The 281076-nt window shown below is 32.9% G+C and overlaps 12 protein-coding genes, 3 long non-coding RNA genes and 1 other non-coding gene across 26 annotated transcripts in view; 7 read left to right on the top strand and 9 right to left on the bottom strand.

Moving 5' to 3' along the window:
• Positions 1-11707: 11707 nt before the first annotated feature.
• LOC149905108 (uncharacterized) lies at positions 11708-13810 on the top strand. The gene is made up of 3 exons (XR_016457178.1): positions 11708-11990; positions 12843-12904; positions 12980-13810. It is a non-coding gene; the product is annotated as an uncharacterized LOC149905108 (long non-coding RNA).
• Positions 13811-20045: 6235 nt separating this feature from the next.
• Positions 20046-21429, bottom strand: LOC149905107 (ommochrome-binding protein-like). Its single transcript, XM_090106346.1, has 2 exons — positions 21311-21429; positions 20046-20943 (listed from the first exon to the last, which is right to left on the bottom strand). Exon 2 carries the CDS (start codon positions 20941-20943, stop codon positions 20101-20103), a length of 843 nt encoding a protein of 280 aa, XP_089962472.1. The 5' UTR covers positions 21311-21429; the 3' UTR covers positions 20046-20100.
• A 12122-nt stretch (positions 21430-33551) lies between these two features.
• On the bottom strand, positions 33552-35272 carry LOC149905106 (uncharacterized). The gene is made up of 2 exons (XR_016457157.1): positions 34378-35272; positions 33552-34141 (listed from the first exon to the last, which is right to left on the bottom strand). It is a non-coding gene; the product is annotated as an uncharacterized LOC149905106 (long non-coding RNA).
• A 5205-nt stretch (positions 35273-40477) lies between these two features.
• On the bottom strand, positions 40478-43404 carry LOC149905105 (cytochrome b5-related protein-like). Its single transcript, XM_090106259.1, has 5 exons — positions 43120-43404; positions 42154-42557; positions 41821-42009; positions 40987-41217; positions 40478-40810 (listed from the first exon to the last, which is right to left on the bottom strand). Exons 1-5 carry the CDS (start codon positions 43372-43374, stop codon positions 40525-40527), a joined length of 1365 nt encoding a protein of 454 aa, XP_089962385.1. The 5' UTR covers positions 43375-43404; the 3' UTR covers positions 40478-40524.
• A 780-nt stretch (positions 43405-44184) lies between these two features.
• Positions 44185-47196, bottom strand: LOC149905104 (cytochrome b5-related protein-like). The gene is made up of 5 exons (XM_090106452.1): positions 46829-47196; positions 45791-46194; positions 45299-45487; positions 44835-45065; positions 44185-44486 (listed from the first exon to the last, which is right to left on the bottom strand). The coding sequence occupies exons 1-5, from the start codon at positions 47081-47083 to the stop codon at positions 44201-44203; spliced, it is 1365 nt and encodes a 454-aa protein (XP_089962578.1). The 5' UTR covers positions 47084-47196; the 3' UTR covers positions 44185-44200.
• Positions 47197-51731: 4535 nt separating this feature from the next.
• On the top strand, positions 51732-55730 carry LOC149905103 (cytochrome b5-related protein-like). Its single transcript, XM_090106451.1, has 5 exons — positions 51732-52141; positions 52233-52636; positions 53019-53207; positions 54100-54330; positions 55434-55730. Exons 1-5 carry the CDS (start codon positions 51887-51889, stop codon positions 55723-55725), a joined length of 1371 nt encoding a protein of 456 aa, XP_089962577.1. The 5' UTR covers positions 51732-51886; the 3' UTR covers positions 55726-55730.
• Positions 55731-69188: 13458 nt separating this feature from the next.
• On the top strand, positions 69189-70741 carry LOC149905102 (uncharacterized). Its single transcript, XM_090106535.1, has 3 exons — positions 69189-69240; positions 69377-69603; positions 69856-70741. Exons 1-3 carry the CDS (start codon positions 69189-69191, stop codon positions 69976-69978), a joined length of 402 nt encoding a protein of 133 aa, XP_089962661.1. The 3' UTR covers positions 69979-70741.
• A 15232-nt stretch (positions 70742-85973) lies between these two features.
• On the top strand, positions 85974-96146 carry LOC149905101 (cytochrome b5-related protein-like). Its single transcript, XM_090106454.1, has 6 exons — positions 85974-86152; positions 87522-87741; positions 90666-91075; positions 91299-91487; positions 91675-91899; positions 95595-96146. Exons 2-6 carry the CDS (start codon positions 87526-87528, stop codon positions 95887-95889), a joined length of 1335 nt encoding a protein of 444 aa, XP_089962580.1. The 5' UTR covers positions 85974-86152; positions 87522-87525; the 3' UTR covers positions 95890-96146.
• A 20248-nt stretch (positions 96147-116394) lies between these two features.
• Positions 116395-169056, top strand: uif (sushi, von Willebrand factor type A, EGF and pentraxin domain-containing protein uif). 3 transcript variants are annotated; one of them, XM_090106155.1, is made up of 36 exons: positions 116396-116546; positions 142395-142476; positions 144601-144625; positions 150280-150361; positions 150483-150796; positions 150910-152031; positions 152177-152356; positions 152444-152626; positions 152712-152996; positions 153253-153530; positions 153636-154066; positions 154185-154501; positions 154587-154768; positions 154854-155739; positions 155886-156379; positions 156500-156713; positions 156840-157310; positions 157407-158248; positions 158338-159221; positions 159308-159687; positions 159772-159937; positions 160028-160279; positions 160381-160922; positions 161009-161221; positions 161325-161480; positions 161695-161836; positions 162211-162282; positions 162544-162734; positions 163138-163311; positions 163667-163843; positions 164318-164479; positions 165333-165457; positions 165743-165893; positions 166214-166412; positions 166654-166970; positions 167828-169056. In XM_090106155.1, the coding sequence occupies exons 2-36, from the start codon at positions 142402-142404 to the stop codon at positions 167857-167859; spliced, it is 10716 nt and encodes a 3571-aa protein (XP_089962281.1). In that variant the 5' UTR covers positions 116396-116546; positions 142395-142401; the 3' UTR covers positions 167860-169056. The 3 variants fall into 3 exon arrangements, with proteins under 3 accessions (XP_089962282.1, XP_089962281.1, XP_089962280.1); XM_090106154.1 differs by having other exon boundaries at positions 166654-166979; XM_090106156.1 differs by lacking the exon at positions 162211-162282 and having other exon boundaries at positions 116395-116546; positions 166654-166979.
• Positions 119679-119751, top strand: TRNAR-ACG (transfer RNA arginine (anticodon ACG)). The gene has a single exon. It is a non-coding gene; the product is annotated as a tRNA-Arg (tRNA).
• LOC149905098 (phosphoserine aminotransferase) lies at positions 168950-178176 on the bottom strand. Its single transcript, XM_090106157.1, has 8 exons — positions 178015-178176; positions 177806-177936; positions 177207-177322; positions 176486-176647; positions 174873-174967; positions 173457-173626; positions 171162-171428; positions 168950-169654 (listed from the first exon to the last, which is right to left on the bottom strand). The coding sequence occupies exons 1-8, from the start codon at positions 178063-178065 to the stop codon at positions 169549-169551; spliced, it is 1098 nt and encodes a 365-aa protein (XP_089962283.1). The 5' UTR covers positions 178066-178176; the 3' UTR covers positions 168950-169548.
• A 6845-nt stretch (positions 178177-185021) lies between these two features.
• LOC149905097 (coronin-2B-like) lies at positions 185022-199003 on the top strand. Of its 3 annotated transcripts, XM_090106148.1 has the most exons (13): positions 185024-185307; positions 187257-187417; positions 188030-188227; positions 190260-190376; positions 191743-191892; positions 192822-192986; positions 193319-193525; positions 193959-194063; positions 194269-194406; positions 194740-194842; positions 195425-195594; positions 196726-196878; positions 197210-199003. In XM_090106148.1, exons 2-13 carry the CDS (start codon positions 187403-187405, stop codon positions 197339-197341), a joined length of 1653 nt encoding a protein of 550 aa, XP_089962274.1. In that variant the 5' UTR covers positions 185024-185307; positions 187257-187402; the 3' UTR covers positions 197342-199003. The 3 variants fall into 3 exon arrangements, with proteins under 3 accessions (XP_089962273.1, XP_089962272.1, XP_089962274.1); XM_090106147.1 differs by lacking the exon at positions 187257-187417 and having other exon boundaries at positions 185022-185307; positions 196729-196878; XM_090106146.1 differs by lacking the exon at positions 187257-187417 and having other exon boundaries at positions 185023-185307.
• A 439-nt stretch (positions 199004-199442) lies between these two features.
• On the bottom strand, positions 199443-201650 carry bou (glycosylphosphatidylinositol anchored membrane protein boudin). Of its 4 annotated transcripts, none has more exons than XM_090106384.1 (4): positions 201588-201650; positions 201357-201459; positions 201122-201277; positions 199443-199982 (listed from the first exon to the last, which is right to left on the bottom strand). In XM_090106384.1, the coding sequence occupies exons 2-4, from the start codon at positions 201400-201402 to the stop codon at positions 199786-199788; spliced, it is 399 nt and encodes a 132-aa protein (XP_089962510.1). In that variant the 5' UTR covers positions 201403-201459; positions 201588-201650; the 3' UTR covers positions 199443-199785. The 4 variants fall into 4 exon arrangements, with proteins under 4 accessions (XP_089962510.1, XP_089962512.1, XP_089962509.1 ...); XM_090106386.1 differs by lacking the exon at positions 201122-201277 and adding an exon at positions 200865-201005; XM_090106383.1 differs by having other exon boundaries at positions 201546-201607.
• A 75-nt stretch (positions 201651-201725) lies between these two features.
• Positions 201726-203194, bottom strand: LOC149905095 (uncharacterized). Of its 2 annotated transcripts, XR_016457159.1 has the most exons (3): positions 202899-203037; positions 202323-202567; positions 201726-201834 (listed from the first exon to the last, which is right to left on the bottom strand). It is a non-coding gene; the product is annotated as an uncharacterized LOC149905095 (long non-coding RNA). The 2 variants fall into 2 exon arrangements; XR_016457158.1 differs by lacking the exon at positions 201726-201834 and having other exon boundaries at positions 202341-202567; positions 202899-203194.
• Positions 203195-204304: 1110 nt separating this feature from the next.
• Positions 204305-274751, bottom strand: btsz (bitesize). 2 transcript variants are annotated; one of them, XM_090106337.1, is made up of 10 exons: positions 274464-274751; positions 254388-254867; positions 236497-240356; positions 234938-235163; positions 217929-218050; positions 211146-211340; positions 209129-209383; positions 207912-208078; positions 205826-206034; positions 204305-205308 (listed from the first exon to the last, which is right to left on the bottom strand). In XM_090106337.1, exons 2-10 carry the CDS (start codon positions 254845-254847, stop codon positions 205172-205174), a joined length of 5631 nt encoding a protein of 1876 aa, XP_089962463.1. In that variant the 5' UTR covers positions 254848-254867; positions 274464-274751; the 3' UTR covers positions 204305-205171. The 2 variants fall into 2 exon arrangements, with proteins under 2 accessions (XP_089962463.1, XP_089962464.1); XM_090106338.1 differs by lacking the exon at positions 274464-274751 and adding an exon at positions 256948-257193.
• Positions 274752-279234: 4483 nt separating this feature from the next.
• Positions 279235-281076, bottom strand: part of tna (Zinc finger MIZ domain-containing protein tonalli) — a 9367-nt gene continuing 7525 nt past the window's right edge. For both annotated transcript variants that reach the window (XM_090106034.1, XM_090106033.1), the window contains exons 10-11: positions 280801-281001; positions 279235-280691 (exon numbers count right to left, since the gene is read on the bottom strand). In XM_090106034.1, coding sequence (XP_089962160.1) covers positions 280530-280691; positions 280801-281001 — 363 coding nt within the window. In that variant the 3' untranslated portion in view covers positions 279235-280529. The remainder of the gene's footprint in view (positions 280692-280800; positions 281002-281076) is intronic.

Below are 281076 nucleotides of genomic sequence, written 5' to 3'. Positions count from 1 at the left end.
TAGGGGTAAAGTCACCAGTAGTTGACCATGTACCTGTAGTTGACCGCTAATGCACATAAACCGTTATAATAAGAATTCGCGGCAATTTTAAAAACTCATTCGTTAATAAGTAGTTAGTGCTGCTATCTGGTCAAATAGGCGCGTAAATTGCGCATCCATATCTGTCAAATATAGTAAATGGTGGTCAGTTGTTTGTTGAGTGACGGACCATTAAATCAATAAATTCGTTTTTGTAATAATATTCGTAGAGATTGAAAAAGTTTGAAGCTGAATACTAGGAACTTTGTCACCTTGTTGACGGTAAGTGTTTTTCGTTTTTTATTCGTTTATGGTTTATTTAAATGACAGGGTAATTAAAATTTAAAGATTTATTGACAAAATTGAGATGTGGGGGTGGTCCAATACTGATTCCGTTTGACTGCGATTTTCTAGTAATTGACCATGGTGGTCCATTACCGAATTACCGTTTGACTATGATTTTCTAGTAATTGACCATGGTGGTCAACTTTTGATTATGTTCTGTATCTTTTAAATATACTGCATATAATAATTAATTAAAATAAACTATTTTATTTACTTTAACAATAGATTGATTTTCTTTAGTTAGTTAGTTAGTTTTGTTTATGGTACGAATTTATGGCTATGATCTATTACTAAAACCAATTTTTATCTTGTAGATGCCTGGGAAAAGGGGCGCATTCCTAAATTATACTGAAGCTGCAATGCTTGTAGCAGTGAACGATGTTCGTCTTCATAAAACACCAATACGAACGGCTGCAAAAAAGTTCGGTGTACCAAGAATAACGCTTACAAATAAAGTAAAAGGGAAGTCACCGATGGAACGAAAAATGGGTCCGACATCCATCCTTACACCAGAAGAGGAGCATAAAATATGCGACTGGGTGCAAAAAATGGCATAAAGATGTGCTCGACTATCCCTGGGATGCAGTAGTTGCTCACATAGAGGCTCCCAAGAAGACCAGTTCTACGAGAAATGTATATGATGTTCCAGAGATACATTCCTTGATATGATAAATTTGGCAAAAAGTTTGACGTTTACGCTTTGTGTTTGACAGTGTCCTTTTGTTTTATAACCATCTTTCGGGTCTTTTAGAATCTTGTTTTTATTTAAATTATAGGCTTAAAAAGGCCTAATTATTATTATATTTCAAATAAAACGTTATCTTTTCATCTTATTGCTTCTTATTTAACAAATAACCCAATTAAAATTGTAGTATAATTGTAGTAAGCATCTGAGTGGTCATCTACTGATGCAAAATATGGTCATCTTCTAGTTTTTAGATGGTCAACTACTAAATTTCTAATATAAGAACATTTTTAATTTTTTTTAAGTTTATTCGACCATTGTACATGGTGAAATGCTTGTTCATATGTTAAAACACATTTCACAGGGTTTCCAAAAAAATAAACTTACTGAATTCATATGATAATGAAAGTCAAACATTTAAAAAGAATATTCTGTCTCCTTAAGTGGTCATCTACTGATGCTTTTACCTTATATGATTTATAGTTATATTAGCTTGCCATCCGCGGCTTTGCCGGCTTTGTCTAAAACCTAATGAATTATATATTAAAACTTTCCTCTTAAATCACTCTATCTATAAAAAAACGCATCTAAATCAGTTGCGTAGTTTTAAAGATTTAAGCATATACAGGGTGTCCCACTGTTGGTATACTAAGCTCAAAGGAGGTTATAGTTTTGCATACGCTGAGTACGTAAAAAATACTTATAAAATTCCAGACGCAATTTTTTTTCAAATAGATGAATTCTTAAAACTCTATGTGTACAGTGTACACCCATAACAAGCAACCGGCCCAACTTTGCCACCAGCACGTGAACTATCGTTTAAGATTATGTTTTCATAGACAATATGCTCACATTAGCGAAGCGGTATATGCCGGCTGCGCGAAGCTAGAGATGAAAATATGGATTTTCAGGAAAAATTTAGCAAAAATTTTTTGATGTAATTTTGTTGTGTAAGTATTTTTAACGTGATCAGTGTATGTAAAACTACAAGTCCCTTCGCGCTTATTATACCAAAAGTGGGACACCCTGTATAATTATATAGGGACATAGGGACAGAGAAAGCGATTTTTTATACTATTTAAGTGAATATGATTCATAATATAGTCCTAAAAAGGTCCTAAATATTGTTACGCTACGTTAATAACTTTATTTATTTATGGTAACGTTAAAATCTACGCACATCCAGCATTTTCTGAAAGCGATGATTATCCAGAAATTGTACGCAGCAGAATTATAGACAAACTAAATCATATCCAAGGATATAAGAAAATAAGGCTACCAGTTTTTACCCAAGAAGTATTTTTCGTAATTTATCAATAACCTCAGGCTATAGTTGACATCTGTCAACCTGTGTTAACTTTTTGGAGAAAAACCAATTCCTTTTCATGGACAGAAGCAAGCTGTAGTAATGTAGAGATTTGTTCTTTGATTTTTTTTTCAGACTAAAAATCCTAATTTTTTGCTAATGTATGTTCGTCATATTATGAAAACAAAATTTCATAATATAGGTACATTTTTGTGATATTATATGTATATACGGTTTGTATTTGGCTTAGCATAATTGGTTCTCTTTTCCACGAAGGTTCAATTCGAATAAAGTTATTATATATCTTAAGATTTCGTAGATATACATTTTCTTAAAACAACAAGTTGCGGACCATAGCCCAATTATTCAATCAAGATGAAACAAAACATAGCTACGTTCTACATTTCAAAAGTCTTATTATATATTTTATTTATTTATTTACTCTTTATTGTACAACATATTAAAATAAAAGTACATAAAACAAAACCATTTAAAATGTACAAATGGCGGCATTATGGCTCAAAACCATCTCTGCCAGGCAACCGTCAATTATATTAATAAAAGTTGCAGCTAAATCTGTAGTTCAATCATAATTCCGCAGATATTCCACGTTAAAACAATAACAGTGGCAATATTGGGAATCGAATCCAGGATATTTGTATTGCAAAACAGTAAGGCCGGTTGCAGAGCTTCACCGACCATCAGTGCGTACGTCAGTCGCGCTTGTCATATGTATGGAAATTCGCGTGCGTATGGTCGGTCTAGCTATGAACGGTTTTATGAATTTCCATACATATGACAAGCGCGACTGACGTACGCACTGATGGTCGGTGAAGCTCTGCAACCGGCCTAAGAATTAAATTATTTCATCGCATCGAGAGGCGTTGTCACAGTACGGCGTAAGACGCCGGTTCGAATTCTGTCTCGTGAATCGTGATCGATTTTTTTCTAGTTTAAAAATGTCTCATTTATAAAGCATACTATAAATTAAATGAAATTATTTTAAAATTAATTAAGTATTTTAATTTTCACAGCTGTTAGTTTAGCTAAAAATTTTGCATGAACAGTGAACTAAAACTGAAAATAAACGATTAAACACAGCGTGGCCCAGTCGACTATAAAAGATCTCGCTTCTCTCAACTGCGCTGATCATTTCCCTTCCCCCTTTCTGCAATGTGTACATTTTGAATTCCAATGCCTCTTTGTAGTTGGTTTTTTGTATAAAACATGACTATAAATTTCGTTCTGCTTACTCTTATAGCGTATTCAAAATAATTGTATATGTTTAAAGCTATATAGAGTTTTAATTTAGTTCTGAGTTTTTATTAAATTCGCAACAATGTAATACATTTTAAAGTACGACGTAAAAAAGAAAAACTGAATGTACAAAACTGTTAAGTTATACATTTTTATATAAATTGCTTAATTTAGAACAATAATACAATAGGTTTTAGTTATCATATTAATCGTTTAAATTATGCTTTTAATTGAACATGATTGTCTTTTGCTAAACTTATGCCTAGTAACACACCACAAACCAATTAATAAAAAAGCTTGTGGGATTTCCGCTCGCAAAAACTTAAATTAGTTTTCAATCTTATTATTCGTATATTAGAAATTTAACAATAGAATGGCTGTACAAAACGGCCGCCATTTTTATATTCTGAATACAGCTAATTCCCAAACTATTTTCAGGCTTATCAGCTTTAGAAAACTGTTCAATTGGATAACAAAAAACTACGGTACGAATATTCCAATAATTGTTACGGAGAATGGAATGTCCGATTATGGTGGTCTAAATGACTATAACAGAGTATCGTATTTTAACGAATATTTAGAACAATTACTCCTGGCTATATGAGGATGGCTGCAATGTAATTGGATACTTCGCTTCGAGCCTAATGGATGATTTTGAATGGAGGGATGGCTATTCGTAATTTAAATGAAATGTTATTAATTTTAAAATGCAAACCTTAAATTTATCTGTAAATTGTATAGCCTAGTTTGGAAACACAAGTACCTAGTTAAGTAAGTGAAATACTGTCTAAGGAATTGTTTCACCACAAAAAAGCGTCTTAATCGTATAAATATTAGGATTGTCGACACTAGTTTTCATGAATCATAATACCAAAACTTAGACTATGAATTTCAAAAATAAAGGAAATCCCTTTTTCTATTTTTTTATGATAATTTAAATTAAATAAATAAATAAACTATAACATTAATTAGTGTACACGATATTTTTCAGTACCTAACAATACAAAGTTGTCAACCCTAAAATCAAATAACGATTGCGGTAATGCAGATTCAATCTTGAAATGTTACATTCACCAAGTTGCCATTGTCTCTCGCCAAAAACTCCAAGTTTGGCAAGTGTGAAGATCTGCAATTCCATACTTTACTTTGCAATTCGCATGTTACTTAAGTTAAAAGTTTACATTTAAATGTTAAATTTGTTCCAGCGTGAAATTTGGACTCTTTCATGTGGATTTTGACAGCCCTGAAAGAATTCGAACGCCAAAACTGTCAGCGATCAAGTTTTGGGAAATTATTCGCACCAAAAGAATCAATTTTGATTATTTAAAGAGGCCAGTGTGGTAATTGTTTGTTTATAAAATATTACATGCATAATAAGTAAGGAAAGAGTAACTATATAGAATATGTGTATTTGGAAGATATTATTACAAGTATCTAAATTGTAACGATTAGTTGATAATTTAGTAATATATACGGTCTACCTCAACACAGCCCTGTATTGTATTATTTTCTTTGATAACTGTAAAGAGCTTATCTTATAACATTTAATTAATTTTATTTACACTTTAACCTTAATAAATCATTAATGATTTTGTTAAAAGTACATAATATATTATTTATCTCAAAGCTTTGCCCATGCAATATAATATAATTTCACGTAACATATCTAATAATTACCATTTTCAATTAAACTACCCATTTTGTTCCAGTACACGCCTCTGTGCCCCTAAAATGTAAACAAAGAGCCGAAATATCTGTTCAATACAAAACAAGACCAGCTGATGCATATAAATTATAATACATATAGGATTCGTAGCAGCTCAGTCACCGCATATCAATTAAAATTCGATGGGTTTTTTTTTCATTGCGCAGATACTGTATACAACGTTCGATGGATAAGCCCCGCTATTAACTGCTATTCTGTGGTTACACAGTATTAAATCATTTTTAACAATGTACTATGTACACTTATATCGATTTATATAATATGTCGCTTTCATCTGGTTGAATCTGCTGTTTGATTGAATGACTAGCGCTTTCATTAAATGACGACATCAAATAGCAGATTCAACCAGATGACTGCGACCTATAACATAATTTTTTCCACATTCCTTCTCTGGTAAAAACACTAAACATATCATGTAACTTAGGCCATTGCCCTTTTTTTTTTTTTTTTTTTTATAGTGGGGAAATCTTCTTAGATACCCCCGGCTCCCGGGGATGGAGCCGTGGTTATGTCGGATTTCTACCGACTAAAACCCCACTCTGTTCCATCGCGCTGCTTTGGACGGAACTGCGGGAACGGTTACGACTCTACCGCGTGTCCCGCCCAGCAGATGCCCGTTTCCAGGCCCACCACTAGAACCCCCCTCGCTGGTGGCTGCTGGAACGAAGGCTTACGCCACCAACGCGCAGACAATGGATCTTTCCCCGCTCCATCATCCGCGTTCCCCCGAACCTCCGACCCCATCACCGTCCGGCCGGAGGGTGCACGCCGGAAGGTACTCCGATGTGTGAAATACACGTCGGGGGACCCTCCGGCGCACTTTTATAGAGATTACCTCGCAGCCCCCACCTCACCAGAGGTGGCGGCCCTCGGTCCGGCCCTACGGACCGGATTACGAGTTGGCAGACGGCCGTTTTACAGCGGCCGCCGCCCCACACCTCTCTGCAGGAGTCTCCGCGCGTCATCATAATGACGCATCGGGATCCCGCCCTCCGCTGCACGGCGTGGCTTGCTAAACAGCTAGCCCGCCGCGCCGCGACCTCTGGCCGCCATCCACCGCCGCATAAAAGCCGGCTCCTCTCTGGCCCGCAAATAGGACCTCTGCCGTCGGGTCAGTCGAGGCTTTCCAACCCCAACTGCCGTTCAGCGCCACCTTTGCCTAGTGGACACGGGGTCCGCCAAGCCACGACCTCTGGCCGCATTCCCACGCCGCACACAGCGGCCGCTGGGCCACACCTAGCCCTGGCCGTCGGGCCGGTCGAATCTCCCCGACTCTAAACCAGCCGTTCAGCCCCTCGCTGGTCCAATTTCGCTTCACTCAGAGGGCCATAACTCTGAGCTACTGAGCCCCTCCGCCGCGACAAGGCCTGGACCGTTGGGGGGTAGGCCATTGCCCTAGTGGTTTCTTAAGAAATCTATTTGAGAAATGAATTCTATACACAGGGGATGCAGTATTTCAGTAAGCTTTAGTTCATTAGCAGCATTAACAGGTTCTCCTGTGAATTAAAAATGTACCTAGTTCATAGAAGTAAGAAATATATAGGTATATAATATGAGAAACTTTTTAATATTCACATAATATTTATGTGCTGCTGTGCTCCGGAACACCCGCAATGCTCCGCTCCTGTTGGTCTTAGCGTGATGATATAAAGCCTAGGTATATATAGCCTTAATCGATAAATGCTATCTAACACCGAAATATTTTTTCATATCGGACCGGTAGTTCCTGAAATTAGCGCGTTCAAACAAACAAACAAACACTTCACTATGAGTATAGATTTAGATATTTACTGTTTCGATGTCGATAAAAATATGATGATATCACAGCCATGATTTTGAGCATGAAAAAATATGTTGATGCACACCGCAAAAAAGTATTTCTTAAATTTCTCTTATTTGAAACGAAAAATATATAATCAGAAGTAGAATACAGCAATACAAAAGTTAAATAGGGTTTTATAAAACGGATACAATATTTTCAACTATAACATTGACAATTATTAGGTAAAAACTAGTATAGCATTTTATTCTTTGCTATTCATCAAAGAAAAAACAACCTACCTCTACAGACGTGTCATGTGAATTCAGCTAGAAACCTTTCATAAATGCTCTCGATAGCATGAAGGTAACTCCAGATGGGTCAATAAATATCGCTCTGTTTATCTGCCCGAATCCACCGTATTTTTTGCGACTGTATAAACATCGTTAATTAGGTTGTTTGATAATTACATCGTTGTTTTTAATAATGCTTTACTAGGAACTTACGGACTGTAAACATTTCGAAGAATTCGTTTTGTTATAACTCGAAATGCCAATGGGAGAACAACATTTAATTTCAAATAGTACTATGCAGCTGTAGTTTATAGATGAACTAGCTTTCCGCCCGCGGCTTCGCCCGCTTTGTCTAAAACCTAACCTAAACCTTCCTCTTTAATCAAAATTAAAATAAATAATGCGGTTTTTTTAAATACATAGTATTTAAAAAAACCGCATTATTTATTTTATTTTATTGATATAGGGACAGAGAAAGCGACTTTGTTTTATACTATGGAGTGATATTGAAATAAAGTGACATAAATAATGGATTGAAAACGAAAGTGTTGCGAAAGGAAAGAAGCAAATATTGCATTTTGGTTGGAACACGAGTACGCTGATTGCTTCCTGCAACCATCGATATCAATCCGAGTGTAATGCAGAGATAAACAAAAAGGATAAAACATGGATAAAACATTGGTTTCGTAACGTGATAGACTAGCTATTTCCATGTGTCAACCAGAGGAAATAGGCGCTTCAACAAACGCATTTGATGCAAGCGTCAAGTTAGATGGAATGTTATTTGCTTATAATAGAAACAATGGTTAAACGTATCAAGGTTTTTTATAATGTTTTATGATTAAATAAACAATTTGAAGAGTCATTCAAAATGCTGGTTTAAAAAATTTGATATATACTCAGTGCAATAATGTTAATAACAGTTATTATTATTTTTGACAGTAATCCTCTCGTGGTTTTTGTTTATAGATAAATTAGTTAAATAACTCTTCATTATTATAGGTACTATAAAATATTTCGATTGACGTAATAACAGTTACATATTCAACCAAAAATTCCATCGTTCCTACAACAAAAGCTCACACTTTCGTATGAAGAGCTAAATTTGTACAACAATAAAATGTAATTCGGAGTGCACTGAAAATTCTCCATCTGTGAATACACGGAAATTAACGCCACGTGTCGATGAACAACGCATTTGCGGAATGACGAAACATTTGACATTGGAAATGAGGTTTTCACCCACATCAGTTATATTTTAATGAAAGCTCACATTGTTAATGTCGCTTGCTGCCTGCAGCTTGTATGCACCACATAATCGTGCGTTTAGGTACTATTCTGGGTGTAAATTTTCATATCCTCCTTTAAAGGTTATTGTTCAACAAAATACTAGATTTGGGTTCTTCTTTAAGGATGTCTATTGTCTATTATTAAATGTTATCGTTAAAGCGCAACATAGGTACCTACTAATTATTTTTAATCTGTGTCCCTGAGTTCGAAACGTCAGGATAAAAGATATATCGAAAAAAATCCTTTCACCTCAATTATTTATAGTATTATTTCGATAATATAGACAGAAATGAGTACTGCCAACAAAATTGGAAACATAAAAGTTAAAAATCGATCAGTAAGATAAACAAAACTTAAATATAGTCAAAAGCGAAATTAAGTAGAAACTAAGTAATAACGATGCAACATGTTATATTTTCTTGTGTCGATGTCAACGCAAAAGTTTTGCAACTGCCGCAAATCGCACGGTAAAAAGGTTATCAACTTTTCAACTCAAAAACCGCAATACATTACCTAATTACAGATACGTTATATTTTTAAAATTTACATTATATTTTTAATTCTAAAAATAGTAAGTAAGTACTTTTTATATCAATAATTACATGGCATGAACCCATGCCTCATTTAACCCGCCATTGGTGACCTCATATGTCTGTGAGACCGGGCAGTTAAAGAAACCCAAATATTTTTGTCACCGTTTATCGAATTGCACTGTGGTTTCGAGTAGCTGCCTAATTTCGCGCCCCCTACCCTACCCCTACCCCACGACAGCGACGCGGGCGCACGTTACTGAGTTTTGGCCCCAACCCGGTGCGTGAGACCGGCGTCACCAACTAAGTAAGTCAAATGGTTATTGTGTATTTTTTTTATTTTACTTATTTTGATAAAGCTGTTATTGTAATTTATAGTTAAATCATATAATTCTATTATTAGTAAGCGTTTTGCTAGATTTGATCGATATTTTACAAGAAATTCCGTGTTTTTTGTTCAAATTGTGAACACTGTTTCAGCATGTCTTACGAAAGTAATCAGTGTCGTCTCGAGGCTCTTTTGCAAGAAGCAGTATCTGATGAGGACAGGTTACAAACGTCATCGGAAAGTGAATCTGGAAGTGACTTCGAACCAGATAATTTCGAACCAGATCGCACGTAGTACCAATAACTTGCTCTAGTTGTTTGGCTGTTGAAGATGAGTGATTTTAGTATTGTATATTTTTTTTTTGGTCGAAGTATTTCCATTTATGTTACTTTATTTTATGATTTCAGTGTCATAAGATTGACTAAGCCTAATTTTACTGTTTAATAATTAAGATTGATGCTTTATTTTTGAGTTTTAAAAAACTTTGTTAAAATACTTGACAATTTTAGTTATTTCAAAGATGTTGTCTTATGCTAATAAAAGAGATTTGATTTATTAAATACCTATGTTTTATTGACAATAAAAGATCAAATTTTATATCTATCCCAATGAAAAGTAGCATGAACCGTAAATTACAGATAAACTCGTAGTCAAAAACCCCGGTGCGTGAGACCGGGGTCACCAACGCTGTAAGTCAAATTCACGTCACCAATGGCGGGTTAATAAAAATCTTGGATATATTATATATTATTTTTGGAACGTAAACAATCGTACATGTATATACATTTAAAACAGAACAAATATTTTAAAACAACAACTGTATTATCTTTCCCTATAAACACAAATCAGCATACAAAGTTACATTAAAAACTATTCAGTTAACATCGCAAACACGCTCACAGATAACCTTTAAAATTCATGCAGAGTCTGGAGCGCAAATCATATTAATAACAAACTGTAAGTCAAGCGTGCGATTCCATTTCTCGATTGGAGGGAATTTTCATAATGTCTGCACTATGCGGATATTCACCGTTTAATATTCACGTCCAGTGTACCGACAGCTTTACTTCCGCGCCCCTAAATTAGATATTCCCTTCCAGGAACTTCGACATTGGCCTTTTTAAATACTAAAAACGTGACCTTTGTGAAACGTTCAATCGTTTTTCTGTTACAATTGAACGGGTGCCAAGCTGTTTCTTGTATGGCACCCAATTTGTCATTTGTTTAAACTAATTTGTAATATTACGTTTAAAACAAATATTGAGTTTTACATTAGACTCTGCATCCTCGTACCTACTGTTCAGGGTATTTTTATAACATACGACTTGAGGCAGGAATTAGAATATCCATTAGATTAAAATATTTATTTAATGTGTTTTAATCAAGTTTTAATCAAAAGCATAAACAGTGACCATCGAGTATACTTCAACTGCCACCTGTTATCTGTCTAATAAATATATTGTAAATATAAAATTTCTCAAAAATGATTACTTTTGGAAATTATGCATACGGAAATACTAGACATACTGCTTAACAATGTGCAGATAGTCCTGGTAATTGTATCTAGTAAATACTTATACCTGGAAACGAAACAGGGATTTCTGAGAAACAATACACTTCCATTCTCTGAGAGGACTTTCATTAAAGTTAATAACGCAAAGAAAGTGAACTGACAGAATTGTTTTGAAGTGACATGAGGATGCTACATGTAAGAAGAAATTTCTCTTAAAGTGAACTGCTTTTCGATACAAGACAGTAACAGTTGTATAATATTATATTACTATTCTCGTAATAACTGAACGTAAGTGTGTTGTGTAGTAAATAAAACAATTACCGTTGGAGTGCAAGTAAACGATAAGAAAACTATATTTTCTTGACGTCAAACACGAAGTGATGAATTAATTTTTCTAACATTTACGGCCCTTTTTAAACCTTCGTAATTTTTATATTATTAAAGTTGTCGTGATGAAAATTCTTGACAAGAAAGTTCAATAGTAACACAATACGTCTACCGTTTTAGAAACATGATTCCATGATATTTTCTCGATAGAAAAAAAATACAAAGTTGTCATTTTTATTTTTTTTTAATCTCTGGCATCTTCAAAATAACAAACGTAAAGTTACGACTTTTTGGATATTAACTATAAAATGTACAACCTATACGTCTACCGATTTAGAATTTTGAAATATGCGATGGTTTTGAAATAAACAAGAAATACTTGAAATTAGCGCGCGACCAGCCAATATAGTGAGAGCCGCCCTGTACCTTCCTACCCCGATCGCTGCACGAGTCATTCCCGCTACGGCCGTCACACGGGGAACTTGTGTCGCTCGCGCAATCGTAACAAAGGGTGACAACACGATAAGACAAATGGGGACAATAAAGAAAATAAGAAGAAGAAACATAAAGGTTGGAGGAAAAAGAATGCTTACAATTGGAACAAATTAATGAAGTAAGTTGGTTTTATTTTAAACTAGCGACCCGCCCCGGCTTCGCACGGGTGCAATGCTGATACTAAATAGATACACTACAGAAAAACTGTGAACGTTGTATATAAAAACATAGCGGCCCGCTCCGACTTCGTATAGATAGCCTGGCGGCCGGCCGGTACCGCCGCAAACGCTACGTCCCGCAATTTTTAAATCTGTAATATCTTCGAAAATATTCACTTAAATCATACGGTGTAAAGGGCCATATAGATCTATATTAAACGAACAATGTATTCAAGGTATTTAATTGGTTAAGGATTAATGCTGTATTGGTTAAAATCGCATCGAAAATTAGCCATTATTTTTCGTAAAAAGTAAATGACAAAAAAATGTTATTGTGGGTTATCCATAAGAGATAGACATATACCATCGCGGACTTTTCTATAGACCTTTTCAATGTGTATAATACTTAGTACATTATTTTGATAAAACTCGTAGGGTTCAGCCTGCGTTTGCAATGTAAGCGGAAAAAATGTAATTTTTTACGACATCACTTTAGAAACCTCAAAAATAACAGTACTTCTCCACTATTTAATGGATGTTATTATACATATAAACCTTCCTCTTGAATCACTCTATCTAATAAAAAAAAACCGCATCAAAATCCGTTGCGTAGTTTCAAAGATTTAAGCGTACAAAGGGACATAGGGACATAAGGACATAGGGACATAGGGACAGGGAAATCGACTTTGTTTTATACTATGTAGTGATTTGATGATAATTGTATTATAGACGATGTTTGATATGTACCCCTGTTTTAAGTACATAACGAATGTGTAAGATTTTTTCATTTATAGCATAGATAATCTTTTCAGAAATCCGGAATCCAGAAGGAAAATAAACCCACTGATTGTTCACAATGTGAACCCACTCCTTCGTAAGTACCTTTATTCAGTCAAAAATGTATGTTATCAACGCTCTACTTTTTTTTATCGCATGATTCCATTTTTAGCAAAAAGCAACAAAGTGCAAAGAAATAAAAAATCATGGTGAACTTAGTGGAAGTATGGTGGATGTAATATGGAACAGGAGCTCATTGGAGTAGTATTACTTATATTTAAAAAAAATACGAAAAAATTTCAAGAATTACATTTCTTAGTAGGTGGTAGATAAGTATGTTGTATAAAGAATTTGATGTTGATATTTATTTCATTTATACTTACTACACCTGTGCGGGAAATTGCTTAGTACTAAAACAGGTTTATATTCATATTTACATAGTAATGTGAGTTTTCATTTCGAAAAATTTTGTGTAAGTATATTAAATTGAGTTCCTGGGTGATCTGGAAACACAATTGGGCCCGGAAGATGGCGCTGCAGTCACTCCTCCTAATCACATGAACCGATTTGGATGAATATTTGTGTGCACATTTCATTGTTGTGGGATGATTGGTTGATTCGTTTTCACATTAGCTAATATTATGTATTTTTGTTGTAAACTTAATTTAATGTTTATAATACATTATTATTGGTATAAATAAGCCAGTGTTCGTCTCACATTGCTGTACCTGCCTACCTACCCTACCAGGGCCTAACTTTGTTCTGGCTATTTTATTTTGATTATTTGTAATGAATAATTACAATTATAATAGAGTGCAAAAAATAAATACATGCATCAATATATTTTGTGTTTTTTTAAAACAATTTTTTTATTTAAAAAAATATCATTCCGACCGCACCTATTATAACCTGTATTATTTTGTAATAAAGTAAACATTACGAAATAATAATAATTATTAATAATGTCTAAGAAGTTGTTAAAAAGAAGATTATTTGTTTATAAGCAAGAAAATAAAACCAATAAATAAACAATTAAATAAATGTATAACAATATTATAACTGTATGACGACTCCATACATGTTTGTCCCGAGACGGCCAGCGGCAGCGCGGCGAGTTTGCAAGAATGACTTCGCGCACACCCGCGTTCGCGATAGCGAGGTATTAGACTCCGCCCGCCAAGCAGTGGATTTTTTTTTTGTGTATCGTCTTAATGCTTCATAGAGAGTTAGCTGGCGAATCGCTTTTGTTTTGGTCTTGCAAAAATAGGTATTTTAGAGCAGAATATGTGGCTATTAAAAAAAAAAATGTTGTGTGGTTTTATGAAACCACGATAAAAGTGAAACTGTTCGAACGGTTCCGAACACTGCTTTGTGTAGCGCATGTCGCGTGACGGTCGGCTGCCGAGTAGGTATACCTACTCGGCAGCCGCGATACACGCGACATGCGCTACACAGACCAAAAAGTTTGAGACGATGTAATAAAAGTTTCACTTTAAAATAATTCAACTATTAATCTGTCTCTGGGTTACCTATAATATGAAATTAATAAGAAAGTAACAAATAAAATTGTGAATGATGCGTTTAAACATTTATTAAAATATTCTAGGGCTGTAGGTATATTATCAAAGTTGTTGCTTCGAAGTTCGATGTAAGTAGTTATTGGTCACCTGAGAACACATGTTAAGCTACCTTGAATAAGTTCCTTGAATAGTTAATAATAAAAATACCCAAACTGGGAACCCTCGTCCCTCTTGGGAAAACTGGCTAAAGACGATGGTAATTGACTTTGAATTACACCTCTCTCTTTGCGTCGGGGCTAATGAAAATAAATACGGGTTTCGAGCCTTACAAAATTGAAATCAAAGCTGTTATTAATTTCCTACAAATTTTAAAATAATAAACGCAAACAATAATAACCATTAATTAACTATTTCTCTTTTTCTTAAACTATTCTTTCCTTTATCCAAACCACTCTTTGAAGATTGATTGCTTCTAAATTATCGTTCATCGGGCAATTATTGTAGAACCTTTTTGTCAAATCACCGTAAAATCATCTATTATAGCGCTATAAGTTATTGCTTGCATCGTCACGAAAACTTATTATAACATTTTAACTCATTTATTTTACCGAGCTGAAAGATAAGAGAAAGAGACTTCGCGGTTTGCTTTTTTCATCATAACTTGGGAAAAACTTTTTCTCTTTAACTGGCCCTTCCGAATCGGTGGTTCTCAATTTTTGTAGATTTATTTAACAGACTTAACTGAACGAGGGTAATGTATAATGATAAAATAAGAGGCTCGATAAAAACTTAAATTATTAAGACAGTGCACAATTTTGATACGAACATTAAAGGAAAAACAGTTGATTTATTAAAACTTATTATCACATTAAACAAATATAATAGAATTTGACATTGATAAACCAATATAAATTACTAGCGGTCCGCTCCGGCTTCGCTTGTGGTACCTGTTTACGTTTTATCTCTATACGAACCATCCTCGTACTTCAAGGAATATTATAAAAAAAAGAATTAAGGAAATCGTTTCAGCCGTTTTCGAGTTTTGCGCTTAGCAACACATTTGCCGTTTCATTTTTATTACAAAGACTAGCGGTCCGCCCCGGCTTCGCCCGTGGTACATATTTACGTTTTCTCTACATAAAAACCATCCTCGTACTTCAAGGAATAGGTATAATAAAAAAAGAATTATCGAAATCGGTTCAGCCGTTTTCGAGTTTTGCGCTTAGCAACACATTTGCCGTTTCATTTTTATTACAAAGATAACAGATGTTTACTTCTAACTAGAACTCTTAAAGACTTATTGAATATGATCTTTTTGTGAGTAGATTTACTGAAAAAACAAAATAATAAGTTATCTTGATTCGATTGATACGACTTCGCCCCGATATGCTGAAAAAACAAATTCGGAATAGAAAAGAAAACGTTCATTAAAACTTTGACGGTTTAACTTTTTTTAATTAAGTTGTTTATGTCTGCAGAAAATATTTAGTTTACTGTTAGAAAGAATAAAAGTAATAAATTTTGTTTCAATATATTATTTCTATACTTACCTGTGATTCTCTACTTAAATTATAAAAAAGTCTATATGCCATCGTTGTCCAAATAAATTAAAACATTAATTGTGAACCGAATAAATGTGAATAGATACCTATTGTTAAATTAATTAATTGCAAAATGAAAAAGAAAATTCAGAAAAAGCTGTTTTAAAAAACCTTAATTATGTTTATAGTGATACAGCAATGACCTTTCTTTGTGAAATCTAGCGAACGTGATTAATTACATAGACCAATGTATATTCTACTTCAAAATTTTAATCAACTTCAGTCCAGTAATTAATTAAATAACCTTAAAAGTCCACAATAGTCTAAGATCCCACCGCAGGATTAGTGCGTTCACAGTTTTTTTGCTAAAACCAAACTTTTATCTATATCCATACTAATATGTATTATAAATGCGAAAGTAACTCTGTCTGTCTGTCTGTTACTCAATCACGCCTTAACTACTGAACCAATTTGCATGAAATTTGGTATAGAGATATTTTGATACCCGAGAAAGGACATAGGATAGGTTTTATACCGGAAATCCTACGGGAACGGGTTTTTCTTTGAAAACGCGGGCGAAGCCGCGGGCGGAAAGCTAGTTAATTATAATTAGGGCCGATTTATCAATGCTTGGATAAAACTTATCCGTCCAATAAAGTATTACACGATAATATTAAAATGTCACGTAAACTGTCAAATACGGGCAATTAGAATACGTTTTTAAAATGGTAGTTTTATATACATTATTCGACGAATAAGTTTTATCCAAGGATTGAAAAATCAGCCCTTAGGAGAATATAATATATCGACTAGGTTGCCAGTCAAAATTTGGCCGCAAGCATTTAGAATTAATTTTTTTTCTAATTGATTTTTCGGAAAACCTATACATATTTTAGCAAAAACAACTATGAACGCACTAATCCTGCGGTGGGATCTTATACTACAACGGGTGGGCGTCGTTTATAATTGCCACAAACACACGTAGGCAGAAAAACGAGTTATTTTTTCCCAAATAATTTAACTCTCATTCAGTACTTAGATCTATCACCATCCATCATGGCATGGATTTATAAATAAATGGCATACTTTTAGATTGAATGAAATTAATTTTCTGGTAGGACTCTACCATATACCTATCTACTATTTGTATAATTATGGGACGGTCTAGTTTAAGTTGTATTTATTGCAAAGTAAACAAATATTTTATTGTTATTTTACAAAACTTTAATCATTATAAGTGTGAATTGTAAACCTTGAACCTTAAGGATGACTTACATCATATTTAAATATTTTATTTTGCACATTGCTCTCGGTACCTCGATGAGAAAAGATCCTCAGAACAGCAATGAAATTTTCATCAAGTGTAGTGGAAAAAAGGCGGCTATACAAAAGAATTATTCATAAAGCTTTCCGACAAATAAGCGACTGGATTCACACGGTTCCTGAACATCACTGAGCATTTGATTCTTCACGCTACCCGCGATTATTTGTATGACACTTTTACTCACGGACATTTTTGGTCTAGCGTTTCTTCTTACCATGAATCATATGTTAAATCCTGGGTCTTAGAGGATCGTAATCATACTTGGCCTAAATATTAAAATGTAATAACACAGGCTTTGTTAGTAATCCCTTTGCCTGACAGGATCCAATCTAGAAGCGACTCTTCTTTGTTTCCGTATTTCATCAAGGGATATAAAACTACTTTATAAATAAATCGATGTAATGAACACAATTCTTAGTGCTGTCTTGCTAGTATGAGGTAAATGCAATTTATACATTACGAAAACTTTTATTTCAAATACTAACATCTCCTTCTCGGATATTTTTGTATTAAACACCCGACAATAGATATGGTATAAATAAAAGATTAACGTCCACTAATAAGCAATTATTTTTCTTTTGCAAGGACATTGTCATCGGTAATAATGTAACTTCCTGCAAGATAATCTCGTCTAAAGAAATAACACTAATTAGAACAGATTTATCTTTCTATGAAGTTAATTGTTACCTACTAATGTTATTTATTTATCTCAGCTATTAATAAAATTACATTTTTTGCGCAGAAATTATTTATAACTTCAGGCCATCCTTAGGGATCCATCAGAGCTAACGTAATATAATATCATGAGATTTTTATGCTTAAAAAGATTTCTCAAGACTACAGAAACGGTAAGTACCTACTTATAATAATATAGTTATTGAATAAATATTTAATTTGATTCTGTCCCTTGTGTATTATCTGAAACATTATCATTATATAAATACGTATAATATAACAGTTATGTCATGACATACGAAAAATAAACTTTTACTGCTTTATAGTCCGGGATACATCGCCCATTTTTGCAAGTGATTACTATCAAGCAAATTTTTCGTGAGTAGCTTTATTTTGATGAGATGCCCAATAATTTCATGTACGAAACTCTCGATTGTGGTAGCTTACAGAGGTAACAAGGATAAAAATTTTTGATTTGACGGTTCTCAAATATTTATTACGCAATTTGTAGGACAATATGTCTGTTGAATTATATAAGTATTAAATAAGTGAAAATAAAAAAATCAGCTGGTTATTAATCATTTATGATGACTTCGTCATCGATACACATTGGAAAGGGGGACTCTTTGATCAAACCATAGATTTTGTAGGACAAATATTTTTTCGAATAATTTAGATAATTATCTTGAGATTGAACAAAAAAAAAACATTCAGTTAGTAATTAATATTTGAGAACCATCAAATCAAAATATTTTATCCTTGTTTCCTCTGGTAGCTACCACAATCGAGAGTTTTGTACATGAAATTATTGGGCATCTCATCAAAATAAAGCTACTCACGAAAAATTAGCTTGATAGTAATCACTTGCAAAAATGGGCGATGTATCCCGGACTATTACTGCAATGGAGCCATCCAAATATTTTTTCAAATTTCAAAATTATAATAAGTTATAGAATAATTAATGTTATCCTTACTGCTTAGCCTGGTACGTTCACCATATTCGATGAAGATATGATTTGCACTAAACACTAACAATATTCGTATTCTAAACCAAGATATATTCGTATTCTCAAAGTTAAGACTGACCCGACCGACTGACCCTTTAAACCCTTCCAGAATACCCCTTTTCACTTTAAAACTTGAATTTAAGATTGACTGTCAACATTTGCTTAAATGAACTATGCCAATATTATCAAGATGTTTGATTGTTTATTGGAAAGGGCTTATCACATCAACTACAGGTAGGTATTTAATCAAATCTATGAAAACAAACTCCCAGTGATTTAGACTTACCTTTACAACACATTCCTTTACACAAATTTTAACTAGTTTTATTACTATACAGTATACACCTTTAGGGACGACTGTTATATTCCTTCAAAAATTAAATTCCTCCCTCAAATACTAAGGCCAAAATATTGCGAGTCAAAATTATGATTGACATTCGAAATAAAATTATTAATTTTACAAACTTGAATTGAAATAATAAAACTTACCTTTGAATTTACTTTGATACCATTGATCTTCCAGAAACAAACAAAGAAAAGTCAAAAGAATTGCTTGTCGATGTGAGCTCCTAAAATATTCCTCTATACTAATACATACGTGTACAATGTACATAAATTGCGTATACAATATTCGCAATAAAAATGTCTACAACACTAATAGGACAGAAAGTTCATTTGATTTTCCTCACAATTACTTCGGTCTCGTCAGAAGTTCATCAGTCATTCTGCTGACAAGACAAACGATTTCATTCTGTATATTATGTATACCGTGGGGACTACTTATATAGCAATTCCAACCCAGGAGCTGTCACTTTCATTAGCTTGGACAGAAAGGAATCTCTGTTGAAAATTGTGTTTTGTCGTTTTGGTATGAATGTATGTACTGATTTCACTACATTTTGACAATCCCTTTGCCTGGGTTAGGTCAAAAATTAAAATCTATTAGAAGGACCATCTATTAGGCTTCTATCCTAATGAAATTATGAGACTTACAAATAGTATTGAATATTTATAAAGAGGTAAGTAATTATTGTAAATTGTTTTTACATTACAAGAGATAATATTAGTCGATCGATAAAAATGGTATATTAAAAGAATTAAATCAAGTAAAGCTTCAAGAAAAGAGCAAATGAAGCATTTATTTCTTCTTCAAACGAAATAAAAGAAAAACCAATGTGATAAAAATTTATATAAACAAGGAAGTAGTTACAAAATTGAGATTAAGCTTAAAAAGAAATTTTGTATTCTTCTACAGGACAAAAGTTTTTAGTCGCCTTTAATCTGATGATACTGTCATATGATGCATATAATATGTTCCCATCTCCTTCTATTGCCAGGCCGTAAATACTATCAATTTCTGCTATTCTTTCCACTTCTTTCTTATTCACATTAATGTAGAAAATTCCATCAGGTGTTGAGAAATACAAGTTTCCATTCAAATCTGATGTAAAACCATTGACATTAAAGTCTGCTATGTAATCTATTAAACCGTTTGATTTTTTATAGTAAAATAACCCAGAAGAGTTTGAAAAGTAAATGTTTCCATAATTGTCTAAACCAATTAAGAATGCTCTAGTATTCTGCAACTCTGGAACCTTTTCAAATTTATCGTTCCTGAATACAAATGCATTTTCATCAGGATACCTCGAATAATACAGTGTGTCTTTATAAAACAATTGCCATATGTTGTCATTAGTTGTGTGTAAATGTTCAGCCTTTTTAGATGCGTAATTATATTTATAAATCCCGTCTCTTCCTCCTAAATACACAATGTTTTTCTTACTGTCTACTGCGTTTGCAAATCCTCCGCTGATTCCGGGAATGTTACTGAATTCATTCGTTTTCAAATTAATGAATGCTGATTCAAAAACGTTTTCACCTTCTGAAGAGTAACTGAAGAATACCGTGTTTGTATCGTAGTCCATTGCCAGCTGGTAGGGACTAGTCAGGCCAGATTTCAATACTTCCTTTTCATGTTTAATGTTATGTGCAATGATACCGCTACATTTATCTTCTGTATATCGCGATTGAGTCAGAGTAAGGACAGCTAGCAGAATTAATAACTTCATCTGAAATTAATAATGCCGATTAGTAAGCAGTTAAATAATAATATGACGTTTACTAAACAGAATTTAACAGACATTTTATATATTGCCTGTTCAATAACACAAATTGAGGTCGTAATCGCACTCACAATTAAATAAAAATTGTGTGGTATTTCGATAGTTCATTCAAATGTGTCATCTTCATTTTTACATAATATTATTTATAATCGGTTCAGTATATTTCTAATACTTCTTCATCTAATCGTTTACCCAAATAACAATAATATCATAACCTAATGTGTTTATTGTTTTGTAGAATTTGAATTTGCAATGAACGTTTGTTATTTTAACTACGTACGTAAATAATTATAATATTTTAAATAATACTCACATTATCGGTTGAGAAGTGTTTCGTGCAATACTTACAATAATATACTGATAATTGTACATTGGTTATAAATAAAGATGATACGGACACAAGGACAAACACTGGGTTATGACTTTAAGAGGAAAGTGGACAAACGTCTAATTAACGACTATTATTCTAAACAAATATGATAATACAACTTGTTTATGAATACAACCAATATTAAGCTATAATCATAAAGGAACGCACTAATTACTGTTGGTTTATTGAAACAATAATGAAATAAAAAAATGGTTTGTATAAATATATCACAGTTTGACCTATTGCGTAAAAAGTATTAAACCCGGGACCTGGGTAAAACCCGATACAATATAATCTACCTATTTATTCGTAATCTGTTATAAAAATACCGATTAGTAATTTATAGTCAACTAGAGGTCCGCCCCGGCTTTGCCCGTGGTACATATTTCGCAATAAAAGGTAGCCTATGTCCTTTCTCGGGTATCAAAATATCTCCATACCAAATTTCATGCAAATTGGTTCAGTAGTTTAGGCGTGATTGAGTAACAGACAGACAGACAGAGTTACTTTCGCGTTTATAATATTAGTATGGATTACATGACTAGTATGATCTCTTCACTTCAGGGACCAATATTTACTGAGCATAGAAACAACGGGTGATGAAATCTTCAATGGGAAATGAACCGTAAACACGGTATTTCCCAGTAGTCCTAACATTATATGGTCATTGGAGAGGACACGCCTGGTTAACTGTAGGACAACAAGCGTACACAACTCTTTCTATTTACAGTACCTAACCTAAACCAATCTTTACTCATTGTGAATAACATTACGTAGCGAGAAGTTGAAATATGGTAGGTACAAGGGCAACTACTAATAAATAATCACATAGAGCAATTTCTACGACTCTTTTTTTATGTCAGAGCAAGCAAAGGGGCAGGTTGGCCACCTGATGTTAAGTGGTCACCACTCACCACCGCCCATAAACACTAGTAACACTAGTGATAATAATAATAGGTGCTTTGTCGGTCTTTTAACGAAGAATACGGTTTTTCATTTTAAACATTTTAATTGAAGATTTTTAACTAAAATTATAATTAAATGGATAATGAATAATTATTGCTATCCGCTTATTTAGCTTTATACGATCGTTCTGATGCACTTTGCCACGTGACTGTTTGTGTTTGTTTCTTTTTATGCTGATAATGTACTACTTATATAGTATTTCGTATTAATCATAATATTATCATTATAATATTATTGTTAAAGAAATAGATATATATGATGATATGGCTGAGTAAATAAAGCGTTTTGACAATATCTATTAATTAGGTTGATAAGAAAAATTATCGGATAATTAATTACCTAATTAATCTCAAATCTTTGAAGTTATATACAGTGGTAAAACTTCAATGGGTTCTACTTTATATTACTCTTACTCTCAGTACGTTCTAATAGAATATAATATCTTATCTTATATATATATGGGCGGATGGCCATAATCATCAGAATCACCCATATCTTCAGTAAATTATAATGTTGGTGGAAACAAATGAATCATCAATGTTACAAACAAATGTTATGTAATCGCACAAATCTATGCGCTAGTAATTAGGGAATCACTTGATCAATCGCTTTTAATTATTTTCGAAACAACAATGCACAAGATTACTCGGAACAATAGCGATTCGTCGCAAACGTGGTGCCCTAGCCGTTCTTCGTTTGTAACCAAGCAACGTCTGCAGCCGACCATCGACGCGACGCTCCGCCAGATCGACAGTTGTCAAATCTCGTTCCGATGTAATTCTCATCAGCCAGTAATACTTCTACCAGCCAGTAATACTCCTACACGGCCATTCTGACTATCGACCGTCCTCGGGCGCATCAAATTGCAGTCCTGTAACAATAACACAATCCATCGGACGGGTATCTGTCAATATCTACCCGCTCGCCCATCCTGACAAGCTAATACGTCGTCGTCGTCTACGTCTACTACGTAATATTACGGTCATACAACAATAATTGTCTCAGAATGAAAAAGCGTGTGTCCTTTCGACCACTCATGGACCGGACGGCACCTTTTTCTACTCACACAACAAACAATGCACTCTTTATCGGCATGTCCTATCCTTAGGACCAATTTTTTACACAGTATGATTTGGACCGGACGGGTGTGTCCTTTCGACCATGTGCATGGACCGGACGACACTGTCCCTTCGACCACAGAACACTTATGGTTGAATCGGATAAATGTGTCACTTCGACCAGCCGCTATCAGCTGCATGGCTCAGACGACATTCCCTTCAACTAATGAACACTTAATAAGGTTGGACCGGATGAATGTGTCCCTTCGACCAGCCGCTATAAGCGGCATGACCTGGACGACATTATCCTTTCGACCACCTTCCACACACAACAATACTCGATGACTGTTCTCACTCAACGTGCCAAAATAGTTAAGTAGACTTCATGCAAACAATGCTCACAGATTACACATAAGTTACGGATTGTCTTGCTCTGCATGAATTTCGACCAACTTTCGACAATTCATGTTCAATGATTTCACGATTTCAGATGTTATGTCACGCCATGCTTTATTGGGATCGTTTTAGATAATCGTTAGCAAACTTTTCAAAGTGCGCATCACACGCTCTACTTGCCCGTAAGATGCCCAAGATCACTGCGCACAGTATCTGGCAACTTACTAAGATAGCTCTATTTTATCAAAAAGCAAGACGACCCGCTTTCAAACAAAAAGGGGACTGACTCACCGGATTACGGCCTCAAGATGCCACTCGACAGTCGTTGTTCGCAGACATTAACCTCTTATTTTGTAGTAGCTATACCTCCTTTTTAACCGACATCATTCTCTTTCATTACAATTTGTTGCTATGTGTCCAGCTTGACCGCATATGTAGCAGGTTACGGTCGCAATTTTCTCAGGAGCACGTAATGCAGTTGACGGATTTTGCTGTTTAGTTATTCTAGAAAAATCTTCTCGAAGACGCTTTTTACAGTCGGCTTGCCGGTATCCGGGGATTCCACAAAAATGACATTTATCAGGAACTCTTGCGTGTACAAATCTTTTTGTTATTGTTTATTTCAGGCTCTTGGATTTGAATAAGCTCCGATCTTCGCTTTAGAGAAATGCCTCTTAAGATTCTAAATAGCTGAGGTTTGGTAGTGATAGTATATGCGTTTAGCTGACGGCGTATCATTTATCAAACCATCCTTCTGACATAAGACCAGTTATAACATCTTCTAGCATTCGGGTTTTAGGTATAGTTTCGATCATATTCCATAAGCGCAGGCCAGCTTCTGCTGCGGTTTCTTGTGTTCCAATTTGACAATGCAATATTTCATCAAAGTAGTCTTGAAATAATTTTGGTTTACAAAATCTGGCCATTAAATTTTGTTTTACAGTCTCCCATGTGAGCTCATTCAAATTTATCTTTGTCAAGCAAGAGGCGGCGCAGCCTTTCATTGCATTGGTAAAAGCCACAAGTAAATCTACGCCCTTTAAATTTTTAGTCAGTACTATAAGCTCTGTAATCTTACACCAACCTTCTACATGCACGTCTACATCTTACTGATTAAACTCTACAAGATTAACAGCTGTACAAGACTTAGCGCTAGCAGTTGCCACCGGAGCGCGGTTGCGTCGTTGCTATCATCCGAGTAAGTAAATTGAAGGCGCTATTTTCGTCAGGTGGTTGGTTTTCCTCGGTCTTTAGCGCATGGTATATCCCACTTCTGATATGGGCGGATGGCCATAATCATCAGAATCACCCATATCTTCAGTAAATTATAATGTTGGTGGAAACAAATGAATCATCAATGTTACAAACAAATGTTATGTAATCGCACAAATCTATGCGCTAGTAATTAGGGAATCACTTGATCAATCGCTTTTAATTATTTTCGAAACAACAATGCACAAGATTACTCGGAACAATAGCGATTCGTCGCAAACGTGGTGCCCTAGCCGTTCTTCGTTTGTAACCAAGCAACGTCTGCAGCCGACCATCGACGCGACGCTCCGCCAGATCGACAGTTGTCAAATCTCGTTCCGATGTAATTCTCATCAGCCAGTAATACTTCTACCAGCCAGTAATACTCCTACATATATATATAAAAATGAATATGTGTTGGTAAGCGCATAACTTGAGAACGGCTGAACCGATTTCGATAATTCTTTTTTTATTATATTCCTTGAAGTACGACGATGGTTCTTATGTAGAGAAAACGTAAATATGTACCACGGGCGAAGCCGGGGCGGACCGCGATATAGTAACACCATACATTTTTACAAAATAATTTTTATAAGTACAATATGTACAAAGTAAACTTTCGATACAATGATGATTAATTATTATTGACACGTGTAAAAAGATGCAATTATTACAATAATTATCTTATTATTCATATACGTTAATACTTAGGTTATATTTTTATCAGGGATTTTTGTATGTCATGCCATGTTATCTGGGGTCAAATTGCTTAAGCATAATATTATGAACGTTAGGTGTATACAATCTGTATATTATTCAATTCAAAATACCTATTTAAATAGAGATATGTGTGCTGAACTGCACGTATAGTTTTTCCAAAGGCTCATTTAATATAATCGAATATCTCCTCATGAGTAAATCAAACTGAAAAACGCACGATATAATTCAAAGAATGTCGACTAAAAGTACTAACTTTTCTTCTTATCTAAAAACAAACTAAACTAAAACTAAAACTATTTCTTTCCTACTTAAAGTAAAAATTTTATATGCCACAAAAATAACTGATTATTGTCTAAGTACTTTGTAACCTTTCGTAATTTTATGTAAATAGTCAATGTAATTAAACGTTTGTTTATCCCAAACTAGTGGTCTGCCCCGGCTTCGCCCGTGGTACATATTTAGTATCCTATTCTTCTCCTGGCTCTAAACTACCTCCCTGCCAATTTTCAGCTAAATCGGTTCAGCCGTTCTTGAGTTATAAGTGGAGTAACTAACACGTCTTTCTTTTATATGTCCGTATTTAAGCAAAAAGGAACCACCCAGCAAAAACGCACTTCTGAGATATCAAAGGATTTACAAAAACATTTGCAGCTCTGTCAGATGAAGTAAAACTAAAATTTATTTTATTTAAATTCATTGATAAATTACTTATTTAAGTATGTGTATATAAATTTGCTCTGAATATTCTTAAACTTTCTAGATAATTAAGAAAATGTGCATGTGGTTCCTTTTAACATTTATCAATTGATAGGTTTTCTCTTATACAAAAAGGAACCACATCCCAGGGATTTAATGATATAAATGAAACTATGTATTTATAATATCGTAATTAAAGCTTTAATTAATAAAATATATAAAATAATACTTATATAGGACGTTTATTCGACGTTATCATCAAATTGGATTTCGAAATCCACCGTGTCTAGTCCATCTATGTGGTCTTCTATTGCATCATCACTAATGAGACTGTTATAAAAACTGTGCATCTTGTGGAATGAGATGTAATATGGACTGAATATCGCTAGAAGGTGAAGAAAGCTTCTCCAGAGTTATCTTCTTCGTTATCTTCTGTAATAAAAAGAAAAAAGCTTTAAATCAAAACAATAAAGCCGCGTGGCTTTTATACGTAGGTGGGTATATGGCGACAGCAAAATATTATTAGTTCTTATAAAGCCGTGTCCCTACTAGACGACTAAGTATGTTGTATGTACATGCGCCATGTACAAAAAACTGGCTAAGTGCGAGTCGGACTCGCGCAACGAAGAGTTCCGTACCATTATACCGAGTTTTAAAACAAATAATTATATGCGCTGAATGATGTGGCTGAATGTACTGTACTGAATCTGAATCTAAACGTATTTACCAAAATAGTATGTAGGTACCTAGATCATCGACAGTTATTTTTAAAACAGGGTTTAGACTTTAGTAGTTTCATCTTACAATGACAGATGAATCGTAACAAAATGACTCTTAATTCGACTCGCCTTCGTGAACAACGACATTGTCGTTAAAATACGTAAATCCACAGAGGATTCCTCTTGTACTTACTTAATGAACTATCTTCTTAAAATCACACCACAATCGGGAATGAATCAAAAGTGGATAAAGCGTACCTGCATCTCAGATTCAATAAGTACTTAAATGCATTAAATAAAACTGCTTACCCGTTGTATCTTCATTATTATCTTCGGTGTTCGTCTCCAATGCTTTTCTTACCCATTGTTTGCTTATTTATTTATTACTTAACATTTTCACATTTAATTTTAAAGGTAATTAACAAAAACAATAGAACTTACTTCGCCGAGGAAAAAAACACCGTCACGTATTCGAACTACTTCGCTGAATATCACCTATATTGACAGATGTTCGGCGTTTTACTTAAAAAATTGGAGTTTTGCACTTTGAGCTATTTAAGTAATGAAATACGTTGTTTAAAGATGAGAAGCATTGTAACAAGTCAAGGCATTTGGTTCCATATAGCGATGATGGGTTTCAGAATGTTTTACAATATTTATTTATGCATAATAGAACCGAATGCTTGTGGTTTTATTTTGCAATAAAAAATTACAATTAAATTATGTATTTATTTTACGCAAAACCATACCACAGAAACCTGGTTCCATTTTGTGTATTAAAAATAATTGTTATTAATAGAAATATGTGTAATGTATAATGGTACCAAGTAGGTGTGGATCTGTTTTGTATAAAATGACATGATAGTTATATCGTTTATTTGTTTGAACAAAGCAGTCCCGTGGTGCTGTGGTTCGGTTTTGCTTAATATGGTATTATTCGTTGTTGCTGGTGGTTCCTTTCTGCTTTTAGTATACCTTGTTTCCAACGTAAAAATCATGTGGTTCTTGTTTGTATAAGAATTTAGACCACTTTTGGATGAGTATTCTTCAATAAAAGCAAAAAACGAAATTTGTCGAGTGGTTCCATTTTGCATAAATACGGACATATATTATATAGATGTAGCGAGAAAATAATATTACTTAACAGTGAAATTAATAAATAACTGAGTAATTAATGAATCCAGATATTTACAATAAGTAGACTTTATACAATTAATCCTTCTTATTAAATTATAATATAAGAAATTGGGTTGGTACGCTACATCAAATAGAAAATTAAGGTTTAATATTCACATTTTGATAAATTATATCTACAAATTAAAACGCCTTCAGAAATCACGAGAATATAATAAAAAGTAATATAATAAAAGATGATGTTTTTTAATAAAGCCTTGTAAGATTATGAATTATAGGTTTACTACAGATCAGTTACTACCTACCAACTAAGAAAATTTGTTTACAATCAAGTTACAATTACATCAAGAACATAGTGTTTGTTGTTATGTGCCTTTGAACGAATTATAAGGTAACTAGCTTTTCACTCGCGGCTTCGCACGCGCTTTCAAAGAAAAAGCCGCATAGTTTCCGTTCCTGTGAGATTGCCGGGATAAAACCCATCATTTGTGTTAATCCAAGTTACCCTCTATATGTGTGGTAAATTTCATTGTAATCGGTTCGGTAGTATTTGCGTCAAAGAGTAATGAACATACACACACACATCCATCCTCACAAACGTTCGCATTTATAATATTAGTAGGATAGGAAGGATAGGATAGGATAAGGCGCGTGTTTTCTTATTATGAAAAAAGCAAGTAATGAAATATTATCTTCAAATACAGTCAAAGTTCCTTATTCGCGCTTCCTCCATTCGCGGTTTCACTATTCGCGGGTGGAAAAAATGCGACCTAATTTCTATATTCGCGGCCCAAAATTCTTTATTCGCGGATCGAATCGGTACATCGGTACATACATATATGTATTTACCTAAATAAAAATCAATTGTTATCCTTAGAAACCGCCTGGACTACAACTACGAATTTATAATATAGACTAAAAAACGAGTAAAAAGTGCTAAGCCATTGCCTAAACCTGAAGATAATACCTAATTAAATGATAATTAATAAATATGTTTGGTCAAAAATTTCAATAAAACTGATTTTATTTATGTATTTTCTGCCTTATTTCGTCACCTAGGAACGTATCCCCTATACCCCCATACAAATTACCATTCCATATTCACGGTTTCTCTATTCGCGGCACATTTACGGAACCTATTGCCCGCGAATAAAGAACTTTTACTGTAGTATTCTATCGAAAATCTACATCTAAATAAACAATAGCAAGTAATTAACAACATGAAGCTGATATTCAATGTTTTCTTTTATACAAAAGCTGTAGATTCAATAAGAAAATATATTGATTCAAAGGATTCTCTTGAGACCTAAACGTTGAAAATGTCGGTTATTTTAGTTAACAATAGACAATTTACGTAACATAAATAACAATCGAAATTTCAAGGTTCCCGATACTCATACTACAAAAAATATAACTATTTCACAGATAATAAATTAATTATACTTTTATTAAGAAACTAGCTGCGTTTCGCGGTTTCACCCGCGTGGCTCCTCTCCTGTTGGTCTTAGCGTAATGATATATAGCTATAAGATAAATGGGCTATCTAACACTAAAATAATTTTTCAAATCGGTCCAGTAGTTCCTGAGATTAGCGCGTTTAATCAAACAAACAAACTCTTCAGCTTTATAATATTAGTATAGATTAAGATTTTTTTTAAGAAACACGCAATTCACTAGTTATCTACACATTTATTTCGATTTTTATTACATAAGTACATACTTTTTTGTTAGTTTATTAACAACTAGCTGTTGCCCGCGACTTCGTCCGCGATTACGTCGTTTTAGGTCATTCGTCGTTTAAAAAAAATACGTGACACTTTATTTTTGAATGTTCTTAATTGTCTCTTATAAAATTTAACTACATTAAAATTGAACACTCTGAAAATCTTAAAATCGGAGAAAATTGAAAATCTGAGGAAAACATGAAGGAATGTGATTTAAATTCTACATTACTTAGTATTTCAAATAATAATCTAAATTAAATGTAGATTAACAGTTTGAGCGCACCGTTATAGAATATGTACCTAAGTATTAAATTACGTTAGTTTACATATGGTTAGGGAGCCAGGTGCAAATTTGGTTAACTATTTCCTCTTAAGAGATAATTCGTCAGACGCATGAGAGTATAGTATTATAAAGCCTTGTGAACGTCAGCTGGCGCTCGGTTGGGGGGGTGAGCGGTTGTAGCCTCCCACGCACATAGGAAAAAAAATACATTCATTCATTCATTTCCTCTCAGCTAAAAATTTGTCAAATTGTAGCTAACCCAATATCTCAACGAAAAAAAATAGTCAGCTGGTTACAACATGGTGTATTATACGTCAGCTGGTGTCTCGAACATGAAAGTTAAATTTAAAGAAAAATTTATTTTCCGTTATTTCCTCTCAAACAAAAATTTACCTGATGATAGCTTATATGTAACTGTGGATAAATATATATGTCAGCTGGCTGTATCTTGGTGGAAAAACCGTCAGCTGATACGGGAGGCTACAACCGCTCTTCCCCCCAACCGAGCTCCAGCTGACGTTCACGAGGCTTTATAATACTATACTCTCATGCGTCTGACGAATTATCTCTTGAGAGGAACTTGGTCATAAAATCTGCTGCTGGCTCCCGGACAATAGTAACAAAACAAAAACACGATGACTTTCTTTCGCGCTCGGTACCACAAACTAAGCATGTTAATGGTACGTGGCCCGCGTCACTTGACCCCCCGCGAGTTCCCCTCCTTTGCTATGCGAAAATACATTCGTCGCCCTGCTGTAGGAAAAATTGTAATACTGTGGCCTGGGCGTTATACACGCCCAGCGAGTTCCTGAGTGCCGATAGACGTCCGTCTATCGGCATTTATAACAAATATCACCATCTTGAGGAAAAGCTTCTAATGTCGATTTAAAACTGCATACATACGAATTAACCTGATGAAACATGTTCTAAAATTGTGAAATGAGTTCAGTTTTAAATTCGAGATTTGCCTTCAGGCAAAAGGGATCCTATCAAATGGTAAACTTGACCTGGTATCTTAAAAGTAAGCATGAAAGGACCTTCTGATAATTGTTGAGCACCAAAGGATCATTTGAAACGCATTACTATAAGAGCGAATATTGTCTAAGAACTGTTTAGATTGCACGTCATGTTCCTCTAAAAGTAGTGATTTCAAAGGTTCCGGTGTATCTTCAAACGAAAGCCGACTCCTTACTCCACTTTTAAGCATTACAAAAATAACATACTACGTTAATATCGCCTATACCTACAGAAGATGATCTGTAATCAATTGTGAGGTTATAAGAAAACCCACTTTTATATTTGTCGGACCCCACCACCGAATTCGTAGATTGATCTTCTATGTTTACCTCTAAGTCATTAAGACTATGCGAAATCTGTCTGCAGTAAGAGGGGCCTCTCGCTATTCGTCCGTTTCCAGAGACCGAATAGTTTCAATTCTTAATCTTTCATTAAACAAACTTAATAATCGTTTTTGTCTCAATTAATTGTAATATTCGCGTCCCTACTCTAGTCATTGCTTATGCTCATGTTCATCTTCAAGAGATCGAATAATATTATGGTGCACCCTATCATTTGTCAAACGGTCTTCATATTGAGTAAAAGTTTCAGATTCTCGAGATAAAATGTGACGGCCGTGATCAGCTGTGAGACGTTATACCCTCTCAGTGAAGGTTTCGGTCTCACGGGATAGTACATGCCGTTCGCGGTCAGCTGTGAGCCGCAATTCTCGTTGTGAAGCGGTTTCAGGTTCTCGGCATAACACGTGTTGTTTTCGGCCTAGAGTATACCTCTAACGATTCTTGAGAACTCTTATTTCTCATTTTCTTAGCTTTGCTCGAATTTCGAGATAAAGATTTTTTAGGTGGCACTGATGCATGAAAATAAAAATTGAGTTAAAACGGACTGAGAGTGTTATAGACAAATATAATCAGAAAGCTTCGAACTCCTAAGCTATCGGAAGTTACACGTGTTATTGTGAGTCAACCATAAAAGATAGACATTTATGATGTCGGGAGATATTTTTTATATAATAAGGAGAACATTTCTTTCATACATGATTTCTGTGTAGCTTTAACCATTAAGGTTGCACACGCGACGAAAGCTTAAAAATGGAGTTACTGCTCTGCTCAGGAATATGAAAAATAATTGTACCAAGTTTCGTTTAAATCCGTCGAGTAGTTTTTGTTTCTATACCGGTTATACGGACAAAAATTTTACTGTTTGCTTCTTTGGCATCAGTGTCGATCCCTAATCACCCCGTGATAGTTATTTAGGAAATATATTTCATGTACAGATTTAATATACCTAAGTATACATAATATATTTAGATTCCAATTTCCATGTAACGTTAAATTCGACTATACAATAACTAACAGACAACGCAGGTTACTCTCGTTTCCGTAAGTTGAGGCGGCTACATATTCGGTCCTCATAACATCACTTTTAGTGAACGAAACGACAGCGCGGTTTAATTCGATGCCAACACCATCAGAAAAAAGGAAATATTTTTAATTGTGAAAAAATATTATGATTTACACTATTTTAATATAAAATATATGGCTGTGAGTGTGTAAAAGTAAATCCAGCTAGTTTCACATCACACTTATGTTTATAATTAGCTATACGACATGAAAATATACATATTAATTACCAAGCAATAATCATACAGGTAAATACTGAACAAAAGTATTAACAGTCAAAGTTTATTTTTACTAACATTTAACAACACCCATGTAAATGATGAAGAAATGATAATTATCAACGAACTAACCTTTTCTATATTAATACTTAACACAGCACATTTTTTAAATTATCTTGCTCAACTCTGCTCAAAAATTTGAGGGTTTTGTTGGAACTGTAATGTGTCAAAACTATGATATATCTAAACTACGATACAACTTGCATGCGGAAATGCTCATTACAATCAGTGAATTTAAAGAATAACTAACAACAACTATTCAATTTTATTGAGCTGATGAATATCTTTTGCCTGGAAGAGATCACCGCCGCCTAATAAATATACTGTGTTTTCTTATAAAATCGTAACATAATTTCTTTTATCTACTAAATTTTAATAAATAAGTTCTTTTTGTTATTTTTATCTAAAAATGATCTTGAGCTTATATTAGGCAAAAGTATACATTAACTTTTTATAATTTCAGGACCGCACCTTAAATGGGGTGCTCGGAAAATATGCCTCCGGATTATTAATAGAGAAATGATACCTACACAACAAAGTTATGTTGGTTCCATTTTATTTATAAAATATAATGAAAATGGGCAAATATAAAACATATTATGTAAAATGATTAAAAATAAATAAATGAAGCAACTACGATTCAAAGAAAACATCTTTTTCAGTGTGAAAATGCTCTAAGCAATCCTGGATGATGAGTAGGTATAATATCATGTACTCTCATCCCAGTACGGTCGGTACCTCGATAGCCATAACGATAAATATTATAATCAGATAACAGCAAAGTCAGAATAAAAATCATAACTTGTACAGTTGTGAGTGCAAAATTTATGTTTCATTTGGCAATAACATTTTTTTCGGTACTAAAACGTAGTACTTTGATATGTGGTTGGCTGCCCCTCCTCTCCTTCCTGAAAAATATCCTCCAAAATTACCCGAGATACTTCCAATGATTGAACCATACGTTGGACATTAACTTCAGTCAAAAATTGACGAAGCGGATGATTACTAATTTCCACTTAATCCTTGCTGCCACTATCTTCATCATCAAATCATCAATTTTCAAGTGGTGTTGTAAAATTGTCAGCAGAAATAGTCTTCCAAAGGCGATATAATTTTATGAACATTGAATCTGTAAATAAAAAATCAAACGTTAATAATTGTAAATCAATAAAAAAAGCTACTTACAAATAAAATTTTATCAACAAACTACTGTTCCCAACGCACCTCAAAATCTTGTAAAAGTCAAAAAGAATTCATCATTTTATTATTTCATTCTAAAAGTGTAATATAAAACCATTATAAAACCAATAAAAACATGAATTGCTATCATTATAAAAATAAATACCTATAAAAGTAACAACTTACCTTTTGTGGGAACGCATGGTGAAAATTCACAAAACACGAAGATTGAATTTGATATTTTTGGTTTTATGACATTTATTTTAATTTTATTTATTTATTTATTTATTTATTCAAATGCTTTATAAATATAAATTTATAAATAATAAATTTATAAAGAATAGAAACATTCGATCACGAAATTATGTGGGTTCGAGTCCCGCCTCGTGATCGAATTTTTTCTATTCTTTATAAATTTATAAAACACGAAGATTAGAAATGTAACCAATGAACACAATCAATATTAGATTAATTGTAATGGTGTCTAGTTTGACTTAAAATAATAAACATCTACCCTCACTTTTAAAAATGTAGTATATTCACACGAAATATAAGCGCACCTTATAGGGAAGGGAAGATATGGGTTAAAGAGTTAAATAAATAACATGATTATATTTAAATTATTAATTTTCAACAGTTGTTCAGTAGTGATAACATGTAAATTGATTTGATTTTTACGAAATCTCATAGATGGCGCTGTTTCAAATTTGTCTTTATACTACTAAATTCATTAAACTGTTTCTCTGCCCAAATTACGTAAATGACATAGTTTTTATTTTGTAAAGCTAGATAATAGCATGGCTTACTCGAAACCAACATTTAAACATGAGTCTTTAGATTGTACGCTGTCGTAGTACACGGAATATGTAAGAAAAATAAAGGTTCACAGCTCCTCCCGCGAAGGTGATATCATGATAATATGTTTAAACTATCCTCACCCGACCTCTTAGGAATATTCATGCAAAATTTGAAGTAAATCTATGCAGTACTTTCTGAGATTAGCCCGGAAATACATACAGACAAACAGACAAACCGACAAACAGACAAAAATTCTAAAAACTATATTTTTGGCTTCTATATCGATTATAGATCATGGATCAAGTATTCTTTTAAAAAAATATTCAATGTACAGTTTTGACTTTCCTACGATTTTATTATATGTAAAGATAAAATGCAGCTCCAACAAGAGGTAGGTAACTATATAAATTATCTTATTACGAAGATGAAAAGTTTCACGTAGTTCATCTTACACTTACAAAACATAAATTAGCCTAAGTAATTACATTTTATAGATATTAACATTTTAGATCTTTAAAAGATAGTATATAAATGAAAAATGAACACGTTTATAACATATAGCAATGCGCTTCTCGAGATATAACCATCCATATTGGACCAAAAGCTTTTAGAGCGCTGGCTGAAAGGGGTGCATCCCATTTATATTTCTGAAGATCAGGCTTCTGTAGACCAATTTATATAAGACACTCACTCAAGACACTTCATATACCGAATGAAAAATGATTTTATGCAGCATATAATAGTATTTAAGACTTTATTTAATGGTTACGAAAAAATTAATAAGTAAGTTGATTCCGTGATTAATGAAATAAATATTTACGACTTATCTATTTAATTTTTTTTAATAAATATATTATAATATAATGCCAGTTAACCAACTATTAAATAAACAACACTAATAAGAGACCTCCATGTTTATAAGAAAAGAAAAATATTAACAGGTTTCTCCGAATTTCGATTTGGGGACGAACTGAACTGTTTATCTAACGGAATGCCGACAAGGCAAGACGCCAGCTAGTAACAATAAACTTAAGATTCTAAGATAAACAGGCTGGTTATTTTTCAATTATTCAAAATTAGAACAATAATTTTTATCAGTAAGAACGGCCTGTTCAAAAACCACGACAATAATGTTTTTAAATTTAGCATGAAAGCGTCTTTAGAATCGAGTACACTCCACGTTTTCATGAATCATATCTGAATGACACTTCCCAACGTTGAAACTTGAATGCATATTTTGCCCCTGTTCCATATTGAAACATTTATTTGCCACTTTCTACAATGCCGTATCTCCCCGTTCATTCATCTGTGGTGACGGGTGAAATATTATATTTTGTGTATACCCTGGGTGTCCGCAAAATATAATATTTTAATATAAACGAAATATACACAATGTAATAACGTAAACGCAGAAATGTTCAATACTTTAATATTAATTTTTTATTTATATAATTACTAGATAGGACACCCTTATATTATCACTAGGAAATATAAAATTAGTTTATTGAGAATGGTCTCAGATTCAGAATATACCGTTTTATAGAACTTTGTTTACCTACACGAGAATTTATACAATAAGTAAATTTTAATAATAATTGATACCATAGACAAATAATGATTGATACCTAATGATTTATTCTTGACTGTGTTATAAACAAAACTTTATGATATCAATAATTTTAAATCCGAACAGTATAAAGTAAACTCGATATTTTATCCATTTTGTTTATCCAATATACGTTTTCAATATCTACAAAAAACCGCGAATAAACAAGAAACAAAATCTGTACGCGAAAAGAAACACAAATATTTGTTCATAATAAAAGCCAGTGTATAAAGCAGTATAAGAAGTTACGAGTTACACTATATTGAAATAGACTTGCATCGTAGTAAATTCACAGCACTGGGAATCCAATATCCCGATATTATGAGTATTTATATTCAAATAAAACTCAAAGGTTTTCATTGTTAGAGTAAATACTATTTTTAAATAAAATAAACAATTCTAAATAGCCTTGTCTATTTTGATACACAATGTTACATGTCATATCGTTTATAATCTTAATATTCGAACAGTTTATTTGACGAAATTTAATCTTATTAAAATGCTTTGTTCCTGAGGGCTATTGGCAAAAATATTAATAATATTTTGTATTTACAATATCATAATAATTATTATTGACCTGAGCGAAGAGCAGAACATAAGTATAAATAACATAACATAGGTAACGATTCGTTACATTAATATTAATAATAAATGTCCTTTATTTTAGTTCTGCAAGACTACAATAAAAATATTATATAAAACGCTCTACAATAAAATCTCTATTCACCAATTAAATAAGAATTATCAGTTACCTATTACCATCCAGCAAATAATGGAATTAAAAATAAAACCAATCTTTTTCCGATCAAAACGAAATAACCTGTGCAAGTTGCGATATGATAAAGTGAAATATTCTTTTTGGTATGATTGGAAATTTTCATCAAAACCCGGAACTCTCTAAGCGCCTGTCAAAATACGATAGGACGAATTGCAGTGAAGATTTATTTACTGTAAATAATTGTATTGAATTTTCCGCTATTCGTGTTCCAATGCGGTATTGAATTAATGTTATTATAATCTGATAAAACCACACGTATTACTTTGTAAGTTAATATAATTTCATATTTTAATTTATTAATATAGAAAAGTATAAAGTTTTATAACATTTTAAAAGCTATTATCATATTCGAAGCGGTGACAACTAAGTAAAACAACGGGCTTGTATTATAATAATACTAGCGTTCCGCCCCGGCTTCGCCCGTGGTACCTACATGTTTTAACTATCCTATCTCTCAAGTTGGATCGAACTGCACATGGTGTGCGAATTTCGTTATAGTCGGTTAAATTAGGAGTCCATTGAGGACAAACATTGTGACACGAGATTTATATTATATATTAAGATAATCAATATAGTAGATATCATTTGAAGTTTAATTTAATTTCAGTCATGTTTTAAAGGAAAAGAAGTTTCACCTTATTCATAAAACTGGAAGATATAGAATTTGGAACATAGTAGATAAGTAGAGTATTAATAATGCTCATGAAGATTTTATGAAAAGCTTTTAAAAGAACAATGTCTTGTTAAGACTATAAACAATAATAACGAATATCTCAAATTTCCTTTTACTTATTTGATACAAATGTACATTGATTACATAAGTTGACACCTAACCATCCATAAGAAAACGTACCTATCAAATCTTCGACTCAAGTAAGCAGCGGGTCACGAGTAAAAAATAGCACCAAAAATCCCTTACAAGCGTGCAAAGTATTTTAGTTACGTGCCTTATTGATTTTATTTATCGCGAATTGTTTCTCGTTCATAAATACTTGTTGGAAAGCATCCGAGACATTGGACAGAAACATTTTGTTACCCGACCCGCACCCATTTATTATGTAGGTTATCCTAAACCGATCTACGCTCTCTGCTATTGGACACACTACTTTAGATAGCGTATATTCTTTTATTTTATTTATACTGGTATGTTATGCCTTTAATTTGTTTGCTGTAGCAATTAACTATTTGGTAAATAAACTAAAATAAATAAATTTAAATTAAATGCATCACGTTTAAAATAAACAAAAACTTAAATTTTTGCCTTTCTTACTGGAAAAAGTAAATCTGTATTATTCATCATTCTGAAATAAACACGAAATAATAGCAAATATGAGCAATTCAGGTGGACTCCATTGAGAATCTTTGTGTCTCTTAAGCTTCAGTACCTACTTTACTAAATAAAATAAGACATCGTTAAAAATGGAACATTCAGAATCAGACCAAAATGATTAAGCATAATTTAATAGGGCCCGGTTCATTTTGAAATAGCTATTTCTCAGTGTTAATTGCCATGATGCCAAGCGTGATGAAGATGTTACCCAGTTAATGGATCTGAGGAAAGCTTTCGTTGTAAATCAAGGAAATTTATGCCTACTTCTACAACCAGTATCACTTACATAACAGTACTAGGTTTTCGCCCGCAGCTTCGCCCGCGTATTTAAAAGAAAAGCTGCATAGTTTCCGCTCCTATAGTATTTTCGGGATTAAAACTGTCCGATGCTTTAATATGCGTGTGCACATTTTAATGAAAATCGGTTGAGCAGTGCGTGAAGTAGCATGAAGGAGTAACAAACAAACAAACATACAAATTTTTGCATTTATAATATTAGTAGTATTTAGGACGTTTGGTACTATATTTTGTTTGGCACAACAACAACACTTCGACAACGCCCAGTTTGATATCAATTGACGTAAATCTTAATCAAAATTTTAATGACCCTAAATTACTATCATTATTTCAATAAAAATGATTGTCAGGTCGATTCAAGTCAACTGTGAGAAATTATGACGAATATGTGAATTGTGATATTTAATAATGCTCTGACATTTGTACATTTGATCTTTCATACTTTGTTAACAAAAAAACTGTTTCGATAAAATTATTATTTATTATGATTTAGATTTGGTAGCCTTCATACTTAGAAGTCATTAAGTAAAACTAACAATTTATAAACGACGAAAATACAAATATTTTTTTGGTGACTTCCATATTAATTCTTTACCATAAAAATATATGCTTATTAAATGTGACGTTTAAATATTTGGATTAATATACGAACAAATGCACCTTAATAAAAACCAAGTTCACACTGCAAAAAATCCTGTTAAATTCTACTTAATCTTCCCCGTTTAAATTTCAAAACTCACTTACCACCCCACTTTACAAGAAAATTGGAATCATTCGGAATTTCAATTACCATTCCAGTGGTCCGAGTAGTAAAACTAAATTGAAGTTGGAAATAATATTATTTAGATACTTGAGTGAATCAACTAGCATCACTCCAGCAAGGGAAAGTGAAACCAATTATATAACCAAGCATTAACAACAGAACTTTAATTTTTTTCCAAATAGTTTTCGTTATTTACAATGATATCAATAGCGACTTCTGTGTATTGACAATAAATTATTTCTTAGGCCGCCTGTCCAGTGTCCATCTGCAAGAAACTTGTAACTTCTTTGGAACTTCTGTCGAGCAACTAGTACTTATTTGAAAAATAATACCCAGCAAGTTATACTTGCAAATTAAAAACACGCACAAAAATAAACATAACTAGTGGTCCGCCCCGGCTTCGCCCGTGGTACATATTTAGTATCCTGTCTTTCTCTAAACTACCTCCCTGCCAATTTTCAGCTAAATCGGTTCAGCCGTTCTTGAGTTATAAGTGGAGTAACTAGCACGACTTTCTTTTATATATATAGATATGAATCAAACCATTGAATGATACGAAAGCTTGATTTTTTTATATTTCATAAAATAAATTACAAGTAAAAAAGTGTCGCTTGAATTACGCTGTTTTGATTGTATCGTTGCCGCAAGTTGGCAACAATACAAGCATGAAATGAGAAGTGATAAATCCTTAACACTATATCAAATAAAAAACCATTTTTTATTTAACGCGTTTTATTTTTTTCCAAAAGAATAAGCTAGATTTATCGTCGTTCGGAGAGTAATGTTGGCTTTGTTTTCAAAGTCATTCTTATCTGGCCTAAATACAGATCTAGTTGTGACGTTACTCTGAAGTTGGCTCTATACTTTTCGCAGTGTTCAAGGAATATGGGGTACAAATGTTCCAGAACTGCGTGGTCCAAGGTTGGGAATAGATGGTGCAGGGCGTGATGGCCAAATAACGTCATCACCTTAAAGTGACTGTCGTTTACGTCCTTTCTGTCCATTACTGCTTCTAGTTCATGCATGCCCCAATCCGGTGTGACGTCGCTAGAAAGCATTGTTTATTGAAATTTAAGGAATTACCTTAAGATTAAACGAAGAAGAACAAGAAAGAGAATCTACGCAAGCAGTGTTTTGGTTACCAAACTGATTAATAATAATGTTTACAAATTAATCTCTTAAGTTATTTATTTTATTTTTATTGAAAATAATTGATTTGATACCTGACTTCATCTCCATCCTTAAATATGTCTGGATGGTGGTGAGCAGCATTTGAACCAATTGTAAAGAAGACGTAGCTGGCAGTGCAATTTATCCACAGCCATGTATATATAGTATGGGAGAATGAAGAACCACTAGTATAATACATCCACAGGGGTAAGAGAAGTCCAATAACATCATGCCAACGATAATGCTGCTTAAAGAAGTTGGGACGAAGGAAGATAAGAGAAAATCTGTAAATAATAAAAGTAAAATTAACCATACCTACGCATATTTATGCCATTAAAAATTTGATATAGTTTATCGTTTTTCGTTAAATGAAATAAAATTTATAGCCAGTGTCACTCAGGATGATGTATGGATTCTAATGATAGCCTATACATCAAAATCCTTTCAGGAGATCCGAAGTTAATAAAATTTGATATGTGATAATTTTAACTTGATGGTTTTCATTTTATTTTCACTGGTATTACTCAAATAATATTACTCAAATATGTTAGTTTTTAATTGGACTGATTGCAAGTAATTGTATAAAATTTAGGGGCAATTCAATTAATAACACAGTTTTGAAAAATCGAAGACTCTTTTTTATGTTTTTGTAATAAACATTATGCAGTGAAATAAAGCTATAATATTGTGAACGGTTGAACACTGTTAAATTTTTTGGTTATTATGAAAAATAAACGAAATAATAATGCTACGTACTAAGTAATTGACAGATATATGCAAAAATTTTATTACTAAGTTTTATTTGAACTTTATTTGCGACCTTCTGGTAGAAAAAATCAAATCTTTCTAACGAAAAACCTAATAAAAGTTTTGAGTATAAAACTTACCTTTTCAAAAAGTTAAGAATAAATGAAAGAGGGAAAAGTACTTGTTCAATCAAATATGCATATTTTGCATAGAATGGGCGATCCTTCCTTGGATTCCAGAAAATTATAGGTTCAAATCCACTGATTTCCAAATCCATCAACGTATTTGGATAAAGATGGTGAGAGAGTGAGTGAGATACTCTGAAATCTCTGAAAATAAAAAAATTAATATCTTATATGTAGTTAGGTATGTTGTCAATATCTCGTCTGTTTTTGTTTTATACGTGTAAACGTAAACATTACATAATAATCAATGAATTTCAACGAATACATAATATAATACTATACACGTACCTGTAAGACCATAATCCTATATTGAAATAATACATTCTGAAATTCGTCTTTCTATGGATATAGTTGTGTGCAGCAACCATTGTCCAGGCTAAAGAAAAAGCAGCGACTATATACGCAATCATTGCAATCCAGTAGTTTTCAGTCCAGCTTGCAAGTGTAGAACTTGCAAGGCAAGTGACTAAGAGTGAATCTGTCAATAAATCTGAACGACGGTTTTCTGTTTTCGGGATCGTTTTAATGCTCTCCCATGCTTTTTTCTTCAAGGTCCTGTAGAACCCATCTTCGTGGAACGTGAAGGGTGAATTCCTTGGTGTTTTTGCGTCTCTCACGTAAAACTTTTTGAGCATTGACTCAGCGACTGGATTGATATGATGCGCTTCGAATGCTTCGGTAATGTCCGTGCCCTGAAATTATTAATGAACCTTAGATTACCTATTTGTTTTGCGGTTATTTAGCACAACCTATGTAGGAAATGATGAAATAAATATTAATATACATTTTTATATGAAAAAAAATAATCGAAATATTGTATTAAAAGTTGTCACGGGCTCACGGGTAATCTATACCCAAAAGAAATGCCTCATAAGGACCGTACATGCTTACGCTGTCTACGAAGACAATAATAATATAATGATTTCACTCAGCTTCCGTAAACTTGTTAATTGTGTTTATTATTATTTTATGTATACTATGTTTCATAACAATTCGAGCAATGTTTATAAACAAAGTGCAAATAAACTCTTATTTCAACCTAATTTTCTGCAAAGACGGCTCAAACTCAAACTCAAACTCAAACTAGTGGTAAACTCGTTTAGTATAAAGGAAGAAGCCTTAGCGGCATAGCTACTACAGCTTTTCCTTTTGAATATAAAAATAAAGTGCAATATTTTATACTGAAAACGTATCCTACGCATCGTAAAAGCCATACGGTTCTGCGAATATATAATTACTACGTTAATAACTAACCTTGCTCAACTCCAACCATTCTTGTCCACCAGGATGCTTGTCCATGAACTGGTCTAAATCATACAGCTTGTCGTGGACTCTCCAGAGGCCTTCAGCTCCATCATCTATAGCTTTTCCTGTCAACCATTGCACTGGATCTCTTAATCCTTCATCCCTTAGTGAAGGATACTTCAATTGCGGAAAGCTAACGTGTGTCTTCTTTTCAATAGCTCTTTTATGAGCTAGCTCTATATAATCCGCTTCTTTTGGCGCCATATTTCATAAAAGTACAATCCGCGTCTAGTAAGGTTTTATTGCATATTTAAGCAGGTTTTATACGTCCAAATATTCTTATCAATTTAACGTACTCTTCACTTGGAAGCTTATAAACAAATGTTCAATTTAACAATATCTGACATAGCACTTATAATTTATATTATCATTGTATCTCATAAACAAACATCTTATATTTGACGTTAATTATACCGAAAGTTGTTATGTCGGTTTGTATCTTGTCATATTCATTAGTAAATTGTTATCATTAGTTAATAGTAGGTACATATTATACGAAGTGTATGTTTTGTTTTTATTTGCTTTGTATTGTCTTATTTTTTATGAAATAAATCACGACGTTAATTTACTAATGATTTCCCAATGAATATGATAATAATATACGGATTGAAAACCTAACCCAGCTAAAACAAGAGGAAATTAACGAAAGGGAAATAAACGCCTTCCTATAGATAACTAAGTATATACTTTAGATACATAATATTATAAAAGCACGTGACATGAAGAAGATAATTAAAAATATACATTTTTTTTTCAAGTAGTACTTATTTCATAAAAACATGCTTGAATTTTCATAGCACGTATGAATGCGTCCGTTTTATAAAAATGCACATTTAATTATTAACTATGACGGTCATAAATTAGAAATGAAAAGTTTCACGATTTTATTTCAAACTTACTCATAATATGAATTAAAAAGCGAATTGTTAATTATACTAGTGACCAATGTAATTAAGCATAATGAAATTATATTTTATATACTGCCTAACTAGAACCAGAAATAATAAAACAATGTTTATTTATTTTCAATTTATTGTCGTTTTGATAAAAGCGTAGGCTGCGTTTTCATTGTCATTTTTATCTGGCCCAAAAACAGATCAAGTTGGGATGTTAGTCGGAAATTGGCTCGATACTTTTCGCAGTGTTCCAGAAAAATGGGGTACAAATGTTCCAAAACTGCGTGGTCCAGGGTTGGGAATAGATGGTGAAGTGCATGATGGCCGAAGAATGTCAATACTTTAAAGTAATTGTCATTTATGTCGTTCCTATCCATGACAGCTTCCAACTCGTGCATTCCCCAATCCGGTGTGATGTTACTGGAAAAATATAAGTATTAGTTAGTTACAGGAACCGATAGTATTTTGTTGATTGTATAGATACGATTGATTGATACGATTTGACGTAATATAGTAGATATTTAGCAATTTACACACCAAGTCAAACTGCACGAACTAACTCCAAGAATATATTGTAATCAAATAGTTAATATTCGTTAGAATCAAAAACACAATGAAAGTGTTTAAACATTTCTTTTTCAATTTCAATTATGTTAAATGCATAATTTTTAAACAACTTTCAAAATAAGGTGTTCCAATAACGTACAAAAACTAGAGACTATAAAAAGGTCTATTAACGAATCACCAATATGATCATCTGATACATACCTGACTTCATCACCATCCTTAAATATATCGGGATGATGATGAGCTGCGTTTATACCAATTGTGAAAACTATGTAACTTGCAGTACAATTGATCCAGAGCCAAGTATATATTGAATCATATAAAGAACAACCACTGGTCTCATACATCCATAAAGGTAATAGAAGACCTATTAAATCATGCCAACGACAATGCTGGGTAAAATAGTTGGGCCGCGTGAAGATAAGGTAGATTCTGAAATACGAAAAAATATTTAAAAGATTTGAATAATAAAATGTCGGGTATAATTATCAGTAAATGAATCGAAGAGTAATATAGTTTGTCTTTCTATCCAGTAAAATGTTTAACTTCCAACAAGCTTCCAACATTTTCATAGTTCAATGTGACCGAAGATTTTTTAATGTACGTAAGAGTCTATAAATGTATCCGACGGAGAATAAATGAAAATATTTATTTAAAAAAATAACCTTTTCATAAAGTTAATAATTGTTATAAACGGAAACATGATTTGTTCAATAATAAAGGCATAATCTGCATAGATAGGACGCTCCTTCCTCGGATTCCAAAATATAATGGGCTCAAAGCCACTGATTTCCAAATCCATCAACGTATTTGGATAAAGATGGTGAGATAGAGCATGCGATATTCTGAAGTCTCTGAAAATTAAACCAAAAAATCAATAAAATAAATAAAACTTAAACAGCCATACATAGTAGATTCATACATATAAATTATATATTGGTTGATGACTGGTCTGTGAAATATAAAAAATGTAGTAAATTTTATTAAAACTCTTACTACACTAACTATATTTGAAATTATAGAACAAAAAAATAATAATAAAACATTTCAGTTAATTTGCATAAAAAATATTTGTTCATGTAAACCCCTTTTTGGACTCGCTAAGCGAATTGACTGTCTAACAAAACTTTATAAAATCATAGATACATCTTTCTCACCTATAAAACCACAAACCTACATTGAAGTAATACATTCTGAAGTTATTTCTTCTGTGGATATAATTATGGGCGGCAATCGTTAACCAAGCCAATGAAAATGAAGAGAATATATATGCAATCATCGCAAACCAGTAATTTTCAGTCCAACATGATACTGTGGATCCCGCGAGAGAACAAACCAATAACGCATCTATCAATATATCTGAACGGCTTTTTTCTTCTTCAGGTATGGTTTTGAGTACTTCCCATGCTTTTTTCTTTAACGTTCTATAGAATCCGTCATCGTGAAAGGTGAAAGGGGAATTTCTTGGAGTTTTTGCGTCTCTTACATAGAACTTTGTAAGCATTTGCTCAGTGTTTGGGTTGAGGTGATGTACCTCAAAGGCCTCAGTTATATCTGTACCCTGAAAATTATAACAACACCTAAGTAAATATATTATGTCATGATTTTATGTATTTTACCTATCTTGTGTATGGTTGCCTCGAAGAGATGGCCATAAGGCCGCCAATTGTGCATGTCTTTATTTATGTATGTCTTTTTCCTATTTGTAATGGTGTACAATGTGTACAATAAAGCGTTTTCATTCATTCCTTCATTCATATTATGTTTACATATTATTTTTATGCACATTAAACTTATCAAATCATAAGATTAGTATTTAATTAAATTACTCTTGGTATCTCTTGAGGAATTTCGTATTGAGCGATTGTACGCAATAATTATCACTGTTGCTATACTATTTATTCAGTTTGGATTTTATCTGCTATGATCCGTTTCGTTAATATAAATAAGAAATATCTTATCGCGTCTTATAAGGTGTAAATTATGTCCCGACACGTTTTGGTGTTTATTATAAAAATGAGAAGAATATGGAAAAATATTTGTTTATTCACATTAGCTTTGCTATAATATAAATACAAGTAAAAAAATCTTGTCCTATAAAATTTATAACTAACATAACACCATAATATTCACTTATTTTGAAATGCGCCCGGGAAATAAGTCTTTTATAAGCATCATTACCGTTTTATACTAACCTTACTCAGCTCCAACCATTCCGCTCCACCAGGGTGCCTATTAACAAACTGTTTCAAATCATAAAGCTTATCATGTACTCTCCAAAGGCCCTCAGCCCCGTCGTCCAGGGCCTTTCCTGTAAGCCATTGCAATGGATCCTTCAGACCCTCATCCCTTAGTGACGGATACTTCAACTGGGGGAAGCTAACGTGAGTTTTCTTTTCAAGAGCCCTCTTATGAGCTATCTCTAGGTAATCAGCTTCTTTTGGCGCCATTTTCACATAAATTTATTCACATCACAGATTGTTTCAATTCGTGTAATATTAAAATTATCTTGTCCTAATCGTCTTTTATACTTGAAATTTTGTTATCGTCCTAGCAGTTCAACGTATCTGGTAACATTGATAATGTATTATTTTAATTCGTTTCTTTTTCAGTGACACACACATATATTAAATTGATCTGATTGTGCATTGGTTGCAGGTCACCTAAATTTACGTAAGCGAGCCCTCAGGGCCCTCAAGCCCTTTCAAGGAATTTTGTAGATAATAATAGATTGTATGAAAGTTCATCGATAATGTCTAAGGGTCGTTAGTTTATTAATTCAGATGAATAATAGCGTTGAGTTTGACCTCATGAAGTAAAGATTCTACAATTACAATGCTTTACAATTTTTAATATATTTTTTCCCTAAGTAGGAAGGAATAAAACGTGATCAAGGTAGGAAGGAACTTAAATGATAATGAAATGAAAATAAAAAATGAAGTCTTTATTTCAGTAAAAACACATAAGAATTAGAATTTAACAACACAGGCAAAAAATTTTGTAGCTTATTATATTAGTTATTACACATATTATATACACAATATTTACATATTATTTTTTGCTGCACATTTAGAACAATCCTTTTAAACCTAATACCTTTTAAAATATAGTAACTACTAGTGATAGTCACATAAATTCAACGGTTATTGGTGTGTTTAGACGTTGGCCCAGCCTCCAACCAGCTTCCACAAGCGCCAGCATGTTAACAAGCCGTTGGGCTTGGCTGGCGTGAGTTGGCGGGTGCTTGGAACAGATCCGACCAAGTTTTTGGACACAGAAAGAAGTCCTCAAAGCCCAATAAGCATAACCGAGCAATTAATCCATACTAATATTATAAATGCGAAAATAACTCTGTCTGTCTGTCTGTTACTCAATCACGCCTGAACTACTGAACCAATTTGCATGAAATTTGGTATAGATATATTTTGATACCCGAGAAAGGACATAGGATAGGTTTTATCCCGGAAATCCTACGGGAACGGGCTTTTCTCTGAAAACGCGGGCGAAGCCGCGGGCGGAAAGCTAGTTAATCATAAATGTAATCCTGTCTGTAATAAGAGAAAATTAAAATTATGACATCCTATTTGTTAATGTTGTTTGTAATTTCACATTTAGTAGCCTACTTATTATTTATGTATAAATAAAAATAAATATTATAGGACATTATAATATTTATTTTTATTTATACATAAATGTTAATTAACATTAAATACTAGGTAATTGTTATTTGAACAGCGGTGCTCATCATTTTACCATAAATAATATAATTCGAGAATCACTATGTCGATTGGAAAAAAACAGCAATCTGCTTAAGTTTATCTTGAACAGACAAACAGATGCGACGGAAGACTTTGTGTCTATGTTTTGTAATAGATACAAATTCAAACTCTTGGTGTACCTAGGTAAAGCCGTAAAATCGTAAACATGGTATTTTCTATACGGCGACACGTACGTAAAAATAATGATAATTCAGTAATCGGACAACTTATAAAGTAACCATACTAATATCACGATAAACGATTTTCTATATCACATTTAATTTCATATCTATGATCACGTGAATATTATTTATGTTTAAAGTTTAGTCTATCATTGATAAAAATTTAAAAATAAAGATTGTTTATTATGATTATACCAAAAGAAGATATACACAAACATGACAACAGACTTGAATTTTACAAGGATGATTTGATTGTCTTGGTGAATAAAATTATTATTTCATAGAGAAATATTGTTGTACAAAATATTGTATGGCTTATTCCTTGGCTTATTCGAACGCCTTCATAATATATTAATTTATATAAATTTATGTCGAGTATAAAAGGATTGCGGGTTAATTTATTTGTGTGTAAATTTGTAATTTATACTGAGGCAATCTTTAAATATGAAATGTAAATAATAAATATATGTATTAATGTACATTTAAAACATATTTTAATGTATTTAATAATCATGTATCAATAGTATCTATATTATATTAGGGCAATATTTTATAGAGACGCCTGCAAATTTTTATAGGTGGTAATCGCTTACTGTCAAACAACCCACCTTTCCATCGCTCGCATAAAAAAATACTAATTAAAAATCTTCGTAAAACAAGCTTCCATTTCTCATTATAAGTCTTTACACATCACTTAATAGCACTTAATGTACTAAATACTAACAGAGTTGAGATAACCCGTTCTTTATGAGCTGTATAAATAACAATCCTACGCTAATACGTCTCAAGACACGTCTTGAGACGTATTGAAATTTCTACCTATTTAGCATCTGAAAATTGAAACTAAATTTATCAAAGCCTCTAGCGATGTATTAGCTTTTGTAAATTTCATATTTTTTTACCACAAGACTGAATACGTTAAATGAACTTGTCTCTATTGACTAAATTGTTAGTATGTGAATTCAGTTCTTATAAAATTGTCCCATAAATCGTACAATTAGAGCACAGTCACAGGCACAGTCAAAAATAAATACAGTTGATACTAGTACATACGTAGTATATTATTATTAGTTTGTGCAATAAACTTGATTTTATCTGATATATATTAGAAAAAGTACTGGACTAATATTATGCTCACGAGTATAATTCAATTTTATAGTACAAAATATACATTTCTATATTTTTGTTTATTGTTTCTGGTGAACTAAAACAACAACAGTCAGAATTTGTATTGATTGCGTTTGTAGCAAAATTGAATCTTAAAATTGACTTCAATTCAAAGCAAACTGACCATTATTTTGGAATCACGATCTTACCATTACATGAATTGGTTTTAACAAGGTATAGTATAGCACACGAATACCGGATATAGTGTATGTTTTTCTACTCAGAATTACTAAAGTTTCAGGAATGCTTTGATCATAACAATGTAACCACTATGTTAGTAGCTACACACGTTTAAAGTTAAACCACATCAAAACTATTTTTCATAACTGTGTCTTGTTTATGTGAGATATAAGCTACATTGAATTTGATAACTATTTCTATCATAATATTTCTATATAGGTTTTGTTTTCATGTAAATATTACGTACAATATTAGATCAACTGGAAAATATGGAAAATCATAGTATCTACAATTCTGTATACATATATCTCAGATTTTCTCCATTTATTATTTAAATGATGTGTGACTTAAACTTCAAGCAAACTGAACGTCGGTTTTATTCAATTACACTCCAAATTTGTCATATTCACGCTGTGCTTTTCAAAGCTTGAGAAAGATGTTAATTTCATATCAACTTGTGAGACGCCAGTCAACTGAGTTATACCATACTTTCAAAATATTTAACTAACGGAAACAGAACAAAACTATTCCCGGTATATTTATATTAATTTGTTTGTGAATATATTCGTCCGGAATTCCAAATGAATATCACGAATCAATTAAAACTTTTTCCGTTACACACAGTATATTTTGTACTATTATTAAATGATCGCTGTCTATATAAAAATCATACTGTGTTCATCTGGATGAAAAAATTACATTTTATTTCTTCTATTTAAATTAAAGTTCCAAGAATCTGCAAAGTCGGACGTCCTTTGACTGTCTGAAGAAAAAAGACTATTTTCTTGTCGCTCTAAACCAGTGAAGATGAACCAATAAATTTATTGGTAATAATAACAATTTGATATGTAATAATAACACTTTTTGTAACATTATTTATAATGTTACAAAAAGTGTTATTATTACATAATCAAATTAACTATTATTGTATACACAATTGTGAGTAGATGTTAAAGATAGATGTAAACAAACAATAAAATATAATTGTATCTCATTTTCTTTTTGTTTACACATCCCTTTAAACATACTATAACTAGGTACGTTTTAAACCATCATAAAAGTTTAACGTTGTCTTCGAGCACTTAAAATACTTTTAACTGTATATTTAATTAATTAAAAAGCACTAATTTAGAGATGAATTTGCGGGAATTAGCTTGCGTAAAATAACAAGACCAAAGCCAGTAAGTATATCCAGTTTTTATCAAAGTTCAAAAAAGGTCAAGTGCTACCAAGATATATTATGTTACGCACAAACAACAAATATAGCAATCGTAATAATCCATTATATAAGTTGTTTTCCATTGTTATATTATATGAAATCTAATTGCACTTAAATGTACTACATATTTAACGAATAAAAAGTAAAAAGAAAAGGTAAATCCAGGCTTTTAAATGAGTTATTGTAGAGAAAAAATAAAAATTAGATTTTTCGCAAAAATAATGCCTCTCAGGTATGCAAAAAAATATTTGTATTAAGTATTGCAAAGTAGGATAACGTAATAGAGCAATGTTTTGTATTTAAATATAGGATGTCTAAAAGAAAAATATTTTATACTTACGCTATAAATAATTGTTATATATTTTTTTGGACAAAAGACACTGGTCTTGCACCTTATAAGCCTTATAAGGGTCTATTGTTTATCAAAATAAATAAATTATCATTATTATTCAAAATATAGTAATCCATATAAGTCAAAGTTCCTGAACTATTTATCAAAAGGTGAATCATGTCAAATATCAGGCACGCATCACGTGAAATTTCCAACTACATTTCCCCGATACTACTACGTTTATTTCATTTCTTGCTTAGGTTAACTCGATTAAATATAGTTTTCCCTTAGACAAATTTCATACTTGTAACTTTGATTAATAATATTTAACTCAATTTTCTATTATAATAATAAACAGAAATACCCATAACTTGTTCTGTAATATTAAGCTAGGGCTTATTGTGTGTTTTTTTTTCATGGCGCCAAAACAGGAAGGATGGTTAACAGTAGCTAATGAGCGTGCTTTACAGAAAAAAACTCACGTTAGTTTTCCGCAGCTTAAGTACCCCTCTTTAAGAGACGGGGGTTTCAAGGATCCAGTACAATGGCTCACTGGAAAAGCCTTAGACGACGGCGCAGAAGGATTATGGCGAATCCACGACAAACTTTACGACTTTACAAGTTTCATGAAGAATCATCCCGGAGGTGAAGAGTGGCTTGAACTCACTAAGGTATACCTTTTGCGTGTTTCGTATAAACTTCACGTTCATTTCCGGACTAATTTCAAACTCTTCAACTGAAAGATATATTATTTTAATTCAGGGAACGGATATAACTGAAGCTTTTGAATCGCATCATTTGAATCCGTCAACGGAACGACTCCTCGGTAAATTCTATATACGAGACGCCCAAACGCCGAGAAATTCCCCATTCACGTTCAAAGAAGATGGTTTTTACAGAACGTTGAAAAGGGCCGTTTATAAGGAATTAAAAAGAATGCCAGTGGAGGCTTACAAGACTGCGGATAGGATTACGGATGGATTGTTCATAAGTCTGTTGTGCAGTTCGAGTGTAGCAAGTTCTGCAACAAACTATTGGTTGGCGTTGTTTTGGAGCCTCGTCGCCGCTCTGAGTTTAACTTTGTTAACTGTTACATGTCATAACTTTATCCATCGAAGGACAAATTGGAGGATGTACTTGTTCAACCTGAGCATGTGGTCGTATCGGTAAGCTCTCAACTAAGACGCAACTAATGTGTTAAATTCAACTGTTGTGCAATTTGAAATCACGTTTCGAATTTAGTTGTATATGCTTTGTTATGAGAATTAGGCATGAATATCGACAACAACTTCGTATATAACAAAAAATAACGCACATTCTGTCAAAATTATTTTTAAAATACATAAATACGGATCACAATTTTAGGTAACAGCTGTTATAAATACTACGTAAAACCACGTAAAACTAAAAAAGTTATGCATATGTAGTTAATTGAATAAAAACAGACGACTAACAAAAACTGGCTATCATAGCTACATCACCATTAATTAAATTGATCCGCCCGTCATCAGAAAGCACTTCTTCATTTGTATATTTCGTATCTTTCAGGGACTTTCGCGTATCCCACGTTCTTTCTCACCATCTATACACAAACACGTTAATGGATGCAGAGCTGAGCACCCTTGAGCCAGTCTTAATCTACAACCCAAGAGCGGATAAACCACTGCACGCCAGGATGGGATTTATTACGCAATACGCTTTTTTCCCATTCCTGTTTTTGATCAGCTTTATCAAAAGGTAATCGCATCATATGGGAGCATTGTGGAGTTTAGTTGGGATATGAATTTCTGTTGATCTATCAACATATTTTATTAAATTTTTATTTACACCAATAGGTAAATTCAATAACAGTTCTTTATAACCTATTTTTTTGTTTGTTACAAGAGTTTAGTTAAGTGCTATACATATAATTAATAATATCAAATATTATAACATAATGTTTGAAAACATTAATGCCGACAATCAATGTTAAAAAAAATTAACAATCATGATGATGAGTTGAAATACATGTCATAGGTTTTCATAGTAAACATATTCTATCTTAAAAAAATGTTTGGACGTTGAAAAAAGCTAGTAAATTATGTATTTACATTATATTAGTGCATTTTGTTTTATTAAGATTAAATTATCAATAATTAAGGGCTCTACATAACTTCCATCAGTTTTAGTAAATATACAAAATATATTTCAAAACAAACATGTCAATATAAAACCAAACATCAACAAAATGAACGTCACTAATTTAGTTTCTGTTAGCAGATGTAGGGCCAGATGGGCCAACCCCAAGACCCTATTATCCCTTTTAGTGAACTACATCGTCCTGCACCCTTAAACGATTTTAATACATCCGTGATATTAATCATACTTTAACGTTATTAATTATTTTCCTAATGTTCAATATGTTTTTTGATATTTAGTTTTATAGCATGTAATTGCTCTATAAATGAGAATTTTAAAGAATAGAAAAGAAATCGAACCCAAGGCTGGATTCGAACCGGCATCTGCCGCCTTGCCGGAGTTAGCCTCTCGACCACCCGTGTTCCTAAGCATTGGAATCACTGAAATTTTTATTTTCTTTAAAAATATCTCATTCAAAATGTATTTTAAACTTCATTCATATAATTTTCAGATTTTTGAGCGCGTTCCTTCGTCGAGGATTCTTCAAAGCGCATTATCGTTGGCATGACGCCATAGGCTTTACCCTGCCTTTTATCATGTGGCTTACAAGTGGTGCTTCCTGTTTCCATGTGTTGTGTACGTGGATCTGGATCAATTGTACCGGGAGCCTTTTGTTTTTCCTCATCGCTGTTAATGCTGCACATCATCACCCTGATGCTATTAAAGATGGTGATCAGCCAAGGTAATGTGGTAGTGATAAATGTAATACTTTTAATTCAATGGCCATATGACAATGTCCACTTAAGTTTATATTTATTTATTATTAAAGCTCTACATTATGTTATGCTAGGACAGTAACTACTTTGAATCCAATAGAACATAGATACTCAAATAAATCAATTGGGCATATAATTGAAATTTATTGGTATATGTAATTTCTACTTGATTTTGTATTTATTTAATATTAAAGCTCTGCATTAGGTATATTATGCGTGGTTATTCAATTTAATGGTAGGTATGTCGTACCGGTACAATTAAATTATTTGAATCGTTTCTTTTTCTCTCACAATAGTTTTATACCTACTAATGCTCCTATCCTATTGTAGTGTAAAACAATCAGTTCCTAATAATAATTAATTTATTAAGTACTTGATTAACTATTCTCGTCAAACTTCAAATTATTCTGAATACGTTTATGAATTGTACCAATCGACGTGAATTTTTTGTGTAGCCATAGAAAACCCATTGAAACGCAAGCTAACGTATTCAAAGAGTTTTCATATAGAACCCATTAAGACCGAGCATGGTAAAGTGAAGAATAAGATGAAATGCAAGAAAATGTTTTTATGGTTATTCAAAAAATACTTTTTCATAATATAGTTACCTACATATTTTATTGATGAAATTGAAATTTCAATTTCAAATACAAGATAGTGCTGAAGCACTATCTTGTATTTTGCCCCGTTGAATGGCATAAAATTTTTATATCGTGAACAAAAATTCGTAAAAAGATTAAGTAAAAACGCATAATCATTCTATTAATAATTTAAAAGTTTCGAGTTAAACGAAACATAAACTAGCTTTAAACTACCTAATTAATTCTTATTTGCACAATATGTTAAAGTTAGGTACGTCATAATTTCATGTAGGTACTGTACATACTTATAAGTTATAGATAGATGACGTAATGTGTTACTTTTGATACCAAATAAACATTATTAGATATTATTTTCAACATAAGTTGAACTTATGTAGAAAACTTATGTAGCTTTTTGTGTATACGCTATATGATATATCCCATGATAGGGAAAAATTTGCTATTTTAAAACCATATATTGATTACAGTAACGAAACACCGGATTGGGGCGAGCACCAAGTCGAAGCCCTCCTCGACCGCAAGGATATAAACAGCAATACATTCGCTGTAATTACTCTCTTCGGTGACCATGCCCTCCATCACATGTTCCCGACACTCGATCACGGTGATTTAAAATATCTACATCCAATATTTTTGGAGCTCTGCGAAAAATATCAAGCCAATTACAGAGTTTCTACACAATTCCAGTTAGTCGTTGGGCAAATTAAGGAAAATTTTCGTACGACATTTAAAACACGTGACGAAAGAAGAGCACGATAATTTCATATAAATATAATTATCGTTTTTGATCATGTTTATACCATTGCAATAAATAGTTTTAGTTTTCTTGTGTTTCTGTAACGTTTGAATTAATTACGTTCAAACTTTTTTATTTCCTATCCCATATTCCCAGCCCAACACTAAAAGTTGTTTGAAGTTATACTGTTAAGTTGTACACGAACAATTTATAAATTGTGACGACGCATGTTTCATGCCTCCTCTTCTGTCATGAATAAACCACAATTCAAATAGATCGTCCTAGTGATGAAATTGAAGTCCACTTCAATTTCTGAAACTTTAAAAGCTAGACCATAGTTCCACACCGAAAAATTAATAAATGACCAATGTTTGTCTCATTTCAATATATTGTATTTAGGTTTCATAAAATATTCGTTTAATTATTTAATACGACAGACCACAAAACATCTACTCCAGCTGAAATATACAAAATTAATTTACTACATTAGTGTCAAAACACAGACTCATTTACTCTATACTTTAGCGCATTAATTACGTGTATAATATTTCTCAATTAATATATTCCATATACCGTGTAAACTCCTTTGTTATAGAGGAGTTGAATTATCTTCAGATCATAGCAATTTGTTTTCCGTAAATTGCCTATTCATCCTCACATGAGTTGAACATAAAGCGTGAAATATCGCGCGGACTCTTTAGATAAATATCTCAAACCATTAGCGGTTATATTAAACGGTGACGGTTTTACCAATTTTTTTCATAACATTGATTTCACGATTCCATCGCTTGAATAAAAATAATGGCACGGAAAAATGGATATGATTTTTATAGTGTATAGCCACACCTATAGCTTTCACATGATTTCTGCGTAAGGGTGTAATAATATCATTTTGAAAGTTTCATCATCATAACTTATTATATAATAACTTAATATCTGACTTAAGATTGACTTGGTATCAATAAGTACATAATGAGCGCTGGTGTAGGTACAGCTTTTCTGTAAAAAAATAATTTATAAGATCGAGATTTTAGTATCCCATAAATTATAACATCGTTTATTTATATTAAATAAGGATATTATACAACACTTACCGGTATTTTACTCTGCACTTAATATGAAAAGCAGTTCTTTGTGCCTTTGTATGCGGAATTTCCTTTGCACACTCCATTCTTTTAATTTCCAATGAAATATATTTAAAGAGATGAATTATGCTAACAATTTGGTTTGTTATGTTACCGTGATATACATATATGTATATAAATAATGAATGTGTTAGTTTTCTTGGTTTTAAAAATTCAAGCGAGACATTTTCACATTCTATTATTTTTGTTAAATCTTACAATTTAAATCTTTAAAATGCAACCTTTACTTTATTACTTATATAAAATAGCGGTCCGCCCCGGCTTCGCCCGTGGTACAATTTACGTTTTCTCTACATAAGAACCATCCTCGTACTTCAAGGAAAAATAAAAATAGTTTGGAAAATCCAAAAGTGCACGCCTCATAATTTTTTTAAGCTATTGCATAGCTTCTATCGCGGGCCTTGAGCGCGGGGACCGAATTCAGAAATTCCGTAACGAAAAAACCTCACGCTCCCCACTCCGACGGACACGGAGGTGTGGCTTGAAGGCATGCTATGCAATAGCTTTACCGTGGCAGTCCCCGAGTGCCACATGTCTTTTTTTTAATAATTATTTATTAATTATTATTTTTGTTTATTTAATAACAATTAAACCACATCGAATCAGACCCTGAAAAATGAAAGGGTTCTATTCCTGAGCATACTCAAGCGTAAGAGAAAAAAAAAGACTCGATTAGTAAAGTATTTCGGTCGCTATCGTGTTAACAAGAAAAAGGATCCGCACATACAGACACACGGACGTCCAAGACAGAACTTTTTTAAACTGTTTTTTAACTAGTTTAAATAACAAAAATGACATCAAAAATATCATGAATGTTAAAAATAGTGTTTTTTCTTAATATGTGTGTGTATGTATTATTTTACAAGTGCAATGTATGATACATAAAGACATTTTAAGTTTGAAAAATCAGATGTTTTGCGCGAAGTGACAGTAGTACCCACCTCAACGCTTCGCTTATGAGGCGTGCAAAAGAATTATCGAATAATCGATCCACCCGTTCACGCGTGATGCCGTGCCAAACCATTCATTTAGCACTTAGATCATTAAGTAATGGATAACACTCGCAGGCGTTTCCCCTTTTGCCGAGGTATAAGATTATTCGCATCGAAAAAGCCTATGCTTTCATAAAAACTACTTGCGTAATCGATTACAAGCACTCTGCGTATTCGTAAGACATCGAAAGGACGTCTGCGAGTGCTCCGCTAAAAATGCCGTTTGGTACTGTCAAGTCTTACAGAAGCAATTCAAACATGTCGAATATTAAAAAGATGGAATAACCTTTCATTTGTATATATTTTTTTATTTTTTTAACGTACATTTCTAATTAAATGCAATTTCTAATAATCGTCGATGTATCGTTTAGCGATATGATCAAGACAAATAATCGAGTCATGTTTACTCGATCATTGATGCGGCCCCACGAGACTATCATAGAAAGAAAATATACAAATTTAATCTTTATGAACTAGGAGATAAAGTTGAATTTAAAACGCGTTAATGAACCGCATTCTTTACGAGACTATCTTGTAAAGAAATACAAATTTAATCTTTATGACCTAAGTGATAAAGTTGAATTTAGAACGCGATATTGAACCCCACTCCCCACGAGACTATCTTGGAATGAAATACAAATTTAATCTTTATGAACTTAGTGATAGAGTTGAATTTAAAAACTCGTCGCTTAAAAGGTCGTAAATTTTTACGACTTTCGTGACACAAATTATTTTTGTGAATGTGTGATTATGTTTCATTGTGTTTCATCAGTGTGAGTTACCCTCCCCGCACCAAAACCAGCAGAAAGTTTAGTTAGAACATTTGCCAGCGTACTCCATCCATTACTTAATGATCTAAGATTTAGCAGACTTATATTTAAACATTGATATGACTTAACATTTTATACACCAGCAATATATTTTCTCTTAATAACTTTACGTGAAATTAATTTTAAGTCTCCCGCTGCTTAGACCCTAAATCTAACCAAAGGTTGTTCTAGCCTTTATATTATGTTATGAATCCACGTGTTCATGCTTTGACACAAATTGAATTAAACTCCCACACAGCAAATTGAGAATAGAATAAGAATAATTTGGAAAATCCAAAAATGCACGCCTCATAATTTTTTTTAATAAATATTTATTAATTATTATTTTTGTTTATTTAATAACAATTAAACCACATCGAATCAGACCCTGAAAAATGAAAGGGTTCTATTCCTGAGCATACTCAAGCGTAAGAGAAAAAAAAAGACTCGATTAGTAAAGTATTTCGGTCGCTATCGTGTTAACAAGAAAAAGGATCCGCACATACAGACACACGGACGTCCAAGACAGAACTTTTTTAAACTGTTTTTTAACTAGTTTAAATAACAAAAATGACATCAAAAATATCATGAACGTTAAAAATAGTGTTTTTTCTTAGTATGTGTGTGTATGTATTATCTTACAAGTGCAATGTATGATACATAAAGACATTTTAAGTTTGAAAAATCAGATGTTTTGCGCGAAGTGACAGTAGTACCCACCTCAACGCTTCGCTTATGAGGCGTGCAATAACAACCCATATATAGCTAAAATATTTTTGAATAGAGGTAGAGCTTATCTCTCTATATTATTTATTCTTCTTGTTAAAACGATGGATTGGATAAATAGTGATGCTGGTATAAATTTTCTGTTGGTGATAGATAATTTGTAATAAAAAGGATACTTAAAGTATATTCTGTAATCCTTAAAATAAGAGTAGGTAATAACTAGCATTTAACTCTAATATTTCTATACAATCCATGAAATACAGAAATTGGTTATCACTATTTCAGATTTTCGTTAAGATTTTAATGTTTATTGAACGTAACTTCATATTGCACGCTTGTAGTAGACAACAGAATTCAACTATAGGAAGTATTGTGGGCGTAGAACTTAAATAGACTACCTACACTTGAAATAGACGTCCTGGATGATATTTCAGGAATAAAAATAACAAAGAAATACCTATGACCTATCTCACTCTCAATGAAGATTTCTAGTGTTGAAAATTTTTCAACAAAACAATAAAAAAAATCTTAAGTAACTATCAATTTATTAAACTTTGGACCCTTGAAAGTTCAAAATCAGTTCAGTTTTGAAGCTTCGTTACATTTAATATCGAAACGATCTTACAATAAAATTACCTCTTGTATCATATTAGGTTATTTTAATCATAGGTTTTAACTAGCTTAACTAGTTGTGTCCTTCTACTTACATAGTCCCAAGGATCGTCAAGATAGAATAGGTTACGCCTTTCCTACGTAACCTATCTGGGGAAAATGTAAATTTATACCACGAAATGTCTTCCTATATATGTATAAATTGAATGTATATTTTAAATAGATCTCTAGACTCTAATGTTATAGGGATCTTGATGAATTGGCGGTATGATAGACGGATGATTTTATGTTTACATAAAAAGTTATGCATGGGTTGTTAATAGGAATAAAAATAATGATTACATTTTGTTGACGTTTCTCTCCCTTTTGCTAAACAAATTAAAAAGTAATAATATTGTTAAGAAAATATTTTCTACATAGGACGTTCGCCTGCGGCTACCTTTGGCGATTCTGACACGGTACAAAAACAAAATAAATGCAAATAACGGAAAACAATTTTGGTGTCATAGAGTTAGTTGCTGCTCTTCGGATACGGCTTGACCTTTGTAGGTAGGTATATGGTTTTAAATTATTTTCTGGCTCAGAAAAAAATATTATTTTTTATCAATTATAATTATTGAGTTATAAAGCTTTCAAAAAGCTATGATGCTATGATGCCAATTGTCTGTTCTAAGACTATACTGCATATTTTAATATATTCTGTATCTACTCTAACAGTGCAACGATTGAGCGCGATATGAGTTCAGTGTATGCAGATTGGGTACAGACAACACCCTAGCTGTGAACCGTGTGTGAACAGTCCTCTTTGGAATCGATGCAGATTTGATATTGCGCATTGCAAATGCAACTGAGGTCTAAAAGTAGAACCCACGTGGAAGGGACATGTGTTTGGATACAGCTATAAAGTCTGTGTCTATTGATGTACATATTGTCTTGGTTATTGTAAAGTCTTTTTTATAGCTTATTTTTGTTCCTCCTACACATGACTTATCTTAATATATAATATAAATCTCGTGTCACAATGTTTGTCCTCAATGGACTCCTAAACCACTTAACCTATTATAATAAAATTTGCACACCATCCCGGAAATCCCACGGGAAAGGGAACTATGCGGGGTTTTCTCTGAAAACGCGGGCGAAGCCGCGGGCGGAAAGCTAGTTATACTATATATACCTAATGTTTCATAACGTAACGTTTTTGATTGAAGGTTTTGTATAATAAATTTTCTGTGTTCAAATAAAATACTAAGTGATGAAACTTAAAGATAAATTATTTTTGAAGAAATCCGATTTTGAAAATTCTTGCGCTAATTAAGTTCGAATTAAGTCACGACCAGTTAGTGACATAATCTTCTTACTGGCTTTTCCTACGAATTCGCGTCCACAATTAAAGGGCATTGAGCAATGGTACCTTTAACGAAACTGTCCTCGATAAAGTACGTTTTCTGAGAAACTCTCAGTTCGACATTACTGGGTTCGTAGGATGAAAGATTTCTGAATCACAAAGACATGAATGTCTTCTTTTATTTATTTAGTAGTTATATGACATTAGTTATAGGTATGTAGCATTGATGGTAATACACTTTAAACAGTATTAATTTATTTAGTTATATATACGAAGATTGTAATATTAATTTTATGATTATATACTGAAACTCGAAGAACTATAACAATATAACTCAACTACACACTGCTAATGAAACCATTGTGAATAAAATATAATCTGTCATCATCAGTATTTTATATTTCTCTTCTTTTGTATTAAATTATAGGTAATCCATTTTGTTTGATAAATTTTATTTCTAAGCAACGCCAATTCTATCACTATGTTTTCTTTCATTTATTTGAGGTACAATAAAATAATGTGTAAAGCTGTTCCACCGTTGTTAGCCCGAGGCTCTTCGCCACAGCTGCAGTACAATTAATGCAATAAAGATATTTAATTTTAACCCCAATATAGGTAGATCTCATTGCAGATGTAAACAGAACCGCTGAACTTCACTTAATTAAACTCTACTAGAACTTTCCACAGCTTCAGTCAAAGAATGCCAACTTGTTTACTTAGGTCGTTTTAAATGCATACTAATTGTGTTTCCCAAGGAATAGATGTTTGTATATTTATGCTAACCCCTAGGTATATGTATAAGAGTATTAGACTAGGGTCTAGTCTGGAAAGTTGGAACCTAACTATAGATTAACCTTACCGAAAATTACTGAACTTTAATTCGAAACATTTTCAATTAAATTAAATATTTAAACTCTGATTAGTTTCTATTCTATTATTTTAGACCATATATTTGTATATATCTAGTAACGATTTAAATTGAAAAAAAATCTAATTAGTAACTCGTGCTCTAGCAGCTATCAGTAAATAATATTACTCATTTTACCAATACTATTTATCGGACAGTAATTTACTAACTTATATTTGGTGTAACTATTGGATTTTTGTTTAATCGCTTACGAATTTGATGATAAATCACAATTTAACAAACCTCTAACCAATCTCTAACAACGGCTATATAATAACGTGATAGTAGCTACACAGAAATTTCCTTTTTAAGGCGCCCTTGTTCAAAATGTATGTTTCTAAATCATGGTTTTTGGATAGAAATCATCATATTTAAAATCCTAAAAAAATATATAGCACAGATAAACGTTTGATCTAGTGACTTTTTTGGATAAAAACACAATATTAAACATTTGACTCGATCAAAAAAAAATCAGAAGTAACATCGATTTTGAAAGCATAATCAGTTTTATGAGAATTAGGGGAACGCTATGCTTATGAAAATTTTACATTTCATTTACTAATCAGGTTTTACAGGGAAATTTTTGGATAGATTTATAATTTAGCCCTTATTTTTTTCTATATAAAATATAATACGTAAAATGCGACTCGCGCGCACCACGTCAGTGCCGCCAGAGTCCAGCCGGACGTCATCGAAGGAGGACCTGTGCTAGTTTTGCTCCCGACCACGTTGTAGTCGCGAAATGACGAAAACATGACGAAAACATTTCAAATTTTCGTCGGCGCCATCTTGGATTTTAGTTTTGACCTCATATTGGTTAATCGCTACCCCAAAAACCACCCACATTTGCTACTTAGGAAAAGTTCAGATTTAAAGATATCATAGGTAATGTGACGAATATAATTTATTTCATTCCGACCGTTTCTCGGAATAACATACATTTACTAAGAAGGGTTTAATATATTGCCGGTAACATAATATTATGATGTATGATAATAATTCATAATTCATAAAAAATTATTTTATACATTTCTTAAAAAGCTTCGATATTGTATACAATAATACAAATCATTAATTGATTATTATTCAAATTGTTGTAAAATAGTCACACTTTTTTAAGTTGGTTGAATACACTAACTTACTTATTACATACTTATATTCAATTATTATTTTGCCTTTTTTATTTGTTTTACTTTTAATTATTATTACCAATATTTTCAGAAGAAATTAAATTAATGTACCCAGAACGAGAGTTTCATTTTAAACTTTAAATGTATGTATAAAATAGACCAATAAACCAGAAGCGTTCTTTATTTTTAGATGATGTTGATTCTACAATAACAATGTTCGATTCCATGATATTTTTATTTCTAAGAGCAAATAATTTTACGAGAAATTAACAATAAATTATCTTTTATATTGTTTCTATCGATTTGAATAATAAAATAAAATTTGAAAAAGGAATGTTTCCTTTCTGAAAAATTTGCTATCCCTAGTATTTCAAGTACTTTCCATTCACAAACAAATATATAAATATGCAAATATTGCTCGTTTAATGGTATAGGATAAGTAGTAAATTTATTTATCAACAACATTCCTACGATAGCAAATAAAATCGAACTACTGATTTATTTATACTGTGTCGTAATCGCCCGCTTTCTTAGGTCACCGGAGTTCATGTCGCGCCGGCTCCTGCGCAACGCGGGCGCGAGCCGTCTCAGTGCCTAAAATGCCTAAACTTTCAGTATAAGGGGCTCTTAAACGCATACCTACGAGCTGGGATGATAAATCACAAATTTATAAACCAATATCTATCAATTGTTATTTAATACTATCTACACGTGTTAGTAGTTCCACAAAGGTTTTATATATCCGTATTCCAGGGTGAAACGAATAAATCGGCATGGAGTGTATACTCGAGTCGCATAATCCGGTTACGTTTCGTACGTTTCAGCACTCGTGAATCTCAATTCTTATTCGCTTTATTATTCTTGCTACATCTGTCATTGCGGCTGCAATGGTACATAGATGGAAAACAGTCGTGATTTAGTTTAGAAGTAATAAAATATGTATTGATATGAAATTTGAACATTTTATTAGTATATAGACACATATTCGGCATGTATAAGCACTATTATCGGATGCATTGATGTGAACTGTAACGGGAAAATGCAGTTTCTCTTCTTAGTTTGTAGCGTGATTTCCTTGATCCAGATCCAGACTTGTTATTATCTAAAGCGCTTAAACCAGTTGAAAAATTCAATACAACTCAATATAAATAAATCGTGCGTCGTACGTGTTCAATTACAATACAAGAACCATTGTACATTCAGCTTTTGTACACACGTGTCGGAGTGTAAGCTTGCTTCTGTGATCTTGTAAGATTGTAGTCCGTACTATGGTGTATACAGTATATTGCAGAGTTTTCTTTGAGATTGTTGTTCTACTGCGTTTCTATCACATTGTTTTTTGTTTGGAATACTAGGTATTAAACTTATAAACTTCAACAATGCTAGTTACTGTTAATCTATGACAAATGGTACGCCATTAAAATGTATCTATTCTTAAAATTGAAAAAATCAAACTCATTATTAGCTTGGATATAGGATAAATACTGTTTTCAAAGGATAAACATAACAAAATAAAAATACTATAAAGTCATTTTATTAATGTACTACGTTTAAAAAATAATTACTAAGAACCTGAACATTTAGGTACGGGAGAAAGACAAATTTCAAAAATGTACAAAAATAATGTTTAATTCTTGACATTTTTCGAGACCGTGAAAAGTTCAGCGTTTTAGAAATTTCATGAATTATTTCACGAAGTCGCGGGCCCGGAATTTTACGACACTCCGTCTTTACTAAAAGGCTTTTTCCTTTTAGAAGCGAGACAGTTATTATTTACGTGAACTGCTGTACTGAATACATAGACCAAAACATGTTTTTAGTTCATATTTTATTAAAACTTGGATGTAATTATATAAATAGTGCTTTTTAAAAATATAAAAGGCTAACCACAATAATTGAAATAAAATACAAGTCATGAATACATATTTTCCGTGGCAATTATATTCACAAGAATATAATGAACATTTTATCTTCTTATTTTAAGCCTTAAAGTAAACATAAAATGTAACTAGAAACTTGATATCTCAAATGTACAACAAATTTTCTCGAAAAGCGCAGCTAACGGTTTAATTTAGCTTCTAAAACAATTAGCTTATCAAACTTGCATCAAGGGTAAAATACGAGTAATATAGCACACTCAGCAGACGTAAGCGGAGTGCCGGAGTAAATTCCGGCTTATTTATAGTATGCAATAATCCGAAGCATATAAATTATGTGCCGACATGTGTATTATCCGACAACATTGGGCTTAGAATTTGTTTTCAATTAATTTTCATACAAAACGCTTTACGAGTCGAGAAATGAATTTATTGTTATACACTGTTTAGGTAAAGTTAGTACTTTCTTATAACCAAGAGAATGTCATCGGTCAAACTGAACCATAACAATCAGTAGTATGTGTTGTAATTGCTAAGTAAATTTAGAAAATTATTCAAAGTATAAGTCAAGAATCCGTAAATAAAATAATTAGGTGGTACGGCATTCAACGGTACGTATTCCGACTGATCTACTATTGCGGGCTACTGTCATCGTAAATTCATTTTGTAAATTGTAGTTAAGAAAGCATATGCATTTCAACTGAACGGAAACGAATTATCACTATTGAAACCCAAAGGTAATTCCAATTCACACAAACACAATTGATTTATCATTTGCTTTATTAAGACCGTTATCAAAGCTGATGCGAAAATTGAATGTACCTTATCACGTGATCTCCGCTAATGTCGTAATGCTCAATTTCCGTTTTTCGCACAAGCGCCGTGGTATGTTATAATTCTAAACAATTTGCCTACGCGAGAGTTCGGGAATTGCTCTCGTTCAAAGTAAGTACCCGACCGAACTTATCTCGGCATCACAGCAATTTCACCTCTCACGAAAATTGACTATTTACCTTCACATACGTTCCTAAAGACGAAATGCTCTTATAAACATTTATCTTCGGTACGCTTCACCCTTTATAATTAAAATTTTATTTCCACGTTTAACCCTTTTCAACGTTAATTTTCGATTTAATCTTTTCATACACATCAAAGCCGGTTGTTGATTGAAAAATCGACCGCGTAAGTAAATATTACGATTTATTATTTCATTCGTGATTGACTTTGTAACTGTATTTAACAGATACATTTTACTTGGAATTGATGCCCTTTATTTAACGATTTATATGAAGATTTTTCATTTAAGTATTCATTGCTAGTATAATAAACTATAAGTAAAAATTTATTATTTATTTGTAAGTACGATAACCAAATAATCGATACGAAATAAGCGAATTCGAATGTTAACAATGTTATTCATAAATCCAAATACGTAATTTAAAAACACATGAGTACGTTTGTAATAAAGGCCATCAAACACACATGTAGCCCCGAAACATAACATTTGGATAATGTGCTGCTGGCAGAATTTAAAATATACAATTTTTGTATTTTTAATCTTGTTACAACGTTTATTGCGAAAAATAAATATTGCTTGATAAGTGCGCATTTTCGAAATTTCAAAAATTAGACTCGTGAATTCGCATCGATATGAACTTACATTTACACGAAAACATTTAGTTTTCAACGTAAAATACCACTGCTTTAGAGGAATTTTCAAATAATAATAAAACACTTATTTCAGGTTTAACACATCATACATACAATTAAAAACAAAGAAAGACGACTCTACAGATACTTAAAATCTACAGATAAATAAATTCTCCTTCCTTCAAATTATTTCAATATCATTCAACTGTCCATAAACATAACACCACAACCTTTAGGTACGTGAAGGCCATAACAAAATGTACAATCTCACAGATTCGGTCCCGAAACCTGCTCACTCAGCTTGCAGAACATGATAACACACTGTTAATATGCTTTCAATTAACGCCAATCTTCTGTTGGGGTGTGGAAATTTCTCCGTCCGTCTTTGACCCAATTCGTACATTTCACGACACCTTTTCATAAAGTCAAGGGACCTCTAATTATACAGTAATTCCAAAGTAACTGACACTTTTATAAACTCGTTAATGTTTTAAAACATTTTATGCAAATTACAAAAACTTTTGTTTTACCCTTCATCACTTTTTATATCGGATACAATAAACTTCTAATTAGAATTCTATAGAAATACAATTTAACGTAAATAATTATTTTATGTAAATTCTATGACAATTTTGGATCTACGAAACTAGTTTCGTAATGGACTTAAAGTTACACCTAGAGTCATAAATTTAATTCTAAAACAAAAATAAATTTAAAGGCCAAGGGACAATTCCTATTTCCATAACAAATTAATTGATATAAATCAATCACGAAAACCACAAACATAACAACAAACCAATAATATATTTATTGGATAATAAAGCGTTATGTTCAATGAAATCGACATACGTATAATAAAGCAGCAGCATAATTCCAAATTATATTATTTCACTTGAAAAAACGCTGACAGCACATTACTCATAGTATTCACAAGTGTATTTGGTGATTTGTTTAGGCAAATGGGGATCAATGACGTCGGGTAATTTATCAATACCAGACGATGGGTTTAGTATTACAGATAGACAGGCTTTTAGTGTCGACATTTTCATATAGAGCTGTATATTGTATAACTATACGATTAAATATGCTTTGATCTCTGTCTATAAATAAGCATACGGTAATTGTCAACACAATCCTTGACAACTTACCACCGAACATCGACGTCTTAAATTATTCAACAAAGATAGTGTGTTAAAGATGAGTATCGGTAAAGCTATGTATATTATAGAGTTGATAAATATTTACTAAGTCAACGTACTCGTATAATCAAAACGTAAAAGGAAATGAAACTATCAAAGCAAATGAAGCTTTTAATTTTACTCAAACCAACACCTCAAACGACCATTATATGTGTTAAACGCGACCCATATCTGTTTACCCTTATCTACGGATTATTTAACCCTTTCAGCTCGACGTGTGTTCAGAAAGTCAATAATGTCCCATTCCTTGGTCCGTTAAAGTCAATTAACGGCTCCTATAGAGCGTGAAATGAAATATAAAAATGGGCCATCGGCGGTCGCCGTAAAATAACAACAATAAGTATTTTACGATAGTCCGTCCATTAGCGACTCGTATAAATCGAATACTAATATATTTTAGTACGAATAATGTGTGCACTTTATTGAATAACATTAATAAAGATCGCTATCCTGAATATTATGACTACACGTTCAGTGATTAATGTTTCACTTCGAACATTATTGTATTCAGGAGGAATTTATTATGTTGAACAAAATGGGCCACATTTAAGGTGGCTATTTATTAAGATCGTATAAAAATAACAACATCTCAAGCTTAGGGATTACATTAAATTTTATTGCATTGCGTGTCGGAACTCGAGTAGTAAAGATATTTGAAATATTATATTATTTTTCGTATGTCTTAGACTTAACGTTTTGTGTAAACTTACCATTTCATATTTTTTAAAGAATCAATCAAAACAGGGTTTCATATTTTAACTAACCAAATTAATTAGATACTTGCATTGTTAAGGTGTTCGAAATAAAAAATGGTCTTAGTATCTACAATATATTTTCATGAACATAATTAAAAAGCTGCGAAAATTTCACGTAACATCCAAGATCCCGCTACACAAGTATCCACTATCCCATAAAGCCGTTACTATCACACTTGAGCTAAAAGTATTGCTTATCTCATAATATCTAATCCTATAATCCAAGAAACGTGATTATGTTCCCGTTCTGAAGCCTCATTCTCATATTTTGATCATTATTTTACATATTATTTCAAGTATAACGTTATACGGAATAGGAAAGCATGGATTAGTGAGCATATGATAGAGTATTATTCGATAATACAAGAAAATGGAGCACCGTTTGATACAGGTAGGTACTACGTACTAGTATAGTAGTATATTATCTACACTAATATTATAAAGAGGAAAACTTTGTTTGTTTGATTATAATGAATAGGCTCATAAACTACTGGACCGATTTTAAAAATTCTTTCACCATTCGAAAGCTACATTATCCACGAGTAATAGGGGAAAGGGGCCTAAAGTGGGCACAGAGCCTAAAGAGGGCACTCAGTATAGTATCGGCATTTTAAATAATGGCGCGCGCGCGACTTGTGAGCACGATCCCCACACCCCTCCCACCTCGCGGCAGTATTTGGATTCGCTTGCGAGCACGCATTTACAAGCTGCAACAAATAAATGTTTTTCGACGATTTTTGAAAAATATTGCAAGGTATGTAATATGTGTTCTTTTTATTTTGGTGTTTACAATCCTTTAACCAAAATTTGTTAGTTATTAGGTGGCTATCTGGCCATGTTTTGGTTCCATAAAAATCCACGTGTCTAAAAATTTTGAGGTAGAATTTCGTCTGAACCTTTCAAATGTCGAAAAAGGCAAAGCGGGCAGGGTAAAGCGGGCACGCGCCCGCTTTGCCCCGTCCGCTAAAATGTTACATTATTTTGTTAATTTGCTTTTCCCTTTCAGATGACCGCTTATAACCGGCGTAAATATAAGCGTAAAACTTCACAAGCCTCATGGCAACGCTCAACTATGCAGCAAGCAAAACGAGAAGTGCAAGAGTTAGGAAAAAACCTGTCAAAAAAGTAACAACTAAATATGGGATTCCAAGAACGACATTGCAGACATCTTAAATTGGGTTCGTGTAATGTAAAGCTTGGTAGGTTTACTACTTACTGTCTTTTCTACGGAACAAGAAATGGAGCTTTTGGAATACGTATTCCACATGGACTCTTTATTTTACGGGCTGTCTAAACAATAATTTTTGGAACTTGTATACCTATTACATTATTTTAGGATTTATAAAAAAAAATATATATGAAATAATTGTATCGCTTATTAGAGACTAAATAATGATAGACTGTAAACAGGGCGTTATTTTTTTAAATATTATTTCAGATATATCTGGAAATATTGTACCTAAACGTTTAAAGCTCCTAAGAAGTTCCTTTGTTTCATATATTCATTTAAAAATAATTGTATGACTGTTTGAAATACATAACTTATAAAATATTTTTGTGTCTTTTACTCTATTTATTATTGTATATATTATTTGTGGTTGTATATTGAAATCTACTATTTAAATCCAGGCCTACCCGCTTTACCCAACTACTGCCCGTTTTGCCCTAAACGAAAGCCCGCTTTAGGCCTCCCCTTCGGGCAAAGCGGGCAATCGTAGGCTTTTAGTAATCTGTTAATAATTATTATATACTTTAACTTTTGACAAATTTAACCACTTAGCATTCAAAAGTATTTATCAATGGAACTTTTGGCAAAAAAATAAATGGATTAACTTCTTTTCAAACTTCATTTTTTTTAATTTTCCCGTAAGGTGCCCGCTTTGGGCCCATCTCCCCTATAGGATAGGTTTTATACGGGAACTATGCGAGTTTTTCTTTGAAACTTCGATTGTACAGAATCATTTGATGTTTCAGTTAAATTTCAGCGTTATGTCGTCAAGAGCTTAACATAATTTTAGTGAAGATAAACTGATCTTATGCCTCTTTTAATAATATTGAAAAATACTTTTATTGCACTTTTATACTAAACTTTAAAAATACTGATTGTTGCTTAAAAAAGTTTAGTAAGAACCTCGATCATATTTTTAATAGTTCTCTGCTTTATCCAAGAAGATTTCTATGAATGTAAAAAAACACTGATTACACTTACGTTTTCTATATAATTTAGGTTTCTAGATTATTGGCAGACTTACTTTAAATTTGTATGAGAGAATATCATCCATACTCATACATAATATACACTCTCTACATATAGGATTTTATGTATGTACTTATGTGAATTGTACTTAATTGAGTCATTATTGGGGTATCAAATAAAATAAATAAATAAATGTATTACTATGGGTATAAACAAATTAATACAAGCAATTATCTTATTCCTCAACATATAGCGCACGCGATTATAAAGGCGCCTAACTATCAAAATCCTACCTACCGTATTCAATTATTTATTGACGTGCCACGACTTGCGGTTGTAAAATATATTTTATAAAGGTTCACTTAATTTTAAACAACTTCTTTAATATTTACGCTGTCGTGCCTCTGTAGGCAGTTAAATGAAAAAAATTCTTGTTTTATGACATTTTCAGACCTCTCACCGCCAAGGCTGCTTTAAGATAACGTCAGCGTACAATGTAAGTCGTAAAAGGTATATGAAGGCAAGAAAGATATTTCCGATTTCCATCAACAAGGATTTCTCTAGAGACATTCTCAAAGAATTTCTACAAAGCTTTATGTAGTCACATGTTATAATGCGCTTATCTTGGACTTAGTGTTACGTTGCAAACTTAAAAACTGCAAATCAAACATTGTAGAGTGGGTTTGAATCATCATGAGTAATAAAAAATATTTATTGTATTTATTGACTCCAAAAGGAAGAGCCGGCAAGAAATTATGTTAATTTTTATTTTAAATCGTATCAATTGTACGTTTTAATTTTTCATTCAAAATAATAATGATGCCAAAAATTATCCTGTAGTACTTTAGCAACAAAATTGCAAGGTTTCTTTCATACAATTTTATACCAATCCAAAAACTTTAGTGACTGGAAAAGGCATCGAACTTTCACGTTGTTATTTGGCTTTGCTAAGATACACGTGCAGACGCTGAACTATGTAAAATAATATTTCGATAAGTTCATTGACATTGACCTTTACTTTGAACATTCTTGCACTTTAAATATTATTGTCAGGATTTTATTCGGACTACTATCAAAATTGTCTTCCTATTGTAAAAATGCAATAATTCGAAAATCCATACTAATATTATAAATGCGAAAGTAACTCTGTCTGTCTGTCTGTTACTCAATCACGCCTAAACTACTGAACCAATTTTCATGAAATTTGGTATGGAGATATTTTGATACCCGAGAAAGGACATAGGCTACTTTTTATCCCGGGAAAATGACGCAATCCCGGAAATCCCACGGGAACGGGAACTATGCGGGGTTTTTTTTTACTGCGCGGGCGAAGCCGCGGGCGGAAACCTAGTCTATAATAAAAGAGAGAGTTTTTAATTTTATCTAGGTATAATATAAAAAATATATTTATTTATTTATTAATATCCAATATTAAAATTCCATTAAACTACTATTTTCTACATAAAATATTCATATGAAGCTAATCATGAAATACCTTACCATCCAATCTACAGCACAACAGTCAACTTTTCGCTTCACAAGAATTACTCGCTTAACATAGGAAAACATAATTAATATGCTATATAACTATAATGTACCTATGTTAATAAAAAAAAATCCTCAAAAATGTACATTTTTATTAAAATGAACCATATTATTACGTCAGAACCTTAGATTATAGTTATAGGCTTTTTTTTAACATGAGGGATATTTTTTTTCATAAAATATTATATTTGAAATATAAATCATTACAACACGAAAAGAAGTGTATTAAAAATATTTGTGAAGAAGTCTACTTTTGTGGTTTTTATATCGGAGTTTGGCATAGTTAAAAATATTCAACTATTCAGTTTTGTTCAATGCAAAGGGAGAAAACGATTTTCGATTACCTTTTTAGATATTATCATAATAAGTAAGTATGTACCTATATTGATTTCATTTTCTAAAAATTCTTCCTAAATATTGAAGATTCTACCATAATACCTTGGTCTCTATTGTCCATGTAGTTCCATAAAAAATAAAGGTATCATTTTAATAGTTGCATGCAACGACTCAATTCGTCTCCTGTGACACTGAAGCGAAGCAAGGGGAGGTCATTAGTATAATAACATTGACTTACAATATTACTGAACTTGACGGATAGACCTTGTACAAATTAAAACAGCTGCTTACTTCCTTTTGCCAAAATAATCATATGTTTTCACATGTAACCGGTTAAAAATGCAAATGTATTTATAGATATAACTAGCATTCGTCTATATTTACGCTTATTTAAAGAATAATTAGACTTTTTTATTAGATAACAAAATATCTAATGAATAAATCGCGTTTAAAATCCGTTAAAATGCTTTATTTCTAAACGTATAATACTCCCGTACAATCAAAATTAAAAAAATACAATATTACGACAATTCCACGCAAGGTAACAAAATTACAGAAAAATCTTTTCATCTATAGTACAGTATGTAGTTATTTCTCATGACCTAAACTAGGTATATTTATCTAAGTCTACCACTGGTCTACCAATACAAAACCGGGACTAGGGGCTATCATAAATAATTACATTACAAGAAAAAATGCAACACTGGCTACAAATCATCTTGTTCTGTGCCACAGGGAGTGGCAAGTTAGTCCGATCTAGTTGGCGCCCAAAACTTGCTTTTCATTTCACATAGCCTGAGAATTTAGTTGGCTAACCGAGACAAAAGGGAAGCACTAGGCTTATATTGTAACGAATTTATAGCTCTCTTGCATGAACATGTGTAGGTGAACATGAACATATGTGGATTTCGTATGAAAGAATGTCATTGTTTAGGATTAAGAACATATTAAGAATAATTTAAAGTCAAATTTAAATCAAACTCACATTTATTTATTTTATTAGACTTCCTCTAGAATTTGAATCGTCATAACATAGTTTTACTATTTACCTACGGTTTGCACAGCTGTTTGAATATTATAGAGGGCTTCGTGCAACACACGTCATAGAAATTTATTTGAGATAATAGTGTAGAGAAAAAAGAAAGAATATCTTTCTATATTTACTTTTCTGCTAGGTACTCAATTTCATTATAATAAACCAGAGCGATACGATGCACTGTTTTTGTTATTATTTGGAAAAAACTGGATTATTTGATAATCCCGACAGATCATACGACATTGATCTCCTATCAATACGAATTCAAAGTCACATTGCAAGCAAATTGTTTATAAGCAGTTTCGATACCAAAATTAATAAAAGAGACTAGCAACATGTCCCAGCATCGCCCGAGTTAAATTAAATTAAAAAAGTTACCTACTCGGTTAAGCTCTCTAACGGACAAGATGCCCGTATCCTTTTCCTTACCTTTCCCAGTCCTTTGCTCATTCCTTTCATCACTCCTTTCTTGAGGCGTAAGGTCTGCATACAATCATACGCCTCTGCAAATCTGCATGGGCGGTGGTAGTGCTTATCATCAGGCGTTCCACCAAAGATTACAAATAAAGCTTTATTGAAGTGAAACTTCTTTAGGCGCGTTGATAGCAAAATATCAAGGTCGCGTCATGACAATACCGTAACGTCATGGAGTAAGGCAACGATTTTGGTATCTTTGAATCTTGCCAAAGAAGTTTCACTTCTCACACGTGTGTTCGGCACCGTGTGTGCTACCTTTTTTTAATATACCTATGTGTAGAAACATAAAAATTTTCGGATTACACTTATTACTTCAATGAATATAAAGATAAATTGTTACTGAAGCCGGTATGTGTGATTCGTACGTTGGTGGTTAGGCCGGTTTTTATAAAAATAGCATAAAATATACAGACGTCAGCTACGAGATTTCAATATGTTTGTAAACATATAAAAGTAACCAGATAACGGCAAAGTTTATCGTGTAAAAAAGTTGTTTTTAAACATAAAATTAAAAAGTTAAAAGTTAACGATGCAATGTTAAAATATTATTGGTCCATATTGCTAACAAACTTCAAAGAACAAATTGTTGTTGTTGAAATGCTTAGAAATGTAACATGCCTTATAAAAAACTATACTCAAACGTATATTACGTAAATTCATAAAATATATGATCTGCATAAAAACATAGATAGTGTTTTTATGTATGTGTTTTTGGTTGTACTCATGTACATTTAGGTTTTTATTGTCTTATTTTTTCCTGAGTATACCGTATTGAGGGAAAAAATCAAGTTAAATTTTAAAACAATTGCCATAAATTAGTTGAAGAATAAATTACTAGAGTCAATTGTAACATATTTATAACGTACATTGCAATATACCGACTATAAAAACAAATAATGTTTCAAGAAGTCTAGCCGAATGAAAACTCAAACTAAAACATTTATTTATTCAATTAGACTTCTTCTAGAAGCACTTTTGAAACGTCATTACATATTTTTAACATTTACCACCGATTCGGTAATGTTTGAGTTTGAATTTAAGTTTGGTTTAAATTCTTCATAGGTACGAATTCAGTCGCGCGGAAACAAGCTTTGCATAGGAATACGAAAACTTATTGCAAACTATGATAGGAAATGTTTTATGTTACATGAGACACGTATCGAATGTGTCTGCTTGATAATATAAGTTGTAAAATTTAAAAACGAGATTTTTATTTTTAACTCATATTTCAGTTTGAATGAATTCATGTTGCTTTTTCGGCACATGATAAGATTCTATCGAATATCATTTATGTAGAGTTTAAGACAAAAAGGTGTATGTACTATGAAGGTAATAAAATTAACCACTTAGATATAATTATATAATAATTCTAATTGTTATAAATTGAAATTATGTTAATAGTAGGGATGTAACGATACCGATACCGATACCGATATATCGGCCGATTAATCGGCAAGCCGATATATCGGTATCGCCGATAATAAAACAACCGATACCGATATCAAACAATTCAAAAAACCGCGCCCAATGAACGATGCGGGAGGCCGCCCACACGTGCGCACTTTGTTTTCTGAAAAAACTCTACCAATAGTAAACTTTTATTAGGTACTGATTGTATGTGTATTACTTAAAGTTTAACTGACTTTGTAAAATAATAATACTAAAATAAATGGTTTTGTTGTTTTTTGATTTGGCATTTTTATTTAAAAGAATACGATTAACAGTTGAGTCTCTGTTAAATGCTGGTAACTTTTTATGCATAATTCACTATTTATTTTTCTACCAAACCATCGATATCGGTATCGGTATCGGTATCGCCGATACATTACTACAAATATCGGTATCGGTATCGTATCGGCAAAATCATGTATCGTTACATCCCTAGTTAATAGATTTAAACAAAAAAAGCAAATAAACGCACTATTTTAGTGCTAGTGTTTTCCTGTTTGTGCTATAAATACCTACTTAGATACTTTGGATAAAAAATACCTGCTTGAAATGTATAAGATGCGGAATAAGTTGTAAAAATAGGTACTTACTTAATAAACACGTCTTACAAGTTGGGTATGAATTAGTATGAACTTGATTTTTTTTAAATATATATCTATTGGTAATATAGCGAAAATTTATAAGTATAATTTTTGTAAAGTATCAACTTATAGGTACTTAATTAAAATGAATATCTGCATCTGCAGAATATATAATAGTCCAGTCTATGGGGAAATTTAAAAGCCTCTACTCTACAAAAGGTGGCGTAGAAAATGTTTTGAAACAATATTGTTTAGGTATGAAAGGTTAAGATAGGATTTAGGAGGAAAGATTTTAATATTTTAAAATAACGTATTCTATTATATTATAACTTACAAAAATTAAAAAATCCCATTTTTATTAGGTCTTACGTTAGAAGAGGCAAGAAGCCAGTTTGAAAAAAACTACAAACTTATTGCCTTTGTATTAGATGACTATTGTAAACATATTATATCAACCTTAAATGAAATTATCACTAACTCGCGGACCGCCCCGGCTTCGCCCGTGGTACATGTTTACGTTTTCTCTACATAAGAACCATCCTCGTACTTCAAGGAATATAATAAAAAAAAGAATAATCGAAATCGGTTCAGCCGTTCTCGAGTTATGCGCTTACCAACACATTTTGCGATTCATTTTTATCTATAAGAAGATAACTCGTTGTTCGTTGTTCGGTGTTCGGTGTTCGTTGTTCGTTGTTCGTTGTTCGTTGTTCTTTGTTCGTTGTTCGTTGTTCGTTGTTCGTTGTTCGTTGTTCGTTGTTCGTTGTTCGTTGTTCGTTATTCGTTGTTCGTTGTTCGTTGTTCGTTGTTCGTTGTTCGTTGTTCGTTGTTCGTGTTCGTTGTTCGCTGTTCGCTGTTCGCTGTTCGCTGTTCGCTGTTCGCTGTTCGCTGTTCGCTGTTCGCTGTTCGCTGTTCGCTGTTCGCTGTTCGCTGTTCGCTGTTCGCTGTTCGCTGTTCGCTGTTCGCTGTTCGCTGTTCGCTGTTCGCTGTTCGCTGTTCGCTGTTCGCTGTTCGCTGTTCGCTGTTCGCTGTTCGCTGTTCGCTGTTCGCTGTTCGCTGTTCGCTGTTCGCTGTTCGCTGTTCGCTGTTCGCTGTTCGCTGTTCGCTGTTCGCTGTTCGCTGTTCGCTGTTCGCTGTTCGCTGTTCGCTGTTCGCTGTTCGCTGTTCGCTGTTCGCTGTTCGCTGTTCGCTGTTCGCTGTTCGCTGTTCGATGTTCGATGTTCGATGTTCGATGTTCGATGTTCGATGTTCGATGTTCGATGTTCGATGTTCGATGTTCGATGTTCGATGTTCGTTGTTAAATGTTCGATGTTCGATGTTCGTTGTTCGTTGTTCGTTGTTCGTTGTTCGTTGTTCGTTGTTCGTTGTTCGTTGTTCGTTGTTCGTTGTTCGTTGTTCGTTGTTCGTTGTTCGTTGTTCGTTGTTCGTTGTTCGTTGTTCGTTGTTCGTTGTTCGTTGTTCGTTGTTCGTTGTTCGTTGTTCGTTGTTCGTTGTTCGTTGTTCGTTGTTCGTTGTTCGTTGTTCGTTGTTCGTTGTTCGTTGTTCGTTGTTCGTTGTTCGTTGTTCGTTGTTCGTTGTTCGTTGTTCGTTGTTCGTTGTTCGTTGTTCGTTGTTCTTTGTTCGTTGTTCGTTGTTCGTTGTTCGTTGTTCGTTGTTCGTTGTTCGTTGTTCGTTGTTCGTTGTTCGTTGTTCGTTGTTCGTTGTTCGTTTTTCGTTGTTCGTTGTTCGTTGTTCGTTGTTCGTTGTTCGTTGTTCGTTGTTCGTTGTTCGTTGTTCGTTGTTCGATGTTCGATGTTCGTTGTTCGTTGTTCGTTGTGCGTTGTTCGTTGTTCGTTGTTCGTTGTTCGTTGTGCGTTGTTCGTTGTTCGTTGTTCGTTGTTCGTTGTTCGTTGTTCGTTGTTCGTTGTTCGTTGTTCGTTGTTCGTTGTTCGTTGTTCGTTGTTCGTTGTTCGTTGTTCGTTGTTCGTTGTTCGTTGTTCGTTGTTCGTTGTTCGTTGTTCGTTGTTCGTTGTTCGTTGTTCGTTATTAGTTGTTCGCTGTTCGCAAACGAACATTTACTTTCACATTCACATTCACATTCACATTCACATTCACATTCACATTCACATTCACATTCACATTCACATTCACATTCACATTCACATTCACATTCACATTCACATTCACATTCACATTCACATTCACATTCACATTCACATTCACATTCACATTCACATTCACATTCACATTCACATTCACATTCACATTCACATTCACATTCACATTCACATTCACATTCACATTCACATTCACATTCACATTCACATTCACATTCACATTCACATTCACATTCACATTCACATTCACATTCACATTCACATTGTTCGTTGTTCGCTGTTCGCTGTTCGCTGTTCGCTGTTCGCTGTTCGCTGTTCGCTGTTCGCTGTTCGCTGTTCGCTGTTCGCTGTTCGCTGTTCGCTGTTCGCTGTTCGCTGTTCGCTGTTCGCTGTTCGCTGTTCGCTGTTCGCTGTTCGCTGTTCGCTGTTCGCTGTTCGCTGTTCGCTGTTCGCTGTTCGCTGTTCGCTGTTCGCTGTTCGCTGTTCGCTGTTCGCTGTTCGCTGTTCGCTGTTCGCTGTTCGCTGTTCGCTGTTCGCTGTTCGCTGTTCGCTGTTCGCTGTTCGCTGTTCGCTGTTCGCTGTTCGCTGTTCGCTGTTCGCTGTTCGCTGTTCGCTGTTCGCTGTTCGCTGTTCGCTGTTCGCTGTTCGCTGTTCGCTGTTCGCTGTTCGCTGTTCGCTGTTCGCTGTTCGCTGTTCGCTGTTCGCTGTTCGCTGTTCGCTGTTCGTTGTTCGTTGTTCGTTGTTCGTTGTTCGTTATTAGTTGTTCGCTGTTCGCAAACGAACATTTACTTTCACATTCACATTCACATTCACATTCACATTCACATTCACATTCACATTCACATTCACATTCACATTCACATTCACATTCACATTCACATTCACATTCACATTCACATTCACATTCACATTCACATTCACATTCACATTCACATTCACATTCACATTCACATTGTTCGTTGTTCGCTGTTCGCTGTTCGCTGTTCGCTGTTCGCTGTTCGCTGTTCGCTGTTCGCTGTTCGCTGTTCGCTGTTCGCTGTTCGCTGTTCGCTGTTCGCTGTTCGCTGTTCGCTGTTCGCTGTTCGCTGTTCGCTGTTCGCTGTTCGCTGTTCGCTGTTCGCTGTTCGCTGTTCGCTGTTCGCTGTTCGCTGTTCGCTGTTCGCTGTTCGCTGTTCGCTGTTCGCTGTTCGCTGTTCGCTGTTCGCTGTTCGCTGTTCGCTGTTCGCTGTTCGCTGTTCGCTGTTCGCTGTTCGCTGTTCGCTGTTCGCTGTTCGCTGTTCGCTGTTCGCTGTTCGCTGTTCGCTGTTCGCTGTTCGCTGTTCGCTGTTCGCTGTTCGTTGTTCGTTGTTCGTTGTTCGTTGTTCGTTATTAGTTGTTCGCTGTTCGCAAACGAACATTTACTTTCACATTCACATTCACATTCACATTCACATTCACATTCACATTCACATTCACATTCACATTCACATTCACATTCACATTCACATTCACATTCACATTCACATTCACATTCACATTCACATTCACATTCACATTCACATTCACATTCACATTCACATTCACATTCACATTCACATTCACATTCACATTCACATTCACATTCACATTCACATTCACATTCACATTCACATTCACATTCACATTCACATTCACATTCACATTCACATTCACATTCACATTCACATTCACATTCACATTCACATTCACATTCACATTCGTTGTTCGATGTTCGATGTTCGTTGTTCGTTGTTCGTTGTTCGTTGTTCGTTGTTCGTTGTTCGTTGTTCGTTGTTCGTTGTTCGTTGTTCGTTGTTCGTTGTTCGTTGTTCGTTGTTCGTTGTTCGTTGTTCGTTGTTCGTTGTTCGTTGTTCGTTGTTCGTTGTTCGTTGTTCGTTGTTCGTTGTTCGTTGTTCGTTGTTCGTTGTTCGTTGTTCGTTGTTCGTTGTTCGTTGTTCGTTGTTCGTTGTTCGTTGTTCGTTGTTCGTTGTTCGTTGTTCGTTGTTCGTTGTTCGTTGTTCGTTGTTCGTTGTTCGTTGTTCGTTGTTCGTTGTTCGTTGTTCGTTGTTCGTTGTTCGTTGTTCGTTGTTCGTTGTTCGTTGTTCGTTGTTCGTTGTTCGTTGTTCGTTGTTCGTTGTTCGTTGTTCGTTGTTCGATGTTCGATGTTCGATGTTCGATGTTCGATGTTCGCTGTTCGCTGTTCGCTGTTCGCTGTTCGCTGTTCGCTGTTCGCTGTTCGCTGTTCGCTGTTCGCTGTTCGCTGTTCGCTGTTCGCTGTTCGCTGTTCGCTGTTCGCTGTTCGCTGTTCGCTGTTCGCTGTTCGCTGTTCGCTGTTCGCTGTTCGCTGTTCGCTGTTCGCTGTTCGCTGTTCGCTGTTCGCTGTTCGCTGTTCGCTGTTCGCTGTTCGCTGTTCGCTGTTCGCTGTTCGCTGTTCGCTGTTCGCTGTTCGCTGTTCGCTGTTCGCTGTTCGCTGTTCGCTGTTCGCTGTTCGCTGTTCGCTGTTCGCTGTTCGCTGTTCGCTGTTCGCTGTTCGCTGTTCGCTGTTCGCTGTTCGCTGTTCGATGTTCGATGTTCGTTGTTCGTTGTTCGTTGTGCGTTGTTCGTTGTTCGTTGTTCGTTGTTCGTTGTTCGTTGTGCGTTGTTCGTTGTTCGTTGTTCGTTGTTCGTTGTTCGTTGTTCGTTGTTCGTTGTTCGTTGTTCGTTGTTCGTTGTTCGTTGTTCGTTGTTCGTTGTTCGTTGTTCGTTGTTCGTTGTTCGTTGTTCGTTGTTCGTTGTTCGTTGTGCGTTGTTCGTTGTTCGTTGTTCGTTGTTCGTTGTTCGTTGTTCGTTGTTCGTTGTTCGTTGTTCGTTGTTCGTTGTTCGTTGTTCGTTGTTCGTTGTTCGTTGTTCGTTGTTCGTTGTTCGTTGTTCGTTGTTCGTTGTTCGTTGTTCGTTGTTCGTTATTAGTTGTTCGCTGTTCGCAAACGAACATTTACTTTCACATTCACATTCACATTCACATTCACATTCACATTCACATTCACATTCACATTCACATTCACATTCACATTCACATTCACATTCACATTCACATTCACATTCACATTCACATTCACATTCACATTCACATTCACATTCACATTCACATTCACATTCACATTCACATTCACATTCACATTCACATTCACATTCACATTCACATTCACATTCACATTCACATTCACATTCACATTCACATTCACATTCACATTCACATTCACATTCACATTCACATTCACATTCACATTCACATTCACATTCACATTCACATTCACATTCACATTCACATTCACATTCACATTCACATTCACATTCACATTCACATTCACATTCACATTCACATTCACATTCACATTCACATTCACATTCACATTCACATTCACATTCACATTCACATTCACATTCACATTCACATTCACATTCACATTCACATTCACATTCACATTCACATTCACATTCGTTGTTCAATGTTCGATGTTCGTTGTTCGTTGTTCGTTGTTCGTTGTTCGTTGTTCGTTGTTCGTTGTTCGTTGTTCGTTGTTCGTTGTTCGTTGTTCGTTGTTCGTTGTTCGTTGTTCGTTGTTCGTTGTTCGTTGTTCGTTGTTCGTTGTTCGTTGTTCGTTGTTCGTTGTTCGTTGTTCGTTGTTCGTTGTTCGTTGTTCGTTGTTCAATGTTCGATGTTCGTTGTTCGTTGTTCGTTGTGCGTTGTTCGTTGTTCGTTGTTCGTTGTTCGTTGTTCGTTGTGCGTTGTTCGTTGTTCGTTGTTCGTTGTTCGTTGTTCGTTGTTCGTTGTTCGTTGTTCGTTGTTCGTTGTTCGTTGTTCGTTGTTCGTTGTTCGTTGTTCGTTGTTCGTTGTTCGTTGTTCGTTGTTCGTTGTTCGTTGTTCGTTGTTCGTTGTTCGTTGTTCGTTGTTCGTTGTTCGTTGTTCGTTGTTCGTTGTTCGTTGTTCGTTGTTCGTTGTTCGTTATTAGTTGTTCGCTGTTCGCAAACGAACATTTACTTTCACATTCACATTCACATTCACATTCACATTCACATTCACATTCACATTCACATTCACATTCACATTCACATTCACATTCACATTCACATTCACATTCACATTCACATTCACATTCACATTCACATTCACATTCACATTCACATTCACATTCACATTCACATTCACATTCACATTCACATTCACATTGTTCGTTGTTCGTTGTTCGTTGTTCGTTGTTCGTTGTTCGTTGTTCGTTGTTCGTTGTTCGTTGTTCGTTGTTCGTTGTTCGTTGTTCGTTGTTCGTTGTTCGTTGTTCGTTGTTCGTTGTTCGTTGTTCGTTGTTCGTTGTTCGTTGTTCGTTGTTCGTTGTTCGTTGTTCGTTGTTCGTTGTTCGTTGTTCGTTGTTCGTTGTTCGTTGTTCGTTGTTCGTTGTTCGTTGTTCGTTGTTCGTTATTAGTTGTTCGCTGTTCGCAAACGAACATTTTTTTTCACATTCACATTCACATTCACATTCACATTCACATTCACATTCACATTCACATTCACATTCACATTCACATTCACATTCACATTCACATTCACATTCACATTCACATTCACATTCACATTCACATTCACATTCACATTCACATTCACATTCACATTCACATTCACATTCACATTCACATTCACATTCACATTCACATTCACATTCACATTCACATTCACATTCACATTCACATTCACATTCACATTCACATTCACATTCACATTGTTCGTTGTTCGTTGTTCGTTGTTCGTTGTTCGTTGTTCGTTGTTCGTTGTTCGTTGTTCGTTGTTCGTTGTTCGTTGTTCGTTGTTCGTTGTTCGTTGTTCGTTGTTCGTTGTTCGTTGTTCGTTGTTCGTTGTTCGTTGTTCGTTGTTCGTTGTTCGTTGTTCGTTGTTCGTTGTTCGTTATTAGTTGTTCGCTGTTCGCAAACGAACATTTACTTTCACATTCACATTCACATTCACATTCACATTCACATTCACATTCACATTCACATTCACATTCACATTCACATTCACATTCACATTCACATTCACATTCACATTCACATTCACATTCACATTCACATTCACATTCACATTCACATTCACATTCACATTCACATTCACATTCACATTCACATTCACATTCACATTCACATTCACATTCACATTCACATTCACATTCACATTCACATTCACATTCACATTGTTCGTTGTTCGTTGTTCGTTGTTCGTTGTTCGTTGTTCGTTGTTCGTTGTTCGTTGTTCGTTGTTCGTTGTTCGTTGTTCGTTGTTCGTTGTTCGTTGTTCGCTGTTCGATGTTCGATGTTCGATGTTCGATGTTCGCTGTTCGCTGTTCGCTGTTCGCTGTTCGCTGTTCGCTGTTCGCTGTTCGCTGTTCGCTGTTCGCTGTTCGCTGTTCGCTGTTCGCTGTTCGCTGTTCGCTGTTCGCTGTTCGCTGTTCGCTGTTCGCTGTTCGCTGTTCGCTGTTCGCTGTTCGCTGTTCGCTGTTCGCTGTTCGCTGTTCGCTGTTCGCTGTTCGCTGTTCGCTGTTCGCTGTTCGCTGTTCGCTGTTCGCTGTTCGCTGTTCGCTGTTCGCTGTTCGCTGTTCGCTGTTCGCTGTTCGCTGTTCGCTGTTCGCTGTTCGCTGTTCGCTGTTCGCTGTTCGCTGTTCGCTGTTCGCTGTTCGCTGTTCGCTGTTCGCTGTTCGCTGTTCGCTGTTCGCTGTTCGCTGTTCGCTGTTCGCTGTTCGCTGTTCGCTGTTCGCTGTTCGCTGTTCGCTGTTCGCTGTTCGTTGTTCGTTGTTCGTTGTTCGTTTTCATGTTAGTGTTTGTGTTTGTGTATGAACGGGGAAAAACGTGGATGCACGTACAAAGTCGTGGGCGGAAGCTAGATATATACTTAAACCTTCCTCTTGAATCACTCTATAGACTATTAAAAAAACCGCATCAAAATCCGTTGCGTAGTTTTAAAGATTTAAGCATACATAGGGACATAGGGACAGAGAAAACGACTTTGTTTTATACTATGTAGTGATTGTTAAATGCGTTACAATATACAATAAGCTTCCGCGCCAGATGCATCGATAAGCTGAAGGATCCTCTAGTCAGATTTTATATTCATTCTATTATGTCCGTAGTAAGCCTTTATATCTTTTGGATACTTCTTCTTCAAGAGATAGCGTCAAATTTCAAAAAAATATCACCGCTTTCCAGGTAGATATATTTCTAAGAACGGTGAAACTAAAGCCTTCTAATTATATACATAAATTGATTCATATGCATTATCTATAAAGGCTTTGTTAAAGGCAAACATGTTTAGTCCCGACACTTATTTCCTGATTTACTCCATACAACAATTAACAAAAGTACCTACTACTTTTGTTAATTGTTATTCTATGAAAAGCTAAATAATGTAATTATGAAATTAAAAAACGAGCGTGTGCGGTGTCAGAAGTGAAACTTCTTTGGCAAGATTCAAATATACCAAAATCGTCGCCTTACGCCATAACGAGATGGTATTGCCATGACGCGACCTTGAAATTTTACTCTCAACGTGCTTAAAGAAGTTTAACTTAAAAAAATGGTAAATGAGAACTTCAAAGATGGTTTTTTTACATGTAAGAGTAACATGATCCGATATCTACTACAGTGTAAGCCTTACAGTAAGGTAACCGCCTAAGTATTTTTCATTTTTTGTTTAAAAGAACATTTATTTTTTGTTGAACAACGAAAGAGAGGTACAATTGGCCTTGTGACTCCTAAGCAAATATAAACCAGCTTATGAGATCAAATTTACAAACACCTATATTATTGTAGAGCCAAAAAACCACAAATTTAATACGAATTGAACTTATTTTTAAAATGACTTTAAGAAATAGACCTGAAGGTTCTTATCCGTATTTTCATATAATTTGGATCCAGTTTTAATTTCAACACCGATTTAATGACAATTATTTACTCTAATAAGTAACAAGTACTCTTTAATAACATAATGTTTTCATCGCCAAATCAAATACCTATACCCACTTCATGTGCATGTTACAGCGCAAGGTGCATTTTTAGAATTTATAAATTTTTCTAACATACACAATTATGTGAACAAACGTTTTATTGACACCTGAAAAATAGCGTAAACAAGACTTAATTGCTTAACATGAACAATTGAATATTAAAATATTATCTAATAATTATCAATGGTATTATGATAACAACTTACACATAATTATTACAGGTAAACGTCATTTTATGAATAAAAGTAGAAATTCATTAAAGCATGAATCGATTGTAACGTGAATACAAGCGCAACAAAATGGTAATATTGTGTTATTATTCAAAATAAATTAAACTACCACATATAGGACGTTGCCAATGAAACTCCAAAATGAACCGTTTTAATCGCAAGCGCAGCCAGTCACGGCCAATCAGCTTCGCGTGACGGCCGGCCTTACCGAGTCGCGATTAGATATTTTTTGTTACAAATGTTTATCTAATTTTAACGTAACAGCACAATATAACATTAGTGCGTAAATGGAAAAAAGAAACGAATAAGAACGTAGTGAATATAAAAAAATAAATTGGTAAGTACCTATGATACGATTACTTTTATTTTTTTTAATTCCTAACTTGCTTGTAAACAAAAATATACACAATTCATTGACCGCTCGTATGTTGAATTTACATACGGGTACAGTACCTACGGACTGTATTTTTTTTGTTTAGGTACAATTTATAAAAGATATTATCTAAACAATAGATAAAATTATATAAAATGGCATTAATCTGTGAATTAATTAACCTAATTGATTACTAATCGGGTTTTTTTCCTATGTTATTGTCATTAACGTTTTTATAAATAGAGTATTTCTGCGATTTTAGACTTTATTTATAATGATACACTCTCTATAGTTATTAAAATGAATACAAATAATCTTTGTTTATTATTGTCAACTGGTAACCGTGAACCCTGCAACTTCTACAAATCTTCCGTATAAAATATAGGTATTTCATCGTAAAAATTTAATTGCCGATAAAAATAACTGTCTTTTTCATAGTTATTATCTAAATAAATGATATTATTGTAGTGGTAAATGTTATTTATTATATGATAAATCATAGAGTTAAACATAAGCATCCGAAAAATGATTTTCGATTCACATGCAGTTTCTTTTAGATGAAATTCAGTAGTTACTATATAATAAGTAGATAAAATATAGTAGATAAAAATATAAAATATTGTAAGTAGATATAGTATATTTTGTAGCTACTATTATAATTTAATTCGATTTTTTTCTGGCAAACACATTTCAGATGTTCACAAGGCCAGTCAGAGTTAGTTTTTGTTAGTTTGTTAAAATTAAGTAATAATTGAATACCTATGTTTTAATTTAGCTTTTTTGTTTATTATAATATAAAGTGCATATTAGCATTTAATTTAAAATTATATACCCAATTAAGATTGTTGAACATAGAACAATTGAAGGACATTTTTTATGAAAATCAGTTAATAAAAAATTTTACTTTAATTTTTCTAAAAACTTCAAATCCCTTTTAATTATTTTAAGCACTCTCTAAGCGAAGGTCTTACCTCTAAGCGAAGGTATTATTTTTCACTCTTATTTCCAAATCGTGGTTTTTCCAAAAATATATTTACCAGTGCTAAAAATTATATAATGGTCCCGGCTACGTAGGGGTAGTAAAAACTTTTTTTGGCAAAAATTGCACTCTATCAGCAGCTCAATTTTATTAAAATCGGTTCAATAGTAGTCCGTAGCGGACAAACAACGAGACACATAAATTACAATATTCATATATTAAAGATATCTTTCAAGTTTAAACTGCACACAATGAGCACAATGTGCTTAATTTAATTAAAATCGGTTCAGAAGTAGAGTACATAACAGACAAACAATATTATAGGTAATTTCATACTTTAATACTATATTTCAGAACCATGGCACCAAACAGTGACCGGCAGCAGATTAGTTTTCCAAATCTTCCATATCCACTATTACGTGATGAGGAGCCAAAATCAGGGCAAGGATGGTTAGCAGCCAAACGAATACAAGATGGTGCTGAAGGTCTCTGGAGAATACATGATAGTCTTTACGATTTGACAGACTTTATTTCTTCACACCCAGGCGGACCGCAATGGCTTGAATGTACCAAGGTAAGAAATGAAAAAAATATTTATAGTTATTCACATTTGTTTAATATTAGTGAATATTTCATTATGTAGTGCTTTAATTAATTTATTTTTTGTCATATACTGCTTTGTTTTAAGGAAGATCACGTATGATTTTTTAAAGCATTTTCAGTTTTTCAATTCAAAGAAATGCTTTGCTAGTAAAAGCGGGAAAAGGGAAGTTGATAGAGCAGATAGCGTTTTATAAAAAGTTGATTTTTAAGGCTCAATTAACCAGACCTCTTTCTAAAAACTATGACGAACTATAGAACTTATTCTACATGTTAACGGAACAACAATTTTTCTATGCAAGATACAAGATAGATAGACGAAAAATGCTTTTTATTGGAATATACTAAAGTTAAAAGTACAAAACCATCGCAATTTTAATCCGAAGTTATGCCTGTACCAGAAGTTAGCCTTACTCTATTAAATATTATCTTAATTAAAATTTCCTCTCTGTCATATACCTATCTCCGTTATGTAGATTTTTAAGTACATTTCCTTTTCCTTAGAATATAAACATAAAAGTGAGCATAAAAATCCTTTTTACAGCATAAAAGTATGTAAATTCTCTCTTGGTTTCTTAATTACTGAAATGAAAACATACTTCTTGATATGTTTTTTCGAATAGACGTATATCTTACGTCTAATAACAAAAACATGCTTGGATTACAGCAATTCATAGGAAGGTAAAAACAAATTAAAACAGTATCATTAACTTATGGTCATTAAGTAAACAATGGAAAATAGCTATAAGTTTTTCAGCTATACAGACTTAATAATAATAATAGTGCAGTATTCATAAGGTACATGTAATGTTTGTCTTTAGTTACTAAAGATACACACAAACATACTGTATACATTAATATGTGATAATAATTTATCAACATAAAATTCCGGTTTAAAATTACAAAAATTACATAGAAATAGCAATTTAGCTACAAGTCTTATTTCTTGTTATTGCACAAACAAAATTATTTGTTTATTTTTCATTTATTTACTTATATCTTATTTCACAAACTTAATCTGTAGAATTTATGCTCCAAATATCATAAAAGTATGATAATATGTTGAAAATCATACGATTTTATCATTTGTAAATAATAAATAATAATAAAACAGATATACTTTTTTTAATATCCCAATGGTTACAAACTATGTAAAAACGTACGTACGTAAGACATTTATTCAAAACAAAACTATATTGGATGTGTGCTTGCTTATTTGCATAAAGTTTGAACTGAGCTTCCACCTCTATCGCCTTCCTCTTCAATGCGTTTTCTGAAGTCGACTGTTTATTTTATCTCCTCATATTGCTTCTTTGGATACAAGTACTTTAAGTTTTTAACCGACTTCAAAAAAAGGTTCTCAATTAGGACGGTATATTTTTTGTCCAAATTGATATTATCATACGTTTCCACTTCAGTATTTTCCAAATTGCGTATTTTGCTCACGTCATAAGAGTTACGACGGTACGTTATTTATAATTAAATAGTAATTACTTTGATTGATGTCTGTTTCGGAAACTTAAAATGATTAAAAAAAAATACTAGTAAAATATTTTTCTGAGAGTAGAGCAACTAAAGTTACGGTCTACAATATTTTTTAGGTTCAAGTTGTTTTCGTATTTTCTTCAATTATTAGTCCTCATTGAAATATATAAATATTTATTTACGTTAAGATATCGTCATTTATCTTATTTTAAAATCTTAAAAAAGTACACAAAAATTGTCAGGATATGTTCTCCAATAAATGCCATGACATTTCATGATAAAAAAACTGAAGAAAACGATTTTTTGTTCATAAAATTATAAAAATACATTTTATATTGTGCAAGCCATTTACCTACGTACGTTGTTGTTACATGTGTAAACACATATGGACAACGTTTCACGTTATAAAGATATTATTAAAAATATACAATTGAAATTGCCTACATAGATATTATTTTTACGTAATACTACAGCACCCTTATATAGTTTGTTCCATAAATTTTCATTTCTTAACCTATTCACCGTTTTAGAACATTATTTGTGAAAATGTCACAAAGCTAATAAAGAAATAATCAAAACCGAGATCAAGACTATCTCATTCCGAATTATACAACTTTCAAATAAATAGCATAATAGACAAAGTTTTGATTTCAATCTACAACTTTGACTATCACTTTGTGTAGTTATAATGCTGCAAAATTTAGAACAACGCTCTACACTCTACAGCTCAAAATGTAGGCGAAATTGCACTATATAATTTGAGTTGTATGTCTTACAAATTAAGGCATATATTTGCTATTAAATTAAACTTTAAGATAAAGGCCAATAAATGGGGTGAAATATAATAAGAACTTTACAGAATATAGGGAAAGACGCCTTTTATTGCACGACTCGCTGATTTTGGAAAAAAAGTAGCATTGAATTGATTAAATGAATTTGAATAGTATAATGGTAGCCCGCCTTTAAAAATTTGATTTCAATGAGTTAAATAAGTATTCTTTTTTATTTTACCTTCAAAGTTACAAGCCAAAGGATAAAAACCGAAATTGTATATTTTTTCGAAAGCGTCAGTTAAAAAATAATAATTTGTTAAGGAAATATTTTTATCGTCTAATTTCAAGAATTTCGATAAGAAATCAAGTAAAAAAATAAAGGTTTATATTGTATACTATTTTGTTAAACAACCGTCTAATTCGTTAAAGGAGAGAACATGTGGATACGAAAGTTATGCCTTAAATTTTGACGCAGATGCTCAAAACTCAAAGCCCAGTAAATTAACGCGATGTTTTGCGAGAGTATTCTAATTTCTGATCCTCTTCCGGAATAGTACTTCAAATGCTATTTCCATGTTCATGAAATAACAAACATCTTTGCACTCACAATGATTATAATTTAATACGAATCTCCTTTCAGGGCACAGACATAACGGAACAATTCGAGACACACCACATAAACAGCGTCGCCGCTGAATTCCTTCCTAAATACTTTATTCGCAAGACCTCTGCGCCTAGGAACTCCCCATTTACGTTCAACGAAGACGGTTTTTATAGAACATTGAAAATGAAAATAGCTGCAAAGCTCAAAGATGTACCAAAGGACGCTAGGAAAAAGAGTGACTTTGTTAGCGACGTTCTATTTGTTTTATTGTTAATTGGAAGTCCTTTGTGTTGCTGGGCTTGGACACAGCATTTGTTATTGGGCGCTCTGTCAACGGTTGTTCTTGGTTATTTGCTGAGCGCCCTAACAATCTGCGCACATAATTACTTCCATAGATCTGATAGCTGGCGGATGTATCTATTCAACGTCAGCGGGTTTTCGTATGCGTGAGTATTATTAACTGAAACAATTAAAAAAAATATTAGATTTAAAACTTTCCCGATTTTAACGAACATTATACCTATTGTACTAATGACAGTGACCTACGAATTTAGGTCATAATTTAAGAATACGCAAAAAGCAAGTTTGATTGTACGAATAATTCTGTTGACAGAGTTTACATAACATTTGTAATAAATTTATATCAATAATTAAATACTTTTTTTTTAGAGACTGGAGAATAACCCACGCGATGTCACATCATCTGCATACAAACACAGCGCAAGATATCGAGCTAAGTCTCGTAGAACCCTTCCTTCAATTCCTGCCAAACCCAAATAAACCAATTTGGGCCCAAATGGCTGCGTTTTATTATCCGATCGTATTTGCTTTCACTTCATTGGCCGTTCTGCTAAAAGAGTATGTATATTTTATCATAAATTATCCTTTAAGTTGTTAAATGTAATGTAAAGAGAATTTTTTACTAGCGAAGTATTAACACTTTTATTGTATACATTAAAGATAATTGCTGAATAATCTTTGAACACGGATAGTGAGTTAAAAGTACATAATTATCTTGTTTTTATAATAAAACCTTGTTTTACAGCGTTGTGTTAGGCGTTGCCGGTCATCAAGGTATGAAATTTTCATGGACAAATATAATTCCAATTATATTACCCGTATGGATGTGGATTAGTAGTGGCTTGTTCCTTCCATGGGTGATCGTCATTTGGATTGCCACAGTGATGATCAGCAGTGAGATCTTCATGATCTTCGGCTTGACCGCTGGTCACCATGCTCATAGTAACTTCTTTGAAGGCGATGTACCTAGGTAAGAAATAACAAGAACTATTTGAATATTTTTGAAGTGAAACTTCTTTATCGGGGTTGAAAAAAAATTTAGTGTAACATTTTTTCGTTACGCGCCATCTTTTTCTTATCCCTACCGCGCGATGCGGCGTATTTCTGTAAAGTTACATATAGTAAATTATTTTTTGAAAAATAAGGTCATAAAGAAGATTCACTTCTTACGTGTGTACACTATAGTACACGCACACATTTTTTTTATGTAGAGAGACTGATAAATTTAAAAGATAGAGTCTGTTCAAATAGTTACATTATTTGAGAGCTATGAAAATTTACAAACAAGGTGGTTAATGTATTTTTGCATCGTTAGTATAATTGAATCGATGATAGTAGAATAAGAATCTATATTAGGTATTTATTGTTAAAAATAAATAAAAATATCAAGTTTGATTTAAATATGGTGTAGATTTCATACTATTGTAATTTGCGCTGAGTCGTTAACCTCAGCACTTTAAAATTAGGTATAAGGTTATGTACCATGATGATTTTGTGTTCACATTGTTTTGTATAGTTTTTGTAGAAATATCATTTTCATGTAATGGAAATGGATGTAAAAAAGGTAATGATATAATGTTATAACTAAGAACTAGACGATTACTTCACAAGCGAATGCGCAAAAATCTAAACTAAATAAACTTTAACGACTCGCTTTTTTATAAGATCTAAAAGGATTGATTAACGTATATCTGAAATGTTTTTATATAGTTATAAAAATAATAGATTTGATATCCAAAACAGAATAAATCACATTTATTCACTTCATCTTTTTCTCGTTCCTTCGTTTAATTTAAGTGTGGCAATTATTATATCATTCTGGCTAAAAATAAAAAAAATAAACTTAACTATAGCTAAAGAGTACCTATGGAAGATTATGAGTGCAATTTATGAATGCGCAAATAATAATTAAATACAGCTTAATTTACTTTTGGCGTATTGTATTTTAATTAACTACGATTGCAAGTAATTTTTTTTTATGTATTGATATATACATTGAGGAAATTCCTTAACATTTAAAATCTATAAACATAGTAAAACAATGTCTATAAATTAACTAGGTAGGTAGGTAATTCGCAATTCGAAGCATTTTGAAAACTGTGATTTATTATTATTTATACAAATCATATCAACAGAAAAGGAAAAGTAGAGAAATATAAATACCTTGGGCTGTTCTTAATCAAACCGGAAAACATAAAGAGCTCAAATCAAATTATTTTAATATTTATCAGACAATAAACATACAATTTCAAGAATTGTGCACTTCTCATCGAATTAATGCTGTTTTTGTCATACTTTGTTCAAAAATGTGATAGTTAAATTAGTATTGTATTGTTACGAAGGAAACATTTATGTGTTTTTATTTTTGTAAAAATATTTTGAATCAAATTGTTAGACTTAAAATAAAGTTCATGCTTTTCCCATAATAATATACCAACATAATTCAAATATAAATTCTGTCAGAATCGATCCATAATTATATTTAAAGCTTTACTTATTCTCTTTAAATATAAATTTTATGAACTTTTGGAATTTTCAATATAATTCCCGAAATCCACATTTATTTTCATGCAACTGCTGCTAAAAGCGAAATTTAAATTCCAGCTATGAGTTCATTTACTTATTACGCAGAAAATTATCAATAATTTGGCAATTACGAAGGACATTTACAGATCACCAGATTTAAAGAATTATATTTATTTTCCTTGTTATGTTTACAAAACTGAAAATTCATTTTATAATAAAAATAACATAATAATTTGTGATAAAACCTGTTAATTACGGAAATATCCGTGTTAATAAAAACCTTATTAAATATTCACATTGTCGTAGCCTCGACCCTGAGGTCATAATATAATATTATGTTTTTACTCCAAAGCAATGTTGCGACTGTAATTTTAACCGGTTAAATCGGTTTATCGTTTATCCATACTAATTACAAATATCATTGTAAATGCGAAAATTTGTATGTCTGTCGTTTCATTTGAGATGAGATTTACAGATCACCATATCACCGATTTCAGCTTTAAATAGCAGGATTAAAATATAAAGACTTAGATACACTACATTTGTTGATAACGGTTCAAAACGAATAGTTATATTTCAAAGACAAAACAATTAAACCGCTTTTGAATTTCGCTTATTCATAAGTCTAGGAATAAAATAACTGAGTACTGACATATTATTTAGGACTAAACACGACGATCTTTAACGCATTGAAAACTCCCAATGGGATTAAGAATAGGGTTCTAGGATAATAAGAAATAAGTACAGGCATTAGGGTCGCAAAATTCATTCGACGGTCCTTCATTGTCGAAGCCCTACAATTTTTTGTTACTTTAATGGATAAAAATAGCAATTTATTAATATAGTGTCCTATTGCGCTGAATCAAACCGGTTGAAGCGGCTTAGTTGGCGTTTATTTTTAAATACATATTATCTTTAGTATTGAATTTTACATTTGCATCTTCGTTGTGGAAAATATCCAAAATTCAGTTTAATAAAATACATACATTGAATGATCCGTAGATCAGCAAACCTTCTATATTATGCCATAAGTAGAAATTATTATTGCCATAAGCTCTTTATTAATATAAAGTTTAGTATAATTTTACTTTTAACAAAACTGTAATCATTTTTGTCTAACTGGGTATTATTTCTGATACTACGTTGGATTAGACTTCGCAACGTAATCTACCTCTTAATTAGTAAAAGAAGGTCAAAGTCGCCAACTACATAGCTACTAAATCTTAAACTCAGTCCTTTCAAATTACTAAAGAACCAACTATAAATTCATTTAAAATTAATTTTGTGTATAAGCTTTGCAGAACTCTCTTTAACGCAGTTTAAATCTCAATACAAGATAACAAATGTAAAGTGGGTCGTGTTTAATATCAGTTTCTATTCACTTTGGTGTCAATGCGTTGCGATTGTGACATGCCGGTTTAATCACTCGTCTTTTGTTGCTCCAGATTTGTTCCTATTGTACAGTTGAATGCAGAACATCGAGCATGCATCGTTTTTAATTCCTTGCTTGGTTTTAAAACGAATAAAACGTTTATAATCCGGAAAATTGGTTCAAGTTTTGATATTAAGGCGCACCTTCATGACTGTGGATTTTTTGTGAACAAAAGCAATTTGACTTGAATTATGTGATGACTATGAACAAAATTATAAGTTCTGAATTTGCAATTTGGTCGTTGTTACGTAGGTAGGCATAAAACTGAACATTCTTGATGTACTAGTTATTCTTTACTAACGGTTTTTTGACACTTTCGACTAAGTATTGGTATTAGGTATGTCACGTTATGTGGTTCTATTTCGGGTTATTGCACTACTTTCAAATTTGTATAATAACCGTATAGGTACCTAATATTATCTGGAGCAAAATCTTGATGTGTTCCTTTAGGCGGACGATTTGCACAAAGTGTCTAATACAATAATTATGTGAACATGGATTATCATGCTTGTATTAAATTATGCAAAACTAAAAAGTAGTTTAGCATTCAAATATACATTTCACTTTTTTCTTACGTATCTTCCATAATATTTCATAATTTATTATCTTTGAACTATTGATTATTACTCCTCATACTTTAATTGTCATAACTTCTCCACCAAATATTTTAAACACCGTTACCTAATCAATCTGTTGTAAATTTTCAGAGAGGAATACCTGGACTGGGGCATTCATCAGCTCGACACAGTCATCGAAAGGGTAGAATACGCTGGGAACCACTACAAATCCCTTACAAGGTTCGGGGACCATGCCTTACATCACCTATTTCCAACATTAGACCACGCAGAGCTCAAATATCTGTACCCGACTCTACTTGAACATTGTGAGAAATTCGAAATGCAATTACGCATGACAAACTTCTACCAGGCCCTCATAAGCCACAGCAAACAATTAATACGAAAACGACCAAACAATTTCACGAAAAGAAAACTCATTTCATAATAAATTGTTAAAGACTGTCGGCGTGTCGTAGGGACTGAAAGAATCATTCCGTTACAGTTCTCAATTCTTTAATAAATTATGATATAACATTGGGACTGGATTAGAAATGTATACGTATTTTTATGTAGAAAATAAATTTTGACAATACCTAAGTTAAGGATACTGGCTGTTTTTTTAGAAGTAAGAACCTCTAAGTCATTTATTTTTTCTTATAATATGTACTTCAAATGGATTTCGGTGATATTAATGTGGTTATACATTTGCATATTTAATTATACCTATTATATGTTTTTAAGGCCTCTTTTTGTTAAGTTGTTAATCATCGAGTTTATACTCTACTATTTTCCTATAAAACCTCATTGGATACAATTTAAAATTATGAAGAGATAAATAAAGTTACTTCACAACATTACATTTTAATTTTTATTTTCTTGATCCCATATTATTTTTAGACACCCACACTTTGCAGTGATATTAAAAAAAATGTTCTTATATTTAACGAAAATAAAGATTAAAATTTAATAATCGTTAAAACATTGAACGTAAGATTAAGTTGTTGATGATATTTCCTCACTAATGCCTTAAAAAATAGCTTTTTAAGTAAAATAGGCGAGTCTTGAATCTTCGTTGTACACTACGATGCGATGTAGAGCCAACCTGTTACACGCTTTTTAAAATGTTTAAGAGAAAACACTCGTACTATACATTACTCACCTTGCAACAGAGTGCTTTAGAAAAATAGTATGTTAATAATTATAAACACTCTCTGTAACTTTTATACGAGTCTTTGTGTTTGTTGTTTTGTGGGCCTAAGTTCAAAGACCTACCACGCTGCTCTTCTTCTTACACGGATCATACTAGGTATGTATCTACATAATATTATTACCAGGTATTTTTATTAGATAAATTTAATACACTGCAATGTTAATATATTCATAATATATCTAGTATAAAGCAACCTACTTAAGTAATTTAAGCATAAAACTATTTAAGAATAAAACGGTAATAAGTTCAATTATTATACTTAGGTTATTAATCAAATAGGTATTAAAATACGTTAGTTTGCAATCTTATATAAGTGGTATACAATAACGTGACCCGAGGGATATACCTACTTGCAATTTATTTTTAAATTGACTTAATTATGAAAAATAACGGATATAAATAACCCGGATTAAATTCTATGAAAGAGAAAAATACAAACACTTCAGCAATAAAATTTAACATTTAAAAATTAAAACTCATTCTAGATATCATGACCTAGATTATCTAAGCTAGGTCTAGGTACACAAATTACCGGGAAATCAATTTAAAAATAGTCATGCGATTAAAACATTATTAATTAATAGACATTAATTTTATGTTAGTCATGATTTTTTGGATGTGCAACACTTGCAGAACACTATTGTTATTATATTTTATTTTTAAGTTGTTGTCATTTAGTAGGTCAGTAATTGATTGTTTTATTGCATATTTAAGCATACAAAATTAAAATTAAATTCGCTGTAGATTTAGTTATGAAAATGTTTTTAAATCAATAAAAATAAATTATAGTCGATGTAGAAAACGTGGCCATTATTTAACAATAAGGTACATTCAAATAACTATGGCAGTATTGTACTAAAGTGATTACTTGGAGATAATAATATTTTTAAGACATTATATTATTTACTCGATGAAGCTGGTAGCTTTTTATCACCTTAATATATCTTGAGTAGTGGTAGTTAATAATATAATGCATCGTGTTATTAATAAATTATTTACAAAATCGTTAAATAATACTATAAAATGAACACTCATTACACGCTTTACTCTATTTATGAGCCTTAAAACGTGATTCATCCATGATCCACCAGGATCTGCTTGCATCTGAGAGAGATTATGGTTTCCAAGTTATATGTATAATATCTATAATATCGTCTACATCTCTCTGTAATTGTTTATTTAATTTGCACTATTCTGCAAACATTGTTTTTATTAATTTTAATTCATTGGTGTCTAGAATACCTACATTTTTATAGTATCAATAGGTATAGTGATTAGTTGAAAATATGATAATATCTTATAATAATGATTAGGGCAACTGAATAGATTATTAATTTATTAGTGATAGATGCTGATAAGCAACCAGCATTGTATTGTAGAAATTCATCTATTATGTAGTTAGATATGTTAATGTTCATAATATTATGTAGATAGTAAAATATATGTAGGATCGAGGAAACTTAGGTAATACGTATCAGAAAAAAAAAGACGGGTTGCACTCCGGGAGTGCCGGCAGAAGTGTAAACTTGATTATTAACGTTGAGCATGTTTGATATTTTGGAATGGTATCCGTCTTACGCTTTTTCGATCAGGTCACGTGTCCTGACGCGAGTTTAAGATTTTATACCCATTACAGAAAAAGTGCTCAACGCCGCTAAAGAAGTTTTCACTTCAAAAACATCAAACAAAAGGACAAAATAGAAATCTGACCCACTGACAGCTTCATTGACAAAACTTAACATACTAAAACATCATTCACTTACTTACATAATAGTCGAGGTCACTAAACTAGTAAAAAATCATCAGTCATTGGAAAGAATAAAACAGATAGGTACACTATGAATTTTATATCTGTATCGTGTTGCGAATACATAATTAATTGATAAATTACAACCCAACGGACATCTCCTATTTATGCTAATCGGGCAAATGATACCCAATTCCCAATCATAAATCTACAGGAAGGTGCGTAATTATATGATTTCATCTAAGAGTTTGCAAATTTAAATCATTAGATAAAATACCATTCAAGAAATTCGAGCTGAAATTTTAAAGTTTTAATGTCTTTGAATTACTCTGAATTAACTTGGCAAAGATGTTTTAGGGAGCGAAACTTCGTTCTAATTTGCAGCTTTGGTGAAAATATATGGCCTACAACACTTTCCTCTTAGCAATTTCACACGAGCGCTGAATTAGCGAAGCAGCGAACACTTTTTAGGAATAAAAATTGCAATGGAACCTAGCTAATGTTGCTAAACTTTAGTTGGGAGTAACTTGAACAATTTCAGTAAATTTCTCGGAAACCTACTTTACAAAGTTCGGTAAGGAATTTATTTTGTATGATACGCATTATTCTGATGATATTATTTCCGTGTTAAATAACAATGAACGAATTTATAGCACTTATTTTCTGCATAAATGACAAAAAATGCTACTGACGCAGACTAAAAAATAAAAGAGGTACAATAAATTTAACAAGATAATTATAAAGCGTTGATTCATTGCAAAAACAAATTTTGGAAACCATCTACATGTTAAAAGAATGAAAATTAGCTTTTATTTTTCTTTTTAGATTCTATACGTAGGCCTATATAATGAATCAAATAAAATTCACGCTAAAAATGTACCTAGTAGGGAAGCGCGTACCATCTTTAGACCGCATCAGCTTTCCATCAGGCGAGATTGTGGTCAAGCGCTTCCCTATCTTAAGTAAAAAAAAAAAACCTAGCTTCGTAAGCCATAATCTCAAACAATTTTCCAAGAAAATATATGACAAATTTCCAACGTTGGATAAATCTTAAAGGTAGCGTTAAAAATAATAAGAAAGGTGCATAAAAACTGACTATGGTGCGAATAGAAGATTGCGTTCAATATAATTATAGGTTTTTTTTTAATTTGTCAATGGTTGCATATACCTATCTCTTTTTTTAGTATTTGAACTTAAATAATTTATTATTATCATTCGTTTCTCAGCACTTCTGTGGAAGCTCTGTGACAGGCGGAGAGACGGAAAGCAAAGTTAGTAATAGGGTCACGCACCCTTTAGTTAGGGAACCCTAATAAAGTACCTACTTCAACGTCGATCTTTTGTGAAGGTTTGACCAATTCCTTGGTGCGAACGTGATCCAATAATCAATTAGTTGATTTGTACCAATGCATGTAAGACTACTTTCGAATAAATAATCCTGCTCCTATCATTGAGGTATTATTAAAGAGAGGACACCACGAACAAAATCTGTGAAACAAGCGCAGCGGTGCGGGGCGGTTAGTGAGTCATACACTGAAGATATTCTGCCTCTTATTACTTATAAATTAAAACCAATCAATGTAACAAACAAATATTGTTTATCTTATTAAAAAAAATATGAATAAAATTATCAATTAAAACCAATCAATGTACCAAAAAAAATGGTTTGAGACGATGGCTCTAACTCGTGTTAGAAATAGTTTAGTAGCGATGCCCTCTCTAGTACGTAGTACATGGTAACTCAATGGCTCCTACTGATAGTATTAACTTGAAAATGTATGAAATGAGATTCATTAAAGCCAGGTTTATTTTTACCCGGGTACATTGCGAAAACCGCGGGCTTCAGCTATTTCACTATAAATACATTAAATTGCAATGAATCTTGGGGAATGTTCATTATTCAGTTAAATTGAATTCGATGCAGAAGCATGCATAAATAGTTGCAAATTTCAAAATTTACCAAAGTGAAAACCATTTACTTGAATTAATTTTATAAAGCTCGCCGATTTAGTTGAACTGAGCTCTATATTTAGTAGACTTATCAAGCACTGCAGACTCATGTTTATGACATCATAAAATAAACCCGTCTTTACCAGTATTTTTGGTCGAATTTGGGGATTTCCTAAATATATTTTTATAGTGCTGATAATAAACTTGTTTAAATGATTAATTTTCATAATAATATTATGTCGCAATTATCACGGAATGAAAAAAAATGTTGTGTGGTTTTATGAAACCACGGTAAAAGTGAAACTGTTCGAACGGTTCCGAACACTGCTTTGTGTAGCGCATGTCGCGTGACGGTCGGCTGCCGAGTAGGTATACCTACTCGGCAGCCGCGATACACGCGACATGCGCTACACAGACCAAAAAGTTTGAGACGATGTAATAAAAGTTTCACTTTAAAAAAATACATTTCATATAGAATTGTCCAGTCATACAACCTTTATAGAGCTTGTTGTACCCATTTAAAGATATAATTAATTAATTCGCTTACATTATTTTTAAATGGGTGAACATAAATCTAAGGATCATGTTTATTATATTTTTATATGCAATGGGTTTAAATCTTTAACGCCTTGAATACTTTTTGAGCAAAATTGAGGATAACAAACATACCATTCAGGCGTTAAATAATGAGTTGAATCGTTTGTTAAATGAAACGTTATTTATAAATTTAACATGACAACGTAATTCTTGGTTACAATATTTAACTGAGACTTGGCAATAATATAAATCTTCTAGGCGATTGCTTCTATTTTCACACAAGAAATCAAAAACTATCTTAGAAGATTCAGTTGACTATGAAACTCCACACAAATCATATCAATCATTCAGTGGCTACGATGCCATATTTGATACAATTAAAATAATACAAACGTGTTGTATCATTGTTACCTACCAGTCCTTTTATAAAAGTTCAGAGATAGAGTGTAGTTTTTATTGCAACTTTTGTGCCACTTTCGACTGATTAATCGCAATAATAACTACTATAACGATACTTATTACATGTGAACATGATATAGAAATTTCGGTGGAACATTATAAAGCGCTTGTATGAGATTATTACTGTGAACACGCTGTTTAAGCTTGAAACCACCCTCATTACACTGTCACATAATTTGCACCCGTTAATACCTACTACAAAACCCAGACAAATTACAGAGTTAGGTATGCGAGTTAATGATCACAAGGAAAACTTTACCTCTGCATATTCCGCTTACTATTTTATTATTACAATATATTGAGATGGGAAAACCGATCTTACAATAACGCCCAAAATCCCCCATAACGTTGGAGTACCATGCGAGTTCTCCTTCTTTCTTTTTCCTAATGTAACAATTCATAAAATTCGCTTCTTTTTTTGTTTCATAATATTAATGTGCTATGTGTTTTCTGTAAGATTAGCCTAAGATTTCCACTTTCTTAACTACGATTGTTATTCCCAATATCTGCTCACTCTATGGTACGGGAGCTATTAACGTTTTAAAAAAAGTCATTTTAGTATAGTTGGGTTTTTGATATACTGTTTCTCTTGCTATTTCGGTTAGAGTCCGCGCTGTCTGGCTGGCGGTAGTGGTTGCATTTATTAGTGCGCACAGGAAAATATCCGTAATTTAAAGTCATTTATTAACGCGTAATTTTTAATCTTTTGCCTTTAGATAGATCCATCAGACATAAATTTGTTATTGCAAGACGTTTTTTTCGTTGTTAAATAGGTGCCATACGCAATTTTTTATTTCAAAATCATTAAAATGTCATCGAAATAAGTGAAATTACATCAACATGATTCCGCTTAAAAGGCAAGTAAGTAATAACTTTATTACTTATATTATATTATCCTTTTTTAATACTTATATTGAATAATTAGTAAACTAATATTTTTAATAGATGGTTTCATATTTATTACACTTTTGGGTATTAGAGCGAGCGCCCACGAGCAACTTAGTTGCCCGGCAACTATTTTGTCTCTGTCGCTGTCTCCTCGCAAAGTTTTGAACGATGCGCACACGAAAGCGACAGCAACGCAACTTTTTCTTTAAAATTTTCTTCATTTATCAACATGGTTTTCGAAGAGACGGTTGTGGTCTGTGCTCTTGTCCCGCATAGTTCCCATTCCCGTGAGATTTCCGGGATAAAACCTATCCTATGTGTTAATCCAAGTTACTCTCTATATGTGTGCTAAATTTCATTGTAATCGGTTCAGTAGTTTATGCGTGAAAACTGAAAACCATACATACCTACAAACCTTTCCTCTTTATAATATTAGTATAGATATGTAATCGTAATTGTAAAAAGTAAAGTAGTTTTTATTTAATACTTTTTAGTGTATTTTTCAACACGAATCAAACGAGCTCAACCTCGATAAAGTTGAGTCAATATATTACTAAGTTCCTATGGCCACCTTCCGATTCCATCATCAAATCAGCTCTATCTCATAATAATGTTTCATCGCTATCCAATTTACATGCGTATACAAAATTTCAGCTCAATCGGTTTCCTGGAAATGAATCAAAGTTACTTGCTACATTTCAATTAAGTCATCGAGACCAGACAAAAATGCTCATAAAATAAAAAATACTGGGCTTATCCGAATAAATTTTATGGGACCAATCCCACACCATTCTGCATCAAAAAAAAAAAGAATCACGTAAACCGGTTCAGAAACCTCGGAGTAATCGGTGCATACATAAAAAAATATACCGGCCGAATTGATAACCTCCTCCTTTTTTTTGAAGTCGGTTGAAACTACTGTGTACGAGAATAAATACGTTGACATAAATACGTATGGGGAATTATAAAACGAGCGAACAAAAAAAAACTTTGCGACTGATGATGACATACTGTTTTAATAACTTGAGCGGTATGAATTTGACTAAGCGAAAAATTAACTAAACTGACGACGAATATTGATTTATAATAAAATCCAGAACGAGCTTACAAAAAGTGGATTGTGATAAATCCATTTCAGATATTAAAATTTTATCCGAGCGACTTCATTACTAAGTGAGCGACTGGAAATACAGAGAGGGCAACTTCAATATTAAGATAGATTCGATTTTTCTAAGTGAGGTTATACTTAGCGAACTACTAAAAAGTTCACTTTGAGCAAAGTTTTGTAAGCTGCTTTATTAATGATTATTGGTTACTGATATTCTATTTGAGGGCTTATGTTTTTTATTTTGATACGCTTTTTTAATGAAAACTACAGATTTTTAAATGCGCGTGAATTCGAATGGGGGCGGGGCGACGAATCGACTGACAAAAAGGATCGTACGACTGTCCCGAATTTTTCAATAGATATGTATGTGTCGTGGCCATATCGTAGATTTGCTCATTTCATGAAATGGCCAACATAGTTTGATCGTCGTTATCGTGTCGATTTGGTCATCGACATTTGGCCAGATCGTATAAAATATCTTAGAGAGTCCATAAAACATTAAAAATTCAGAATATTTTAAGTTAGTGCCGCGGTAGCGCCGGCGAATACCAGAAGCGAATGGTTTTTTCAATAGAAAACAGTTAGGTTAGGTTAGGTTAGACTTTAATAAACAACGCACGAGCCGAGCGAGCAAAGCGAGCGTGCCGCGGCAGCGGCCGGCGAGTGCCAGAAGCGAATCGCTTTTAAAAAACAAACAAAAATGGTCGCATTTCGTGCATGCATATTACTTTATTTTTACGGAGTTCATTGTTTTATTTAATTACCCTTATATTTCAATAATAAAATTGCTCAACTAATAGAATAGTGTTTCTTCAAATAGTTATTTCATATTATTTTTATTTTTTAAATGTGAGCTCATTATACTCTGCTCATTAGTGTATTTTTCAAAGTGGTTTATGTATTCGAAACACTTCATTTAAGATAAAATGCCGCTCAGTATAAAAAATACATTTGCCAAATATTGAAAAAAATGCAGGACGTAACGTTGACACTCAAACAAATATTAGGTCGCTCAAATATTATGAAGCTGCTCATTTTGTATTTTAAGTAACTCAAATTAATGTTTGTAAGTTGCTGTTCTGTTGATTTCTCGTCACTCGAAGTCAGTCGCTCACTTAGTAATTCTATAACCCAAATTAATTAATTTTGACACTTAGAACTGTAATTTACAGTCACTCGTTTTATTGCTACCCAATACGTATTATCGCTACGCCGGTTACGCGGCAACTGACCGGCGGCCGCCGACAGGCAACATTTTTGTCGCCGTGCGCGCACTTGCATTGAAACCAATAGATAGGGCGACAGTTGCGTCGCGGGCTTGTCTCCGAACCCGCGGACAAAAAAGTCTCCCGGGAGTTGCGTCGCTACGTACGCGCACTTTCATACTAGCCTGGAGAGACAAAATAGTTGCGGAGACAAAATTGTTGCGGAGACAAAGTTGCTCGTGCGCGCTCGCTCTTAATATGAATTTGATGATATTTGGTTTTTATCAAGTTTACATTAACGTCCTATTTGAGATTCGTTGGGAAAAGGAGGCACCATGGTAGATTGTTGCTAAAAAATTGTAAATAGTAAAATGAATATTATACATAGTTGATAGTATATCCTTCACGGGGACTCATGTTGATGGAATATATCTAAAGGAAATATCTAATCTAATCCAATATCTAAAGGAAAAAGATTAAAAATTACGCGTTGAAAAATGACTTTAAATTAAGGATATTTTCCTGTGCAGATAAGATGTGCACTAATAAACGCAACCACTGCGACCAGCCAGACAGCCCGGACTCTAACCGAAATAGCAAGAGGAACAGTCACAGTATATCAAAGAAACAACTATACTAAAATGCTCTCTTGTCAACGTTGGTAGCTCCTATACGACTACTTGAATCTTACAATGTGAAAACAAACTAATTACTAACCTATATATAGATAGAGAGATAATAAAAACTTAGAATAAACAGTTATTGATTCAAATAAAGAAGGCCATGGATCAGTTAAGATCAGAAAAATAAAACTTAGCGCCTGTGAATCCTTTCTTAGTATTATTTGCCTCAGTCGTTTTCGTACTAATTGGTATCCGCTACTTTTTAGTTTAAACGACCAGTTTACATACAAGCTTCGCTAAATTCGGGATCAAGTAACATGTATCCAAGGACATACGTCTATTCTATACTATATAATAAAATCGTAGGAAAGTCAAAAGTGTGCATTAATATTTTTGTTAAATAATACTTGGAGCGTGATTCGCCTGTTCGTTTGTATATATTATTATGTCCAGGTTAAACTTAAAAAGTACTGCATGGATTTACTTAACTACTGCGATAGCTTGAGACCTGATAAAGGACATAGGTTTGGTTTTATCCTGGAAAATGCCGCGGGAACGGGAACTATGCGTGTTTATCTGTTACTTCGCGGGTGAAGCCGCTGGAGGAAAGCTAGTTGTATATAAAATGTATCCACGTCCCTTTAACAGGTCACGCGTGAAAACGTAACAAATATACAGTTACTTTCGCATTTATAACATTGCATTAGTATGGACACTCAAGCGGAAGTCTCCACGGTTGTATGGAAGGCTTCTGAACGGTCAACCGGCAAACGAGGAAGCCTTTGCATCGAGGTCACGGTCAGATTATTCTTATGTGAATTCATATTTTAAACGATATATTATTGTTCAAATTCGTTCATACTGAGGATGCTTGAGCGACCGTTACACGAAAAAACAACAAAATTTTAATTAGACGATTTACTTCTCATTTTTTTTATGATATTTCACACTTATTAGTATCACAAAAACAGATTGTTTTTGATGTTAATATTTATATATTTTTAAAGTAACCATATTTTAATATTGTCGGGATGTGAATTAAACTAGATATTATATTAAACGTGGCATTAAAACTATTCAACTAACACAACTGCTGAAGGTTAAGGTAGGTGTGAAGTTGTTGGAAAGATCTGAGGAAGATTAAATTAATTCTAAGATGTTTCTCATACAAGCTTGAATCTTTACACGTTCCATCTATTTAATCTATGAATAGAATTAAATTGTATAGTTACATATTTTAACGAAATAGGACCACGAACTTGGAATATTTTAATATAGTTATTTAAATGAAATATAAATTAAGTTTTATTTTAAAGGGAGACGTAATAGTTAATGCATTAGATCTATTTTTTGTAATAATTAATTAATAGTATCTATGACTATAACTCTAAATAAATATTACAAAGTAACAACAGAATGAGCAACAGAAAAATGCAACATATACAATGAAACTCTCCTATGAAAAGATCCATACGAATCTAACATTTATTGCACGCCTCATAAGCGAAGCGTTGAGGTGGGTACTACTGTCACTTCGCGCAAAACATCTGATTTTTCAAACTTAAAATGTCTTTATGTATCATACATTGCACTTGTAAGATAATACATACACACACATATTAAGAAAAAACACTATTTTTAACATTCATGATATTTTTGATGTCATTTTTGTTATTTAAACTAGTTAAAAAACAGTTTAAAAAAGTTCTGTCTTGGACGTCCGTGTGTCTGTATGTGCGGAGGATTTTCTTGTTAACACGATATAGCGACCGAAATACTTTACTAATCGAGTCTTTTTTTTTTTCTCTTACGCTTGAGTATGCTCAGGAATAGAACCGTTTCATTTTTCAGGGTCTGATTCGATGTGGTTTAATTGTTATTAAATAAACAAAAATAATAATTAATAAATAATTATTTAAAAAAAATTATGAGGCGTGCACTTTTGGATTTTCCAAACTATTTAAAGCCTCTAATTGGATAATGTTATCACGAGTCAATAACTAAGTATTATGCACTGATGAAGCCATATATAAATTACTAGCGGTCCGCCCCGGCTTCGCCCGTGATACATATTTCGCAATAAAAGGTAGCCTATGTTCTTTCTCAGGGTCTAAAGATTATCAGTGCCAAATTTCATCAAAATCGGTCCAGTACTTTATGCGTGAAAACCGTACATACATACATACATACATACATATACAAACCTTTCCTCTTTATAATATTAGTATAGATAAAGTAAGCCGCATCCAATAAATACAAAGTTAACCCCGTGTATGGTACTTTTTAAAAAGTAATTTACGCGAAACAAGGTTAGGGGTGAAATGAAAAAATAATAAGGCAAGTGAGTACGCAATTATCCCTTTTCATATGCGACGTGCTTAGATGCTATAACAAGGGTTTTTCCCCTGTTCAAATAAATTCTAAGTCAGTTCTCATTATGAGATTCATGGTATTGCGCTCATGGGGCATTCTTTGTGACTTTAGATGAGTGTCATTTAAATTTCGGGTGGAAATTGCTCTAAATTGTTATTATAAAACGAAATGTATGGATTCTTTGCTCAGTTGGTAAATAGAAATTGTGTAGGTATTACGTAGGACGATTAATAACTATTGTAATAAAGTATTTCTTTTCATAAATTGTAGGATCCGAATAAAGCTACATTATAAATAATTATAGTCGTACCTCTATATCAGAATACCTCTATATCAAGAATAAAATAGTATCACTGAAAATTATTTTAGAAATCATTTTAAGTTAAAAAGTAGGTATTTTATTTTTTGTTTTGTACTTTTTAATTACTTCGTAATTTTAAATGAATTTTGTATCATAGATATAACACCAGATAATAACTTAAATAAGCTTGATGTAGGACAAAAATAAAATTAATGATCTTGTGTCCCTCGTCATTTTTATAAAGCGGCTGAAAATGTGCCTATCATAAAAAATTTTACGCAGTTCTAAAAAATAATGGAGATGACAAAAAATTTAAATGCATGAAATATAAAAATCATCAGATTTATGTTAATAATAAAGTTACTTGATACTAAGGCTTAGCTTGTAAATGGTCTTGATCGCTACGGAAACTTCAAGGTATTGTAGACTTGTAAGCCGATATGAAACATGATTCTAATCATTTCCTCTGGAATATGGACTATCTGTGGATTCCATAACATGAAGATTGACGTGAAAATATGTCAAGATTAAAATTCGAATATTTATCTACAGGTCTTTAACGCATTAGGTACATAAAACAAAATGTACGAACGCGCATTTTAGAGGTCTGATGAAATATTGCTTCCGTAAGTTATGTTTAGAACTACATATTATATTACTATTTGTGGACTGCATAACATAAAGGATGACATGAAAATATGTCAAGACCCTTCTCATGGGCAAATATTTACTGACAGATGCTTGAAAAAGGTTTGGTTTGGATTTAAATACGGTAGTATCCATTAATGTTTGTGAGGAAGTCTATAAAGTTATAATTAAGGACTTCATTCAGGATTTTATGTATTTTGTTAATCCTATAAGTGACTTAGCTATTGAACTTTTATATGTATGTTTCGTTCGTTTTCGAAAGCTAAATTCGGTCTCGAGGGTCTCTTTGAATATTTTATACACAATAAAAAATAATAACCATCTGGGGTGCTCCATGCAAACGGTGAAGGAATTTTACAAACAAGTGAAACGGTTTCAATCATTACCCTCCAACAAAACACACATCATCCTAATACGTATACGTATTTAATCCAGCAAGATTGGTACACTTTTCCTTTTACGAAAAAAGGAAAATGAAAAAATGTATAAATATTGAAAGCAACAAACTCCCTGAAGAGTCGTTTCGCGCCTGTAAAAGTGAGGCGTGACTTTAATTTTAAAGCAAGTTAATGTGACACAAGAGTAGTTGCATGGTAAAGTTTTTATGAGTGTCGGCTGAGAAAAACTTCCTAATCTACTGAGTCATTTAGTCTCGACTACTAAAAACGTGTAATTAAGACTCTCCCGGGACGCCCGGCTTGCTCATAAACGAAATAGGAGCCTTGAATCTTTCTCATTTATTGTAATCTTCGAGGAGATACCTTATTTATGAATATTTGAGTTCGGCTGTAAGAGTACCCCGGTTTTAAGTTCAATATCGCTGCAGCGTCGAAGCAACGAATTTACTTTTACAACTATTTCTACAAGTGTAAATAAATGCATATAAAATATAAATCACTTAATATCAGACAAGAGTAAAATTCCGTATTGTCATGCTTAGAAAAGCGGAAATACTCAAATATCTTTATGATTAATTAATTCAAAATTCTAGCGTCAGTAAATATTTCGAAGTTGAATTATTTTTAAGTACCTACCTATCACAAGAAACTGATACCTGCATTGTAGTGGTAGTTATTATATAAATACTATAATAATAAATAAAATTTGTCCAGACCCAAAAACTAATATATTTGTATATATAAAAAAGAATAATATAACACTTCAACACAATGGGGAAGTTTTCCACTACAAGAAGAAATAATAAGAATGAGACAAAAAGTAAGGAACAGCGTAATAATTCCATTCAACTTGTTCCCATGGAATTAACATTCAATTGTGATTTGTTTCGTAAAACTGTTCACAGTTTTAGTGATAATTAGCTGATGAGTTATGACCTGACGCGTAGAAAGTTTCATAAGATGTCGTCTTTATACGTTATATTATGTAAATTGGTTTATTTATATATTGTATTTTATTAATTTCATTCATTTATTGAACATTATTAGATTAGATATTATATCTCGAAATGCAAATGTTTTGTCACTGTGTTTACCTGATTTATACTCGCTGTTAATTTAATTTAATGCTGAAATGAAAGTGAAATTTCTTATATTAACATAAGAGAGCTGCAGTGTTTGTTTGTTATACAGGGTGGTCCGTTTATAGTGGTCCAAAAATTTTTTTCAGCTTGAGAGCATCATGAGTAATCATTTAAAACAAACTTTAGTTAAGCGAAAACTTATGGTTTAGAAATTATGATTTTTTTTATAAATAATCCGGAATTTCAATATTTTTGTCACAAAACCACTCTGTTATGAAAACTACTGGACCGAATTGAATGAAATTTGGTATAGGTATAGCGCAATAACCTACCTATCGCACTATAGGCTCATCTTGTGTAAATAATTAGACTGCATTTTTTTATTTTAACTTTTTCTGTAGTTTTTTTAATTTCTCGGCCAAATATGGATTTTTCGAAAAAATCCTGTGAAAAAAAAATGTACCACCAAGATTTTGCTGGTACTGCTAAAAACTACCTTAACATTGGGTTATTCTTTATACAAAAAATCATAGTTTTCCTTCGATTGTAACATCTTCAAAAACAGCATCATGTACATTAACACATGAAAATCGAAAAATTACGAAATTTACCATAATTTAATTTTAATCATTTGGAACGGCCAATTTTTGATTAAAGAACCATTTATTGCCATAAAAGTCATTACAAATCAGTATTCACATGGCTATAAAACTTAAAATGAATGAAATAAAATTTTAACCTGCCAGCAAAAATAACTTAACTTTATTCTAAAGTCAATTTATTGAGTTTTTTTTTGTTATTTAGTTTTTATGTTTATCTTAATAAAAGGTTTGGAGAATTAATAAAACAAAATAAATATTAATTAACATATTGTTTATTTTTTACAAAAGGTTTTCAAAATGCCGTCCGCCTTTCGCTAAACATAATCTGCATCTGCGTAAGAAATTTCTTCGCAGCCTATTAAATGGGTGCCGGCTTTCTTTAATGGCTGTTATATCCAATTGAATTTTTAGGTATGAACCTATGTATAATGAATTTATGGTTATTTATTATAGGCATAAATTCAAGTGGCTATAACACCCATTAAAGAAAGCCGGCAGCTAAAGGCTGCGAAGAAATTTCTTACGCAGATGCAGTCTGCAGATTATGTTTAGTTAAGGCGGACGGCATTTCAAAAACCTTTTGTAAAAAATAAACAATATTATGTTAATTAATATTTATGTTGTTTTATTAATTCTCCAAACCTTTTATTAAGATTTAATCATAAAAACTAAACAACAAAAAAAAACTCAATAAATTGACTTTAGAATAAAGTTAAGTTATTTTGGCTGGCAGGTTAAAAATTTCATTCATTTTAAGTTTTATAGCCATGTGAATACTGATTTGTAATGACTTTTATAGCAATAAATGGTTCTTTAATCAAAAATTGGCCGTTCTCAATGATTAAAATTAAATTATGGTAAATTTCGTAATTTTTCGATTTTCATGTGTTAATGTACATGATGTTGTTTTTGAAGATGTTACAATCGAAGGACAACTATGATTTTTTGTGTCAAGAATAACCCTATGTTAAGGTAGTTTTTAGCAGTACCCGCAAAACTTTGGTGGTACATTTTTTTTTCACAGGATTTTTTCGAAAAATCCATATTCTGCCGAGAAATTAAAAAAACTACAGAAAAAGTTAAAATAAAAAAATGCAGTCTAATTATTTACACAAGATGAGCCTATAGTGCGATAGGTAGGTTATTGCGCTATACCTATACCAAATTTCATTCAATTCGGTGCAGTAGTTTTCATAACAGAGTGGTTTTGTGTCAAAAATATTGAAACTCCGGATTATTTATAAAAAAAATCATAATTTCTAAACCATATATTTCTAAACCATAAGCATTATTTCTAAACCATAAGTTTTCGCTTAACTAAAGTTTATTTTAAATGATTACTCATGATGCTTTCAAGCTGAAAAAAATTTTTGGACCACTATAAACGGGCCACCCTGTATTTGTAGGTACATTCATGTAATTATCTCAAAAACAGGTACGAAGTTGAGAAAAAAATTTTTGATGGCCATTTATAGAGGAACTGTAAAAGCACCGTGCGTAGGTACTATAAGAGCAGATAAACAATTAAAAACAGACAATATAATATTTTGGATACTTTAAAGTAGGTATCATTTAGCTTCTGAACAATATTGCTGACAGCAAAAACCTATACTAGGTATAATGTTTATGCCCTGTAAAAGGTCGCTAAAGGAACAAGGTTTCAATGTCAGTAGGTATAAAAGGCTGACCTTGACTGTTATATAAATAAAAATTGTTTTTCATTTCTTCGGGTGTTGTGCTACGGATATAACATTATAACATCAGAAAGCTGAGTCAGTTACACCACTTATAACTCAAGATCGGATGAATGGATTTTAATCATTAGATTCGTATCGGCGGGATCCTATATAAATGACTAGCTTTCCGCCCGCGGCTTCGCCCGCGTTTTCAAAGAAAATCCACATAGTTCCCGTACCCGTTGAATTTCCGGGACAAAACCTTCTTATGTGATAATCCAAGTTACCCTCTATATGTGTGCTAAATTTCATTGTAATCGGTTCAGTAGTATTTGCGTGAAAGAGTAACAAACATACACATACACATCCGCCATCCTCACTAACTATCGTATTTATAATATTAGTAGGATAGGATAGAATAGGATACAATTTTGAAAAACAAAATAAATAACGACCGAGCGAAGACGGGATAAAGATCTAGTATCTATGTAATTTACTAATAAGTGTAATTTACTTAAGAATTATTAACAAGTATTAGGTACTTGCTAGTCAAAACTATCTTCATTTCAAATCGGGGGTTAGGTAAGTATATAATATACATATTTTTAAATATAACAAGCCAAAACTATTAAGTTTTTATTACCTAAGAAGATTATCCATAGTACATTATTTAATTGTACGTAAATCGCAAGCGTAGTAAGTGCTCTAATTAATTTAACCATTTCGGGGAACTTTTAATTAAGTCAATTGCATTGGGCAATACGATTAATTGCATTACAATTCATTAATACATATTTAAATAGCATTACTCTTTAGTTAATGTTTTTCAGTCGATTATAAATTTTTATAACGATTGTTTTCAGAGAAATTAAAAAAGTGCTAGTTTAAAGATGTTAATGGACAAAAGAAAGTCAGTAATGTAATACCTACTTAGTGAAATTTAAAATGTTCTCATAACTTGAGAGTATGTGAAGAAATATTATTTCTTTCAATTACTAAAACGTATAATTAGAATTTTGTTATTGTATGCGTAGATTTAACTTTAGAGCCCATAAGCCATTTATGCTCATAATTAAAAAAAATATTATATTTTTTGTTTAGGTTACTTTCCTACTAAGCGTTTTTATCACTGAATATTAAAATTTATTATCAGTTGTTTGATTTATTTATCTTGTAATAATATATTATAAGACAACGTTGTTTTTTGCCATCATAGCAATTACTTCAAATATTCCCGTAACACCTTTTAGGCAAGATAATTCTCCTCATTCATACAGATGAATCGCTCAATCAACGTAAAAAACATAAAAAAGAATATGCTTTGTACAATCGTTTGTAAACACCATTTACCTATTAATAACAATTTTTGAGCTCTTACATAAGCTAACATAATTATCTACTCAACGAGGCCGTTCCTCCATCACATTTCAAGTTTTCAAATTCTAGGTATTGGAGCCTCAATGGATATGAAATGGTGACCCATTGCATGACGTCAGCGTGCCATCGGAGAAAGTGCCGCATTCTGCATCACTCCATACAAGATTTATGTAATTTCGACGAAGATTGAGAATAAATCGGTTGTGTAATCAATAATTTACCGGTAATTTATCAGTTTTAGAACTTCGACACGTGTGAAATTGTTTGATATTACTGAACGAATGTCGTCCATTTGTCAACAGTTTTTGAATAATATCGATACGTGTACGTTACGTGAAATGTGCGTAATTAATATTGGGAATTATTTTAAAATAATCAACACATTCGTAATTCATATAGGATTTAAACAATATGCTTTTAGAGAAATAAAAATGATATCAATTTTGTGAACGAAATTAAAAATTATTTTACATTGATTGAGCTGATTCTTTTTCATAAATCATCAAAATCGGTTCACCCAATCGACTGTGTTTGTTTTTTGACACCACCACCACCTCCTTTTTTGAAGTAGGTTGAAAATATTCATTTCATGCTATGTGCCAACAAGTGCGTCACATAACGGTGTTAGACACAGATGGACTATAAACAGTAGGTAATCAAATATTATTATAGACGTCTTGGAAAGAAATTTTCCTTATATAAATATTACACTGTATTATTAGAAAAAATACTATTCTGATGACAATAAAAATCGTAATGTAAAACAAAATGTATTAGTTTTGATGTTGTTATAAAAGCTGAAGCTAGCTGTAGTATTTCAACTAAAAAAATCAACTAATTAAAAGAAACAGTCATATTTATATTTGTTTTCTATTTTTTTCAATGATTCAAAACTGCTATCAACCATAACAACATTACATGTGTTTCAAAGTTTTTTTTTGTATTTATATTTTGTAACAAATATTCTGACTTCAGCAAGAATTTAGTTTACAAATCCGGTCAAAATGTATACAATTCAGGGGGATCAATAATTAGGCTAACCCCAGTTACTTCACTAATGATATTAACAGACGATACAATTTAGTTGAAACTGAACTGAAATCCTTATAAACCGAACATCCGCTAATACCATTACAGTCAAAAGGGAAATAGCACAATACTTTAAACATAAATTTACTCCTTCTGTATCTAGTTGGTGGATAAATATTTGGATAATCAAAGCTTTTACAAGTGTATCGTAACATTAAATATCTCCAACTATAAGCTCAGAAATATAAAACAAAAACACACATTATAAAACATTAGATAGTTAAGAGTTTTACTTGATTTTATTTTTTAAAATCTAATATTATACTTAAATTAAACAATCGATATAACTACTCTTGATATAATATAATCCTCACTCAAATTTAACAGTTCATCGAATGGCCGTAAAATGTCAGCCTTTCTTGGTATTCTGGATTGTATGGGATATCTCCAAGATATCTCTATAACATCACTTATTTTTAATTAGTTCTTTTTTTACTTGTATTAAATAATTTAATAGGTCTGGATAAAATTATTTTATTCAATTTAGGTCCCATTTTAAAACAGACTGATAAGTTAGGCTGCTTAGTTTTGTGAACAAAAAATTATATAGGATGGTAAACATTAAATATGCAGTGCTATATTTTTCTTTCAGTCTTTTTTCTTTATAGTGCTAGTAATATAAAACTCTTGCGTGTCATTATGTATTATTTACATACATTTATGTTCCTACGCATGTCATGCAGTTTGAGTAATTGTTCATAAGTACTATGTATTACTAAATAGGAAGTCTGCTTTATTAAGGTCTAATTGAGAAACATGTAGGAGCTTGCATTATCAATATTACTAGCTAGTATTCATAATATGATTAAACCACTTGTATTTTATCATAGAAAATCTTTAATAGTAACTAGATACTTACATAATATTTTATCCTACTTATTTATATAATTGAGAAAAACATAATACCTATAATAGATAGATAACATAATACCTATAATATTAGATATTAGTAAATAGTTACTTATTATACCAAAGTTAAAAATAAAACAAAAGTGTTATGTTTTTAAAGCTTTATTAGCTTCTTCTTATCGTTGTGATAAGATGAAAAAGTTGAAGCTCAAACAATTATCCGCGTCGTTGTCTACTCAATTATCACGAGCCTTTTATCATTTTGAGTCTGTACTATGTTGGTAAGCCGCATCCTTGCTATGTAGTGGTAAATACGTGTAATAACAGTAACATGAGAATATGTCGGCGGATTGGAGAAGCGTTGTGGTTCAGTGTTTGTATCGTTTTTGTAGGTTATACGTGTTAATGTTCATAATGCAAAATAATGTTAAATAAAACGATTTTGGTAATTCTACGGATTTGAAAAAGACGAAGTGTTTTAATAATTAAAATTAATTTATGGGTAAAGTTCTAATATAGTACAGACTAGCACACTCAGTTCCGCAGAAAACTTGTTAAATTACCTGACTTAAATGTATAAAAATAGAACATAATTCTAAAACTTTTATTAAATCTATAATTCTCGTAAACCAATAACAAAAGTAGCTTTTCCAGAAATCAATTAAACAAAAGCTAAATACTTCATTAGCTAAACATTATATATTGAGCTGCGTCGCTGGTTTAATCCGACGCACACAACGGTAACCCGTCAGTGTGGTGACGTTCTCATTCTTACCTGCGCGCGCGCGTGTCTCGAAGAAAGCCTCCGCCTCAGTGCTGACCTGGCGGCCGTCCCGACCGTACCGGCCTGCCGACCATGCGGCAGACATCGTGACTCCAGTGAAGTGACTTGTGTTACAGCGCAGTGCCCGTGCGTTAACCCCAACCCCTGATAGTGTAACCGGATTTTAAATTTTGGAACGCCCCGCGGCGTGAAAAAGGTTAGTACTAGCATTGTGATCATTTACGCCGATGTGAAAGTTCCGATCGGCCTGGCACACTTTTGGTTCAGGTGCTAGCAGGTGGGCGCGGTTCACAACCAAAATTCCAATCTCGTGAGACCGCTTTCGTAGACAACTTTCTTCCGAGTTTCATTGCTTATGTATCGCGTTTGAATGGTTTGATACTTTTTCGCTGGCTCGTAGTTACGTCATGTAACTTGGAGCTAACGTTCGCGTAAGAAGGGAAGACATCAACGCGCGCAAGCTTTTTTAAGCTCGTTAATGTCGGTTATTTCGCAGACAAAAAATATTATTCAATACGCTTCCTGTCTGCCACGTAAACAAAAGCTTAAAGTTTTATGTCTAGGTTTGTGCCATATTTCTTGGAGAGCATTCTAGAATGTTTGACCAAACAGTGGATGTAGATTTAGACTTGTTTTTAAAAAGGCGATGCATAAGCAATGTTTACAGCGCCAAACGAGGACACTGCACATCTTGCGTCTAACCGGTCTGTTTACCGCCACGCTCTCCCTCGTATTATTTATCTAAGTGTTTCCTGTTCCTACCCTCTATACATTTTATAATTTCAATATTCTTAACGTTCTTTTTCGAGAATGTTCTTGGAAAACAGCAATGTAAATAAATAGGTATTAATTGTTTCATTGAATTATCGATTGATCAAATCGCCGCGTTTTCACTAAGGCGCTTGTGAAACAATGTTTAAGAATGTTAATGATTGCTTTATAGGTAGATACTGCTTATAATAAATATGATGTATAAATTGCGATATGGTACAAAGCAATATCGCAACTATTGAACAAACGCAAAATATATTCTACTCTACTAGCAAAATAAACGTAACGGACGTATAAATAGAACCAGTTGCACCGCTCACAAGCAGTGTCATCGCAATATTAATTTTAAAAGGCAAAGCGGCGGAATCTCATCAGAATTCCAACCTGTGGCAGCTCGAGCGAGCCAAGTTAGCTAATTGTGATATTGCTCCACGGTGGCCGCATTACTCAGTAACTCTAGCCACACGTCGCGAAAATACTTCCGAGTATCTCGTTCATACATCAAAGAGAACGAAAGAGACAAAAACTAGGTGCAATATGCAACAATGGCAAAGCCAATGCTCGCTTGCACAGCTTTTTATGAACTTTGATACTCTTTATTGTGAATTTAGAGGCTCTTCTTGGTGTGAAGAAAAGGTTCCATAACCTTTAATTATTAGAAATAAGAATTGTACCTATTTGTCTCTTTCACCATCAATCAACTTATCCAATATTAAACAGTATAGAAAAAAATAGATAATAGCAAAAAACGAAAGAGACAAAAACTAGGTGCAATATGCAACAATGGCAAAGCCAATGCTCGCTTGCACAGCTTTTTATGAATTTTGATACTCTTAATTGTGAATTTAAAAGGCTCTTCTTGGTGTGAAGAAACTGTTCCATAACCTTTAATTATTAGAAATAAGAATGGTATTTATCTTTCATCATCAATCAGCTTATCCAATATTAAAAAGTATAAAAAATAACGTAATAAAGAAAGACTTGATACCTACCTACAATGTTTTAAAAATAAATCATCGAAGACATAATAATAGATACCATCGCATTAAGAAAGGAGAAAATGTATTGTTTACAAAACATTTAATCCAATCTATATAACATCGTAAGTCTACAAATGAAGACGAAAAAGTACATTAAGGGTTTCATTTATCTCGAACAGATCCAGTAACACATAGGATATTGAACTGTTGTTTTCTTTACTGAGAAATAAATGAGAATACGCTAACTCTATTATTAGATGGGGTGTTACGCTTGGAGGGATTTTACCACAGCATAGTATTCCACTTCAGTACGAAATAGCTCCGTTATAAAAATATAACGAATTATTGATAGTAATTGCATTAATTTAAATCATTTTAATATCTATGAATTTAATAATGTTTTGCGTTTTGATTATAAATGATATTGGTAAAAAATCCTACGTAATAAACATTTTAATCGTTGCAAAAATGCAGTTTTCCGAAAGAACCGCGAACAAAAAAGGGATAAGACGTCATTAAGTTTCCAGCGATTTTCTGGAGCCAACAGTACAATGCACCTATTGTATTGTAAATTTTATTGTACCAATTCTAGACATGCATAAACACATAAGTTTATACGGAAACTTATTGAAGTAACTTCTTCAAAACTAAGATGTTTAATAAAAACAAGTAAAACCACATAGCTAAGTAGAAAACCGTAACCTCCTTTTCTTATGAAGCAGCTTGACAACGTTAGCTTTAACTTTGTAAACATTTTCCAAGTTTAAGCACGGTAATAAATGAAATCCGAGGAGATGAACCCTCGAGGCGCTGCTCTTATTTTTAAGAGACACCATTTTTATAATAATATGTTTTGTTTTGGTTTTTTGACGTATAACCTACTGAGAAATCCTTTGACAAGTTTTATATTCTAGACTTCATAATATTATTGCGATTACTGTAAAGCTTATTAATAAATCTATACCTAGTTATATACGAATTCAGAAATTATAACAAAATTACATGATGAGGATTTTTTATTGATAAGTAAATTAATGTAACGATAATAATTTTTAGGATCTGAAAATAAACATCACATTAAGCTGTCAATAGAACAACTTAATTAACATAGTAGTCTTCACCAATTACAACCTTCATTGCGTGAGAAGCTAACACCATTAAACGATTCATCTCAAAATGACTCTTAACAATTAGATTTACGAGTCATTATACCTTGGATCGTATTGACACAAATTTGTTGACCTTTGTCGTTTCTAAATCAATGAGCATCAAACTTACGGAATGTTTGTTATTCTTATATAATACGTGTAGTAGTGTAGAAGTAGAGTGTACACCTGGCAACTCAAGACTACAGTTACACTAGTCCGTTAGTGCGAAGGAGGTCACTCGTCGCGTGTCGACTTTCAATGCTAGAATTAGCGTTCGCTGAAACACTAATAAATAATCACGTTTTTAATTGACACAAATAATGGCTTCACTGAATATTAATTTAAAATAACAATTTCACATTACGCCTATTCACTAAATCGAACACGCAAACTTAGAATACGTTTCGTAAATTTGTTAGCTTTGAGCAAGGTCCTGTGGCGCAACGGATAACGCGTCTGACTACGGATCAGAAGATTCCAGGTTCGAATCCTGGCAGGATCGAGGTATATTTTTTTTATTAATTTTTTATATTATGTATTTTTACTACATAATATGAACTATGTAATTCGATTAATATTTTATGTTGATTGCGTTTTTTTAACAATATAAAATTATTTATTTTATGTTACGTGTTATGAAGCGCATAGAAGTACGTATTTCTAGTGTATCTATTGTATCTTATTCATTATTGGAGACAAAACAAAAACAAGTTTTTATTGCTACAATAAATTATCGATTTGTTCTCTATCATCTGTAAAATACAACGAAATGAGATAAGACAGTCTTTCCGCGCTATTTACGGAACAAAGAGCTTAGAGCACTAATGAAATTGATTATCCAAAGGGTTTCTTTGCTTCCGTTGTCTGCAAACCATTGTCGTATAAAATACACTTCTGTTTACAAATATATTTTGAACTGTATCTGCTTTTCTTAAGTCGCAATATTGCTTAAAACCATTTGTTGACAGCTAAGTTTGTGGCAACTCATTGTATCGAAGACTATTCTTCGAAAAGTTCATAGTTGTATTTGTATTCGATCGCAAAAAACAAAGTCGTAAGTTTCGAAGATGAATGAATTAAATAAAGAACATTTTATTGAAATGCAGGCTTTAGCTTTTGTAAAAATAAATTACGATGTTATCAAACTGGTTGTAAAGACAGAGAGAAACTTATACCTAGTGTGCTTATAAGTGTAAAAATTAAAACATAACTATATTTCTTATTTATATTAAATACCCAATTAAATAAATTATTTAAAACAAATATAAGTAGTTACAACTCTGCTACATTTCCAAAAATAGGTATTATATAAAATGAATAAAATTTTCTAAAACCATTTAACGTAATACGATAAAACTGTTGCAAAGACCTCATCTGTAAGTATAGCACTAACCGTGAGCTAGCTAAGTGATTACTATTTTATTTTCTTAAATAAACACACCTGTCTTTAAAAACATTTAAATGTGTAACTGAACAAACTAAACTGCAGTAAAGTCTATTCATAGCTATAGAATAAAGAGTATTCTATTATGAATAAAAATATGTTTAAATATTTTAATATTTACACAGACATATTTCGCAAATTTATTGAATCGAAAACTCCATCGCTTTTGTTTATTTTATGCGGCAAATTTCATTACAACAAACATTTTAGTACACTTTTTTGAACGAAATTTATTCAATTTTTACAAATTTCAAGCCTGAGTCGACTAGCGAAAATGGTCGTTGTTATCACATAAATAAATATTTTTTTAAACAGCTGATGTAGAGACAACATTTCAGGATTCTGAAATGTTGTCTCATCGATTCGATTAATTGCTTCTCTCTTCTCAGCTGTAATTTATAAAGTTAATCCCTCGTATTCAAACACGTAGGTACTTACATGGCAATATTAACTTCATTCAATATATATAATGGGAGCACGTACGAACAGCAAGCAGTTTGTATAGGTAATGTTCTGTTGCGGTTTCTTCAAATATTCATGGCTCTAACGTTAGCCTTTCTAAACCGCTGCCCGGCGACAATTTTGATACTTACCAAATTGAAAAGTGGATATTCAATTTGCAGCTTATTTTATAAAGCCTATATTCTATGCACGAGGTATTTTTGCTTTTGTATTTGTAGTGGCACTAATATTATTCTACCAAAGGTATATGTTTCTATGATAGAATACTGTTTTTCATTTCTCAAATTCTTCGGAAATCGAGTTTACTCCTGTATTTTAACTATCAAGGAGGCTTTGTATACTGGCGAATTCAGCTCGAAACAGCTCTATGTTAGTGTTCCCACTAACTGCCAATGTTAAAGGTCATACAATAAGATGAAAACGTTTAACATGGCTATGGGTGAAGCATACGCATTTGATCACCTACATTCTCCTGATTTACATTCAACTCGCATATAATATAGGTATTTAGGTGACGAAGAATCTTGATTAACGGTACAATGGTCTATCACATAAACCTGACTGAATGTATGTTGGAATTATTGGTGTATTTGAACTTTAATTTCGAGATCAATAAAACAATAATTAGCCTCGTATTTTATGAGCATTAATGCGGTTTAATTTTAAGAGAAGTTTATATAAAATACAGAAAACTTAAAGGTAATTTGTGAAAATTAATGTCAACCATACGGTTTATCCATAAATTATCCAAAGTTCGTCATTGGTTCCGTATTAGTTACGGTTTGGAGAGAACAAATTGATCTCATTTCCATGAAATACACTCTTTATTTTTATGTTAATTTTAACGTCTTATTTATTGCGTGCCTATGTAGTAAATTTTGTACACCAGAAGCTTATAAATATCATTAGTAATTATACTTCAAATCATTTTTAGTTTATTAATTAAATATAGGTATTTACCAGAAGTTAATCGAGTTTAACGGAATACATTACTAAATACTAATTGCTCATTAAATTATATCTAGACTCCATTTAATCTTAATTGCAAAACCATAATTATATAACAGATATACGCAAGTAATTTGCATTAATTATAAATGTACAGATTATTATTTTTAATTAAGTACCTAGTCTAGTTAGACAACAATCAAATCAGCTTCGTAATCTACAAGTAAACAATTTATATTATGTATGTAATTTTCAATTTGCATTAGCATTCCATACCCTGAGTAATCTAACTAATATTTCATTTTAGGTATTAACTATTAACTAGGTATGTTGATATTGAAAAATTTTAATACTTGCTAAGTAAAGTATTTAAGAAAATTTAGATGCAATTCATGAAAAGTTAACTGAAGTTATAACTGCTGAAGTAATTAAACCACAATTCACACTTCCGACTTATTTCATTCTTTAAAAACTACGCTCAATAATTAAAGGTTTCATTACAACTGTAATCACTTTACATTATACCAAATAGTTACTGCCTAATTTTCTGAAATACAAATAAATAAGTATTCATACAAACTGCAAATTTTTTAGGAAACCTTAATTACTTTGCCTTTACAGTCAATTGCTCTAAAAATACTCGGCTTATTAACCCATATACGAGTTTAGGAAGTACAGCTGCGCTTATATTATCTAGAAGTGTTCAGGTAAGTCAGTAGTCCCCTTCTAAAGTGACCTTGCTTCATCGCAAGGCTCGCTGTCGTTCACCTCGCAGGAATGCGACCAATAATGCCGCTTTGTTGACGAACCAGGAGATAATATGAGGGAATTCACTTCCAATGACCTGAAATAATTGATACCACGCCCTACTTTTGTATTAATAAATCGCCATCTTGATACTTCAACGAAATAAAATTAAACTCGAAACAGTTTAACGGCAAGGCATGCAGTAAACGCAATCGAACTTATTGAGGAAAACATTTAAGTATTTATCAACCATATCTTATTGAAACTATATTAACTACGTATACGTTATTCTGTAAAACATGAAAACACTAATATGATTAGAGTCATTTATATGCATAATGATCCGCTTTCTAAATCAGTCTTAATTAAAAATGCAATAGATAAAAGAAAGCTTGTATTACGTGTTATGTAAATCACTGAGTTATCTCATTTTGCTGACAAATTTTATCGAAAAAAATATTTTTGTTTTACATTTTAATTACAGATACAGCTATTTTTATATTGGATGTTTGTCCATTAATTTCGTATTTTATTTATTCTCTAGTGAAAAGATTCGTAAAAAGTGAATGTATTTTTAATGAAGAGTGCTTAACTTAATCCCAACTCCAACGATCTAAATTTAATCCTATTAATTCCAACACAAACTTATGAATTAATGAATTCACCCAATGAAGTCGACCTCGGCAAGGAATTCCGCGCCATATTGTTAAATCACCCGCCTAAATTAGTAGGCGAAATAAAGCCAACCACATCTAATTGTTTCCACTTGTAAAGTTAGCGAAACAACAATCGATTTAATTAAATCCCGAATTGAAGTGAGGCGTTTTAAGAATCTTTCTACTTTCAGAAATAACAAAAGGCATTGCTACTTACAATGGTCGTGAAGCTTTAAGCTTTTGATACAAAGACTTACGGGTACCTGCCTGCAACGAAACGAGTTGTCATTGTATACGAATAATTTGCTATAGGTACCTATACATTTATCACGCAGCTAATCGCTAACGTCAAGGAGATATTGCACAAAGTTATTTTAACCCACACCAAGTTTCTTAACTCCGTTCTCTTAAATCACATCGTATTGTTTATGAATAAGATATGTACAAATGATATTTTTTGATGTCATCACGTCGTTTATTTATGAACTAGCTTTCCGCCCGCGGCGTCGCCCGCGTTCTCAAAGAAAAACCCGCATAGTTCCCGTTCCCGTGGGATTTCCGGGATAAAACCTATGCTATGTGTTTAGGGGATGAATTTTCTAAAATCCTTTCTTAGGTGACGCCTACGTTATGACATCTACCTGCATGCCAAATTTCAGCCCGATACGTCCAGCGGTTTGGGCTGTGCGTTGATAGATCACTATATCAGTCACCTTTGAGTTTTTTATATATAGATAATGAACAATAAATAGAAAAACTTAAAATTAAAATGATCATATCTTTTTATATCTGTTTGTTAAGATAAACAATGCCTTATATTTACACTATAAATACCATGCTTTTCGACCTTGTTGAAATAAAAGAACAAACCACAAACCGGACTAAACGCTCATTGTGAAATGTGTATCGTGAAATCGTTTGAACTAGTTATAACTGTCGACGCTAACTTAACCATTTAGACTTTATGAATATTGTATTCTCTTTACCTTTAATAAAATGTAAACGTTAAAATTAAAGGCACCACTTTATTAAAAAATAGACGATGCTTCATTTCCTATTTAGCTTAACAATTCATAATATTTCCTCGTATTATCAAATCAGCATTTTGCACAAAATGTTTGTGTCAAATAGCCTATTACTAATGCTGATTTTGCTTCGTTAAATACAAATATTCTCACGTTTATACTAGGTGTAATAAGACCTAGAGAATACGTGATCGTTCGATTCCTTTATGTTTAGTGCTCGTCGTTTATTTTTATCTCACGATTATATAAACATGCATACTAAAGTTTAGTCATGCGTTTAAATAATATTTGGTTCAAGTTCATATTACCCAAAGTCAATAAATTAAGTAATCGTTACAGACCATACATGTAAGAAAGAAACATAACCTTTCGGCTTGAGCATAATATGTAGGTACCTACATACTTTTAATTTTCATTTTTACTGATTATTACTTATGAATGTGTTCAATCTTAGATTGCAGTCTAGCACTTAATATTCCACTATCGTTCCAAAGCCATTGTCAGAATAATAAATGTTAACACAACATAGCCATTCGCTAAAGAAACCAACGATATCACCACGGCACTTTCGAGCATCGCCCGAATACAAAGTAATATTTCTGAGCCTCGTTTAAAGGGGTATAAGAGACATAGAGATAGTATGTACTACTAGAGGGGTTATTCCAAACAAAAACATTGCGCGCGGCCGATGTGGTGGGGTACGTGTGGAACGAGCGAGGCGTGGCTTCAAGTTCAAAGATTAAGCAATGCGTGCAGATGCGACACATTGTGCAATCTGTTTACTCGGTACTATCTGGTGGTACTGATACTAGGGAATTAATAAAACGAGGATTTTATATTAAACTATGTATTTTAATTTCCTTTAAATAATATCAATTTAGTAAGCTTTTGTCGTTTTGTGTAGTAATCAATAGTTTTATCAGTTTTTGCTTCATGATGTAATCGAATTTTGGAGTATTGGTTTATAATAGCCCTAATTAAATGGATACGATGATTCAATGTTGATGGCGTTTACGTATAAGAAACTCACATTTTGAAAAATCTCACGTGAGATTCGAGGATGGGGGAGGGGTGGAATAAATTCTCACGACATCTCACCAGGGGGGGAGGGAGGTGCAGAAAATTTTAAAAAACACCTCACGTAATTTATGGACGCCCCCTTACTCGATCACAATTTTTGTAACGAATGTGAAAGACGAAACAATAAATACGCAAAGCGGCTTTTACTATAAACGGAACTACATTTAAAAATATACTTTATTTATTGAGTTATAAGGTTGCTTCCATTCTGTTTATTTACATTCTCAAAAACATCAATCGCCGCAGAGGTGGCTTGCGACAAAGGCGGCTTGTGTCAAAGGCCTCGGCGATATCATTTAAGAACATAATATTATGTACTTTAGGCAAACTTGTAATAAGATCTATTTTACTTTCTTATTATTCCATTTGACAAGGATATTGGGTAAGATACCTATTGGAATAATTTTATTATTATGCATGTACTTATTAAATCCGCGAATAAAAAAAATTTTTAGTCGTGAATATAGAAATTGGGTCGCATTTTTTTAATCCGCGAATAGTGAAAACACGAATAAAGGAAGCGCGATTAAGGAACTTTTACTGTATTAGTTTCTGTGAATGTTGTGTTTATTTGTAATTGTTGTGCATAATAATTTATAAATCCTATTGGAACAACTGTTGATTAACCTTTTTTTAATAAATAAAAATAGGTAAATAAATAAATATTACTTAATTTAACCTACCGTTTTACTTTGCGTAGTCGGGTAAAAGTATAAATATTTAGGTACTACACCACGGTAATCTTTCCTAGTATATATACATAGTTAAAAAAATCCAGTTACATTTTTTAACAGACTCATCGATAGTGTCACGTCTGTGCTGTTAGTCTATGAAAAATGGCGCGAAACGCAGAACGCGTGGTGATTTTTCGCAAAATGATAACAATATTAGTAAAATGCATGACTTACTCATAATAAGGAAACTTACTGGTGAAAAGTCACTCCTCGGGCTTTGTTTGTATTATGGGAACTTGTAAAACAATATCTAAGCAAACACGAAGGCATTTTGAACAGAGCAATAACACGTGTTGACGCGGCAAGCGGGGGGCACAGTCCGACACAGACTAAAGAGACTTGTGATTCTTACCTCTAGCTCGTGTTAAAGAGAGTGTAGTAGCGATCGCCTCTCTAGTACGTAGTACATACTATCTCGATGATAAGAGAAGTTGTTTTTTCTATTATTTCTTTGTAATAAGATATTTCAACGTAGGCCGTTTGAAACTCGAGTTCTCTTTATAATACAAATACGGGAAAATCTTATTTGCAGAAAGCAAACTCATTTTACTAGGCAAAGATACGTATGGCACAATATTTATTTAAATATATTTTACATTGAAATTGTGTGTATTTTAAAAATGCAAATATACAAACCAGTTCAAACAATTACGGTAAATGTTGATGTTACATCCCATCTTTTCAATTAGCCTTTATTTACAATTTATTACTTTCTATAAAATCATGTTTCCAAAATAGGACACGTTATAAAGTGCTAAAAGCATTATTGAAAATGCAAGCTTGGGTTTATATTTATCGCGTGTGGGCCGTACTATTTGCAGCACTTCTTTCAATCCAATTTGCAGGCGAGTCGCTACTATGTGCCTGGATTGCCGAAGTTTATCAGCCACTACATACGATACATTGCCCATTCACAGTTTGTTGCCTTTTATTTTGCAAATACAAATCTGTGTTACTAGAGAACAATTGAAAGCACTGCAGCAGTAGCAGGTGAATTTACAATTGGTTAAACTTTTACGGACAGAATTGAGGGGTTGCTTTTCTTTCGACTGTGATTTTAATTTCAATAATTGCCGTTTTTATTAGAATCCGTGAAAGTTTCCGTCGTTTGAACAATTATTGCATCGCTTGTTGCGTAATGTGCATTAATAATGTATGTAGTTTCATTCGAACAAAATTACGTGCGAATGATTTGCTCAGTTCAACAACAATACTTATTGTTGACAATTTTGTCAATGCATTATAAAATCGTTATGTCAGCGGAAGAAGTTTTCAAGGTTTTAACATCAACAATTAATTATAGTACGGATATACAAACAAGCACAGTGTGAATGGTCATTTTGGTGAAATTGGTGCTTTTAATAATTTCGTATACGCTCATAAATGTTCAATTAAATTTATTATGACTGTATCTGTATACCTATAGGGTACATTTAACGTTAAATATTTTGAGATACAAAATTAAAACTAATAGAAAATATTAAATAATGATATGTATTATCATCCATACTAATATTATAAATGCGAAAGTAACTCTGTCTGTCTGTCTGTTACTCAATCACGCCTAAACTACTGAACCAATTTTCATGAAATTTGGTATGGAGATATTTTGATACCCGAGAAAGGACATAGGCTACTTTTTATCCCGGGAAAATGACGCAATCCCGGAAATCCCACGGAAACGGGAACTATGCGGGTTTTTCTTCGACTGCGCGGGCGATGCCGCGGGTGGAAAGCTAGTGTTCTTATAAATTGCATATTGAATGACTTATTCAGAATCAGTAACTAAATAAATTATATCTATAAATAATTCGGTCCACACAATTCCATCAGTACACACATGGAAAACATTAGCCTACATTACTTGTTTGTGCAGATGTTTGGAACAACTCCAGTTTTTGTAACATCATCATCATCAGCCCATATATGTTCCCACTGCTGGGACACGGGCCTCCTATGAGGGTACAGGCCATAATCCACCACGCTGGCCAAGTGCGGGTTGGCGGATGACACATATCGTCGAACTTTTGATTCTTCAACATGTCGGTTTCCTACACTATGTTTTCCTTCACCGTTCGAGCAGTGGTGATGTTGATGAAAAATCAATTTATTTCCTGCGCGCTCGCCCGGTCTCGAACCCCGGACTTATCGATTCGAAGTCCGAGGTCTCACCACTGAGCCACCACTGCTGACCTGCGTTTCGCGAATTAAGATTAAATGCCATTTTGTTACAATGGAAATAATTAACCAACCTATAATAAATATAGTAAAATAAAGTTTCAGGTAGTGAGAACATCTTGAACCTTGAACTTTTTGCCTGCGAGCCTGCACGCCTTGCCAATACCGGTTGAGTCATGTATACCTATATGACTATGTGTAATAATATTTATCTGTAGGTATTATATCCTGTTACCAAATTATTCTGAAGATTTTCAGAATCACTTGGATATTAAAATTGTAATTAATTACTATTTATTGCAAATTCCTACAGGTACCTATTGTTATTTTAAGATTGATTCTAGTACATTGTAAGTCCTATCACAGCAGATTTTAAACCAAAATAATTTGGAAAAGTTATTTTTAAGACATCAATACAAGATTATGAATAAATTTCATGGCAGAAATAGGCAGTCGCCGACATAACAACTCTGAATATTTTTTAATGAGAAATAAAATTTAAATAACGTTCAATTTTAACACCTTGAAAACTTGACGTATAAATTCTTATGACTCATCGTATTAGGTAATGCAAATAAATAATAGCGATGAGGTTACCGACATACCTTTATAAAGTGCAATTTTCTCGTAATAATAAACATTATTTATTAAAGGGAATGTAGATACGATCACGTGCATATCTCTATTCAGGAATCAGTCATATTTAAAAAGGCTTAATTAATGAATACGTCCACTGTTTTATCTAAAGTATTGTTTTCAACACTATACGGAAGGGACACACGGAAATTCAAAAGCTAGTTATAATGTCTTGTTAGTTTCATTCATGCGCTTCGCCAGACTTCACAAAACCTTTTTGTTGCTCCAATCCTCTGACTCTTTTATGTAAACCCTCGCCATCGGTTTTGCCTTTTACGATTACACCGTTTTTCTACACCTTCTAACGAACGCTGTGTTCACGTTTGTTTATTCAACCCGTAGTGGAATGATTTACGAATTTACTCCTACTATTTCTGTTGGTTTAACGTCAATACGTTCCGATGGTCGAATATCGTTGTAGGTTCGGAATAACGGAATATATAATTTATAGTAGAGCAGTAACTAGTCATTTTAAAGTATTTATAACGGGTGTATTATAGAAACCCGTATTATAATAATGTAATTCGAAGAACCTTCTATCGATCCGTTACACTTTATTAGGATGAATTAATTTAATACGTACCTACCTCCGTCTAAAAGTACCTAACTAGTTTGAAGGTAGTTGAAGGATTGGTATTATTTGTTCATACTAAATATTCCATTATAAAAAACGATTTTCAAAAATGAAGTCCGGGATAAGCTTCTAAATATTATGTTCCAAAATACAACGAGCACTTTCGCTACAGCTTAAAGGTTCACTGTACGTTAGTAGCAGTCTATAAGGACTTAACGCGTCCTTAAGCAAAGAAAACTTTAGTTCCTCTCATCATTCACTAAATGAATGTCTAAAAGCTATACAGTAAAACAAGGCATCTGCTGGATACATTCTGCGTGGCTTGTACCGGTGCTAAAACAGCGAATTTATTGAAACCGGTTGGCCTTGCGAAACAGTCACAGACATCCTCAATTTGAATTCGAAATTGTTGGGTTAGTTCCACTATTGAATTCTTTATTCTATATTTACAATATGTAGTTTCGATTTCAAATGAATAATTCTCGGAAAATTTGTTAATATCCAGTTTTACACGCTAAATTCGACGCAATAACAAAAACATTTGGTGAATCAGCGGACAGGTATTCAGGTAGATTTTTATAAGTAATGAAAAAAGGTACCCGGTGCATATAAATCACCATTAACTTTGGGGTATTCCTTTCGGCATACTTAATAATAGGATTGTAATTTACTACAATATGTTACCTTTTTAACAAAAAAGTCCTAAAAGCAAATCGGTAAAGGTATGTCAGTATCAAATACTTACCTGTCTATGATTATTAACAGAAAGCCAATGATAATTCACTATTAATTAGTAATATTATAAGTTTATTACCTATAACCTGTACCTACTGTAAGCTTAAATATAATGCTAACGTATAATAGACAAAACCTGTCTCGCAGTTATTGCGGCAAAAACCATCACTTTGCATGTTCCTGAGACCGTTAACACATAAATTACAATCGCTGCTTACACTAGAACAAGAACAGTTCAATAAATGAGGTGAGAGAAATATAAAGATTATAAGCATACCTAAACCACAGATAATATAATATTATACTAGTATCTATACTTAAAGTTAACAAACAAAAAAATGACTTCGAATTCTTATAACCTTAAATATAAACAAATAAATTAAATATTTCCAATTCATCACGCGTGCATCATGTAGGTACGTGATGAGTAGGTGTGCATTGGATTATCCTGACTTCTTATATTGATTTGGTTATCTTCCTAATTTTTAATGACAAAAAATTATATCAATTTAAAATATTCCCATTTCGCTCCAAATTATGCGGAATAAAAAGGGTTCTAAACATGAAAAACCGTTTTATTTCTACAAGATCAAATATAATGGTCATGAATATTTCATATCTAGCGTAACATTTTATTAAAGGAAACGGTCTCATTAGAGTTCCTCGCTTTATAATTTTCCTCAAATGAAAACGCATGGTAATGGGAATGAGATGCAAACTATTTATTATAAAATAAAATGTGTGTTTATAATATTCTTTATGATTGTCTTACTAAACAAGTCAATAACTGCGTTAAAAACAACCGACTTCAAACTTGCACTTGCAACATTTACAAATACAGACAAAAATGCTCATAAAATAAAAACTACTGGGCCTATCCGAATAAAATTTTTATGGGACCAATTCGACACCATCCCGCATCGAACAAAAAAAGAATCACGTAAATCGGTTCAGAAACCACGGATAAATCGGTGTACATACATAAAAAAAAAAAAAAAAAAAAACATACCGGCCGAATTGATAACCTCCTCCTTTTTTTTGAAGTCGGTTAAAAAGCAGTTATATGACTTCAACAAGTTAATCTTCTAGATTTGTTTTGGCCAAAAAAAATTACGACGTTAGTTTTTATGCGAATACAGGCTTAATATGACAATATTAGACCTGTATTAAGTCAATTTAACATTTAGAGACCTATCAGAGGCCTATGCAGTTTTTATGGGTTCAATTTTAGTTCTGTTTCTAGACTTCCTTCCAATTATAGTCGATATGTAGATTCAGATCGACCAAAATGGCTTGTGTTAAAAAGAAGATAGAAATGAAAGTTGGCTGAATGATACCTCACCTGCCACTATTCTGATTGTAGCGGACCTTTCGACCCTGACTTCGGGAATGATATTGGGATTCCACTTGTGATTGCGCGCATACTTTAGCAATTTGTACCAAATTGGACGGTCTTCCTGGAAATTCCATCAAATTATTAATGCCTTTTTGGTATCTGAAAAAATTAGGATAGGCTCGACATATTCCAACATAACGATATTCCTTTACATAATTCTAATAATTTGATAGCTTTCCTTATAGCAACCAATTTGTAATTGCCAATTACTTACCTGAATAAAATGTCCTAAAGTAGCTATTAAAATATTTTAATAGGTTTCTTAGAAATTACGTTTTTAATAACAAGCTTACATTTTGATATCGTCATTTTGTATGATGACTATTTTGTTATGATAAATATTATAATGTTCTTATTTTTAATAAATTATGATTTTGAAATGTGCATCGGTTTATTGAATACAGAAATATATTTTCTCATCTAGGTATATTGAAGATGCTACTTTCGAAGTTAGCAAAGCTTTAAATCTATAGTAGTTTTCTAGGAAAACTAAATAAATCTCTAAGATACCAGATCGTCAGCCATATTGGAAGTAAATAGCAAATTTTTTCGCCACACTGGCTTATCCAGTTCATTGACGAAACCGTCGCGAAATGCAATGCTGTTAAACTATTTTTAATTCACGCCAATTTGAAACTTAGAATGATAGGTGTAATTAACATAATCGATTGGCAATCAATCATCATACTTGTGAAATGCACAGTTTATATCATTAATTGGAACTTTCGGCTATAAATGATAGTGATAGGGGTTGACCTATCACTATCATTTGATACCTACCTACCTGACGATCTGAGGTTGATATATGAGAAAAAATAGTTCAATATCAATCGTGTATTGTAAATTGCAATAATCTTACGTTTCATTTAAAAGTAATTCAATCGTTTTCACTTTGTCATAAATGTAAAAGGTAACTACCTTTCCATAGAAATCGAAATCAGGATTAAATGCCGCAGAAAACCTCGCTAAATTACACAAGAATAATGCGGATAACATTTCATATGACTCATGGATTAAACCGGTAACATTTTTATGCTAAATAAAATGGAAACATAAATGATTTCTGCTTTGTATCTTTATACAAGTTTTAATATTCATTACAATTTGTAATCAAGGCTAAATTAACGTGCATAGAACTTTGTTTTTCATAACATATAAAAAGATATACAGCAGCAGTATTATATCCAATATCGACTACTGCATCATAAATATTAAAATTTTTTTTTTCTTTGCAGGTATGATATTCAAAGGCTTCCGTCACACATCTGTTTCCTGTAACCGTATCTGAAACTAAATGGGAGCACTAAAACTGAGCAATAAAGTTCTTGACCTCACATTTTTGTTACACGAGTAAGTATTGAGTATAATATTATGCAACGTTTAGCACTTTCAAATCGGTAAACACGAGTTAACCGGGCTTAGGCTAATATAGCTTGTGCCCCGCATAACTCGGGAACGTATTTGAAATATTTTTTAACTTACACACCTATCATAGACCTATGCAACTAATTGGATGATTATTATTTGTGTCATGTAGCAAGTCGGCGAGAGCTAAATGCGTAAACCAGCTAACGGTGTTAGTTCAACGAACGGAAAGTAGTACTTATAATATTATGCCCACTTGTCTCAAAATGTTGAAGGAAGCATTCCATATAGAGCACGGTCGCCAAATGAATCAGGAAGTCAGGATGTCGGCCATATTCAATTACTCATAATTAATTCAATGCAATTACATGTCTTACTTTGCACTCAATTGCCTTTGCAAATATCTATCAGTAATATGCTCTCTTATTTTAGATTTCAGCCCCTAAATTTGTAGTCTAACAATTGTATTTTATTTTCATTTAGTATTTGAAAGTGTAAACCAAATCCAGTTATGCATTGTCATAGCTTTACCAAAATATTGTCCGCGTTTCGGCGTATCCATTGAATTTTACGAGTTTAATCTATCCGTAAATTTGTTGCACAACAAAAATACTTGATGAAGTAAAGCTGCAAACCAGTTCACAGCGATCGACTTCCCATTTTCTAACGAGATTTTTTTGCTCTCAAGCTCACACGGCAAAATACTACACCTTCTTTCGCGGAACTTGTAATAGAGATCTCTAACAATGTTACATTTGAAGAATAAAGTCCTCATACAAAAGCACTTTTAAATCGCTATTACAATATCCATTCGCTATTACCCTTAATTATCTAACATGAATTAAGGTCTGCGCAGTATCAGTTAGGCGATTAACTATTGCACGTATTACGTCATTTACGTTTGGATAGAATTAATAAGCTTTTAGTATTAATAAGTACCTAGTAAAAAATAATATATTAAGTTTTCAAACTTTTCTTATTATTTTTTACCAGGAAGTGGTATTTCACTGTTGCTTGTTTGCATTCCTCGGTTTTCAAAATAGCTGTTTGAAACTAATTAATTAACATGTAGAAAGTAGTCTATTAAAAAATAATGATAGATGGCGTATAGTAACTTCCTTGATATAAAGAAAAAATTAACGGTGTAAAATAATTCATTTGTCACTATGTTAATTCCTAGAGACTTTCTTAAAGCCAACAAAAACGTCATATAGGAAATGTTGACGGAACAGTGATTGTATAGTCAATAACTTTCCCCACGTATGACCTGCTAATAACTGCTTGCACGTCTCTCATTCATACCGGTTGAAGAAAAAGAAAAGATAATCACTTATAAACACTCTGGAGAGTAACAAAGTGAAGTCGGCCTACTGACCAACATTGTCCTTTTAATGTAACAAAGGCAACTCTTCTATTTTCACACAATTAGTAAAACAATTATTAATTTGTGTTATCCTTTTCCTCACCTAAGTCTCTTATGCTACGTTAAAATATATCGATATTTTAATTTTCATTTTATTTTATTCCATACAAACTAATTACGGATATTCGTGTAGACATCAAAACAACGTTTATAATAGATATTACAACCGAAAAGCAAACACATTATGTTGAGCATAAACACAAATGTACACTTAAAATTCCCATACGGAAACGTTTAATTAATTTAACAATAACAGCGTGATAGTTTTCCATGAAAATTACATTTCATTCTAGCCGTGACGGTTTGGGTCTTTCACTTTGAAATGAAATATGAATATGGAGGACACGTCGGCTGCCATATACGAGGAGGAGATGGAAAAAAGCGGTAACTGTAAAACAGTGAACGGACGAGCGACACTGACAATGAGAAGGCGGAACGCTCCGTTTTAGGTAGCCGTCACGTATGCAGACCTACGTGGACGGTATGACCAGGCCGGGGCACGTACCGACTTTCCAACGCATTGTAGATAAATGATTCACGAACATCACAATGTTTACTTCTCTTTCTAAAACCACACATTTAATTACGCACGATTTTTCAACACTTCCGTATGATGTACGTACGATTTTCAGGAATATTGAGATCAAAATCTGCATAATACCACTTTCCATCACTGGTAGTTATTACACGTGTTATGTAATGATTTATTCGTAGTTAAAAGTATATTACATCCGGATATGTACATCATTATCTAAACGATTTAGGGCCGATTTTTCAATGCTTGGATAAAACTTATCCGTCCAATAAAGTATTACACGATAATATTAAAATGTCACGTAAATTGACAAATACGGGCAATTAGAATACGTTTTTAAAATGGTAGTTTTATACATTATTCTACGAATAAGTTTTATCCAGGGATTGAAGAATCAGCCCTTAGCAATATAAGCGTAACAACAATATTAGAGATTGATAATTTTGAGTTAATTAAACTAAAATTATGAAGCGCCTTTAACATGCACGTAGTAGGTAATTACACTTTGTCTTAAATATATTTCAGCTTAAATTAATCAATTAACATAAGCGAAACGTAGTTTTTAATTTAAAAAGTAAAAATATCTTCGTTGTAAGAATTAAATTGTAAATTCTCTATTTTCATAAAAATGTATCACTCATAAAGTCGTTTTATATAATTAGGGAAATTACATACACTAAAAAAATATAATTGCAGCAATTGCGTCTCTGAGCTTTATTCGAGTGGACTGTAATATTAAAATTTTAACCTGATTAGAATTTCGTTCAAAAATAGTATGCTCATTCTTGGAAGTAAAACGAGCATAGAACTGAAAGTTAACATTGCTACAATTTGCAAATATCCAATTATGTAACATAAATTTAAATAACAATTATTTTTTACGTTATCAGTTTAATAATTAAAGTAATTTTAACACAAGTTCTTATAACCATATTATGACCATAGTGACCAAATGTGAGGGACCGGACCGGACCGGAGCGTAGTGCGAGTCGTGTCGAAACATAAAATACGAAAAACGTCTTCAAATAAGAAGCTAAGTTCAATAAACTAATAACAACCAGACACTTTCATCAAACAATATTCAAATTACAAACTATACGTGAATGGAAAGTGAAATTAGCCACCATTTTTATAGAATCGGAATGACCCCTCTTTTCAAATATTGACGATCGCTTTAACGTTTATAATATTTTCTAGCTATACGTGTTCATTTATAATAATCATAACTAGAGAACAAGACATTTTAAATGTACGTAAGTGCAATTGTGTTTTCTATACACCTATAATATACGAATAACAGCAAAACGCCTATCAATGCGTTTGTACTTGACCCAATATTGTGCACGTTTCAAATTATAGCTACGTTAGCTATTCTAATATAAACACCAGATACTTCACTTTATCTACTATTCACGTTTTTAATCAAAACAAAAATAAAATACTTATTGAATTTCATTATAACAATTAGATAAATAAATTAAAATGAGGATTGATCAACCAAATAATGTAGCTGCTAAATGATTCACATATATGTAACATTTTGTAAAGCAAGTATTCATTGCTCGTAAAACGCCACATAACTGTAAAATACTTACAATACCAATATGTGAATGTGTAAACCACGATCAGCTTTATTCGGCGCACAATTTATTATTCAGGACAAATATTTCGATTCAATTTAACTGTCCTTTGACACTATAACGGGCAGTTATCGTTGCCCCTAATCACCGCAGAAGCACTTTAGACCAAATATTTGATATACAAATACATAAATAGATGTTCCTTTACGTCTTCCTCTATTAAGGTTTGCCATACCTAACTTGGGTTTGATTTAGCGGTATTTATACACCAAAACCGCTTCCCGAACATTTATCTACGATGTGTGGATTGACGCGTAGACGGCCCGCCCGGGTGTACACCTAAATCCACATCAATATGTCGACGTCTTGTATTACATACCATATTCAATTAAGTAACTTAGAACTCCTGTTAGGCATGTTAACCCCAATACGGATTGGATTAATGAAGGTCTAAATCTCAATTTAATGAATGGATATTCAATATAAACTGTTGAGGAACACATTGAAGTAAAAGTTCGAAGGATATTGGAAACTGGAAACTTTATCTCTTTGTAATTTTAGATTAATTAGGAAACAATATGGCCCATTGTTTCCTAATTCAATTATAAATATATACCATTACATTTTGCAATTGTTATACGTAAAAATATTTTACAAATATGCAAAGGTATCTAAATTAATACTTTTAAACAGTGAACATTATGAAATCAAGTAAGTACAGTTCATCAAACAATTGTGTGTAGCAACTGTTATCGCCTTTGCATAGTGCTAATTTTAAAGCGTGAGAGACATTTCAAAACATGTATTCTTTTTGGTGAGCGATATAGAATAAAGGGGTCAGCCAATTCTCCCATTGTCACAATGGTCAATTATAAGGTACGTCTTGCTTCAGGCAGACATTTTTACGGTAATTAATATGATTTAGGTTCTGTGTACATTCTATCGGAACAGTTAACTACTTCAAACAAAAGTTATGTTTAGTACTACGTTTATAGGTACTTTATTACTCCATATAAATGTGCATTATTTTTCTTATACAATTTATTTGTCATCTTCGCACTATCATACAAATGCAGCAAATATAATATTCTCTTATATACGGTTCAGGTAAAAGCTCTTTTTTAAATTCGGTTACTCTCGGTCATCTCTTTTTTAAATCTTATAGTTATAGATCTGTTGCATGTCTGTTAATAAGGTTTTCTAAGAGATATTTATATGAAGACATATTTCTTTTAAATTTAACTTTTAAACTCAAGTTAAATAGTATTACATAAGAAGCAATCAATTGTGTAAAACACAAATATAGAAAAAGTCAATGCAAATTAGGCAAAGAGAAAGGCTTTTATTTTACATACCTATCTACTTCAATTTCACTCATTATGTGGGTGTTTTAAATACACTGGATGCAAATGCGTTTTGAGTCTCATTGCAAGCAAGAGAACATAATAATTAATAATTATAACACATGTTAGGAAAATGTTGCATTTTTCTTCAAGTAATGGGGGTAAGAGGGATTAGTTCTCTCTATCATAATAAGTTAAGCGAAAAAAAAGTCTAGGGAAAAATCAGATAATGGAAAACCTTAATATTATAATATGCATCTTACTCAAAACCTTAGCTCAAAACATATATTTATTATTGATATACGTCTGTGATATACGTAATTATTTTTATTTCAAAAGGATTGCTATCAAGTGAACGACCCAAATCTCATATCCTCCGTCACGCAGTCACGTCAAACCGTAATCTTATTCAGATTCTCAATTTCTAAAGGTTATCCGCGTCTAAATATTTGCTCATATTGTTGAGAAAAAATACCTTCACTCTACTAAAAAATGTATTGCATTTAATATTTTAGTTTATACGCGTAAATATTAACGTGACATGCGAGATGCATCCGCTTTTGTAATCTGGTTTAAAAACAATGCTTGCCCGCATCGGGCCAGTTATCTGCGCAAATTATCGCATTGTAGCTATAACATTTCTGGAAACAAAAGAGATGTCAAGCCGATATCTGCGAGCCATCTGCAAATTGATCAAAACCTCTGAGAAGTGGATTAATTGTAACCTCTATTGTATTTTAACCTATGCTGCAATCTACGTAAAATTCGGTTTGGTGTTTTTAAATTTTGTTGTTTCTATTTGTTTTTCTTATTTTACATAGCTACTTTCGTTTTATGACTTTGACCTTGCTTGAAATCATGTATGTCTTACCGTTAAATTAATTAAATGTATAACGAACCTAGTTTTTAAAATTTAAATGTATCCAAATAAGAGTGTATTATGGTGAAGCACAGTGCTATCACACAATAGAATAATTTCTCAAGCAGCATGAGAACACAGTACACCAATGGGGTCACGCAAAGACGTAACAAATAATAAGCCACTTCCGACGATATATTTAATAACGAATAATCAAAGAGAAGTAAAAATTCTCAAATAGATGGCTAAGAAGTACCATTCAATTTAATACCAAAATTCATTTGGTTGCTGGAACAGGAATGCTCTTATTGTTAAATATTGGATTTTTCGCCACCCCCTAATGACGTCATCATTTCTATAATATAGCTGTCTTGACGCTTTCTAATTTGTAGAATTTATATGAACAAGGACTTTTCTTTTACACGGAAAATATACATGTTATATTTTTTCTACTTGATAAGAATTACCTATTTCATTATTTATTAAGCTATTACATAGCTTCTATCGCGGGCCTTGAGCGCGGGGACCGAATCGAGAAATTCCGTAACGAAAAAACCTCACGCTCCCCACTCCGACGGGCACGGAGGTGTGGCTTGAAGGCATAGCATGCAATAGCTTTACCTCGGCATTCCCCGAGTACCACACGTCTTTTTTTAAATAATTAATATCTATTTTCACTAATTAGGTACCTAGTAAGGTACCCACTTATTAATTTTTAAGCTACAGCTCAACACTGCCTTCGAAATTTAATATAGTTAAAAAAAGTAATTCACGTATCTAAAAAGAAACGCGCGTACCTATTTACTAGGTTAATTTTTCAAAATTTATACAATTATGTTAAATGTGATTTATCCATACAAGTGTGTGGATGTGAAAGATATAACTGTGTTAGTACTTTTTTAACATTAAACAAAAATTAACTTCCTATAGAAACTAGTACAGCGTATGTTGAATGGCGCTCTATGCGTCTGCTTTTGCTTTATCGTGGGATCTGACACTTCTCTTCTTCAAAAGAAATGATGTTAAAAGCCTTTTGTCTTCAATTTATCATTCACCAATAAAATAAATTAACAAAACTAGTTTAAATCATGAAGTAGGGAAAGAACTAGGAAACTCTATCAAGGGCTTTTCAAATAACATCCGGGAGAATGTGAAGTATAGAAAGTGTAATATTATTCGTAAAGTAGATCTATAATACAAACTTGGAATTTAGTAAACTAGTTTTGCTTGTAGAAGTAATTTATAAAAATCACACATAGTTGTGTAATAATGTCAGAAACTAATGTTGTAACGTCCTGATACAAAACTCGACGCATTAACAATTTCCTCCTTTAAAACGTTTTAAATTACATACCTACTTAAAAATTAATATAATTATAGCAAATCTATATCCATATAAAACACCCTTTATGGAGAAGGTATTTAAGATCATGTCAAACTAAACTGCAGAATTAACAAAAAATCTGAATGAATGAATAATGAAATAACTCATTAGGTACCAAATCAAGATATTAACTACTCTTAACCTCATAACGTAATATGAAAAGTAAAAAGACAAACAATATATTAATACAATATAACATGCTGCTTAAAATCGAAGCCTCCAGTCGGTTAAATAGAATCATATATTATTCTGCCAGATTGACTTGCACAATCCAAAACCGGTTAACCTCTCTACGTGATATCATCAAACGATATGTTAACCGAGTCTCACATTATATATAATACAAAATTGTTCTCGCAAACATTATGATATTTATTATTTATTTTATCCCAGCTTCTCTGATACTTGCGTTTGACCTTTATTTAACATCGCTGCACGTTAACCTCTGAAAATCGCTGTAAAAAAGTCAAATATAAATCTAAATTTAAAAGCTCATATGTAATATTTCTATCGATAAGCAATAATTTTTAAATAACAAAGAGATACGTTATTTATCTAAAGTGCTTTTGTAGAGCGCGGAGTACGCACTTTCTCATCGCTAATCTTATTTTAAGGAATAACTCCGCTTGTATGAAATATAATGTACCTACTACTACTACTAGATAATAACGCAAATTCAAACAAAAAAAAATACACGTACAGATGACAACAAACTAGGATAAATAAGAAATAAAGTGGGATAAGAGATCTTGTATATTTTACTTAAAGAAAGACACTTCTGTTCACGAATCCTCAGTCTTATAGCAAATGTTGTACAAAAAGGAAAGTTCTCTCGACGACGGTTGCGTAACTTATTCAATATCAGAATATTTTGTATCAATGAACTTTACAGCGTTTTGTCACGATAGAGCTAGCGCAATATTTCATTTGCCTACCGCCCTCGTCCCCATTGTAGCAACCCACTAAATGAATTCACCGTCTCTAAACGTCTATTACGACCGTACGTGACCACGAAACAAAATTATTCCCTACCAAAACGAAAACACTCCAAAATTAACGTAGCAGGGAACCGATTAATCGTCTGTTACATAGATTAAATGGATTCATTCCACTTATTACCTTATCCTTAATAAATTTCGACGAGCTCTTGAAGGCTCTTACTTACATTATTGCGTGTATCAAGACACAATACAAGGAATTATTAATTTGGACACGCTTGTTCGGATACCGTTATCATTTTGAAGCTTTGAGATCAACGTTATTGTTTTATTATTGTGATGGATTACTTTTAATCAGTTTAAAAGATATTTCCATGAAAATCGATAAATATCTCCAAAATCCAATACATGAAAGACGTATCAATTAATAAAATTTATTAACGTCAATTTAAGTACAGAATACACAGCAGAGCATTAAATTTTATTAATAATTACCAATCGTCAATCACAAGTGGAATACAAACTGTGTACACTAGGTCTGATCATAAACAATCAGCTCGAAATGAAAACGAATTAACCGCATTAATTACGACGTTCAAAATACATGAGCATTCGATATTTGTACGTAGTTTTTGCAGGTGTATATTTTGTTGAATTAAATACATTATCAACCACAATTCAAATAATATATTATGTATATAAAATAACTATAGATTTGTACTGATAGGTAAATACAACGAATCTTATTTACGCATATCATGGGAAGTTATAAGAAATTGAATATTTTAATGAGCCTAAATATATAATTGGTCTATAAACTTACTCATACCTGTTTATTCATACACATTAATATACATCGTAACAATTTTAAAGCTGTCAATTATGATAATTTATTATATTATCTATGTATATGTAATTTATGCTCTTTGAAGTACGTTAAAATTACAGTAGGTGGAAGTAGTTCCACATAAATAATACTTTCTCTGACCATAATTTCTCGTAATGCAGTACAGTACAAAGTCTTAATGACTATTTCTTTACCTTTAAGTAGAGCAGTATGAGGTTTTCTCTTAGAACTAACTCAAGGTGTGTTTACCTTTCAGATTTACGATGTTGATAAGGTGTCGGACGGCACTGTGTGTCGTCGCGCTCCTGACACTCTACGCGACACAAGCAAACTCAGAGGTAAGCTTTAGTCTTAAGTTCAAGATAAGGCTATCGAATCTTACTTTTTATATGAGATTAACGGCCACGCTAGACAAGGCTTGGCTATTTTAGGAGAATCTTATTATCCGTTAACTTCTTAAAAGACTGCTGAGAAAACTTAATCTAGAAAAGTTAATTCTCTTAGCAACATCTTATGTGTATTTTCAAGTATTGTAGTAAGTAAGTATTGTAGTAGTATTGTAGCATATAAGTATTGTATAAATTGTTTTTCACTATGTACGTGTGAGGCTATGTGTCATTGAATAAACGTTTTTTTTCTTTTCTTTCTTTCTTTCTTTCTTTCTTTCAACAAAGCTTTGTAATACAATTTAATTGCGGCCATATTATGTAGGTGTATAGTTGAACATTTAATCGAAAATAAGCTAATTTTACACATCCCGAGCTTAATCCTTGAAATTGGAAACAATTATAATAATCATTGTTGTTAAGTGATTAGTTAGTTGATTACGGTAATTAAATATAAAATATTAATATTTCATTCGCATGAATTTAATAATTAATTTTCTATTTGTATAGGTAACATCGATAAGGTACAAGTTTATTAACTATGACATAGATTTACGCAATTAAAATTTGTTTTCCATTCGCAATAGGTGTAGGTAGGCACATTGTATTTAACCAATGTAATCAAAAGACGATCATGAATGAAGAATATATTATTAAAGCTTCACGTCACGCTTCTCCTCTTCTTTGTTCAATACAATTCGATCAAAATAACTTCTTTTGTTAACAAACAATGTTATCAGTGATGTTATTTACAAGTACACCTTCAAAACAATGTAGGCTTAAATTTTGCAATTACAAACATGAAATGTGTTCGGGAAAAAATCCTCTACAGGAAATTCTGTGTAGTAAGATTAATTAATGAATATACCAATAACTTTGTTAACGCATTTCACGAGTTAAAATACGTGAATGCTGCTTTTACACGGATTTCATGAAAAGTACAACGTAAAAGACCAGAGTCGGTAATGAACCGTCAGTCTCACGTTTTCCCAAAAATATGTGGAATTAATAACTTACAGCATGTTACATTTGATAAAATTGAACATTTTTCATATGCAAAGCTTTTGAGATTGAAAATTTTCATAAGCTTGTCCATTTTTTTGCGTGTAGCTATAAACTCATCGTCAATAAAGTACATAAAATCGTGAATCAATTGACATTAAACATATTTTTAAATTTATCACTAGATAAAATTTATAGAAGTGCACTAGAAAAGAAACGCATATTACCAAAAACACATACAAGAATATAGATTATTATTAAACTTGTTTGCCTTTTTGCATTAGTGAAAGCAATAACATACATCAATATTTACAATCGCAAAACATTTCAAACTATTTACTCAATCGAGTTTTACCTATCTACCAAAAACAATAAATAAACAATATTCTAATTCTACATTGCGATTAGCTTATACATATTTCGCTCAACTACTCTGATGAATGATGAAATGAAAAGTAATTAAAACGATTCCATAAAACCTAATTGTAAAATATATTTATGATAAACATACATTAAAAAAGCATAATTTTGTATTACATTTTCATTGTAATCGATCGAAGTACTAATATCACGATATGTTTACAAATTGTCTCTTATCTCAAGCCCAACAGTAATTTATGTTATATCATAAAGTCCGATTTGAATGTGTCCAAGTCCAACAGTCACGGACGCCGATTGTCCTCGATCTCACTTTCGCTTATTTAGCAAACCGTTACATTCCATCTTACTTCACCCACCAATTGTCGAATGGAAAACTGTAAAAGGGACTTCTGGGCAGATTTATTGCTTTGTTACGGATCGAAACGACCCACAACGATCGTATCATCAACGTATTTATCATTGTAAATGTGTCAACGTTACCCCGTTTCGCAGATATCTACCCCCGAAACTGAAGTATATATTTTCGATAGAGCATAATATACCCACTTTAGTATTATTTACGAGTTTCACGTGCGCTATCTGTTGTAAAAGTTAGAATTATTAATATTTTCTTCGTTTAAACATGATTCTCAGGTCAAACAGTAGCTTTATGTATTAACAATTCTAATTATTGTGTTATTTTTGTTTTTACAGGGAAACCTCTTCACGTGTCCAAATGGTAAGTTGCATTTTATATACATATCTACTATTAGATATTTACCAACACAACTTTAGTAGGTAGATAGTTTCTACACACATTTTATCCAGCTACAATATCACTTTTGAAATCAGAGTTCCATAAATTGTGCCCAAATTAACTACTATATAAATGTGGATAAAGAGCAATTAAATTAATTACAAAGCGTGCAACCTGAAACTTTTAAATTACACAAACATGTACATATTCGCACCTAACACAAACATTATAGCAAAATGCATTAGCAGAAACGAGTTTTTACTCACGAAAGATATAAACAAGCATTTGTTCTTCTAGTTGACAATATAGTGAGATACGACTAGCTCATTCACAGCTTAACACAGCTTACGAGCTAATGTGCTTAATAAATTAATTAGAGTTACACAAGTTCCAACACACTAAAAGCTCTCTTAAACAAAGGTACCTGTATTCATATGATGTGATAACACAGTGTCCTCTAATCTACTTTTATAAATTACACAACATAAAACATAATTATATCGTTCGTAATTAAAATTAAATTGAAATAATTTTACAAATGCAATAAGCTTATAATATTATCGCAATGGTTAAACTTGTTCTAAATTGCGTGTTAATATTTAATATAATAGATAATTGTGTTGTCATGTGTTATTCAATACATAAATGTATATCATAATAATATGTCGTACGTTGTGTTCTCATATGACCGTTGTGACAGCCAATGAGTAAGCAAATTAAATGGTTCACCGGTCTTCGTAATCTTCATTAACCACATAATTAATCTACGGAGATTGCCTCTCAGCACACGCTACAGTGCTTTCCTAGCCACCTAGATAGATTGGCGTACGCTTCAGGTGTCCTCATACTCCTGAGATGAATAGACAGGTAATGGGTTACCTGCCTACGTTTACGGTGCGCGTTGGGTGCAGTGCACACATACCTATTATATACAGATCTAAGATCAAAGCCCAAATAACAAGGCACTGGATTTCAACTATTATCGAAATTGCTTCTTGTTTGAGTTTAAGTTAATCCTGAACGTAAATTAGTAAGGTATACTGAAAAGCAGTTTTTATTATTTAAAACAAAAAAGTCACCGTACAAAAGTAATTAATACACATCGTCACCATCAAAATGTCACCTATATGCTACCCACAAAAGTGCTTTTGATAATATCAATGTGTAGCCTGCAGAATCGGGTATAATATTAACCTAGGGATGATTAGTTCATCGATCTAGAAGTGGTAATGTTCTATTAATATGCTGTAACTGAAACAACGACCCTCCGTATGAATGTACTGCCAAAATATGATCTCCTGTATTTTTAGGTAAAGTTTATATAAACTGAGGACAAATTACGCCTCGTCGTCGATTAACACAGGGGGTTGCTATACCTCCCTAATAACGAGCAGCTTAATCTATACCAATGTTCTCGCATGCAATTAATTCACATATGATGCAATGTGGGTAAATTACTTCCAATTAGAATAGGATGGACTAATTCAATCATTCATATATATACCAGACAATAACCCTAGAATTGCATACTGTATGCATTAATAGAGGAAGTGCGTATCAGTGCATTATTAACTGAGATACAGCAGTAAGGATCTTATAAGAGGCTCAGATTTCAATTAGTTAATCAAATACATTATATATATTCGTCATTGTGGGGAAGTAAATATTCTATATGATCTCAATATTCTCAATAGGTCATTTTTGTATTGCTGTATACGAAGAATCATAAATGACTAAATCCAAAAAAAGGCAATTTATTAGAAAAGTGCATAATCAAGCTATTTAAATAAATGTTGAGTTTAATATTAACTTATAAATTTGTTTATCTATAATTTTGTTTGAGTATTATTGAGACGAATTTATTTCTCCTTTCCCTAGTAACATTGGATTCCTTGATATTTAAGCATCCCCAAGGAAAGGTTCAACGGGTCTGTATATATTTTTGCGGGCAGAAAGGCTTGTTACAACATAATAACGCAATTAAAATCCCTTATCACGAATCCGCTGCGCCCAACTGTCGGTTTACGTGAAAATATTAGCAATGATTCTGTATTTTTATTAGTATTCTCCTCAGCAATTATTAACGTTTGAATTATAAAAAATTAATTGACTTCTAAAGGAAATGCTTGTCTTCGTTTCCAGATATAATAATTAAGATATTAGTATCCAATTATGTTGCCAATATTGACTTTCATATTCCAATATCGATTTGTGTATTATTTATGTTTTCTACTTTACAATGAAAAACATGTTGTTTAACACGTGGATTATTCTTATCCTGATAAGGGTGGGTATCAGTAACAATTAACATTGAAATAAATCAGTTGCTAACGTCCTTTATTAAAAGCAATACCACGGTCCTGACCACCAACGTTTTTCTACAATGTTCGTTTCGTATAAGATCATCTTACATTCTAGATTATTGTACTAAGATAAATATTAATAAAACGGATAAATAGCGCTAACATAACCGCTATTGTTGGTCAAGAGGCTAGGAATTCTAACGCTTTCACCGAAGAAGTTATGAGGGCATACTGCCACAGAGAACAGCAATATACCCTCAATAACGCTTATAAACATTTTATATATGGCTGCAAATACCTGATAGCTAAATACGCAAGCGCTTTTTATTAAAAGACTGTAGTAAATGCACTCAATTAAGTGAGAATTGTATACTACTCGTTTAGAGTATAATAGCTAAATTGAGAACTCGTTTTAAAAGGTTATATTAATAACCTTCTTAAATTGGTGCTCAATTCATCTCTTAACTAAGAACTACCGGCTCTTTTACCAAAAGAATAGACAGGAGCTAACTATAAAAGAAACCCAAATACTTACTCAGCCATTATAAAGAAAGATCAAACAGAAAAATAGCTCTGCTCTATGTCCAATTAGGGAACTTTATCCTTACTGCAATTGTAGAGAAATTGCTGGCAAAAAATTTAATAACTTTTATGGACTAATGTTAGCTATTAAAACTTTGTTAATCATAAAGTCTGCGCTTATAGGGATTAACTTATTAAGTAGGTTCACTTATAACTTAGCACGAGTGTAATATTCGGAGCATCACGATCTGGGTCAGTAGCTTTGTAAAACATCGTCACAAGGTTACAATGGCAGTATAAATTCAACCATTTCATTTATTTACTGTGACAAGATATAAACTACCGTAACAACTTACTGCGACTGTATTAAGTTCTTTGTTTGATAATAGCGATTTAGTTAGATAATTGCGTATTATTCGATTACCTTTGTATATTGTTATTTATTTTGCAATTTCTTGTTTACAATATTTATAAGCATAACTAATTAAACGAGGGAAGTTTCACGTGTTTCATCAAAAAAATTCACATCGGATTTTAACAATGTTTTATGATAATAAAAACGATAAATAATAAATTCAGCAAGTAATTAAAATGCTTGTTATACATTCGTGTGAACTAAAAGTTTATCGTTGAAAATGCCAATGATTTATGAGCTTTGCAAAGTTACGAAATACTTATATTAATCAAAGTACAGTTCTTATATCATAGTTCAAAATAATTTGAACTTTTTATACCCAACGCATTGCATTAGCCTATTATGTTCGATAGACTGACATCGAGAACTAGCCTTGAAGTTTATTCACATAGAGTGAAAGGCTAACGTATCATAGGCTGAGGCTAATATCATAAGAACTTATTAACATATTTATGACTCATTTTAACAATCGGGCCTGTTAATCAAATTATTAAACACCTTCGATATTTATTCACTCATTGTTTTAAATTGTTATTTAATTATAGTTCTAGGGGTTTTTTCAGTTAGTAACATTTTACTTAGTTAAAAAAATCACAAATTAAATGCGAAATACTTCCATGTTCCATACCTACAAAAACTGTTCTTGCACTTAAACAACGTGATTTTACACAAATGCAATGCGCTCGGCTATGTAGAGCATTTTGCTAATTTGATCTTGGCGCTCTTTGTGGCAACTAGGCCTCAAAGAGACTGTTATAGGACATTTCCCTTGCTATAGCGTATCGATGATACTTGAAACCCAATCGTGCATATGCAATATTTATGTCACCCATGACCAACATGGGAACGGAATGTATGAATGCAACTCATCGCATAATATAAGTTACCAGTTACCACTAACCTTATTTAGGGAATTATTAACATGATTTTATTTAGAGCGAAGAAATGTATCTCATACCTGAACAGTACTTATACAGTTATAGGTTCCAAATATGAAATACCCAAGTTTTTTTTTTATAAGATTTTACTTTTGCACGCCTCATAAGCGAAGCGTTGAGGTGGGTACTACTGTCACTTCGCGCAAAACATCTGATTTTTCAAACTTGAAATGTCTTTATGTATCATACATTGCACTTGTAAGATAATACATACACACACATATTAAGAAAAAACACTATTTTTAACGTTCATGATATTTTTGATGTCATTTTTGTTATTTAAACTAGTTAAAAAACAGTTTAAAAAAGTTCTGTCTTGGACGTCCGTGTGTCTGTATGTGCGGATCCTTTTTCTTGTTAACACGATAGCGACCGAAATACTTTACTAATCGAGTCTTTTTTTTTCTCTTACGCTTGAGTATGCTCAGGAATAGAACCCTTTCATTTTTCAGGGTCTGATTCGATGTGGTTTAATTGTTATTAAATAAACAAAAATAATAATTAATAAATATTTATTAAAAAAAAAATTATGAGGCGTGCACTTTTGGATTTTCCAAATTATTTACGTATTAAACTAATACTAGGTACTTAGGTAGTAAAGAGATGAGTCTCTAGAGATAGGTTACATGGTTAACATGATATTGACTGAGCGGTTATTTGTGGATTTGTACAGATAATAAAAGTATTTAGCCGCATTCGTAGGTACTTTTATTTCGTGCTAACATAACAGAAGTGGGTCAAACATTGCATCGTGTTGCGCGTTGCAGTGAAGCGTGAATCCATCGCAGTCTTCACATTCATCGGCCAGCTCACACGCTCTATTTGTCATTATTTGTTTTTTATCGTCAGCACGGAAGTACTTTGTAAGTTCGTAACGTACTCAAACATCTCCTAGTCTACCATAATCTGGTATTCTCTACTGCAGTATGAACTAGTTGCTACGAATCAACGTGTGTTGACCAGATAGTATATCTTAGTATCGATTGAAAAATTGCAATACCAATTCAAAAAGGCGGACTATAAAGTAGGAAAGTGTAGGTACACTATGATGAAGGGTTTATTTTATTGAGATAAAAGAACACAAACAAACAAATTATTTTTAATAAACTTTGAACAATATATTCGTAATGTGGATGCGTTTACACGACACTCAAACTCCTTACGTAAATAAACCAGATGGTATTATTATTCAAGGCTCTAATTGTTGTAAATTTCACAATAAGAGAGTTTCGAGCCCTTAGAGAAAGTCTTCTGAAGTAGGTATATACACAATTTACTCAGCAAACATGTAAAATACATAACACGTACATTTCCTTTCACCTAATAGTCATCGCACGTTTAACTTTTCCGACGACTGTTCTAATGTTTTATGCAAATATTTTCGTGATAGAAAATTTTAAATTACACATCAGTTAAGTCAGAAACATTAATAATATTAAATCTTTTCTATCTTTTCAGGCTGGGACTTAAAAGGTCTACACTGTTACAAATTCTTCAACATAAGGCATTCCTGGGAAAAAGCAGCTGAATTATGTCGAAGGTAAATTGAATTTTATGAATGCTTTTAAAATAGTTATCAACATTTTAAACCATTTTTATAAGAATCTCTATAAAATATTAAACTGTATTAAAAAGTAATCGTTGATGATTTGTCCTTCCAGATATGGCAGTGAACTAATGGTCATTGACACTTACAACGAAAATAACATGACCGCCAGTTTGGTCCCATCTAGTCCAAGTAATAACCATTACTGGCTCGGTCTAGCTACCGTCGATGACCTTAGGACAAACACGCTCGAATCGGCAGCTGGTGGTTTAGTGTCACAGTACGCTGGGTTCTGGGATTTGAGGCAACCTAATCCTAAAGACGGAGAATGCGTGGACGTTCATGTTACTTCCGAAAGACAATCATGGGAGCTGACGACTTGCGAAACACTTCTGCCTTTTATGTGTAGGGCAAACGCTTGTCCTGAAGGTAACTATAATTATAATATTATCATAGTTGTTAAATCGTTGTTAATCCATTTCATTATACTTTCAGGCTATACATAACATTACTATTCTCTCAATATTTTCATAAATTTTCAGGAACGTTCCACTGTTCAAATGGAAAGTGCATTAACGCTGCCTTCAAATGTGATAAGCAAGATGATTGTGGAGATGCTTCTGATGAAATGGATTGTGCCTCGGAATGTCACTTCTATATGGCAAGCAGTGGAGACGTTGTCGAAAGTCCTAACTACCCTCACAAATATCCGCCTTTTAGTGAATGCAAATGGACACTCGAGGGACCTCAAGGACAAAACATCGTTTTACAGTTCCAAGATTTTGAAACTGAAAAGTCTTTCGATACTGTTCAAATCTTAGTAGGTGGCCGCACCGAAGACAAATCTGTTAACCTAGCGACTCTTTCAGGAAAACAAGATTTATCGACTAAAATTTACGTGTCAGCTTCGAACTTCATGATAATTAAATTTAGTTCTGATGGTTCAGTGGAAAGAAAAGGTTTTAGAGCTTCATGGAAAACTGAATCATCAAATTGCGGTGGAATTTTGAGAGCAACACCTCAAGGTCAAGTTTTAACTTCACCTGGATATCCAAATAATTACCCCGGGGGATTAGAGTGCATGTACATAATTGAAGCCCAACCCGGACGGATTGTTTCTTTAGAAATTGAAGATTTAGACTTAGAAATGAATAGAGACTACATCGTTATTAAAGACGGCAATTTACCGTCCAGCCCTGTACTTGCACGGTTAACTGGTCCGGGTGAAGATAACCAAAAGGTTGTCATATCAACAACAAACCATCTATACATGTATTTCCGCACAAGCCTTGGAGACTCCAAGAAAGGATTTAATATGAGATATTCACAAGGTTGTAGGGCTACCATAATTGCCGCAAATGGTACATTTACTTCGCCCGCCTTTGGTCTGAGCAATTACCCCAATAATCAAGAATGTTTATACAGGGTCAAAAATCCGAATGGCGGCCCTCTTTCATTAAAGTTTAATGATTTTAACATCCATCCATCTGATGTTGTTCAAGTATTTGACGGTTCAAGTACAAACGGCCTTAGGTTGCATTCTGACAACGGATTTACGGTCAAACCACGGATAACTTTAACTGCCTCAAGTGGAGAAATGTTAATACGTTTTATGTCTGACGCCTTACACAATAGCATTGGATGGAAAGCAACATTTTCAGCAGGTAAATATATAGTTCTATTTTGAAACATTTACGTATTGATTAAAATACTTCAATCTTTTAATTTAATTGTTCTTAAAAAATATGCTTAGTATTTATTTTGGACCTCCGATGATGATTCTGATAATGCAACAAATATTTTTTCCAGATTGTCCACCACTTAAATCTGGTATCGGAGCTCTTGCATCCAACAGAGACACAGCTTTTGGAACTACAATAACCTTCTCATGCCCAATTGGACAGGAATTCGCTACGGGAAAATCACGAATTACCACTAAATGTTTAGATGGAGGAAATTGGTCTGTCACATACATACCTAGCTGTCAAGGTAAAGTCATCTAAACAAATCTTAAAAAAAAACTAATAAATTATAGAAATATTTTCAGTGTAATAATATAATATTTGCAATTTCCAGAGGTGTACTGCGGTCCTGTACCTCAGATAGACAATGGCTTTTCAATTGGTTCAACAAACGTTACATATAAAGGAGTTGCAACATATCAGTGTTATGCAGGATTTGCATTCCCTACTGGACAACCCATTGAACGAATTTCTTGCTTATCGGATGGTCGATGGGAAAGGACCCCAACTTGTTTAGGTAACTCTATACGTTGAGCGTCCCATTAAATTATTATATCAATTAATTTTATATATTTTATTAATACATGTTTTTCTCTTTTCAGCATCTCAATGCTCCGCTCTCCCAGATGTACCTCATGCAAATGTAACCATTTTGAATGGCGGAGGTCGAAGCTATGGTACCATTGTTCGTTATGAATGTGAACCTGGCTATGTTCGTTCTGGACAACCAGTACTTCTTTGTATGAGTAACGGAACGTGGTCTGGGGACGTACCTACCTGTTCAAAAGCTTTATGCCCCAAATTTCCAGAAATTCCAAACGGTTTCTTTGTAGATCAAAGTAGAGTTTATATGTTTGGTGATGAAGCTCGTGTACAATGTTATAAAGGTAAACAATTACGATAAATAATTATCACATAATACAATAAAAAATATCTTCTTATATATAAAAATGAATCGCAAAATGTGTTGGTAAGCGCATAACTCGAGAACGGCTGAACCGATTTCGATAATTCTTTTTTTATTATATTCCTTGAAGTACGAGGATGGTTTTTATGTAGAGAAAACGTAAATATGTACCACGGGCGAAGCCGGGGCGGACCGCTAGTATAATATAAAATTAACATGCTATTCAATAATTTCAGGATATAAACTCAACGGACCGAGTATTTTGCGATGTGGGGCTAATCAACAATTCGATGCAGTACCAACTTGTGAAGACATTAATGAATGTCTCAGCAGCCAGTGTGATTCCGTTTCAACTGAATGTAAAAATACCCTCGGTGGTTTCTACTGTCCATGCAAAGCAGGATTCACTCCAAGCTTAGATTGTAGACCAGTTGGTGATCTAGGTCTCATTAATGGCGCAATACCTGACGAGTCCATTACCACTTCTACTCCAGAACCAGGATATTATAAAGGAGTTAGTATATTATTTATTTAGTTTGAAAATATCATATTTTATTTCTACCTATTTGAATTTTGTTAATAAGGTAACAATTTTAATGTATTTCTTTTTGCTTTAAAGATGATTCGACTTAACAATGGAGGTGGATGGTGTGGTAACAATCTCGAAGCTGGTGCAAATTGGGTTCTTATTGATTTACGTGCACCTACTATTGTCAGAGGATTCCGTACAATGAGCGTTATGAGAGCTGATGCTAACATTGCATTTACATCTGCCATAAGAATTCAGTATAGTAATAGTTTGACTGACGTCTTCAAAGATTATACAAATCCCGATGGTACAGCAGTTGAATTCAGAATCTTAGAACCGACCTTATCAGTATTAAATTTACCAGTCCCGATTGAAGCGCAATACGTCAAATTCAAAATTCAGGATTATGTTGGTGCTCCTTGTCTCAAACTAGAAGTTATGGGTTGTGCCAGACTTGACTGTTTAGATATTAACGAATGTAATGAAAATAATGGTGGATGTGATCAAAAATGTTTGAATACGTGAGTATATTTGAAATATAAAAAATATTGATTGAGTATAAATATTTAACTTTAAACAAAAAATTGGTGTCGTCTATCAGCTCTGTACAAAAAATGTTCAATTTGTATATTTTTTCAGTCCTGGAAATTATTCATGCGCTTGCAACATCGGTTATGAACTTTATTCTTCGAACGGAACGGCTGGATTTGCGATCGAAAAATCAGAAACCGGCGAAAGAGATGGTGACACTTACCAAAGAAACAAAACATGTGTGCCCGTCATGTGTCCACCGCTGGCTCCACCTGAAAATGGTTTATTATTAGCAACGAAGAGCTCATATCATTTCAGTGATATAGTTGAATTCCAATGCGACTTTGGATATGTAATGTCTGGATTTTCTTCACTTCTTTGTACCTCTAGCGGTACATGGAATGGAACAGCACCCGAGTGTCAATGTATGTATTAACTCACTGTATTCTTACAGCATTTTTAAATAATTTCTGTTAGTAATTCTTATGTTATAATCTTTTTATCTTTTAGATGCTCGTTGCGTTACATTGTCAGATGATAAGAACGATGGTCTTAAAATTATCAGAAATGATCCAGAAAGTGTATTGGTCCCATACAGGGATAATGTCACTATAACGTGCGCATCTCCTGGCCGTCAATTAAGAAATACAGTGTCGTCTTCCTTTAGGCAATGTGTATATGATCCCAAACCGGTAATTATTTATTTTAAATTCTCATTTGAAACTGAAATAGTTATCTATAGAGATAATATATTGAAAATTATATCATTGCTTTCAGGGCTTACCCGATTATTGGTTATCAGGAGCTCAACCTCAATGTCCACGTAAAGACTGCGGTGTCCCAATGCCTACGCCAGGTGCTGAATATGGTCAATACTTAGACACAAGATACCAAAGTTCATTTTTCTTTGGTTGTCAAAATACCTTCAAGCTCGCTGGTCAAACCAGTAAACATGATAACGTGGTAAGATGTCAAGCCAATGGAGTCTGGGACTTCGGAGACTTGAGATGCGAAGGACCTGTTTGTGAAGATCCGGGTAGGCCTGCGGATGGATACCAAATCGCAAAAAGCTATGAACAAAGCTCAGAAGTCCTCTTTGGTTGTTCAAGACCTGGCTACATTTTAATTAATCCAAGACCTATAACTTGTATACGAGAACCGGAATGTAAAGTGATTAAACCCCTTGGCTTGGCATCCGGTAGAATTCCTGATTCTGCAATTAATGCCACTTCCGAGAGACCTAACTATGAAGCTAAAAATATACGACTAAATTCAGTCACCGGTTGGTGTGGTAAACAGGAAGCATTCACTTATGTGAGTGTTGATCTCGGAAAAGTATATAGAGTAAAGGCGATATTAGTAAAAGGTGTTGTCACCTCGGACATTGTCGGTCGACCAACTGAAATAAGATTCTTTTACAAACAAGCTGAAAACGAGAATTATGTTGTATACTTCCCTAACTTTAACTTAACAATGAGAGATCCAGGCAACTACGGTGAACTAGCCATGATAACTTTACCGAAATACGTACAAGCTCGTTTTGTTATATTAGGTATAGTTAGCTTTATGGACAACGCTTGCTTGAAATTTGAGTTAATGGGATGTGAAGAACCCTCGGTAGATCCTTTATTAGGATACGACTATGGATATTCTCCCTGCGTTGGTAAGTGGCTTAACTAATAATAATTTACTTTTGAAAAACACAAATGAATGAATCACTGTAGATATTTTGCGATAAATAAATAAATAAAATAAAAATAAATATAATACGTCATTTGAAACTGAAATATTTATAAATTTTTCTTTCAGACAATGAACCACCTGTTTTCCAAAATTGCCCTCAACATCCTATCGTTGTTCAGACGGACGTAAATGGAGGACTGCTTCCTGTTAACTTTACTGAACCCACTGCAACCGATAATTCGGGTGCTATTGCTAGATTAGAAGTAACTCCACAACACTTCAAAACGCCTATTCAAGTTTTCCACAACATGGTTGTGAGATACGTAGCTTTTGATTTTGACGGGAACGTTGCTATCTGTGAAGTTAATATAACTGTCCCTGATTATACACCACCTAAACTAAGTTGTCCACAAAGTTATGTAATAGAATTAGTCGACAAACAAGACAGTTATGCCGTGAATTTCAATGAAACCAGGCGAAGAATAAATGCAACTGACGCATCAGGAGAAGTTTTCCTAAAGTTCATTCCGGAACGAGCTGTTATACCTATTCGTGGTTATGAAAATGTTACCGTAATTGCTACGGATAAATATGGAAACAAAGCTCAATGTTACTTCCAAGTAAGAATATTTCTTGATCACAAAATGCTTGTTTATTTTCTTAAGACTTGTTAACTTATACAATTAAAATTGTTATAATTTTTAAAATAATACTCACAACGTTAATGTTCTTTGGTATAGGTTTCTGTCCAAGCTACTCCTTGCGTTGATTGGGAGCTAATGCCACCCGCAAATGGTGCTTTGAACTGTCTTCCTGGAGATAGAGGAATACAATGTATTGCCACATGTAGCCCCGGCTTCAGATTTACTGATGGTGAACCAGTGAAAACTTTCGTTTGTGAAACTAAACGGCAATGGACTCCTACTGCTGTTGTTCCTGATTGTGTATCTGAAAGTAAGTTTACAAATTATAAAGTACTTATATAAAAATATGCATAATTTTATTCATTACTAAAATGTATATTATAGGCATGCGACTTCAGGTGAACAATGTTTAAATGTATAATTATTTATTTTCCAGACACTCAACAAGCTGCCTATCACGTTGTAGCTAGTGTTCAATATCGTGCACTTGGTGCAGTATCAAATGCTTGCTTACCGCAATACAAAGACCTACTAGCTCAGTACGATAACATTCTTAATGAAAGGTTATCCCAACGATGCTCTGCAGTGAACGTTAACATCAATGTCACTTTCATTAAAGCAATGCCAGCGCTTTTAGATGAAAATGTTGTGAAAATGGACTTTGTTTTGGCCATTATTCCCGCTATAAGGCAAACACAGTTATACGACCTTTGTGGATCAACCTTAAACCTTATATTTGACCTGTCTGTGCCATATGCTAGCGCTCTTATTGAACCCGTATTGAATGTTTCTTCCATCGGCAATCAGTGTCCACCGCTACGAGCTATAAGAAGTTCTATATCACGAGGTTTTACTTGTAGCGTCGGAGAAGTTCTTAATATGGATACAACAGATGTTCCGCGTTGCTGTAAGTATATTATCAAAAGCCTTTACTTGTTTTACTGTAATAAAAAAAAAATCATATAAAAAAATGATATTAATCAACAAAATATTTATATTCCAGTGCACTGTCCTGCTGGTACATTCGCTGGTGAAAAACAAAAGAGCTGTACCATGTGTCCAAGAGGTTATTTCCAAAATCAAGCACGACAAGGCTCATGTCTTAAATGTCCACAAGGAACATTTACACGAGAAGAGGGCTCCAAAGATTTATCGGACTGCGTACCCGTATGTGGTTATGGTACATATTCTCCTACAGGCTTAGTTCCTTGTCTAGAATGTCCTAGAAATAGCTATACGAGCGAGCCACCTTTGGGAGGTTTTAAGGATTGCCAAGCGTGTCCAGTTAATACTTATACATACCAACCAGCTGCATCTGGTAGAGACAAGTGTAGAGCTAAATGTGCCCCGGGAACTTACTCACCAACTGGACTGGCGCCATGCTCTCAATGTCCAAGGAATTTCTATCAAAATTTGATTGGACAAACGCTGTGTATGGAATGTCCAACAAATATGAAAACTGTGGGAACCGGCGCCTCTGGCTTAGAAGAATGTATTCCAGTTGAGTGTTCGAATAGTGCCTGTCAACACGGTGGTTTGTGTGTTCCCAAAGGACACGGTGTGCAATGCTATTGTCCAGCTGGTTTCTCCGGACGTCGATGTGAAATTGATATTGATGAATGTGAAAGTCAACCTTGTTATAACGGCGGAACATGCATTGATCTACCACAAGGATATAGATGCTCCTGCCCTACTGGGTATGGTGGTATAAATTGTCAAGAAGAAAGATCTGATTGTAGAAATGATACTTGCCCCGAACGTGCAATGTGTAAAGACGAACCAGGCTACAATAACTATACATGTTTGTGTCGATCTGGATATACTGGAATAGACTGTGATATAACGGTATGTAAATAATAGTATAATATGTGTGGTTATTGTAATTTACTTTAATAAATTTTTAAGGCATTTACTTAAGTCAAATATTTTTGCAGATCGACCCCTGTACCGCTAACGGTAACCCTTGTAAAAACGGTGCTTCATGTACTGCATTACAACAAGGCAGATACAAGTGCGAATGCTTACCTGGATGGGAAGGACAACTTTGTGAAATAAATACGGACGATTGTATCGAAAAACCTTGTCTTCTTGGAGCTCCTTGTACAGATTTAGTAAATGATTTCAGCTGCACGTGTCCAGCCGGATTCACTGGCAAACGTTGTCATGAAAAGATTGATTTGTGCTCTAATGAACCATGCAAACACGGTATTTGTGTAGATAAACTTTTCGTGCATCAATGTATTTGTGATCCAGGTTGGACAGGACCGTCCTGCGATATAAATATCAATGAGTGTGTAATATCACCTTGTGAAAATGGTGGAAGGTGTATCGATGGCACTGACGACTTCACCTGTATTTGCGAAGCCGGATATACAGGCAAACGTTGTCAACATACCATTGATGATTGTTCTTCGGATCCTTGTCAAAACGGCGCGAGCTGCGTAGACCAGTTAGACGGATTTATATGCAAATGTCGCCCAGGATTTATAGGATTGCAATGCGAAACTGAAATTGATGAATGCTTAACTGAGCCATGCAATCCAGCAGGAACTGAAAAATGTATCGACCTTGACAACAAATACATGTGTCAATGCAAGGAAGGTTTTACTGGAGAAATGTGCGAGACAAATATTGATGATTGCGCATCTGATCCTTGCTTCAATGGAGGCTCATGCAAAGATCAAATAGGAGATTACAGATGCGTTTGCCCATCAGGATGGACTGGAAAGCGATGTGAAAAAGACATTGGCAATTGTGAAAATTTACCTTGTCAGAATAATGCTAAATGTATTGATCTATTCCAAGATTTCTTCTGTGTGTAAGTATACAAATCAAACTAAGAACTAAAATAATACGTCTTATTTTAGAAAATAATTTACTATAATGTTATTTTAATTTTTATAGATGTCCAAGCGGAACAGATGGTAAACAATGTGAAACTGCACCAGAACGATGCATCGGAAGTCCTTGTATGCACGGTGGTAAATGTCAAGACTTCGGCTCAGGATTAAACTGCACTTGCTCGATGGACTACACAGGAATTGGATGTCAATATGAGTTCGACGCTTGTGAAGCTGGCTTATGTCAAAATGGTGCAACATGTATAGATGAGGGCGAAGGCTATTCCTGCATGTGTACCCCAGGTTTTACAGGAAAGAACTGCGATGAAGACATTATTGATTGTAAAGATAATTCGTGCCCACCTTCAGCAACTTGTATCGACTTACCTGGCAGATTCTACTGTCAATGTCCATTCAACATGACTGGAGATGATTGTAGAAAAGGTTTGTAGATAAATAGCTAAAATTACCAAAATATCAAAAAACAAATTTAATGATAATTTTCACTAACCATATTTATTTTTTCAGCTATTAGTGTAGATTACGATATGTACTTCAGCGATCCATTACGTTCAAGTGCAGCACAAGTTGTACCAATAGACACAGGCTCTGCTGACAGTTTAACGATTGCATTGTGGGTTCAATACACGCAACAGGATGAAGGCGGTGTGTTCTTCACCGCTTATGGAGTCAGGTATGTCCTATTAACAAGAATTACAATTTAATTGATTATCAATATTTTAATTATTAAATTAACAACATTGTACATTTGTATATTTTTCAGCAACTCTCACATCGCTTTGAACAGACGAACAATAATTCAAATTCACTCAAGTGGGGTCCAAGTATCTATATTCCCTGAATTACAAGATGTTTACTTAAGTTTCGGTGAATTTGCAACGGTCAATGATGGACAATGGCACCATGTTGCTTTAGTTTGGGACGGCAGTAACGGCGGAGAATTAACTTTAATTACTGAAGGATTAATTGCTAGCAAGTTTGAAGGCTACGGTAGTGGACGAACGTTACCACAATAGTAAGTAATTTTATAGTTTGTTAATGATTTTTGTCATGCATATAAAATAAAAATAATGAAAACAAAACGTAATACTAAAACATATTTCTTTTTTATTCTAGTGTTTGGGTGACATTGGGTAAACCTCAATCTGAAAATCCAAAGGCATATACTGAATCTGGATTCCAAGGTCATTTGACTAAAGTACAAGTTTGGAACAGAGCACTTGATGTAACAAATGAAATACAAAAACAAGTCCGAGACTGCCGAACAGAACCCGTCCTTTACAGTGGATTGGTATTGACATGGGCTGGTTATGATGATGTATTTGGTGGAGTTGAAAGAATTGTTCCATCTCATTGTGGTCAAAGAGTGTGTCCAAATGGTTACGGTGGCGCTAAATGCCAACAATTACAAGTTGACAAAGAACCTCCCAAAGTAGACCGTTGTCCAGGAGACTTATGGGTAATCGCTAAAAATGGATCATCGTTAGTGAAATGGGATACACCTGCATTCAGTGACAATATTGGAGTTGTAAAAGTATTAGAAAAATCGGGACACAAACCGGGTCAGAATCTGGCATGGGGAGCATATGACATTGCTTACGTCGCTTACGATGCCGCTGGAAATGCAGCGACATGCACCTTCAAAGTAACAGTTCTGTGTACGTATATTAAACAATTTGCTGCCACGACTTATATATTTCGTTAAAATTTACATACAAATATAATAAAAATATTAATATTTCAGCTGAATTCTGTCCTCCGTTACCTGATCCTTTGGGCGGATACCAGTCTTGTCGCGACTGGGGTGCAGGAGGCCAGTTTAAGGTGTGCGAGATTGCCTGTCGCGACGGCCTCAGGTTCTCACAGCCAGTACCACCCTTCTACACTTGCGGTGCTGAAGGATTCTGGCGCCCAACTAATGACCCGACGCTGCCTCTCGTGTATCCTGCTTGTTCACGTATGTATTATTCAATGAAAATAAAAAAAATATATTTTTTTAGTTGTTACATCAACTACCTAACTAACCTTTAAGTTCGTTAAAAATGAACTTTTAATTACAGCTGCTACACCTGCTCAACGCGTCTTCAAAATATCCATGTTGTTCCCAAGTTCGGTGCTCTGCAATGACGCAGGTCAAGGAGTGCTTCGACAGAAAGTACGCAGTGCCATCAACCAACTTAATAGAGATTGGAACTTCTGCTCGTATGCAATTGATGGTATGTTTATCCCAAAATTTTAACCAAAGTTTATGATAAAAACCATCGAATGCATGTTATTTTATAAATATAAATTTTCCTATACAATGTATGTAATAAACCAAACTCACATTCACAATAGATTTTACCAGTAGTACCTAAACCAATGCGCCAATCTTCTTTAGTAAGAAGTCAATAGTCATATCCTATGTTACAATTCTTTCATTTCCCTCAGGAACTCGCGAGTGCAAAGAACTCGACATTAACGTAAAGTGCGATCACCGAGCGAATAACCGACAAACAAGACAAGTATCTACCTCACCAACTGTAAAATCTGAAGACACTTATGTTTTGGATGCTATCATACCAGTGGAAGAGTGAGTAGTATTTGTAAAAAAAAATATATGCTACACATGTAGAATGTATAAATTGAATTTTTTGTAGATTTTCAGGTCTGTGGTATTTATTCTTTTATAACAGTAATAAATACACTTAATTTTTAGTGGTGTTGGAGTAGTCAATAGACATAGATTTTATAAAGTATGTAGAACTACGACACCTAAAATCTAATGCTAAATGATAAAACCTACCAAATGTAGATTATGATAGCACTATTATAAATTACAATAATAGTGAAATAACTTCGAGTGCACGTATTTGCACAATGTATATTCTTTATGCAAAAATACGATAAATTTATTGTCTAAGCATGTTTCTTATACACTATTGCATGTTTTTATCTGGCACATAGGACTAGAAGCAACAGGGAAGGACGTCAAGCCGGAGATACATATAGCGTCGAAATCTCATTCCCAGCCGTTATGTAAGTTTCTCACTAAAATTGCACTTGCACTTATTAGTTATATTACGTATACATAGATTTTAAACCTCTTTTTTTGCTATATAGTTGCTTATTATTAATGCTTAATATAATAAAAAAAAAATTGTAGATAAAGGGAAGTAAAATAGATAAAGCAATTTTATAAATGCAAAACTTTCAGTATATGTATAGCTATTTTACTCGAAAATTCCATTGATAACAAACCGTAACGACTGAGCTTAACCAGCATTTCTCAACTTGCAGCGACCCAGTTATCCACAATGGAAACAACGAAAGATCAACTGTGAAACGACTATTGGAGAAACTAATTCTCGAAGACGAACAATTCGACGTGCGAAGTATACTACCGAATACAGTCCCCGACCCAGCGAGCTTGAAACTTGAATCGGATTATGCCTGTCCGATGGGACAGGTCGTAATGGCACCTGATTGCGGTAAGCGAACATTTAAGTAACATTGTTTAGAACTCAGAATTACGATCTATCCACATTATTTTGCGAAAGCTGCAAGTTACACACAAGTTATCTTTTACATAAACAGCTATCATTGTTTGTTCGTGTTACGTAAAGCAGAGGCGTAGTCGTAAGTAACGACGATACGTGAAACTTTATAGCCGTAAACATGTGTTCGAAATCCAAGCCTCCGCTTCGATGTTTTGCGAATAATGTGTTGCACATATTTCATATCTTGTACGCTCGCTATGTTATTCAATCTACATGGAAAATCGAATCGCATCGATTATGAGCAAAAGCTTCACAAATTCTAGTTCTATCATATTTTCTTTCTTGCTTTCTATCAAATTTAAATAGCTGAAATTAACATCCACGTATAATTTAGTGTCATGTGCTGTGGGCACTTTCTTGGACGCGGCAAGCGACACCTGCCAGCCGTGTCCATCAGGCACATATCAATCTGAAGCCGGCCAACTACAATGTACCCCGTGCCCTTCGATCGCTGGCCAGTCGGGAGTCACTCAATCTACTGGAGCTAGGAGTGCGGGAGATTGTAAAGGTAAGAGCTATAATTCTATACATATCTAAGAGAACTTTCTGTTCAATAAAAGTTACGTTGAATAGCTTTCACATTTTTAATTGGGAAGACCAACAGCGCAATATTAAGAGTTATTAATCATTACAGAATAGCCAATTACAGAATTCCACATTTAGGTAATGTGAAACAATACATAATTGATATCGCGCTATACAATTAATATGTGAAACAATTATTTTGTTAATGTGAATAACTTTAAGACTAGTAAACAAAATGCGATATTATTGATGGCCACAATTTACATAATTTGTTTATATATTGATAATATAGTTTGGAGTACAAATCAAATGAAAACTAATTTTACACTTTTTTATAGAACGATGCGCTGCTGGTAAATACTACGATGCCGATGCTGAATTATGCAGACCTTGTGGTCACGGATCATACCAACCGAAAGAAGGAGCATTTTCGTGCATCGCTTGTCCCAGAGGACAGACAACGAGAGCCACAGAAGCTGTATCTGCAGCGGAATGTAGAGACGATTGTCCATCAGGTAAGGATAATTTTTAAATAACAAAATATCCGGCTAAAAGTTTATTGTCTTCACTAGATAATAAAACTAACTTAACACCGGTAGAGAAAGTTATACGAATAGAGCACTTAGCCACAACCCTAATGAAAACTTTAAAGCGTAGTAATATTTCAACTCTAATTGTATTAAACAGAACGATAATATCAAATATATGTATAAAGATATAACTGTTAAAAAATACTTGATAATAAAATTCGTTTTTGAACACAAAGAATGCGACACATATCGTTTTCGAATGCAAGTTTTTATTTTGTCATGCTGCGTTTTCTTGGCAGCTTCCAAACATCCGCAATGAAAAAAAGAATAACACCAAAATATAAAGTTTCGTTAAAAATGATTTACAAGACAATCTAAAAACCACATAGTTAGTTAGTTGGATATATTTTTACGTAATTTTTTTCGATGTATTTAACGCTCACATAATTCTGTTACCAGGAGAGCAGCTAAGCAACGAAGGTGGTTGTGAGCCGTGCCCGCGTGGGACGTGGCGCGCGAATGGCGCCGGGGCCGCGTGTGCCCCGTGTCCTTCCGGCACTACCACACCTCAAGTGGGCGCTGCTTCGCCCGACCAGTGCTCCTTACCAGTCTGCAAGCCTGGTAATTATTTATACCCATTTTATATCAAAACCTTACTCGTTATTTTCATTTATTTAATATAGTAGGATGAATATGGCGGTAAATTTAACCCATTCGTTAAACTTACAAAATTTATTGAAGCACTTAGATATTATGAATATTGTAGACACGATGATACAGCTGAATCAATCACATCAGAACGCCACGAAACTTTAATCTATTAAAATGATATTATTTATGCAGTAGTTAAGCTTAAGCGGACATGAGCCAAGCTGCATCACAGTATTTCACTTTATGAATGGTATTACGTCCGAACACTATAAATATATTTTAATTTAATTACACAACCGGTTTGTTCGAAATTAAATTCGCAATACTGCGATTTAAATGCTGTTTGTATTTCTAAAGCCATGAAATGATAATATCAGTGAAGGAAATTAATGAATTGCGTTCGTTTATTAGTTCATGTGTTGAATTTTCACTAAAATAAAACGGTCGTAAAGGGACTCTTTAACATGGACAAAACTGAGCCGTTCATAATTAATGAAACTGCAACAAGATTCGGTGCCAAAAATTTAACTCGATATAAACCGATTGCATTCATTCAGAGTAATTCAGTTATTTATTATTTCAACTGGGTAATCTTATTTAACTTGTATACTCTTAGTTAGTATTCATGCTATGAAATATTTATACTGAATTCTCTATTAATTCCATTGTCCATGTTGTAAAATTTATTCGTGTTTGATTTGACATGCTTTATAAATTATAATATCTACAATATTTTCATCGGTTTAATGTAATTTAAATATATGTAATATAATATCTGGAAACGTGGATCATGAATAAACAATATTCATTACCATAATTTCAGGATCATACTTGAACGCAACCCTGAATACCTGCATACAATGTAAGAAGGGTACATACCAGTCAGAAACCCAGCAAAATCAATGTATCCCGTGCCCAATCAACACCAGTACTAAAGAAGCGGGAGCCGTAAGTATTTAAAAAAAAACTTCAAATTAAAATTTGTTCCGTTAATACTCCAGCTTGCATTCATTCTGAAGTAAAGCATAAAGTAAAAACTGACTCCTATCGAAGATATCTTTTCATCTATAAATAATCTGCATCGTCCAGGAACAAAAAATAGCCTATGTCACTGAGATTTTCTAATGCTTTCTACTAGTGAACGCAAACAATATAATCTTCCCTCTTTAGAATATAAAAATAGATAATTCTCTCGCACTCCGTCAATTACTAATGATCGAATATTTCTTGCAGACTTCAGAATCGGACTGCACAAACCCATGTGATATGAGCGGACCAGAAATGCATTGTGATACAAACGCTTACTGTCTTCTCGTACAAGATACCAATGAATTCAAGTGTCAGTGTAAACCAGGATTCAACGGCACTGGCAAAGTGTGCACAGGTAATTATTTATCTAGGTTTCCTACCTACAGAAATCTAATCTAAATTCTAATGAACAGCAAGAAGGTCGAAAGTTTTCTAATTCAACAAATTAAATCTAAATCCTCATAAACGTTCTTCGGCGTAATTCGCCAGTACTATAAATACACACTAATGTAATTGCCACACCATTTGCATAAGTGGCCATCTAGAAGATGAAGGTACTTGAAAACAATGTTAGGGGTTTATTTTATCCTGAAGAATTGGGATCTTAGATAGGGTATTAGATCTTCGGTTTTATAGGCAAGATTTTTATAGTAAGCTTTTGATTTTCATTTTCAGATCTATGTATCGATTTTTGCGACAACGGCGGTGAATGTGTTAAGGACGCTCGTGGTGAACCTTCATGTAGATGTACCGGGTCCTTCACGGGTAGACATTGTAGGGAAAAGAGTGAATTTGCGTATATCGCCAGTGGTGTCGCTGGTGGTGTCATCTTTATAATATTCCTTGTGCTGCTTGTATGGATGATCTGTGCCAGGTACTATACTAATACTTACGAGTTTATATTATGTGTAGAAATGGCATTATTTCCAAATGTGAAAGTTCAGGATCAAAAATTGTACAGAATTTTATTTATCAACTAATGCAAAGCTGTAGCTTAAACTTAACTTTTTTTAGTTTCTGCAGCGTATACACGCAAACTGATATTTCTTTAGAAATCGGACTATATCTTTCTTCCTATAATATTTATACCTATAACTAATAATATTTTCCTCCAGATCGTCAAAGAAACGGGAACCAAAGAAAACGCTAACGCCAGCTATCGACCAAAACGGTTCACAAGTGAACTTCTACTACGGAGCGCACACCCCGTACGCGGAGTCCATCGCTCCTTCACACCACTCAACATACGCTCATTACTATGACGACGAAGAAGATGGCTGGGAAATGCCTAACTTCTACAACGAAACATACATGAAGGAAAGCTTACACAATGGGATGAACGGAAAAATGAACAGCTTAGCTAGATCCAACGCTAGTATATACGGCACGAAGGAGGATCTATATGACAGATTAAAAAGGCACGCATACCCTGGTAAGAAAGGTCAGTATTTGGAGCACGCAATGTAGTGCGCACTTTATATTCTATCGCAGCCGTTCACGATTAGCTTGTAGTTGCATGTCGTAGATCTTATTTCCAATACGTATTATCAATACTGTTCCCCTATGTTCTATAGTGTAATGTTTTTCCCCTATAATATTATTTATGATGCTAATTAGTTACGCCAATATTAATAAATACGCTTCTATTGTAGAAAATATATTAAGATAGGTTTGCTTAATATGCTTAGCCTGAGGCCCGAAAAGTGTAGTCATTATTTTGTAAAATAGTTTCATTGATAATAGATAATGTTACCAGCTTAGACCGTAGCTAGATATGATGTTTTTAATTGTATTAATGATAAAGATTTGATATTCAGACACTATTTACTGCAGATAATAATTTTCTAATCAGATTAATTGGCTGTTGCTAAGGCAAAAGATAACTCATAATTTCAAATGCATCCATTTATTAATTTCATAAAAAGTAAAGACACTAATTATGGTTGACTTTGTACCAATATAATTTTTCAATTACTACAATAATTATAGTGATTGAAATCTAGTAGAAAAGTTTCAATCTAAAGGGCAACAAAGTAAGAAGTTATAATTATAAAAAACCTAAGTATTAGGAAAGATAGTAATATCTTCAATGTATATTCTCCTACGGTTCTTCCCTTTTATAATTTCCCCTTTTCCTACACTTAATTATTAGCCTCTGCTTAAAAACAATTTACTGACGTCACAATCACAACAAGCAAGTCCTTATAAACAATGACTTACATCATATACATGATAATATGAAGCACAAATGTTTTAAAACAAATAATAATGATGCAACATTACTTACAGATAAGAGTGACAGTGACAGTGAGGGTCAGTAAACAGCAATGGACTGCGTTTTGTCGTATTCTGGTCAAATTTACATAATAATATAGTTTCGTGTCTCGGTGAAACTTATTTTTTTTAATGTAAACATGAAATGATTCTCATAGATGCTTATCATCTGTAAATTCGCTTATAATGGTGCTTCTTTATAATCTTTAATTCGCTTTCCCTTTGTCTCTTACTACAAAATTTCGTACCCATATCATGACAATGTAAATACTTCGTCATCTATGAGAATTGTTGCGTGTAAGCCGAGATGTTATGTAGAATTTTGTACTCTGCTAGCTTTATAATTAGGTTTAGTTTAAATAACAATGTGTATTAACACACTCACTGTTTTACCCCCACCAAATGTTTTAATCCCTCAGTCACAAATACGCATAATTTCGTCTTATTTCCTTCCAAAACAGTGAATGTGTTGATGTTCGTATTATATCAACGAATCGAATGCTCAAGTATTTTAGGCAAATAATGCCATATCAGACAAAACAGGGCGTTAAATTTATGTGACATTCCAATAAATATAACTTCGATTTTGTTATACAATTTATTAGTGTAAATATTATTTTATAAAATATTTGTATATTTATAAACCTCATTTTATTGTCTTAGAATTAACTGATGAATTGAAGTTTTGTACATCGATAATATTTCCAAATAATAACGAGTATGTTATTGAGAAACGTTTTTTATATTTTTGTATAATAATGTGGACTGTACTTAATCTATTAATAATTCAATTTAGGTATGCGAGTATTTTGTATAGATGGGTTGTATAGTTTTAGAATTATATACAAAACAATGTATTTTATTTTTACTGTAATATACAATTTTATGATAATTTTAATAAATAATCAAGTGATTATATTATGTAGCCCAATTATTAAGTTTAGTTTATTCTCACAAGGGTTTAACCGGTCTACACTGATGTTTTTTACAAATAACTTCATAACAATAGTTTTAATTTTTATAAAGGTAAAATTTGTATTAAAATATACGCACCCGCCTTCGTGAGATAGCTCGGCTACTCAAAGTTAAATTTAAATATTATTTCAATCAATTTCTTATTTTTATACAGAATAATAAAAAAAATACTCATCATGTTTTAGTGGTCTGTATTCCATCACAATAATTACCACATTAGATATTAACAGTAAATAATTTTACAAAAAATAAATTAAATATGTATTTAAGTGTGTACTTTTATTTATTGGACCCAATTTTATTAGCCTTTGAATTTTAAAATAAATCAGTATTATTCTTAAAATGAGTATATTTCTTAAAACAGTAGAAAATTTGTATAAACGCTGTAGGTATAAAAATTACACTGATTTTGCAATACCTTAGCACAACTATAGATACATACAACAAGTATACAGTAGTTAATTCTACTATGAATATTTTTAAACATATCAAAAATTCTAAATACAAATACAGTCATAAGAAAATACTAAAATACTTAATAATGTACTTACTTAACTTACAACTACAAACAACGAGAAACTAACGCATTTTCTCAAAATATTATTAGAGAACAAGTACCTGTAGATAGATAAATTGCGCATTGAATAAAACCATACAAAAATATAGTTTATTTTATTAATATCGATAATCTAGTTCTATTCTTGAGAAATTGCGTAATTTTCCAAGTTGTATAAACAAACATACAAAAAATAAATAACATTTTACTTGGCGTGCTTTTTGTAGAATTCAGTCATATATTTAACTAAAACTTCTACTTCCTCGACAGTAACTGCATTATATATTGAAGCGCGAATACCACCAACGCTCCTGAAAAAAAAAACATCAATTAGACTAATCCCACAGAACATTTAAAAGAGATCCTTATCCAAATTAAGTATCCTTTTTTTATTTTTCGTTAGTACATAAAAATTAGCCTGGTCATGCACTTAATTTAATGCCAAACTTAGCTACATTTGAAACATTTAGAATTTTTAGCAATTTCAGGAAAATAAAATATAATATCTATTTATCCTTTGGCTTATAATAGTCCAGACAATTGGTCAAAGACTGCGTTTTACGTGTCATATAAAATCGTAATAATTTAAAATTTTCAAAATAACTGTAATTTTAATTTATATAGTAAGTAATAACTGTAGAAAAAATTCGATCACTAGGCAGGATTCGAACACGCGTCTTTCTGCGTTATCGGGGCGACGCCCAGCATCTCTGACACCGGTAATTTTACTCTTATTATTTCAAGGTCCAAAAAGGAATAATATATTCCTTATCCTATTTTTATTAGATCAAATGAGCTTTATTTAAAACTCACTCATCAAAAAGCGAAAAACAAGTCAAAATTTGTTTATTTTTCTTGTTATAATTAGTTGATACCCCGAGGACAATATGAAGGACAACAAAGGACAAATCGTAAAAATCCCTGTATTTAATGTTCCGTTTATAGACATTATAATACGTATCGTTTTACGATTCGGTTCTGCAATCGTAAACAAAACGTCAAGGACAAGTTCGGAATAAAAAGGTATCAGTTTAACAAAAGAAGTGTGGTTGTTTTTCTTTTAACAATTTGTTTTTGTTTCATACTCTACTCATATTTATTTCTTACTAGCTTTCCACCCGCAGCTTCGCCCGCGCAGTCAAAGAAAAACCCGCATAGTACCCGTTCCCGAGGGATTTCCGGGATAAAACCTATCCTTTTTCCCGGGGTAAAAAGTAGCCTATGTCCTTTCTCGGATATCAAAATATCTCTATACCAAATTTCATGCAAATTGGTTCAGTAGTTAAGGCGTGATTGAGTAACAGACAGACAGACAGAGTTACTTTCGCATTTATAATATTAGTATGGATTTTCTTACAGAGATTTTCTTGCATTTGCTTTTTTTCAATTTTCGCTATAAAGCCCTCTATCATCAAAGTAAAGTCCATTCAAAGTGGGTTCAATCGTTCTAAATGTTACTCGGCACTTTCTTGTACAGACGAACAAAAATAGAATACAATTTTATTTTATATCTTGGTATCAACACAAATACTATACCTACATAGTTAAGCATGCTACATCCAGCATCTTTGTCACATCACAATATAACATAAAACATTATCTATAAAAAAAGACGGGTTGCACTCCGGGAGTGCCGGCAGAAGTGAAAACTTGATTATTAACGTTCAGCATGTTTGATATTTTGGAATGGTATCCGTCTTACGCTTTTTCGATCATGTCACGTGTCCTGACGCGAGTTTAAGATTTTATACCCATTACAGAAAAAGTGTTCAACGCCGCTAAAGAAGTTTTCACTTCAAAATATAAAAAACAACTTACCTATGTCCCTTCAACTGAATCAAGCCCAGAGCTTCAGCGCCCTTCAAAAACTCCTTTTCTAAAGCCTCATCACCTTTATCCGAACCAATTCTAAACGGAACATTCATTTTGCTTCTAGCGTTCTTAGCGACTGGTGCGTAGTAGAAACCATTTGAATTCTCTATTAAACCGTAAACCATGGATGCCTTCTTTGCTGCCAATTCGGCCATTTTGTCCAAACCACCTTTGGATTCTATCCATTGCAGGCACTTGCCCATGACGTAGATGCTGAAAGTAATATTTGATTCAACATTGGAATTCTAGGTAAATTTAAGATACTAGCTATGCCCCGCGTATTCATCTGCGGGCAAATTCAAGTACCTACTTCTAGCTCATTTGTCATTCTTAAAACCTATATTACTATAAAGTTTCATCCATGTCCATCCAATAACTGTTCGTGAATGAGTAACAAACACATACATCCATCCTCAGTCCTCACAAACTTTTACATTTATATTTTATATACTATAAGAAGACAGGACTAGCAATTTATTCTGTGGCACTAAGTCTCGTGATGACCGTTAAATATAATTAACATGATAATCGAACATTGACCTGGTCGCGGCAAAAAATGCCCAGTTTATTTGCTATTCTTCCGTATTTTTAATAGTCTTGATGACATTTTTGGATAAACTAGATCATAGATCATATTATTATAGATCATCATTGGATAAACTAGATGGAAGGCAATCTAAAATAGTTAAGGTAGGTTAGCCGCATTCTGTCTCATCATACAAACCGCAAAATAATGTAAATCGAGTTAACTCGAATCTGATTACGAATGTGGTTATTACGAGTTACTATGGAAATGTAAGCAAATCTATCGCTAAATGACAGCTTGTCAGTTAAAATATATGAGTAGGTAACTCAATTATTTATAGAAAATTCTTCAGCAGAACTTCGTTCTCATATATTGGAGCAGTTACAAAGTAATAGAAAATCACAAATATAATCTGAATAAACAATACAATTTTACTGTGTTATTTAAATAAATTATTGTTGTGTGCGTTGAATAGTCTTTATCCTAATCCTATCTAATTACATCATGTTACAAGGTTATCATAATTTCTGTACTTAAATTTAATGGTATCCACAATGCTATAAGCAAAATCGAACTAAATATAAATAAAATATTTGCGAAAATTACAGCATATTTTATTTCATCACCTAAACATAAACTTCAAAAGATAAGAGTAAGCCAGTTAAATACCGCTTTTAACCGGAATGTGAACAATGAATAATAATTGATAACGCAATATTGATAAAAATCACAAGAAACAACTGGGTCAAAGAGCGTTTATTATTGGCACTACGTAATTTTCCCACACAATTAGAATGATTAAATTTTTAATCATAAATTGTAGAAGATTTATACGAGAACATAATTATTTCTATTAAAAGAAACGCTTTGTGTTTGTGCATGAGATAAAATAAAAAAGAAACGAAAGAGGAATTTTTTTATAGTATCCGTTAAATTAATTTTGCTGGCTTCGGACTATTTTATAACAATTTGTCATATTATATTATCAGGCACTCTGTTATTGGTATTATAAAAATATGTAAATCCAGGTTATAAGCTACTTTTGTACTAATTGTATTCAACTTTCATAATAATATTATGGCAAAAGTAAACTGCTGTGAAGTTTGAAATTATACATAGTTATACATTTAATATGAACGTTGAACTTAAACTCCTAAAAATTGCCTTTCAACTAATTAATGATTCATGTAAATATTCGATTACGTTACGTGATCCAAGTTCAAAGATTACAAGAAAGACAAAACAACGTCTCGGGGTCGGGGGAATTTTTACTTGTGCATCAAAACGTCATTAGTTAATTTATCTTGAGATAAAATTTTTTTGTTTCTCCGGTCATTCATTTTATCAGTAAATTCGTTTCAGGTTTACTTTTATAAGTATGATTCCACAATGTTATCCTTTTCAATATAACATTGATATTGGATTACAAAAATAATATTTTCCTTTCTCCTTCTTAAAAATCTTTAAAGTTAATCCCAAGACTTCCTAAAACACTCATTATTCGAGATACAATTGCACGCAGACCTATATTTTTTCTACAATTTCGACCTAGGCTAATTCATTAATACACCCAAATCTTTCTTTAAAGTTATAATGAACAAATCAGCTCACATACATCCACTAACAATGAAAGCATTACACAACTTTTTAGACAGTCTTCTACAATAATAAACAATTCCTAACCGGAATTTTAAACAAAAACATAAATAACTTACGCAAACATAGGCGGAGTATTCAAAATAGAATCAGCTTTAGCATTCGCAGTCCAGTCTAAAACAGCGGGACAAATTGGTAGCGCTTGGTTGAGAAGGTCCTCCCGTACTATGACTAGAACTACTCCTGACGTTCCAATGTTCTTTTGAGCACCCCCGTATATTACTCCGAACTGGTTAGAGAAATATAAATTGTTAACAAAAAACCCACACTTGAGTATATTAATTATGTTATGGCATTTTGGCAATCTGGAGATATTATGGAGGTCTGTTAGGAAATTTCTAACATAACGTTATTAAATAGACTTAAGTGTGTGTTTTTTTTGGCAAATGGCTCCAATGGACTGTATTGATAAGGCACAAATCTTAGAAAATCTTTGACGTATTATTGATATTATTACGCATGGTAGGATAGTATGTTATAGATTGTAACCACCAGAACTGCACCAGAACGTAGATACCTCATACTCAGAACAAATAAGATAAATAGACGGATACAAATTCAAAGATTCGCATTTACATATATGCATTTTTACAATTTGATAACAGCACAGAAAATTAATAAGTACGGTACGTGATATTTCAGATTCTGAGCAGCTTTAATCCCGGATTACGGTACAATATATGCATACGTTGAAGATGAAATATTTTATAATACAAACATCTCAACAACGGAAGAAAACCCACCGGTCTTTAAAATAGACATCCTATTAGATCAAGTAAATACCTTCAAACCCTTTATAGAGTTTGCACTCTTTTTAAATCAGGGAATACGAAACTGTATTCATTTCTAATGTTATTTTCTCATTTTTATGTGGACTATAGTGGGTGTATCTAATTTTCTTCAAAATATTGGATATCAAGTAGGTAGTAAATAATCAACATCTGTCTGTTATCGGATACAGTTATTTTTAGTGAGCGTTTGATGATAACAGCTATCAAAAATAATAATATTATTATGACGATTGTCACGCCTCACGTGTTTCGAGCTTGGTTTCGAGTCAACAAATCGACGTTGTTGCTACGATGTATTGAAATTTTGCTATAATAATATGAACATTAACTTAAATTAGCTTTGTAGAGGTAGATAGAAGTACACTTCTGTAAGAAAACAAAGCTAAAACTTTATACGACATAAGTTCCACGAACTTCAAGATTGTAATAATCGTACAGGCAGTTTTTCCCGGGAAAATGGAAGCCTGTAGGTATTCTTTGAAATCGTTGTTGTAATGGAAAATTATTCCTTTATTGCTTTTGACCGCCTCCTCGGTATAGAAGTTAATGCGTGGTCGTAAATCTTAATGTGCTAATTTGATTATCTACTTGAAAATAATTGATCAATGAAAAAAAATATGTCAGTTGCATTTGTCCCAATTAACAATAAACTGAAATTGTTTTAAATTTTTAATATCTATTTACCTTGGACACATCCAATTTCTTCGACATAAAGTTAGAACTCATATCAGCAACTAATGGCACTCCCTTTGTATCCGGAATGAAATCAAACTCAACACCTGAAACAAGTAACCATATAAACGATAAATAATATTCTATCCTTAATAGGGATTCAAATATCCTGTTTGTTTTGCAATATGTTACGTCATGGTATGCGGTTACTAACTTTTACGTCTTAACCTCGGATACCTCGGCTAAATCTATTTTCCTGCAGTTCAAATACACGGGAACTTATAACAGTTGATATTATTTTAGGTGGATATGTCACCGTCATCTGGTTGAATATGTTATTTGATTGAATGACTAGCGCGTTCATTGAATGACGACATTTAATTGTTATGAAAAGTAATTCAATCAAATATCAGATTCAACCAAATTACTACGACATATATATTGTGTACCTCTAGATGGCCTCATAGTACAGTGAAATTTAACAAACAACCATAAAACGGTTTTCAAGAGAGGAGAGAGAGAATTGATGTTTAATTCAGAGGCTAATAGAAGTCGCTAGTGTCCAAATTTGATTTCTGAATCTTCTAATTTTCATTTTTAATTATTCAAATACTTATTAGGTTCTTACAAAGAATATTCATTAATGATAAAAACCCCTTCTAATACAACTATCACTAGTTGTTTCGCAATAGTATTCAATAGATTACCAATCTCGCAAACATTTTATTGGCGATGAAGATAAATATAAATTTTGTTATCACACAATATGATAAGGCTTGTAAATAAGTAAAAATAAATAACATTCAAATAAGGCAAGTATTGCATACGATCGGATATATTTTGTATTCAATTAAATAGGTATGAAGCGTTTTTCCATCATTTTTATCAAAATTAGTCCAAAATATTTTGCTGCAGTTTCAAAATTATTTCAATACTTCGTCAAAACTGCATTCGAATATTTTTTGTAAAAGGTATAATCAGGTACAACAAATTCCAAACTAGATTTTTATAAAATAAATGGTTCCAATAAAAATACCTATATGTAAGTACATATATTTAAATCACCTGCAATAAAAATGAATTATTGCCAGTTCACGATACCCTTTCCTAAAATTCGATCGTGTTTTATATTGCTATAATATTTTAAATTTGAATTGTAATAGGACTGTTTTTTGCGATAGATATCTGCTACTTAAGCAATAATAAAATTTTTATTATTAATACCAAACTACAAAGGGATTAGATAGCTATTGACAAAATCGGGAATCACGAGGAGTAATGGATTAATATCTTTTCTATTCAATAAAAAATAATGCATAATTGCATGACATTGACGGTTTAATGAATTATGACGTGCTGAATTAAACATTTTGAATTATTCTGTAGTGAAACAATACAATTTACTCCAGTAAAATAGATTTAACTTCCACTTCACCAAGATCTGTAAGATTATAATTGGCTAAATGCTCAAGCAAATCAGCAACAGTCCGAAATAACTCCCGACCTTAATCTAAATTTACTACCTGAAAACTTAAGACTCGACCATTTTACAGTTCTAGGAGAAACTGAAGTGAACTGATACAAAATATTAGTTCTAGAACGTTCTAGAAGAAAAGTTAACGTACCGTGGATAGTTTCGTTTCCACAAATATAGACGTATGAGGCATTAGGGTCCAGGTTCCAAGTGGATTGGTCTGGGATGCCCTCATAACGATCTGTTGGCGGCAAAACCATGTTCACTTTGCCATATTTCTTCGCTTCTTTAGCCGCCATTGCCGACCATGATCCTGGGAACAATACGCAGTTTTAATTTTTTATATTAGATGTGTAGAAATTGGAATTAAATTCAATTTAGGAAAACTTGAAAATTCTGAAAATATAGGAAACATTAAATCTTTGAATGATGAAATAATATACCTTGGTTATATAGAAATATAATAGATAGAATATAAGATTTGATGCAACCCTTAAGAAATACAATATTTGAAAATTGAAATGATGCAAATTAAGAAATACAGTACGATAATTATTGGCAGTTATATTAATATAAACTGGCAGTTCTATTCACTTGTGCGATCATAGGTTATCACGCCTGGGTACAAACCTAACCTACATCAAGTAGGGCTGGACCGATTTGTACGATCCGTTTATCAGATTCGATTATGGCACCCCAACTAATACAATTAGTAGAAATCATCCGACAAACTTTACGTAAAATTATAAGAAGACGGAATCAGAGTAAGGGGCTAAAAATCAGCTCAATGAAGGTTTCAAAGGCAATTCAAAATATTAATCCAAAATCTATCACATATCAAATATTATGAGTCCGAAATATATTTGACTTACCTGTAACAACGTAATCCGCAGTACCCGTCCTTGAAATTAAATTCATAGGTACAGCAGCAAATTGGCCCTGACCACCACCAGCGAGAAACAGGATTTTGTAATTGCTGGGTACATTTCTGCAAATAATATTACGACTAAATTGTATCTGATCCTGTGGAATATCTTGTTTACAGATTTTAACTGAAATCTATGTAAAGTATAATAAGACTATTACTTCTATTTTTTGTGTAGTTTATTTTCTATGTTTATAATATGAGGATGCATAGAATTTTACAGTGTCTCAATCTATATTAATTTTAAGGAAAATCTAGTAGTTAGATCACTTTAAAGCGGGAAAACAATTTCCACCATTTATACTATTGATGTAAAGACGGCGTTATAAGGAAAAAACACACACCTTTTATTTGTAGTTGTTCTATTGTTTAAACACGAATCGATTGTGTTTATAATAATTTAAATATCGGTGGGCATTTCTACACTTATTTGCATATGTGCCTAATTTATATAATTTTTTATATTCAAATGCTAATTAATTATTTAAATGAACAGCGTATTTTGATATTGTAATATTTTCAGTAAATAGGACATATTTTACTTACAACAGTCTTCTAACAACATTTTGTATCTCAGTATTAAAGGTCATATATGTAGACGACCGGTGACTGGTCTCCATCAAACTTATTCCCGATCCTTTAAAGTTTGTTAACTCCTCTCGTATTGCTTCATACACCTATGAACATAAACTTGTAAGCTGTATCTATTTGTGGAATAATTTAAATTATTTCAATACATTTCAATGGGTACTTACATCTTCAGGCATTTTCGCCGGGCCGGCACCAAAATTGTGAATTTTCGGCATATTGAAAATTTATGTAATTTGACGCAACCACTCACTACCTCATACAAAAGACAACTGGTTTGCGTTGATATGTGAACCGGCGTGACTGGGGACTGTGGCACACTATCACACTATGACTATATTATATGTAATTACGTCGCTCGCACAACGCTTGATAAAGAATTTTAATCATTCATTGACAACGGGCGGACCAAATAGTGTCAAGTATTATTTGTTATCGTTCATGATCATTGATTTACTAGATATAATGTGTTTATTCATCGAAAATATCTATTTAAATTTTGCTTTTAACGCAATCCTATACTTAATACTAGCGACCCGCCCCGGCTTCGCACGGGTGCAATGCTGATACTAAATACACTACAGAAAAACTGTGAACGTTGTAGGTATATAAAAACATAACGGCCCGCTCCGGCTTCGCACGGGTGTAAAATATATAGCCGGGCGGCCGGCCGGTACCGCCGCAAACGCTACGTCCCGCAATTTTTAAATCTGTAATATCTTCGAAAATATTCACTTAAATCATACGGTGTAAAGGGCCATATAGATCTATAATTAATGAACAATGTATTCAAGGTATTTAATTGGTTAAGGATTAATGCTGTTTTAGTTAAAATCGCTTCGAAAATTAGCCATTATTTTGTCGTAAAAAGTAAATGACAAAAAAAAGTTATTGTGGGTTATCCATAAGAGATAGACATATACCATCATGGACTTTTCTGTAGACCTTTTCAATGTGTATAATACTTACAATATACACAATGTGTACAGTACATTATTTTGATAAAACTCGTAGTAGGCCAGTGGAAATTAACATTAAATTCGCAAAGCACGATGTAGATTTGAATTTTTGGTATGTTGTTTGGATCAGTTAGGGTGATGTAAATCCCAATTTGCAACTTCGAAAAAGTTGTGCTCGCTGCGCACCACGTGATAAACTGCGAAAATTTTGGACTTTTTTCACTTTTTGCTCTAAAAGTCATAAACTATGCGTTTCCGACAAGTATGATTCAGTACATAAATTAAGGTTATTAAATTTGCAACAATTTAAGCCTAACCGCAGCTCTCTAAACCTTATAACGACTAAACTGTGGCCATTCGAAGATGGTTCATTTTTCCGGAAATATTGAAATTTTTAGTTTTGCTCCCGTTTGAAGCAAAATATTGGCAAAAACCGCTCGTTCTATGAGAAGTTCGTATAATAAAGTTGTAGTGCATTTAATTTTCTTTCATAAGAGCATAGAACAAAGTCTGTGAGACAAATATTTCACACACAATATCTGAAAAACAAAAGGAAGGTAGAAATAGATTTTTAAAGAATTGAAACTGAGAGCATATAAAATCATAAAAAGAATAATACTTTTTTATTTGCAGGATAGGTAATTAACAAAATTACAAAATTTGGGAAAGTAGGAAAAAAGATTATACGCAAATAATAAACTGCGAAAATTTTGGACTTTTTTCACTTTTTGCTCTAAAAGTCATAAACTATGCGTTTCCGACAAGTATCATTCAGTACATAAATTAAGGTTATTAAATTTGCAACAATTTAAGCCTAATTAAAGCTCTCTAAATCTTATAGCGACTAAACTGTGGCCATTCGAAGATGGTTCATTTTTCCCGAAATATTGAAATTTTTAGTTTTGCTCCCGTTTGAAGCAAAATATTGGCAAAAACCGCTCGTTCTATGAGAAGGTCGTATAATAAAGTTGTAGTGCATTTAATTTTCTTTCATTAGAGCATAGAACAAAGTCTGTGAGACAAATAGTTCACTCACAATATCTGAAAAACAAAAAGAAGGTAGAAATAGATTTTTAAAGAATTGAAACTGAGGGCATATAAAATCATAAAAAAGATAATACTTTTTCATTTGCAGTATAGGTAATTAACAAAATTACAAAGCTAATTAAATTTGCAACAATTTAAGCCAAACCGCAGCTCTCTAAACCTTATAACAACTAAGCTGTGGCCTTTCAAAGATAGTCAGTTTTTCCCGAAAATTTCAAATTTTTAGTTTTGCTCCCGTTTGAACCAAAATATTGGCAAAAACCGCTCGTTCTATGAGAAGGTCGTATAATAAAGTTGTAGTGCATTTAATTTTCTTTCATTAGAGCATAGAACAAAGTCTGTGAGACAAATAGTTCACTCACAATATCTGAAAAACAAAAAGAAGGTAGTAATAGATTTTTAAAGAATTGAAACTGAGGGCATATAAAATCATAAAAAGGATAATACTTTTTCATTTGCAGGATAGGTAATTAACAAAATTAAATTTTCTACAACTTTATTTTATGACCTTCTCATAGAACGAGCGGTTTTGCCAATATTTTGGTTCAAACGGGAGCAAAACTAAAAATTTGAAAATTTCGGGAAAAACTGACTATCTTTGAAAGGCCACAGCTTAGTTGTTATAAGGTTTAGAGAGCTGCGGTTAGGCTTAAATTGTTGCAAATTTAATTATCTTTGTAATTTTGTTAATTACCTATCCTGCAAATGATAAAAGTATTATCCTTTTTATGATTTTATATGCCCTCAGTTTCAATTCTTTAAAAATCTATTTCTACCTTCTTTTTGTTTTTCAGATATTGTGAGTGAACTATTTGTCTCACAGACTTTGTTCTATGCTCTAATGAAAGAAAATTAAATGCACTACAACTTTATTATACGAACTTCTCATAGAACGAGCGGTTTTTGCCAATATTTTGCTTCAAACGGGAGCAAAACTAAAAATTTCAATATTTCCGGAAAAATGAACCATCTTCGAATGGCCACAGTTTAGTCGTTATAAGGTTTAGAGAGCTGCGGTTAGGCTTAAATTGTTGCAAATTTAATAACCTTAATTTATGTACTGAATCATACTTGTCGGAAACGCATAGTTTATGACTTTTAGAGCAAAAAGTGAAAAAAGTCCAAAATTTTCGCAGTTTATCACGTGGTGCGCAGCGAGCACAACTTTTTCGAAGTTGCAAATTGGGATTTACATCACCCTAACTGATCCAAACAACATACCAAAAATTCAAATCTACATCGTGCTTTGCGAATTTAGGGTTTTTTAGTGTCGATTTCTACTGGCCTATAGGTTCAGCCTGCGTTTGCAATGTAAGCGGAAAAAATATATGTATGTTTATTTTCCTATTATAATATATGTATATGTTTGTATCTATTTATGTAGTTATATTATGTATGTACATTATGTATATGTATATATGTGTATGTTTATGTATATATTATAAGCTTATATTATTATCTATTTATATAATATGTATTTTTATTTATTTTTAATTTATTTATTTTATTTTATTTTTCTGTTCTTAGTGCACTTTGCCCTGTTTTTAATTACTTTTGCACTGCGTCTCCTTGTCCACCAGGTTGTCTGGAAGAGATCGCTGTCTGAGCGATAAGACCGCCTGTTGTGCTCTTTTATTAAGTAATGTATTTTGTCCTTATTTGTACTTTTCTCTGTGGTGCACAATAAAGTATTTTTGTTTGTTTGTTTGAAAAAATGTAATATTTTACGACATCACATTAGAAACCTCAAAAATAACAGTACTTCTCCACTATTTAATGCATGTTATTATACATATAAACCTTCCTCTTGAATCACTCTATCTATTAAAAAAAACCCCATCAAAATCCGTTGCGTAGTTTCAAAGATTTAAGCGTACAAAGGGACATAGGGATATAGGGACATAGGGACATAGGGACAGAGAAAGCGACTTTATATCGACTTCCATAGTACTCGAACCTCTTCGTCGTAAATTCTTTGATATGACTTTCTTCATATTATAATAATTGTAACTATTTTACGATATTATGATCAAATAATTTTGATCATTTCATGAAAAAATCGCGCGTTTAGTTGGCCATATCGAGAAACGATTTCTTATCATTGATCTACTCAAACCACATCATGATGTGGCCAATAAACATTCAACCATTTCATGAAATAACCAAATCTACGATATGGCCACGACACACACTACATACATACTTAGTGGCATAGATTACCTTTTTATATACGGAAATTTTATATATATGCTTAGTGGCTAATAATCTGTCCCAGAAAACGTGGTTCTACCATGCCCAATAAATAGACATATACCTAGGCCGCACACAACATTTCATAAGAATCGGTCGAGACCACAGACATAGATAGACTACGCAAGTACCGCGATCTGTATGAAAACCAAGCGTGTCATATTTTTTGTACTGACCTTGACGCGTTATGACGTCACGAGCGCTTTTTAGTGATGGTAATTTCATTTTACGCTAAATCGATTAGGACGCCACTCGCGCGGCGATTCTAGTATCGTCCTATCCCATCGAAGTAAATCGAAAGAAATCAGATCAAACTAGATCTATGTCTAAGAGGTAATTAAATAAATGAATCGTAATCGATTACTAAATCGATTCAAGACAGAAAAATGATAATTACCATAGACAGAGGGATGATAAAATAAAGTTATAAACCTTTTAATATTCTAACAAGTAAACTAATGTGTTTTAGCTTTTTCTTACATATGCCCATTGAGTTACCATGTACGTACTACGTACTAGAGAGGCCATCGAAAGAAAGTAATGAAACTGTCAATCAATCAATCTTTATGTCCCGTTGCATCGATCCATTTTCCTTTTATGTTCGGGTTACTTGGAAAACTGAAAAAACAAACATAGTCTAAGCAATAAGGAGTTTTCTTAAAAAACTCCCAAGATGACACTTTAACTAATGGCGTCCATGTCATAATATTTATTTTTAGTACCTTTGTATTAAAATACTTAAAAGTTCTAGGTCAAGTCGTATTAAATGACAAAAAAAATCTATGCCTTTTTTTCTGAAAAATTGCTCCTTCAAATTATCATTTTTCTGTTCGATTATAAAATCGATTAGAATCGAGAACTGTTGCATCAAATGAACATCACTAACCACAAAATTGGACAGAAAAATGAGAACAGAAAAATGAGAAGACGCTATTCATTGCTTGTTATCATACGACGCGATCTTTACCGTGCCAAGTAAAAGCCGCAATGTATTCCGAATCATTTCGTATGATTTGGTATCCGTGTTTGTCACGATCGTTTTCCACAGATATTCTTTATTTGATTTTAAAATAAATAGTGCATATTCTGATTAGAAAATTACTTACCGGTGGAAGGAAACATCTCTGCTAACTCGGCCACTCACAGCTGTGGAGTTTCTACAGTTTATAACGGCGTAATTCGGCATTTTACTTTATTCAGCTTCACGTCTTTCCTTGGCGAACTGCAAGCGCGGACTGAGTGTAGGCCAGCGTCAAGTAAGTTTCATAATCTTAGTTTGGACACGGGAAGTACATACACTCGCTTAGTCTATCTTGATACATGTCTGTGGTCGAGACGTCTCGGAGGAATTTAACAATAAACACCGCAACACGATAATTTATTTTATTTATTATAAAAGATGTAACTTTTAAACGATAAGTACCTAACTAACTAGGAACACAATAATATTCAATTTTGATCACATTACTAAACTATTAATAATTAGGTACCTAACTACCTACCTACTACATATCTAGTTAAGTTTTGAACTACAGCAAAACCATTATGTTTTACTAAATAAGTAAGTATCTACCTACTTTCATGTTTCAGCTGATTTCGGAGTTAAGGCCTGAAGTCCTAAAATGGATTTAAAGTTAAAGATATTATGATAAAGATAATATTAGTTAGTAGTTACACACTCGAAAATGGCTATATCTCGTCACTCGTGTTGCTTAAAATATTGTTCCGAGACTAGTATATAGATACTTACACTAAAAATCATCGACATATTTTGCTGTTTACAAAATTAATTAGAATACAGTTCTAATAAGTAGGTTATAATCATACCAGTAGAAATGTATAATCTTACTCACATCAAACTTTTTAAAAATCCTTTCGTTGCAGTCAGACTTATACACTGAAGTTCTCTAACAATTAATATCATAATCATAATAATATTATATGTACATATCAGTATTCAATATTTTTTTTAATTGAAGTCTGAAACCAAACAGATTAAGCAGATAATATTTTGAAAGCAAAGCACTAAGCAGTGCTTGGGTAATAAACTTTGCAATTTTTACAATACAACGTAAGTAATATGTGACATTGTAACAATAAAGAAAGTTAGTTCACATTTCACAAATACTTACATAATAATTAAAACCCTAAGCAATATCCAATTCATAAAACACAACGACAATAATATAAAATTAATTATTAGTTTGTCAATTCCCGCCAAAATCTGAAGACCCACAGATGAAGTATTCTATAGATATCTATAATCTATGCTATGTAGATAATAATAAACTCTGATTCAACTCTGATTAGGTACTCTATGACAAAATATCACCAACTGTGATCACCAAAATATAAATTTCTTTTTTCATCCATGTAAGTGTTTTTGTTTGTCCATTTGCATTCGTATTAGCGAAGTGGAAACTTGTTTTTTTTGCACATGGTCCGAGGAACATATTATTAGTTTTTCAAAATTATTAGAACAGTATCGAATCATAACATGGCGTTTAAATGAAATAGAATCACAAAATATTAGGTATTAATAAAAATCAATCTATCAGTGAAACAGTAAAAACAAGAGAATAAAGAATATTATATTATATTGCTGTGAAATTTGTGTGTTGTGAAACAAATAAAATTATTAGGTAGCTATAATGTCTTGTCTAAGTACCAAACTAGCAAATAACCTTAAATTTCAGTATCATAGCAATAAAAGTAATGAGTTTAGTTTTTACATTAACTATAAGTTTTCTTTATAACATAAACCGTTAGATGTGAAAAATATTGTAAAATGTTCCTTGCCTTAACCATAGACCAAAGATCTAAGTCGCACTACATATTAAGTAGCCTGTGATAGCATAACTAATCTGTGGTCGCACTTCAAAAATCAAAGCCGAGTTCGCTTGTCAGTTGTCAAATTGCCACTTGCCAGTTCTTTATTCTTGGTTCTCGAGATAAATCGAGTCTCATAAAATTTATTAATTTTTCTCTCAAATTGACGCAAATAACAACTCGATTATTATTAAGTATTTAATTTAAGGTCAGTTAGAAAAAACTACAAACAAGATTCCTGTAAAGGACATGCCTCCCGTAAAAGATGAAATGATCAGAGAAATTAATTGTTTGGATATAAACCTAACTGAGAAGAGCCCAGCAAAGAATAGTGCACTTGTCGATGTGAGAGCGTGTAATAAACCTGCCGCTAAGGTAAGATTGAAATATATTTCATTTGAAAATACTGATTTGTTTTGCAAGATGAGTTTAAAATATCGATCGCTTCGTTATGATATGAATTTCGGAAAGTTACAATTTAATTGTTTATTTCATTGAAAAGAAATTTCATCTCAGCTCTTGCCTTTAAACTATGAATGTGATGAGAAGAAAAATTAATTGGTATTTAAATTTAATATTTGACTGTTGTTATTAACCAAAAGAAAAGTTAAATAAAATAAAACCATGTTTAAAAAAGTTAAAAAAACTTAATAATTAATAATAAACACCAATGTAAATAGATAAAATGTCAATGTACGAAACACAATGTAGTATATTTTCATTTGTTATCTAACTTTATGAATCTGGTCTATTATGTGTTACAAAATTATAAGTAATTATGTAACAATAGTTCATATCTAAGCATTTAAAGTTTGTAGATGTGCTGTCAGTTTCCGTAACGCTTTGGTGCACATCATGCAACTTAAGTACATATTATGTGCTATGTAATTGCTAAGAGTTTGTATTTGAAACACCTTCACATTGTGTTTTTCAGTTCCTTATGAACTAATTCAAATATTTATTTAACAAGTCTTATAAAATTATAAAAATGAATATACCTTTTATTATAAAATAACTCTTATACAGTAGAATGGAAATTATTGGCTCGTCATTATTTTATGTAGTGCTTTTATAATGCTATATTTTTTGGCTGATTGATGCATGATCAAATTACACTAGTAGCAAGTAAAATTGATTGCAGCTGTTATTTTAGGTTTTGTGTCAATGCTTTTTGTTATAAAAAGAAAAACTTTGCTACAATGATAAAATTTAAATTCGCACAATTAAAAAATGTATATTTTTAGTCACAAAAACGAAGTTGTAAGTATCTTACTCGTAAAGTAAATCAATCAGTCTTTTCACTTCCTTTTTCCGTAGGATACAAATAGAATTTTTTTTAATTATAAGGTTGTTTGCATATTTTTTCATATTAGTATTCTTATAAACAGGTCAAAATATCACCAAACATTGGACTTAGATTATTGTTAGCAATATCTTTCAGAGTATGTTTGACTGTCCACAAACCTTGTAGTTTTATGATGAACAAACAACACTAACCTTAGGAGGTATATGTTTTGTAACCCTGTTCAATAGTTAGTCTGACCAAATTTGATGTTAGGTTAGGTTAGGGATTTGGATTAGGGTTAGGGAATACATATTATTATGATAATTTTGGCGAAACCAAACTTTAATATATTATATTACATGTTGTAGTATATTTTTATCTACATCATTTTACGATAGTACAAAAACTATACTGCAAACATATATTTTTTTTAAATTTGTTAGCTTAGTAGAAATATTATTGTAAATTTAAATACATATTTAAGTAAAGTTTTACGACTGTAACACATGCAAATGGATAACACTTATATTAATTATGTAATGGTTTCGTCAATGTGAATGTATGAATTGGCAACTTTTTGTTTTTAATTTAATACCAAGTTTTCTTATTTTATAACACATATTTAAATAAATATGAAAGTTCAATCCATCATGTTTTTTTTATCGTAAAATGAACCCGTCTCAATAGATATCTTATTATTATAATGCAAGTGTTTTTATGCAATGGATTGTTTTACTTTAGACTATGGTTAAATGATATACTGCCTATAGACAGATAGTACAATGATTTTAAATTTCTCTCAGCATCAACGGCGGTTACATGTAACATGTTTTCACTTTTTTTTCACCTCCCGCCCGCAGCACGCGTTTGTTCTTAGCGTCACTATAATCACACGTTTAATTGCCATTTCAAACCTAAGCACAAGTAAAGTGTTCAGTAGTTATGTAGAGAATGCTGTCATGATTCGCACAATTTTATGCCTTTTGGTTTCACTGTTTTTTTATTAGTTCTGTTTTTTTTATTTCTTTGAACATTTCAGTGGTCCCTTTGCCGCTCGTGATGTGGACGACTGATTTTTATGTTCCTTATGTACTTTATGTTTTATAAAATGCACAAATCGTATTCATAGTTGAGTGCTGGATCTATGTAGTGCATGCTTAAACGCACCTGAATACCGGCGCCGAAATGACTAACTCGCAGGTTTGTATTTTTTTAGTATCGTTACATTATGTATCTTGAATTTCATCAATGGAGTCTAAACTCGATGTACACGCTTTGAGAGTCTTGTAGTTAGAATTTCACTACACTGTTATAAAATTGTGTACCTCCAACTATTTATGAACAAAGAACATTAATTGTCCAACGCAATGAACTCGCAAGTAACCCAGACAATTTATTCACAGGCCATTTAAATTATGATAGGTTGAGTAGACTCCTTGTTAATCGTGCGTATTGGAATATTTTAGAAATGTTTTTTTAATTTATTTTTTTATGAAAAGCTTTATCGTTTTAAGTAGCGCTTTGCAAAGTTCAATTTTTGTTTGTTTTTATGTTTTTGGCAAATGTAGAGGAATGGGTGTTATATTTAAAGAAATTTGTTTATGCATGTATGTACTTTCATAGAACTTGAGGGTAGATATGCTGTATAATTATGTAGGTACATACTGTAGTTTAGTACCGACCTATATGTTTATTTTCAATTTTCACATCACATTTTCTATTCTCAAGCTCTATTATCACGTAAATAAATAATAATTAAATAGTTAGAATATATTTTATTTTTCAAAGTAAGCAAAAATCAAAACATTTCAGGTATGGTTTCGCGGCGTGAGAAGCTCAAAATTCCGCCATGTTTACGGTGTGCCGTTCAAAAGAGAGCGATGCTATGACAATATAAAAATCACTAGAAATGCGCACGATTCAAATTTTTGCGCGGTAAATCCTAAGTTTGTGGCGATCGTGACAGAGGTCGCCGGGGGCGGCGCCTTCCTTGTTCTACCCTTGGATCATGTAAGTAAATAAATATTATGTAGCTTTTATAGCATCGTGTAAAAAGTGTTAGGTAATGTTAAGACTGAAGTGATGAGAATTTAATCTGCTGCGGATTTGATCCAATTCCGATTAACCAATTTTGTTTGAAAGAGTAAAAAACATCCATCCATTATCTCTTACCAGATATTTCAAGTTAGGAAGGAATACTAGAATTTACCATGAAATATATATAGTAAAGAAAACATCAACATAAAATACTATTACATCATTACGTATCATATACAAAAAACTATGAAGGGAATAGCTTGGATTTCCTATTTCCCTTGATGGAGCGGAAGTGTCTAGTCCCCTATGTATTAGTTGCCCCAATTTACTCCTAACTACGTTGACCTTATAGCACTTTATTTCGCCCAGCGCCGTGTGTAGTAAATGTAACGAAAACAAAACAAACCAAGTTTATCCGTCACAAATATTTGCTTACTCCGTGATACGTGATCGCTTATGTCATTTTTTCAAATAGAATCATGCGACGTGCAATTTTCCATATTTATGTAATAAATGGTCTCCGCTTTCCATATGATATTACTCGATTAATATATGTTGATTGATTACACACATGCATGAAATTAAACACCTCACGCATCGGTCGGGCTAGATGATATTGCCATGCAATCAACCTTGTCCGTTATACGTGTATAATGAATAAACCTGCTATAAATCATCACATTAGCATATTATCGCAATCAAGTAATGTGTCACTTTTCGCACTCATTGTTAACTATGAACTCTCCGTTGAATACAAATGACTTATTCATTTTAAATAATTCCATGTCTAGAAGAAACTCGACGCACGACGTGAGAATATGAGAGAAAAAATACCCTGATATTAACAGTTAGATTACTTTATCTCGAAGCGCACCTATTGTGTCGAATCGTAACGTAAATTACTTTGGGCGATCGCTGAAATGAAGCGTGTCGTTAATACTAATTGGTTCTTCCAAATTAAAACGTCTGCAACTAAAGACCTAACTGTCTCGAGATTACAGTTTTAGATTTCGAATTGATTGTTACATGAAACTATCTGAACCGAATATTATTATGTTAGAGTAGGTCGTAGCTATCCAGTAAAAATTACATTTTAATAAAAAATGTACAATGTCTTTAAGTGGATTCGAATCAAAAAATAAAATTTATTTACGTCTCTTCTATCGCTTTTGGTTAACATTATCGATTGTTTTTGTTATTACATCATTCTATTGGTTTATGCCTTATGGTAAACGACGCTATGACATCATCCCTCACTCTCAGTCCCCGGAATCACAGACACAATAGAATATCTATTGTGTCGCGGCCCGATCGGGCCGCTCGGTGGTCAAGGGGTTAGTTACTATATATTCTTACCATTTTGTACGATTTGATAAGTTTCTACAATAGAGGTGTTACATATTAACTTAACGTTGCAAAAATGTACACACTATATAATATAAGACACCTAAATAGTACATTTTTATTTTTATTTCTAAGAACTTAATTTATATTCCAAGCATGTTATGACCCTGGTCTAGGTTTTGGGTAGCTAATGAAATTAGTAGAGCAAAATGGTACGCCCTGAAAGTATCAGTGAAAATATTTGAACACGTAGTATGAAATCATTTAGATTTAGGTTTGTTCCATCGAACAAATGAAGAATAAATATTGGGTGGCATAAACATGATGATGTAAGAACTGCACACGTAATATTTTTCGTAAATGGTACTGCGTTTGTACAGTAACCGAAATTATATTCGATGTTCTGCAGTACAAATTCCGAATTAATAAGCATTTTTTATAGATTATTTGTGTAAAAAGTGTTTAGTTTAAATAATATGCAAAGTATTGCAAAGTCCTGTTATAAACGCGAAGTTGGTAAGAATATATGGATGTATATTTGTTATTCTTTCACTCGAAAACCAATGAACAGAATTTTATCATACTAGCTTATGTACAAGAACAACATAAGCATATTTGTTCTCACAAAATAAAATAATAGTAACATATAAATAATTTTCAGACTGGTCGTCTAGACTTCAATGCGAGTCGGGTAACTGGCCACAAAGGGCCCGTACTGGACATCAAATGGAACCCCTTCAATGATAACATCATTGCGTCTTGCTCCGATGATTGCACGGTAATTTTGGTGCTTTTATCTATACTCATATGTAAGCTGAAGAGTTTTTTTGTTTGTTTGAACGCGTTAATCTCAGGAATTGTCAGTCTGTCTGAACAGGAACTGTCTTATTTGAAAAAATATTTCTGTGATCATAAGTTATAATATTGTCATCATGCAAATACCAATTGGAGAGGAGGAATGCAGGTAAAACCGCGGGGCACAGCTAGTTTTTCATGAAACGACAATTGTATCAGCATCACAATAATCCGAACGAGTAATTTTACATGAAAAGAATTTCACAATTTTATGCTTTCTGAAAATTTAAATGACTAGCAATTTTTGTCCCGCAGCTACACTATAGATTGAATTATGCTGTATCGATCTTGTTTCAAATCCTTTATCATTTTGTTTATCAAGCACTTGAAACTATCAATATAATGAAAACATACGCACATGCGATGATATAAGCCCTGATGTTTTTACCTATAACAGTATAGGTACAACCGTGTGATATATTTGTTTTAATTGGCAATGATATCACCGTTCGGTGTCATATTTTAATCGTATTTGTTACAAGACTATATAGACTGTATAGACCATAGTATAGTTTATAGGTACAACGATACATAGGAACAGCATATAATAATATGTGAATACATACAAGTATCATTAAAATGAATATAAGTATCTAACTGTAAAATTACCATGTGCCGATTTTTTAAAGCATCATGTTATATTATCACTGCTTGACTTCATATAAAGGTATAATAATAACATTTATATCAAAATCCCTGCTATGTGTATTATCATTTCACGCTCGGCACATTTTTTCTCTCGAAATTATATAGAGTAACGATGATCCAGCAGTTTTATGTCTCGAATATAAACTGTACTTCGAAGGCTCGACGAGAGTATATTTTTTTATTTTTTAATGCTCGGGCAACGCGTCCATACCACTGGAGAAGATGACATTGGCTTCCTGAATACAAAAAATAAACATTTTAATAGAATTGACATCATAAAACCATAAAAAGAGAAAATATAAATGTATTAATAGATGCATAAAAATAATAAAACATTTATTGACACACTTTCAACTTCAGAGCCTATATAGAGATGAATTGTGTCGCGTATCTTAAGAAAGGTTTGTTTTACAGCATTAATCACTTGGAAACGTTTTATTATTTTATGAAAAACTATAAAACAACAAAACATATGCCTGGTGACCTAAAATATAGGTAATTTTTATTACCTAGTTTAGGCACCAGTTTCACACTTATTAATTACATGTACTGAAAAAGTGTAGACTTATTTTATGTATTTAATGTGAAAGTTTTCTTTTTTTATGGTAGAATCTAATTAATATTATTTGACTATCAAACAGGTAAAACTATGGCATATACCAGACGGTGGTCTATCCATGCACCTTACCGATTGGCTCGTAGAACTGCACGGCCATAAGAGACGAGTTGCGTACATTGAGTGGCATCCGACCGCTGAAAATATCCTGCTTAGCGCTGGTTTTGATTATTTGGTAAGGTTTATGAAGTATTTTCATAAGTTAAGATTAGTAATCATTAATAATATACAGCATTTTCTTGAATTTGGAGTAGTGAATGTTATTTTTCACTGAAATGACATAAAAGGAAAGACATTCTCCCTTCTCATATTTACGTTATTTTTAACTAATCTCACGATGATGTAAAAATGCACAATGAAATGTGAATTAATTTAATACTTTTACCAAATTATTGGAGCAGAAAAAAAGTAGGCCCAATATAGATAATAAATAAGACTACTTTTATATTTTTTAATCCATTCATATTATAAATCCTTGTCAAAGTGTATTGAAATAACATTCGCAACAGTGTTAGATGTTATCAGGTAAATGTACTGAATATTATCAAGATCAATGTAGAATACGGGGTTAATGGCTTAGTGTATCAGATATCTATTTATCTAACATTTGAAATTCAAGTAGTGGAACTATTAACCCACTAAATTGAACAAAACAAAAACATGATAGAAGAATTATTTATCAAAATTTTTATGTTAGGAAAGTCATACTTTAATCTCATTAGATAACTAATTTCAATGAGGTGATAAATCTATTGGTATAATTTAATATTATGTGTATATTTGAAAATTGTATTTAGGTATCGTATCATAATATTATGATTTTCTCGTAGAAGGTATATGCAACTAAATTCACCTAGATTCAACGAAAGTGGAAAAAATGTTTCTCTGAACCGGAATAGCGATTTATTTGCCTCACATAAATAAATATTTAAAAAAAAAATGTTCTTTTGTGAGATTTAATTTTTTAGCAATTATTATGCTCAAGCAAGCAGAAACAAATCCAACTTGTCAAAAATCATTAAAATCCGACGTTAACATACTTTTGTTCTGTTTATTATGTTTCAGGTAGTTACGCAACTTAAAAAATAAATTAAAATGTTATAGATTTTCGTATGGGACGTCGGTAAAGGGGAGGCTGTAAAAGTGATCGACTGCCACAGTGACGTCATCTATTGCATGTCATTCAACCGCGACGGCTCGCTCTTGGCCACCACGTGCAAGGATAAGAAGCTGCGAGTGATCGAACCGAGGCGCGGTATTGTGCTCTCTGTGAGTATTGGATGATATATTAACTTAAGTATTAAAACATTACTTAATACTTTTTACAAGTATGATTAAATGCTTAAAATTATGTAACCAATTAAAACGTTGTGTGTAATTGAAATGAATGAGCCCGAGTTAAATAATAGTGATTTAACTTCCTGATTTGATAAAAATGTGACTTAAATAATTTTACAATTACTTAATAATTTATGTTGAAAACAAAAAAAATGTTATCAAGTAAAAATCTTCTATAGTCCCCAATCTAACAAAACCTTAATATTAACTAAAATTCTTAGAATTTAATCTGCGCTCGTGTACAATCTACTCTATATTTTCAGGAAGGACAATGCCACACGGGCACGAAAGCGTCCAAATGCACGTTCCTCGGGAACCAAGGGCGCGTTCTCACCACGGGCTTCTCGCGGTACAGCGACCGGCAGTACGCGGTGTGGGAGCAGCACGACCTCACGCGCCCGCTCGTGTGCGAGACCATCGACAGCTCCTCCGGCGTCGTGTTCCCGTACTACGACTATGACACTAATATGGTGAGCAGTAAGGTCCACATTGGCACAGACAATAGAAGAACTCCGGCTACCTGTAAATGTGTGTAAAACTTTGACTCTTATATCGTGAGTGCGAAGGTCCACAGTAGCACTGTGTTACCTGCGAGCGTCGACATTTTTTTTATTTTTTGTGTGTAGTGTCTCTCAATGTTAGCCAGAAGGGCTTCTACATTTTAACGCGGATGCGGGGGTGAACTGAAGGTTCACCCTGGTAGCGACATGCACAAGGTCGCCCCGCCACGGGGACCACGAACCTCGGCTTGAGCTGTCGCTTGAGTGGAGGAGGCCAGAAGGGCCCTAATCGGACGGGGAGCGTCGACACGACTTGGTGTCTCCTATTTTTGTAAATCTTCAAAATCTATTTCGTAGATTAATTTCATGATAAATAAGTACGAATATTTATTGATATTTGCAGGTTTATCTTGCGGGCAAGGGAGATGGTAACATTCGGTACTATGAAGTGGTTGATGAAGCGCCGTATGTTCATTTCCTCAATCAATTTCTATCTGGCAACCCACAGGTAATAATCCAATTAAATCATCATTTATTTCTAAATTTTGATTAGTAATATTTTATTTACTAGCAGTGATATTAATGAATGATGCATACCCAAATGATATAAAATAATAATAATTTTATGTACTTAATGTTGTTATGTTAATAAAGAGGCATTTAGTATTAAAAATTGTCCCCAATAAAAATATTTCACTATATAAAAATTTCAGCGCGGTCTAGGCTTCATGCCGAAACGCGGTGTGAACACAGCGGCGTGCGAAGTATTCCGCTTCTATAAGTTGCATACTTCACGTGGTCTCTGCGAACCCATTTCCATGATTGTGCCGAGGAAGTCGGATTGTTTCCAGGTAGTTATAGCGAAATATGATATTATATTGCAATTTTTCTTTTATTCGTACCATAAGTATAAACAGGTTTTGTAATATCGATAAAAAATTGACAGGTATTGGAATTTATAGGGAAAAAAATTAGACATGATTGAATATGATTTAATGGTATACAGTAGTTCACGTGTCCCAATGATAATTAATATAGCCCTTGTTTTCGTATTAAAAATTGTTAAATAACAATTTTGACATCTAGTTCAGTGATTAAGCCCAAAAATTGCTATATTTTCTATTTCATTCTTGTCTATCTACATCAAACCAAACCCAATACTAAGTAAGTAAACACAAAAACAGGAGGACCTATACCCGGATACAGCGGCTCCCCAACCTGCTCTGAGCGCACGAGATTGGCTCAGCGGCATGAATGCACCCCCACTGCTCATTAGTTTGAAGACCGGTATGTATTTATGTACTTTTTGAATTATGTTTGACTAGCTTTCCGCCCGCGGCTTCGCCCGCGTTTTCAAAGGAAAACCCGCATAGTTCCCGTTCCCGTGGGATTTCCGGGATAAAGCCTATCCTATGTGTTATTCTGATGTATAAGCTATATTGTGGTAAAGTTTCATTTAAATCCATTCAGTAGTTTTTACGTGAAAGAGTAACAAACATCAATACAAACTTTCGCCTTTATAATATTAGTAGGATATTGTTGACATCGTACGAGAGATCGCATGGGTTGGTTTTCTTTTACTTTTGTAACAATTTAAAAACGTTTTGTGTCTAATATACTTAGTTATATATTAATTATTACAATTCAAACTCAAACATATTTACTCGATTAGAAGCACTTTTGTATCGTCACATTTTTAACATTTCCCATCAATTCATGACAATGATTCAACCTTGTGCGCAGATTATTCAGATTACTCTTATGTAGAATGCCAATTAAATCGTATAATTTTATTACAAATAAATTTAGTTATAGCTACATAAATTTTCATTAAAAAACACAAATATTGACCTGATTTCATATGACCAGGTGTAACAATATCAACGCACAAACCGCGGCAGAACAACAAGAGCGCGCCGGCCTTACAGCCGCAGGACGCGAACAACCGCAAGAAGTTCGCGTTCCTGTCGCGTGAGACCACGCCCGACTACCGCCCGCTGGCCACCTGGCAGACTGACCATAACGATACTGATGTGCAGGTATAGAGCATTTCATTAAAGAAACGAATCTTAAATGGCGGCGCTTATCATTCCCTCTCGCTTACACACGGCCGTACGGCATGCAAAAAAAAAATGGGAAAAGTAAAATCACTAAAATATATTTGATTTTCCCTATAATACTTTTTATCATAAATTTACCATGACAATTATGTATTTGCGATAGTAAATAATGTTTTATTGGAATTTGACAAAATATGTTCTTTGGGAAAAGTTGTTCAGTTTTATGGGCTCATTACAAGTATTACGGGCTTTTTGTTGCATTATGTATACGTAAATATGATAATTCATATTCACACAAGTACCATAACAAAGAAATTTACAATTTCCAATGAAGAACTCTGGAAAATAACCAATCAGCAACCTATAGACCAACAAATCTGCTCCAGGAAGTGGGGGTGGATAGGACACTGCCTTAGGAGGCCGGAACAAAATATAGCAAAAACAGCTTTAGACTGGACGCCCCCGAATGGTCGTAGAAGAAAAGGTCGTCCCCCTGCATCGTGGAAGAGATCCGTGGTTGCTGAACTAAATAAAACCGGCCTGTCGTGGCAAGAAGTCAAAGCAAAAGCCCAAAATCGACGTGACTGGAAAAAGTTTACTGAGGCCCTATGCTCCTCGAGGAGTTAAAGGAACAATCATCACCATAACAAAGAAGTTTATTAATAAACAATTAGAAATAATTAATAAAATAATTATCCATTTACATTATTTTTATTTTCTTTTTTACTGACCCTACCATATGTCAGTGTCAGCTTTGGCCGCCATTGTAGATTCGTTTCTTTAATGAATCGCGTTATACAATAGTGTATTTTCTAATTAATATTATTATTTGTTTTATTTTAAAAAATTGATTATCGCTATTTTACTCTAGGTTAAGTACTTTCGATATCAGTTAAAAGTTTTTTGATATCTGCAATAGTTATGGAATAATCGCTTGTGCACACTTAACGATTGTATATGTACTTAACGACCTGTATATGTAAAAATGTGTCAAGTGACTGTCGCTTGGCCACCGTTGGCTATGGTCGGTGGCCCGCAACATTCTTCACGCACGTGTACCGCTTAAACATCAGTTTACAACCCCACTATATAAAATAAAACATCAAACAGCAGGTAACGGAGAAATCAGCGAAAACGAGCGCGAACCAAAGCGCTAAGTTCCACCAATTACAGCGCATGTTCGGCAAGCAGCCCGCCGGCGATGAGCCCGTGCCGCTCTACAAGCAGATCAGTCAGGGAGACGTGTTTACTACTGAACAAGAGGTATACACGTACACACATACACTTGCATTCACTTATATGTACATATATACATATGCCATACAAACACTTCCATTCAGATAAACACACACAGCAATAACTTTTTTGTGCTTTGTGCTTGCAAATAGGACTTACTAATTCAAATTTCATTCCGAAAATTTCCACACTGTATAATTATACACACAACAGACACGCATACATCACTTATACTTAGTCATGTACACATGAACTCATTAATATTCATATTGTTGATTTATAACATATTATTTTTTGTAACCAAATAGTCAAATACATAATTTTGAAAATATTTTAATAATATGTATTTATATTTCAGTTACGACTCGCGTTCAACCGCCAAGGCGAAGAATTGCGCATTGTAAAACGGCAGCTACAAATCAGTCAACAACGTGTGCGTGAATTGGAACAACATATCGCCATGTTGCAAGCTAAGACTCCACAAAACTGAATAAATATTGTAAATCCTACGCGATTTACTCTTAAATGTTCGGCTTTAGTACGCCTTTGAAATGTTTCCCCTGTTTGCATTATGGCTTTTATTTCAATTCACATATTGACTGTGATTGGTCGACTCAAATTATGTGAATCCTAAATTGCTGTTTATTTGCGTTATTTCTCATGTTCTGCAATATATGAGTCTTAATTGAACGGGCTAAAACGCTAGTTTAGATCTTAAGGTATATCAACAGTTTTAAGTTGATTCATTAGCCATTTATTTAGGCTTAAGCATTCGTCGTTCACTTAGTGTTGTGGCTGGCCACAAACTATGCTTGGCTTAAGTTGAATAATAATTATTATTAGGCCTTATTTTTACAATGTGTGATTTTTTTCACTTTGCTATGATGTATGTGATTTTTAATGTTGTGTTAGTGAATGTGTTTTAATGTGACTATTTTAATTCATTTTGTATTATATTATTTTGATTATTGATTTATAATGATGATTTTAGTTTTTATATATGTATGTAATTGTTTTAATAATGCTTTCATGGTTAGTATGTATGTATTACATATAATTATTTATGAAATCGTATTTACACAGTAGAATCGAAAACCGTTTCGTTCAGGAACAATGAATATATTACAAATGATTGGGCACAAAACTTTTAACATTAATTCCAATATTTTTTAATAAATGCGTGGCCTATATAACTGTCTCGGCTAAGTAGACTGAAGCACTATGTGATAATTTCATGACATTCAAAGAAATGCGACGTGATTGTGTATATGTGGCCATTTTTATTTCATGACAAAATCATACAATAATTTTAATGTATGTGCAATTCAATTCCAGGGTTTTTTTATCTATAGTTAAGTTTATGCACTGTTTGGAATGCACGAAATTGTAAGTATTTTATTTCAATTTCATCGATTTGATTTATTGTTAGCAATGATTTAGTCTGAATTACTTTCAGTTTTTACTTGTTTGTGTTATTTTATATTATTAAGTTTACTATTTTTGTTAGGTAGCATTGTATGATCGTTTTTGATAGTAGTTTTATATATTTTAAGGTTTTGATACTTTATATTTCTTGATCTTGTATTCCTCAATGCATTTTATTTCAATGAAAGTTTATGTTGTGAATGTTCTTCAATGGTTTATGAAAACTCAAAAATATTGTACAAAAAAGTTACCTGAACCATTTTTATAATCTACATTAGCTTTAGATTTTGACATTATTTAAGAAGTATTTTAATAGGTGCTAGATTTAACAAGCCTTGAGCAAAATTATATTAAATTTTATTTTGTGGCCTTTAATGACATTTGAAATGACAATTTGTTAGAAGGATGGTTTTACTCATTGCGAAATGTGGATACTTACTTACAAATTTATGAAACAGTAGTCTGATTTTATCAGTAGATTATGTTAAAATGACGAAAACTTTTTTTTACCCAGATTGTAGATTGTAATTCACAATAATTTTGGTAGAAATTTCTACACTTTGACATTCCAATATGAAGACATTGATAAAGTTTAAGTGAAACGATTGAAAGTATTATAGCATATTAGCTGAGATAGTTTAGTTTCGCTAAGTCGATGTTAATATTTATTGTGTATTTTTATATCAAGCTTGTGTAGCACAAATTTTCAATAAATATTCGAACCTTGTGGCTGGATTTTTATTAGATTCCTACTTATTCCTATTTGACCGCCTCCTTGGTACAGTGGTTGGCGCTTGAGCGTAGAACCGAGGGGTCCTGGGTTCGATTCCCGGTGGAGACGAAGAAAAAAAAAATGTCTCGGTCTGGCAGGACACAGAAGGCTGATCACCTACTTGTCCCTAAAGAAAATCGATCAGTGAAACAGATGTATGAATAATGCATCTGCCCCTTACCCCACTACGGGGACACGGGACTTCACTTTACACTTATTCCTATGTAAATAAGCAATCCTATGTTAAAATCTTTAATAAGTATTTCTCTCTCTTATAATATATAAAAGGTATTGGTTGTAAGTTACTTTTTTTCAAAGGAAGCAATTACTTTACAATATATGTATAATAAAAACATGGTTTGATATCAATTAGGTTGAAAATTAAACAAAACAATAGATATAAAATATTTATTAACAAAATATAAAAAGTCAGTTGTTCTTACAATAATAAATTCTTAATCTATGGACGGATTATGGAATGTTGATATGACTGAGTCTATTTGCATAAAATAAAAACTTTACAAAACAACACTTTTAAGTACTATTGAGTAAGGCTTGTAATTTGGTTTACATTATTATTAAAAAAGACCAGTTTCACAACTTCTGGATGTCCTGATTATCTTATCTATCAGTTAATAAATCATAAAGAAATAAAGTATGAAATATACCCCAAAAAGTGTTGAATTGGTAATCAGGAACATTCATCAAAAGCTGTGAAACCGGGCCTTACATTCAAATTATACACACTTAAATACAAAAAGAGCTAACATCAGCAACATAGCTGACACTTTCGTAGTTATAGCGCTATTACATCCATCAGTAGTACATGTATAGATACATGTTCTATACTCCAGTTTGTCTCCAGGCTGTTGGACATATTTACACTGGTTACCTAAATCCAGTGAGGAGCAAAACCTTTTTGTACCGATTCCACCTGAAAAATAATTGTGTTCATTAATGTACTGTGAGGATTTAATGGTTAACACACAGGAAAAGTAATACTACATTTTATAGTGTATGTTATAAATATATTCGAAAATAATCCTATCCTTTTAAACATACATTAGTATATAACTCTTTTGCAAAATCCTATTAATATTATAAATGTGAAAGTTTGTATGGATGTATGGATGTTTGTTACTCTTTCACGCAAAAACTACTGAACCAATTACAATGAATTTTAGCACACATATAGAGGGTAACTTGGATTAACACATTAATAATGAAAAAACTAATAATTGGATATCAATTTTATAATTATTAGAAAATGAAAGACAATATTATAAAAATTTACTCACATAATCAAATTGTGTGCAAGGTGCCAAATTGATATTCCCAGTGCAAAAACTGTGTAGACCTAATCATTAAACACCATGCAAAACATAAAGAAAAACCATCACCACATTATAAATAATGTTAATTTGATTAAATTTTAAGTATTTTACCATTTAGCTAAGATTCAGAGCAGAATATAAGTTCTTAGAATTCAAAAATCTTCATCAGAGTACTTTATATCAGAGTACTTTATATCATATTTGGCTTATGGCTATATAAGAATTTAGTTCCTTCACAACATAATTTTAATTATTCAATTTCAAGTCGCTTATAGCATGAAATCAATGCAGCACTTACTATTTTGAAGAAAAATGAAAAAAAATTGCTATATTTTTCTAATTAGTAAAGGCAAGGGGCTGAATAAAAATAAAAACAGGCAAATAATAAGTGACACAAAGCAAATAATCCAAATCTCAGTTGATAGCACTTCTATATACAGGTGAATAAAAGCACCAGTGATGTTAATAAAATTACTATCAACCTATTTCCTTGACGCAATACTGAGCATTGTAAACTTGGTCACAGGGTGTTTCCCTCAAGATGCCTCCATCCAAATTCATGAGCCCATCCCCACATTCCATATCCCCTGTCGAGTTACATTGGTAGCACTCGATGGAATAACCTGCTCTTAATACTATGGTTAATAAAATAATTAACTACTATGGTAAGTATAGGTATTAGTTTTGTTAGTTACAGTTAGTACGCCCAATGCTAATATCGTTATTGTATTGGTCGTACCTTCAAATCTTCCTACATGTTTAATACAAAACTGCGCGTTATGAATTAGCGAACAATCTGTAGGCACTAAACTTGATTCGGAATCTAAATATTCATTGCATTGAAATGGGTCATTTGAATCGGTTCCAGAACATTGGTAACAATTTATAGAATAAACTAAAATAAAAAAAATCATATTATAACAAGGTTATATAGAATACAAATATAAAATTGAGGCAATTACCCTTTAATTTACCTGATTTTATTGTAGTCAAACATACTGCAAGTATCAACAGATTCATTGTATTTTGTTATGTTTGAAAATTGTGCTAAGTTGAATGAAGCTGTAAAGTTTTTGACTGAAATGTAAATGTGTGTTATTATAACAATCGTTCTCAATACAAATAGATAAAATCGAATGCAATTAATTCAAATATCAACAAACACTGTCTAAAAATTTAAAACCAAGCCCATATTTTTGAAGTACCTGTTGACGTTTTACCATAGATTTAAATTTTGCTGTATCAATGACATCTTGTACTTACGCCGCCTCAGAGGAATAAACTTATATTGCTCTGTGCTCTGAGTACGCCGCAGTCCGCACAGAGACAAAAAGACAGACTGAAAAGATTTTAATAACCTCGTAACGCCCAGGCTATTTTTACCAAACATTGGCTTGCAGCCCAAGTACCTTTTAAAAGGTTCACATGGTGCGGACCCGGAGGTGATGAAATCTAAAAAAAGTGCCTTATTATTTCCGTATGAGCGTGGGATTTTTTCTGCATGTAAATATATGTCAGTGGAAGGTTTTGAGACACTAAATAACCCCAAATTCGTTATTCTTTATTTAGGCATATGGGCTTTAATGTATTACAAAACCCGATTTCGCAAAATTCGTATTTTTTAAATTATTGATTAGCGGTAGACAATATAGGGTTTATTTTATATTACAAAAAACAATGAACATAAATATTTGGATTAATACATGTCTTCCAAAATTTTAATGACCAAAAAGATATCTCACACTAACAATCTGAGAAAAAAATATCAATTTTTGAACAATATGATCATTATTTTCTGTACTTATTATTTTAAAAGGCTAGTTTATCACGTGTTTTAGGATTTCTATCAGAAGAAATCCACTTCCAACAGATGACAGAAGCAAAAATTAGCAAGTTTCTAAATTGGACCCAAAAACACTATATAATAGCAACCCATATACCTTTTAAAATCAGAATGATAGTAGGTAAATTGATATATTTCTATAGAAATTTTAAATAATTTCGCAAATAAGAGTTGGTTTTTAATAAAAAAATATTATTTTCAGATTCTTCAGAACTGGAAGAGCTTTCTTGGTTTTGGTTTATATGTTGTAATCCTCATCTCCAAATAGTTCATACTCTTCTATATCTGACTGATTTAATACTTCTAAAGCTTCTTCGATTTGCTCATCTCTCATTGGGTTACCTGAAAAGGATAGGTACTAAAATATTCTGTAACAGACTAAATAATTTACTTTATATTATGAAGGAGAAAACGGTCTAAATCATAAGTTTCAAAGGCAAATCAAATTGATTAGTGGTTTATTCCCTTATACCTTTTAAAATCCAATAATATGTTAATACTCTTATACCTTCTAAAAGGTATCCAGATTTTACGAGGTTATTTTACACGCATATTCTTTATTTTCGCGTAAATCTAAATGTAATTATAATATTTACTTATTTGTCAACAAGCAGAGTAAGATACTCTCAGTTAAAAACCTAAGATTGCATCAATAATCATGGATTGAACTTACCACGTCCTCTAGTCAGTCAAGATGGCCAGACTTTTCGCCGGAAATTACATATATTTTATTTTTCTATTGGCACTATTTCTTAACCATAGACAAAAACATACTTTCCAGTAGCCGGATAAAAAACAGTAATTAGATTTGGCGCGTAATTTAAAATGTTACGGCGTTTTCAAATCAGATACTGTCAGATACATTTAAAAAGGTACCGTGGGCGTTTATGTCATAAAGTTGGATAACAGCTTGGGCCGGTACCACTATCGAGCTGCATGCCTTTTAATAGGTATCTGGGCGTTACGAGGATATAGCACTCGCTAGATCTTTTAATAAATCTATTTGCGAGTTTTGAACTTATATTTTACTAATAATTTTATTTTAAGATAAATTTTAACTGAAACGTTGCTAGTTCATTAAAAAATACCAATCACAGTACAAATGTAGATTGTGATTACAAAAATGAAATAATTATACAATAATAGCTCAATGTATACAATGTACAATATTTTTTCTACGTAAGCGTTCAAATACGCAGTTGCGTATTGCTTGATTGCATTCAAGCTTGTTACCTATGCAATCAAGCTTTCCTGATAACCTGTGGGGAAGGGAATTAGGGAAAACCTCAGAGGGGAAAACACACTGGTGTGGGTGGCTCTGTGGTGTGTATTGTGTACCACAGAGCAAGTAAAGGTGTGTACAATCAGGGCGAGCCGCGGGTACGCTGTAAGGCCCGAGGTGTTTTTTAATTTTTTACAAATTAAAGTTGATTAAATTTTGATGCTATGGGATTTTGAATATGACTCAGTTTTGGATAGTCTATTATTTAATAAAATACTCTTTGAGCGACGTCTATGTGAAAATAAATTTGTACTAAACGGCAAAACTCAGCCTTGCAAATTTTATCCATTATTCGTATCATCGTATGTTCCCAAATATTTTATAATAGAAGAAGTCCCAAATTCGCTAATCTCGTGATTTGAGCAAAACTAAAAAAGTATATGATAGACACTATCGTTTTTTTGACCTATCTAACTACCATAAAGTGGTTTCATTCTAGGTAATGGTGGGCTGTATGAATTTGGATTTAATCAAATAATAAAAGTTGTGGCAATAAATTTATTTGCACATTTTCTATAATGCGCTGTGGTCTTTCTAGACTGTCACTACGTCCGCGTCGTGACTCGTGAGCATATTTTACATTAGTTGGTCATAACACGAATTTTACGTTATGGCTCTTTTACTGTGTCCAGTAGCGACGATACGTTGTGAGCTATTTATTCGCTATCATTTTCGGTATATCATGGTTTAAATAAACAGTAACAATAATTATTTTTAATCATCGCATGTTCAAACGTCGAATCCTTTCTTAATATTCATTCTAATCAGGATATAACACAGGAAATGAAACTCCAATATTGATAGTAAAAATATTTATTCAAATATTAATTTACATTATTTTTGTAAAAAATATGGAAATAAGGACACTTAATTTTAAGTAGATTTATTAAAAAAATATTCTTATTAGTAATTATACATTTATGGACGACATATTTAACAATCCTATCACGCTTTTTCACACATTCACACACACACACACAGGTGAGGGATTTAGAACTTATTAACTACGAATGTAATAATATTAATTAAATCACAATAGTCATGAGCGGATTCTTAAGACTCATGTTAACTTAAATTTGTACATTAAAGTCCTAAATTAAATGCGTAAATAATATTTTCTTATTATTATAGGCAGTTTACCCTAAACAAAGCTTATGTTATAACTTATGCATCACAATGCGGGAATGTAGGAGAAAATATAAAAATATACAATTCAGTTTGAAAATTTGGCCTAGGTTATTAGATTGGCACGTTTTACTACATCGCATAATGTATTTAAAACACACAACATTTATAAAGAGTATTTATTTATCGATATAATATAAAATTGGTCCTACGAACGCACACACTAACAGTCCTTAAATATAAATATATAGCTTTTACAAAGTGTAATTAATTCGTTGTAGAAAACGTGGGCTTTACAAGATGTATATAAATAAAGAAAATATATTATTTATCATTTCAGTCAGAATTTTTCTGCTTCACATTTTTACCGCCATCGCCATTACAACATTATCATTTGGCGGGAACTAACGGCCAATTTGAAATCTCCAACTGTCAAATCTAAAGTGCAAAATACACTGGCGTATTGTCATCTAGTAAATAAGTTATTTATAGGTATCAAGACGAAGCGTTATTTTTCACTGAGACGTTATAAGAATTTCTTAATTGTTGTTAAGTTGTGGCCTGAGGGGTAAGGAGCCTTCCACCCAGAAGTTCGGTCGCTGCATCATAGTTTGCCACAAGGATACTTCTTTGCCCGCGCTGTCCATCCAGTTTACGCTTGCTCCCATATAAGTACCTGTAAATGTTAATAAAAATTAACATATTGTTATAAAAATCAAGAAACTGTTTTTAATGAATTCCACAAGGACACAATTAAAATGATGTCATAAATACCCACAGAGGTGAATGGGAAGGTTAAACTCATGTTTATTAAATCTTATTTTATCGACTATTGTATTTTTACTTAGTATGTAGCTCAGGAAGCGTGTCAAAAGTAAGTTATTAACTTATTAATATCTGTCACTTTCCATTAAATAAATAAAACTAATAAATAAATATTTCAGGACAATTTTCACACACGGCACGACCTGATCCCATACTAAGCTTTCGCTTGTGTTATGGAAACCAGATGGCTGATAAACATACATATATAATTTTAATAAATACTTATATATAGATAATTAACACCCAGACACAGAGCAAACATTACTACATCATCACAAATATTTGCCCCGGGTGGGGACTTGGAAAACAGGATCACTACAAACTAAGCCAACCGGTCAGTCATTCTTTAAACACTAATCATAACTTACCAGTGCCAAGCGATAATCGCACAGCGCCCATAAAGTCGTTCGAAGCCAAACGATCTCTATCCCATAGACTGAGTTCTAATGCCCTTGTAGCTAACTCATCGAGAGTAACGCCACGGTAAGTAAAGGTGTGTTCCCATCGCGGGCTCAGAGTGCGTCGTGCTACACCCGTCTTCTGTTTGGCGAGACGACCACGCTCCGGGAGGAGATAGCTGTAGGAAAATTAATAAAAAAAAATAATCAATCGAACGCTATATTATTCTTTAAGAGTAAGTTTCTGTTGGGTATGTAATTCAAACTCAAACACGTATATTGTTCATGTGTAACGTGCGAACTGAAAGGAGATAGCTATGATATAGGTGATGTTACCCAAATTCGAATGTAAATTTTGCAACTCGCCTGTGGTCTGGGCACAGGTAGCTATGGCATAACATGATAGGATGTTAAGCGGGATATTTATCGTTACGCAAACACAAAATTACTGACGCAAACGAAGTAATGAAGACTATTAGGTGGGATCAGATTTTGAAAAACATCAAATAACCAATTTCTTTTCTCTTTTATGTAAAACTAAGTTCTACTCTACTTTCTCAATCGGTGAACGAAATATTTTTTTACTTAATAATATGTCACATTATACCAACATGCTAAATCTTTTATGTCACACATAATGAAAAAATACTACCAATCGTTCCAATATTATTTATATAATAATGACTAGGATTAAATAAATGTCTGTTTGTTTTTATTCATTAGGTATTTTTATCTGATATTACTAGCTTCGATATTGAATAAATGGTTTTGTTTGAAGTCGAAAGGATAACTACATACATTTGTTTATTTACTATCCAATAAAGTTTAACACAACACTGATGAAAACAAAATGATACAAACAAAGTGTAATTACATTGTTATGTATGTACTTAGTCACTACGCACCATTCTGAATGCTTTAGTAATATTATTAGCAGTGTGATTGTAGAATGTACAGAAATGATAATATCATTGTCTTACAAGTTGTTTTGTACGCACTGAATAATCCTGTCTTTAAAGCGGCTGAAAGCAAAGAAAAGAAGCGTGATATTTCTGAAATAAAATAAATCTAGAGCACATAAATATGGTACGATTGTTCTTGAAAATAAACCTAGTATTCTTTTCATGGTCATTTAACTGGAATTCTTAAGAATGTTCAATAGCCATTTTCTATTAAACATAAATAATATTTTTATGGTTTTACTACAGAGCAGAGCAAAGTTAAGTTAGTAGCATAGACTTTAAAATTACCGTTAATACACATAGATCCGTTTGGACAAAGATTGCGAGGATAGAAAAAAGCTAAATAAAGAAGAAAAACTGAGGCAAACTAAACCAAAGCTGAATTGAGGCACATAGCATTATTTTTAGGTTTCTCTAGAAATTTTTAATCGGCTTAGTTCAGAAAAGATGATTTATTGGTTTTATGATAATCGGGTTACTACGATGGCTTAAACCAGTAAGTAAGTAAGTTCAACGTGGAAAAATTATAGATCTATATAGTCTAGCGCCATCACTTTCCCACAAAGAAAATAATACTGCTTTAAAACATCATGGTAACCCCCCGGGACTTATTAGATTAATTTTTTATTCATAGGTAAACATTTGGCCGCTGTTTCATCTGATTTTAAGTGACAACGCGTCCTAATTTGTAACATTTTATTTAGGTGCACATTCGCTTACAATTTACCAATATTATAAGAAGCCGGGAAATGTAAAATATAAATCGGTAAAAATCATTGAGGTATTATTATAGAGAGGACACCACGAACAAAATCTGTGCGACAAGCGCGGCGGCGCGGGGCGGCCAAGGAGTCATACAATTTGCAAATATTCTACCTATTATTACTTATAAATTAAAACCAATCAATGTAACAAATAAATATTGTTTATCTTATTAAAAAATACGAATAAACTTATCAATTAAAACCAATCAATGTAAAAAAGAAATGGTTTGAGACAATTGACTCTAACTCGTGTTAGAAAAAGTGTAGGCCTCTCTAGTACGTAGTACATTGTAACTCAATGGTAAAAATAAAGAAATCCTTTCGCTTTACCTCTTGCAGAAGACATCAGCGAGTCCACTGGGGCGCGTGGCGACCAGGTTCTTGGCCTCCTTGACGAGCACGTGCAGAGTGCCCTTCCGCGCGCCGCGCTCCGGCTCGAACTTCAGCCCCACGATCAGGTCCCCGCGGGTGCCTTGCTGCTCGTCGAACTGCTCCGTCTGGACCAATGGACTCATTTTATAATAGAGGTAGGGTTAGAATAATTTGTCACGGAAGAATTCCAACCAATACCCGCGGCTCCATCATTAAAGCGGCTCGACGGAACACAGTGGGGTTTTAGTCGGTAAGAATCCGACATAGCCCACGGCTCTTTCCCCGGGGGCAGTGGGTATCTTTGGAAGATTTCCCCACTATAAAAAAAGAGTTAGAATAATTTGATAAGAGCTGGTCTTTTATTTGTGGCTAGTTTAAGTGCTCCGTCTGAGAGTAGTTGCGTTATATACTCGCTTACGAGGTGACAAGTCATTTAAAAGATACGAATTTTACAGGAGCCGGCCTTTTATTAGTTTCTTGATGAACTGTCTGGTATGGGAACGATTACATTTTAGAAACGGAGAGAAAATAGAAAATAAACAGTTGCTCATTGAAATACTCTTACTACTCTTACTTTTGTTCTCCTGAACGAATTTTATCTACCAACCGATCTTCACTTAGATCTCTAATTTGCCCAGCAGATAAAATAATAAAAGTTCTCCTACCCGAGTTTGGCTTAAAAAAATGAAAATAAATATTTGATGTCTGAGTCAAATGATGCTGTAACTAGAGAAAGGCCCATAGAGTACAAATTAGGGCATTAGTAACATTGAGGTATTACTACGTATAGAGAGGACACCATGAATAAAATCTTTGCGACAAGCGCGGCGGTGCGGTGCGCGCGTGGGGCGGCTAGTGAGTCATAGATTAAGCGATGAGTTTGTGACGTTTGCCTCTAACTCGTGTAACAAAGAGCGTAGTAGCGATGCTCTCTCTAGTACGTAGTACATCTATATACATATATATAAAACTCAAAGGTGACTGATATAGTGATCTATCAACGCACAGCCCAAATCACTGGACGTATCGGGCAGAAATTTGGCATGCAGGTAGATGTTAGGACGTAGGCATCCGCTAAGAAAGGATTTCTCGAAATTCTTGTGGGAACGGGGAAAAACGGGGATGCACGTACAAAGTCGTGGGCGGAAGCTAGTAGTAACTCAATTAGCACTGACCCGCTCGTGCAGCTTGTACCACTTGGGCGCGGGCTCGTCGAACACGACGTCAGCCAGCGGCAGCGCCACCTCGCCCAGGAAGTCGTTCCGCCCGAACATGTCCGCGTGCCACACGCTCAGCCACAGTGTCCGCGCGGACAGCGTGCCCAGCGGCTGCGAGAAGCTCAGCGTCTCCTCGAACACGGGGTTCAGCGTGTTCTTCTTCACCTTCGTCTTCCTTTTGCCAGCTTTCGACTTGTCCGGCAACAAGTACACCTGGATGACACAAATCTTATATATAAAAATGAATCGCAAAATGTGTTGGTAAGCGCATAACTCGAGAACGGCTGAACCGATTTCAATAATTCTTTTTTTATTATATTCCTTGAAGTACGAGGATGGTTCTTATGTAGAGAAAACGTAAACATGTACCACGGGCGAAGCCGGGGCGGACCGCTAGTATTGTTATATAAATAGTGATCTTGCATGAATAATAGATAGACTAATAATAATTTATATTTATTTATTTTATTTATTTAAAACTCTTTATTGTGCTGCCAAAGTACAATCAAAAAATATTCTAAAAGAAAAATAAAACTGCACAGAAGGCAGCACTTAAGAGTGATCTCTTCCAGGCAACAAACTGATATAATGATATAATAAACTAGAAGGTAGGTAAAAAGTATACGCAAAAATAAATAAATAATAATGATATCCAAAAATAACAAAAATATTATCAAAATATAAATATGATTACAAATAAACTAAATACTATAAAATAAAACATATACATAATCAAAAATTAACGTATAATAAGTACCTACAACATTCACAGTAGTTCTTGAGATTAGCGCATTCAAACAAACAAACTCTTTGTCTTTATAATCTTAGTATAGATGGAATTTAATAGGACAGTTCAGAAAGCAGATTCTGTATAGAAGAAACCCGTTCTTCTTTCGGTCTTTCCGCTGAACGAAAATGTCTTTTAACAGAAATAAAATTATTCGATTTTTACCTTTTACGAGCGGACGGATATAAATTAACCCGTGACGTGTCATACGCACAGCGGGTGTGCGTAACTCAAAATGGTACTGTAGCGTCCTGCGCACAAACGCCTGTGCGTAACGCGGCCCGTGACATTGAAGGTCATCAGTAGAGACTTACAAGTGAATGTTTCCAGTATAAAAAATATTTCTCTATGCCTTAAACATTTATAATTCGAATCGACACGACTCCGAGACAGGCAATAGGGACCAAAACCACAAAATAAAAAAAAAAGTGAATCATTGATTGAGTTGCGTCATCGGCCATAGTTTGTGACATTTGTCTTGTTCAACGAATATTTGGATTGTGAATTATGCCGAGAGGAATAATTAGATGAGTGATAATTGAGACGTATATTACTGGAAATTTTACGTAGAATACGTTTATGATATTGGTTTTAGGGATATTTGAAGAATACTCAGTGAAAAAGTGTCTCAACTTTTCAGTGCGGAAGACGCAAAATGGCGCTTTTTTTCTTGTTTGTGAATAATGGAGATTTGTTATTATTCATAGTGAAATACGTTGTGTTAAATGTGTGAAAATATAAGTGAATGTATTTGGCAATCGTGTAGTGATATGAAAACGTGAATATGATCATTTGATGACTCAGCATTATCATGTAAGTGTTAGTATGTAAGCAATTAAAATTAAAACAAAAGAAAATCAATTTTTTATAATTTTATAGAAAAAATATATCGTCATGATTACATTTTTATGCTATAACTAGTTTCTTCCTCTTTCCAAAAATATATCATACATGGCATATAATTATAGAACAATAGGGTAAATAAAATTTTCAAACTCGGTAGTCATAAAAAAAGCTAGATTTCGTGAACTCCCTAGACACTATCGGGATCGGTGCCGGCTGTGCACCGGACACGTAACGGGTTAATTAATTTACAAGACTAAAAATACCTCAACACCAAAAACAAAACGTATATAACATTCCAAAAAACCAGTTTGTTTACATTTAGAATACATTACAAAAACACACCTTGACATAAGGATCGGACCGGTTCCTCTTGACGTCGACGGGGGCCAGGTCTCTGCAGCGCTTCACTCCGACCTCCAGTGCTCCGAGCCTGTAGTTATACAGGAGGGAGAACTGGACCTCTCCTCTTACGGTGACAGTACCCCGCATTCCCTCCCCGGCTCCACTGTATACGGAGGCCATGGACTCAGAACGCGCCTGCAAAAGATTATTGTTTGAAAAAAAAAATATTGCGAGGCGGGATGCTATTTCTTTTTCTTTCTAGTCTCCTCCTTCGAGTATTTATAAATTTGTTGAAATAAGAACAAGACGAAAAATTTAAAATATACGTAATAATTTTTGACTACACTAACAATAAGTCAATAATTGTAGGTAATAATATAAAGTTCAACTATAGTTTACCGATAAACTTTTATTCCACGTTCGATGAATAGAACGCAAGCGCACACAGCTCGCAATAATGTAAACAAATGTCCAATAAAAATATCATTTGCGGTAAACACGATATTTAATCCGACACCTTACCCGCATCTGTGTTATTGTGTCGAGTTCATGAAACCGCATTCACTTTTTGTTTGTCAACGTAATATACGCCCATTTGACTTGCAATCGAAATGGAATAGAAAAATATATAGGACAAATTGAGTATTTTAAATCATCAGAGACCAAATCATAGTAGGTACGTGTGTGTATTAAAAATATAAATTTTATTATGTTAATTTTGTAGTTGTGTGATTTAAAATAAATGGTTCTTTATTTCTTTCTTCTAAATATTTTGGTAGATTAAATTATCGATATTTTTTTCGCTTTAGCTAAGTACGTCATGTTCTAATGTTTGTTACATTAGAACATATGTTTGAATTAAAAAATGTAATTTTGCGAACGACGCGACGCGACGGTATTAATTAGCCATCATAGTAAGATTGAATGTAAATTATTGTATTAGAGACTGATTAGGTCTATTGTATAGCCGTGTGAAGAATATAAAAAAAATATTATGAAATAATCTATTTTAAGCAATCTAAACAAGGTGTTATTTTAGTGAAGGCGGAAACTAATGTATAAACTTTGTATTTATGGCAAATTAACATATGATTATACACAATCCATATCTTAATACCACATTCCACGCACCCACGATCTTCAAATATTTTAAAAAATATACATAGTATCTAATGTACACTTATAATACATATTTTAAAGTAGATTGTAGAAGATTAAAAAGCGACCCAGAAAAGAACAACAAACTTTGTAAATAACATGATGATATTTTAATGAATAAACTTTGATTTCACATAAAGATAAATTTCATTGATTTTAGAGATAAGACCTATTCGTATTTTTATGGATTGACATTGGAAACTTTATTGGCACCTTTTAATTATTGTTTTAATTATTGCTTGCTAAAGTCATCGGGATTACAAATATATGTATATGCAAACGATCGATAAGAGAGATAATTTAAAGATGTTAAAAGTTGTTTTTTTAATACGTTTTAAAACAGATAAGAAATCAATGGATACAATCATTTCTTAAGAGTGCGTATAAAGCCAGATAATTCTACGATTAAGCCCCGCACATTACGCGCCATGCCGCGCGCCCTCACAATACCCTCATACACCCGGCTCATCCAACGTACGTAAAGTTCATCGCAGGCTAAATTATACACAATATTCTTCGCTCGTTCAACGCGTATTTTCGGTAGTTAGTAGGTATGTTGTCTAAAATAATTGTATAAAACAGTGAAGTTGAAATCATCACAAATTATGTAATATGTCTTTTTATTATTATTTGTTTATAATTATTAATGATAATCGATACATATTATAAAACAGTAAAAAAACTGTCTGTATGTAATATATAAAAAAAAACAATATTAGGGAAACAGTATAGAGCACGAATCCGTAAAAAAAGTCTGTCGAAATAGCGAGTATAGATACTTATTTTTAAATAAACATACGCAGTCGACGACACACATTCCTCCAGAACTTTATTTTGATTAATTTGGTTATAGTCCATTGAATGAGTCCCTCCAAGGGGGGTCTAGAGTGCATGAGTTAGTAACGTAAGATGTTTCTTCGGAAACATGTCAAGAGTCCCTAGGTAATAAACATACTAAAACCCCGGGCCACTAGGAGGAGCCCCGGAGTGGGGGGAGGGGGGAAATGGGTCCATTTTTTCATTTTTCGCTTAAATCTCAAAAACGGTACATGTTAGAGAAAAACTTTCAAGGAAAAATTGAAAGGCCATAAAATTATCTACAAGTTGTACCTGAATCATTTTTTCCTATATCCTACCGTTTCTTAGTTATACGCAGTAAAACATGATTTTGGCTCAAACAATTTCCACATCAATCGATCAAAAAATATTTCTTTCTTCCAAAAAACTCAAAAGTGCAACTTGTGACCGGTACTGATAGATTGCTCTTAATTAGGTCTATAATTGGTAAAATAAACACATTCCTCCATGGAAGCCTTTAGGAGGAATCGATTGTCAAAATATTATATTATGGTAGTTTGAGTTACTGAACTTGATCTTTTTATTTTTTTCTTCCAAAAAACTCAAAAGTGCAACTTGTGACCGGTACAGATAGATTGCTCATAATTAGGTCTATCATTGCTAAAAATACCAGATTCCACCACGGAGGCGTTTACGGGGAATTGAATTTTATCAGGGTAGTTACAATACATGAACTTTTTATTTTTTTTCTTCCAAAAAGCTCAAAAGTGCAACTTGTGACCGGTACAGATAGATTGCTCATAATTAGGTCTATCATTGATAAAAAATACCAGATTCCACCATGGAGGCGTTTACGGGGAATTGAATTTTATTAGGGTAGTTAGTTAAAAAGTTCATGTGTCGTAACTACCCTAATAAAATTCAATACCTCCTAAAGGCCTCCATGGTGGAATCTGGTTTTTTTATCAATGATAGACCTAATTATGAGCAATCTATCGGTACCGGTCACAAGTTGCACTTTTGAGTTTTTTTGGAAGAAAAAAAATAAAAAGTTCAAGTATCGTATCTACCCTAATAAAATTCAATTCCCCGTAAACGCCTCCATGGTGGAATCTAGTATTTTTATCAATGATAGACCTAATTATGAGCAATCTATCTGTACCGGTCACAAGTTGCACTTTTGAGTTTTTTGGAAGAAAAAAATAAAAAGATCAAGTTCAGTAACTCAAACTACCATAATATAATATTTTGACAATCGATTCCTCCTAAAGGCTTCCATGGAGGAATGTGTTTATTTTACCAATTATAGACCTAATTAAGAGCAATCTATCAGTACCGGTCACAAGTTGCACTTTTGAGTTTTTTGAAGAAAGAAATATTTTTTGATCGATTGATGTGGAAATTGTTTGAGCCAAAATCATGTTTTACTGCGTATAACTAAGAAACGGTAGGATATAGGAAAAAATGATTCAGGTACAACTTGTAGATAATTTTATGGCCTTTCAACTTTTCCTTGAAAGTTTTTCTCTAACATGTACCGTTTTTGAGATTTAAGCGAAAAATGAAAAAATGGACCCATTTTCCCCCTCCCCCCACTCCGGGGCTCCTCCTAGTGGCCCGGGGTTTTAGTATGTTTATTACCTAGGGACTCTTGACATGTTTCCGAAGAAACATCTTACGTTACTAACTCACGCACTCTAGAACTTTTTATTCAATGGACTATTAGATTGTACGACATTTTTCGACTCAGCAATTATTCTAAAAATAAAATCATTCTTATAAATGTGTAGCTGGGCTCTTATGGGTCTATATCAGATGTTCCAGATCTTTGATTTTTTTTAATCAACAGAAAATTTCCATCAGACGCAACAATTTTTGTTGACGTCACTCCTATAAATGTTAGAGTGTGATCTCAGGGTCCCTCATCATACATTCTAGATCTTCGAATTTGTATATTTATATTGCCCAGATAATACCTACACAACAAAATAACTTTCATTCAAAGCCGTCCAATAGTTCCGGAGATTGGCGTGTACAAACAAACAGACACATAGAGTTTTTTTAGGATTTACGGGAACAAACCTATCCAATGTCCTTTCTCAGGTCTCAAGCTATCTCTGTATCAAAGTTAGAGCTTAGAGAGCCAGACATACATACAGACAAACAGACAAAAATTCTATAATTTGGCTCCTATATCGATTGAAAATCACGCCCCAAGTAGGTATTCGTAAAAATATTCAATGTACAGTTTTTACTTTCGTACAATTTTTTTTTATACCTATGTGATTGTAATATTATTATCTAATACAGATTGTAAATATATATAATGTGTAGTTACTATTCACAACTTGTATTGGTTATTTACTGGAGCAAACATAGGAATCTACCTATAGTAATACTATAGGTAATATATATATATATATATATATATATATATATATAATATTATAAAACATTCCCGATTTTCCCGAAACGAATTTACAGAATTTACACAAATAATAATATCCAAACTCGCCTGGATAAACTTTCTCAAATGAATCTATAGTTTAGGTGGTCTGTTGCGGTTCTGCATCAGGTGTTTCAGTTTTCAAAATAAATTATTATTTTATATTTCCCGGATAATATAATAGTACCTACACAACAAAATAACTTTCATTCAAATCCGTCCAGTAGTTCCGGAGATTAGCGTGTACAAACAAACAGACAAACACAGACAGTTTTTTTTTATTTACGGGATAAAACTCATCCTATGACCTTTCTCAGGTCTCAAGCTATATCTGCACCAAAATTAGAGCCCAGACATACATACAGACAGACGTACAAAAATTCTAAAAACTATATTTATGTATAGATATGTACTACATATTACTATGTAATACAGATTATGAATATATTATATATATACATATACATATTATGTATATTATAAAAAAATACCTATTCAATGTAAGTACAGTTTTGACTTTCGTACGAATTTGTTATACCTATGTATAGATGTTATGTATGATTATCTAATACAGATTGTAAATACATATAATATATATGTACTATTCACAACCGGTTTACATATTATTGATATTATTATTTACTGGAGCGAACATAGGATCTGCCTATAGTAATAATAATAATATAAATCTTTCTTGACTTGATTGATTGCACCGCGACTGTAAGAATTAGGTACCACTATGAATTTTATTTACCTATCTATAGTTGCTGCTGCTATCGCGTCAATACCTACTCAGCCCGCGGAAATTATTTTACAGAAACTAAACTTTCTCAAATAGGTAAATCAAGACTTATCTTTTTATATTATAATTATTATTTATTAATATTATAACAATACTATTATAACTTACCTTCGACATTTAGTTATCTTTTCAATTTGAATCTTTTTTAGTTCTCGTTTCTCATTTTGTTGTTTACAAATCAATATTCGGCGTAATTATAAAACACGGCGCAGCAATTTTAGCGTGGTCTACTCGTCTCAACGGAGCGATAGCGTCTGATGTATGAAATAGAATTATGTTTTTAGCTCCCGGAACGTGCGATGGAAGATGATTTCTTGCGTAATTAAAAATATAGTAAGCGCCAAAAGTGTTTTATCGTGATTAAACCAAAACTAAAAGTAATTACACAAAATGCTCTGACAAATATATTGCAAATGTTTTAATATAATTGTTTATGAAAAAAAAATCTTAATAAGTATTACCATGTCCAGTAAAAAACGTAAAAGTGTGAAATTTAGAGGTAACTTCGTGAATTTTTTCTATCGAGTCAATTTCAATATTTTATGTTTTTGATCTGACAATATAATCGAAAATATCATCAAGTTTTACATATATTTTATTTTTTATATTTGGTCTTGAATATTACACGTATCAACTAAAAGTTGATTGGTGATTTGACTTTATACGCGCCCTTAAAGCTTATCTATAAGATCTGCGCCGCCTATTACTTTAAGTTTAGTCTTTATGTAATGTGGGTGTAATATTTCAATCATGTGCAGATAAACAACGTTATATAAAATCCGGTTTTAATAAATATATAGACCTTGAAGAAATATGCATATCTAAAGATCGAAGTTGAAAGTAATTTATTAAACCGAATTGTTACTTAAATTTTAAATCTGTACAACGATTAATTATTAACAGTAACTTAATTAATCTATTATTGTATTAAATATACGTTATAAATAAATCTATTGTTATATTTAAAAATACGTTAAAATCTAGTTAAAAGTTGTTAATTAAATTTGATACTTTAATCAGATCATAAAAATGGAACCGCAATTAACGATAAAACAAAGTACATACACAATAATAAAGCAGAGTGATTGATTGGTACATAGAATTCGCTAGCTGTGCCGCGCGGTTTCACACACGAACATTTCGTTACATTGTCGAAATTTTCACCCGAATCTCTAATTTTTTTTCGTATTAAATTTAGCCTATGTAGAATTCGAATGGTTAACGAAAAGACCAGTAGTTTCGGAGCCTTCTCTTCATCAATCTTCTTAATATTAGTATAGATAGTGTAAATGTGAAGTTTTGCAATACATCTATACTTGTTCCTTCGAAATAGCCATAACGCATTCGGATCTACATTAAGAATATGTTTTGCAAACCCAGTTATTCGCAGGCCATGTCGTAACAAGACATTGCCCCTAATTTCTTACAATAGCCAACGCAAGGCCTCTAAAACAATACCGAATAGCGCATACAGTTATACATACAGTGCTGTGTTCCACAAAACTCATTTTTTGTGCGCACAAGCCTACTTCATACAAAGGACGTGTGTTAAATACATGTTTGCAATTAAATACAGTACCTGCAGGCCACTTCTGTTGAGAGAAAACCTATCTCTGTCTGCATCGTGCGGTAAAGGAGAACTTGATCGTCGGGGCAAGGTGGCGTGGCCCGGAGACAGCGTTTCAGACATGTATACTTCATCTGAAACAATTTAATATAAATTAAAAAAAAAAACAGTTAAAGGAAACATATTTAACAACAAACCAACAAAACATGTATGAAAATTTATTTATAAAATTCCATGTTATTTGATAAGTTGATGTGAGTAAATAAATTAAAGAATTTCATGCATATTCAAATATAACATTGTACCTAAATGTTTTTATGTGTGCATTGTGCATATTTTACCATAAATAGTGACAATAACATAATAATGGTTTTATTTATCACAATTTTATTCATAGGAAAGATTAAGAAGATAAAATAACAGCAGATTTATGCACCAAGGGTAGTTAATGACATTAATATGTTTTTTTAGTTTATAGACAAGTGATATAATTTTAGATACAATCCACTCAAATCATGCGTGCTCCGTGAAATCAAAACAGATTTCTTGGTACCATCGCTTTGTAATTCAAGCCATTCATCGCGCTTTACGTGGCGGCACTTTTTACGTCTCATAAGAGAGTTATCACACCACTCAAGGGATTTTAAAAATGAATCTCGACAGTTCAGGATTTCACTAATGAATGACTTCTCACCGGTTCTAAGAGTGCTGCATCTGCTAAAATTGCTAGAGTCATCTCGGTTTTCAGAGATATTATCGAGTCTTTTTGGTTTTTTCTTACTGTACGGTTCCAAGCTCAGTGCACTTGCATGCTGCTCAGACGACAGCAACAGCAAAGTTGTAGATTTTACAGAAACAGATTCGCTGTCAACATTCCTAGTATACGTTAGCTCGGGTTCCGGCTTACCGGCTAATTTGCTATCATCTTTTTTTAGGGAATAACTTCTTTTAACATGACCCACTAAGGAAGAGTTAGGATTATCTAAGAGAGAATCATTGACTTGTTTCGGAGACGTTTTGCAACACGGAAAACAACACTCGATGCACTCACGTATGCATGATTTCTTATTACTATCACTTAAATCATTTGCGTCTATACTATACACATTCACTGGCTCATAATAAGTTGATACAGAATCATTTACAGCTGGCGAGGAATTGTTTTGTATAGACAAATAGCGCGTTTCTGGAGACGAAGTTACACGCGACATCGTTTAAACACTAGCAACTGATTTAAATAAACTAAATTGTGATTGTTATTGTATTGTTTAAAATCCACGATTTATCACACATCCTGCACCGTTGTTTCCTGTTACATACTGAGCACAGTTTTAGACCATTTTGCATTCAGTGACCAACATAATGTGATTATGGTATACCTACAAATAATAGCAGAATTAAACACGATTGTAAGAGTGCGTAAAATTGGCATAACCACCATAATTTCGGCATTCATAAATTGTTATAGTCTTTCTATATTCGATGTTTTCTTTCTTTTTATTTATCACTAGCTGTGTACCAAGATTTTACCCGCATTGCTCCGCCCTTATTGGTTTTAGCGTAATGATAATGGTATCCCTTCCTAGATAAATGACGATCTAACAGTGAAATCATTTTTCGAATCGCACCCGTGGTTCCTGAGATTACCGCGTTCAAGCAAACAAAAGAACAAACACTTCAGTTATGTAATATTATTATTATAGAAGTATAGATTTAAACTAACATTTGTAATAGGTTATAGATAATCATACCTTCTACACTGAAAGATCGATTTGGCAAAGTCATAGTGCTCCATGTGATTGACTTGGGTGAAGACTTTTTATGAGCAGTATTCATATCTGACGACAGAGAAGTTGAAGGCATTTTTAGAATTTTCTTTTCAACTTTATTAAGTGCTGGAAGGGACGTCTTAAATGACTCGCTGACACTCAACTTTTTCATTTCTTCGGTAAGCGAAGAAATTTTTTCAGAAATATCATTTTCATTCGTATCTTGAACAGTAGCCACAGACCCTGCGTATCCAGATTCTGATCCATTTGAACTAACGTTATCCGCCTTTTCTTTGAAATCTTCGGTATCAGCGTTCGAATTATTGTCACTTTTTGCGAACTTTATATCAACATCTTGTTCTAGAGAAAAAGATAATTTCCTTTCCTTAGGAGTTGATGTCTCCATCTGAGATTTATAAAGACCACCATTATCATTATTCGGGTTGGTAATTGCGGTATTTTTGTTTTGACTTGCATCAGTAGTAAGTATTTGTTTAAGTGAAACCGGTGCGTTAGGGTCATCTCGGTTTAATTTTCTTAGAGATAATCTTGACTTCAAAAAATTATCTCCGTCCAATGACATGTGACGTGCCTCCTTGATAGCTTTGATATTATCAATAGACTTTGATGTTGAAGCTGCCAGAGCTCTTGGAGTGCTAAATGACAATTGTTTTGAAATTCTTGTTACCTCCTCTCTTACGTTGGACTTATCGTTGGCTCTTCGCACGGGAGGTGTTTGTGATAGTCTATCAATACGAGATTGGTTTATTTTACTTTTCGCAATTGCAACGCCAACTTTATTTGCAGCCGACTGCTCCTCAGTAGCATATTGTTTTTGTAAGGTTGGTTTTGTATAAGATATTTCTTTGCTTTGTAGGGATGTTTGGGGTATTTCATCATCCAAAATTGCCTTTATCTTTCTTCTTACAGGCTTGTCATTAGGTCTTTGTTCGGTGAACAATGAATTCTTTGAAACTAAAGTTTCACTGGTAGAGGTATTGCCAAAATTATTTTCAACTTCTTGTTTATATTTTTTAGGGTCAGTTTTCTTTCCAATTTTTTCATCAATTTTTTTACTTACCACGTAGGTTTCACTTATTTTCTGTTTTAACGAAACCGCTTTAGGTTTTGAAATTTCTGCGGCTAAGAAAGAATAAAGCTTTAATTTTTCCCTCTGTTCTTCTCTTATTTTTGGCAAGGGTACCGGTTCGGGAATATCACGGTCCGAATCTTCAGAGCTAAAACAATTCCAACAGCTCACATCCGCGTCATTTTTATTGTTTTTAACACTATTATCACGATCACTTTCATGTTCACGTCTACCACCCATCACGTATAAATAAAGTTTCACGTTAAACTAAAAACAAACAAATTTATCTTACATCAGCCTCGATGGCTGGTATCGGACTAAAGAATTTTCAACCAGTTTATACATTAAATAATGAAGGCTTCGGGCAGGTATAATAATGAATTTTAAACGACATATATTGACGATTAAATGTTCTAGATATAAAAGTTACGCAATCTAAAAGAACGACCGTCTAGAACATTATGTTAATACGATTTGAACGTCCTTAAGAATATTATACGTTGTAATCTATAATGATCAAAAGTCAAAACCAGTTCTTATTAATCCCTACCATTATAACACGATCGAGCGTACAACTAATGAGTTGTAATTAAATTACGATTATTTACATAGACAATGGTAGTCAATCAAAACAATAATTACTATCTGGATTTTATTTATTGCAAATAATTAAATCATTATATCTTCATATTAATGCCAAAGTATATTAAATATTTCTTTACCTAATTGGTCTCGCTACCAAAACGTACACCGTAGTTAAAAATGATGTAAGTATAATTTAATGGGTCATGGGATCAATCCAGTTAGAACATGCATGTTAAATTACTTTGTGCATTAAAAAATTGAGTAAAAATCTAAATGTGAAGGAACCATGAAAAAAAATATTTTGGTAAATAGAAAATAAATGAACTGCAGAAGAACTGATATTCATTTTTAATTTAGACTTTTATTGAATATAAAAAGATATTTATTACTTTTTTCAAAGGCTACTAGAAAAAAATTAAAACTGTGTACATACCCTACCTCGTTTTATGTATATATATGTAGATATTGCAATTTAATCATAATAAAATATGATTGCGTGTTTATGTATAAAAAAAAAAAACAATTACCGGAGATTATTGTTATTATTATAAAGTTAATTTAAATGCAAAAAGTCCCTCTTTTAATTGGAAGTATGTAGTAGGTAGGTATCTACATTCAAATTTTCATAATTTTCAGGTTAAAGTAAAATTTAAGTTTTTGTATTAGACAGGATAATATAAAATGGTAATACAACTTATTCACATTGAACAAAATCGGAGAAAAGATAATAACGTCTCAGTCTTTTGGAAACAACTCTAGGCTGTACCGTACTGATTTGCATGCTATTGTTTTAAGTAGGCCACATTACCTTATTGCGTTATTCACTTCTACTTCCAAAAACAGGTAAAGTGACCATTGGGGGTGTTGATACTTCGCTTTACCTTTTTTATCGGTCTTTAGTTGTGTCTAAATCTATCTATGCCACGGTCAAATTACCTCACGAATCCCACACGATTGTGAAATTTGTATGGAATGTAGATACTTTAGAAGAAATAGCTTCAATTACTACCTATACTCTTTTATATATTGCGCGTGCAATATATAATAATTGGCAAGAGACCGCTCAGGACCGGGGAAGGTGTAATAGTTCTCGTCTCACAGGCAAAGACCCACTTCGGGGTTTCAGCGCCATAGAAGTAAGTATTTAAGTGTAATAGGAAAATATATAACGGCACAGAAACCTCGACCTTGATACCCACATAATATGTAACACAGTTAAAAGTTTTAACCTGTTCTCCAATTAACATTATGTCGCCATATTTCATAAAGTTATGTAATGTGAGTAAGTTTATATAAAATTGACCTAATAAATAGGAGAACATTTCAAGAGGCGCTAAAATTGTGATAAATGCGAATGAAAACGTGAAAGTAAGTAATGAAGTTTTTAAAAATAATAAAAAGTATAAGAAATTTTTATTTTTAACTTTAATCTAACAATTACAAACGTTTTCTTTCATTTAATTGTTCGTAAAATAGAAATACGAAAAATATAATAAAAATAATAGATTTTTATAGATATAATTTTTCAATAAATATGTTATTTAGGCATAATTATATTTAAAACTTCATGAAATATATCTTCGATTGCACAAAGTTTATCGAATTTTTTTTATACTACTTGATACTTTTGTAAGAATGAGCTTGCAACATGAAATACATCGTCATGAAACGCTCTTTAGCATATGCAAATATGTACATATTTTAGCTAAACTTGAGAGTGCTAATATTTCGGTTAGACATTTATCTAGCAAGCTATTTTTAAATTATATATATTTATTTATAACTCAGAAACGGACCACATTTTTGCTAACTCGTTTCATTCATTGAAAAACAAAGAAAAAAATAAATGCATACTTAAGTCTTCCTTAATCAAAATCGAATAAAGAATACAAATATTTCAATACTGAACTATTTTTATTACACGCAATCATTACGTGTATCAATGAGTAAGGTCATTTACTTAACCGCATTCATGAGATTCCTTGTTTGTTTTATTAATTGGTTCAAAATCATTTTCATTCTTCAAATTAACACCAATTTATGAATTAAGTCATCTTTCTTCAAGATAGCTGCGCTTTTAATAGCTTTTGTAATTTGTTATTTGTTTATTATGGTGATAATAACATACAATTAAGTGTTATCTTAATAATTATTTTGATAGTATATACGCCAAACTTTTGAAGCTTGCTTATTTTAAGTACTGCGGTAGTTACGGTAATGCACTATTGTTACATTTAGTTCAGTACTTACCACTCCTTATGCCTATACTGGGACTTCAAAAGCAGATCATTGTTTATCAATAGATTACGTATTAACTAACGAGTCATTGTTTTGCAAGTCTCACAGTTTCAACTATCGCTAATGTGATATTCAATCAATCGTTGAGGCCATGGCCCAGAAATTGCAATACACACACTTTAGTGTATTTTATATCATTCTTTACTCGAATGTCTTTACTTGCTATTGGTAATATAAATTATTTATCTATTAATATGAATATGCAGTTGTTAAATGTGTCGTTTCTACCCATAAAATATATGAGCAGAATGTTTCACATATGAGTCAATTAGCCTCTTGTCAACATAATGGCATTTTAATCGTTTTCTTTACGATGTTTCAACGCGTTTTGCGAAATCTTTTGTGTCTGTGAATCTTACATTTATTTTTTATTTTCTGTAGGAGAAAGTTCTACACATTTTACTTACATTAAATAGCTGAAAATTGGACGTGGAATAATTAGTTACAGTCTATGTTAATTGTTTAGTGATGACCTTAAAAGCATAAAAAGGAAATTGCTTATTTTAGTATTTATATTATACTAGCTTTCCGCCTGCGGCTTCGCCCGCGTTTTCAAGAAAAACCCGCATGGTTCCCGTTCCCGTGGGATTTCCGGGATAAAACCTAGCCTATGTCACTCAGAAATGATGTAGCTTTCCAACAGTGAAAGAATTTTTCAAATCTGCCAAGTAGTTTCGGAGCCTATTCAATTCATACAAATAAACAAACAAACAAAAAATCAAACCTTTCCTCTTTATAATATTTGTATAGATGTATAGATGTATAGATTATATTAATATAATATATTTAATACGACATCTAGTTAGCCGAGAATCTTTATGTTTTTTTAGATAGGTATTTTTAAACAACAAACCTGTCTTGAAACATAGGTGTGTTTACAAATTCTTTGTAATTTAAATCATAATTAAATTCCTGTTTTCGCACTTTATAAAAAATACGTACCTATTCTGAACAATTATTATATATGATTGATAAATTAATAGCTGACAAATTTTGAAATACTATTAGAATACTATCAAAGTTTTTATTAAACCAAAGTTGTACATGTTCGTGACTCTGAACAATAGTTGTTATCTCATAAATACGCTAAAGTAATAAGTTCTATATCCTTCCGAACAAACTAGAGTAAAATTAACACGCTTATTGTAGGTAATTAAATCAGCTACAATATTAACTAGTACATGTTTATTCACAAGCAACAACGCATGAATGATGAAAATGCTAATAAATAGTGGAAGGAATCACAATATTTAAATTTTTACTTCCACGTGGGCAATGTTCATTAAAATACAAAATAACAATATCATCGATTGGTTTTTCCATTCTTCTAAAAGCGGAATAGTAATATTTATGATAATTATTGTTACTTAATTTTGTGATCCAGGCAAAAACAAATTATTATTCATCATCTCTTTTAATTGAAATAAAATATAAAGAGCAAAGTTGATTTATACCTCGGACATGATAATTGTAAAGCATATATAAATCAGCAGCCCTTAGAAATACCACCATACTCTTCAAATTTTACTTGAAAGTTTAGCATCGTTGATCGCCTATTATCAGCTATCTATAGACCGTACCCGGAATTATTAAGTACCGACTGGAGATGATAAAAAACCGCATTCATATAAAGAAGGAAGTAATAATTAAGAACAACTCAATGTCCGATGGCAAGTCAACGCACGGTAATCGCAAGGCTAATGAACGCACCACGCGGGCTTCATAAGTCTATGAAGCAACAATCTTTCCTTTTCCCTTCCTCCCTCCCTTTCTTTCTGGAAGTAATAGCTTTAACGATCTTTCATACAATTTATCTTTTCAATAACAATAAAACGCTCTTGTGCTCTTTTTTTATTTTATGTGCAATTCCTATTAATGCTAGCAAATTTATTTAGTTCATTAAGACCAGTTATCACGCATTAATCGAGTGTAAATCCTATAATCTATACATATAATAAATCTGTAGAAGGGTCATTTCTGTACATTGAAAATATTGAAAAAATAAATAGCAGGGGGTGTTACTGGATCGATACCAAACCCAAATTTGTGATTAAAAAAATTTTTGTCTGTCTGTCTGTCTGTCTGTATGTGAAGACATCACGTGAAAACTCGTTCGATTTCGATGAAACTTGGTATAATTATACCTTATTATCCTGGGCGTAAAATAGGATACTTTTTATCCTGGAAAAATACGTAGAAAAAAAATTAATCTTAATTTTTCAGTTTTATCCATAGACGTTGTTCTGTAGAACCGCGAACACGTTGCGTATTATTATAGGCCTAGCCGTATTTGGGTCCAATAGATATTTATAAGATGTCATTGTCAGAGTTACTCAAAATGGAGAAATAAACCATCCACGCGAAGACCGACATCCGCGCGGACGGAGTCGCGGGCGGAAGCTAGTGAAATATATAAATGTTAATTAGGTAATAGTACAGGTAATATTGGCTTACTTAAGTACAATTATGGTTAGCTACAATTTACAAATATAGTACCTATTTTTTCCTATTAAAAACCTAGAATATAACTTTCGAATATTACCTCTCTCGTGGTCACGGTGGCAGAATAAGTAAATGTAAAATACCATAAAAAATAAGTTAAATTCGTGTTTTTGTAACGAAACTTTTATGTGATATAAAATTAACATTTACAGGAACATAAAATAAAAAGACACATTTATATTTATGTCTGTTATTTGACGGTATAACGAGTTATTTTTCGCGTGAGATTTAGAGGTTCAGACGAAACCAGTTCCATAAACAACATACATTTCGGACAAGGTTAGGATTTTTGGTCAAATCCTGTTCGAATCTAAAATAAAAATAGTCACTGGTTGCTAAGAAGAGGCACTCCTTTCTATTGGAATTATAGTATGCAGGTATTATTCGTTTAAATATCTATTTCATTTTGTTTTAGAATCCATATTAGCTTCATTTGACATCTATCGAAAAAGCTGATTCATTATAATTATTATTCTTACTATGCACATTAACTTTTCCATAATTCTAGAACAACTGCCAGACTTTATCTTTATAATTTTTATTAAACTAGTACACCACTCCTCGGTACAGTGGTTAACTTGTTTAAGTCTCTATCGGTGTACCGCAGCTTATCAACTAGTTACTAGACCGTAAAAATCGATCAATGAAATCCTACCCCACAAAAGGACTTTGAACTTCATATTAATTTTAAATAGTAGCCGATACGGTAACGAATAAACGACTTTTATCTTTATCCGAGTGGATACTTTATTAATATAACATGAATGAGTAACTGTAAAGCATATGACAAGCTTCAAAGGGACCAAGCAGTACGACATTTAGAAAGTCATGCAACAGGTATGTGCATTGTGCATAAACAATGAAATATTACGTTTAATGGCAACAAGTACGTTAGCACTGGATGTGACGCGAGAAAGTCACCTAGACGTGTTTGCGTCTGCGCCACTGTTTCCCATGATGACGATAGAAAGTTGAACAGCATCGGTCGTTTTTAATTGCTGTAATTTACGTAATGCAACAATGTTGTACAATCTGTTTCTTAACAAGTGCGGTGCGTGCCGCTTTATAATATAATGAAATAAACATTATAGATAGATAATGAAACGTTTTTCTAGTAATGGATAAGGTTATTCAAATCTAAGATAATCCAACATATACGCTTAATAGATTATTATCTGGCTTAAACGCTAAGGACAACCTGACCTAATCTTCGCGGCTATTTGAGGTCATCTATATATACGTAGTGGATTAGAATCACCTTTAATATAATTAGTACCTGTATGTTTTATATAATGTTACCCCATATATTAAGTAATACAGTAGTGTGTATAGTACACTAACGGTAAAATAACACAGTTGCACAAGTAAGCTCCTTTATCTGGACAATTTACTACAAGATAAGGTGAACGACTTGCCAAAGCAAGCGTGTTGCATGGAAAATATTTACATTCCTACCGGATTGCGTACAACCAACAACCAAAAAGTACTACTAGCATTGAGAAAAGCTTCTAAACATTGAGGTTTCATGCTGTGGATGGCGATAATTATTGTCGGCGTATTTTCCCACGAGTGAACTATCGTTGTGTAAAGAATGATGATGATGAATAAATAATTTACAAGACATTTTATACCAATTTCTGCTTTATTTTTATTTGTAAGTTCGCATCCTAATTATTTATTTGTTACATTATTTCCAGGTGCATGCAGATTTATTGAAAGGAATGTCATGAAACATGAAATTTTATCTTATATATAAAATTCTCGTGTCACAATGTTAGTCTGCATACTCCTCCGAAACGGGTGGACCGATTCTCATGAAATTTTCTGTGCATATCGGGTAAGTCTGAGAATCGGCCAACATCTATTTTTCATATGTACCACGGGCGAAGCCGGGGCGGACCGCTAGTTTAAATGTAAAATAATGTATAAACTTTTGATATGTATTTTGTTCAACAAGGTAAATAGAACCAGGATCATACTGCACAAAGACACTCTAGTATGAACTCATCCGTACTGTTACGTCATTTAGGCAGAAACAGGCTCTACCGGTTGACCTCGACTAGATCTGCAATAAGTACAGTCCGATTTGTATTGTCTAAGCTCAAACAATCCCAAAACAAAATGGCTAAATCTGTCGATTGGTAAATGTACAAAAATGTTCACAGAAATAACAAGTAGCATTATTTTATTCTGAGGAAACGAACCTTAAAGTAAAGCAAGTAAAGTAGTCGATATTTTGCAATCATATTCACGTAGAACAATGCATTCTCACAGCAGACACTATTGTAATTATGTGTACCTATCAATTTACGAATCTCTTAGTAAAATATAGGTACAATCATGGTACAATACAATCGTACACGGTTACTTCATCTTGCGATTCGAGTGGTCACGACGGTTTTACGAGTTACGACCATGTGGAGCAATTTGGTAAGGACTGAAGTTGATTTTAAAGGTTATTAGGTTATAAAATAGAACATAATGAATCCGGTTACATTCAAAGATTTTGGTTATAAGTTTTATCAAAATTTGGTGAACTGTGATGAATTGTAGGTATTGAAAATGAACAATGTTGCCACAAGTGTTACGAAGAACAAAATTATATGGTTGAATATTTGTATTTGTAGGTTGAATTCATTGAACGAAGTATAGCTACCATCAAGCTATAATAGCTTTATGTACCACACGCATTGAGGTACTATGTACTACGTAGTACTTATTAACTCAATGACCACACGTATAAAGTTGTAATTGTAAGTTTCGTCAGTTCTCTTTAAAACACATAGTGAGTATAATAACAGCCCAATAGTGAATACATTATTCAGTCGACCTTTCTACGCTTCGTTGGTTACGCGTTCTGTGACATTTCAACAATTTTGCAAGCCCCGTGACATGCCAGTGCACAGTGGTTCGATCGAATGACGCTAATATTCGGTCTTAGCTCTATTTACCCTGATTCCGTGCCTAGATATCAAGTGTTACTAGCCACAGTTTCTCACAGTTACGCAAGCATTTATTAAGGCGTTAAGATTAGCACCGCTCGATCGGTTCTCATAATGAAAAATGAAGAAATTGAGTGAAAGCACTTAATAGCACATGTATAAAGACATCACGATAAAACAATTGATTGTGTTATGAATAGAAAATGTTGCACGAACAAAGGCGGACTCATTCATCGGTTGTAATGTCAAGTATGCGACAATAATTCAATTTTAATATCTTGCATATAATTTATTGTGGTTTTACTAACGTATTAGTAAGCCGTAGTCATGCATGCAAGATCTTTTGTGTCTAATCGATTATTAGCTTTCATGATTTTTTACAAATTATTTTCTTTGGTAGGTAATACTTTTTCTTCTAACGTACATAAGTATGATAACATTAGTTTTGTATTACATTTTGTTAATTTATTTGCTTCCTTTTATAGATCGGTATAAAATATAAATCCATGACCGCTATTCATTGTTTGAAAATTCGTTGTTTAGCCGTAGAAGAACTGGCAGATAGTTTTGTAAGGCTAAATTAAACACCATTGGAGGAAGTAACGCTTTATGAAACCGAGTAAGCGTAAAGTTGAGCAAGAAAAGTTGAATTATGCATTTAAATTTAAACACGATGTTGCCAATACTTTATAAAAATAGCGATAAAACTGTACTTCAGTAGAGAGTTTATTAAAATACAGTTGAATATCAAATTTTGTCACTGTATCAGTTTTCTAAACTCCAAATAAGTCACGCTTCACGAGCGTGCATGTAAATATTTTTATTACTTCATATTTAATTATTCAATACATGTTTAAATTAATGTTGTGCAAATACGTAGTACGTACTATATACGTAACAATAGTGGGTGTATATCATGCTATAGGACAACGAAGAATTGTATTCATATACATTTAATCATGATGACTGTAAAATATACAACTTCTTTGCATAACACACTTGTTCTGATTATGAGTTATATATACATTTACATACCAAATTTATGTACCAGAAATTATTTCTGGTGTTTGAATTGACACGTAATCCTATTATCCGATTTGAAGCCAAATAAATGTTTTGATATCGACACGCGAACTATTTTTACTTAATATCAGTATCATATGCATAAGAATCTAAATATATTGAGTATCTACTTATCAGATGAGAAGTGATTAATAGATTATTTGGTTGATAACATTTTCACGTGTTTATTATAGGCATACCTACGTTATTTTCGTAGTTCACACAATAATTAAACAAGAAAAACGAAAAACAATTGAAGAAATTTACTTCTTTCGTAAATTGCTTCCATATGTCGATATTTCTAAAATAACATCGAATCAATAAAGTTATAAGAAGAGGAGACTATTTTTTGTGGGCCCACCAAGACTCGGTAACGTATAGTCATCAAAAAAAACGTGTAAAAATATAAAATTATATTATGAATTTTGTAACTTCGTTGTTTTACAAACGAAACCGGAATCATGAAATCGAATTAAAAAGCCTTATTTTGATATCATCCCTGCTGTAGTGTGCTGTCTACAAACCAAGAACAATGGCCAACATTAAAAAAACTGGAACGAAACGTTTTTATCGATAGAATGAAAATAAAACCAAAAAGCGAAAAAAATTGCCTTCAATAAACCACTTTAGAAACTGTTTTTATTGTTATTTATATGTAAGAATATGATTGATAGCGATTTTAAATCCTGTCATTTATCAAATAAAACAATTTGTTTCTACTCAGCTAAAAAAATCCGTGTAACGAAATGTTATATCTATTGGCTGCTTTGACGGAATATGTCAGATTCCTCCTGTCGTAGCCCCCTGCGTCAATGATTGCAATGAATGTAAACAATGTTTTTTTACCTATTTAAAAATGATATTGCTACAACATAAGAGCGTTTAATACTTATTACAATTGAACATGAATAATAAAATAGCTGTGCAAATGGATACCTATCCTAATATTATGTACCTACTCCTAGTCATAAAATATCATCTACCTAAATACCTACTTAACTAATAATTTCTTATTGAATCAGTTTTCCCAATCGCTAAAATCGCATCAAGGTCCAGAAACTTGAGGTACACCCACTTATATCTATTTATAACCAAATCAGGTCTCTGTGTTTGTGGTACCTTCGTTGTGTCTGATTTCCGAGCTTTAAATCGTGACAATGTAATATGATGTTTTCTAATATTTATTTATTAATTTATTAAAATATATTGTACCCAATGATTCGGATGGGTCACACAAGACAAAAAAAAAAGTTTGCACACGTATTTCTAAAGATTCCGGTTAAAACATGTAAGGGCGCTTGTGCACTACAAGGAATTTTACTGTCCGGCATTCCGATTTTTTACGGTCCGGTTTGGCATGAAAAATCCGATGAATTGGCCTGTGCACCTGTCCGTCTTTACTCGGATCAGTGCGGTACAGTTCAAGGAAGTTTGGCGGTAGAATGCTATCATATTTTTTTGCATTTTACAAGAAACGAGTAAGAAAATATAGAAGATGAAATATTATATTACTTCGTAAGATATATTATTCTATAAAAAGTAAAGTTCCGTAAGAGATTTAAAATGCGTGTTTAACTTATTTATTTTAATCGGTGACGAGGAGCTAAAGCTATTCCCACTTGAACTTTAACTTACCAACACTTACTTAGATAATAATTATAGGTCAATGCTTGGTCAATGTATATAAAATAACAATACCGACTTCTCAAATCTCATTGCCAGCTAAAAGAAAGTAAAACAAGAGCTTGCTTTCAATTGGCATATGCAATAAAAAGAGTAAAATCCAAGCAAGTGGGCACTCGAAAACAATTATATCTACAGCGACTCGTAAACTCAAAAAACCATCCGGAATAGGGAAAAGTAAAATGTCGGACAGTAAAATTACGTATAGTGCACAAGCTAGTATTTAGATTAATTGCGTGCCATACCGGACCGTAAAAAATCGGAATGCCGGACCGTAAAATTCCTTGTAGTGGACAAACGCCCTAAAAGTAATGTCACCACTGTAATCTGGGGACTTCAGGGAACAAATTAACACACATTTCATTAATATACGCTGAGAAATTGAGGTGATTATTCTCCAAACAAAAAAAATCGTCTCCTTTGTTTTCTAAGTTTTTGTTGTCAAATATTAATTAATACGAGCCAGTCATTCTATAATTAAATTTGTACTATTTTATGTTCATAAAAAACTGCATATAAACGATAAACAATTAAGGTGTAACAAAAACAAGGCTGTCAATATAGCACAGAGTATCCGAATAAAAAGGTACAACGCAATTATAAACCGGACACAAGTCCTAATTGAGAAACGATCGACTCGTTAACAAGAGCGATCTAAATGATAGGAAACATTACCAGTGAATACAAGTACTCTTACATCTACAACCGGAACATTATCAAATGACCGGTTATTGCTTTTGAAAGGTGTTACGTAGTGACCCGAAAAGAAGTATAATTCGGTGCCAAGTACCTACCAGAGATACAAATTAAATGTTAAGTTTCGTCTTTTATTTTACGACATAATAATATTATCATGTTGGTTGCAGGTGGTTGCGTTGTTTAAAAAATTTCGCTTTGAGCTAAGATTCTCAACATTTTTTGTACCCCGAAAACGCTATGAAATAGACTAGTTTTAGCACTAAAATATTATTGTTATACATATTTAATTTCTTATCACTTATCTATATGTCATATTTTTCTTATTTTTTACCAGTACGACCTCTTTATTTCGAGTTTTAACCGTAACTTCTTGAAGGAACGTCATGTAAAATTGTCAACTAAAAAAGTGTGTTAGCACGAACATTAAGGCTACCAAGCGAGGAATGTAAGCACGAACAAAGAAGATATTTACTGAACAGTTAGGTCTACTTTAACCTGGTCAGGTTGATCAAAACGCGTGACGAATTGGAAACAGATGACTTATTGAATAAATTAATGGCAAGTCAAGTATGGACGTTTTAATAACTTGCGAAACCATTTTAATAAACGTATGAACTATTGAGATGTATGGTGAGTCAAAGTATGTATGTATGGTTTTCACACATAAACTACTGGACCGATTTAGATTAAATTTGGCACAGACAATCTTTAAACCCTGAGAAAGAACATAAGCTACCTTTTATTGCGAAATATGTACCACGGGCGAAGCCGGGGCGGACCGCTAGTGTTTAATAAAACAAGTAGCGTAGAAACTAAAGCTGACTATTCACTATAGGAATAATCATTCCTGTTTTACCGATTTATTCTGTTTTGAAAATCTACCTATTTATATAAATAACATTCGTGTATGAAATAAAAAATGTTATAAATCTAGTGAAACCAAATTTTGCTCAAGACGCGGACCGTGACTACCGAATATAGTTTAGACATTTTAGAGAATTTAGGTTTCTAAGTTCAACGACCCATTACTTGGGAAATTTGAAGATACGATCATGGTTTAACATTTATAAATTAAAAATATAATACCTACTCTCTACAATCAAACATAATATATTTTTAAGTTTTTTTTTCATAGATTAAAAATCGTGTTTTAGAAACTTGCAAAAAATATCAGAGTAATTTATGCAGATTGAATTAGAAACGCATCCATTGAAAAAATATTCAGTGCAAAATGCTATCACTTAATTAATTATGTGCATTTTTTCTTCGTTAAAAAGTAGGATGGTGAAGGTAATCGAGTCATTCGAATTTCCTTCCTGCCTTAATTACTTCCGAGACCTTAGTAAAATTTTAGTAAAACTATTTAAAGGCACCGTTATGAGGAAGTATCCGTTTTTTTATCTGTGGCTTCTTATTATCGAAACATTTCGCTCATATTTACAAATTGTGCTTATTCCTACTAATACTAATATTATAAATTGGATAGTTTGTAAGGATGAATGAATGTTTGTTAGTCTTTCAATTAAAAACTCCTGGATGGATTTGGATGAAACTTTACAGTACTGTAGGTTATATCAGAATAACATACGAGCTACATGATTTTGTGTGTGTGTGCATAACTAGTAAGTACCTACATATTTGAATAATTTAAAATTGAAAACTGAAAATCAACTCATTAATTTTAAGAATATTTTATTACTTCGTAAGGTTCTGAAGTAATAACAAAGTACTACTCAAACATTAATCTAAACGAGTAGGTAAATATATCCTCACTCTGTCACAATAAAAACGTGTGATTTTGTGATTAACATCAATCACGTTACGTTTTGACATGTGTATGTTTACAAGTATATTTATATGGGTATCAAATGCAATACGACATCACTAATGTATGCGACTTTTCTTATATTTATGTATATTTTCACATATTTTATCTTTCGACTATTTCGTTTAATAAATCATTTTTTAAGGATGTGAACGTTACATAATTGCATAAAGTGTTATTCCGATTTATATTGGCAACGCATAGTTATTAAATAAATTGATCTTATCCGTGATTAGTACTTCTGAAAAAGGGCATAACGTTTTAAACCTAGGAAAAGACAGATTTACATAAATTAAATTATAATTAGGAGTAAGTTAATGCATTTTACGAATTTTTGTAAGTCTAAAGATGCTAAAAACAGAAGAGATAGTCCCGCCTAACAATTTTGGATCGCTATGTTAAAAGAAAAGACGCGTGTTCAAATCAATTATTTCCATTCTTCAATCACATACCCTGCAAGCTAAGGCACGTTAAGACAGACTCCTGAACACCAGTATTTTTATTTTCTTTCATTTTTTTCACTATACGCAAATATTTTTTTTTATTTTTCAAAGTTTTTCACATACCTTGTAAGCTAGGCGCCGACGCGGGCGCGGAGGGCGGTGGTAGCTGCGGCGTGGGCGGCGGTCGTCGTCTCCTCGGCACATGGAGGCCTGGCGCGGACGCCGCTCGTGTGGCCGTCCTGAACCCGGGGGCACGGTACCGGGCGGATTTGACCGGCCCTACGGGTACTGGAGTACCATTGATGGAGGGAAGCCGCGGGAGGGAACCAGCGCGTTGCTCCTCTTCCGACTAGAGGAGGGAATTTGTGATTTAACATCTATCTATATAACGAGCGATAAAGCCGCTCTGTGTACATCTCTATTATAAGCTTAAATCTTAATTATGTAACATTTATTACTGTGTATGTACAATGAAGAGTATTTCATTCATTTTCTATATCTAACAAACTGGTGAACCAATGTGGCTTCGCACGGATTAAATAAGGCATGTTATAAATATAAAACATATATAATAGTGTAGCAAGAAGATTGAAAAAACCATTCGATTATAATCTTACTTTTTGCGATTGTAAAATGTCAAAAAATTGTGGCGATCATCACAACACAGTGACTAACTATGGTCTATGTAATGAATAACTACCTACATGTTATGTTGTTTATCCGCATAGACTACCTACTAAAGTACTGAACTGATTTGTACAAAATTTTACATGAACTGTTTTTTCAAGTATGAATATGTAAATGCAAATTAGTTATTATCGTTTACACAGATATAGTATGCTATCGAGTTTGAATTAAGCTTGATAACAATAATTATTTTTAAGAACCAAACTGTATATAACTTGTTACATTTTGCATAGAGCCTATGTGACTTGCCAAGAGACGTCGACGGTCGATATTTTATATTGCGAAATAAGCTATGTCAATAGAAGGTTGTTTTTTATAATTCACTTTTGTAAACAAATATTATTACAGCTGGGCAAAGAAAAATGTGAAATGTATATTTCGATACTTAATTAACACCTATATTATGTTTTTGTACTTGAATATTTTTTAGTTATTGTTCCATACACTTTGTATAGTAAGATCTGAAATACAAATACAAAAATGACAAATGTCTGTTTTTTGATGAACATGTTATGTTATGCAGTTAAATTTTGATTCGCTGTCAGTATGACGAATTAATTTTGTAATAGGTCAATTAATCAGGTGCTTACCTATTATTATAATTTAACTTTCGACGTAATTACATTAATTATTACCTGTTTAAGTAACTGTGTTTTATAGTTGCTCCATAATGAGTATTACAGCTTGTTACTTGTGTATTTTTAAACCTTTACTTTTACTCAGATAATATACCATGTTAATAGAACTTTCGAATGAATAGAAATTAACTTCGATAAGATCTTTGTCAATTACTATTTAATATGCTGCCTTATCTTTTTGTGTATGAAATCTTAGATAGGGAAAGATACTGATTCGAGTTCCAGGTAAAGATTTCATATATTAATGAGGAGCAATGAACACGCATATATACATAACATTAGCTTATTATAATTATTAATTTGGTTTGAACTTGAGCTTGTTATACTACATATATTAGCATGTTTAACATAATTTACCTCAGCGTCTGGGGCAGAAGCTCGTCGTCTTCCGCGCCATAAGCGATCCTCACTGCCGCTGATAGCTCCACAGCTTCTTGAATGTGACTTTAGAGCGGCCAGGTCAGCTCCTGCGGGAGACCGTCTCGTTTCACCACCGCCACCCAATGTGCCCCTCGAATCAGCAGCCAGTAAAGCCGATTCGAAACTACCACGCCACGAAAACCGTTCACTGTCACTTGCGACACTTGCCCTACTCGCTGTCGCCTCCAAGATATCATGAGATTTACTCCGTGCCAACGCTCCCGGCTCGGATGCACTGTCCTCATCCGTGCTAGCCGATGCCCCGGCAGAAACTTCATGCATGAGTGCCACCAACCGCCCGCCTATGTGCCTCATAACTTTACCAAACAACGGCGGCGAGCCGTCGCCCGCCCGACCCAACGTTGCAGCTAATCTTTGATATGCACCGACTGCATCCCGCTCTAACGAACCCGCCTCACTGTTGCCTTTGTCGAATTCGTCGATTATTTCGCGGCAACTTTCCGATATTTGTTTTCTCAAGGCGGATCTGTTTACGGTGCCCTCTAAGTCGGAGCCCGCGTAATCGGAGGAGTCGTATGAATCACTCCACGTGTCCTCGCTAGATAAATATTCAACGATTTCGCGCACTTCTTCATCTCGTATTCCAGGTACGGTTTTCATCAACCTCGTTAGTTCACTTTCGAAATACAATAGTTGTGGAGGTTTTGGCGGTTTTGAACTTTCTGAGTTCGATGAGGCGGGTGTTGAGGTACGTACATTTGTTGAATTAATCATTTGTTTGAAAAATTGTCGCATTTTCGTCATCATAAGGTTAGTTTCTTCGTCCGACGACCAATTATTAAAGCTATCTTTTCGCGATAACGGGCTAGGCGGGGGTCTAGACGAGGGGGCTCTTTCCACGCGCTCTTCGATGTCTGGCCTTACCTCTTCGATAATTTCTTCTAATTCTGTTTTAGGTTCATGAGATCTCGCGAAGTCAGAGCTAGAATCACCGCTACGCAATAAATCGTCGCAGCTTCCTACAAAACCACTATCACGACTAGTTTGTTTCTTAGATTCAGATAGTTCAGATCCAAGCGGTGGGAATTCAGGTCGAGGCGTAGATCTCCCATCTTCACCTTCAGATACCGACCTTGTATCGTCACGAGTTTCCTCTGGGAATTCGACGGATTGCCGCCTTTCATCCGCGGGTGAACCACGCTTTTTGTTTTGTTTTTTACGTTTGTTTTCACCCGTTAAATCTAACCGTTCGAGTGACTCATGGCGGTCTTCCGTCTCCGTACTCGACCCGTCAGATACTTCTGGATTTTCTTGTGAAGGCTCATCACCGGTTAATAAGTTGTCTAATGAAGAAGAATGTGACCTTGGAGTGCCTCGAGCACGCACTAGCCGCTTTCGTCTTTGTTCAGGACTTTGTTTACCCTCACTATCACTGCCTACACTGCCTGATCCATCGGAATCCCTTCGCTCCTGGTTAAAACCCATAAAACCGGAAAGAAAATATTTTTCTAACCTCGATGTCACAAGTTCCTCACTGTCACCACTTTTTTTTGGTTGTTCATTGTCAACTATCGATTCACCACCTTCACTACACACACTCGACGTATCCGATATGTGTTCCTCCTCATCGCGAATATGTTTTCCATCCCCTAAGCCAAAGAAAAAATATTTTTCGAGTTCCGTAGCCGATAGGGGCCGCGGTTTTTTAGTTGTGGGTTCCGTTTCGCTTTCTTCACAGCTCTCTTCAACTATTGTATGCAATGTAAAATCTAAGGAACGTCTACAGTATGCGAAGTCGTCTCCCCGGGTCGGCAAGTTGGCTTCATCCCCGGAATCAGAATCTGACTGCGAAGTGGCCTCGTCATCATCGTGGCTGACGTCCTCAACCCACGAGTCGTCATCTGCGAGCCCCTCCTCGAGACACACGACCGCAGAGAGAGTGTCGGCATTACTAACAACAGTCACTCCAGCTGAAGGTTGCACCGATTCGTTGTCGGATAATCGTTCGTTTATGTCGTTTTGTTGTACGCTTGCGTTCGGTTCCGGTTCGTTGTCCAAGTTGGTGTGATGCACTGTGATGTCTTGCATGAGCCGCGTCGTGTCTGACGTGACTACGGAGACACGATCGTGCGTTATCATAACGCGGCTAGTGAAACGCGCGGACCCGTCCGCACCGGCCGTGCGCGAGCGGCAAACTGTATTCTCCACAGGTGTGCCCGCGCCCCTCTCCGTCTCAGCGCAAACCGGCCGCGAATCGTGCATTTTCTCCTCGCTGTTGTCGTCCATTAATTCTTTCTTCAATAACTCACTAAGCGTGCGTTCGATACCTTTAAACAAGTCAATTTTTTGTATCGGCGGTAATGTTGATTTATTTGCCTCTTCGTATGTAGGTTCCGGGGATGGTACCGCTATCGGATTAATATTTGATGAATTTTTTGACGTATTTTCCATATTGTTATATAAATCGGAGGGCAAATCGACAGAAACTTTAATATTGCAATCCGAATTAAAAGAATTATCCAAGGAATCACACTCAATCATATCGGGCGAATTTCGATTTTGCGCACTCTGTATATTGTTTAAGGAATCGTAATTGTTTTGATCCTTATCACTACACGTTGCACTGAAACTATTATATTGTTCATTTGTTTCACTTAATAGCATATTTTCATCATGAAATTGAGAAATATGTCGACTTTCACTTTCATTATTTCTTTGCAATGGGAACACGGAATACTCCTCAGTAAAGTTAACCGATTGAAGGACAACAACATTATTATTTGACGGAATTGCCTCGGCGCACTCATTTCTATTCATATTAATATCATTTTGCATTGCCACCTCCATGGCTACAATTTCCAAGCTGTCTGATTTTTTATCATAGGAGTCATCACAGTCGATACCGCTACTGTCAGCGTTTTCGTCATTTTCAGAAGAGGAGTCTGCAGGGTTAACAACAAATACGCGGGAAAACTGTCCTCCCCCTCCACCAGAGTCGTCCGAGTCTTCATCAGATGTCGGGGGCTCCTCAGGGGCAGCGCTAAGCAAATCATAGCTCCTTTGCGCGACCCCTTTCTCCGAATCGCTCGAACTAGCCGACGATGACGACGAAGGGAAGGCCTTTTCCGATTCTAGGTGACCAGGCATCGTATCTGCCACTTCTGACAAAACTAATAAAGAATCGTCTCCCGCAATCACTTTGATACCGTCTGACGTTTCATGTTGGACTGCGTGTTCGATATTGTTATCGCTCTTATCGTTATCACTAGGCGCAGGCACTTGCAACTCGGACTGTATAGCTTTATCGGTCCTTTCGACGGTCATCTCCAATCTATTTCGTGGTAGAGAGTTAGCTGTAGCCGCAGCGGTAACTGCCACGGCGGCTGCCGTCGTAAGACGGGCGAAAGCGGCGGCATCTAGTGATGAGAATCCCGGGTATGTATTCCAATGAGGCGCGGGCGGGTTTTGCGGTGGAAATGCGAGTAACGCAGGCCAAAGGGCAGCAGGTACGGGCACAGGTACTGGGACGGGGACGGCGACAAATCGTGGCTCAGCGCCGCATGAGCACGCTCTTTGACAGTCTTGTGGTGTATGCTTGGGGGGCGGTTGCGGTGGTGGTGGTTGTGGCTGTACCGCCGCCGCGCCTGGTTCGAAGTAGTCCCAGTCACAGTCGTCAGGAACGGGGGGCGCGGCGGAGGAGGCTGTGGAGGCCGAGTCTTCCGTGTCCTCGCGGCACGACGAATCCGAGCTGAGGAACACGAGGCGGTAATCCTCGGGACGCATGCGACCGGCTTCCGGTTCGCTTATTTCGCCAGGCTCAGTATTGACACCCCAATCTGAAAGTCAAATAAACAAATTTAAAATACATAACACATTCAACATGTTTAATGAATGAGCAAAGTTTTCGACAAGTAACTTTGCTATAAGTTTTTTGCAGGCACTCTAATTTAATGACATGCGTTACAAATATTAAACGATTATATACTGGTTTTAATTGCATAACCAAACAGCTTACAATAGTGACTTAGATTAGACCAACAATTCACAAGTTATAATGAATCAACCGTTAAATATGTTTATGTATTATCTAAACGTTAATAACGTTTATGGAAGAGGAAATCAATTAGATTGCTATAAAAATGCAATAGAAAGCACCACGGATGGGTGGCGTCTATCGTGAGTTAAAGCGACATGCTACACGAACCCAGCTTAGATACGCTATCTTCATACTAAGACGCATAATTATTAGTCACATGGTATAAAAATGTTAGGAAAACAATTTCTTTTTCTCAGATATATTTTTCACTTAATCCATGCAATCGGAAGCCGTACAAGTATTCATTACGCAGTAAAAAATACATAATATAAATAAAGCCTCATCCTTGACAGTTTTTCAAACATCACACTAAAAAATCATATTTGATAGGCACAGAATAATGATATAATTACTTTTTAACAAAAAATTTAACCGGACAGCGCTTCGAGGGCCTCCTCCTTTTTAAGTCGGTTGAAAACACGATATATTTATTAATTTTAGAACGCCTCATTTTGGTACCACTGCACTATAAATACGGAAACATGATAAGAATAAATAATAACATTGAACACATACATAATCTTATTATAAATACAAGCAAATTAATTCAGATGAAGTAACGATCGTTGTAACCTTAATATATTTATAATCAATTTTACAGTCAGTTACTGCGCACCTAATGTAGGTACCTACATTACTTTATACATTGCACTGACATACAGAGTAACTTAGTAAGTACTGAAAATGCAGAAGGTAAGGTTTATTATTGAATAAACTTTTGCTTTTGAATCTCCTATCCTACTAATATTATAAATGCGAAAGTTTGTGAGGATGTGTGTGTGTGTGTGTGTTTGTTACTCTTTCACGCAAATACACATACAGAGGGTAACTTGGATTAACACATAGGATAGGTTTTATCCGTTATTACCATTTTAACTTTACCAGTTTTATTTTGAAGTCTTTATCGTATGAAATCGCATAAAAAACATAATTATTCCAAATCCAATTAATTCTAAAACCCCGTTATGCAAAATTTTAATATTCACTATAAATAATTAAATTTTATGTAACGGGAAGTGCTTTATGGTTTGACGTTCGATGCGCTCAATGATTTCATTCATCCATACTTATATTATAAATGCGAAAGTAACTCTGTCTGTCTGTCTGTTACTCAATCACGCCTTAACTACTGAACCAATTTGCATGAAATTTGGTATAGAGATATTTTGATACCCGAGAAAGGACATAGGATAGGTTTTATCCCGGAAATCCCACGGGAACGGGAACTATGCGGGTTTTTCTTTGACTGCGCGAGCGATGCCGCGGGTGGAAAGCTAGTTTGGAATAAAATAAACATGGCGTTAACATTATAGTCCATTGAATGAGTCCCTCCAAGGGGGGTCTAGAGTGCGTGAGTTAGTAACGTAAGATGTTTCTTCGGAAACATGTCAAGAGTCCCTAGGTAATAAACACACTAAAACCCCGGGACACTAGGAGGAGCCCCGGAGTGGGGGGAGGGGGGGAATGGGTCCATTTTTTCATTTTTCGCTTAAATCTCAAAAACGGTACATGTTAGAGAAAAACTTTCAAGAAAAAGTTGAAAGGCCATAAAATTATCTATAAGTTGTACCTAAATCATTTTTTCCTATATCCTACCGTTTCTGAGTTATACGCAGTAAAAAATGATTTTGGCTCAAACAATTTCCCCATACTACACATCAATCGATCAAAAAATATTTCTTTCTTCCAAAAAACTCAAATGTGCAACTTGTGACCGGTACTGATAGATTGCTCTTAATTAGGTCTATAATTGGTAAAATAAACACATTCCTCCATGGAAGCCTTTAGGAGGAATCGATTGTCAAAATATTATATTAGGGTAGTTTGAGTTACCGAACTTGATCTTTTAATTTTTTTCTTCCAAAAAACTCAAAAGTGCAACTTGTGACCGGTACAGATAGATTGCTCATAATTAGGTCTATCATTGATAAAAATATCAGATTCCACCACGGAGGAGTTTACGGGGAATTGAATTTTATCAGGGTAGTTACGATACTTGAACTTTTTATTTTTTTTCTTACAAAAAACTCAAAAGTGCAACTTGTGACCGGTACAGATAGATTGCTCATAATTAGGTCTATCATTGATAAAAATACCAGATTCCACCATGGAGGCGTTTACGGGGAATTGAATTTTATTAGGGTAGTTAGTTAAAAGTTCAAGTATCGTAACTACCCTAATAAAATTCAATACCTCCTAAACGCCTCCATGGTGGAATCTGGTTTTTTTATCAATGATAGACCTAATTATGAGCAATCTATCGGTACCAGTCACAAGTTGCACTTTTGAGTTTTTTGGAAGAAAAAAAATAGAAAGTTCAAGTATCGTAACTACCCTAATAAAATTCATTTCCCCGTAAACGCCTCCGTGGTGGAATCTAGTATTTTTATCAATGACAGACCTAATTATGAGCAATCTATCTGTACCGGTCACAAGTTATACTTTTGAGTTTTTTGGAAGAAAAAAATAAAAAGATCAAGTTCAGTAACTCAAACTACCCTAATATAATATTTTGACAATCGATTCCTCCTAAAGGCTTCCATGGAGGAATGTGTTTATTTTACCAATTATAGACCTAATTAAGAGCAATCTATCAGTACCGGTCACAAGTTGCACTTTTGAGTTTTTTGGAAGAAAAAAATAAATAGATCAAGTTCAGTAACTCAAACTACCCTAATATAATATTTTGACAATCGATTCCTCCTAAAGGCTTCCATGGAGGAATGTGTTTATTTTACCAATTATAGACCTAATTAAGGGCAATCTATCAGTACCGGTCATAAGTTGCACTTTTGAGTTTTTTGGAAGAAAAAAAATAAAAAGTTCAAGTATCGTAACTACCCTAATAAAATTCAATTCCCCGTAAACGCCTCCGTAGTGGAATCTGGTATTTTTATCAATGATAGACCTAACTATGAGCAATCTATCTGTACCGGTCACAAGTTGCACTTTTGAGTTTTTTGGAAGAAAAAAATTAAAAGATCAAGTTCGGTAACTCAAACTACCCTAATATAATATTTTCACAATCGATTCCTCCTAAAGGCTTCCATGGAGGAATGTGTTTATTTTACCAATTATAGACCTAATTAAGAGCAATCTATCAGTACCGGTCACAAGTTGCACATTTGAGTTTTTTGGAAGAAAGAAATATTTTTTGATCGATTGATGTGTAGTATGGGGAAATTGTTTGAGCCAAAATCATTTTTTACTGCGTATAACTCAGAAACGGTAGGATATAGGAAAAAATGATTTAGGTAAAACTTATAGATAATTTTATGGCCTTTCAACTTTTCCTTGAAAGTTTTTCTCTAACATGTACCGTTTTTGAGATTTAAGCGAAAAATGAAAAAATGGACCCATTCCCCCCCTCCCCCCACTCCGGGGCTCCTCCTAGTGTCCCGGGGTTTTAGTATGTTTATTACCTAGGGACTCTTGACATGTTTCCGAAGAAACATCTTACGTTACTAAATCACGCACTCTAGAACTTTTTATTCAATGGACTATTATTAAATATTTACCTATTTGTAGTCATGAAAATGATTGAGCTGTTAAAACTAGATAATTATAACCCAATAGCTTCACAAGAACAGTTTCTAGGCCTCGTCGTATTGTCTAAGGTACGTTTTTATTAATAACAAAAAAAAAACAATGTTTCAATAGCCTAGCCAGTTAAAAGCAGTTTCTAATTAAAATATTTCACCTTTGACACACGGCCGTGGATTACTTGTTCCCATAATCACTATAATCCCATTAAACGTAGTATAATCGCATTAAATCGACATTTGCAATGATATTCAAAGCACATTAATAAATTATCTTGAACAATGAATTTAGAACAGCGGTCTACGTTGGCTTAAGTCCAAGGTTTTGTTACCTAAATCGTAGGAGGCGCGAGGACATTTACCTAAGGTGTCCTTTATCTATGTTAAATTGTGTTTTAAATAGTCTTTAGTTGTTTTAGCACTCGCGAAATGAATGATCTAGAAAAGAACTTAGCTGAAAAATATTGTAAAAATTCTACACTTCATCGCATTGAAACTATTATGTGAGCAATAGTAGAAAAACGTTATAAAAATAATTAGTCATAAACAATTATTTCTTTCATTTGAGATGATAAAATCATTATGCCGACTTTCTTTTTTAATCAGATCGCATTGTAGACCTAAATGAGCGGTTCGATGGTTCCGATAGTTCTGAACGAATGAGATTTTACAAATACACTCAAAAGGCTATAGGCGTCCTGCCTGTTTATTATAACAGTTTTAACAAACTAATATAAAATAATAGTGTTAAATACATTTGAAAAGGGAAACAATTCTTTTCTCTTCTCAATTCGAAATAAAAATGCTGTTACCGTTTGCTAAAATATACGATCATCATAAAAAATACGATCTACTATAATGAAATAAGGAGTTTAAAATTATTATAGATACCTAATAATTTATTTTTATATCGAATTTAAGTCAAGTCGATTCATCATTTTATTCCTAAAGTAACATTAAGCGCATAAACCATATAGAGACGAAATTCATTCCATATTTCAAATATTAGCACAACAATAGCTAAGCAGGTATATTTTAATTATACAGCCTCTGAAAAATCGTGCCTTACGTACCGCAATAACAATCAAGATTCAATGAAAAGAGACCATTACATCAGATGAAGATACAATTCAACGAGGTCATGGTACCGATTTCGTTTTAGGTCAGCCAATACAATGTAAGCGCTATTTACAGATTCTTCCTTGGTTTTTTGATAACCATACTGAATCTTGTATTAAAACCTATCATTAATTAGTCTGTGTCTTTGAAGGAACATCTTTGGTACCAACAGAGGGTGTGTTTATTTTAACGTATGTCCTGGGTTATATTCCTTGTTGGAAATTGAAAAGAAGTAGGTACGTGTGACAGCCGACAGGGCTAAGAAGACCTATCTTATCCATAGAAAAAAAAAATGGATAAAAAGAACATGTGTTTCTTCTACCATATGTACCAAATTGACACGGGTGACGGGACTTCACTTTTTGCAAAATACATTTAAATACATTACTCGTAGGCTCTGCTGTTGTATTACGTCATCAATTAAAACCCATGATAAAATCGATTTCGTATTTATTCGCCACGGACCACGGTTGAACCTCTCAATTATTTTAAAGCAATTTAACAAAGCTTACCTTTGCTATTTCTGAGATCGATTGCGACATTGTTTTATTTATTTTTTTCATGGTTACATAAATACCAAGATGTGAATCTCTATAATATGAGAATAAACACAGGTTTTAAGTAGATAAAGATAATGATCGCTTTTTGTTTACATCTATAATATGTATTTTTAGTTAGTACCTAAGGTTGTATATTCTCTTTTATTTATAAGGTTTGTTCACATAAAACAAAAGATAAATTGTATGAAACGCCTACAATTGCTAAACAACTTTATTATTCATGGATTCGTGTTAATAGTTAAGCCTTTTGTTTGTTGCACAGCTATAAATATTAAAATGTGGGTTTTTATATGGACTAGAAGAAAGGATCTAGATTATAAGAGAATATTTCGAAGTTTTAAGAAGATATAATACATATTTTAATTATTAGGATATAAATTTTAGGAAATATTGAAGCGATGGATTCAAATAAAATTCTTTGAATAAGACTGTATATCTTAAAATTATTTTATAAAAGGGATACATAAACTTTCTTAATATTCGGAAGTCTTAAGGGAACAAACTTTTCATGTTGCCATCTCTGACGTCAAACTGTCTTACAGAAACCCTAATTTAAACGCGTCTATATAATATAATTATTTATAAAGTATATCAGTTTCATCCAATTACTCTATAGTTCGATATCTGATACTTACATTTGACCAGGGGAAGTTATTATACGGCTTCATTTAATGTTTTTTGCGGCTTCACTGATGTACACCGAAACAAATTCAGAACCACACACACATGCACAGATACGAAAACTTTATAGTGACGTTATATGAGTTTTACGCGGGAAAATTGCTATAGAAAAGTTTGGTACTTTTTTAAAATATCGAATTATTTTGGCAATTAATTATTATTATATAGTAAGGCTTAGCAGCGATTGTGGAGAGCACGCAAGCGGATGTGCGCAGGCAGCCGGCCGACTGCTGCGCTTGCCGCCCTAGTGCTGTGTACTTATCGATAGAAGTGTAGAAAGTACGTTTTGAGAAAGGTAAGTGCTCCATGCTTATTATGATTTTGACATTTTGATTTATTCTAGATGAAAATATTTTTTTATTGAGAAAATAAATAATTGTGTATACCTATTTGGTCTTTGTTGTTTTGTTGTTTGGTCCATGTTAGGAAACTAATATCTTATGTGGTAATATCTTATCACATATTTTGAGATCCATAGGTTTATAGTTTTATATTAAAAAGATATTCAATGCAGAGTTGATAAGTGATAACATACCTACATTCATTTTATTTAATAGAGAGTAATAAAAAGCATGATATTATAACCTAGTTTCGACTATCAGTATTACCTTTGCAGTAGGTAATGGTACTAATACAGTATATGTAAACACGGCTAAGTACATTGCACAAGAGCATCAAATTCATCGATAAACTTTATCGACTCTATGCTTCACTAATGCTTGACTCACCTCACGTCTCAACGCCAACAACAAAACTTGGTTCAACATTTAAAAGGTCGCAAGTGACCGATGACGATAGTACAAAAACACTTCGCCTGTACCGAGGGCTACATTTCGAAAAACAGAACGGCTGGCGTTTGGGACCTTTCTACCAACTCGCGCCAACCGAACAATGAACTTGCAACTAGACCAAACAACTAGGTACTTTTGTATATAGACCACGCCACGAAAAGTTCTTTGTGTGCAAGCACGTAGGACGAACTCCTACGCACACATGGACATTTCTCAAAAGCCCGCTTACCTGAGGCCACAAAAGACACTTAAATCTCACAAAAAATAAATGGCAGCACTGTTATGTTACCATATTATGGTTTGTAACGTACTATTTACATCGACCCCTTTACAAGTGTAGAGCCGAGACAGGTGAAGTTAAGGCAAGGGGAACCACGACAGTTTTTTAAGCTTTTGTGAATTTACACAAACTATTTTAATTCAAATGAATTATAGGGATTTAAAATCCACACACATTATACAGTTTATTTCATGAGATAAAAATACTATATTCTGCCTTTATTCCGAGTTCTAAAGTAAATTATTATTAATATTAATTCGATATAAATCCTTGAAATTTGTGAACATCTTCCGTCAAAGCCTTCGTAGCGTGACGGAGCTATTCTTACTGGAGGCACTAAAATTTTAAGCATAAAAAGCGAGGTGAATTCATAATTATAAGGTTCAAGCTTATGACTGCGAATTTATCCGCGTTTTGTTTAGATTATATTCATTGCAAAATGTTATATTTTTGTAAGAAGAATTTTGAGGTATGTACGTAAAAAGTTTGGTCATAGTACAAAAATTAAGAAATAACGCCAGTAAATATATTTATAAATATAAATATGCACCTACATATGTATGTTTGCGATAGTGATAACTGATAATGTTACAGTTATACAGTTATAGTACAGAGTAGTACAGATATAATCGAATAAAAACGTATGATTTGAGTTTCAACACCATTAAAAATTTTTTTTATTAACATTAAAAATAATGTTCACAAATAATATAGCATTATATTATGTAATTATTCAACTTTTTATCATTAGATCGTGGTTTAACTCTAAGTTGACTTTAAGTCATTGAACATATGCGCAAAAAATCTTGAAAAATCTTGAACATAAACTCAATGACTTTCAACAAAAACAGCCGATACGTTCAGACTTTGAACAGCGAAATGATTATAGTATGATAATAATAAAATTAAATACATATAAATAAATAAATAATAAAATGAGTTACACTTCGCAGTGATAGTAAAGCATACAAAAGACATCAACGATGCTCTACAAAATTAGTTTTCGCAAAAAATACATAAGTTATTCCCAAATTTCATGAAAATGCCAGTATGTATATTGTATAGTGTATAATGTATATAATATGTACATATATAAATAATGTGATCATCAGCCCATATACGTCCTCACTGCTGGGACATGGGCCTCCCTTAAGGGCATGATCACCATGATATTAATTTATGTAATACTAGCGACCCGCCCCGGCTTCGCACGGGTGCAATTCTGATACTAAATACACTACAGAAAAACTGTGAACGTTGTATATAAAAACATAGCGGCTCGCTTCGGCTTCGCACGGGCTTAAAATAGTTAATAGATAGCCGGGCGGCCGGCCGGTAGCGCCGCAAACGCTACGTCCCGCAATTTTTAAATATGTAATATTTCGAAAATATTCACTTAAATCATACGGTGTAAAGGGCCATATAGATCTATATTAAATGAACAATGTATTCAAGGTATTTAATTGGTTAAGGATTAATGCTGTATTGGTTAAAATCGCTTCGAAAATTAGCCATTATTTGTCGTAAAAAGTAAATGACAAAAAAAAGTTATTGTGGGTTATCCATAAGAGATAGACATATACCATCGCGGACTTTTCTGTAGACCTTTTCAATGTGTATAATACTTAGTACATTATTTTGATAAAACTCGTAGGGTTCAGCCTGCGTTTGCAATGTAAGCGGAAAAAATGTAATTTTTTACGACATCACATTAGAAACCTCAAAAATAACAGTACTTCTCCACTATTTAATGGATGTTATTATACATATAAACCTTCCTCTTGAATCACTCTATCTATTAAAAAAAACCGCATCTAAATCCGTTGCGTAGTTTCAAAGATTTAAGCGTACAAAGGGACATAGGGACATAGGGACATAGGGACAGGGAAAGCGACTTTGTTTTATACTATGTAGTGAAGTGATGATGTATCTGCCCTGTGTTAACAACGATATTAGCGGCCTTTACACGCAAACTCTATCGCGCGTTCTGTGGATCGTACAGGATTACGCGCGGGAAAGCCTGCACGTTCAATCGCTCGCGATTAACTTTGTATGTCTTAACTACGACACTTGTTCTTTCGCGCGCGATTATTCGTGTTTGCTTTCCTTAGCGGAATGAGCGGCCGTGTAAAGACTTATCGCCTGTGATAGACCGCGTGAAAGAGGCGCGTGTTGGAGTGTGTGCAATGCACACGGTTTTATCGACAACCGCGCGTGATTGAAGTGAAAAATGGAGACAAGATATCGGGTGGCGCAAGTTATCATGGTTGCTGGTTTAATTGAACTCAAAAAACTTTGCATTTTTTTTACAACTAAATCACGATTAGCGTCAATTAAACCTTTTTCTTTACAAAAGTCGATAAGTTTTTTATATGCTTGGTCTTTTAAATTCTTGTTTTTGTACTCTTCCGATTTTCCAGAGACATGGGAAAGATCTGTATAAAGTAATAAGCTCCAATACTAATTCCTTGCTCCACGTGCGTATGTCCGCCATCTTATTCGTGCGCGAAAGAATTTATGTGTAAAGGCAACCTGTGTACAATCGTGAGTGCGCGTTTGCGCACACGACTGATGAGCGCGGCATGTGGTCTATCCTTCCGTCCCCTGCACCCTTTATACGCACGATCTTTCACACACGATTGCTGTTTCATGCGCGATAGAGTTTGCGTGTAAAGGCCGCTATTGATTTAAATAATTAATATTTAAAATCACGTAGGTAGGTACTACGGACAAGAATGGATTAATTAAGATATTGTTTGAATATTAAAACCTTAGATGTAAATAAATATGATCATTGAGCGCTGTTTTTTAAAAATTGTTTAATTAAAAATTTATTCTTCTAATAAAAACGCCCATTTCAAAAATGGGTTAGAAATGAAGGCGTTTACCTTTGTATAGATAACTTTTTAATTATTGTATAATACTTCATTCAATTAACAATTCCGTCTAAATGATTGGGCATAAGCAAGTACAAAAATTAAAAACATATGAAAACAATGTTGTGAAGTGTCTCTCATTAGTCATTACTCATTCACAACATAAAAATGAGCAAGTCAATATGTGTGCATAACATTAACAACACTGTATGCATTATCGTAATCAACTAACAATACAATACATTGTAGCATAGAAATCAATGTCATTAATATATGATTTGTTACGTAAATTGCGAAGTGTGTCAATGCTATTGCTTAGCACAAGTAAAAAGTAATGATTAAGGTGTTTAGCCTTCGGTATTGGCCAGCTGCCCACTCTCGACCCACGCGCCACCTACAGGATGCACTTCCGTTTTAGACCACATTTGAACCTATTGTTGTATAATATACAAGTGGGATATGGGAACTATCCGACCTTTTTACATTAGACTGAGATCTTGGTTGATAATTTTAATAAATGTATTTTAGAATCGATTCTTTAGTGCCTAGTAGATACTAGATACCGTATCTGGTCTCTTTGATCAACATTTCTGCCATTATCTCGTATCCAGGATAGAAGATAGAGCCTCTTAGTTTATTAACACCTCATAACATCAACAGTCTAAGCAGCAAAAATGGTCTGAAGTAAAATTTAAATAAAAAGTACATTGATAAAAATCACCCAACAACGGATATAAGAAGCAGTCCAGAATATTAAACACAAAACTGCGTATACGCTATTTCTTTATAGTTGCCTTGAAAAAATATACCATTTAAGTTGCATGTACGAAGCAAACGCCATCTAGCGGAAATCTAATAAAACACCCAGCGTTCTAGTGGCGAAGGTACTGAGAAAGTTTACTAAACAAATAATAGATGGAGCTGTACACAATTTTCCAGTAACAAGACAATGTTAGTACATATAATATAATCAGACTCCATAAAGTAGGCACTTTATTAAATGACTTTTACAATTACTTATTTATTAATGTTTAATAAAGATATATGTAGATATAAGATATTTTTGTATCGGGCGGGATAAACAAACCCCTTACAAAATATTTAATTAAAAAACAAAATGGTGAATGTTTGAACGTCCTCGACGGGTACAAAACCCTGGACTACAGATGAACAGATACGAATTCCATTGGTATGGATGCGCTGTGCGCTGCAGTGAACGTAACAATGGCATTGCAATACTAATAACTAGAATTATTTGTTGCACGAACTTACTTGGAAGTTTCCTTTTTATTTAAATTTATATTATGTTCAAGGGATTTCCTTATTCTATATTAGTTATGGCTCTTGATTACGCAAATATAATGGTGTAGAAAGATATAAATTTCATAATATATTATAAGTAGTTACTTCGAATAGTGAAAGGGGCATGAATGGCTTATCTATATTATAGCTTATAAAACATAGATATGGTTATAGAGCATATATGTATATAACGTATAACGTATATAGAGCCATACGCATTATATACCTTCTATAATATAGTAATAAGACTGTTCCGAATTCTGATTCTGATTCTTCGAAAAATATCTATCAGAGCAATCACAGATAACAAATCCTATCTTCCATCCATATCAATCTTTTCCCATGTGAAAAGTCTCTCAATAATCGTTCAAAACAGGTTCATACGTACAATTTATTGCAACAACAATCTATGTAGAATAAATTATATCGAAATTCACTGCACGGTTAGAAAGCAGATAATTGTAATCACTAATCACTTCACAGATGGCCGTTCATCAACATGGTATTGACTCGGAGTAATTCACACCAGTCTTGTTGAGCGATTGCCACGTGTTTCCAATGGGTATTCGGTTACTCAATATATGTATAAAAATATTTATAAACACGTTTGTATTCACTTTAACACGCACGTTTTTGTACTATCTGTGCACTGTTGCAATTATGACATTCTGGATTATGGCCTAAATGCTCTGTTTCTAGAGTCAGAAAAAAATATGATGATGAGATGATGATAATAACAAGATTAAAAGTGGCCGGATTCTAAAATACTGAACGTTCTTACTTCTTAGTAACTATTATTATACGAACATCAAACATTTAACGCATCATTCCAAATATTCAAGCCAATCAATAAACAGTTTTAATACCTAAATAGCCTAGTAATTTCCAAATTACCTATTAACTAAATAATTTGTTTAATAGATGAATAAATTATATCTTATATATAAAAATGAATCGCAAAATGTGTTGGTAAGCGCATAACTCGAGAACGGCTGAACCGATTTCGATAATTCTTTTTTTATTATATTCCTGGAAGTACGAGGATGGTTTTTATGTAGAGAAAACGTAAACATGTACCACGGGCGAAGCCGGGGCGGACCGCTAGTATCATATAAAATAACATGTACTTTTTATCAGCACACTTACGATTAATAGTAGGTAGAGCATCATTGAAAAACAAAATATTACAATTTACAGACGAAGTTGCGTGGGTCAACTAGTTAATAATAATTGCCACTACTTTATAAGAAGCGGCCCAGTACTTATGAATAAAAACTTGCTTTCTTAAGGGAAGTCCCATAAATTCTTTTATGAGACTTCCCTGAAGCGATGTGAGAAAATCCGGTTGAAATAATGACAATTGGTGTTATATCAAATGTATACGCTTTTTATGAGAATAATCGCAGCAAGCTCATTTATTTTTAAAGGGTCAATCATAGAATTCCGCGTCAAGAAATGAAGATTCTCGATAGCATGTTTTCATTACTGTTTATCAGTTTAAAGAGTTTAATCATATTCTTACTACTATGCACCAAACTTTTGACTTGCAAATTCCTCATATTTCAGTCAAAAATCAGAATATGCTTGCTCTGCTATGCTCAACTAAACTTTTACCTCAAATGCCTAAGAAAAAGTCGTTACTCACTTCAAAATTGAAATCAAATTCAACTCTACCTTATGAAACCTTTCAGACCGAAAACATAACAATTAGTACGAATCCGAAAGAAATGAGCGAACCTTATGTAATTAAACACCTTCACATTCATTAGCAATATACTCGTAGACAGTGCGTCGTTAAGTGAGATATATAATAATTTATCTCTATAACAAAATTGGTTTAATTGGTTTTAATGTATACTTTTATCGATTTATTGCCTATTAGTGCTGGCAGTTTCGAATACTCGTTTCGTCATGGCTGGTTCACTGGGCAATTGGACTGCTATGGTTTGTGTACAATTGTGGGCGTTATTACGAAATTAACAAGGGAATGCTTTTAAATAAACAACTCTAGTGTCTAGGAGAAATTTTGTAATGTTTAACGTTGTGTTTCTAGATGAGTTAGACTTTAGTGCTGTGACGTAGGGTAGAGAAATAAAATGTGGCTGTTTATGCGTCATATTACGATTCATGTTCTGTTTATTGGTTGGCCTATTTGATAATACATTAAATTATATTACTGAGAGCATAGTTAAGAGTTACTTTTATTAAGAGCTTTGAGACAGGAAGCAGTTTATATTTCATAATGATTATATGATTAGATACTAAGCAAGGAATGGCAGTAAATAAGTAATAGAATTATGAATTATGTAATTTAATAATAGGGTAATTACTTCATTATTTCTTGACATGCGTCAAATTAATTTAACCCACTGCCTATTTGATCACTATCAATCTTGATTATTTCTGAACTACATACTTCATACAATAAATAATCATTCCAACTAAACAAATGTTAAACTTTATAATATTTTAATGTTTGTACTCAATCTATCGCGCTGATTGACAAATAAATAGCACACTCAACATAATTTATAACCTGGGTCCGTAGCATAGTTTTAGATTTGTACCTCTAGTAAATAATACTGTTCAAGCCAGTGTGTGTTTATATGTATGTAGTTACCTGAGTTGGCGGGCGTTCGGCGTCGTCGTGCCGAGGCTTTCCTCACAGCTATGGAGACCAGCGAGTCCATTTCGCTGCCGGAATCCCAGCGCGGCCTGAGCGGAGCCGGCTTGCTCTGCACACGACCATCATCCTCTGTATCCCGGTCACTACTGGTCGGGGGCACCTGGGATTCGTCACTCTCTGGAGGCACAGGATCAACTTTTATGGCACTGAACTCATCGATTGGCACTTTGTCGAAATCCGCACACGATATCGGATGCGTTAAAGTTCTCTGTATGTTGCTTTTCCTATGTTTTACTTTCATAGAACCCTCGGATAGAGATCGCCGACCCAGTTTGTTCTCCGCTTTTGTTTCGCCGCGCACGCATTTCAAATCTGACGGTGATAAGGATTTCTTCCTTGAATTTCTTCTTTTGATGCTGCGCTTCTGCCTGCTTGACTCTCTGGTGTTCTGCATCGTTGCTGCATTGGCGACACCTGAAAACGTAAACAATACATGTTATTACTTCATACTTAGGTACAATGTTGCATGAAATGATAAATTGCTGTTTGTCTGTGCTTTCAACATTATAATGTATGCCCGACGTTAACGCTAAAATAACTTTTACACAACAAATAAATGGTATTATGTAAGTATATAATTATTAAGCTGAGTAATTTTGATAACTTTTAAAAGTTATAAGACAAATTCCACCTATAAATTACTTTTAATAACATATTTTGGTAGACAGCTAATAAAAACCAAAAACATATTATGTTTCGTTTTTTTTTATTTATAAAATAAGATAATCTTTTCAGTATGAAAATCTTTCACGGCAAAAACGTACGTACCTACATAAACCACGATTGCCCAACATCATCATCAGTCAGCTAAAGCTTATCTATTGCACGCCTCATAAGCGAAGCGTTGAGGTGGGTACTACTGTCACTTCGCGCAAAACATCTGATTTTTCAAACTTAAAATGTCTATATGTATCATACATTGCACTTGTAAGATAATACATACACACACATATTAAGAAAAAACACTATTTTTAACGTTCATGATATTTTTGATGTCATTTTTGTTATTTAAACTAGTTAAAAAACAGTTTAAAAAAGTTCTGTCTTGGACGTCCGTGTGTCTGTATGTGCGGATCCTTTTTCTTGTTAACACGATAGCGACCGAAATACTTTACTAATCCAGTCTTTTTTTTTCTCTTACGCTTGAGTATGCTCAGGAATAGAACCCTTTCATTTTTCAGGGTCTGATTCGATGTGGTTTAATTGTTATTAAATAAACAAAAATAATAATTAATAAATATTTATTAAAAAAAAATTATGAGGCGTGCACTTTTGGATTTTCCAAATTATTTTACATTTTTTTACTTTATTATTATATATTTATAGATAGGTATCTTAAGAATATTATAAACAAATCATATCATTTTTAATATTTTTTAAAAGCCTTCGTAACCAAAGTACCAAACCTTAAACTATATGCCTACCTTAAACAGTGTTCATGAAAAAATATTCATTTTAAGGTCCCTTTACCAACCTTGGTGAAATTCAAAAAGAATAATTAATTAACATTGAGAATCATTGCACTGTGGGCGTCAGTGTTTAAGTACAGCCACAGGTGAACATGACAATAGACGCTTCAGTTTTCAGTTCAATGCTATTTGCAAGTTATTTACTTACATGCCATATAACTTACATGCCTTGGCTAACGTGAACACATTATTATAATGACGAATGACTATGAGTCTAATTTCATTTAACTAAATCGAATCAAATTGTTAGCGCCTTTTTGTGTGCTTAACAATTTAACATTAGAAACGGGCAGTTTGAAGACTAAAAGTAAATATTATTATTATAAAATGAACTAAAATATATACCTTATCAACAGCTACATTCTCTGGCTCTATTATATTTGTGTGTTCATTGAAAGTATCTATTACATTGACTCCCGCCAAAGTATGCTTTATTCACGTAATTATTAGTAAGGGAATTAAATAATTATAGCAATCATAAAATTAGTTTAGCTAAACGAAAGCTTATACCGACCACTCAATCTGTGAGGTTAGTAGCTTATTGTAGAGTCCTTAATGCTAGGTATGCATGCATATTATAGAGGTCTAATCACGAGTTTAATCAATTAATGTATTAGGTACTTATAACTACTACCACTTTAGGATATTTCATATAATTATTTTATTTACTTATTATTATTGTATAGCAATAGGCATATTTTATATTATGTATGTTTTTTAACGAACTCTTTCATGAATAAATTAACAATAAATACTATTTATGCTTATCTAAATAAGATCTACTACAAATACTAATACCATACTTATACAAATATCAGAAAGGCGTAAAATTTGTTTATTCGTTATCATTGAAACAACTAAACCAATTCAATTCAATTTTCATTAAAATGCTATGTTAGCGCGAGTGAATTTGCGGAAATACTGTCACTACTCACAAGTAACGTATCTAAATTAATATATTTTCCATAATAAATTTTATGATTATGTAGAGTTTATTTTTTGTAATAAAAGTTTTGAAAAATTACCTCACAACGTCGTACAGAGAACCAAAGAAATCGGACTGTTATCTATACTGCATCGGATCACTATTACACTAAACAAACACTCGTCACGGTCACTATCTATGCACCATTAAAATACACCTTGAACGAACGTTTACCTTAGTCTAATTAATTATCTTTTGCATCAAATATTTACTTTAATACATCTGCTATTTAAAATATTATTTTAAAAGTTTAAGGATAGAGAGCGCGACGTGCGCAATCGTCGGCTCCAACCTTCATACTGCCTCCGACTTTAACAGTATTCACTATCCAGATACAAACTGTTATGTTTAGTCAAGACAAACAAGGCTTCGATGGCAATATAAACTATATATTTAACGTTTTACCCATTACCTATCAACAATTTTATTCTCATTTTAATTAGTGCCGTGACGCTATCCACGATTCGTTTATTACAACACACGGAGTATCGCTGCATAATTTACATTTATAGATAGACGCATAATAAAAATAATTGTTTCCATTATATTACGTAATACATACATTTAAATGTATGTGTTAGTGTTGTTTTAGCCGTGCCTTACTTGCTTAGGTTATATAACAAACATTTAAAGATATTATACGGTATACCCGATGGTTCTTATTCTTTTCTTGGCACTAACTGGCAGTTGGCATATTTCGTCGACTGTTTTACAACACAAACAAATTGATACCCTTATATTCGGTAAGAAGATAGGACACCAAAATTATTCTCAATATAATCGTGTAGTAAAATATAATATATTCTTATGAATATATTAAAAATACTAAATACTAAATTATTTTAGCAAATAAATATTTGAACCGTCGCATATGCCAACGCGTTTTACATTTTATTGGAATAACGTCACCTTACTGAATTACATACACTTGGCGAAAACATAAGTGCAACTGTGTAAATGTAATAAGATAGTAAATTGATTTCTAGGTATGTTATAGAAACATTCTTTCGTATTAATATGGAGAAATGTATTATAGCCATTCTTCTTTGTGATTTATTTTATTACTTATCATATGAATAAAATAAATTATATACAGCCGCATCATCAATAACTTTGAGATTCATGTGTTTAGCTTGAGTTCTCAAGATTATTTTATTGATATCTATAAAGTGGCAACTAGGCAACTATTAAGATAAATATTAATAAGCGTATGTATATATTTAATTGATAGTTACAGACAAACGTAATTAACATAATAGTCTGTAAATGTTAAACAAAAATAGCACATATTATTTGCATCCCGCACGTTGCATAGCATTCATAATCACAATCGACCATAACTAATCGTGTGAAGTCCATCTATTTTATTTTATTTACTTATTATAACTTTATTTAACAAACAAACTAACATAGTATGTATCGATATTTAAAATCTATAACTCATAGATACATTTCGTACATGATGAATTGAAAAATGAATCAATGTATGCATTTTTAGGGTTCCGTAGCCAAAATGGCAAAAACGGAACCCTTATAGTTTCGTCATGTCCGTCTGTCCGTCTGTCCGTCTGTCCGTCTGTCACAGCCGATTTACTCGGAAACTATAAGTACTACAGTGATGAAATTTGATGGGAATATGTGTTGTATGAACCGCTACAAAAATATGACACTAAATAGTAAAAAAAAGAATTGGGGGTGGGGCCCCCCATACATGTAACTGAGGGATGAAATTTTTTTTTTCGATGTACATACCCGTGTGGGGTATCAATGGAAAGGTCTTTTAAAATGATATAAAGTTTTCTAAAAAACATTTTTCTTAAAGTGAACGGTTTTTGAGATATCAGCTCTCAAAGTCGTAAAAAGTATGTCCCCCCCCCTCTATTTTTATAACTACGGGGTATAAAATTCTAAAAAAAATAGAGGTGATGCATGCTAATTAACTCTTTCAACGATTTTTGGTTTGATCAAAGTATCTCTTATAGTTTTTGAGATAGGTTGATTTAACTGTAATTTATTATATTTGCTGCTACGGAACCCTTTGTGCGCGAGCCCGACTCGCACTTGGCCGGTTTTTTCGATATATATTTACAGTTATTGCAATTATACTTGGCAAGTTCAAGTTCCCATACAAGCTGACTCGACATAGTTTTCCCATGCCTGAGACAATGGCCCTGTTATGTGGTTATGGTGTGTCAGTCCTTTGTGTAAAGTTGCTATCTTATTTGTACTTGCCTGTCTTCACTCTTCAATGTCAGAACTCAGACGTAAACATAATGCCTTGTAAGGAAAATAGGAACTCAATATGTGCATTCTAATGACGAAAGTGTTTGAAAATTATTACCTACGTTCATTTAATCTGAGAAATATTTTTTGTACGTATGCAACGAAATAAGCTTATTAAACTTTTTCAACCTATGTTGGTTTAATCGATCTAAGAAATATTTTTTTTGAGTTGGTACATGTAACAAAATAAACTTCCGATATTTCACGCGTAGGTATCCGTCGTAGGTACTTGTAGGTATGACTCGTTTTAATTTTATATTATTGATTTGATATTTTACGATATAGAAATATATACTATTTTTTATATTAAAAAAAAATATAGCTATCTTGTGAACTACTTAGCAGTTAGCAGCTTTAATAGTAGGATGTAGAGTTTTTTTGGTAAGTATTAACTTTTATTTTTGGTCTTGATAGATTTCAAAATTGATGTTCAATATAGCGCTGTAAAACTATTAACCTACCTATAGAAGATTCTAAAAAAAGTAGTGCAACTAAACGAGAGACTATTAATTTACGCGTAAACAAACTTTTTTTGGTAAAAATCTTACAGATACAGAAATAAGGTTAATGTGAAAACCGGAAAAAAGTAAGTCGTTGAACCTTTAAAACATTTCACCTAAATTTCGGAAATTTATTTGGTTACCAATTCGAATCGTATTTTAATTGATTGTTAAAAATAAAATCGCGTTCAAGATTAACGACATAAATGTGTATTAGATATTTTTTTCAATCATTGCTATAGATAGGTATAATATGGGTATAATATTACCGTATATATATACCATTTATTGGTTACAAGGTACCGGATGTTTAGACGAATGAAAAAATATCTTGCTTTGACTGGTCAGTTTTTGTTCCAGTCTTGGAATTAATTACTAGAGACTATTATCATTGCAATAATCAGGCCATTGCAGTTTAAAAATAACTTAATGATTATACCCATTAGAAGAAAATTATTCATCGCATCCTCCATAAACAATTTTAATGACAATGATAAATGCCTATTCCAAATGAGAGTACATTAAAAAATGAATAGTTTGTTTAGTTGATTGATAGAAATTCTTCTTAAATCAATTCTTGAGAAAGTTTGTGAACTATTTACCTGAAAATACAAACCAACTCTTTATAAATTTAACACTAAACAACGAATGAATCGAGTATAATTAAGCAATCAATAATAATACGTGTTCGTGTCGTATCCGTTTATTTGAAGGCATAAGTCCCTCATGACGCAACTGAAACAAAGTTCAAAATATACTCATGTAATTATAATATTAGCCTCAAAACAAGGGACAGGATGCGATCTTACCCAAGAGATTGGCAAGACTTTTCATAATAAACACGAGCTTATAATCACAGGCCTCTATCCTACTAATATTATAAAATATAAATGCGAAAGTTTGTGAGGATGGATGTATGTGTATGTTTGTTACTCTTTCACGCAAGTACTGAACCGATTAAAATAAAATTTAGCACACATATAGAAGGTAACTTGGATTAACACATAGAATAGGTTTATAACTGAAATTCTACGGGAACGGGAACTATGCGAGTTTTTCTTTGAAAGCCGCGGGCGGAAAGCTAGTAGGTAAGTAATATATATCACAGACGATGACTACAGGTTGCCATTTATTTTGCATACGTCAGCTCACCTCTCCATTGCTCTATGTTTTTTACATACTAATTTACATCTACCTTCCATTAGTCTTGTATATTAAAGAGTTTACTTGCAAGGAGATTTTTTATTGGAGCTTTAAGTATCAACCAAATATGATGGAATAGAAATTCCTGTTAGGGTAATTAACTTTATTTATGTTTTAGTTTATTTATTCGTTCTATAGTAGTCTTAATTCAATTTGGCTTCGTTTGTAAGTGATAAATATCGTTTTAGAAAAGCCCCTCTCTACAAGTCCCTACAATTAATTAATACCGTTAAAATCTTTAATTTCTAAATTTGAGTTATATGAGAATTATTCTATAATTTACTTTTAATTTAAGTAATTCAAGTAAATCTCATACTGACTAATTGTCTTCTTATACTTGTTTTAATCAATATAAATAGTTATCGCCTCTTATACCTATTTTAACTTCCATTACTTGATCACATGATGAGCATGCATGCTGTGCTCATTTTATCGTAACTGACGAAATGTTATTGCATGTACAAACTACAAACCACAAGTACTCGCCGAAATATATTTTTTTATAATTAAATAGTAAAGTAGGCATATTTTCAATTGCGCAATTTGACATTGAAGTTGTAAAAGTTGCTGATATGAGAGGCATTTTTATACAGTACACTCATGTTTTACTTCTAAATTCTAATGTTTTAGTATGTACCTAGTAGTTTGTAGTAGTAAGATTCCGTAGCTATTAAGAAAATAAAATACTGAAATTCAATACAGTTAGTTAATATTTGATCATATAAATTACCATTATCTTGGCATCATACGAAATAATATTTCCAATTTTTACTTTTAAGTATCCAAGATAATTTAATAATGTTCACTTGTGATTACTTAATTAGAATCGTATTACAAAATAACTCTTTCACTTGCACGAGGTGCATTTTATTTAAACGTTTGTGAATATTTTATTCACCTTTCACGAAGCAATTAACTTATATTAAGTAATAGTTAAATTACAACTGTATAAATTTTAATAGACTGAATTTATTTCCTATCTGTCAAAGACAACCATATAGTACATTCAATGGGCTTTATTAGGAGCGATTCAATATTACCAAATACATATTATATAACAATTACATTCGAAGGTAAATAACACTTATTCGACATAAGAGAGTTCGTAGTACTAGTATACCTGCTCTAGATATAAATTATAAATATGCTTAGCAAAGTAAACACAGAGTAAATCACAAAATTCTTCAGTCACCGTTTCTATTATATTTTATAGACGAGGCCGTAATGAAGCATGAAGATCGTATACAATTGATAATCGCAAAAATTACGAAGCCTTGCCAATGGTTTCCTGTTCTTATTGCAGTTTTTACGCTTACCTCTTCGGTCACGCACCTTAACTTGTTGTATTTCCGGTTATTTTTAGAAATTGACATATTTTTTATTATTATATTAAATATCTCCTTGTTAATGCTTATGTTCAGAGGAAAACAATACCACCCCATTAGTAATAACTAATAGTGAAGATAAAAATTTAAACTCCAGCCTGGCCGAGCATGAAAAGCTAGTCTTACAAGTGCCTATACGGCCATAAAACTCTATTAATTACGTGAATGTTGTTCCCATATATTTACTAATTATTATTATTTATATCTGTATTTAGATATTTTTATACTTCTACGCAAATTAGCTTGTCAAAAGATACTCCATTTTGGAATGTAGAGATGTACTAAAAAAAAAGTCAACAAAAAACCACACATATTGAGGTTAGGTAGATACTTAACAAATATTGTAAACAAGCCAAAGCACATGTGTGACACACAAAAACTTATCTTTAACCTTTATTTACAAATTGATTTTACTGGGAAGCTATGGTGGTATTGCACATATATTTGTTTTCTTTTGTATCGAGAATTCGATACCACGAGGACTGAAAGCATGTAAGCTTTGATACCTATAGTATAATTGTAATCACTATAGTATACGATATGGTCTCTGCTTTAGATAAGAAATAAACTATCAGTATTGACAGGGTACATCATGCTGATCTCCTACAAGTCGTTAAAGAAAATCTTTCAAAGATGCATCTGCCCCAGTGCTAATGTAAGACTAAATGCTTGTCATAAAGTACCTACAGTGTTTTTCAGTTGATGAAAGAACATGTATGGTATATAATATGTAAATTATTGTTGGTCTTAAAAATACCTATTCTAATATTATTTTAATAAATAAATACACTTACAAATGCCAAGAACAGTAATTTAAATCGAAGCAAACATGATTCTTATTGCTTCACTTACAAATAAAGTGATACATATATAAAACATACATAATATATAACATATAAGTAATATTGATTTCCTTGATGTAAGTACGAAATCAAGACGGAGATACTTCGTGAAAAAGACGTTCAACGGGTAAGTAATATTATATATAAAGGAAGTAAACGATTACATAAAATTATTCATATAATAGTTTATACGAGAAACTCAAGAATATCATCTGTAGGTTTACGAGGGTTATTGTAAATTTGCCACAAAGTTAATTCGTCACGTTTTTAAAACTCCATACATTGAAAGTAAATTCGTCACATGCCTTAAAAAGTATGTCTAAGTTCGTGACAGGTACCTATATTCGGGTTATTGTAAATTTGCCACAAGTAGTAAAGTACCGCCAGCAAGCAAGGCAAGTGAATTATACCTTTCAGCCTGCGATGAAACCAGCAATATAATGATTTACATTTTAATATTACAGTCATCATTCACATAAGGTAAATTCATCAATAACATAAGGTAAATTCATCAGACCGCGGTCCAGTTAAAGTTTGAATGAAAAAAAAATTTCCACTTCCCATACAAAATTTTCGAGTGAGATGCTAATTTTGTATGGGAGGTTGAAATTTTTTTTTTCATTTCCACAATATGCTTTCTTTGAGAAAGTTGCTCAGAATGATTCCATGGTTAAAGTTTTCGGGAGGCTGTCCCTTACACCCTGTATACAAAATAGGTGAAAAATATTTTATCCTTATTTTTATACGATTGTGATAAATATTATAGAGCCGCTCTCATTTCATTACATTTTAAAAATATTTATAGAGAGAACTGTGATTTTTACCATTACCTATGTAGAATAATGTAGATGTTAAGTAATACTCTTTATAACTGCTGTGAATTTTTAGAACATAATATACAAAATAGATGTTCCTTGGTTTTTAGCAAAATTTATCTTTGTTATGCTTTTCCTTATGTTTTTACAAAGTCCATCGCCATCCAATTTGACTGTGATTTTTTTACATGTAAGGTTGAAAATCTAAAACTGATTAAGAAATAAACATTTAAATTAATTTATTGTTTAATTTTTTTGCTATCTGTACTTAAATTATCGATGTGACGAATTTACAATACTTGATATTAAATCGTGACGAATTAACTTTAAAAAAATAAAAGTGTGGCAAATTTACACATACTTTTTTGGGTGACGAATTAACTTTGTGGCAAATTTACAATAACCCGTTTACGATTGCAGAGATGCAAATTATTCACTATTACCTACATTACAACATAAACTACTCCACTTTATTTCAAATGTTATAAAATTTAATGAGACTTGTTCGTAATTTAAAAACATTTACGTATATACGTCATATTTTTCTCATGCTAATAAAAAATATTTCTGAAAAAGTGAGTAAAGCGATTTGTCTGTTTTAAGTTCTTTCAAATATTTAGAGGCGTTTCTGAAACCAGACAATCGAAATAATTCGAATTGTTAAGTAGGAAACACATTGTTTGATTTTAAACATATTAAAGTTCCTACCTACTCTAGTCCCTCCTGCCATAAAATTTTCGCAAATTCCTTGTATAATTAATCATTTCTGACACTATTTGAAACCAGAAAAACAAAATAACTCGAATTGTTTTAAGTAGTAAACATATTGTGTTTTTTTTTAAACATGTTAAAGTTCCTACTTACTCTAGTCCCTCCTGCCATAAAATTTTCGCAAATTCCTTGTATCATAAATCATTTCTGTAGATACGAAAGTAGTACCATGCACATTCATGCCATACCGCATACATAGTTTGCCCACATGCATTGTCTTCAATTTTGTCACCTTGATCAACTTCGCCTCTCTCTATGCACAAGGTCACAGCTTAATAATTATAAGCAACAAAAACTTCTATATAATATTAAGTAAACGGCTCGTTAGATATCTGGCTGTGGAAAAACTTACGTAATGTAATTCGACACCAAATGTAATTCAACTTAAACTGTCAATTAATCGTAACTCGACTGTATAAAACACAGTTTGAAAAATTTGTCGCTGCAATCTCAAGTAGGTAATATTAACTTGAGATTACTGGCAAATAGGTATTAAAGTTCATTATAATGTCATCATATAAAAACAAGATGAATATTAAATATTGTTAAAAACATATTTTGTGATGTAAACTCGTAAGAAAAATGTGTTTTCCCGTCTTATAATAAATTTTAAATGTAATTAGGGAGGTAAATGTTTATATGTTATGACAATTGCGTAGAGATGTATCTGATATGAGTACAAATATATAATATATTTATTATATATAGGTATTAGGTATATGTGATACCCAGTTTGAGAAATTCGCGTTTAAAAGTCATTTGTAAAATATTTGTGATGGCCTTTAGATTTTCTGTGATCAAATTTACTTTAATTAACTTTGCATTTTAGAACCTAGAATACAGGAAAGTATTATTGTGACCTATTTTTCTACTTTCCTCTTATCGTTGCAATCTTTTGTGCAATAATTTTTACAAATACGGGAAATAAGAATTAATGTGATGATTATAATTATTGGTAGAACAAACTATTTGTATTGGCAAGGAATCTGTGCCGGCGTTTGAATAATAAATATTAATTAAAGTTCCTAGTTCCTACCATGCTATTATGATCGGGTCACTTAAATGCACGTCAAGCATTCGAATATCACCTCAATGCATATTAATATAATTGCCCAAGTGTTTGGCGCCAATATTGCTGATTCACGCTCCGAGTCGTCCAAAGTTCGTCAAACGACATCGAGATTTAGAATCTGGTTTCCACTTAGTCCGCTCTGACCTTGTCTGAAGATCATTATATATTCTGAATATTCGTCTGGATACCTAGTCTTTGCTTGAAATATAAGAATTATATTTTAAGCGAATAACTTACCTGGATTCAATGACTATGCCTGATGCTTAGATCCCGCGACATTCGAAATTCCTCATTAGTTTTTAGACAAAGATAAAAAGCTATAAATAACAGTTAAATATTTTATCTAAGACATTTCCATGTCTTTTTTCAATTTAGTATTTTTATAGAATACCATTCAAGCAGTATATTTACAGTTACATGAATTCTTTTTGGTTACGTTCGCGTTGTGATATATATTTCTACTTTGGCTTTTTAGCGCTGATCTTCGTACCATCAAATGACACAAAGTTTTTCACGAGTAAAAGCTTTCTCTTACTTAATTTAAATTAAATTATGCAATGAAGGAAGTTATGAAATCTTGGATCATTTATAACTTGCAGGATTATAATTTCTAGCAGCTCCACAAATCTTAGATGATAGCTCGGCATTTACAATAAGATACGGGCCAGAGACGTGGTGACTCCAAGCCAATTTATTGTTTTATTATTTCCCGCATCCATTAACAATGTTATGATTATTTTATTCTATAATGAATCAAAGATAAATTGATTATTTGTTAAGTATGTCCCTATGATTTCAGTAACGAGAACGTAGGTACATTTACATTTATTTATTATTCAATAGATAGCATTTTCACTTTAAATATATTCGCATAGACATTATGGTAATTTAGCAATATCTGTTCCACATATAAAGTATTGTTCCATCTTCTTCACTATTCTTTTAGGATAAACTTTCCAACCTAAAACTCTTGTCTATAAAAATAATATAAGTTGTGATAAAGTTATACGGGCATATACTTGACATTTGGGTTGATAGGTCAGCAATTAAGAGGTCAATAAATTGGCGTATTTATAATTTATATTCTACACTGTTTTAATCCACAAGGTTTTGCAAATTCGTCACTACAAATAAACTTCTAGACGTTGAGCTTTACGCTTTTAAAACTTAAAAATAATACGCTTTCTCTCTTTTAACAAAATTACTTTAGCCGATATTTTTTGTTACTTTCTATATAATGTCTAACTAATGATAATAATCTATTGTTCTTACAGTCATGCGATTTTATGACACGTAAATATGAATCCTCAAGCATTAGAAATTGAAGTCTAACGGTAGATCCGTACTTTATTTTAATGTTTGGAGAATAGCGAAAAGGTAACCATCATGCTTAGGCCGAATTGAGGAACAAATCTCTTAGGGTAGTTAGCTACCGCACTCTCATAGATAATTCGATGTTATAGTGATAGGAGTTATATTTGAGAGAAACTAGAAAGCTCTATATCTCTTCCTATCGTCTCCTTGCCGTTAGACGACATTAATAAAATAATACCTGGATATCTAGGCACTAAATCATTTGATACCCTGATTAAAATATTTTTCCCATTTACTAACGTACCTTCTTGGTAAACTGCATGACGCCATCTCCTCTATAAGTGCGTCCATAATTATTTGTCCACATAACATCTCATCATTAAAATCAATCGCATCCTTTATATATGCCATTTGTAATTAATAAATACCCACCAATTAGCTGCTAATTTTATTAATAGTCTTCCTTATTGGGTTATAAATAGTGTCTGCCGTCTGGTCCTATAAAAGTTTTATAAAGTCAAGCTGTATTAATATTACATTTCTTGATCTAGGTACATTCACTTTATTCTGAATTTAGTATCATAAAACAGCTTTACAAACTAGTAAAGTCAAATAAAGACAGATTAAAATTTACGAGCTTGCAAGTCGGTTTGTTGATTGAAAAATACGCTACCAAATGAACGGTCAACGCTTTAGGTCGTTATGAACAGTATGACATTCAACGAATTAGGTAAAATGTGTATAAAATAGAGTATAGAGTAAATATTATATGATACATCTGATATAAATGAATAAAGGAAATACGTTTTTAACATCGATTTTTATCTTATGCTTTAATCATGTATCATAATCAAAACAAAGTGGACATTAATATATCGATATCAGAAAAAATTGCATACAAAAACAACATATATATATACTAGTATTATAAGAGGAATAAAAAAGAGGTCGACGCAACAATGCAACTTAACAAGCGCAAAACTGGTGTTCAGGTATTTTAGTAACATTTCCAAATATAATCTCAAAAGGTTATAAGAAACCAGTGGTTGTTGGAGAAAACTAACCTGTCATAGAATAAACGGAAAGAGTATATTTCTGTGACCGATAAGCTGGGTGCAACTAAAGCTAGTATGCGTACCGATTTGTAGAAATAACGGAACAGACCAGTCGATATCCAAAGACAGATAAACAGATACTGCATGCTGACGAGTGAAGATATGTCATAAATCGTACTATGAAAACGCGTTATACCCATTCATTAAACTTATATATTAAAAACTCACTATTATAATGATGGTCATGTTATTTTTTAATAAACTTGTAGAATGTAAACATAATATTTAAAAAAAAAATCTTTGTTCATAAACTCACAAGTCACAAGGTGACTTGTGACTTTATGTAAAAATGTATGTGTATTCCTCAATGTAAAAAGCTAGGGAAAATATGTTTTGGACAAGGTTATAATTTTTAATGTTATAAATATGTGTAATATAATAATAAATTAAACATTATAAGTTACGACTTTTTAAAATTAAAAAAAAAAGCCGTGTCTATTTGGTTTGATAAAAACAAAAGTAATATTAAAAACTCATTATAAAGCCGTGTAGGTACTTGTTTTTATAATATAATATTTCTACTAGATCGAGTAGTCACATTTAATATTTTTCGATGAAGGTCAATCAGATACGAAATATTAAAACCGTTAAACGTACGTGAGGAAGTAAGTCTCACCGTGTATTCAGGACAACATGCCATTTCGAATGGCACTGTTTTGTACCGAGATATGTTATTAATCATTAAGTATACAAATATTAACATACTATTCATGAGAAAAAAAACCTGACCTAGCAAACGTTCTGCCAAAAACTTTAATTACAAAGCGAAATGAAATATAAAGCATATTTCATTACAACCTCTGAACTAGCCAACTAAACAAATATTAAAAGTCACACAAGCCTTTTCAGATTTTCATTACAGATACTGTGACACGAGAATTTTTGTTAGTCCAGAAAAAGCTAGAAAATCAGGTACATAAAAAGCTTTACTTCTAAAGCATGATTCCAAATGGGGAACATTCTCGATTCTACCGTTTGTGATGCAGTTGATAAGGAACTCACACTTTTTGTGCAAGTTCGAGCCACAAGAGACTTTATTTATAACACGTATCCTGCTCCACAACTAGACCCTATCTGTGACTTTTATAAAATCTTTCCAAGTAGCTCAAATAAGATGCAACTGAAGTTGGTAAGGAATTAGGTTCGATCAAGTCACCTTTAACCTTCTACTTACTTTCCAAATACGTTCCATCTGTTCACGATGTTTGAGGCCTCTATTTTAGTTGGGAAGCTTATATATATGAACACATAGATTAGTTTCTGACTGGTAAAAATATTAAAAATTGCGTTTGCGTAGCGTTATTGCTGATATCTATTTTACAATTACTAAAAACAATATTATTTAGTTAGTGCTTTGGGTTTACATATTATATTCTGTCATAATTAGTAAGATTATATCAGTACACATTGCACTGAAGTTAATTTGTTTGAAGGTTAACATTATAAGAAGTTTAATGAACCATACCATCACAATTAACATTTCTGATAATGCTTATTTTTAGAATTACGAACGGCTTTATTTTGAAAATGCTCTATAGCGACGCAATGTTAAGGTTCACAATATGAATACCTACCATATAAAATCCGACACAATCATAATGGAATCATATTTGCATGTTATTTGAATTACTTTCACAGTCGCTAGCCACAATACTAGACACGAAATTGAACACTGGAACCAATATGACGATACTGAATTTCTCTTCGTACACATGTGACCTATAGGTCTATTTTTTACCAAGAACATGAAAATAATATTGAAAGTAGAGATGCTTGAATAAATGTGTAATCTATGTTGAATTTACCAGTTATATCGGTACAATAAAAGAATTAACGTAGTTTTTACTATCGTTCGAAGATTGAACAAAAACAATATTAATACCACTTTCGTTGCAGATACCAGGTATGTGCGGCGAGGGAGGGCGGCCGAGAGCAATGTCCTGCGCCGTTCATGTGCTATGCTGCATACATAATGCGTTACCTACCGAGCCTTCTACAGACTTTTATATTTAGGCTTATGAGGTTTATTTCGTCTAGCTATGTTTTGTTTCCGGTGTAACGTGTGAAATAAATTTATGACAAACGTTTTTTTTCCTATAAACTCTACCATAGAGCAAAATACATCTTCCTATTTTTTGATATGATTTTTCCTGTGGATTTTTCATAGAGATAGATCGTAGTTTGGAAAAGGATTTATACTAGTTATAGTTGCTATAGTAAAAAAAAGTGTGTGAGTAAATTGTGGAACATGTACGGGAGCTTTGCGATGCAATGCGAGTAGTCTATATCAGAATGTTAAAATATAAAAGCTTAAATTAGGTACTTAAATAGATGTGGGCTCCAATTTTTTATGACCTTTATGCTCTAAGGTGCAATGATACTGCTCAGTGATGTTCATGTTGTTTACTATCCTTAGTTACGTGATTAAAAACTAACGGTATAGTAAGCCTCCTGACAAGTATATAAAATGTATTGCCTACTCTTCATAGATTTATGTCCAACGGGTCTGAAGCTATCCGAAGACAGATTGTTATTATCATAGAGCAGTGGATATAACAAGTATGGTGATTAGATCAATTTGTACGATCAATATTATTGCAACGAGGAAAACTTTGCCGCAGTTTTACCATCACATCGTCTACGCAACGAGATTTTGCTCACAATTTCACTGCTTTCCCTTTAATATTTTTGCCAACAATTCAGGTTTACTAAAGTTGAGAGTTCGAATATCAACATTATTAACAAAACTCTCTAGTTAATTTTAAAATATGCAAGCTAAAACTGGATAGTTCAATCAACCCAAAATAATGTCGTTAATATGCGCGTTGCTATTAGTAACGGTTCTATATGGAGATGTATCAGACATTTTTTGTATAATGTGGTCTTTTGCGCGGTTAATTAAAAGCAAATCTATGTTTCGTGTAATCAATTCAACAATATCAACTTACATATGAGTTTATCTGTGACATCGCGGCTCTTAAACGGATGAACGCTTTCACTGTTAAAGTTAAACTATCACGAGAGGCTTCTAACTAAACAATTATTTTTTTATTTACAGTTCGAAGCTCTATTTAAAAATACGTCGAAATGGATGATGATAAAAAGGTGCGAAAAATAACAAGACTACACGCAATATTTACAAAAACGTTGTAAGTTATTTAGCAGGTAAACTACGCATTCGATTTACATAATATTTAAAAGCTGAAAAATATTAATTAATACCGTCTAGTCTGTATCACACTGTATCGTTTCGCAAGAAATTATAGAGACACTCGCAAATAAGTGAAATGTTTCGATGTCGAAACAATTTTCATTCGATCAGTCAAAGGAGATTAAATCTTAACTAAATGCGGCCGATGTTGCGGTTTATAGCTAGTTAATAAACTCATTAAATATAACGCTATAACTTGTGAAAGTTTTGCACTATGTCGGTTCAATTAAATATATACCTATATATATGATTAGGTCTTAAGAATCTTGTTGGGTAGTCAGTTTTATGCCATCTTAAAGACCATGTATAAAATGAAGAACAGATAGGTTTTTTTAATTTATTAAAATATATGCAATATTTCAAAGATAACGAAATAACAGTAAAATTGCTGATCGTGAGGAAGGATTAGAAACCTGACTCTACATGGTGAAATGTTGCGAAATTGTATTAAAACTTCAGATTGTTTCTTTAGTTATAGTTACCTACGCTATGGAATTTAAAAAAAACTACATTATTCTCGGGTGACGACAGCTTTTTTCATCAGGGTCAACACGGACGTACCAGGACGAGATGCTATATGAAATATAATCTTTAATATATACTATATGTATATAAATCTCGTGTCACAATGTTTGTCCTCAATGGACTCCTAAACCACTTAACCGATTATAATAAAATTCGCGGGCGAAGCCGGGGCGGACCGCTAGTTGCAATTGCAATATAAAATTTCAAATACAGTTTGTATCAGATAAAAACTTAAACCTTTTAGATGAAAATAATATGAAATATGGATTTTAACATTACTCTTTTACAAAAAATCGTTAATCAATATTTTTTTTTGCAGGTACCTACTGCATAAGTTACCTTAGTTTTTCTTACGAAATACGAAAGCTATGCAGATGCCTCATATAAGCGTTAGATTACATAGTACCTACATACCTAGCGTCGTACCTTTAACCTTATCTCAAACGTAGTCGAGCTTTAAATCGACGCAGGATTTACGTACGATTCAGGATGTACATAATACATATAAACAGCTATGTTTTTCATTGTCTCGATTTATATCTAATGAAATATTTTGATGAATAAGCACCGATACCGATACGAGTGCAAATTTTTCTCTAGGTATACCTACCTACGTTCTTATTTAATACAAAGGTAGATATAAAGAAACGTGCCATAAATTCATTATTTCCATTATTTTTATGCGTCATCATGAATGATTCATGGAACTGTACGTTCTTCCCATCAGCCATGTATTATTACTATCCGATATAAGGCTAAGGCGACGTTATCCTTTGTAACGGTTAATTGACGGCCAAATTTAGTTTCGATAAGCCTTTACAACCGTTTTAAGTTGATTGGTCGAATAAGACGTCGTTACCGAATGATAACATTTTAAAGATTTCAAGACAAAGGCGTACCTATAGTAATTTACTAAATAGGTAATTCTAGTTCGTTTAAATTGGGTTTGGAATCGTTAATTACGCTTAATCCTTAAACAGTGAAATGCAAGAGACAGGTACCTACTTATCCCATAGGTTTTAATTTTATAGTCGTTAAGTGAATAGGTACCTACGTCATGTATGATGTAGGTGTAACTCATAAAAAAGTTTACACCTTTAGTACACAGTATTACCATTATTTCCTACAGTAGTGCGACGAATGTACTTGTGCAGAGAAACGGAGGGGAACTGGCGGGGGTCGGGCGACGCGGGCCGCGTAAAGCAAACACGCTTAGTTTGCTTTACCTAGCGCGAAAGGATGACGCAGTCGTATTTTTTGTGTAATAATTTTATTATACATAGGTACTTACATATTCTATTATGGCGCGCACAAACTGTTCGGTTTACGGATGTAAATCTACATTGAAATCCCAGAAGGAAACAATATTTCAGAAAGATTGTATTAATTGTATCTGTTGAATTAAAATCAAAGCTATGTATATATGTTGTCCTCATTATTTTCTAATCAGATTGTACATCCCAATGCGAATGCATTACTTAGTTAAATGTTATAATATACAATTAAGAACATCCAAAAATAAAGTGTCCACGTAAATAATATTTAGCAGTGCAATATCTGTAATTATATATTTATGAACAAATAATTACATCCGATTTAATAATCGCAATTATTTTGAATGTACATATGAATAAAGATTTCATCATAATATTAATAATCACAATTGTTTTATTTCCCATTTGTTGCAACCCTAGCGTATTTTCGTGTGGCAGCGTCATTACCTACGCTGGCGGCGGCATCGCGCGACATCAAAGGCGATTCCTTACTGTAGGAAATAATGGTAATACTGTGTTTAGTACCACTACTACTTGTGCAAAAATGCTAATTTTGCACTAGTAACTAGTAGTAGCACTTTAAAATGTGGAGACAGATTTGAACTTTGTTTTCCAGAATTTCTTTACAAACTTTTACTTTACGAGTTTTTTTTATTCATACATAGTAGGTACATACCTACACATTGAAGTAACAAAGCATCTACCTATTTCGTATAGATAGCAAAACCTACGTACCTACCTATAACCTAACAAATAGGTAGGTTACCTATCATGTATAGGTACAGTATCCCATACTGCATACAAAAATCTACCTAGCTACTCTCTAGTCTCTAGTCTCTATAATTATTTTACGAAAAACAATATGATAACAAGAAGGTAAGTATTCACAAACTGGTTGTTTATCAATAATTTTTATAATAGTGAAAACGGCAAAACCTACAAAGAATTTAAAAAATAAAAGATAACATGAAAGATACCTAAGTGATTGCTAGTGCTACAAAGTTCCCAAGAGCAAAGTTCAGTCATAATTTTGAAACTATTTCATAACATAACATAGGTACGTAGGTATTATAATAATACTTACAAAATTCTGAAAACCTACCTTCGTACCTATGCGAAACGTAGGTTCTATTATGTTAGATAGTACCTAGTATAACTTTATAAAGGGACCTAGATGTTTTAACTCATTTTATATTTTTGGAAAATAAATTAAAAATATCTAAACATTAAATAATTTTGTACTTACAGTAAAAGTTTTTAATCCAATTCCAGGCTGAAGTGAAGGTTCATCACACACTAGAGATTTTATACCTATTTATTAAAACAACTACGTATCGATATGGATATATCGGAATAGAGTCTAGTTTATTAGAAATAGATGCACTTTTTAATACTTTTAAAACTATATGTACTACTATACTCTGTTCGTTTATCTTTTCAAGTAAAAAAGACGTTCGTTCGATCGTTTTGTGTCGCAAAACCGGTAAGACGGGTCTGGCAATACCTGTCTCGTCCCGATCCCAATGACTTGTCGACTGTTCTGTCATTTATCCTATGTCTATGCTTGTCAAATGTCTACTTGAACTGACTGCGTCAAATATCAGTATTGCCACATAAGAATATTATTAATTTCTAGCTCTATCTTGAGCTCTATCTATGTTTCTTAATATAAATTATTGCACGCCTCATAAGCGAAGCGTTGAGGTGGGTACTACTGTCACTTCGCGCAAAACATCTGATTTTTCAAACTAAAAAATGTCTTTATGTATCATACATTGCACTTGTAAGATAATACATACACACTCATATTAAGAAAAAACACTATTTTTAACGTTCATGATATTTTTGATGTCATTTTTGTTATTTAAACTAGTTAAAAAACAGTTTAAAAAAGTTCTGTCTTGGACGTCCGTGTGTCTGTATGTGCGGATCCTTTTTCTTGTTAACACGATAGCGACCGAAATACTTTACTAATCGAGTCTTTTTTTTTCTCTTACGCTTGAGTATGCTCAGGAATAGAACCCTTTCATTTTTCAGGGTCTGATTCGATGTGGTTTAATTGTTATTAAATAAACAAAAATAATAATTAATAAATATTTATTAAAAAAAAATTATGAGGCGTGCACTTTTGGATTTTCCAAATTATTATTTTATATGGGGCGTTGGGCGATTATTCAATTGCGTGGTAGAAAGATTAAAAATTTTACAATCGTCGAAATCTCCGTTCTTGCTTTCAAAAAGAATAATTAAATGTGCATGTTCTATTAAGTATATCAAATACTAGCGGTCCGCCCCGGCTTCGCCCGTGGTACATATTTAAGTTTTCTCTACATAACAAAAGAATTATCGAAATCGGTCCACCCGTTCTCGAGTTATGCGCTTACCAACACATTTTGCGATTCATTTTTATATTATAGAAGATATTATGTAGTATGTAAATAATCATAAATAATTATTATATATTGTCGTTAGCCCGTGAATTTAATGCAAAGACGTTAAACTACTAACTATGCTGTGCACTACGAATGATTTAGGGTACTTACTAAGGCGCAATTCTGCGCCGAATTTAAACCAGTCCGAGTGTGAGCGTCGCATCCTCAAATTATTCTCTACTTCTAATGAGGTGATCATGGCCAAGCAAATTAAGCTCATTGCATAAATTGCTTGAAAAACGAGCATGTAGGTACCAAATGTTATGTCCTGATAGTATGTAAGATTAATGATATGCTAATAATATAATTTAATGTATGTAAAAATAAAATAAAACATAATTTGCGTATATTATATTGTTACTGTAAAATTATTGTAATGACCATTAGCTATTATAATTATCATACATTGCTGAATAGCATAGTTTTATGCAATTTCTATCGTAATATAGCATTATCTCTTACGTTCTTGAGGGTTTTGCGCAATTGAATACATATTATTTTTATCCTTAATTAATTTATAAGATTGCTATAGGTCAAACAAAATTCGTGGTCACTCTAAATACCATTTCTACAAACATCAATGATTGGTTGAGTTGTCAAAACTGAAAACGTTAGACAAGGACTATTTATCTTTGGGAGACCTTTCGCTGGGACCGCTTGCTTAGGTTCCGCTTCGACCGCGTTTCCATCTGCAAGAACTTGCAGGTGGAAACGCGGAATTAGACTTGCAAGCTGCTGTCAGACAGACTGTCGGTTCATTTTTCTTGCGGAAGTTTTCTTGCAGATGGACAGGCGGCTTAAGTATGGAAGAAGTAACCCTGAGCATAGGAATACATACTATTTTCGTCAAAAAAAAAGGTTTTTTGGAGCACCGTCTTGTTAATAGTACATAATATACGTCTTTGATTTAATGCCACGAAACGATCTTTTTTTCTGATATCACTATTCAAAATAAATTACTCGACTTTATTTTAACAGCATTTTCTATTGAAATTATAAAAATGGCAGCACTATTAGTTATGGTCAATCGTCAACTGACAACACTGACTGACAAGAGCAAGAGTTCTGTTCAAAATTCAAATATCGAATAATCGAATACTCGAGTGAAATTTGTATTTTTTTTACTAATAAAATGAATAAATTTAATTTATGAGCTTTTGAGCGCTTGCCGCTTGTCGCCTGTGCTTACTGCTTGTCGCTTTCAGAGTTCAGCTCGTAGAGAGTAGTATATTTGTAATTTGAGTATATTCCTTGGAGTTCAGTTTACAATTTACATTGAACTACAAAGTTCGGCTTGCAAAGTTTGCTAAAAGATAACTGTGAGAATTGTTAATTAATGGATTTATCATTAATTGTTATAAGTAATTCATATTAGAATAGTTCGCTGTAAGTAGCAGAAGTTACGTAGGTCGTAGTTACTACATTTTTAATAATGTATTTTATAAAAGTATACTGGTTATTACGGTTAATATAAACAAAGGTAAAACAGTAAGTACCTACACCATTGCTTAGTGTCGTATGATCGATCATCGAATCACATAGGTATTTTATAGATAATATATCCGAGTAAAATTAATTGAAAATAGATTTATATTGTTTAAAATTTGATTTGTGTAGGTACCTTCATAATTACTTAATTTGTCTGGAAGATATATCTTTAAAGTATCTACCTATGCTGTGTAATGTAGTTAGACCTGTAGTCAAAACTTATTAGTTTAATACTAATTTATTATAGTTGAAACATTTTCATGAAGACCATTCCCCGACCAAGTCAACAAGTTATCAAAATATGCTCTATACAATTATTTAAAAGATGAGAAGATACAAATTATGAAGAATATAACAACGATATGGTACTTAAAGGTAAGTTATACTTCAAAATATTTTTAAAGAAATTCTCAACTTTGTTTGGTTTATTACATTCTATAGAAGAAGTAGAATTATGTAGGTGGCTTATTTATTATTTTGTAATTCCATATTCAAAGGTGTTGAGGCAAATAGTACAATGTGCAATTTAATTCTCATGAACTGCAATTAATTTTAAGTCTTCCACCAACTATTAATAACAATTACTTAATAATAAATTTTCTGAAGAAAAAGGTTTATGTTACTTAAATGAAAAAATATAATAATTTTTAAGATTCATTTTATTTTTAATAACATAAAAATGTTATGTATTTTTTTCAATTTTACATATTTAGAAATGAATTTCAGTGGGGTACCAGATTTCTAGTATTCACAATAAGATCAGGATTTTAACTACAATACAATTTGGCTTTTGAATTATAGGTCATGGGTTGCATATTATTAGAATAACTTTTCACTTATTTTCAAATGCTGTTTTTACATTCGTCAAATCTACTTATCCACAGCAGTTCATTATATTATTCAACAAAATATATATTGTAATAATTTACTCAATTGGATGGATCATACAATATGATTCTTGTCTTCTGTTCAATGTGATATGCTCTACATTTTTATGATATTTTCAATTTAATACAAACATTAATTTTACCTAAAACAGGTAACAGTATAAAAAAGTACTATTTGGTCATTCAAAAATCACTATGATGATCCATCCAACAGCAATATTAACTACAATAAATAGAACTAGCTAACTGGAATTGAAGGTCCCTTAAAAGTATATAAATTTATTTCCGTAGCAGTGATCAATTACACATTTTGCCTTATATCTTTTAATGTAAGTTTTTTGACGAATTTCAAAACTGTTTTTAGCAAATATTTCCGTGTGATTGACCACAGCTTTTAAGTAATGCTAATTTATTGTTTTCGTAAAAGATGACTAAATCTAAAGAGGCGCCCATATAACTAGCATGTATTGAAGATGCGCAAATCACCATATTTTACAATTGAATTAGAAAATAGACAGAATTTTATAAGAATCTAAGACTTTTATGATACTGCACAAAGATATGAATTAATAAAATTTCTTTTAATTATAGATATTAATTTTATGATAAAAGGAAAGAAATATTTCTTTAAGAAATTAGCTACAACAGTGTAACGGGATTACTTGAAAGAATGAGGAAAATATGGCGCGCTTAGTCTGTGAAATACAACCAAACATTTGAAAATAGGTGAAACTAGTAATATTTAGTCAACTTAATGCTCATCAGTTTGATCTCAAAGTAACAATTCATAAATCTATTTTTTGAAGTAACATTTTTATAACAAAACAAAGTAGTCATTAAATATTCTGTATCTATTGATTTACTTATTAATATTTATTGCTTTTGTTTTTCACATCACGAATTAAATTTGTAGGTAAATCATAATTATTATAGATGAGCACTATGTGATGATAAAATTTCTACTAAATTATTATTTAAATTGCATTATTTCTGACATAGTAAATGCATGTCAGAGTACAGATTATCAGTTAGAAATATAAATTTATTTTTAAACGTTATTGCAAGGATCAGTACTTATGTATTGAATAATAATGATCCATAAAAAAACAATCATCAATTACAAAAACATTTTATATATTAGCACCCTAAAATTTTTGTTTTAAATAAGTCATTAAATTTATATGTAAAGTTTTTGAAATGCCGATTTAAATTTTCAATCAAGAATGTATAAAAAGAGATATGAAAATATTATAGTTAAAAATATTTGTATAGTTATGTTAAAAATTAATAATATGGTCTTTCCTTTTTCACTACAATCTGTACTCTGAATGCTTTGATGCAACTTTGAATATAGTGGTGTTCTGTACATGTAAAACCATGTGTAGATTGATTGTTTTAATTTAGTTTTACTACACTAAACTGGCCGTCATATAAGTATCTGCCATGTTCTAAATATATAACTAGATCATATAATATTCTTACCTAAATCATATTTACAAATAATACAGTTCATTACTCTTTTAACATAGAAATTAAAATATATTTCTATCATTCTTCAATTCACATAACGCAAAATAATTTAACAGTGTTTTTGCACTCACATTTACAATATAGTTTAGCAACTTGTTGTCACTATATACTGATTTCAAACAACTCATTTAGAATATATCACCCAATAAGCGAGTAGCTACATACCCACAAATCCTAGCATGTCTTATATTAAAAAATGCAGAAATATGAAAACTTTAAGGAATATTTTTATTTTTGGGGCATGAACATTATAGTTCTTTTGCATATATTTAGTTTTAGGAACTATAAAATTCATACTGCCACTCGCGAGCCCCGCAACATAATGACTACATAGCTATATTTACATATTGCATTACGGTCTCTTGACTATTGAAAGAACTAGGAAAATAAAATAAAATATCTCGCTATTTACAGTTGGTAAACTATACACAATTAGACTCAAAATATCTAATTATAGCATTATATTGAACAAGAGGATGAATTAATTTAATTAGTTTATTCTATTCTTTAGAATATTTAGAGCTCAGGTGCGCCACGGTTGACGCGGTGGCGCGAGGAACTATACATACACAACACCGCAGTGTCTATGGCCGGTGAGGCCTTTGCCACACCTCAGACCTTATCTATACATTATAACTATAAATTTTTCTCCAACATCATTGTTTCAACAAGATGCTCTAGACAACGTCGAATGTCGCATTATGCTAGATAATCGTAGCACGTCCATTTAAGTGGGAGATTCTATTAGCTTTGCTATGTCAGAAACACCTATAGACGTCTTGCGAAATTCGACGTCGACGCTCGTGGAGAAGAAACTAAAATCTAATATCACAATGTGGAGCTCCTACACGGGAGCTAAATAGGCGTCAAACTAGGCCGCTAGATTCGACGAAAAATTGAATCCCAGCCTATTTCAGAATAGGCCTGACGGGTGTTTAATCTTCATTTCTAAGGGCCTAGAAACATCCTTGTCACTCATTCAAAGAGCGCTAATAAGTCATCAGATGAGGGAGCGCGTGGTGGGTGCGAGCCCGCTGACGATGATGATGAAGGTGGCGTCGCTAGAAGCTCACCAAGAGCAGGGGCATCCAAGTATGAAAGCAATTCCATTGGATCAACACTTGTTTCCGGTAGCAACTGCAAAGTAAATTTTTTATTGATATATTTTTTATTTCGGATGTAAAATTTTGTAAATATATGTTTATATAAACGATTACAACGAATGCGATCAATGACAGAAACTTACGTTTAAGTTATCAGTCCCCTCGCCGTCAATTACTGCGGCAGGGTCAAAATTTAAGTCGGCAGGAATATCAACGTCATTCAAAGAATGATGTCCAACAGAAGGTGGACCTGGCGTGTGACTGGAGCCAGGTGTATGAGCGCCACCTCCTCCAGGAGTGTGAGCTGACCCAGGCGTATGAGGTGTGTGTGGCGTATGAGGCATCTAAAATATTAAGAATAGTAATCATTATCAAGAAATAAAATGAAACATGATGGTTTGAAACGTTTTCACATTTTT

The sequence above is a fragment of the Colias eurytheme genome, chromosome 10, assembly GCF_061535395.1.
Source record: "Colias eurytheme isolate Ceu_HAF_F1 chromosome 10, ilColEury1 Martin Lab GWU primary, whole genome shotgun sequence".
NCBI lineage: Eukaryota > Metazoa > Arthropoda > Insecta > Lepidoptera > Pieridae > Colias > Colias eurytheme.
The sequence above is the reverse complement of the archived record's forward strand: the minus strand, read 5'-3'. Positions and strand labels throughout refer to the sequence as shown.

Excerpts from the sequence above, each read along its gene's own strand:
- LOC149905097 (XM_090106146.1), top strand. The coding sequence starts at position 185,182 with ATGCCTCCCGTAAAAGATGAAATGATCAGAGAAATTAATTGTTTGGAT. Across the intron at positions 188,228-190,259 it reads TTGTTCTACCCTTGGATCAT|ACTGGTCGTCTAGACTTCAA; the intron begins GTAAGTAAATAA and ends AATAATTTTCAG. Across the intron at positions 191,893-192,821 it reads GCGCTGGTTTTGATTATTTG|ATTTTCGTATGGGACGTCGG; the intron begins GTAAGGTTTATG and ends AAAATGTTATAG.
- LOC149905101 (XM_090106454.1), top strand. The coding sequence starts at position 87,526 with ATGGCACCAAACAGTGACCGGCAGCAGATTAGTTTTCCAAATCTTCCA. Across the intron at positions 91,076-91,298 it reads GTCAGCGGGTTTTCGTATGC|AGACTGGAGAATAACCCACG; the intron begins GTGAGTATTATT and ends CTTTTTTTTTAG. Across the intron at positions 91,488-91,674 it reads TTGGCCGTTCTGCTAAAAGA|CGTTGTGTTAGGCGTTGCCG; the intron begins GTATGTATATTT and ends CTTGTTTTACAG.
- btsz (XM_090106337.1), bottom strand. The coding sequence starts at position 254,847 with ATGCAGAACACCAGAGAGTCAAGCAGGCAGAAGCGCAGCATCAAAAGA. Across the intron at positions 240,357-254,387 it reads CCGAACGCCCGCCAACTCAG|ATTGGGGTGTCAATACTGAG; the intron begins GTAACTACATAC and ends TTTGACTTTCAG. Across the intron at positions 209,384-211,145 it reads GGTCCGATCCTTATGTCAAG|GTGTACTTGTTGCCGGACAA; the intron begins GTGTGTTTTTGT and ends TGTGTCATCCAG.
- LOC149905103 (XM_090106451.1), top strand. The coding sequence starts at position 51,887 with ATGGCGCCAAAACAGGAAGGATGGTTAACAGTAGCTAATGAGCGTGCT. Across the intron at positions 53,208-54,099 it reads TTGATCAGCTTTATCAAAAG|ATTTTTGAGCGCGTTCCTTC; the intron begins GTAATCGCATCA and ends TATAATTTTCAG. Across the intron at positions 54,331-55,433 it reads AAAGATGGTGATCAGCCAAG|TAACGAAACACCGGATTGGG; the intron begins GTAATGTGGTAG and ends TATTGATTACAG.
- LOC149905098 (XM_090106157.1), bottom strand. The coding sequence starts at position 178,065 with ATGCCGAAAATTCACAATTTTGGTGCCGGCCCGGCGAAAATGCCTGAA. Across the intron at positions 177,937-178,014 it reads CGGCGAAAATGCCTGAAGAT|GTGTATGAAGCAATACGAGA; the intron begins GTAAGTACCCAT and ends TTATGTTCATAG. Across the intron at positions 174,968-176,485 it reads TGGAAACGAAACTATCCACG|GTGTTGAGTTTGATTTCATT; the intron begins GTACGTTAACTT and ends TACTTGTTTCAG.
- LOC149905105 (XM_090106259.1), bottom strand. The coding sequence starts at position 43,374 with ATGGCGCCAAAAGAAGCGGATTATATAGAGCTAGCTCATAAAAGAGCT. Across the intron at positions 42,558-43,119 it reads AATGGTTGGAGTTGAGCAAG|GGCACGGACATTACCGAAGC; the intron begins GTTAGTTATTAA and ends TAATAATTTCAG. Across the intron at positions 42,010-42,153 it reads ATAGGATTATGGTCTTACAG|AGATTTCAGAGTATCTCACT; the intron begins GTACGTGTATAG and ends TTTTATTTTCAG.
- uif (XM_090106154.1), top strand. The coding sequence starts at position 142,402 with ATGTTGATAAGGTGTCGGACGGCACTGTGTGTCGTCGCGCTCCTGACA. Across the intron at positions 152,032-152,176 it reads GAAAGCAACATTTTCAGCAG|ATTGTCCACCACTTAAATCT; the intron begins GTAAATATATAG and ends TATTTTTTCCAG. Across the intron at positions 161,481-161,694 it reads CTGCTCGTATGCAATTGATG|GAACTCGCGAGTGCAAAGAA; the intron begins GTATGTTTATCC and ends CATTTCCCTCAG.
- LOC149905104 (XM_090106452.1), bottom strand. The coding sequence starts at position 47,083 with ATGGCGCCAAAAGAAGCTGATTACCTAGAGATAGCTCATAAGAGGGCT. Across the intron at positions 46,195-46,828 it reads AATGGTTGGAGCTGAGTAAG|GGTACAGATATAACTGAGGC; the intron begins GTTAGTATAAAA and ends TATAATTTTCAG. Across the intron at positions 44,487-44,834 it reads AAGGATGGTGATGAAGTCAG|TAACATCACACCGGATTGGG; the intron begins GTATGTATCAGA and ends ATATTTTTCCAG.
- bou (XM_090106384.1), bottom strand. The coding sequence starts at position 201,402 with ATGAATCTGTTGATACTTGCAGTATGTTTGACTACAATAAAATCAG. Across the intron at positions 201,278-201,356 it reads TTTGACTACAATAAAATCAG|TTTATTCTATAAATTGTTAC; the intron begins GTAAATTAAAGG and ends TTTTTATTTTAG. Across the intron at positions 199,983-201,121 it reads ACATGTAGGAAGATTTGAAG|GTGGAATCGGTACAAAAAGG; the intron begins GTACGACCAATA and ends ATTATTTTTCAG.
- LOC149905102 (XM_090106535.1), top strand. The coding sequence starts at position 69,189 with ATGATAGAGTATTATTCGATAATACAAGAAAATGGAGCACCGTTTGAT. Across the intron at positions 69,241-69,376 it reads TGGAGCACCGTTTGATACAG|CTACATTATCCACGAGTAAT; the intron begins GTAGGTACTACG and ends ACCATTCGAAAG. Across the intron at positions 69,604-69,855 it reads TTTTTGAAAAATATTGCAAG|ATGACCGCTTATAACCGGCG; the intron begins GTATGTAATATG and ends TTTCCCTTTCAG.
- LOC149905107 (XM_090106346.1), bottom strand. The coding sequence starts at position 20,943 with ATGAAGTTATTAATTCTGCTAGCTGTCCTTACTCTGACTCAATCGCGA.